Source organism: Heterodontus francisci, chromosome 12, assembly GCF_036365525.1.
Source record: "Heterodontus francisci isolate sHetFra1 chromosome 12, sHetFra1.hap1, whole genome shotgun sequence".
Taxonomy (NCBI): Eukaryota; Metazoa; Chordata; class Chondrichthyes; order Heterodontiformes; family Heterodontidae; genus Heterodontus; species Heterodontus francisci.
The window spans coordinates 65,487,385-65,775,742 of NC_090382.1; the positions used below are offsets into that span (position 1 = coordinate 65,487,385).

At 44.1% G+C, this 288,358-nt stretch overlaps 1 protein-coding gene across 1 annotated transcript; it reads left to right on the plus strand.

Annotated features, from left to right (window-relative positions):
• The first annotated feature begins 40,185 nt into the window (after positions 1–40,185).
• Positions 40,186–238,874, plus strand: LOC137375610 (PH and SEC7 domain-containing protein 2-like). Its single transcript, XM_068042988.1, has 15 exons — positions 40,186–40,811; positions 50,839–51,336; positions 73,705–73,899; positions 76,838–76,918; positions 104,494–104,597; positions 113,674–113,732; positions 120,929–120,931; positions 145,551–145,640; positions 173,634–173,677; positions 177,851–178,041; positions 190,692–190,762; positions 195,421–195,578; positions 199,360–199,504; positions 226,388–226,531; positions 238,656–238,874. Exons 1-15 carry the CDS (start codon positions 40,186–40,188, stop codon positions 238,872–238,874), a joined length of 2,628 nt encoding a protein of 875 aa, XP_067899089.1.
• The last annotated feature ends 49,484 nt before the right edge of the window (positions 238,875–288,358 follow it).

The following is a 288,358-nucleotide window of genomic DNA, read 5'->3' on the forward strand; positions in this document are numbered from 1 at the left end:
ATCAATTTCCCTAACACCATTTCCCTACTAATACTAATTTCATACAGTTCCTCCTTCTCACTAGATCCTATGTTCCCCAACATTTCTGGGAGGTAATTTGTGTCCTCCTTTGTGAAGACAGAACCAAAGTATATATTTAATTGGTCTGCTATTTCATTTTTCCCCATTATGAATTCCCCCGTTTCTGATTGTAAGCGACCCACATTTGTCTTCACTAATCTTTTTCTCTTCACATATCTATAGAAGCTTTTACAGTCAGTTTTTATGTTATCTGCAAGCTTACTCTCATACTCTGTTTTCTCCTTCTTAATCAATCCCTTTGTCCTCCTTTGCTGAATTCTAAACTGCTCCCAATCCTCAGGTTTGCTGCTTGTTCTGGCCATTTTATATTTCTCCTCCTTGGATCTAATACTATCCCTAATTTATTTTGGAAGCCACGGTTGAGCCACCCTTCCTGTTTTATTTTTGCGCCAGACAAGAATGAACAATTGTTGTAATTCATCCATGCGGTCTTTAAATGCTAGCTATTGCCTATCCACTGTCAACCCTTTAAGTAACGTTCCCCAATCTATCATAGACAACTCGCGCCTCATACCTTCATGGTTTCCTTTATTTAGATTCAGGGCCCTAGTCTCGGAATCAACTCTCTCACTCTCCATCTTAATGAAGAATTCTAAAATGTTATGGTCGCTCTTCCCCAAGGGACTCCGCACAACAAGGTTGTTAACTAATCCTTTCTCATTACACAATACCCAGTCTAGGATGACCTGCTCTCTAGTTGGTTCCTCAACATATTGGTCCAAAAAACCATCACGTACGCACTCCAGGAATTCCTCCTCTATAGTATTATTGCCGATTTTGGTTTGCCCAATCTATATGTAGATTAACGTCACCCATAATTACAGTTGCACCCTTATTGCATGCGTTTCTAATTTCCTGTTTAATACCATCCTCTACATCACCACTGCTGTTTGGGGGTCTACATACAACCCCCACCAATGTTTTCAGCTCTTTGTTGTTTCTTAGCTCCACTACAGATTCCACATCAGTATTCTCTGAGCTAATATCCTTCCTCACTATTGTATTAATTTCCTCTTTTACTAACAATGCTACTCCACCTCCTTTCCTTTTTTGCCTATCCTTCCTAAATATTGAATATCCTTGGATGTTCAGTTCCCATCCTTGGTCACCCTGCAGCCATGTCTCCGTAATCGCAACTATATCGTATCCATTTACATCTATTTGTGCAATTAATTCACCTACCTTATTGCGAATACTCCACGCATTGAGCCACAATGCCTTTAGGGTTGTCTTTTTAACATTCTTACTCATCTTAGCATTATTTCGCACTATGGCCCTATTTGTTTCTTGCCCTTGATTTCTATGCCTTCCACTTTTACCATTTTGTTTCCTGTCTTTCGTTTCTTTCTTTGTTTCCTCCTCCTCAGTCTCCCCACTCAGGTTCCCATCTCCCTGCCATTCTAGTTTAAATCCTCCCCAACAGCACTAGCAAACGCCCCACGAGGACATCGGTTCCGGTCCTGCCTGAGTGTAACCCGTCCCGCTTGTACAGGTTCCACCTTCCCCAGAACCAGTCCCGATGACCCAGGAATCTAAATCCCTTCCTCCTACACCATTTCTCCAGCCACACATTCATCTGGTTTATTCTCCTATTCCTATACTCACTAACACATGGCACAGGAAGTAATCCTGATATTACTACCTTTGAGGTCCTGCTTTTTAATTTAGCTCCTAACTCCTTAAATTCATCTTGCAGGACCTCATCCCTTTTTCTATCTATGTCGTTGGTACCGACATGTACCACGACCACTGGCTGTTCACCCTCCCCCTTCAGAATGTCCTGCAGCCGCTCTGAGACATCCTTGACCCTAGCACTAGGGAGGCAACATACCATCCTGGAGTCTCATTTGCAGCCATAGAAACGCCTATCTGTTCCCCTTACAATTGAATCTCCTTTCACTATGGCTCTCCCAGTCTTTTTCCTCCCCTACTGTGCAGCAGAGCCATCCGTGGTGCCACGAACTTGGCTGATGCTGCTTTCCCCTGGGAGGCCATTCCCCCCCAACAGTATCCAAAGTGGTATATCTGTTTGAGAGGGGGATGGCCACAGGGGCCTGCTGCACTACCTGCCTGCACCTACTACACCGCCTGATGGTCACCCATCCCTTTTCTGCCTTTGCGGCCATAACCTGCGGTGTGACCACCTCACTAAATGTGCAATCCATGACATCCTCAGCATCACGGATGCTCCACAGTGAATCCACCCGCAGCTACAGCTCCGTAATGCGGGTAGCCAGTAACTGCAGATAGATACACTTCCTGCACACATGGTCGTCAGGGACACTGGAAGCATCCCTGATTTCCCACATAGCACAGGAGGAGCATATCATTGGTGCGAGCTCTCCTGCCATGCCCCACCTTTAGATTAATTAGTTAATCCCTATAAAAAATACTAATTACAGTAGGGGCCTTGTTCTACTCCAAACACTACCCACTACAATCTAAAGTTCTTAATAAATTACACTAATTTAAAAAAAACACTTTGTAGTACTCAACTTATCATTTATACGGTAGGTTTTGAGGTTTGTTTTTAAAAAAAAACGTTTCCCTTATTCGCCCAAGATCACTGAGATTCTTTCAGGTCTCAGCTTAACTCCATCAGGGGTGTACACCATTCCGAAGAGCTGGCATTCTGTCACTTTCACAATGAATTTGTCTGTGTTTAGCTTAATCCCAGCTTTCCTGGTTCTCTCCATAGCTTCATGTAGATGGTTGTCCTGATCTTTTCCATCTACATCATTTATCTGGATAGCATCAGCTATGCCGACTGCTCCTTTTCATCCCCTCTATTTCTGGCCTACTTTCTGTTGGAACACATCCTGGCTTACTTGGAGGCCAAAGGGTAGACACAGGAATTTGTACCATCCAAACGGTATTTTGAATGTTGTCAACAGTGAAGATTCTGCATCTAGCTTCACATTCCAGTAGCCATTTCTGGCATCAAGCTTGCTGAAAACTTTTGCCCCTGCCAGTGCTGTGTGACTTCTTCCAATGTTGGAATAGGGCAGTGATCCCTCTTATTTGCTCGGTTAAGATCTTTGGGATCTAGGCAACTTCTTAGCCGTCCATTTGGCTTCTCTCTCACCACGATGGAATTTACCCAATCTGTAGGCTCTGTGACTCTGGCGATTACCTTCTTTTCTTCCATTTCTCGGAGCTCTCTTTCAAGCTTTCCTTTTAGTTCTACTGGTACTTTATGTGGGGGATGAATCACTGGTTTCATCACTGGGTCAATAGTGGTGTGATATTCAAAATCTTCAAAGTATCTAACCGTCTCATCAAAACACTCTGGGTACATTTGTACCAGATCTTCTTTGCTTCTTATCTGCAGGCGCTTTTCAACGGGTGCACTGTCTTCAACCCTCAGTGTCGCCTCCTTCACCTCATGGTTTACTGAGATAATCTGCAGCTCTTCACAACTGGTCAACCCCAGGATAGCTAGACCATTTGTTTCTGTGACATAGAACATACAGTTAACGTCTTTTCATTTGTGTGTCCCTCTGATTTGGGTTGTTCCTAACTGTCGAATCTCAGTTTCCCCCGTATGCTGTTAGCATGACGTTGTTTGGTTTCAGAGCACCTTCCCTTGGATAACCATTTTTCTCCAAATTTTTAGGAAAGATCTGCTGGTATAGTCTGAGTGGGATGATGTTACTCTGTGCTCCAGTATCAATCTTCACCTTCAGATTTATCATTGTGGGCTTATTTCTCACCCTCTTCCTGATCTGAATGGTTGTGTGAATTTCTTTTCTCTAGGAACTGTCACATCCAGACATTTTGTGCAATTCTATGGTTCCTATGTCTCTCATGTTCTCAAACCCATTGCCATCTTCCAGGGATGGATGTTTTGGTTTCTTTCACTATTCCTTTGCTCTGTTACTCTGGCTCTGATGACTCATCTACCATCATCTTGCCTTGTTCTGCACATCTTTTCCCAGTGATTGGTCTTTCCGCAAGCTCTGAAGATCGATCCATATGTGGGATGTTTCCTTCTGTCTGGCAGTTCATGTGGTCGTCCACAGCTCCTGCACGTCTTTCTCTCTGTTTGGTGTACATTCTTTAGTTGTTGTTTCACTGCATCGACCCTGCTGCCTGTCTCTTGGCTTAACTGAAGGCTAGCTATTTGGGAGGTCAGAGTCTTCATCTGTCTGCTCGTGGCTTCATGTACTCTAGCAGTGTCTGCAGCCTGCAATATTGTGAGCTTGTCCTGTCCAATTAGAGCTTTCTGTACTTCAGGATGTGCAGAACCTCAAATGAGCTGATCTATCAGTTGTTCATCTGTGTCCTTAAATTTACATTTTCTAACTGCATTTTTCAATCTTGTTACAAAATTGTCAATAGGCTCACCTAGTTCCTGTCTGAGGCCTTGAAATTCATATCGGTATATCCGATGATTTGATTTTACCTGGAGATGGAGGCTGAATCTTTCAAAAATGTTGTCTAGGTTTCTGCTGTCCTCTTCACTTAGGTCCCAGCTGTTAAATAAATTTAATCCTTTATCTTCAGACCACAGATCGATATAGCTGACCCTCTCCTCTTCACTAATGCCCATTAGGAAACTACTGAATGCCAAATTGCAATTTTGTTTAAACTTCTCAAATGGCTCTACGACATCATCAGCTCCCCAATTCATTATGGGCTGTAGCAGTGCATTCATTCCTGCCCCGGCTGACATTTCATTTTTTTTAGAGAGATTTTGCACGAGTCACTCAGTTTTTCTTTCTCTCTCTCTGGCACTAATTTGGGTCACTTTATTCAATCTGATGCTTTTTAAAATGTTCTAGGTTTACTCACAGACACTTGCTGCCACCATGTTTCATCTTTATATTGTTTCTGGTTTCCAGAAGTTGGAAAGAATCACACTTTAAACTTGGAAAAGGCTGGAGTCAGTCTTGTTTATTTTCAGCACCATGCTCTCCTGTAGAACCTGATTCAACTGGTTCTTGTAGTACATATAACATGACTCACCCCACTGGAACACTTACACATTATAACCAGTTCCTAGCTAATTAGTTCCTCACACTTTACAGGTAGTATAACAATATATACATCTATAACAGGCCCTGAAATGACTTAGCTCATCAGAGGAAGAGGAGGAGCAGGGGGTCAAGGAAGAAGAAGATGCAGAGAAAAGAGGCTCCCCAGGTGTGCAGTGACGTGGCTGGGTTCAGCGCAGGATTTGAAGGTCTAGTCTGGATGCTGTCAACTTCGGGGATCGTCTGATCCAAGCATGTTTCTGCTAAGTGCTTCTAACCCAAGAGGCTGGAACTAACTTTGAGCCACCTGTGAGAACACTTACATTGAAGACACAACCTTGAATGGATCCATTCTTAATGCAAATGAATGATGCACATCTGTCCAGTGGTCTCACTGTCCCCCTTCAAAGACCTTTGCTTCCCTTTACCACTTCTTCCCTCTTTTCCAGTTTTGCCATTAAAGAATGGAAGCTCACACATTTGGAGTCATCCATCAATATTTACAGTGTGTTCAAAAATTAACAAAGTGCACATTTACAAGTGAGGCAAACCCCAGTGAACCACTCAGTGCTCTGCTCGATGTGGTGGCCTCCACTTGTGGCCTTAGATGAGGTGAAGGCAGCCTGCTCACTTGTCTCTGCTTGTGGCTAAGCTGCACGTAGCGGTCATCCTTGTCATAGTGCTGCCCATGGGGGCACCTCTAGAGGCAACTGCACCAGTGTCAATGCAGGGGCAGCCTCTGTCACAGGGACCATGTATGCAGCAGGGCCCTCAGTCATGGGCCAAGGAGGCCGATGATGATGAAGGCCCTGTGACGGGTGGCACCTAATATTGTTTAGTGACTGCCCCAGCTCTTGGATGGTGCTTTGGATGGCTGGAGGGGTGCAACATTTTCACCCCAACGGGCATCCACTCCAAACAGCTCTGAACCATCAGCGCCATTGACTGGTCAATGCTACAGAGCTTTGTCTGCATTCTGTGCATCTCAGTACGCAGCTCCTTCATCCACTCTGAGTGATGCTGCATATGACTCTCCATGAGGTTAACTACTCTCTCAATGGAGTAGTTCATGTGTTCAAAGCCCTCAGTCATGGTGGCACATGTGAGCTGATTGGACTCCTTCAGTCTCAGCTCATGACCCTGCACTGCCTCAGGGAACTCTGACATATGGGAACACGCCATTTGCTGCTGGTCCAAGTAGAGCCTTCTTTCTTGTGGCGCCCAAGGCCCTGCAGCAATGCCCAGCTGAGAATGGCTGTGTCTATCCTCCATCCTCTGAGGGGGACTGCCCACAGCTGTCTCTGCCTCTCTCACCTCCTCCTGCATACTAGGTCTGTGATGTTCACCCAGTGTCACGCTATCTAAGAGCGCGCAAGGACCCACTGATGTGTTTCTGTCTTGGTGGAGGGTACGCTTGTAGGATGTGATCGCACTGTCAGTGCTGTCTTGGTTTCTTGCAATAGCCCCGGTGGTGTTTTTTTAAAATTCATTCATGGGTTGTGGGTGTCGCTGGCCAGGCCAGCATTTATTGCCCATCCCTAATTGCCCTTGAGAAGGTGGTGGTAAGCTGCCTTCTTGAACCGCTGCAGTCCATGTGAGGTAGGTATACCTACAGTGCTGTTCGGAAGGGAGTTCCAGGATTTTGACCCAGCAACAGTTAAGGAACAGTGATATTGTTCCAAGTCAGGATGGTGTGCGACTTGGAGGGGAACTTGCAAGTGGTGGCGTTCCCATGCATCTGCTGCCCTTGTCCTTCTAGTTGCAGAGGTCACAGGTTTGGAAGGTGCTGTCTAAGGAGCCTTGGTGCGTTGCTGCAGTGCATCTTGTAGATGGTACACACTGCTGCCATTGTGCGTTGCTGGTGGAGAGAGTGAATGTTTGTGAATGGGGTGCCAATCAAGCAGGCTGCTTTGTCCTGGATGGTGTCGAGTTTCTTGAGTGTTGTTGGAGCTGCACCTATCCAGACAAGTGTGACAGGACTCTGGCAACCCCCTCCACAACAGAACCTGTGGGAGCCACAAGAAGGAGGTCATAAGAACTAGCCTTTCACAGCAGTAGCCTCTGCAATGCTGAGGCTTCCCAATGCAGAAGAGTTTTTTGCATGCTGTTGAACGTGGAGGAATGCACTGCGCCCCCTTCATCGGCAGTAAACAGTATCTTTTCACTCTCCCCTCCAGGTATGCCCATCTCTGCTTCCCGACTTGCCCCTGCGGGGCCATCCTGTTGACTTGCATGGCTCGCTTTTCCATGACAATGATGCTGGTGAGATGGGGCACTCCTCCTCCAGTCAGTGCTCTCTCCCCAGCATTGTGTACACTTTTCTCCTGCAAACACAAAAGAGAGAGAAATAAGGCACTCTCTGACCAATGCCAATGACTCATATACAGAAGAAGCTGCAATTATCAGTACTGGCATGTCCTCAACAGTGCTAGGGCTCTGAACCTTGCTGAGGAGTCAGTGAGTACCCTGGGCACAAATTACTCCCATGTTCGGAGCAGCATACACCCTCAGGCTCCTCAGCTGGTGTGTCTGCTGGAGGTTAAATACGCAAAGAACTTTCATCAGGCTTTGGCATTGCACTCAGCTTGCCAGAGCAAAGAAGGTCATTGAACCTATTGTGGCACCACATCCAGTTCCTCCAGACCACATTTCTGCTGCTATTTTAGCCACCATCAGCCATGCCAGCTTTGTTTGGCTGGGTGGCCTTTCCTTCCACCCTCCGGACAGAGGGCCTCCCTCCTCTCCCTCACAGCCTCCAGGAGGAACTTGAGATCTCTGGGTGCCAAGCCTCTGCTTTTCCTCCTGTCTCCCTGGTTCTTGCATTTCTTCTTTCAAATCGCTGCTTCAGTAATGGCTGCTATGGTGCCTTTAAATCAGGCCAGACTTCAGAAGTCCCATCCCCATCCCACACCCATGACTGCTAATTGGCTGCCCGACCCACCCTTCAGCCAATTAGCAGCCCGCCTCTGAAAAAATTGCAGTCTCTAACTACTGCACCCCCAGGGTGGGGTTGGAACCCGGAACGGTCTGGACATCGGTATGCTGACCACAGACGCAAAATCCTGCTCCGGGGGGAATTTAAAGGATAGCAGAGAGCCGGCAGGGACACAATGGGCTGAATTGCCTCCTTCTGTGCTGTAACCATTATATGATTCTTTGATTCGAGCCTAGAGGAGCGAAGCAGCAGCAGTCGGCAGTGGACCTGGGAGGAGGCGGATCCAGAGCAGGACCTGAATTAAGAAGGAGCGGGACTCGAGGCCCTTACTTACCTGAGGAGCGAAGCAGCAGCAGTCGGGGGCAGGCTCTCTCTCTCTCTCTGTCTGTGTCGGCACGCGCTGGTTTGAAAAGTGGGAAAACAACTAACAGTGACATCACTGGAAATCTGTAAGCAGATTGGTTGGTAACTAACAGCTGTTATTGCAGGTAAATAGCTTAAAAATCAGAGAGAAAAAAAGTTCATTTTTTTAAAACCCTCAAATAGCTAACTTGTAAGTGATAAGGTTAGTACTAATAAGGTTTTTTAATTAGTGTAATTTATTAATGATTACTAATTTAGAATAGTGTTTGGACAGAGTGAGGCTGTGAGTTGTGTAAAAGAGATTTCACTCACTCGGGGAAAGAGGTGCTCTTTGCAGTCTTTCTTTTCTTTTCTGCCTTTTCAGCCTCCACGGTACATGGAAAGAAGCTGATTGGCACATAACTGGTAAGTTATTCCACTTAGTACACTAATAATAATTAGTTGTAAAGCTAAGTAATGGCAGGGCAGCTCGGCCAAGCGGAATGTGCCTCCTGTGGCATGTGGGAAGCGTGGACACACCACGTGTCCTTGAGAAACATATCTGCAGGAAGTGTCACCGACTGCAGAAGCTTGAGCTCCGGGTTTCGGAACTCGAGCGGCGACTGGAGTCACTGTGGCGTATCCGCGAGGCCGTGAACTACGTGGATAGCACGTTTCAGAAGGTAGTCACCCCGGAGCTTAAGAGAGCACAGGCAGAGAGGGACTGGGTGGCCACCATACAGACAAGAAGGTCAAGACAGGTATGCAGGAACCCCGGAGGGCATCCCACTTTCTAACCGGTATTCAGTTCTGAGTACCGATGGGAGAGAGGGTTCCTCTGGAGAGTGCAGAGAGAGTAATGAACAGAACGCCATGGGTGGCTCAGCTGTGCAGGGAGGGAGGAGAAAGGACAAGAGAGCAATAGTGATAGGGAATTCTATAGTTAGGGGAACAGATCGGCGTTTCTGTGGTCGCAGACATGATTGCCTTTGAGAAGGTGATGGTGAGCTGCCTTCTTGAACCGCTACAGTCCATGTGGGGTAGGTACACCCACAGTGCTGTTAGGAAGGGAGTTCCAGAATTTTGACCCAGCGACAGTGAAGGAACGGCGATATAGTTCCAAGTCAGGGTGGTGTGTGACTTGGAGGGGAAATTGCAAGTGGTGGTGTTCCCATGCATTTGCTGCCCTTGTTCTTCTATTTGGTAGAGGTCGCGGGTTTGGAAGGTGCTGACGAAGGAACCTTGGTGCGTTGCTGCAGTGCATCTTGTAGATGGTACACACTGCTGCCACTTTGCGTCAGTGGTGGAGGGAGTGAATGTTTGTAGATGGGGTGCCAATCAAGCAGGCTGTGTTGTCCTGGATCGTGTCGGGCTTCTTGAGTGTTGTTGGAGCTGCACCCATCCAGGCAAGTGGAGAGTATTCCATCGCACTCCTGACTTGTGCCTTGTAGATGGTGGACAGGCTTTGGGGAGTCAGGAGGTGAGTTACTGGCTTCAGGTTTCCTAGCCTCTGACCTGCTCTTGTAGCCACAGTATTTATATGGCTACTCCAGTTCAGTTTCTGGTCAATGGTAGCCCCTAGGATGTTGATGGTGTGGGATTCAGCGATGGTATTGCTGTTGAATGTCAAGGGGAGATGGTTAGATTCTCTCTTGTTGGAAATGGTCATTGCCTGGCACTTGTGTGGCGCAAATGTTACTTGCCGCTTATCAGCCCAAGCCTGGATATTGTCCAAGTCTTGCTGCATTTCTACACAGACTGCTTCACTATCTGAGGAGTCACGGATGGTGCTGAACATTGTGCAATCATCAGCGGACATCCCCACTTGTGACCTTATGATTGAAGGAAGGTCATTGATGAAGCAGCTGGAGATGGTTGGGCCTAGGACACTACCCTGAGGAACTCCAGCAGTGATGTCCTGGAGCTCAGATGATTGACCTCCAACAACCTCAACCATCTTCCTTTGCGCAAGGTATGACTCCAGCCAGCGGAGGGTTTTCCCCCTGATTCCCATTAACCTTCATTTTGTTAAGGGCTCCTTGATGCCGTACACGGTCAAATGCTGCCTTGATGTCAAGGGCAGTCACTCTCACCTCACCTCTTGAGTTCAGCTCTTTTGTCCATGTTTGAACCAAGGCTGTAATGAGGTCAGGAGCTGAGTGGCCCTGGCGGAACCTAAACTGAGCATCACTGAGCAGGTTATTGCTAAGCAAGTGCTGCTTGATGGCACTGTTGATGACACCTTCCATCACTTTACTGATGATTGAGAGTAAGTTGATGGGGTGGTAATTGGCCGGGTTGGACTTGTCCTGCTTTTTGTCTACAGGACATACCTGGGCAATTTTCCAAATTGCCTGGTAGATGCCAGTGTTGTAGCTGTACTGGAACAGCTTGGCTAGGGGCACGGCAAGTTCTGGAGCACAGGTCTTCAGTACTATTGCCAGAATATTGTCAGGGCCCATAGCCTTTGCAGTATCCAGTGCCTTCAGTCATTTCTTGATATCACGCAGAGTGAATCGAATTGGCTGAAGTCTGGCATCTGTGATGCTGGGGACTTCAGGAGGAGGCCGAGATGGATCATCAACTCGGCACTTTTGGCTGAAGATTGTTGCAAATGCTTCAGCCTTATCTTTCGCACTGATGTGCTGGGCTTCCCCATCATTGAGGATGGGGATATTTGTGGAGCCACCTCCTCCAGTTAGTTGTTTAATTGTCCACCACCATTCACGGCTGGATGTGGCAGGACTGCAGAGCTTAGATCTGATCCGTCGGTTATGGGATCGCTTAGCTCTGTCTATCGCATGCTGATTACGCAGTTTGGCACGCAAATAGTCCTCATTTTGAGGTACGCCTGATGCTGCTCCTGACATGCCCTCCTGCACTCTTCATTGAACCAGGGGTGGTCTCCTGGCTTGATGGTAATGGTAGAATGGGGGTTATGCCAGGCCATGAGGTTAGAGATTGTGGTTGAGTACAATTCTGCTGCTGCTGATGGCTCACAGCGCCTCATGGATGCCCAGTTTTGCATTGCTAGATTTGTTCGAAATCTATTCCATTTCGCACTGTGGTAGTGCCACACAACACGAAGGAGGGTATCCTCAATGTGAAGGCGGGACTTCGTCTCCACAAGGACTGTGTGGTGGTCACTCCTACCGATATTGTCATGACTATGACTTAGCCATAAGAATATTAGAAGTTGGCTATCCGAAAGATGGTAAAATTCTCTGTTGGTTTTCTTTCTTTGAGGGAAAGCTCGTGCAATTCTTTGGACTCAAAGAAGTGTCTGAGAATTTGTCTGGTTTGAACTTGATTAAAGGAGATTTGTGGGGATGTGCTCTTGATTTGATTTAGTCCCTACAAAGGGTTAAAGTCATAAATCACTTCAAGATGAGGGTAATACAGCGGATGTGGCCTACAGGGATTTTAGTAAGGCATTTGACAAGGTCCCACATGGCAGACTGGTTGGTAAAATGAAAGCCCATGGGATACAGGGGAATGTGACAGGTTGGATCCTAAATTAGCTCAGGGACAGGAAACAAAGGGTAGTAGTCGACGGATGTTTTTGCGAATGGAAAGCTGTTTCCAGTGGCGTTCCATAGGGCTAAGTGTTTGGTCCCTTGCTGTTTTTGGTATCTATTAATGATTTGGACTTAAATGTGGGAGGCATGATTGGGAAATTTGCTGAGACACAAACTTGGCTGTGTAGTTGTTAGTGAAGAGGATGGCTGTAGACTCCAGAATGATATCAATGGTTTGGTTGAGTGGCGGACAAGTGACAAATGGAGTTCAATCCGGATATGAGTGAGGTAATGCATTTGGTGAGGGCAAATACAGCGAGGGAATATACAATAAACTGGAGGATATTGAGAGGGGTAGAAGTGAGAGACCTTGGAGTGCATGTCCACAAGTCCCTGAAGGTGACAGGACAGGTAGATAGAGTGGTGAAGAAGGTATATGGAATGCTTTCCTTTATTGGCCAAGGTATAGCATACAAAAGCAGGGATGTGTTGCTGGAACTGTATAAAATGCTGGTTAGGCCACAGCTGGAGTATTGTGTACAGTTCTGGCCATCACATTACAGAAAGGACATAATTGCTCTCGAGAGAGTACAAAGGAGATTTACAAGAATGTTGCCAGGGCTTGAAAGTTGCAGCTGTGAGGAAAGATTGGATCGGCTGGGGTTGTTTTCCTTCAAACAGAGGAGGCTGAAGGGTGACTTAATTGAGGTGTACAAAATCATGAGGGGCCTAGATAGAGTAGACAGGAAAGACCTGTTTCCCATAGCGGAGAGGTCAATTACCAAGGGGCACAGATTTAAGGTGATTGGTAGAAGGATTAGTGGAGATATGAGGAAACGTTTTCACCCAGAGAGTGGTGGGTGTCTGGAATTCACTGCCAGGAGTGGTGGTGGCAGCAGAAACCCTCAATTCTTTTAAAAGGTACCTGGACATGCAGCTGGAATGCTGTAACCGGCAAGGCCATGGACCAGGTGCTGGAAGGTGGGATTAGATTGGGCGGCTAGTTTTTTCGGCCGGCACGGACACGACAGGCTGAATGGCGCCTTCTGTGCCATAATTTTTCTATGATTCTATGGATCTGCACAGTGCTATACATCCAGGGTAAGGGGAAAAGATAACGCTGATGCCAGCTCATTGGGGGTGGAGGGGGGGTGGTGAGATTGCATATCAGTGCTGCTGCAGAGGAATCAGATGATGCCTTTGATGAGTCTGGCTACAGAAGAAGGCTGACAGATGTACATGCCCAAATGCTTGGTGGAATGGGAAGCCTGCCAGAAAGCCTGCTTTCAATGTCAAGGAGCAGGGAGGAGTCTGGCACAAACTTGAAATGGGGCTTTGTGCACAGCTTGCAGCCCACCCTTTTCAACATGGAATGGGTGGTTACCTCCACCAGCAGACCTCTGGAACCAACCATGATGCAGTGTCTGATGGCCGATATCTCGGCTTCCATTGCAGCACAGGCAACATCTTTCCAACATTTGAGTGCTGCAGTGGAAACTCAGACTAGTGTCATGCAAGTCAAGAAATATGTCATCATGGCTTTGGAAACCAATGGTCAGAGGGACTTACAGGGTATCACAGCCCTCACGGAAGATTGGACAGAATATAAAAAAACAACAATTAATGACTAAAAGATTGACAAGGAGGGAAAATTAGAGTACGAGAGAAAGCTAGCTAGAAATATAAAAGAGTTTCGATAGATAATTAAAAAAGAAAAGAGTTGACAAGATGAACGTTGGTTCTATAGAAAGTTGGACTGGGAAATTAATGATGGAAAATAAGGAGATGGCAGATGAATTGAACAGGTGTTTTGCATCTTTCTTCACCATAGAGGGTACAAGCAACATCCCAGAAATAGCTGTAAATCAGGAAATGGAAGGGAGGGAGAAAATTACAATCACCAGGGAAGTGGTACTGAGCAAATTGTTGGAGCTGCAGGCTGACACGTGCTTGGGTTTTGATGAACTTCATCCTAGAGTCCTAAAAGAAGCGGCTAGTGAGATAGTTGATGGTTTTAATTTTCCAAATTCCCTAGATTTGAGGAAGGTTCCATTAGATTGGAAAATAGCAAATGTAACTCCTTTATTCAAAAAGGGAGGGAGACAGAAAGCAGGAAACTACAGGCCAGTTAGCTTAACATCTGTCATAGGGAAAATGTTAGAAGCTATTATCAAAGACAATATAGCAGGGTACTTGGAAAAATTCAACCTAATCAGGCAGAGTCAACATGGTTTTGTGAAAGGGAAATTGTGTTTAACCAATTTATTGGAGTTCTTTGAAGGAGTAACATGTGCTGTGGATAAAGGGGAACCAGTGGATGTACTGCACTTAGATTTCTAGAAGGCATTTGATGAGATGCCACATCAAAGGTTATTGCAGAAAATAAAAGCTCATGGTGTAGGGGGTAACATATTGGCATGGATAGAAGATTGGTTAGCGAACAGCTAATTGCGGGCGGAACAGTGGCGCAGCGGGCAGCACAATGGCACAGTGGTTAGCACCGCAGCCTCACAGCTCCAGCGACCTGGGTTCAATTCTGGGTACTGCCTGTGTGGAGTTTGCAAGTTCTCCCTGTGTCTGTGTGGGTTTTCTCCGGGTGCTCCGGTTTCCTCCCACAGCCAAAAGACTTGCAGGTTGGTAGGTAAATTGGCCATTATAAATTGCCCCTAGTATAGGTAGGTGGTAGGGAAAATATAGGGACAGGTGGGGATGTGGTAGGAATTTGGGATTAGTGTAGGATTAGTATAAATGGGTGGTTGATGGTCGGCACAGACTCGGTGGGCCGAAGGGCCTGTTTCAGTGCTGTATCTCTAAATATCTCTAAACAGGAAACAGAGAGTAGGCATAAATGGGTCATTTTCTAGTTGGTAAGATGTAACGAGTGGCGTGTTGCAGGGATCAGTGCTGGGCCTCAACTTTTTACAATTTATATCAATGACTTGGATGAAGGTACCAAATGTATGGTTGCTTAATTTGCTGAAGACACAAAGATAGGTAGGAAAGTAAGTTGTGAAGAATACATAAGGAGGCTACAAAGGGATATAGATAGGTTAAGTGAGTGGGCAAAGGTCTGGCAAATGGAGTATAATGTGGGCAAATGTGAAATTGTCCATTTTGGCAGTAAGAATAAAAAAGAAGCATATTATCCAAATGGTGAGAGATTGTAGAGCTCTGAGATGCAGAGGGATCTGGGTGTCCTCGTGCGTGAATCGCAAAAGGTTAGTGTGCAGGTTCAGCAAGTAATCAGGAAAGCTAATAGAATGTTATCATTTATTACAAGGGGAATTGAATACAGAAGTAGGGAGGTTATACTTAGGTTATACAGGGCATTGGTGAGACCATTTCTGGAGTACTGTGTACAGTACTGGCCTCCTTATTTAAGAAAGTATCTAAATGCATTGGAAGTAGAGGAGGTTTACTAGACTAATACCTGGAATGGGTGGGTTGTCTTATTCAAAAAGGTTGGACAGGTTAGGCTTGTATTTGCTGGAGTTTAGAAGAGTAAGAGGAAACTTGATTGAAACATATAAAAACCTGAGGGGTCTTGACAGGGTGGATGTGGAAAGGATGTTTCTCCTTGTGGGAGAATCTAGAACTAGGGGTCACTCTTTAAAAATAAGGGGTCGCCCATTTAAAACAGAGATGAGGAGAAATTTTTTCTGTCAGCAGGTCATGAATCTTTGGAACTCCCTCAAAAGGCAGTTCAAGCAGAGTCTTTGAATATTTTTAAGGCACAGATAGATAGATTCTTGATAAGCGAGGGGGTGAAAGGTTATCGGGGGTAGGTGAGAATGTGGAGTCGAGGTTACAATCGGATCAGCCATGATCGTATTGAATGGCAGAGCAGGCTCAAGGGGCCGAGTGCTCTACTTCTGCTCCTAGTTCATTTGTTCACTCCAGCAATCTGCTCTTCAACAGTACTAGGCTTGCTGAGGCACTGCCCTGGGAGAGTGATCATAACTGCATGGAGTACGAACCTTCTGCCCTCTCTGTGAATGACAGAATTCGTACTCCCAGTCCTGATATTCCTGCCCTTTCTGTTGCCTGACAACCAACCATATGATACTGCTGTAGCCCATGCTGAGATGGTGCAATCTTTAGCCTGGTCTTCTAGGCTTAGAGTTGTTCGAGGTCGTCCTCCATGACCATCTGCAGTCTTCTGTACTGAAGATCAGCAGCCTTCCACCAGTATTCTTGTAGCCACTGGGGAAGTACCTCATAGGAGCATTAGGACAGGAAAAGGCATTAAAAAGAGGCACTAAAGGAATGCAGAAGTGTGATTATTTTTGTATTGACTATGGCATGATTTAATTTATGAATTTGGACTGGAATGTATATTTTGTGTTCGCTTTTAATTTTGCATCTGGGAAAAAAGATGATGCGATGGTCAGTGACAGAAGGAAGGTATGACTGTGGGACTATTGGTGAATGGGGAATTGGTTTGAGGTTATTCGTATCACTCATTACTAATTTGTTCTTGTGGAGCCTGGACAAAAACTGGTTGTCTAGGATGCAACCTTCCTTCCTATTCTGCCACTTCCTCCTCCTCCTCCTCCTCCTCCTCCTCATGCTCCTGCTCCTCAGCTTCTCGCCTAGTAGATGGTGGCAAGGGCTGTTCCCTCGTGATGGCAAGGCTGTGCAGCATGCAGCATGTATATGTGGTTACAAGAGTACTGGTGGAAGGCTGCTGATCTTCAGTACAGAAGACTGCAGCATACTACCACAACAAACTTGAGACCCACTCAGCCAAGTACTGCAAAGCTCCTGCAGAGTCCTTCAGGCAGTGGAATCTTTGCTTCAGAATGCCAGTTATCAGGTTTCTTGTGGTAGCATAGAATCAAAGACTGGTTACAGCACAGAAGGAGGCCATTCAGCCTGTCATGTCTGTGCCAGCTCTCTGCAAGAACAACACAGCTAGACCCACTCCCCGAGTAGAATTTTGTTTTGCCCTTGGAGGTGAGCGTGGAGGTGGGAGGGCCAACAAAATGGCATGGGGCACTGTTCCCAACATGGTCCCTTGCCATGTTGTTTGGGATGGGGAAGGCCAAGGATGACCTCCTCCCGCCTCCACCGCAATTGTGTGGAAGACAGAATGGCCCGCCGCCTAGGGGAGACGCCTCCAGGTAAAACCTTGGCCCCCAAAGGCACCCCCTGTTAAGACACCCCACCGCCCTCACCAACTGCCCCACCCTGTCCCCAGGGTCTGCCTGAATGGCCCCGGTGACCCTGATCCCACTCACTTTACCTGGGGTCTCTGGACATCGTACTGTTGGACCTCCGCAGTCCCAGCAGTCGCTGCTGCTCCTAGTGGCGCTGCCTGCATTCCGATTGGCCGGCAGCTCCGGAGGCCGGAGCTCGTCCCTTAAATGAACAGCATCGCTGACAGTGGACAATTAATTGCCTACCCGCTGTCAAATGGCTTTGGGGGTCTGATGGAGGGCCGAGGCGGGGTCTCCCCCCACCTTCTGGCCCACTGGAGGAACCCCTGTCTTTTCCCCATAACCCTGCAAATATTTTCTCTTCAGATAAATATCCAATTCCCTTTTGAAAGCCAATATTGAATCTGCCTCTACAACACTCTCAGGAAGTGCATTCCAGATCCTAGCCATTTGCTGCATAAAAAAAGTTTTCCCTCATGTTGCCTTTGGTTGTTTTGCCATTCACTTTAAATTAATGTCCTCTGATTTTTGACTCTTCTGCCAATGGGAACAGTTTCTCCCTGTCTACTCTGTCCAGACCCCTCATGATTTTGAACACCTCTATTAAATCTCCTCTCAACCTTCTCTGCTCTAAGGAGAACAAACCCAGCTTCTCCAATCTATCCATGTATCTGAAGTCCCTCATCTCTGGAACCATGATGCTCAAAACTCTCATGGTATGCCTGCTGTGTAAGTGTACACGAGTTGCTACACTTATCTTATGAAGAAAGGTTGAACAGGTTGGGCCTTTACCCATTGGAGTTTGGAAGGATGAGAGATGATCTTATTGAGACATATAAGATCCTGAGGGAACTTGATGGGATGGATACCAGGAGGATGTTTCCTCTTCTGTTGGAGACTAGAACTAGAGGACACAGTTTTAAAATAAGAGGTCTCCCTTTTAAGATGAGATGAGGAGAATTTTTTTCTCTCAGAGAGTCATTAGTCTGTGGAATTCTCTTCCCCAGAAAACAGTGGAGGCTGGGTCAGTGAATTTATTCAAGGCTGAGTTAGATAGATTTTTGATAGACAAGGGAGTCGAGGGTTATGGGGCAGGCAGGAAAGTGAAGTTGAGACTACTATCAGATCAGCCATGATCTTATCGAATGGCAGAGAAGGCTCAAAGGGCCAAATGGCCTACTCCTGTTCCTATGCTGCCATGTTCCTATAACATTTGTTGCTCAGTCGTCACCCTTTGGTTTGCTGTGGTGGTTGAAATATAGCTGGCGCAGAGCACTGCTGCAGAATGAATGCATTGATTGCTGCTAGAATACTGGGCATTGGCCCACATGATGTGCAGCTTATGGTCACTCACCAGCTGTGCATTGAGGGAGTGGATCCCTTTTGGTTCAGATACATGGCAGAGTTGACATGAGGCACCCGCTAAGCAATTTGTGTACTGTCAGTGGCACCCTGCACCGTGGAAAATTCTTTCAAATCCTCATACTTACTCTGCTTCCTTCTCCCTGGCAGATGAAGGTATTTCTCTTTGCGTAGAGAGCCTCAGGGCCCTCCCTCATGCAGCAGTGCGCTGCATACTGGAAGATATTGATTATCTCTCCAGCAGCAGGTTGGAAGGAGCCAGATGCGTAAACGTTCAGAGCCACAGTCACCCTGACAGGAACAGACAGTCCAATCCTTGTCCTGCTCTGAGGTTGCAGTAGTAGCTGCCTCAGATGGCAGAGTTCAGTGACAACCTCTTTTGTGAAGCACAGACATCTCAAGCATTGGTCATCGTTGAAGTTCAGATAAGAGAATTGCTCCCTGATCACAGTTTACAGATATATCCTCCTGCTGAGGGCCCTTCTGCCCCTCTCCCTCTTCCCTCTTCTAGCAGCTTGCCCTGCTCTGCATAACCTCTCTTCATTTTCTCAGTTATTCTAAATGCCAAAAGGAGACCTACTAGTCCACCATATCTGAATGCAACTGATCTGTCCAGAAGCCTTTAAGTCAGCAAAAACTTTACTTCAGCACCTCCTGCCACACCACTCGCTATAAAGTATTGGAAGTTTAACCAACTATGGAAAACACTTTAAGCTCAAGGAATTGGAGCAATAGCCAGAAGAAATAAAACAGCAACTAACCTGTAAGTAGCGGATGCTTTCTTTTAAATAGCAATGGTTGGGGGGAAGGGGGGTGGGGGGTGGTGGTGGATTGGTGGTGGGGGGGGGGGGGGGGGGGGTGGGGGGGGTGGTGGTCCTTTTGTTGCTTAACATTGGCCTGAATTTTGTAGTAGTATGATGGCAGAACTACCAGCTGCCTTGTCCAAGAAAAAGAAAGGACGCTAATTTCAGTAACCATGATGCAGTAAAACTAAGGTGTCTGCTTGCAGCATAAATAATTTGACCACATACCACTTGAGGCTTTTTGTGAGATCAAAGCATACAAGGCTGCAAATGAGTGAATACTTCCAGAGGAGGCTGTTGGTGTAAAGTGTACAATCCACTTCCTGAACTGGGCATTGATAGTAAGCCATTTAAGCACTGTAGCAGGGTGATTGCGGGCTGGCATGTCAGCTGCAGGCGGATGAGGCTGGTCCCAGAGGAAAGGTATGGCTTCTTTAAAAACTTCCTCTTTAAAAGATATTTGCAGCTGGAGTGTGGGGAGACTTTTGCTAGCCAGGTGAGCATAAAAACAAAGTTCACAAGGAGTAGGGGGTTGAAAGTGGCTGGAAGTTAGAGATCTAAAAGATGTATTGTGTGGTGTTTCTTTGTGTTACATACATTTAAACAAAAAATGTGTTTGGGACTTGGATTGTTCCAGGACTACTATATTTAGGGGAAAAGAGGCTTTGAAACAGGACCTTGTAATACGTGATGTCAGAAGTTGGATCTGTGTCTCTAATAGAAAAAGAGACAAACCCAATGGAGGAATTTTTTAGAGAGAGAACGTGGATCACCAGAGCTCTGCCTGAGGCTCAAGGTGCCACACAAGAGAGGACCACTTAGATCCTTGAGTTCCATCAAGCAGCCCACCAGGCTGCACAAAAGAGGATCTCTCAGATCCTTGAGGCCTGGCAAAAGACTACCCAACTACTAGTGAACCAGATCACCTCGAGTTGGGTAGAAATCACTGAATTGAGACAGCAGCAGGATCAGATGGAGGGCTAGGAATTACCCATGCAACCTATCTGAACCTATCTAATGCTGTAGAAAATAACTCCAGAGGATAACATGAGGCATACCTGTCAGCTTTCAAAAGATGTGTCAAGGGGAAGAGATGGCCACCAGATCAATTGTCTGGCACATTGTGGCACCCTATTTCAGGTAATCCAAAGGTGACTTTGTGGAGAGGTTTAATAGAATCCTCAAGAGTGTGCTAAAGAAAGATTGTGGATAAGGTTGGGAGAAACAACTTGTTTGTACTGAACAAATTGTTGGAGCTGCAGGCTCTGATGGACTTCATGCGAGGGTGTTAAAAGAAGTGGTTAGTGAGATCGTTCGTGCGTTAGGTTTAATTTTCCAGAATTCCCTAGACTCAGGGAGGTTTCCGTTACATTGGAAAATAGCGAATGTAACTCGGTTATTCAAAAAGGGAGGGAGACAGAAGGCAGGAAACTATAGGCCAGTTAGCTTAAAATCTGTCTCAGGGAAAATGTTAGAAGCTATTATTAAAGACGTTATAGCAGGGCATTTAGAAAAATTCAAGGTAATCAGGCAGAGTCAACATGGTTTTGTGAAAGGGAAATCATCTTTAACCTATTTATTGGACTTCTTTGAGGGAGTTACATGTGCTGTGGATAAAGGGGAACCAATGGATGTATTGTACTTAGATATCCAGAAGGCATTTGATAAGGTGCCATATCAAAGGTTATTGCAGAAAATAAAAGCTCATGGTGTAGGGGGTATGGATAGAAGGTTGGCTAGCTAACAGGAAACAGAGAGTAGGCATAAATGGGTCATTTTCTAGTTGACAAGATGTAACAAGTGGTGTGCCACAGGGATCTGTGCTAGGGACTCAACTGTCTACAATTTATATCAATGACTTAGATGAAGGGACTGAAAGTATGGTTGCTAAATTTGCTGATGACACAAAGATAGGTAGGAAAGTAACTTGTGAAGAGGACAAAGGGATATAGATAAGTTAAGTGAATGGGCAAAGACCTGACAAATGGAGTATAATGTGGGAAAGTGGGAAATTACCCACTTTGGCAGTAAGAATAAAGAAGAAGCATATTATCTAAATGGTCAGAGATTGCAGAGCTCTGAGATGCAGAGGGATCTGGGTGTCCTAGTGCATGAATCGCAAAATGTTAATATGCAGGTACAGCACATAATTAGGAAAGCTGATAGAATGTTATCGTTTATTGCAAGGGGAATTGAATTCAAAAGTAGGGAGGTTATGCTTCAGCTATACTGGGCATTGGTGAGACCACATCTGGAGTACTGTCTACAGTACTGGTCTCCTTATTTAAGGAAGGATGTAAATGCGATAGAGGCAGTGCAGAGAAGGTTTACTGGACTAATACCTGGAATGGGCGGGTTGTCTTACGAGGAAAGATTGGACAGGCTAGACTTGTATCCGCTGGAATTTAGAAGAGTCAGAGGCGACTTGATTGAAACATATAAGATCCTGAGGGGTCTTGACATGGTGGATCTGGAAAGGATGTTTCCCCTTTTGGTATAATCTAGAACTATGGGTCACTGTTTAAAAATAAGGGGTCACCCATTTAAGACAGAGATGAGGAGAAATTTTTTCTCTCAGAGGGTTGTGAGCCTTTGGAATTCTCTTCATCAAAAGGCAGTGGAAGCAGAGTCTTTGAATATTTTTACAGCAGAGGTAAATAGATTCTTGATTAGCAAGGGGGGTGGAAGGTTATTGGGGGTAGGTTGAAATGTGGAGTAATCAGTTCAGCCACAAACTTATTGAATGGTGGAGCAGGCTCGAAGGGCCGAGTGGCCTACTCCTGCTACTAATTCGTATGTTTGTATGTATGTTCGTAAACTAGGACACCCTACTGCCGTACCTTACGTTTGCAGTTAGGGAGGTGCTGTGGTCCTCTACAGGCGTTTTCCCCATTTGAGCTACTGTAGGGGTGACAGCCTCGTGAAATACTCAACATTTCAAATGGGGAATGGGTGGAACCAAACCATTCCTCCAAAAATATTGTTGAGCATGTAGTGAAGATAAGGAAGCTGATTGAGGTAGTTATGTCCATAGTGCGGACTCATTTTGAGAAGGCACAGTAAAGCCAGAGAGCCCTGTGTAATAAAGAGGTTGAAGGTCAGGAGATTCCAATCATACAACTGCGTCATGGTCCTTTTCTCCATGTCTGAAAGCAAGCTCTTTGTACGGTGGCCAGGGCCTTTTGAGGTTATAAAGGTTGTGGGGCAAGTGATCTATAAGATCAGGCAACGTCAGAGAAGGAAGGCTGAGCAAATATACCAAGTGAACCTCCTTAAGCCATGGAGAGAGAGAGAGAGAGAGAGATTGAGGCCCTCACAGTGATGAAGGAACAGCTAGGGGGCATCAAAATCTTTCTGGAAATCTAAGTACATTAGTTATTGGTTGGAAATCTTGGGCAGTGTGCACTCAAATTTCCAATTTGCGATGCTGTAAGTGAGGGTTTCTGCTGGCAGCTTGGACTTGTAAAATTATTCAATAGATGCCACTACTACAATGCCACCCATAAGAATAGAAGGCGGTGGAACAGCAGACGAGCATGAAACTTTTTTTCTGTTAATATCACCAATATTAATTTCTATGCTCTCATTTCTTTTCTGATTATCCTCATACCATTACATGGGCCATAGGCAGCCCGTAAGTGCCTGGTATTCAATTTTCAAAGCTCAAGAAGCTCAACTATTTGCACTTATATTTACCTCTTATTGGTTTCTGCTGTTTGAATTTTGCATGTTTAGAGGCTTTGGAAAGGTCTCTCAACCCTGTACAGCTGTGCTAATTTTGCAGTTCTTTCTCAGTAAATGAAACTGTTGTAAGAGTATTAGCATAGAATAGCTTCACCTGAGTCTGGATTTCACTAGCATAGAAGGGGATTTGGTGAATGTGTGAATTTGGTGAGGTGGGGGTGAGAGGTGCTGCTTGATATATAAAAAATAGATAAAAATAAATAGGGTTAAATTAGGACTCTGGGCTAAATTACAGTAAAGGCCTAAAGCAGATAACTAAATTTAATAAATTAAGGTTATTACCTAGATTAAAAACAATAAATAGACAATTAAATGATATTTCAAAACTTAAACCTAATAAATTAAGTAAAATACAATAGAGATCGCAAGTGATGTGTTACAGATATAGCATGTGGGAGCTGGTGGACACCAGTGAGGTCCACAACAACCACATCTGGGGGGAGTGTCTTCCGCTCGAGGAAATTTGGCTCAGAGCTGATGAGCTGGAGTCCGAGCTTCGGACACTGTGATGCATCAGGGAGGAAGAAAGCTACCTAGACACTTTGTTGCAGGAGGCTCTTAGACCCCTTAGATTAGGTACTTCAGATTTGGTCCGTGGTCAGGGACAGTAGGTTGCAACTATGAGTGAGTGAGTCAGGTATCGGGATCCAGAAGGTAGCATTGGAGGAGCCTCAGCCCTTGCACTTGATCAACAAGTATGATGTTCTTGTAGCCTGCATAGACAAGAGCAGGGTATGCAGGGAGGATGAGCACGCTGACCACAGCACTGTGGTACGGGGGCCATTCAAGTTGGGGGAGTTAAAAAGGAATGTAGTAGTGGTAGGAGACAGTATAGCTAGGTGGATGGATACTGTTCACTGCAGCCGAGAGCAAGTCCTAAAGGCTGTGTTGTCTGCCTGATACAATGGTTAAGGCCATCTCCTCAGGGCTGGAGAGGATCTTGGAGTGGGAGGGAAAAGATTCAGTTGTTGTGGTCCATGTAGGTACTAATAGCCGAGGTAGAGACTCTACTGAGGGAGTATGAGCAGCTAGGGCCTAAATTAGAAAGCATAAGTCACGTGAAAATTGGCTATAGGACTGGATTTTGTTCTCAGCCTGACGTTGGGTTTCGTGGCAGAGGGTGGGTGGGCTGCTGGAGAATCGGAGCCGCAGCGGTCGCCGCAGAGCCCTACGTGTGATTGCCTGGCAGCGGGGAAGCTCTGTGGTGGCCCGGCCGACGCTTTGTGATGGGATCTTGGTTTAAATATATAAAATACCTATCTGCACGCATTACCATGTCATCCGCTGCAATCTTCCCATCAGTTCCCGATCTTGAGCTTGACGTGCGGAACTCTCCGTCCAGGAGAAGCTGACACCACCAAGGAGGGGAAAGGGTCAACTTTGCCTTCTAAGTATAGATGGGTGTGGGGAAGGAGTCAACTCTGGATTGTGTGTGTAAGGATAAGGGAGGGAAAGGGTCAACTCTGGATTGTGTGTGTAAGGATAAGGGGTGGGGGGGAAGGGTCACCTCTGGATTGTGTGTGTAAGGATAAGGGAAAAAGGGGTCAACTCTGGATTGTGTGTGTAAGGATAAGGGAAAAAGGGGTCAACTCTGCATTATTTTATGGATGGGGTGGATTGGGGCAATTCTGAATTTTGTTTGCAGGGCTGGTAGCCTTTTATAAATGGCACCAGCACTTGCTCCCACATCAGGTGATGCCGTGAACAAGCGTTGCTGATGTCACCGCTGCCACATGATTGAGGGTGTGGCTGCCGTCAGTATGTTAAGTGGCTGCCCACCACAGAATCGCGGTGGCGCGTTAGTGCGGGTCCTATGCAGGGCGGCCACCATTTTCTGCACCCACCACTACTTCCGGTGGCCGGACAACAAGATCTGGCCCAGAGATTTGTGATAAATAGGTTATTTTCAGGTTGGCAAACTGTAACTAGTGGAGTGACTTGGGGATAAGTGCTGAGGCCTCTAGTATTTACAATTTATATTAATGGCTTCGATGAAGGGACTGAGCGTATTGTAGTCAACTTTGCTGATGATACAAAGATACGTGGGAAAGCAAGTTATGAGGAGGAAACAAAGGGCCTGATTTCCATCCGGGATTGGGAAGCCGGGTTTCCAGGTCCCGAACCTGCCCCGGGAGAGAAACAATCACAGCCCTGATTTTCATGGAGGTGGGCTGCTAATTGGCTGGAGGGCGGGTTGGGCTGAGCAAGTACGGACTCCATTTAAACATACCATGGCAGCCATTACTGTGGCTGCCAGTTGACTGTAGGAATGGATGGACCAGTGATAGGAGAAGAAAGGTAGAGGTTTGGCACCCGGGGATGGGCTACTCCTTGCTTCTTTGATGCTGATCTGGAAGTCCTTCTTGAGGCAACGAGGGAGAGGTAGGAGTTCCTCTTTCCGGAGGGTGGCAGGAGAAGACCATCCTCCCAAGCAAAGCTGGATTGAGGTTGCTGAGATTGTTAAGCAGCTAAAGTGTGGTCAGGAGGAACCGGGCTCAGTGCCGTAAAAGGTTCAATGACCTTATTCGCACTGGCAAGGTGAGTGCAATGCCAGACTCTGATGACAGGCCTCTGGATATTCAACTTCCGGCAGACACACCAGCTGAGGAGCCTGTGGGCGCATGCTATTCCTGAACATAGGAAGAATATGTGCCCAGGGTGCTTACTGACTCTCCAGCAAGGCTGAAAGCCCTAGTGCTGTTGAGGTCTTGCCAGCACTGATATATGCAACTTCCTATGTCAATGAGCCATTGGCATAAGCCATAGAGGCCAGCAGTGCCTTATCTCTCTCTCTTTTATTCTTGCAGGAGATAAGGGATCGTAATGCCTGAGAAAGGGCATCGACAGGAGGAGGAGTGCCCCATCTACACATTGTGACTGTCATGGAAGAGGGAGCCATGGAGGAGGGAGCCATAGTGATCCCCATGGTGGTCCCCTCCCAGTAGCAAGTTGGGGAAGGTGAAATGGGCATTCCTGGTGGAGAGGGTGTAAAGATATTGCAACCTGTAGATTAAGGGGTGGGATGCACTCCTCCCCGACTGATAGCATGCCAAAGACTCAGCTGCAATGGGAAGCCTTTGTACTGCAGAGGCTTCTGCATTCCAAGGTCAGTTCTCATGATATCTTCTTTTGCCTCCTGCAGGCTCTGATGTGGAAGGGGAAGGACAAAATCCTGTGACGGCACTGGGCAAGTGCTGGAAACAGAGACATTAGAGAAAGCACCGTCACATCTTAGAAGTGCACCCTCTACCAGCGCAGAGACACTGACATTGGTGGGTTCTCACATGCAATTAGACAGGGTGGCATTGGGTGACAAGCATGACACTAGTGTGCAGGAAGAATTGAGAGAGGCAGAGGCAGCTGTGGGCAGTTCTTCTTGGGGGATGGAGGACAGACACAGCCATGCTCAGCTGGGTACAGATGCAGGGCCTTGGGAGTCACAAGAAAGGGGGCTGTATTTGTACCAGCAGCAACAGATGTGTTCCCAGATATCAGAGTTCCTTGAGGCAGTATGGGGTGATGGGCTGAGAATGGAGGAGTCCATTTAGCTCATGTGCGCTACCATGGCTCAGGGCTTTGAATGCACATGAGCTCCTCCATTGAGAGAGTGGCCAACCTCATGGAGAGCCATATGTGGCATCGTTCAGAATGAATGCAGGAGCAGCGCACTCACATGCACAGAATGCATGGCACACGTTGTAGCATTGACCGTTTAGTGGCACAGGTGGCACAGAGATGTTTGGGATGCCATTATCATCATTGGCTTCTTTCGCCCCCTGACTGAGGGGACCATCTGTGCAGCAGGGACTAGGGCCCAGTGACCAAGGCTACCCTTGCATTGGCGCAGGTGCAGCAACCTCTAGAGGTGCCCGCACAACGAGGGCTACCGCCACGCGCATCTCAGCTGCAAGCAGAAACAAGCAAGCAGGCTTCCTCCACCTCATCCGAGGCCACAAGGGGAGTTCTGTGTAGATGTGGCTGAGAGCGGAGGCCACCGTGTCAGCAGAGCACTGAGTGGTTCACTGGGTTTGCCACATCCGTAAATGTGCACTTTGTTAATATTGAGCACACTGTAAATATTGATACGTGATTCCAGATGTGTGAGCTTCCATTCTTTAATAAAGACACTGAAAAAGAGGGAAGAGGTGGTAAAGGGAAGCAAGGGTCCTTGAAGGGTGTCAGTGAAACCTCTGGACAGATGTGCATCATTCATTAGTGGTAAGATTGGATTTATTCTAGGCTTTGTCTTCATTGGGCAGCTCAAAGAGAGCTACAGACCATGCCATCCTCCTGCGTTACAATGGCGCAGCTGAAATGTTGCTGGATCAGATGGTCTCTGACATTGATGTCATCCTGACAAGACCCTTGAGTCCTGTGCCAGGCCTGGCCACCTCCCTGTGCAGGCAGGACACCTCTGTGTTCTGCATCTTTCTCCTCACTCTCCTCTTCCATCTCCTGCTCCTCCTTTTCCTCTGATGAGCTGTGTTGTTTCAGGACCTCACTCTCTTCAAGATCCGGGCCATGTTATGGAGAGTGCAGCATACCACCACAATGCACGAGATTCTTGCAGGAGTGTACTGTAGGGTGTCACCCATCTTCAGAATTTTGGTGGCCAGCTCGATGGAGGTCCTTGTGAGTAGATTGCTGTGGCTATAGCGCCTCTGTGGCTTTGTCTCAGCATTGCATAAAGGGGTTAGTAGCTATCTCTTCAAGAGATAACCCTTGTCCCCTAGAATCCATCCATGGAGATTGGGGGAGTGGAATGAAGAGCTGTGGCAGCCTAGACTGCCAGAGGATGAAGGAGTCATGGCAACTGCCAGCAAAGCAAGTGCACAATGGAGGAAGCTCTTGTTGTGGTCCCAGACCAGCTGGACTTTGAGGGAGTGGAAGCCCTTCCTGTGGATGAATCTCACTGGGCAATCACTTGGTGCCTTGATGGCCACATGGGTGCATCACTGCACTTGGAACTCCAGCGATGGAGGTGAAACTGCTCTTTGTGCCTTCAAGGCACCATCTGTCAAGAATTGAATGTACTGCCCAGGTCTCGCAAACAGGGCATCAGTGACCTGCAAGATGCCACCAAGGTCCGCTTCTGATCCTTGAAAGGAGCCAGAGGTGAAGAGGTTCAAGGTCAGTATGACTTTGATGCCCACTGGCAAGGCAGGGCATTGCAAGCAGTGTTGCAAGGTGTGTACTCCTTCACAACGAGACCAAAAATCCTACTGACTATCTGCCAGATTAGGTGCAGTCTTCTCCAGCACTGGTTCTGCAACAAGTCCAGGTAGCTCTGTCTTCGGTGGTAGATCCTATGCTGTGGTTATGGCTTCCATTGTCTTCCTGCCCTTGTCCTTCCCTGCTGCCCTCCTCATGCCTGGGCTTCTGCCTCTCCTGCTGAGGATGTTGCTCCACATTGTCCAGGGTTCTGCTTCTCCTGCTGAGGATGTTGCTTTACATTGCCCCTAGATCCAAAATCTGAGTCGTGCTCCCATTGCCAGCTATTGCCTTCCTTGCGCTCAGCTGGATTGCTTATAATGTCTGGTAGCCTTACCCCCTCCTCTTATGCCCCCACGATGCCAGGAGGTTGGTGACCTCCCGCACTGCCTGAGAGCATGGAGAACAATCACATGACAACCTGGGCACACCTGATGGCACCTGTATGCCAATGGCTGAGTGCCCATCTCAGCCATGCTCCCTTTTATAGCCCCACCTAAGTTGATGGTGTGGCCATGACTGACTCCTTGCTGTGTTGCTGCCTCCACATACCTGGTCTGCCTCTGACCTAGCATGCAACCCGTGCGCCCCACCATTAACTACTTTAATTGGCCTTATTGCTGAATCGGACGGGTTTCAAGTGGCCACCTTCCCCTGTCCTGGTGAAACTTGTCGGCAGCAGGAATGTAAACCGAAAAATTACACGTTCGCTGGTGCCGATATTTTTAGTGCTCGCCTGCCTCCGTTCCTGTTCCTGGTGAGATTTAAAACTCCTGCCCAAGGTGTCTGCAAAGGGATATAGATAGGTTAAGTGAGTGAGTAAAAATTTGGCAGACAGAGTATAATGTGGGAAAATGTGAGGTTATCCACTTTGGTAGGAAGAATAGAAAAGCAAAATAATATTTAAGCAGAGGGAGACTACAGAATGCTGCAGTACAAAAGGATCTGGGTGTCCTCAGACATGAAACACAAAAGGTTAGCAAGCAGGTACAGCAAGTAATTAGGATGTGTTACGATCAGTTGGTGTGACGTGGGTTGTTCCCACTGTTCAACTCCCCACCTTACTGCAGAAAGTGTGTTTGTACTAGAGTTTAGCCCCTTTGGTGTTTTGGTTTTCAAATAAACTGATAGTGACAGGTTTTCTTGTAGGTTTTAAGAACAGAAAGTTGATTGTTTATTGATCAATATGCCTTATCCGAAAATTGTCACAACCGTATCCACTCATGCATTCATTTGAGCGTGTGCACGCACACACATGTGCAAGAAGAGAAAGATAGAAAAGGGAAAAAGAAAGGTGACTTTTAGTGGGGGTTGGGGGGAAGGTTAAAATAAACCTGTTGAATTCTCTTGCAAGTCAAGTTCTCAATGGATGCAGGCCTAAGATGATTGTAGATTTCTCTCTTGATTGAAGGTTCCGTTGAAGATGGTGGGTTACTTTTAGCTCTCAATGCTATATAATGTAGATGTAGGATTCTGCAGCAGGGCATGTGCTTTCTGGCTTGGCTGGAACACAAGCTGTTTGGATGTTGCTTCTTTCTCTCTCTCTCTCTCTCTTAGGCTGTCTTTTTTAAGGCAAAGCTGTTATCTCTTTACCTCCTGTTAATACATGCTTTGGTCTCTTCCCCATGTTAATCACACAATAACCCAGGACACGGCTATTGCACACCTTCTTTGTTTCAGAAGGAGACATTCAATTCTGAAATGTTTTAGGATAGGTGTAGGATGGGTTTAATTGACACCTCTTAGCTTTGAAGATTTGCCTTTGTCTTTGTCAGATAGTTTGAATTCACAAAAGGCCAATCCCTTTTTCTTTGGCAGCCATCCTGGACCATTGTTCATTTTTAAATAAAGGTTCTTTTTTTAAAAAAAGGCAAAGTCAGTTTTTCATAACTCTTCAGAGTTAGTCCATGATTGTTGTATCATCACACTTCTGGTGTGCGTGACATTTCCCCCAAAAGGGGGGAATTCATTCATTCATTTCATTCACTCCTCAGGCTTCCAGCCCCGAGTCTGTTATCCATTTGATTTACACAGTGTTCTTTACATCCTGGACCATGCGTCGGCTAGGACATTGTCTGTTCCTGCTATGTGTGAAATTTTTAGGTTGAATTGTTGGAGGAGTAAACTCCATTGAAAAAGCCTGGCATTTTTTTACTTTGAATTTTTCCAGGAAGGTGAATGGATTGTGGTCCGTGTGAATTTGAATCTCTTTGTGTCGATTATTGGCATAGACTTTGAAATGTTCAAGAGCTAAGAGGAGCCCTAATGCTTCCTTTTCTGTAGCAGAGTATTTCTTTTGGTGTCTGTTCAGTTTTCTTTTGAGAAATAGCCAATTGGTCTTTCCAAACCTGAATCATCATCCTGGAGTAGGATGGCGCCCACTTCAACATCACTTGCGTCAATAGCCATTTTAAAAGGTTTGCTGAAATTCGGTGCTGCCGTCAACTTTTCGAATGCTAGCTGGCATGGCTCTGACCACACCTCTTTTGCACTTTTCTTTAGCAGGTCTGTCGGGGTGCAGCTAAGATGTTGAAATTAGGAACAAATTTGTGGTAGAACCCGCACATTCCTGGGAAGCACATGATTCCCTTCTTGGTTTTTGGAATGGGGAAATCTACCAGGGCCTGCACTTTTGCTGTTCTTGGCAACACTCGACCTTGGCCCACGATGTGTCCTAAATAGGTGACTTTGGCTTTAGCGAATTTGCTTTTTGACAAGTTAGTCACTAGGTGAGTGTTCTATAGGCCTTTGAAGAGGACCTGTAAATGATTTAAATGGTCTTCCCAGGTGTTGCTGAAAACTAGCAGGTCGCTGAGGTAAACAGCACAGTCATTTAAACCAGCTATCACTTGATTCATTAACCTTTGGAATGTGGCTGGAAGATTTTTCAGACCGAAGGGCATTACTTTTTACTGAAATAAGCCCTCGGGGGTGACAAAGGTGAAGATTTTCTCTGCCTGCTCGGTCATTGGTACTTGCCAGTATCCTTTAAATAAGTCTATTTTGCTGATGGGGGTGGAATTTCCTACCTGGTCTATGCAGTCTTCGATATGGGGGATTGGGTATGAATCTGTTATTGTAACTGCATTGACCTTGTGGTAATCAATACAGTGCTGGGTGAACCATCAGGTTTGGGAACTAATACTATAGGAGAGCTACAGCTACTCTGAATGGGTTTGATTAAATCATTTTCCAGCCTCTACTGGATTTCCTGGCAGACCTGAGCTAGCTTATTTGGGTTCGATCTTTAGGAGTTCTGTTTTATTGTTGGGATGTCTCCTACCTCTACATGGTGTACTGTTAAAGGTGTGCAACCCTGTTTGTCCCTGCAGATATCCTTGAATCTTCTTCTTTGGCCTCCTTGTCTTGAGAGACAATGGATTAGCGCCTGTAGGTGGTCAGTGGTTTGTGAAGCAGAGCCTGGAGTGGCTATAAAGGCCAATTCTAGAGTGACAGACTCTTCCACGGGTGTTACAGATAAAATTGGTTGTCAGGGCTGTTTCACAGTTGGCTCTTCCCTTGCACTTCTGTCTTTTTTCCTGCCAGCTGCTAAGTCTATTCGGCTCGCCACACTTTAGCCCCGCCTTTATGGCTGCCTGCCAGCTCTGGCGATCGCTGGCAACTGACTCCCAAGAATTGTGATCAATGTCACAGGACGTCATGTCGCGTTTGCAGACGTCTTTAAAGCGGAGACATGGACGGCCGGTGGGTCTGATACCAGTGATGAGCTTGCTGAACAATGTGTCCATGGGGTTCCTGCCATCTTCCACGTGGCTCACATGGCCAAGCCATCTCAAGCGCCATTGGCTCAGTAGGGTGTATATGCTGGAGATGTTGGCCGCCTCGAGGACTTCTGTGTTGGAGATACGGTCCTGCCACCTGATGCCAAGGATTCTCCGGAGGCAGCGAAGATAGAATGAATTGAGACGTTGCTCTTGGCTGACATACATTGTCCAGGCCTCGCTGCCGTAGAGCAAGGTACTGAGGACATAGGCTTGAAACACTCGGACTTTTGTGTTTTGTGTCAGTGCGCCATTTTCCCACACACTCTTGGCCAGTCTGGACATAGCAGTGGAAGCCTTTCCCATGCGCTTGTTGATTTCTGCATCGAGAGACAGGTTACTGGTGATAGTTGAGCCTAGGTAGGTGAACTTTTGAACCACTTCCAGAGCGTGGTTGCTGATATTGATGGATGGAGCATTTCTGACGTCCTGTCCCATGATGTTCGTTTTCTTGAGACTGATGGTTAGGCCAAATTCATTGCAGGCAGCCGCAATCCTGTCGATGAGTCTTTGCAGACACTCTTCAGTGTGAGATGTTAATGCAGCATCGTCAGCAAAGAGGAATTCCCTGATGAGGACCTTCCGTACTTTGGTCTTCTCTCTTAGTCGGGCAAGGTTGAACAACCTGCCACCTGATCTTGTGTGGAGGAAAATTCCTTCTTCTGAAGACTTGAACACATGTGAGAGCAGCAGGGAGAAGATCCCAAACAGTGTAGATGTGAGAACACAGTTTCACGCCACTCAGGATAGGAAAGGGGTCTGATGAGGCGCCGCTATGCTGAATTGTGCCTATCATATTGTCATGGAATGAGGTGATGATATTTAGTAGCTTTGGTGGACATCCAGCTTTTCCAGTAGTCTGAAGAGGCCACGTCTGCTGACGAGGCCTTTGACCTCGTCATCCTTGAATACCTTTAGTAATTTGATTATGTCCTGTCTCTGTTGTTCAGAGAGATAGTTCAGCTTTGTGTCTAATCCCTTCAAAATGTCAGTTTTTTCCCATTTGGCGGTAGGGGGTTTAATTTTAGAGTTTTCAGGGTTCTCGTCCTCGTCCAGTTCGTTCTCACCACTGCTTTTTTCCTCTATCTCTTTTATTGCTTGGCACACACTTACTGATCTGTCCAGTTCCCTACTGTAGTACCTTTTCAGCTTGTTAATATGACACAGCCTTTGTTTTTTTCCTCCTGTCAGGTGTGTTAATTAGGTAGTTTACCACATTCACCTTTTTCCCTACACTATAGGAGTCATACCTGGCATAAAGGAAGATGGTTGTGGTTATTGGAAGTCAATCATCTCACTCCCAGGATATCATTGCAGGAGTTCCTCAGCATAGTTACTAGGGGACATACGTTTAAGGTGAGAGGGACAAAGTTTAGAGGGGATGTGCGAGGAAAGTTCTTTACACAGAGGGTGGTGAGTGCCTGGAACTTGCTGCCGGAGGAGGTGGTGGAAGCAGGTACAATAATGACGTTTAAGAGGCATCTTGACAAATACATAAATAGGATGGGGATAGAGAGATACGGTCCCTGGAAGTGCAGAAGGTTTTAGTTTAGGCAGGCATCAAGATCGGCGTAGGCTTGGAGGGCCGAATGACCTGTTCCTGTGCTGTATTGTTCTTTGTTCTTTGTTCATAGTGTCCTAGGCCCAACCATCTTCAGCTGCTTCATCAATGACCTTCCCTCCATCATAAGGTCAGAAGTGGGGGTGTTCGCTGATGATTGCACAATGTTCAGCACCATTCATGACTCCTCAGATACTGAAGCAGCCCATGTCAATATGCAGCAAGACCTGGACAATATCCAGGCTTGGGTTAATAAGTGACAAGCACCATTCGTGCCACACAAGTGCCAGGCGATGACCATCTCAAACAAGAGAGAAGCTAACCATCTCCCCTTGACATTCAATGGCATTACCATCACTGAATTCCCCACTATCAACATCCGGGGGGGTCAGCCTTGACCAAAAACTGAACTGGAGCAGCCACATAAATGCTCTGGTTACAAGAGCAGGTCAGAGACTGGGAATTCTGCGGCGAGTATCTCATCTTGTGTTTCCCCAAAGCCTGTCCACCATCTACAAGGTGCAAGTCAGGAGTGTGGTGGAATACTCTCCACTTGCCTGGTAGGTGCAACTCCAACAACACTCAAGAAGCTCGACACCATCCAGGACAAAGCAGCCTGCTTGATTGGCACCACATCTACCACCTTCAACATTCACTCCCTCCACCACAGACGCACAGTTGCAGCAGTGTGTACCATCTACAAGATGCACTGCAGTAACTCACCAACGCTCCTTCGACAGCATCTTCCAAACTCACGACCTCTACCATCTAGAAGGACAAGAGCAGGAGATGCATGAGAACACCGCCACCTGCAAGTACACTCCAAGCCACACACCATCCTGACTTGGAACTGTATCACCATTCCTTCACTGTCGCTGGGTCAAGATCCTGGAACTCCCTTCCTAACAGCACTGCTGGTGTACCTACACCCCAAGGATTGCAGCGGTTCAAGAAGGCAGCTCACCACCAACTTGTCAAGGGCAATTAGGGATGGGCAATAAATGCTGCCCTAGCCAGCCACGCCCACATCCCCAAACGAATAAAAACAAAATTGGGCCAGTAAACCTAGCCTTTAAAGTTTCACTCTGCAGGGTTAGCAGCACCAGAACTTGGTCTGCTGATTTAAACTGACGGACTGCAACTTTCTTATCTGCCTGCCATTTCTTTTTTTCTGAGAGGTTTTAAGGTATTCCTTTGCTACTGCACAGGCCTGGGAAAGTCTCTCCTGGAAGGTGGTCACATAATTTTAGTATCAAGCTTTCTTCATGTCTGAAAATCAATTTGAAGGCAGTAAAACCTGTGGATTCATTGGGGGAACGCCTGGTAGCAAACAGCAAGAAAATTATTTATTTTTCCCAGTCGTAGGGGCATTCCCTGCAATATGCTCATAGCATAGATTTTAGGGTTTGATGGTACTGTTCCAAAGCCCCTTGTGATTGTGGGTGATATGCTAAGGATTTCAGCTGGTTAATACCAAGGCTTTGTATGACCTCCTGGAACATTCGTGCCATGAAATTTGTTCCCTGATCGGATTGTATTTCTCTGGGGAGTCCGTACCTGGTGAAGAACTGGATTAATCCCTCAACTATGGCTTTGGTAGTAATTTTCCTCAAGGGCGTGGCCTCTGGGAATCTAGTGGCCATATCCATGATAGCTACAGGTACTGATGACCTGTCTTGGTTTTGGGTAGGGGTCCCACCACATCAATTAGAATTCTACTGAAAGGTTCTTTGAAAACAGAAATGGGGATTAGTGGCACAGGTTTAATGGTAGCTTGGGGTTTCCCAATAATATGGCAGGTCTGGCAGAATTTTATCCATCCTTGTGGAGTTGTGGCCAGTAAATGTGTCGGCTAATGCGGACTTGGGTCTTTCGGATACCCATATGCCCAGCCATAGGGATTTCATGTGCAATTCGCAGAATTCCTCTGCAATATTTAGGAAGGACCACAATTTGGTGAACTTCTATCCACTTGTCCTCTGCGGGTCGCTGTGGGGGTCTCCATTTCCTCATTACAATTTCATTTTTTAAATGGTAACGCAGGCAGTTTCTATATGTCTGTCTTGGAATAAGTTGTCTCTGCTCCCTTTTTTTTAAAGCAGGGTCTGCTTTTTGGGCTTCAATTATGGAGGTCTGTCATACACTTACCCTAAATTTCCAAAAAAAGTATCAGCCAGCCAGACCTCTGAGCCATCGGGCTGATTTTCTGGTTCAGCTCTCTCGAGGAGAGCTTGCTTGGCCTTGGCCCTGGCCCTTGTTAGTGCACAGGCAGGACAGATTCCAGGGACTTCCTCCTGTATTTGCTCTGTCTCCTTGGCCTCATTTGACTGGCCTAATGTCGATGGGGTTGCGACCATCATATCTCCGGCCATATCATTGCCGAGTAGCAAATCTGTGCCGGCCATAGGTAGACTAGGGTCAATTCTTACAGTAACTGGCCCAAAAACAAGGTCACACTGAAGTGGACCTGATACAGGGGTACAGACGTGTATCCTCCTTCAATTCCTTTTACCAGAACCTTCGCTTTTAGTGAGCTCTGAAGTGGGAAGGTAATTCTTTTACCAGCATAAGGGATTGAATGGCCCCAGTGTCTTGAAGCAGGACAATGGATTTACTTGTCTCACTAGAGGGGTATAGAGACATGATTCTCTTTTAAAACAAAACCCTGATAGCCTTCAGGAATTTTCTCTTCTTCTCCCGTACCTACGGCAATATTCTTTGTGGAGTTCTTTACCATGGTTAGGGCCACAGTCAGGTCTGCGGGTCATCCTTTTCTTTGTTACCTTTATGCACCCCAACAAGATTAATGGGCTTTTCCTTTAACTTCCAGCAGTCAGCTTTGACATGCCTTGTTTTGCTGCAATGGGAACACATAGTTCTGTGGTATACATTCCTGCATTTTCTTTCCTTACTGGTGGAGGGCTTCTTCTGTGCTCACCTATTGTTTCCCTCTTGCTAGCATTCCATCTTTTATCACTTTCCCACTTTCTGCCCTTTCCAAATCTCTGGAGTTATCATTGAAGGCTTTTCCCTAAGTAAATGGTTTATGTGTGAGTTCAAAATCATCTGCCATGGTGACAGCTTCCCTCATCCTATGAATTCTTTGTTCTTCTATGTGGGTTGTTCTACTACTTGGGATGCTATTTTTGAACTCTTCCAGCAACATCACTTGTTTTAAATGTTCTAGCTTGAGAGATTGTATCCAGCGATCAAAGGCCATATGTTTAATTCTTTTGAATTCAATGTAAGTCCGTGTGGGTCTTTTCCGGGTGTGTTGAAATTTCAGTCTATATGCTTCTGGTACCAGTTGATATGAATTTAGAATTGCAATTTTAGTTTGTTCATAGTCAGAGGAACTTTCTTCTGATAACAGGGAAGAAGCTTCACTAGCCCTGCCCATGAACTCAACTTGTAAGAGGAGATTCCAAAATTCTTTTGGCCATTTTAGCCATGATCAAATCAGCCATGATCTTATTGAGCAGGCTTGAGGAGCAGTATGGCCTACTCCTGCACCTATTTCTTATGTTCCTCTAAATCACTCTGTCTTCTTCCCAGTAGCTCCCCTCCTGTTTCTACCTATAAGCTTTGTAGTCTTTTTTCTTATTTATTTCACATGGTATTGTCTTGTTACTTCATTTTTCCTGAGTTTGGGCTTACTAGTCTACTAGTCCTTTCTTGTGTTTATTATGCATACTCTGTAGTAAGTTGTTAAGGTTTCCATTTGTCCTCAATTAACATTTTCTTGAATGTTAACTTCTAAGTGGATTTATATAATTGTTACCTTATTCTTTTGAAGTTGGCCTTTTAATAGTGTATATCTGAATTTTAATTTGTCCCAGATCATGCCAAATTTATTGTGTACTTATTTCAGTTCTGATAAAACGTAGAATAAAACTCCAATCTCAGACTCTAACCAGTGTGCTCTAACCTCAGACTCTAATCAGCAGTCCCTTCTGTACCAATCTGATGTTTCCAATTCTCATGCTAGACGTCTAAGTAAAACTGCCAATTTAGAGAAGATTCATTCTTGAGTGGGTTTAATGCTTTGGCCTCGTACTCCCCAAAATAGATTGAGACTATTCAGAATACTTTGAATTTTGTTCCTGTTTGGCCTGAACGAGATTCAGTTCCCAGGTTCCAGAAGTGAAAGGGCCAGTCCCCCAATGTAATGCTGTAATTATGTGCAGTTTCTGCTGTTCTGATATTTTAGAGGTGTTGTTTTTAAGTTATAAACCCTTAAGCATGACAATGGTTTCAACCCGTGATTGATGGTAAAGTTGCTACTACTATGCTGCATGTGGGCACATACTAGGAATAAAATAATTTAGTTCATCTACTTTTATTCATGCATTTGTAAGAACAAAACTTTTTTTTATCATTAATACAAAATTATATTAATGAGAGAGTTCATAAGTATATTTTTTTAATCTAAAAGATTAGTTACCATTAGATATTAGATCATTCTCTACCAATCCGAAGAGTGAATGAACAAGGGCAGCTTGGACTCAGCTTACATTGACAATGCTACCCTGTGGAAGGGACTATAGAGAATGAGCCATGCCACTTTTTACAGAAATCAAATTTATTACACAGCATTTAGTTTTAACACTAATTTTCACAATGGTTAATCGTTAAAGATATAGAACCCATTGTGAACAGTACCATGAAATGGTAGGATGTGCACTTGTACATGTGAATCCCCACGTAGTAAATTCTGATTTATATTGTCCAAGTAAGTTGCCAAGTAAAGGGGACAAGGACTATGTGGAGATTGCCAAAGGACATGCTCTCTTTTAGTGTCTGGCTACTGAGTTACATTGCAGTGAGCGCTGGAAATAAATTGTGCTTTCATTTGACTGGGAATAGATGTGATTTTGAGAGAAATGACATAAAAAGAGACAGAATTGATAATTGTCTCAAAATAGAAGAAAAATAGAACTTGCATCAGTTGTTATATTGAAGCTAGCTGAATTCTAATTTAAGTAATTAGCAGCAGGCTCGTAACAGAGGTAGGAAGAAAAAAGCTGAACAAAGTGTGAAATTTCATGCAATATGAAAAAAAATCACTGAGTAGTAGATCTCATAAATAATGGGCAATTGAAAAGTTACCTTTTAGAAGAGTTGCAATACTATGTTTTTTTCAGTATCATAAATCAGCCTGCTTTTTAAAAACAAAAGCAAAATACTGCAAATGCTGGAAATCTGAAATAAAAACAGAAAATGTTGGACATATTACACTTCCTCACACCCTGCTTCTTGTAAGCACTCTGTTTAATTCTCCCAGTTTATCTGTCTCTATCATATCTGTTCTGATGATCTTCCATACTAGCGCTTGTGATATGTCTTCCTTTTTCCTCAGCTGAGGATTCCCCCTCACCGTGATTGACAGGGCTCTCGACCATGTCTGTTCCATTTCATGTGCTTCTGCTGTCACCCCTACTCCTCCTTCCCAGAACCATGATAGGGTTCCCTTGTCATCCTTCCACCCCACTAGGCTCTGTGTTCAATGGATCATCCTCTGTCATTTCTGTCACCTCCAGTGTGATGCCACCACCAAACACATCATCCCCTCCTATCCCCTTTCAGCATTTACAAAGGGACCGTTTCCTCCGTGACACTCTGATTCACTCCTCAGCCATCCTTCTGCATCCTATGGCACCTTTCCATGCAAGCACAGGACATACAAAATCTGCCCTTTTAGTTCCTCCTTTCTCACTGTCTAAAGCCCCAGACACTCCTTCTAGGTGAAATGGCAGTTTACTTGTACTTCTTTCAACTTACTATACTGTATTCACTGTTCATAATATGGTCTGCTTTATACTGGGAAGACAAAATTCAGACTGGGTGACCATTTTGCTGAACACCTTTGTTCAGTCTGCAAGGAGATCCCAAGCTTCCAGTTGCCCATCATTTTAATTCTCCACCTTGCTTCCACTCTAACCTTTCTGTCCTTGACCTGCTGCAGTGTTCCAATGAAGTTCAGTGCAAGCTTGAGGAACAGCACCTCAACTTTCAACTGGGCACTTTACAGCCTTCTGGACTCAACATTGAGTTCAACAATTTTAGGTCTTAACCTCTGCCCCATTTTGTTTCCTTTTTCTTTGCCGGTTTTGGCTTTTCTCTCTTGTTTCTTTCTACTTTTTTTCCTCTTTCTTTCAGATGGCAGCATTCACACCTCCTTTAGATCCAAATTGGTTTCTTTATTTGTCCCAGTACCACTCCTTTTAGCCTTGCACCTTTAACCCATTTGTCATCTAATCTCTCTGCCTTCCAACCCATCACAGACCTTCTCTTTTGTTCTTTTTCCCACCTTCCCCCTTTCACTTGCTTAAAACCTATTATAGCTAACGTTTTCAGTTCTGATGCAAGGTCATCGACCTGAAATGTTACCTCTGTTTCTCTTTCCACAGATGCTGCCAAACCTGCTGAGTATTTCGAGCATTTTCTGCTTTTTAAAAGTATGTTTCAATCATATAATGTAAATGAATCTGTTCTTCCTACAATAATTAGTTCCTATAAAATATTGCATTATAAGTAATCCGGCTGCTTACTGTAGTATTATTTATGTTTAAGTTTTTCGAGCCACTGACTGTTTATTCAGAAAAACATTCTTTTTCTCTCTCCCCCTATAGATTACAGTTTCACCTTTATCAACGAAACAAAGTACACTTCAAAAGCTGGAAGATTGCATAACTTCTATAACTTCTTGACATGAACCAAGAAAAGAACGCCTCTTGTACCTCAGGGGTTGGTATAGAGAATAAGCTCAATACCTTGGTGCAAGAAACAGCTATTAAAAACAGAAATAAAAATCACTTTACAGCCAAGGAAGGTCAAGCTCCAAATGGCCGTGAACAGATCTATCTAAAGATGAACACATTAAGCTCAGAATACACAATGGGCTTAACAGCTAAGCAGCTAACCTCTGATAAAAGCCCACGCACAGGAGATGAGAGACCAAACAATGCCTCTGAACATCTGGGAACAATTACTAAACAAGAAAATGAGGCACAGGGTGTAAAAAGAACAGCTGAGCAGTCAGGCCAAGAATGTAGCACAGGCACAAAGAATACTTCTAGTCTCATAGCTGAGGTTGATGCAATAGCAGAACCAAGCATGAAATATGACGATAGCAAAATTGCTGAGGGAGTGACTGGAATATTGGCAAATGGAATCAGTTGTGACTTAAAAGATGGGAAGAATACTGGTAAAAAATCAGAAAACGTCATGCTCATGGAGTTGGCTGAGAAAAACGACAACTGTATTTTTTTGGAGGAAAGCACAGCAGGTGGAAAAGATACACAGGTGAAATGCTATGCAGCAGAGGAGCAGAAAAGGTAATTTGCTGGAGTAGATGCTTTTGAGTTCTGAGGTTTCTTGATAACCTAGATATAAGCCGCTGTTGATGGCAACAACACTTGATTTTGCAGTAACAGCAATTGTCCTGTTGCCAACAGAATATATGGTTTCAGGCTTATAGGGAACAGTGGAAATTATAGGTAGCATAAAAAGCACAAATAATGTTTTTGGAATGTATTATTATGCATATTCAAGCCACACTTTTTTAAAAGAGCAAAGTTATGCAGATGCTGGAAATTTGAAATAAAAACAGAAATATCTGTTTCTTTCAGATTTTGTGACTGGATTATATTTTGTTTTAATTGTGAGTAGACCATGGGAATTGATGGTAGCCAACTTCTATCATGCATTGTACCACTTTTAAGATGTAGATAACCCATGATAACCAGTTACCCTGCATTTTATACACCCTAACATTTTGTGGTATAAATGCCTCTGTGCTTACTATTAGAGGTGGCCTCACTGAAACCTACAAGATTCTGAAGGGGCTCGATAGGGTAGACTCGATAGGGTGTTTCTGCTGATTGGGTTATCTAAAACACAGGGACACAGTCTCAGGATAAGAGGACAATCATTTAGGAAGGAGATGAGGAGACATTTCTTCACTAAAAGGATTGTGAATCTTTACCCCAGAGGGTAATGGATGCTCCATCATTGAATATATTTAAGGCTGGAATAGACAGATTTTTGGTCTCTCAGGGAATCAAGGGATATGGGGAATGGGTGGGAAAGTGGAGTTGAAGCCCATGATCAGCCAGGATTATATTGAATGGTGGGGCAAGCTCGATGGGCCGTGTGGTCTACTCCTGCTCCTATTACTTATGTTGTTATGTTCTCGTAAAAGTGTACAGTGGTGTCTTCTACTTTCTTCCCTGTGGTTCTGAATTGATGGACCAAATGAGGTGATGGTTGCTGAGTCTCAGTTTCTGCCTGTATAGATGGAGTTGGTCTATTATCTCCTTGAATTGGATGAGACTTGAGCTGATCTTCCAGCCAACATGCTGCAGCTCCTCCAATTCCACCAACATTTATGCCTTGTGCTTCACGAAGTGCTTAGTCCTGCAATTCGCTAATGCAATCCACACCCACCCCCACCCTCCCCTCCACCCCACCACCCCACCATTGGAGTGGATGCATATGTGCTGGCCACTATGTTCCGACCGAGGTGGGAGGAGTGCACGGTTAATTCAGTCCCACTTCTCCACAGGTCACAACATATCAATAAATTTTCCCACTTACCTAAATAGTCATTTAGATACTCTATTTGTCCCCAGAATAAACCACACCAGCCAGGTTTCTTTAATAAATAACAAAATTATCCGTTTATTATAAACCAAGTCTTAGCCAATACTGAAGTAAATATATATGCAAAATGAATTATTAAAGTCCCTTTTTTTATCCTAGCCCTCACACACACACTCACAGACACAACAGGTTAACCACTGCACCACAGTGGTGCAGTGGTTAGCACCGCAGCCTCACAGCTCCAGTGACCCAGGTTCGATTCTGGGTACTGCCTGTGCAGAGTTTGCAAGTTCTCCTTGTGACTGTGTGGGTTTTCGCCGGGTACTCTGGTTTCCTCCCACAGCCAAAGACTTGCAGGTTGGTAGGTAAATTGGCCATTATAAATTGCCCCTAGTATAGGTAAGTGGTAGGGGAATTGTGGGGATGTGGTAGAAATATGGGATTAATGTAAGATTAGTATAAATGGGTGGTTGATGGTCAGCACAGATTTGGTGGGCCGAAGGGCCTGTATCTCTAAATAAAAAGGATTTTTGTTTACAGCTGTTGCAAAGAAATAGGAGGAATTAAAAAAAGCTTATACTGAAGTGAAGAGATGGAAGTCCTTTGTTTTGCTGAGGTGTCTCAAAGTCGAATGGGTGGCTGCCACAAGGAATCTTTCCAGCTGATGTTGATGAACAGTCTGTTTGGGTAGGCGTTCATAGAAATTCAACTACAGAAGGCTTCACCTAGGTCTTCCATCAGGTGTGTAGCAACAAAGGTTTCAGTTCTCCCACATTCGATGCACAGTTCTTTTAAAGATGCAAGGTTTCTGCAAACATTCCGGATTTCTTCAAAATACATGAGGCAACAGTACAACGTGATAAAGGCTTTTGCTTTTCAAGAGCAGGGATTCTTAAAAGAGATGCAACAGTTTTCTGGATTTTCTTCTGATCTCCTGGCAGGTCCATAAACAAATTCCAACTGCTTTCTTTAGTCCAAAATTCCAGCTGGCTTTTAAAAGCTCAAAATGATGCTAAAAACAGTTCAGCAACAATCCTGTGACAGCTCTATAATCATGGTCTGTCATTTCCTTTTAAACATCTGTCCCTCCAGGTTAGAACACCTGCTGTGTTTATTTGAAATCACAAGTTTTCCAGTACTTATTTACTGGTCAACCCTTTCAGATGATTCAATGTCCATGAAATCCTTTTCAGTTTTTAAAATATAGATTCCCGAGTTTTAAAAAAAAAGGAAACTCTTGTAACAGCTATAGGAAGGATGCTATTAGGTACTTTGGGGTGGTGGATAGGGATCAATCTTTTGTCTCTGCCATTTCTTCCTTTTGAGAAGAAGAACATATTTTAGAATTCTAGGAATATATGCTCTTGAATTTTTAGATGGCAAGATATTGCTATATCTCAATGTTTGCCAGTGTGTGGATGAATGAGTGTGTGAATGAAGAAAAGAAAGAAACTGAAGAAAAGGATGATGTTTGTCTCTGACTTCATCATTCTCTCCAATTTCCTATGTTGCTTCCAAGTCCAGAATCTCCAGTGTATTCTCCTCTTGAGTCAAGGATTGACACTTAATTGATTCTCTTCCTATCTGATGTGTTGGCATCAGTTATGTACAGTGCTGCCTTGCAAGCAGATAGGAAAAGGGCATATGTTGAAATAGTGAATGCAAAGAAAGATAGGTTTGACCAAGTACTAGAATGCCAGCCTGCATACATGAAATTGTGAATGTGCAGCTTGCATGTGTGTGCAGTGTACTTGGTGTTTAGTGCATTTATGGACCATATGGCTAAAACATTGTGCTATAACAATGTAGATTGCCTTGATAAAACATGGGAATGCTTGTATGTTATAAATTTGGCTCTTCCATAGGAACTTTCTCTGGTTCAGTGGCATCATTCACTCTTGGAAGCATTCCCAGCTAAAGCATCTTACTTTTTATGGGAGTTGATTCACACTGCTATAATATCTAAATGTATTATTGTTGACTTCGGGAACATAACAATAGCATCTCACAGTGATCTGGATTAGATAATTTTGTATTTCACATGAAGACAGTGAAGTGACTTCAATCCCTCCAAACGAGGACCAAGTGAACCCTTGGTGAAATGAGGCTTGATATGAAGTGTTAAGCTGCCTTAGCAAGAGTACATACGAACATATATACGAACATACGAATTAGGAGCAGGAGTAGGCCGCTCAGCCCCTCAAGCCTGGTCCACCATTCAATAAGATCATGGCTGATCTGATTGTAACCTCGACTCCACATTCCCGCCTACTCCTAATAACCTTTCACCCCCTTGCTTATCAAGAATCTATCTACCTCTGCCTTAAAAATATTCAAAGAATACTTTCACTGTCTTTTGAGGAAGACAGTTCCAAAGACTCACGACCCTCTGAGAGAAAAAAATTCTCCTCATCTTTGTCTTAAATGCGCAACCCCTTATTTTTAAATAGTGACTCCTAGTTTCAGATTCTCCCACAAGAGGAAGCATCCTTTCCACATCCATCCTGTCAAGACCTCTCAGGATCTTATATATGTTGCAATCAAGTTGCCTCTTACTCTTCTAAACTCCAGTGGATACAAGCCTAGCCTATACAACCTTTCCTCAGAAGACAACCCGCCCATTTCAGGTATTAGTCTAGTAAACCTTCTCTGAACTGCTTCGAATGCATTTACATCCTTTCTTAAATAAGGAGACTAATATTGTACATGGTACTCCAGACGTGGTCTCACCAATGCCCTGTATAATTGAGGCATAACCTCCCTACTTTTGTATTCAATTCCCCTCACAATAAATGATTACATTCTATTAGCTTTCCTAATTGCTGAACCTGCATACTAACCTTTTGCGATTCATGCACTCGGACACCCAGAGTAATTTATAATCAGATTCATATAGCTCGATTGGTGCAACATATTTTTGTATGATATAAAATAAAGAATACATCACACTTCCTGCATCAACAGTTGTCTTACTTGACTTGGAGGTCTTTTTCCTGTCCTCCAGCATTTACATTTTTTTACCTCTACAAAGGCCATCTCAGTTTTCCCTTTATCAAACCCAATTGTCCTTGCAGCCTTTTTGTTTTTTAAAGAATGCTTTTTCTGCCCGTATCTCATTTTTTTTTTATCTCCCTCTTCACAAAATTAGCGATCAAAGGACTTGCCAATAAAATGGGTGTGAATTGTTCTTCGGTTGCCTATACAAGTTAACAAATTGTTTATTATTTAGTTTTTTGGGGGGAAGCAACTTAACATTTAACTTGAACCACCTTTCCTTCAGGTGCTTTTATTTAAAAAAAATCTACAGGAACATGTTCTGCTTAGAAAATTAGAACAATCTAACGGACCTTTATTTTAAAATTGTTTCTGTGGAAAAATTGTCAACAAATCCGAACATGTAACTGCTGGTATCGCAACATTAGAGTGTGCGAAATATGAGCACGCTTATTAGCAACTTTGTGTATCCTATCAGATTTCTTCTTCATCTCCTCATGGTTCAGGCCACTGATGAGGAGGAAGAAACTCTCTGCAGCATTCTATGTCAAAAGTTAAGCTTTCTTTGCCAATGAATTATCATCACTTTGTGTGTATACATGGCATTACCAACCAGGTTCACTCACAGAAAATGACCCAGCTTCATTTGATCCACAATAGTTCCAGTAGCATACCTTCTGTATGGTGAGGCACCTGAGGCCAGTAAGGTGCCCAAAGTTCTGCTTCAAGGATGCATGCAAGTGTGACATGAAGGCCCTAAATGTCGACTATCACACCTGGGAGTCACTAGCTGGCGAAAGAGGGAAATGGCGACACATCCTGTGGATTGGTGTGCAGTACCACGATGACCAGTTGCTATAGCAGCTTGGCAACTGGAGCCAACATCAAAAACAACAACTTACAGTATCAATTGGCAGCTTCACATGCAGCATTTGTGACAGAATCTGCCTTTCAAGGATTGACCTTCACCACTATCAGCAAACGTGCACCAAGAGAAGAAACCCCACTGGAATGATGCCAGCCAGTCCTAGGATAGATGTTGGAGTAATTTTTTGACTTTGTGTTCCTGATAGAGAATATTTCCCACTGGGAGCACAGGATGATACAATTATCCCTGTATGTTTGCATCAGGCATCTGAGAATAAAGCCATTAAGTGAAATACAAGCATCTTGTGGGTTTTATATGAATATATATGTAACTGTTCTTTCTGAGACAAATGTGCCTTGTCTGATACATATTTTGAAAAGTATAGGCTGATTTTTTGAAAGCTCCCCGCTGCCCTAGCCCTGAACTCGTATCTTCTCTAGTTTCTTCATATCTCCACTCATGCCCTCTCTAAGCTCATCTTGTTCATGAGACCCACCTCCTGGTCCCCATGTTAACTGATTTTGTTAATGGTTCTCTTTCTTCAGGTGCTGTCCCTCTCTCCTTTAAATCTGCCATCGTCACCCCTCTCCTCAAAAAACAATCCATGACCCCACCGTCCTTGCATACTATCACCCATCTCCAACCTCCCTTTCCTCTCCAAAATACTTGAATGTGTTGTCGCCTTCCAAATCCATACCCATCTTTCCCAGAACTCCATGTTTGAATCCCTCCAATCAGATTTCTGTCCCTACCACAGTACTGAAAGATCTCTTATCAAAGTCATAGATGGCATCCTATGTGTCGGTGACAAAGGTAAACTATCCCTCCTCATCCATCTTGACCTGACTGCAGCCTTTGACACAGTTGACCACAACATCCTCCTCCAGTGCCTTTCCACTGCACTCGCCTGGTTTCATTATTATCTATCTAATCATAGCCATGGCTTCTCTTCCTGCTCCTGCACTGTTACCTCTGGTGTCCTCCAAAGATCTATCCTTGGCCCCCTCCTATTTCTCATCTACATGCTGCCTGTCGGCGACATTATCCAAAAACACAGCATTGATTTTCACATGTACACTGATAATACCCAACTCTACCTCAGCACCACTTTCTTGACTCCTCCACTGTTGCTAAGTTATCAGACTGCTTGTCTGATATCCAGTACTGGATGAGCAGAAATTTCCTCCATTTAAATATTAGATTATTTTTTTTTAGATTAGAGATACAGCACTGAAACAGGCCCTTCGGCCCACCGAGTCTTTGCCGAACATCAACCACCCATTTATACTAATCCTACACTAATCCCATATTCCTACCAAACATCCCCACCTGTCCCTATATTTCCCTACCACCTACCTATACTAGTGACAATTTATAATGGCCAATTTACCTATCAAACTGCAAGTCTTTTGGATTGTGGGAGGAAACCGGAGCACCCGGAGAAAACCCACGCAGACACAGGGAGAACTTGCAAACCCCACACAGGCAGTACCCGGAATCGAACCCGGGTCCCTGGAGCTGTGAGGCTGCGGTGCTAACCACTGCGCCACTGTGCCGCCCTTGAGAAGACTGAAGCCATTATTTTCAATCCCTGCTCCAAACACCATTCCCTAGCTACTGACTCCATCCCTCTCCCTAGCGACTGTCTGAGACAAAACCAGACTGTGTCATAGCCTGCAGGTGAGACAGTGGAGTACTGATAATGTCACTGAACTAGTAATCCAGAGGCCCAGGCTATTGCCCTGGAGACACTGTTTCAAATCCCACCACATCAGCTGGTGGAATTAATAACAAACATAGAAACCATAGAAAAGTTACGGCACAAAAGGAGGCCATTCAGCCCATCGTGTCTGCGCCAGCTGAAAAAACTAGCCGCACTATCTAATCCCACCTTCCAGCACCTGGTCCATAGCCTTCCAAGTTATAGCACTCCAGGTGCACGTCCAGGTACCTTTAAAATGAATTAAGAGTTTCTGCCTCCACCACCGATCCGGGCAGTGAATTCCAGACACCCACCACCCTCTGGGTGAAAAGGTTTTTCCTCATGTCCCCTTCTACCCATCACCTTAACTCTGTGCCTCCTGGTCATTGACCTCTCCGCTAAGGGAAACAGGTCCTTCCTGTCTACTCTATCTAAGCCCCTCGTAATTTTGTACACCTCAATTAAGTCACCCCTCAGCCTCCTCTGTTCTAAGGAAAACAACCCTAGCCCATCCAATCTTTCCTCATAACTGCAAATTTCAAGCCCTGGCAACATTCTTGTAAATCTCGACTGTACTCTCTCCAGAGCAATTATGTTCTTCCTGTAATGTGGCGACCAGACCTGTATGCAATACCTACACTGTGGCCTAACCAGTATTTTATATAGTTTCAGCATTACATCCCTGCCTTTGTATTCTATACCTCAGCCAATAAAGGAAAGCATTCCATATGCCTTCTTTACCACTCTATCTACCTGACCTGCCACCTTCAGGGACCTGTGGACATGCACTCAAGGTCTCCCACTTCTTCTACACCTCTCAATATCCTCCCGTTTATTGTGTATTCCCTTGCTTTGTTTGCCCTCCCCAAATGCATTACGTCACACTTCTCCAGATTGTATTCCACTTGCACTTTTCCGCTCACTCAACCAAACCATTGATATAATTCTGGAGTCTACAGCTATCCTCTTCGCTATCCATTACAATTAACTAATAAAAAAAATCTAGAATTGAAAGTTAGTCTCAGTAATGTTGCCATGAAACTCATTGTGTAAACACAAGAACACAAGAAATAGGAGCAGGAGTAAACTATATGGCCAATCGAGTCTGCTCTGACATTCAGAATGATCATGACTGATCTTAGGATTCAACTCCACTTTCCCGCCCGCTTGCCATACCCCTTGATTCCCTGAGAGACCCAAAATCTGTCTATCCCAGCCTTAAATTTATTCAATGATGGAGCATCCACAACCCTCTTGGGTACAGAATTCCAAAAATTCACAACCCTTTGAGTGAAGTAATTTCTCCTCATCTCAGTCCTAATTGAATAGCCCCTTATCCTGAGACTGTGCCCCTGTGTTTTAGATTCCCCAGCCAGTGGAAATAATTTTTCAGTGTCTACCCTATCTAGCCCCTTTAGAATCTTATATGTTTCAATGAGATCACCTCTCATGTTTCTAAACTCCAGAGAATACAGGCCCAATTTACTTCGTTGCTCATCACAGGATAACCCCCTCATTCCAGGGACCAATCTGGTGAACCTTTATTGCACTGCCTCCAATGCAAGTATATCCTTTCTTAAATGTGGAGACCAAAACTGCACACAGTGTTCCAGATGTGGTCTCACCAAAACCCTCCACAATTGCAGAAATGCTTCCTTATTCCTGTACTCCAATCCCCTTGCAATAAAGACCAATATGCCATTTGCCTTCCTAATTGCTTGCTGTACCTACAGGTTAACTTTCTGCGTTCCTTGTACAAACACACCCAGGTCTCTTTGAAAATTGACACTTACAAGTTTCACACCTTTGGAAAAATATTCTGCTTGGCTATTCTTCCAACCAAAGTGCATAACTTCACATTTCCCTACATTGTACTCCATCTGGTTGCCCACTCACTTAACCTCTTTGCAGCCTCTCTCTGTCCTCCCCACAGCTTACCTTTCCACCTACCTTTGTACCATCAGCAAACTGAGATACGTTACTCTCTGTCTCCTCATCTAAGTCATTAATATAGATTGTAAATAGCTGAGGCCCCAGCACTGATCCTTGTGGCACTCCATTATTTACTGCCTGCCAACTTGAAAATGCCCTGTTTGTGCTCACTCATTGTTTCCTGTCTGTTAACCAATCATCTATCCATGCTAATATATTACCCCCAACTCCATGAGCCCTTATCTTGCCAATTAACCTTTTGTGTGGCACCTTATTGAATGATTGACTGTACCGGTAAGTGGGAAAATTTAAAATATATGTTGTGACCTGTGGAGATGTGGAACTAGAATAAACAGAACACTCCTCCCGCCTTGGTTGTAACAGTTTCTGGAGTAAAAACCAAAAAATGTACCACCCTATCCTGGTTGCTCTGATGGTATTCTTGATTAGAATGTTTTCTCCAAAAAAGATCCACCTTTCTTTGTAGCATCTCCTGCAAAGGGATCTGCAAAGCTGGATTTTGGAATGGCAGTATTCTCTTTTGCTTTGCTTCTGGTGTTAAATTTGTTGCTAGCTCCCTTTTAAAGGTGACTAGCAACACCTTCAGAGCTGCTGGAACAGGATATTTCACCCACTAGCACTTGTCTGCTCCCAATGCATGATGTGTGGTGTACTGGGACAGCTGGTGTTCAATTTCAATGAGCTGACCTCACTTTATAACTACAGGTGTACCCAGCACCCCAGGAGCCTTGGCGCTTGTACTGCAATATTTTTCTCTCTAATTACAAGTCTCACATCATAAGGTTACATCTTTGAAGAGAGGTGATTCATTCCTAAATGGAAGTAGATAGAAAATAAATTGAGATTATCATATCTCTAACTCTTCTAGCTGTTTTTTTCCCCGGTAACTGGAATAAAATTGCCATTTTAATAAAATCCAGTATAATGGCCTTATCGCCAGGATGTTTTAAAAAGTAGGTGCCTTGACTTTCCATACTGTTTCATCTATCAGGAGTGATAGACTGTAACAATCAGGTTAATGAAATCAATATATTTTCACACATATTTGTGGATTCTGAAAATAATTTTTTTACTTTATTTTGGTATATTCATGACTATGACATTTATAAAATGTTTCTTGTTTTCAGTGAAGTATTTCTATTTGTTGAATGGAAGAGTAAATGCATTAATTATAGTGTTAAGTAAAAAGAATGGTTTTAAATATCACTAAATGTTGTTTTTTGTTGTGGTGGTTTGTTGGCAGGTTAATAGTTGGAGAGATGATGCCTGATGGTGCAATTGTAGAAAAAGAACAAGTCCAAGTGAAGGACAGTCGCGATGGATTCAGTTCTACATTTGAAAGAATTGTGGAATCTGATCTTATGAAAGGCACTTCATACAGTAGCCTAGATTCTTTGGATGTATTGTCACTGACTGATGAGACAGACAGTTGTATCAGTTTTGAAGCCCCACTCACACCATTGATTCAACAACGAATTAAGGAAACCCCTGAACTACTACAGCAGAAACTGGTTCAGGTTGCTGAACAGCGACAAATCCTGGAAGCTGGTGTTAGCGATGATCAGGAACAACATTCTAAGATGAATGAGGGGTGTGTTGAAAGTCCACTGAGACACTCACTCACCAGTAGCAGGTCTGAGAATGTGCTGAGCAGGTCCTCTTTAAAATCAGTGCCAAATGGTTTGCACGGTGGGAGAGAGGAACTCGAAGATGACATCAACAAGATCGTTAACTCTATCAGGTAAATAGACTAAGTAAAAGCAGTTTCAGTGTAAACTAATTTTGGCATGCGTTGTTATGTAAAACATTGTGTTTTTTTACAATATGTATATTTACAAAAATTTACTCTTAATTGATTGGAATTTCCCACTTTGCTGGTCCTAGCACATGAGGAGCAATTATCAAGAAATTGTGCATTCCCAGTCTGTGATTGTTTCCATTCAATAATTTTAATTATGGGGTGTTCCCAAAATGATTCATATAGATCAAAACAACTGGACACTGAGCAGTGGTAGGGGAAGGTATGATCTAAGAAAAAGGTTTAGGGAAAGGTTTTGAAGGAGGGAAGTGATTTCGTAAAGTGGAGAAGTTTAAGAAGAGCATTCCTGAGTTTGTGACTAATAAAGTTTGAAAGTTATGAGGCTGAAGATGCAGCAGAAGGAGGGGAAGAAAAAGAAGTCCAGAGTCAGAAGAGCAGAGGGTTATGCAGCATAAATCGGAAGAAAGTTGCTAAAATATGAAGGGGTAAGTTAGAAATTCCGAAGCAAAAGAAAAATGTTTCGAATGCTGGAAATCAGAAATTATTTCTATCATTTTCTGTTTTTATCAATATTCAGGCAGCATCTCTGGAGATAGAAACAGAATTACCATTTCAGGTCTCTGGCCTTTCATCAGAACTGGATGTTTGAGATGAACAGCTTTTAAGCAATAGCAAAGCAAGGGGAAAGTGGGGGGGGGTGGGTGGGGGGTGTGGGGGGGGGGGGGGGGGTGGGGTTGGTGGGGTGGTGAGGGCGGTGGCCGGAAAAGAGCAAAAGGGACTGTGATAGGATGGAGAGCAGGAGTGATTAAATGACAAGAGGAAAACTAAATAGTTAACTGGTTACAGCAGAATAGCATAGGGGGAGGGTAGCACAAAAAATCTGGCAAACCGGAGATGCCTCCCATAGCCCAGGAATGCAGTGGAAGAAAGTAGACTCCAGTGGATTACCCCACTGGCCAAGTACTGATAGGGGAACCATTTGGAACTAATAATATTAAAACAGCTGAAACATAATGTTAGCTGCACGAACCACTTACTAATAATGTATTTTGTCTGAAAGACAGCATTGTGTAGGGATGCAGTTACATTACAAAGCTACCATGTGGCAGTACTTCAATCGGTTTGCCTTTACAGTAAACTGAATTTAAATATTGTTATTAAAACTTCTTTCTGGATGTCACTGCTCTGAATGGCATTATACACTAACAATGATCAACAATTCTGCTATCTGTCTTTATGCTCTTCCTCAAACTCCCATTCCAGCCCTGTACCTCGAATTTCCTTTGTGCCCTCCCTTTAGGATTTTTGGCCTCCTCTCTCCACTCCGAGTCCAGCTGGGGCAGAATTTCCAACATAGAAACTGTTACTGTTTGGTCTAAAGTTTGAGGAAACCATGAGGCTGAGTAGCTGTTTCCGTGATCTTGCTCAGTAGGCCACGTGATTGCTGCTGTTGGCTATATCCTCATTTGTCAATTTAGATGCGTAACTTTGTTAGCACCTCACTACTAAGTTCTTGTTGTTGAAAGCCTTCCTTTTTATGCTGGATCCACACACCTTTTGAAGTCACCCTCTAGCTCTCCCATTGGCAGCATATTCCTGTCCTCAGCAATAACTCTTTCTCTCCACTGATTGTCAGTGGAGCCCAATTTGCATATTCAAAGAAGGACCTGCTGGTTGCCTTTGTCATAGAGTCATAGAGTTATACAGCACAGAAACAGGCCCTTCGGCCCATCTTGTCTGTGCTGGCCATCATGCACCTATCTATTCTAACCCCATTTTCCAGCACTTAGTCCATAGCCTTGTAGGCTAAGGCGTTTCAAATGCTCATCTAAATACTTCTTAAATGTTGTGAGGGTTCCTGCCTCTACCACCCCTTCAGGCAGTATGTTCCAGATTCCAACCACCCTCTGGGTGTAATTTATTTTCCTCAAATCCCCTCTAAACCTCCTGCCCCTTACCTTAAATCTTTGCTCCCTGGTTATTGACCCCTCCGTTTCTTCCTATCTATCCTATCAATGCCCCTCATAATTTTGTATACCTCATTCTGGTCCCCCCCTCAGCCTTCTCTGCTCTAAGGAAAACATCCCTAGCCTATCCAGTCTCTCTTCATAGCGGAAATGTTCCAGCCCAGGCAACATCCTGGTGAATCTCTTCTGCACCCTCTCCAGTGCAATCACATCCTTCCTATAGCATGGCGACCAGAACTGTACACACTACTCCAGCCGTGGCCTAACTAGCATTTTATACAGCTCCATCATAACCTCCCTACTATATTCTATGCCTCAGCTAATAAAGGCAAGTATCCCATATGCCTTCCTAACCACCTTAACTACCTGTGCTGTTGCCTTCAGTGATCTATGGACAAGTACAACAAGGTCCCTCTGACCCTCTGTACTTCCTAGGGTCCTACCACCCATTGTTTATTCCCTTGCCTTGTTAGTCCTCCCAAAATGCATCACCTCACACTTCTGAGGATTAAATTCCATTTGCCACTGCGCTGCCCATCTTACCAGCCCATCTATATCGTCCTGCAATCTAAGGCTTTCCTCCTCACTATTTACAACACCAACAATTTTCGTGTCACCTGCGAACTTACTGATCATACCTCCTATATTCACGTCTAAATCATTAATGTACATGACCAACAGCAAGGGACCCAGCACCCATCCCTGTGGTACACCACTGGTCACAGGCTTCCACTCACAAAAACAACCTTCAACTACCTCTGCCTCCTGCCACTAAGCCAATTTTGGATCCAATTTGCCAAATTGCCCTGGATCCCATGGGCTCTGACCTTCTTAACCAATCTCCCATGCGCGACCTTATCAAAAGCCTTACTCAAGTACCCTCATCTGCACACCTAGTCACCTCCTCAAAAAATGCAATCAAGTTTGTTAGACACGATCTCTCCCTGACAAAGCCATGCTGGCTATCCCTGATTAATCCCTGCCTCTCCAAGTGGAGATTAATCCTATCCCTCAGAACCTTTTCCAATAGTTTCCCAACCACTGATGTAAGACTCACTGGTCTGTAATTACCTGGTTCATCCCTGCTGCCCTTCTTGAATAATGGTACCACATTTGCTGTCCTCCAATTCTCTGGTACTTCTCCTGTGGCCAGAGAGGATTTGAACATTTGTGTCAGAGCCCCTGCTATCTCCTCCCTTGCCTCGCATAACAGCCTGGGATACATCTCATCTGGGCCTGGGGATTTATCCACGTTTAAGCCAGCTAAAACAGTTAATACTTCCTCCTTTTCAATGCTAATTTTTTCAACATATCACAATTCCCCTCCCTGATCTCTACACCTACATTGTCCTTCTCCATAGTGAACACAGATGAAAAGTAATCATTTAAAACCTCACCTATGTCCTCTGGCTCCACGCACAGATTGCCACTTTGGTCTCTAATGGGCCCCACTCTTTCCCTGGTTATCCTCTTGCCCTTAATATACTTATGAAACGCCTTGAGATTTTCCTTTATCTTGCCTGCCAGTGTTTTTTCATGTCCCCTCATCGCTGTCCTAATTACTTTTTTAAGTACCCCACTACACTTTCTATACTCCTCTAGGGCCTCCTCTGTTTTCAGCACTCTGAATCTGCCATAAGCCTCCTTTTTTCCCTTATCCAATCCTGTATATCCCTTGACATCCAGGTTTCCCTGGACCTGTTGGTCCGACCCTTCACCTTTACGGGAACATGTTGGCCCTGAACTCTCACTATTTCCTCTTTGAATGACTCCCACTGGTCTGATGTAGACTTTCCTACAAGTAGGGCGGCACAGTGGTGCAGTGGTTAGCACCACAGCCTCACAGCTCCAGCGACCCGGGTTCAATTCTGGGTACTGCCTGTGTGGAGTTTGCAAGTTCTCCCTGTGTCTGTGTGGGTTTTCTCTGGGTGCTCCGGTTTCCTCCCACAAGCCAAAAGACTTGCAGGTTGGTAGGTAAATTGGCCATTATAAATTGCCCCTAGTATAGGTAGGTGGTAGGGAAATATAGGGACAGGTGAGGATATGGTAGGAATATGGGATTCGTGTAGGATTAGTATATATGGGTGGTTGATGGTCGGCACAGACTCGGTGGGCCGAAGGGCCTGTTTCAGTGCTGTATCTCTACACAGCACATAGCTGCTCCCAGTCCACTTTGGCAAGATCCTGTTTTATCATATTGAAGTCGGCCTTCCCCCAATTCAATACTTTTATTTCCCCTCCCTCTTTGTCCTTTTCCGTAACTACCTTAAATCTTACAGAATTATGATGTGTTGCTCTTAACTTGTTCAGACGAGCAGGTTAAAATCATAGCTGGCTTGATGTGAGATCCACAAGTGATTTTACTTTTTATTCGCATTTAAATCACACAGTACTTTTTTTGTTCAACTTCTTTTACATAAGCTAAGGAGTATAAAGAGGAAATTAATAATGATGTCTAGTCCTTTGGGAATTTTCAGATAGAACCGGATAATTAATCATTTCAAGTGCTTGCACTTGATTTTACACTCTGCTCGACACTATTGCTTGCAAGTACATGTTTCCCACTAGGAGAAAGAATCAACTATTCTAAAAGGGCTAAATTTTATATATTACATATACTGAGATTGCTGAGTTGAGAGAGGGCATAAGTCTGATTTCTGCCGAGGTCATGCCAGAATATTAGGTGGAAATCCTTGCTTGCCCGGTTGAGCATCGCCTCAATTTAAAAATTCTCATCTTTGTTTTCAAACCCATTCATATCTCTGTAACTTTCAGACTTCACCAGGAACTTCCAACCTTTGCCCCCTTAAATGGCCTCAGCGGAACTCATGCCAGCTGAGACCTCCTGTGAGTCCCTTTGAGGTCTTATGAGGACCTAAAGCTTTATTAGAATAAGGTGATTGATTGCTGTCTTTAGTGGCAGAATGACATCAGTGCAAGCTGAAGAATGAAGAAACATTTTTTCTTCAGCACACTTGAGCCTTGAGGGAGACTCAGGCTGAGTTGGGCAGGTAAGGGCGCCACTAATATACTCTCACAGGCACCAGCAGTTTTCCTCAGCTAACGAATATCTCCATGTCCAGGATTTGGGATGGGGCTTCTGCCCTTGGACAGATTGGGTGCAGGGGGATTCCACTCCACTTCACTAATGTCAGAAAAGTGGGTCACAGCAATTTTGACATTAGTATTTTCTCATCCTATGAAATGAATAAACTACTGAAAACAAAATTGAAACATGGTTTGCTTATCCTTTCTGGATGACTGAAATTATTTAACAGCACATTTTCTTGATTTAGTTTCATTAAGAGTATACCGACTCATCCATTTGCCATGGCAGCTGTATTTTGATTCCTCACAATTTATCTCCAACTTAACATTTTGACAAAGAAGGTATTTCCCTTGCTTACTCTCTGTATCCAAATTTGGGTTTAATATTGTGGTTAGTGGTGGCTAATGCACTAATGAAAACAATTTAGATAATTATTAGGACAGAAATCTTATTATTTTTTGGTGCAGTACAGAAGAGGTTTCTCATGAGGATGATCTTTTTCTACTTAAAAATGGTCAAGATAACTCAATCAGGTGTTGTGTATCCTTGGCACTACTCTTGAGATCAGGAGTAGCTGTATTGATGTCAAACTGAACCAGACTGTTCACAAGCTCGGTGTCATATCTAACCCTGTGATGAGCCTTCAACTAAATATCTGTGTCATCACTAAGACGACCTATGGCAACCTCCATAACATCACACGACATCGCCCCTGTCTCAGCTCATTTACTGTTGAAATCCTCATCGATGCCCTTGTTGCCCCAAGACTTGACTATTCTAATACAGTCCTGGTTGACCTTCCATCTTCCATCCTCCATATACTTGAGATCATCCAAAACTCTGCTGCCCATCGCCCAACTCACATCAAGTCACGTTCAACCATCACCCCTGTGCTTATTGACCTCCATTGGCTCCTGGTTGAGCATCATCTCGATTTTTAAAATTCTCATCCTTGTTTTCAAATCCATCCATATCTCTGTAACTTCCTTCAGCCTACAACCTTCTGATATATCTGCGCACCTCCAATTCTGGCTTCTTAAGCATTGCCAAATTTAATCACTCTACCATTGGCAGTCGTGCTTTCAGCAGCTGAGGTCCTAAACTCTAGAATTCCCTCTCTAAACCTCTCCATCTCCAATCCTATCTTTCTTTCTTCAAGATGCTCCTTCAAACCTACCTCTTTGACCAAGCTTTTGGTCATCTGGCCTAATATCTCCTTAGGTAGCTTGGTGTCAAAATTAGTTTGATAATGTTCCTGTGAAGGAACTTGGGATGTTATGCTACGTTAAACATGCTATATAAATGCAAATTGTTCTTTTTCCTTACTCTGTCTTTCTTTTCCATTTAATGCTTTAAATTATATCTTATATTGTGTTCCTTGCACCGAAATGGAGTGTCTGGTGTTTAATTAGCTTTCTGCTTGCCAAAATCATACACGATCAATCTGGTGGGATTTCCCGATGTCAGCATAATTAAGTCTTCAAAGTGAGATTGTGCCTGCTGGTGGGAACTCACATTTGAAAGCTCTTAAACAGGCTGTATTTCTTTTTCTGCCAGTGAGGAAAGCACTAGTTATAAGGTTCTGCTAGAAAAAAGTACAGATATCTGGAGAGGGCTCCCTTTCCAGCTGCTGTGTTGAAAGTGCTTCCGCAGGAATTATGGGAAAGGAGGATTGCCCTGTTTGGAATCCAGGGCTGCCTCCCCATAGGGAAAGTACGCATTCAGTTTGCTCGAGATAGCCCAACGAATTAATGTTGTGTCCAACATCCAGTGGACAAGAGCAAAGATGGGAAAAAGGTTAGTGGCATCAAGAAGTATGCCAAAGTAAAGCTAGCCATTTTCCCCTATAATAAGTAGATGGTCAAAGACTGCATTCACAAACAGTTTCATCTGAACCTGTTATACTAGGCCGCAGTTTCTGTGGGAAAACACCTTTGACCACCGGTCCATCAGGCAGTGGTCTGCACGGAATGTCCTCAAGGCCCTACAGGAAAAGGAGACGGTGGATCCTGTCGGATGGTTCCCCGAGCAGACCGTCAAAGTCATTTGGCGGAACGCCTCATCACCAGAACTTTCAAACAAGCACCAAGACGTAGCTTGGCTGGTGGTGAGAAGGGCCCTCCCCGTCAGATCCTTCATGCACACCCGAAGTCTCGCCCCCTCCGCACAGTGCCCCCGCGTTGGCTGTGGTGGGGAAGAGACGGTCGCCCACCTCCTCCTGGAATGTGTCTTTGCAAAGCAGGTGTGGAAAGAGATGCAGTGGTTTTTGTCGAGGTTCATCCCAAGCAGCTCTGCAACACAGGAGTCTGTGCTCTACGGGCTGTTCCCAGGGACGCACACCGAGACAAACATCAACTGCTGCTGGAGGACTATCAATTCGGTGAAAGACGCCCTTTGGTCTGCCCGAAACTTGCTGGTCTTCCAGCGCAAAGAGTTGTCCACCACCGAATGTTGCAGACTGGCACATTCCAAGGTCCAGGACTACGTGCTGAGGGACGCACTAAAGCTTGGGGCAGCCGCAGCAAAGGCTCAATGGGGAAAGACCACAGTGTAAGGTCCCCCCACCAAGCTGAACTGAGGGGCTGGATCCATGGGAAACCCCTCGAACTGTATCGTTAATATTTTCATTTGCTGTAAATGTAAAACTGTAATTGGCATGACAATTGTGAAAGGGAAGGGTTGTGAAGAAACTCATGATAGTCTTGAAGGAAACTGATCTCCCTTGCAATGTTTGTATTTTTTGGTGCTCTTTGAAACTGTTTGGCAATGTAATTTTTGCAGATTTTTAAGAATAAAGTATATTTTGGAAATAAAAAAAAAACCTGTTATACTCGGCCTAATGTTGCATATGCTAAATTCTCAGAAAATATTGCTGTTATTTCCAAGTTTCAAATGTATGCCCATACTACAGCAGGACACACTTAGTCAGATTTTTAAATGGTGGTAATAATCATCACATTAGCATTTAAAAAGTAGGTGCACAAAATAAACTTACAACAAAACCTAGCTGCCTGTTCACTTACTCTCACATGAAGTGGGGTGGCACAGTGGCGCAGTGGTTAGCACTGCAGCCTCACAGCTCCAGGAACCCAGGTTCAATTCTAGGTACTGCCTGTGCAGAGTTTGCAAGTTCTCCCTGTGACTGTGTGGGTTTTCGCCGGGTGCTCCGGTTTCCTCCCACCGCCAAAGACTTGCAGGTGATAGGTAAATTGGCCATTGTAAATTGTCCCTAGTGTAGGTAGGTGGTAGGGAATGTGGGATTACTGTTCTTCTTTGGCCTCCTTATCTCGAGAGACAATGGATAAGCGCCCGGAGGTGGTCAGTGGTTTGTGAAGCAGCGCCTGGAGTGGCTATAAAGGCCAATTCTAGAGTGACAGGCTCTTCCACAGGTGCTGCAGAGAAATTTGTTTGTTGGGGCTGTTACACAGTTGGCTCTCCCCTTGCGCCTCTGTCTTTTTTCCTGCCAACTACTAAGTCTCTTCGACTCGCCACACTTTAGCCCCGTCTTTATGGCTGCCCGCCAGCTCTGGCGAACGCTGGCAACTGACTCCCACGACTTGTGATCAATGTCATAGGATTTCATGTCGCATTTGCAGACGTCTTTAAAGCGGAGACATGGACGGCCGGTAGGTCTGATACCAGTGGCGAGCTCGCTGTACAATGTGTCTTTGGGGATCCTGCCATCTTCCATGCGGCTCACATGGCCAAGCCATCTCAAGCGCCGCTGACTCAGTAGTGTGTATAAGCTGGGGGTGTTGGCCGCTTCAAGGACTTCTGTGTTGGAGATATAGTCCTGCCACCTGATGCCAATTATTCTCCGAAGGCAGCGAAGATGGAATGAATTGAGACGTCGCTCTTGGCTGGCATACGTTGTCCAGGCCTCGCTGCCGTTGAGCAAGGTACTGAGGACACAGGCCTGATACACTCGGACTTTTGTGTTCCGTGTCAGTGCGCCATTTTCCCACACTCTCTTGGCCAGTCTGGACATAGCAGTGGAAGCCTTACCCATGCGCTTGTTGATTTCTGCATCTAGAGACAGGTTACTGGTGATAGTTGAGCCTAGGTAGGTGAACTCTTGAACCACTTCCAGAGCGTGGTCGCCAATATTGATGGATGGAGCATTTCTGACATCCTGCCCCATGATGTTCGTTTTCTTGAGGCTGATGGTTAGGCCAAATTCATTGCAGGCAGACGCAAACCTGTCGATGAGACTCTGCAGGCATTCTTCAGTGTGAGATGTTAAAGCAGCATCGTCAGCAAAGAGGAGTTCTCTGATGAGGACTTTCCGTACTTTGGACTTCGCTCTTAGACGGGCAAGGTTGAACAACCTGCCCCCTGATCTTGTGTGGAGGAAAATTCCTTCTTCAGAGGATTTGAACGCATGTGAAAGCAGCAGGGAGAAGAAAATCCCAAAAAGTGTGGGTGCGAGAACACAGCCCTGTTTCACACCACTCAGGATAGGAAAGGGCTCTGATGAGGAGCCACCATGTTGAATTGTGCCTTTCATATTGTCATGGAATGAGGTGATGATACTTAGTAGCTTTGGTGGACATCCGATCTTTTCTAGTAGTCTGAAGAGACCACGTCTGCTGACGAGGTCAAAGGCTTTGGTGAGATCAATGAAAGCAATGTAGAGGGGCATCTGTTGTTCACGGCATTTCTGCTGTATCTGACGAAGGGAGAACAGCATGTCAATGGTCAATCTCTCTGCACGAAAGCCACACTGTGCCTCAGGGTAGATGCGCTCGGCCAGCTTCTGGAGCCTGTTTAGAGCGACTCGAGCAAAGACTTTCCCCACTATGCTGAGCAGGGAGATTCCACGGTAGTTGTTGCAGTCACCGCGGTCACCTTTGTTTTTATAGAGGGTGATGATATTGGCATCGCGCATGTCCTGGGGTACTGCTCCCTCGTTCCAGCACAGGCATAGCAGTTCATGTAGTGCTGAGAGTATAGCAGGCTTGGCACTCTTGATTATTTCAGGGGTAATGCTGTCCTTCCCAGGGGCTTTTCCGCTGGCTTGTGAATCAATGGCATCACTGAGTTCCGATTTGGTTGGCTGTATGTCCAGCTCATCCATGACTGGTAGAGGCTGGGCTGCATTGAGGGCAGTCTCAGTGACAACATTCTCCCTGGAGTACAGTTCTAGGTCGTGCTCAACCCAGCGGTCCATTTGTTTGCGTTGGTCAGTGATTATGTCCCCTGATTTAGATTTGAGGGGGGCGATCTTCTTGATGGTTGGCCCAAGAGCTCTCTTAATGCCATCATACATTCCTCTGATGTTTCCGGTGTCTGAGGCCAGCTGAATATGACTGCATAGGTGTTGCCAGTAGTCGTTTGCGCAGTGCCTGGCTGTTCTTTGTGCAGTGCTTCTGGCTGCTTTAAGTGCTGCGGATGTTAAATCGCTGGGGGCTTTCTTGTAGTTCAACAGTGCAATGCGCTTAGCGGCTATGACAGGTTCCAGCTCTTCATTATGAGATTGAAACCAGTCTGCATTTCTCTTCGCACTTTTGCCGTAGGTGGTCAAAGCTGACTCATAGATGGCGTCTCTGATGTGGGCCCACTTGGTCTCAGCATCCCCTGTGGGAGTGTTTTGAAGGGCTGTTACAAGTGAATTTAGAAATTTTTGTAACAGCTGTGGGTGAGAAATTCTGCTCGTGTTGATGCGCGGGTGGCCCTTCTGCTTGGAATGATGCAACTTCTTTGGTCTGAGTCTAACCTTGCTGCACACCAGGGAGTGGTTGGTGTCGCAGTCCACACTGTGGAAGCTGCGTGTGATTTGAACACTGTTTAAGGCGGCTCGCCTTGTGACAATGAGGTCTAGCTGGTGCCAACAACGCGATCTTGGGTGCCTCCATGAAACCTGATGACAGGGTTTAGTGTGAAAGAACGAGTTGGTGATGCAGAGGTTGATAGGTACACAACTCAAGCAGTCTCTGCCCGTTCTCATTCATCCTTCCAACGCCATAGCGCCAAAGGCAGGAGGGCCATGAGTCATAGTCGGCCCCAACCCTGGCATTAAAGTCCCCCAGCAGGAATAGGTGTTCGGTGTTGGGGATGCTGCTAATGATGTTATGGAGTTCCTTGTAGAACTGATCTTTAGCTTCAGGTGGGGAGCAGAGTGTTGGAGCATAGATGCTGAGTAGGTGTACTGGACCAGAAGTGGTGAGCAGTCGGATGGACAGTATGCGTTCCGAGCCATTTGAGGAGGCTCTATCATGCTGAGCAAGGAGTTTCTGATGGCGAAGCCCACTCCATGCTGTCTTGGTTCTTCAGGATCCCTGCCCTGTAGGGTTAGTATAAATGGGTGGTTCTTGGTCAGCACAGACTCGGTGGGCCGAAGGGCCTGTTTTAGTGCTGTATCTCAAAATAAATAAAGTGGGATATAGGGTGGACATTTGGATGTCATTCTTTAGCTCCTCAAACATCTCAAATGTTTCTCTAATTGTAGGACAAAGTGTCACATAATCAATGGCGACAAACCCAATTCAGAGGAAAGGCCCATAATTTCTGTTTTAATGTGGGAACATAGTCCCTTAAGATATTATGCTGGACATTCTATGGCCACAGAACCTTGAAAGGGACAAGTTGAAGTGGAAGACTTCCCCAAAGTTGAGGACTGGTGCCATCATTTTACAGTTAGTTTGCTTTGACTCACCTGAGGTCAGTGACTATCTTGCAGAAAGACGATGAGGACAAAGGGAAAAGGCACTCATTCTAGGAATTGACATTATAGAACCTTATTATGAAGTATTTCATGAAGAACTATGATTGGGTGTATTTCTTTTTAATTGTAATAGTTTTTTCTTTCAAATTGGTAACTATAGCATTGTCTGAATTGAAGCTATTTGAATTGAACCTTTATAAAAATATAAATATAACCTAGTAAGATATTTTTCTACAGTCTACAGCACGTGATGGTTTTCTACGAAACCATGGAAAGGGACAGCAAAATGAAAATGCATACCAAGTGCAGGTTCCATTTTAACTGGTTCCTTTGTGCAGTGGGATTCATGCTGTGATTCATTGAACCATTTAGTATCTGCCAGACATTATTAATATCACAGGACCAAAAGTCACACAAGCAAAGTGTGATGTTACTGAACAGAAAATGATTGAAAAGTATTAGGTTAAGTGCTGCCATCTGGTGTTTTTAAATCATTTCCATGATTATAAACGTTATTCTTCTGTCCCACCTTAGTTTTGTTTGCCTTTTCGTAGCAGATACAAAAGTATTTGTCTTTCTTGAATAGTAGATTTATGGATGTCGTTTAGTTTTAATTTGTAATTTTCTTTACGGTATTGTACATATCAATTTCAAAATCAAATTCAAGCAGTAAACATATACCTAATCTCATAATACTGCAGTGTTTTCTGTCGCTGTAGTTGAGTTAGCAGCTCAGCAGTGTCTGACATTTAAATGTCAATCAGTCAAAATCATGATACTTTTTACAAGTTACAGTAGTCAATAGACTGTTTCAGAAATGTCATCCTACATAAAATTTGGCAGATACTGTAGGTGTAGATTTAGTTGGCTGAGCCACAGAGTGGCACTGGTGCTCCAGTTAGAGAGGTCATAGACCACTTTAAGGTAGAGGAAATGCTGTTGATTTGAGAGACAAAGAGGTAAACAGGAGTCAAACAAGATCAAAGCATTAAACATGGGAGTAAAATATAGAAATGTATTTTGTGACATCCTGTTATCCCAATGTTTGTTGAGTGCTGAACTTGAGACCAAAAGGTTTTGGATTCAAAATCTCTGAGTGCACTCAAGCTTTAATTGTTGCAAGATAGATAAAATGAGTACATGGTTTGGCGAGGAAGCAGCAGGCTGTCTGCAGTACTGTTGGTACAGTATCTATCTTTGAGCCCTTTTGACTTGCTGTTCTTGGCACATCCAAGCATTGTAGGAATTCATCAGATAGTGACTAACACAAGACTTCACTAATTATCTTAACGATACTGATAACAGCCTTAAAGCAAACCTATACATGAAATTTTGAGCAGGACTTCTAGGTCCCATCGTTGGCAAGAACGGGCACGGGTGGGAGATGAAAATACCACACTAGCCGGTGTGCCAGTTTCCCATCACCATTCCTGGAACTGGCAATTTTCACCATGGCGGGGGGAGGGCAGCCTCGAGAACACATCCGATCCGTTAATAATGGTAATTAAGGCATTTGCAAAGCTCATTAAGAGCTCGTTGAGGGTGATGTTCAGCCTTAAGAACATAAGAAATTGGAGCAGAAGTAGACCATATGGCCCGTTGAGCCTGCTCTGCCATTCAATATGATTATGGCTGATCTTGGGCTTAAACTCCACTTTCCCACCCGCTCCCCATATCCCTTGATTCACCGAGAGACCAAAAACTTGTCTAGCTCACCCTTAAGTATATACAGTGATGGCACATCCACAACCCTCTGGGATAGAGAATTCCAAAGATTCATAACCTTTTGAGTGAAGAAGTTTCTCCTCATCTCAGTCCTAAGTGATCGTCCCCTTATCCTGAGACTATGCCCCCGTGTTCTGGATTCCCCAGCCATTGCAAACAACATCTCAGTATCTACCCTGTCAAGCCCCTTCATAATCTTGAATGTTTCAATGAAATCTCCTCTCATTCTTCTAAACTCAAGAGAATTTAGACCTAATTTTCTCAGCCTCTCATCATAGGACAACCCTCTCATCCCACGCCATCAAGTCCTGGAGATTTGTCGGATTTTAGTTCCTTGAGTTTCTCCAATACGTTTTCTCTGCTGGATACTAATTACCTTAATTTCCTCACTTTTATGAGCCCCTAGGTTACCCTTTATTTCTGGTATGTAGCTTGTGTCTTCAACTGTCAAGACTGACACAAAATATTTGTTCAATGTCTCTGCCATTTCCTCATTCCCCATGATAATTTCTCCTGTCTCTGCTTCTAAGGGACCCAGGTTTACTTTAGCTACTCTCTTCCTTTTTGTATACTTGTAAAAGCTCTTATAATCTGTTTTTATATTCCTGGCTAGTTTACTCTCATTCTATTTTTTCCCTTTTTAATCAACTTTTTGGTGGCTCTTTGCTAGTTTCTAAAACACTCCCAGTCCTCAGACTTAGCACTACTCTTTGCAACATTATAGGCCTCGTCTTTTAATCTAATACTAATACTAATACTAATACCTTTACCTCCTTAGTAAGCCCTGGATGGATCTTTCTTGCTGAGCTTTTGTTTCTCAATGAAATGTATTTTGGCAGGGCTGCATGGGCTGCACGATGGATCTGGGTCAGACGAGGTGAATGGAGGCAGATACACAGTGGGGAGCCACTGCACTATTGCATGTGATAGATACCCCAGTCAGCATTCTGCCTGACCTGGTGGTCTCCGTTCTTGGCCATTTCTATGTGGTGCTCCTCTTGTGGCATCGGATGAGGTGGAGGCAGACTGCTCACTTGTCTCGGCTTGCGACTGAGATGCACCTCGTCGTGAAGGTGCCATTGGGGTCACCTCCAGAGGCTGCTGCACCAGCGTCATTGGAGGGGCAGCCTCTGTCACTGGACCCTGCTGCACAGATGTTCCCTCGGTCATAGGGGCCAAGGAGGCCACTAATGATGATGGTGCCCCGTGAGGGGTGGCACCTTCATCCATCTCCGTGACAGCCTCAGCCCTTGGCTGATGCTCAGGATGGCTGGAAAGGAGCACCAGCTGGGGTGCAACTGGCATCCTCTCGAAACATCGCTGCGCCAGCAGCACCACTGAAGGATCAAAGCTACATGGTGTGCCATGCATCCTGTGAATTTCAGTGCATTGTTCCTGCATGGACTCCAAGTGCTGCCACATATGACTCTCCATGAGGTTGGCAACTTTGTCAATGGAGGAACTCATGCGCTCAAAGCCCTGAGCCATGGTGACACACCTGAGTTGGATGGACTCCTCCATTCTTAGCCCATGACCCCGTACTGCTTCAAGGAACTGTGACATGTGGGAGTACATTTGTTGCTACTAATCTATGTCGAGACTCCTTTCCTGTGACTCCCAAGGCCCTGCATCTGTGCCCAACTAGGCAGGGCTGTGGCTGTCCTCCATCCTCTGAGGGGGGACTGCTGATAGCTGCCTCTGCCTCTGTCAACTCCTCCTGCACACTTGTGATGTGCTTATCACACAGTACCACCCTATCTAATCGTGCACAAGGACGCACTGAAGTGACTGTATCCGTGCTGCTGGAGGGTGTGCTTGTAAGTTGTGATGATGCTTGGTCTGACTTCTGCTCTGGCAGCACTTGGCCTGGTGATGGTGCAGGAATCGGTCTTATTGCCTCTATGTCAGCATGTGGGAGACACAAGAAGAGATCATGAGAACTAGCTTTGGATAGCAGAAGCCTCTGCAGTGCCAATGCAGCTCAGTCTTTGACATGCTGTTGGAGGATCTGGACTTCAGTGCACCCCCTTAATGTAAGCATTGGAGTCTCTATTCACTCTCTCCACTAGGGATGGTCATTTATCTTCTCCAACTTTCTCTTTGTCAGTGACCCTGGTGATCTCCATGGCTCCCTCTTCCATTGTGGTGAACACATGCAGGAAGGGAACCCCAGCTCCTGTCTGGGCCCTTTCGAGGGCATTATGTGCACGTTTCTCCTGCAAGGCCAATAAAGAGAGAGATAAAACACTGCTGGCTTCTATGGCCAATACCAATGGCTTATGTACATAGGAAGCTCCATGTATCAGCACTGACAGATCCTCAGTAGCACTGTGACTCTGAACTTTGGTGAGGGGTCAGTAAGTACTCTCGGCACACTTTTCTCCTATGTTCAGGAGCAACATACACCCTCAGGTTCCTCAGCTGGAGTGTCTGCTGGAGGTTGAATACCCAGTGGCCTGTCCTGAGGGTTCAGCGTTGCTCTCACCTTGCCAGAGCGAACAGGGTCCTTGAACCTCTTCCTGTACTGGAACTAGTTCCTGCAACCACACCCTCTCTGCTCACTGTCTGGGCGACCTCAATCCAGGCTTAGTCTGGCCTTCTCCTGAGGATGCAATGCCAGTCTTCGATAAGGCCGTTCCTCAATGTTATCATTCGGAACATCCTCTCCTTCCTGGTTTGCCTGTTTCTGCCATTCAGGCATCATGAGTTGAGCTAAAACAGCCTCCTTAGTCTCTCCCATTGTTCTTCCCGTGAATCTAGACAATTTGGGTGTATGAGACCTGTGCCGCTGTGGCTTTTCTGAGCAATAAATAAGCAGAGTGTGACGATTCAGCCCTCTGTTGCTAGTGAGCTGAAATATCAAGGCAATGAACAGCTCCCTTATATCTGCCTTCGAATTTCAGCCAGATAGAAGACACACCCACTGTCATTTGCCTGCTCCCACTCTCCTTGCAATCCTTGAGTGTCCACGTGATTTCCATTATCGTTGCAGAAAATGGTGCGCGTGGAATTCAAGGCAAGTCTCCCCACCTTCCAACCTCCTCCTGCAACCTTCCAGAATGAACCCATTACCCTTGACCCACCCAATTTTATCATTACCTTTCCCTCCGTTACCATTGATATTCCCTGCATTACCTTGCACAGTGTAATCATCAATGTATTCATGCCATCCCTCCCCCCTGTTCCTACTCCCATTACTATTGACATGCCGACTCTTATCCTTGAACCTCATCACAAAGAACTGGCCATTGTTACTGAGTCCCGTTCCCATCCATATGAAGCTGTCGAATACCTGCCCATTAGTCTTGACCTTCCCCCCTACAGAATCCATTTTCCCCCATTGACTGAGACTGTACACTCTGCTAGCCAGTACCCTTAATTTGCTCCACAGCTCCTGGATGTCGATAGCATTCATCCCTCCCTTAGGCCCTTGCAAAATAACTTCACCGCCATCCCCTCAGCCGACAAGATGCATCTTCACCATCAACATCAATCATTCAACAACCTGGACACTCCACTCCACCCTCCCCTGCTCCTCCATGCACCTGATCAACCCCACCCTTCCCTCCCCGACTACCCACCCCTGCTCCTCGATGTATCCCCTGCCCATGTCGTCGCCGCCATTCTCTATGATGATTCACCCTTGCTGGTGCTGAGCCTGGAGGCAAACAGCCATTCCAATGCTGGCGTTAGTTTAGCAGCTGAGTTAAAGAGAGAAGAGCACAGTCCAGAGATCCAACTGCACAAATCCTACCATTGCACGCCACGTTGAAACATTCGTGAAGCAGGTGGCACGGGAGTATTGCTCGCCATTCACTTAATCTGGCAGGTAGGACTAAATCGTAACCATGTGTAGGGCAATGAGTATTCATGTTGTTTACTGAATGCAAAGCTGAAATCCGCCATTGCGCTGGGGGAACCCTGGAATGCTGTAAACCCGCCGCAGACATAATTCCTCTAAAATAGCCCGCTGTCGGGAATCTGAAAAAACACCTCCCGCCTAATTATATCACCCCAAATCTGCCACACTGGACTGCATAAAAGTCCCCCTATTATATTAATGAGGGCAAGCTGGGTTGAGGATAATCAGGTTTACTTGTGGTTCAACCAGTAATCCTTAATGGGGCTGCTGCAGCCTCCCACCAAAAAAGTTTCATTACAAATTCTTACCTGAATATGGAGCCAGGAGGAGCAAGAATGTTCCTTCTGGCTCCACAACAGTCCTAAAGATAGTAAACACCCCATGCTTGTTCCGCTCCCACTTCCCAGATTACCCTGAGCACTACTGCTGGCATTGCAGTGTCTAAATTAATGTCTGTTTCGCCAGCAGGATGCCTGGGGACTTACAGCAGGCACAGGTTATTCCACTTCTGGTGGAATACTGGTGTGCTGGCACTATCCAATTTCTACCTTTTTGTGTCTTTAATTTTTATGACTCTCCTACTGATTTGACAATTCTCAAGCCTTTTTTCTTGCAAATGGGTAAAGGGAACATCTTTATCTTCCATTAGGTGATCCACGAGAGACCTAAGCTACCAATAATGGGGTTCATGCTAGTAAGAAGTATCTGTAGTATAAACACACATTTCCTCGTGCAATTAATCTCGAGGTTTTATGGCTTTAATTAGTTTATTGTTGTTATTTTGGAACGTTCTATGGCCAAAAGCCAAGGTGTTGGTTAACTTTGTTTGTATTAGCTGAAAGTCTTCTGCCTACATTCAGTTTAAGTAATTCATTTGCAGTGAACCAGTTTGTTCTGTAATGAAGATGTGAAAAGCACTATATAAATACAAGTTATTTTCTTTTATTGGTTTATTAAGCCAATAGTTAATCAGACAAGCATGATGCCCACTTTGCATGTACAACACTTGCAAATATGATTGAGTTTTTCCATAGTTCATGTATTACTGTAAGTTACACATTAATATAAGTATTTTTTTCCCTATGTAGTTGGTCAGGAGACATTTTTTGCCAAGTGTATTTGCTATGTCCATGACATTGGGGAAGTTGCTTTCATAAGGGATTTCCGTTGCTTCCCATCCCCTTCACCCCTCCGTTCATTTATGCTCTCTGGAAAAAAGAGGAGGAGCAATGGAGAAATGTCAGGCAGATGAGGCTACACTGGAAACAGACTGTACCCTCCAATCCACATTTACAGGCAATGACCTTACAGAACTGAATACATAGGCTCCAGGTCTGTAACAATAAGAAATTGCATTCATATACTGTGTTTAGTATGGAAATTGTCCCTAAGATGCTTTTCTCAGGAGGAAGGAAAATATATAAGGTCACCAAAAGCTTGGATGAAAAGATGGGTTTTGAGAAAGCTTTTAAAGGTAGAGGGAGAAATGGAGAAGGGAGAAGGGAGTTTCGGCAGGTGGTGCCAAAAAGTATGATTGAAGCAGTTGAAAGCTCTGCCACCAGTGGTGGAAAGAGGGGCAGGGTGATACACAAAAGACCAGAGTTGGATGACTGAAGGATGCAGCATGGGATTTAAGATTGAAGGAGGTTGCAGATGCCGACACTGATTGTAGTTGGAGAATGTGGGGTGAGGTTGTGAAGGGATTTGAAGATGAGGACGATAAAAGAGCCAGACTACCTTTGTAAAAACTGAAAAAGACTATAAGCATTTCATCTCCATATGAGACAATTTACCTTTACGTTGCTGCATCCCTTAAATGTACCAATCACCACTTGAAAGCAACTCTCTGGCAAGCTCCCAACACTAGATTTAAGACGACTCTGCAGAATTATGCAGGGTCAGCATACTATCAGGCACTATTAACCCACTGCGTGACTGACACTTGATCAGAAAATCTAACCCACTGTTTTAATCCTTTTTTTCTCTTATTCCCAATCTATTGACAATATTTACTTTCAGATTAAATTTAACTGTTCTAAAACATTTCATGTTTTAATAAGAGAGAGTAAACACTATTAGCTTTTCATTGTGAGTTTCTCAATTAGTAAAATTTATTTTAAAATTGGACTGATTTATAACAGAAGATAGTCAATTAAATGATTTAGTTCACTATCCACCACGAAGAATTCGTTATATCATTAACGTGAAATTCAATTGCACTGACCCACACTCAATTTTCATAGAACTAATTTATACAGATAATAATTTGAAGATTTTTCTAGATTTGGGAAAGGTTTTACAGTGCATTACTGGTTGAACCTGGTTTTGGAATTATGGCTTGTTCTGGCAATGACTTTCAATCACAATTATAAAAACTCTTCTTTGTATCTCTTAGAGGTCTCCAAAGATCTATCCTTGACCATCTCCTCTTCCTCATCTACATATTGTACTTTAACAATATTATCTGAAGACATGCAGTCAGTGTCGTCAGACTGCTTGATTGACATTCAGGGCCGAATTTTCACTTTTGATGTGGGAAACAGGCACCGAGACTGGTTCCAGGTCCCGAGCCCACCCCCAGGGAGAAACAGTCACTGACATGGGATTTTTCACTGAGACGGCCCCTAATGGAGACAGGTTCTCTGTCCAATTAATGGCGGCAGGCAGGTTCTAAAGGCTGAAGGGCCAATCAGAGGCCTTCCAGCTTGAAAGGAACAGCAGGATGCCGTAAAGGGTAAGTAACATAGGGCGCTTCAACATGAAGGCACCGTCTCATTGACATTTTTCAAAATATAATTAAAAAACAGAAAAAGCAGCCAGGCCACCACTGTGGAGGTGTGAGGTGACAGGGGTGGGAGGGGGGGGGGGGGTGGGGGTGCGTAAATCCCTCTACAGTGTGGTGTTTGGCTGCACCCACATCCAGGCAGACAGGGAGGGGCTGTAGGCTTGCCTGGAGTGCTGGCCCCCTGGGCTGCCACTAGGTGCCCGCCCTCAGGCAGTTAAACTGCCCCTTGTCATGTTGGGCAACTGGAGGCTGACTAGAAAAATCAAAGTCTGCCTCCTTTTAGTGTCCTTAACAAGTCTTTTAATGAGCCCAATTAGCTGCCTGTCTTGGCAAAAATGGCCTGTGCCGGGAACAGTGTTGAGAAGCCAGCATGCTGGCCAACACCAGTATTTTCAGGCCCCGTCCACCACCATTCCAAACATTGGCAGGGCCTGAAAATTTTACCCTCAGTCTTAAATGAGCCACAATCTCCTCCAGTTGAACATTGGGTGTACTGCCGCAAACTCCATACCCACATCACTGAGTCCATCAGCCTCTCCATCCACTGTGTCAGATTGAAACGGACTGCAAGCAGTCTTGGCGTTCTGCTTGATCCAGAGCTTCTGATTCAACATCCTCTCCAACTCCAAGATGGCCTACTTCAGCCTCTAAAAGTTACTTGCCTCAGCCTCAGCCTTGCCCTATCAACTGCTGAAACTCTGATCCAGACTTTGCCAGCTCCAGCTGTCACTATACTAATGCTCTCCTGGCTGGTCTCCTATTTGCCACAGAATCATAGACTTATACAGCATATAAGGAGACCATTTGGCCCATTGTGTCTGTGCCGGCTCTTTCAAAGAGCAATCCAATTAGTCCCACTCCACCACTCTTTTCCCAAATCCTTTCAAGTATTTTCAATTCCCTTTTGAAGACTGCTATTGAATCTGGGCTACTATTAAATCTATATCCACCACCCTATCTGGCAGTGGTAGGGCATATGGGATTAGATTAGATTAGATTAGAGATACAGCACTGAAACAGGCCCTTCGGCCCACCGAGTCTGTGCCGAACATCAACCACCCATTTATACTAATCCTACACTAATCCCATATTCCTACCAAACATCCCCACCTGTCCCTATATTTCCCTACCACCTATCTATACTAGTGACAATTTATAATGGCCAATTTACCTATCAACCTGCAAGTCTTTTGGCTTGTGGGAGGAAACCGGAGCACCCGGAGAAAACCCACGCAGACACAGGGAGAACTTGCAAACTCCACACAGGCAGTACCCAGAATCGAACCCGGGTCCCTGGAGCTGTGAGGCTGCGGTGCTAACCACTGCGCCACTGTGCCGCTGTAGGGGTAGTATAAATGGGTGGTTGTTGGTCGGCACAGACTCGGTGGGCTGAAGGGCCTATTTCAGTGCTGTATCTCTAAATAAAAATAAATATTCCAAACCCCAACCATTCATTGCGTAAAGGAATTTTTCCTCACATCGCCTCAGGTTTTTTTGCTCATCGCCTTAAATCTGTACCGTCTGGCTATTGACCCTTCAACCATTAAAAACAGTTTCTCATTATTTACTCTATCTAAACCCTTCATGATTTTAAACACTTCTATCAGATCTCTGCTTAACCTTCTCTGTTCTAAGGAGAGCATGTGTTGTAAATTTTACTGAAACCTCTGCTGCCGGCACTCCTGTCCTTGATGATCTACATTGGCTCTTGGTCCTACAATGCCTCCAATTTAAAGTTACTTCTGCTTAAATTCCTTCACGGCCCTGCTCGTCTCTCTTTGTAACTTCCTGCAGCTCTACAAACCAGCGCGGATGCTGCGTTCTTCCAACTCTGGCCTCTTCTGCATCCTCCAATCCTTTTACACAACCATTGGGGACTGAGTCTTCAACTACCTAGGCCCACGATCTGAAATTTCCTCCTTAAATTTCTCTATGTCTCCACTGCCCTCTCTTCCTTTAAGACCGTCCTTAAAACTCACCTCTTTGATCAAGCTTTTGGTCACCACTCTTAATATCTCTTCCTTCATCTTGGTGGCGGTTTCGGCTTATTGCACCACTGAAGCATCTTGTGACCCTATTCTACTTTAAAGGCAATATACAAATGCAAGTTGCTGTTATTACTAGCAAGGCACTGACTGTCAAGGCAGTAGGTACATCTAAATTATTTCTGTTTGTTACTATAGTGCATCCATTGTTCCAATCATTTTTACTCTGTTCTTATATGTAGCCATTTATGTTAAAAAAACACTTCAATTCAGAGTTGATTTCCAAAATAAAGTCTCTGTCCTTTGATTCTAGTGATGCCAACTTTAAGGACGTCCTATCTGATTCAGATTCAGAAATGGACAGTACGGAGCAATTAGAACATGGGAGCACTGACACTTTGGCTAATGGCTGCAAAACCGATATAGATCCTGCAAAAAGGCTTGCCAAACGACTGTACAATCTTGAAGGGTTTAAAAGATGTGATGTGGCACGGCACCTTGGAAAAAAGTAAGTTTACGCATATTACTGGGAATTACTTTTGAGTATTGACTACTAACTGTTTCTATCAAGTATCAAAATCTTTATTTGAATAAAGTTAAACATCTCTCCTATTCATTTGTGTATGGACTGCTCATATACGCAATAACCATTATCCATTTGTATTAAAGCCAATTTCAAAGTTGCTGATTATAGTGCCTTAAGTGCTTCCTCTTTTTTGGACTGTATTAAAAGTCTTTGCCAATTTAATGAATTGTTTTTTTTTCCCCTTCTTCACACTGATCGTTGCTTCAATTAAGCTCAGATTATATTGAATTAAGTTCGGTGGATTCTGTAAATAACAGAATTTAATTTTACTCTCCTGGTTTCCATGTTAGTCAGTTTAGAGTTTAATTCTCTAGGTGGCTCAGGGTGACAAACTGCCCTGATCTGACTATTTAAAAGTGTGTTATTCTGTGTAATGTGTGACCAAAGAACAGACTTGGTAAGGCAAATGGGGTTTTTGAACTGGGAGCAAGCCTGGTCTAAATCAGTCTGGCAGGAAAGCAGATTTGAGTTGTTAGCTCGTCCTTTGCCACAATATCAATGATTCAATGAAACTCACTGCACAGGTTTTTGTCAAGTTATCACCAATAGAAAGATCAATGTTTTTTCTTCATCTCTCCTGCATTAAGAGAGAGAGTTTCATTAAGATTGGTCACTCAGAAAAAAAAGAACAGGAACAGAGGAATTTTACACCTACATTTCAGCGCAATCCAATTGCACTGACCACTGCATACAGCAGGCAAATTGCGTTCACACAAATGTGCCCACTGTAAGCGGTGGGGACTGTGGTACATAGATTCTGTCCTCATATTTCAGGGATTCAGTACATAAGACTAGTTATACATAGTAGATAATTAATTTATGTGTGATTAAATAGCAGAAAATATTAATTTCACATACCACATTCTGGAGTCAAACTACTCAAATTACAGATATGTGTAGTGCAGATATGGTAGCGGTAGGAAGACAGAGAAAGATTTGTGTGGCGTATCATTGGTTGAGCAAAGCTGCAACTTGAAAATAGCATGATGGGCTTAACACAGTGAGAAATCACAGCAACTGCAACTGAAAAAATAAACTAGTCATTCATGCGATGAAGCATGCCAGAGTGAAGAACAGTGGGGAAGCATAGCAGGTGGAGCTGCAGCATTTAAGGTGGGAGTACAATGCTAGGCCAGGACAGATATGGCTGTAGAAAAATCTTGTCTTCACAAAGTAAAGCTAATCTGCCAATCAACTGAGTAAATTTAAATAGAATTGTAAGGACAAGAGCAGATAAAATATTATTTTTGTAATGTTGTTCAAGTTAAATTGAAGCCAGAACAGATTAGAAAAGTTAAAAGAATCAGTATTTGAGCATTCCAACAATATTTTGACTTGTGCAATTACCCACCAAGATATAGTGACAGAGACATTGTTATGAATAATTTGGATTCCTGCCTTGTGATCCCCTTAGTACACCCATTAACATTGTGCTGAACAGCAATATAAGGTACATGTAGGCAGTAACTTCAAGTTGAATGGATAATTGAAATGTTAAAACAAAGGTTCATATGTTGGGACAGAATGAGGATGTGGTGTTGTATAGCCCCACCAAGGTTTCAAAAATCACTTAATCTGTGCTTATTGCATAGCTGTATCTCACAAAGATTCATTGCCATAGGGCAGGTGTAGTCATTGGCAGCAGAGAACACTGAAGGGTGATTCCAGTGGGGAGTGCCACAAACCAGGAACATGTCTCAGGAAATTTTCTATACATTATATTAGTGGATGGAAAGCCACGAGTTGTGCACCCACAATTTCTCAAGATGCACTCCTTGCAAATGCTGGATCACGGAAGGCAGCCAGAAAACATGCTGCTGATCTTGACTGGAGGCAGGATGGCAAAGAATTCATACTCACCCAACCTTATGAGTGCTGACCAGTATAAATTCAGGGATCAAACTCCATAGAATATTTTCAGTTTCCTTTAAGCATCCAAAATGCTTTTGATTGCAAGCTGGGAAATAGCACGTGGGTAGAGAATTTAAAGGCCTGCAACATCTTGAAGGGCCAGGCAGTGTCATTACCACTTCTATACAGGGGATGGGGTAGTGGTGGAGGGAGGTGGGTAGGGAAATTCTATTTCAGAATGGCCACTGGGTCTACAGGAGAACAGAAAGAGGTACTGGAAATATTCTTGCAGGAAGTAAGGCAGAAGAGGACTGGCTATCAAGAAGTAATGGTAGTGAGTGACAACAGGGTAGCTTTGCATCTGCTTCAGTTTACTCCTGCTTCTCTTACTGTGATGGGAGCCTGCACCTTGAGACGCCAGGCAGAATATATTACACAACATGCCCAGATTAAAGCAAGTGGGTTCAGATCCACTCCAGAGACTTATGCACAAATTCTAAACTGACATTCCAATACAGTGCTGAGGGACACTGCACTGTTGTAGGTGTCGTCTTTTGGATGAGACATTAAACTGAGACCCTATCTGCCGTCTCAGGTGGATGTAAAAGATCCCATGGCACTATTTTGAAGAAGAACAGGGGTCCTGACCAATATTTATCCCTTAAGCAACATCATAAAAACAAATTATCTGCTCTTTTTCATATTGCTGTTTGTGGGATTTTGCTGTGCACAAATTTCTTACATTACAACAGTAATTACTTCAAAGGTACTTAATTGGCTATGAAGTGCTTTAGGATTTCCTGAGGTCGTGAAAGGCGCAAGTCTTTCTTTTCTTTCTTATATCACCTGGTGAATTTACACCATACCCACTCCAAGGACAGTATATTCTTTCAGAGGTGAGGTGACCAAACTGAATACAGAACTCCAGATGGAGTCTGACCAAGGTCTAGCTATCACTTCCTCCCCTTTGTGTTTTAATCCAATAATTTGGTATTTCTTTCTTTTATAGCAATGATTTCAGCAAGCTAGTGGCTGAAGAATATCTTAGTTTCTTTGACTTTACAGACTTGACATTGGACAAAGCACTTAGGTGAGTAACAGTTGCAAAGGTAACTCCATTGTAAGATGCAAATATGGCTAAGTCTGTTTTCAAGATGGAAAATAGGATAAACACATTTTTGTTAATAAAATACCTATTATTAATTGAAAATAATAGGCTCGCTGAAAGTTGCTGTTAGTTCTGTTAAAAGTAAGATTTAAGTTGCACTTTTTTTAACCTTACTTGAAGATATTGTTGCAGAATAATGTGTAATGTACCTTAAAATGAATACTTTGTTATTTTTATGTATAGTGTGTAATAACAAACAACATAGGGTAAATTTTAATATGCTGATGGAGGGATGCTCCGTAGCATTGGTGGGCAGAATGGACTTTTTGTTTTTTTTTAAATTATGACCTAATTATTTTCTATGATCATTTGAGTCTCTATGATTCTGGTGATGTGATAAATGTCTTCAAGATTATTCAAGGTTATGATGAGATAAGAGTGAAATTGTTTCCATTGGGCAGCAAACAGTGACAAGAGGGCAAAAATTTTAGATAAACATAAAAGAAAAAAGGGATAGGTAGAAACAATATTTACACAAAGAGTAGTTAGAACGTGGACTTCTCTGCCACAAGCTGTTTTCCATAAATTCCTCTAAAAGACAATCAGTTAATTGCTTGAAAAAGAGGATCGAGCAGCATAGTAGGATTAAACATGATTGCTGTTATAGAGAACTGCAGCATGTATTTGATGGACTAAATGGCCTGCTTCTGTCTTATAATAATCCTTGATTCAGTTTTACTATAGTAGGAATCCTGGCCTGGAGTTTCCGCTCAATTGCACTGGCTTTTTTGGCGCAATAGCTGATATCGGCAACCAGCTCAAAGGATTGTGGAATTTTAAACGCAAATTGTGTTCAGCCTAACTTAAGTTTTAAAAACATCACGCTGGAAGTAGGCTCTGCTAATAAAACTGGCCATGCCCCTAGGTTGAATTAGTCACTATTGGGAATTTTCACTTGTTTGCAAGTCTTGAGGAGGCTCCAAAAATTAAAGTATTTCTTTAGGGCACAAGGACACTAATGGATACATTTTGAAAGGTTCTGAATGATTCTTTTTTAATTTATCATGAAACTAACTACTGTACCCCAATCTAACTAGAAAATCGATTTGTATCTTCTTTAAATCATTTTCAGTAATTTAAAATTGAGTTACTCGCAGGTGGTGGATTGACACTGTGATTTAAAATGCTTACTTATCCAACTGTATTAATGAAACTTTATAAAGTTATCACTCTTAAATATATTAATGAATTTTTTTAAAGTAAAATTTTAAAAATATATATATTTTAACACGCTGCCCGATTTGTGCTGGTTCATGGCAGCTATTGCATTTGGTGATATGCAAATAAGTTTGAGCAGAAATTTGGGGGAGGGAAAGCACTTTCAAAACAGGTGCAATTTTATGTGCAATTTGCCCCAAAATCGCAGACTGTGTCCAAAACGGAAATTCTATTGCTCACCCATGTTTAAAGTTTTAAGTACATTGTAGTAAACAGGTTAGAATGTGTGCTTAACATAGCATTCATCAGGTTTGGTCATTTTTTATTAGAATTTTAGAAATTTCAGCATGGGGGAATTCCTTTCAGTCCATTCTGTTGATGCAAATTCCCATTTAGCATTATCTACACCTATCCCAATTCCCTGCTCTTTCCCCATATCGCTTAATATTTTTCCTCTTCATGCTTATTTTGTTCCTTTTTAAATACTATTATTTACAGCTTCAGTAGCCATATTGCTAAAAGCCTGTGTATTTGTGCACTTCCAGTCCACAAACCTGCAATTTTGTTTTATATTTTTAAGTCAACATTTAACATTCAAACTGCCTATGTAAGCATTTATTGTGGAAATTCTCAATGTAAGTAGTTGTCTGTCACAGTTGTTGATAAACCAGTTGAGTCACTTAAAATATGTTACGCATCATTTTCTTCACAGTAACTGTAATTAAATTGTCCAAAATAAGGTTCTAAAAAAATTGAAAAAATGCATATTTTGTAGTCTGATTAAATTTATCTATGAATTATCTTTTATGACTTTTAATGCTTTCCTTAAAATGCTCACTTCAAGAATTCAGTCTTTCTCAAAGACCTTGGGCAGGATTCTCCGTTTGGGATTGGCACTCTGATGTTGGTACCATTTCCAGTCACGACCCTGCTCCAAGGGGAAATCAGTCATGGGATGCGATTTTCCCGGAGGTTGGCCCTAATTGGCTGGAGGGCATGTTTGGCAGCCAATAAAGGCAGCAGGTGTGGGAAGGAGGTGGGAGGCTGAAAGTGCGGGCCTGACTAAATGGGATGATAGCAGCCATTACTGTGGCTGCTATATTGCAACGCTGTGCCAGGGAGAAGTGAGGAGTAGAAAAGGCAGAGGCCTAGCAGCGTGGCAGGGCAGCCCCAAGGTTCACTGATGCCGCACTTGAGATGATGCTGGAGGTGGTGAGAGAGAAGCAAGATATCTTGTTCCTGAGGGTGGCAGGAGAAGGCCTCCCAGTCAAATCAAGCAGGCCTGGCTGGAGGTGGTAGCAGAGTAAGTGAGCAGTCCCAGTGTTGTGAGGAGGACCTGGGTGCAGTGGTGCAAAAGGTTCAATGATCTTCAATGTTCTGGCAAGGTGAGTGCAGCATGACACCCAGATGGCAGACCTTCAGGTCTGCAGCCACCAGCAGACCCACCAGCTGAGCAACCTGAGGGAACATGGTGCTCCTGAACATGGGAGAACTGTGTGCCCAGGATAATTAATGATCCGGGAGCAAGGTTCAAATCTCTAGCACTACTGAGGAGCTGGCAGCACTGATAAATGCAGCATCTCATTTAAAGGAGCTGCTAGAATTGGTGAGTGAGGCCAAAATATTTTTGTCCCTGCAGGAAAAGAGGGCGCGTAATGCCAGGAAGGGGGCTTGCACAGGTGGACGAGAGTCCTAGCTCGTCATCCTTACTACGATGGAGGGGGTGGCCTTCGACATCGTGAGGGTGGCATCACATGAGGAAGTGGGTGATGGAGAAATAGAAATTCCTGTAGAAGAGGGTGAAAAAATACTGAATTCTGTAGATTAAGGGGATTGAGTGCATTTTTTCCCATGCGATAGCATACCAAAACTTCAGATGCATTGGGTAACCTCACCTCTGGAGAAGCATCAGGTGTCATATGCGAGTTCTCATGATCTCCTTCTTATGTCTTCCACAGGGCAAGTTGTGGAGGGGGAACATGCCAGTGCTGCACTGACATTACTGGAGTCCTCAGACGAGATTGAAGCAACTGAATCAGCACCATCACTTCATTCAAGTGCACCCTCCACCAGCGTAGATACACTCACATGGTGGGCTCTCGAGCACGATTAGAAAGCATGGCACTGGATGAAGATCATGTCATGTGTGAGCAGTAGGAGTTGAGGAGGCAAAGGCAGCTGGGGGCAGTCCCCCTCGAAGGATGGAGGACAGGCACTGCCATGCTCAGCTGGGCAAGAATGCAGGGCCTTGGGAGTCACAAGCAAGGCACCTGTAATTTGACCAGCAGCATGAGAAGTGTGCCCACATGTCGGAGTTCCCTGAGGAAGAGTGAAGTCATGTGCTGAGAATGGAGGAGTCCATTCAGGTCATAAGCATGGCCATGGCTCAGCATTTTGAATGCATGAGCTCCTCAATTGAGAGAGCGGCCAACCTTATGGAGAGCCATTTGTGGCAACACTGTGCGTGGATGCAAGAACTGCGAACTGACATGCACAGAATGCATGCTACATTCTGCAGCATTAACTGGTCAGTGGCACTAGTGGCACAAAGATGCATGGAGTAGATGCCAGTTGTGCCCCAGCTGGTGGTCCCTTCTAGCGATCCAGAGCGGTATCAGAGGACTAAGGCAGTCACCGATGAGGATGAAGGTGCTAACGCTAATGAGGTGCCATCTTCATCATCAGCCTCCTTGGCCTCTCTGACTAAGGAACCATCTATGCAGCAGGACCCTGTAATGGAGGCTGCCTCTGCATTGGTGCCAGTGCAGAAGCCTCTGGCACCTCCATAACGAGGATGACCATCATGGGCACCTCAGCTGCAGCAGATATATGCGAGCGAGCTGCCTCCGCCACATCTCAGGTCACAGAGGAGTGTGGCATAGAAGTGTTCGATAGCGAAAGCCAGCATGTCGTTCATTGTACTGAGCAGTTCACTTAGGTGGTTTTCATTTGTGCTTGTGTGAATTTTTAATTTTTAAGTACGTTGGCAAAGTTGTGACATGATCCCAAACATGTGGGCTTCCAGTCTTTGATGGCAAAACTGCAAAAGAGGGAAGAAGAGGTGAAAGAAAGCAATGGTCTTTGAACAGAACACTGAGACCGCTGGACAGATGTGTACCATACAAGAATGGAACTATTCAAAGTTGTACGTTTAATGGATTTGTTCTCACAATCAGAGCAAATTGAATGCCAGAGCATAAGGTCCTGCTAGATGAGTAGTGGTGATCAGGTGAAACATGCCTGGATTAGATGTGCCCGAGTGTTCACGCCATCCTGATGAGTGCTTTGACTCCTGGGACAGCTCCGGCCACCTCCCTGTACAGCATGAACATCACTTTGCTCTACATCTTCCTCCTCCTCTTTCTTCTCTTCCTCCACCTTCATCTCTTCCTCTGATAAGCTTTGTTGATCTAATGCTGCACCACCTTCAAGGTCCACACCACTCTAGAGGGTCAAGTTATGGAGAGCACAGCAGACCACCACAATGCACAAGACCCTTGCAGGAGTGTACTGCAGGGCGCCACCCAGCTGGTCGAGGCTTCAGGAGCCTCATGGCCTGCTTGATGGTGGTCCTTGTGAGCAGATGGCTTCAGTTGTAATGCCTCTGTGTCTCTGTCCCGGGATCACGTAAAGGTGTGAGTAGCCATTTCTTCATCCATGAAGTTTCGATGATGCCATGAAGAACAGCAGCACCCTTGACTGCTGGAGAATGAAGGCGTCATGACAGCTGCCAATATAGTGAGCGCACACATGCATAAAACACTTGCTATGGTTACAGACCAGCTGTGTTTAGGGAGTGGAAGACATTCCTGCTGAGGAATCTCATTTGTTGCTCACTTGGCGTCTTGATGGCCACATGAGTGCAAACAATGATGTCCTGCACCTGCGGGAATCCACTGAACTTTGTGCCGGCGAGACCCCATCTGTTCGAAATTGTAAGTATTGCCCAGCTTTCGCAACAAAGATATCAGTGACCTGTGATATGCAATGGTGTGCTGCTGCTTGAGAGACGCCACCAAGGTCCGCTGCTGAACCTTGGAACAAGCTAGAGGCAAAGACGTTCAAGGCCACAGTGACTTTAAGGGCTACTGGTAAGGCATGGTGACCAGTCCTGCAAGGTCTGAGGTCTTCCTCGACAAGGGCACAAATCTCACTCCCCACCTGCATAAATAAGGAAGATGGTTGTGGTTGTTGGAGGTCAATCATCTCAGCTCCAGGCCTGTTTCTGTGCTGTATAACTCAATGACTCTATCACTCTATCACTGCAAGTGTTCCTCAGGGTAGTGTCCTAGGCCAAACCATCTTCAGCTGCTTCATCAATGACCTTCCTTCAATCATATGATCAGAAGTGGGGATGTTCGCTGATGATTGCACAATGTTCAGCACCATTCAAGACTCCTCAGATACTGAAGCAGTTTGTGCAGAAATGCAGCAAGACCTAGACAATAACCCAGCTTGTGTTGATAAGTGGCAAGTAACATTCGCGCCACACAAGTGCCAGGCAATATCCATCTCCAATAAGAGAGAATCTAACCATCTCCCCTTGACAGTCAATGGCATTATGATCGCTGAATCCCCCACTATCAACATCCTGGAGGTTACCATAGACCAGAAACTGAACTGGAGTAGCCATATTAATACCGTGACTACAAGAGCAGGTCAGAGACTAGGAATCCTGCGGTGAGTAACTCAGCTCCTGACTCCCCAAAGCCTGTCTACCATCTACACGGCACAAGTCAGGAGTGTGATGGAATACTCTCCACTTGCCTGGATGGCACAGCTTCAACAACACTCAAGAAGCTCAACACCATTCAGGACAAAGCAGTCTGCTTGATTGGCACCCCATCCACAAACATTCACTCCTTCCACCACCGCGCACAGTGGCAGCAGAGTGTACCATCTACAAGATGCACTGCAGCAAAACACCAAGGCTTCTTAGACAGCACCTTCCAAACCCGCAGCCTCTACCACCTAGAAGGACAAGGGCAGCAGATGCAATGGAAAACACCACCTTCCTACTTACCCAACATGGACTACAGCAGTTCAAGAAGGCAATTCACCACCACCTTCTCAAGGGAAATTAGGGATGGGCAACAAATGCTGTCCTAGCCAGCGACGCCCACATCTTGTGGACAAATAACAAAAGGGCACAGTCTCCTGCTGCACTGATTCTCTGACATCTCCAGGTAGCTTCTTATTCAGCGGTACACTCGATGCTGAGGATATGCCATTTGTTGCCTTTCTGCACCTCTTTCCTCTTCTCTGCCCTCCTCATAGCCAGGGCTTTGTATCTGCTGCTTAGGATGTTGATCCCCATTGCCACTGGACCCAATATCTAATTGTAATCCCATTACCAGCTGTTGTTTTGCTTGCTGTCAGTTGCATTCACAATGCTTATCGTACCCCTTTCTTATGGCCCCTGGAGAGTCACAACCCCCTAAATTGCCACTTGTTCCGCTAACTCTGCTAATTTGATGGCAGCTGTGTGCCAATGGATGAGTGCCCCTTTTATGAGTCCACCTCATTGAATGGCATGGCCATGACTGACTCCCCGCTATGTTGCTGCCTCCTTCTACTTGACCTGCTCCAGATCCAACACGGATCCTGTGTCTTCCCACAAAAACTGCAAGCTAGCCCTTAACGAGTTGACAACAAGCTTGTTAACAGGCTTAATTGGTCATTGCTCAGAATTGGGCGGGTTGCAGGGTCCCTCATCACAAAAATTGCTGACTGTCTGAATGGTGTTGGGAAGCCTGCATAACGACCAGAAACGGGAAATTACGTGTTCACCTCAATTCCCATCCCCATTTGACACCAAAATCATGCCCTTGGATATTGATTGAAATTTTTTTGTCCTAGAAGAGTTGCACTGAGCTTTCAACCAAATCTGTGCATTTTAAGCATGCGCAGTTTGTAGAATTTTCCTGCGTGCAATTTCTGAGTAGAAGCAGAAGAATGTGTTCCCTCATCCTGTGAGGACTTGAGATCTGAGATCCCTTCCTTTTTCCAAATGATTTTTCACTAAGTGAAGATTGAATTCTCAAAGATTTATTTCAAGCAGCTGTCATTGAAAATAGTAACATTTTCTATGGTGGAATGCTCAGTCAGACAAAATCTGTGATTAGCACATTTGTGATGAATGGCAGCTGTTTCCCTTTTTGACTGTCAACAAAGATTATTTATTGAGAATGGATTTCTTTCTCTTTAATTGATAAATTGAAAGCCCAATCAAAAAATATTTCTCTATGATAATTTAAGGATTTAGGATTATTTTCTTTAAAAAAAACCTGGGAAACTGTATTAACAATGAACTTTTGAGCATTTTAGGACCAAAGGAATGGGGGGGATGGTGGAGCCTGATGGTTTAAAAGAGAACAATGGCAGTTTGTGTGCCATTCTCCTGGTCCCTCACAAAGCTAATAAACCTTGCCTTGGCTAAATGCTGGCAGATTCCAGAAATTCCTACCACTCTCCCTGTAGTGTCCTAATAACCACCACACCCTTCACACAGTGCTCCAAGACCCTGGGTTGAAAGTAAAAGTTCCCAAGACCCAATCCCATTGTTGTCAGACCCCTAGCTATTCCCAATGTTGTAAAGGTGTTCTATATGATATTGACATAATGCTGCTGTACTTATAAAACCACTAACTCATTAAGTTCATTGTTAACAGTTCCTCAGTTTTTTAATTAAAATAACCCAAGTCCTTAAATTTTGGGTACCTATTTTCGCTAATGATTTAGTAATATATTTGTGTCATTGGTGGTGCTGAGATATAATGATTAAAGTATGACAAATTCTAGCTGATATTACTTTTAATAAGTAGAGTTAACACCTGTTGCAACAAGCATAGCTATAAGACATACTCAGTCTTTTGACTAACTGTGAGCAAAGCTGTGGGAGATTCAAAACTTAATATATTAAAATCTTGAGTTTGTAACACTATCACATGCACAGTACATTGCAATCAATAGGTAATGCAGTAACAGGAATGCCTGTTATTCTTACTTGACACATCTTTCTGCCTTTCACAAAAAACACAGCTGAAAAACATACAGGCTGGGATTCAATGCAGAAAGTGGTGGCCTTGCCAACTGGCTTGAAAGTTGGGAACAAGGCCTGCCTCTGCCAGCCGTGGAAGCAACAACGTAATTTTGCGTGGCCCAGGCAATCAGTTGTCTGAGGTCATTGCTTCCGCACCCATGAGGCAGGCTGTCCCGCCTCCAACAGCTGCCAGTCAATCAGAGGGCTGGCAGCTCTTTGGTCCCAGTAGCGCCAGCAGGAGGTGGGGGAGGGCAGTGATTGGGAGGCTGGAGTGGGGGGGATTCAAGCCAGCGTGGCCCTTTCCACTGGGGCGGTGGCCCTGCGTGGGGCACAGGGTGCACGAGCCAGAGAAACCCCCTCGGGCCTGTTGCCACATGGCATGGGCACCTCCCCACCACCGGTAAGATACCGGTGGCAATGGGAAAAGTACCTTAAATGTCCATCAATGAGCCACTTAAGGGCCTTAATTCGTCCAAGGGTTGGCGGGCCACCCAACACCTACCCCGGCACTGGTAAAATACCAGCGGAGGTGGGTAGGTGACGGACACAGCACCCATCTTCATCCCCTTTGATTTTACGCCCCCCCACAACCCACCAACCTGCCTGCCTACTCCCAGGGGCGCATAAAATTCTGACCACCATATCCACTATTTCAACAGTAATATATTAAAATTCATGATTCTTTCTGTTTATCAGACTTATTTTCTAAGCCACAATTTATTAATGCCTTCTGGGATGGTGGGAAAATGCCTGCTGCTCTGATTGTACCATGTACTTAAAATCCAATGTGCCGGATTTTGCTGCAAAATATTGTTTCAGACGATTAGCACTCACTGTTATGCAAGTGTAAGTTGGACAGCAACATCCGGTGACCACACATGTGCAATTTGACACGGAAATAAGAGAGTTGCTCTCTGAGATGCCCTAATGCTCCAGAAGCTTTGCTATAACTATATTGCCAAGAGACTTGGCATTAAAATACATGGAACAGCATTAAGTTGCTGTACTTGTATGATATATACCCATTAAACTTGCCAGAAATGTTAGGGCTTGCCCTTTCCAGTGTAAGTAAATTTTTAATGGCGTTTTGAGTCTTAGTTACTGCCAAACAACCTCTCTGGAACTGAAAATTAACTTTTACAAGCATGGAGTCACATCCCTCCAGATATTAATTATTGTTGGAGGCTTTAAAAATACACAAATGTAATTTGTTTTTACTTTTTCTTGCTGTCTCTTTATCTCTCTCTCTTTATCCCATCTTTTCCCCTCTTTTTCGCTTTCTGTACCTGATTTGACATTGAATTCAATATTCTGACACACTTTTGCTCAGACTGCGCTACTCATTAATGATTCTTCACTCTCAGCTTCCAGATCCCTTGTAGAGAGCGCTGTGCCAAAATGACTTTCTAATTACAGCAAGTTCGAGTGCAAAATCTCATAGAAAGTCTCTGGGTAAGTGTAATGAATGGCTGGTGCTGTACGTTCTCTGCTGACAACAAAATTTGGCCCACTATAATTACCATTACTTACCTTGCATTGCAGACATGGTGCTGCATGTCTTCCAGCTTATCCAGCAGCCAAGGCTAGCCCCAATCCTTCGGATCCTCATCTGTCTTTAGTGGCTTAGATTCTGTCCAGCAGTTGCCTGCATTACTAGTTAACTCTTCTCATATGTTTCTTCACCCTTAGTAACCAATTCTGATCTAAGGCTCACCACCCCCACCTTAGCAACTGACCTTTCCTTTCTTCATTTTTTAGCCATTCCTGATCTTAACCTAATGCCACTTACCAATGAATCTCTACTCTTTGTTACCTTGACTGAATGCTCACACAAGCCCAAACCCACATCTCTATTACAGTCATTGCCTCCAGCTGTCTTACATTTTCCCAGCCACTGCCAGCTTCCTGGAACTGAGACTTGCACCTTCCTTCTGTATTTTTTGTCTCCATCTATTTGCCTCCTGATCCTGAAACCACCAATTTCTACAGCCATTCCCAGGCCTTCTGCTGTTCTTGCCCATGTCCTGCCTCCTGGACTTGAGAGTTGCTCCTTTCCACAATTTTCCTTTTCATTCACCACCTGCCTTCCCAACATGGAGCCCCCAATTTACAACAGCCATTCTAAGGCCTCCTGCTATTTTTTGCCTAATCCATAGCCAGATTCATGGCATTCCTTGCAGTAGCTGCAACATAATCTTCCCATCTTTAGATACAGATAACAAAGGCCACTAACAGTAATAATAATGGGAGTTGGTGAGATATGGCACAAAAATAGATCAGAGATAGAGGGTGACAACAATAGCAGAAAGAAATGGGGACAAGAGATTGGATATATCAAAATGGTGATAGAGATTTGAGAATGAGGAAAGAGTTAGAGCACATCACAGCTTATGATGCAACATGCAACCAGTAATTGTGTACCTGGAATAAAGTGATCATCAACTAATAGATACGGCAAATAGTCAAGGTTATCGGAAACTTTTCTGCAGGGATAATCCTGAAAATGGAAGGATGTACTACTGGAAAGATAAAAAGGCATGGAAGGCAATGGCAGCTACATGCTCCAGGAAAAATAAGGGACTACAAAGATGGGCATGGTGATATGAAAGCAGCTATGAACAATTACAGCCAGCATTGCTCCACGTGTACCACTGAAAAGTGATGCCTCAAACTTCTGCAACTCTCTTCCCCTCCATTCCACACCACCAATCCTGCTCCCAACCCAAACAGTCACTGCAGCAAAAGTTGTGGCGATTGTGTGAATGATTCAAAAGAGCCTGACCCTAAAATATTGGTTGGGGTCAGGGATGCAAACTCGTAGTGGGTAAAACTTTTGCCATGACGAAGATGACCAGGATTCCATCAAAAGGAAAATTCTGGCCTGTACGTTTTCTGTGGCTCCCATATACATTCACTTACCAGTGTCCAAAATGTTGCTTTGTACTCTGACTGGCCTAACCAATGCCTTGTTTAAATTTATCACCTCTTTTTGTAATCAATGCTACTGTATATAAACCTATAATCTAATTTGTCACTTTTATGGCATTTTCCACTTCCCGTTCTTGGTTTTAAAAATCTACATTTCTGTATTATATCTTTTACTTTATCCAATCCCTTGAGTGTTTGACTTTTAGATTATGTTGGCATTCTCTGTTCTTTTTTCCAAAGTGTACTATTTTATATTCATGTTGAAATGCAATCATATGCCCTACTGCACTCTCTTGCATTTTTTGCTCAGTTTACCTGCCCCCTAATTTGGTAGTAATACATAGGATTTATTCCTCTGCATCTAAATCATCTACATATTTTGAGAACAGCAGAGATCCCAACATGAGTGACACAATAGGATATTTTAGATACTATTTAACAGAGATCCCAACATGATCCTGGGAGTATCCTACTAGCTGCATCATACTAATCAAGAAACATTCATTTATTTATCCTTCTGCTTTCTATCCTTCAGCCATCACTCTATTCATGTTACTATACTGCTGTTTCTCAAAATCTTTTTCTTGCGAACAAACGTCAACTTCCTTAAGAAAACTCACACTCTCTATGAATGGAACCACACCTTGTACATGAATAATCTAGATAGAGTACCCTAGGCAGACATGCATTTCTTGATTAGGAGTTTCCTTGAAGCATCTTCTACTCCACCACCGTAACTTTGCCAGAACTGTGGCAGAAGCTCTGTTTCTGCTTCCTCAGCAATGCATTGAAATGTTAGCCTGGCTTTAAGTGACCGAGTCCCAGTGGGATATGAACCCACAACATTCTAACTGAGAGGTGTGAATGCTACCAACTGAGCCAAGCTGGCAAAATAGCTAAGTACTTCTCAGAAATAGAGTTGCCATGCAATTCCTGCCAGTTAGTCTTTTTCAGAATTGCAATGGTGCAGTGTCTTGCCTCTGTTGTGACCAGGTCAAAACCTTTACTGGCAAATCAATATTGTGTGATCTTTACATCCATAAAATCCTTTGGAATGCAGGGCTGGATTTTCAAACCCCGCTGAGTGTGGGAACGGCTGCAAGCGTGATTGGTATATTGCACTCTTGGAGGTCGGCACTGGGTCCCACCGCCTCCAGAGTGTGATGCTATTTTCAAAGTGCCGCCAGCAGAGAGGGAACGGGTCGGGTGCACGCCTCCAATTAAGTGCCTGTTGAGCTCATTAACAACCTAATTCACAGGCTTGTCAGCATCAGCGATCAATTGTTGAAGGCTGGAAAGGAGGAAGATTCCATGGGGGGAATACGACAGGGTTGTGAAAATGTGAGCAGTGTGGAGGGCCATGAGGCCTATGGGAAAGGCTGATTAAATTAATTCAGAAGCAACAAATAAAGCTTAGCTGCTTCAGATGTCTCAGTTTGGCTATTGCTGCATCTGGAAGAGCTTAATGTCACAGTGGAGAGTGGCAGAAAGCCAGAGAGGGAAGTGAGCCTGCTAGCATTACTGTAGCACCTAGGGTTGTCATGGGAAGGTCTGGTAAATGGACAAAGCCCAGCCTCAGGAGATCAGATGGGAACAGGCTACTTTAACATTGGACAAAGCAGCCAGGATGAACTGCAGCAGGTGCAACATCTTGGACAGCAGGAGGCCAGAGGAGCACAGTGTGGGGCTGCAAGGGAAGAAGGCGCTACCCAAGGAATGGGGTCTACTGCCCAAGAGTCAGCTTCCTGCAACTGACTGAGTGCCAGTGACATAGGAGGCTGTGCCCATCCAGGCCCATCCAGTCCTGTGTGCTTTGACTCAAAATGACCTGAGGCCTCATGTTCCCCAAGGCACTCCATAACCTGCAGCTGTCAAGGTCACCCTGAACTTCTACACAACTGCCTCGCTCCAGGGATCTCGCAGTTGGCACCTCAACACACCCTCAAGCAGGTCACAGATACCATATTCTGGAGGGCGGGGGACTACAGCCACTTTGACACAGATGGGCCTGCACAGGCGCAGAGGGCTGTGGGCTTTTCCGCTATCAATGAATTCCCACAGGTTCATGGCATAATCGATTGCACCCACGTAGCCAGTCACATTCCTCAACAGAAAAGAATACCACTCATTGAATGTCCAACTGGTCTGTGACCACAAGAAACAAATCTTGCAGGACTGTGCCTGGTTTCCGAGCAGCTGGCATGATTCCTTTATCCTGCGAGAGTCTCAGGTGTCACACCTCTTCAGGCCCACATCCAGACTGTGTGGGTGGCTGCTGGAGATTAAGGGTTATCCCCTAAAGAAGTGGCTGCTGATGCCCATTTGAAACCCAGAGACAGATAAAGAGAGGCACTATAGTATGAGCCATCTCCTAACACAGACCTTCATAGAGCGGACCATTGGCCGCTTGAAGACATGCTTCTGTTGCCTTGACCAGTTGGGTGGTGCCCTCCAGCATGCACCAGCCTGAGTGTTTTGTATCGTGGTTGTTTGCTGTGCCCTGCACAACCTTGTAATGCAAAGAGGCCAGGAGATGGATGAGGAGGAGGAACTAGAATGCCACTCGAACTCAGAAGAGGTCTGGGAAGAGCAAGAAGAGAAGGAGCAGGAGGGGGAACAGCTGGCTACCAAGGAGGCTAAAAAGCAGGAAGCGGAGGACGGCTGGCCATGCTGTCCCAGGACTCAGGGTGAACTACAAACTAGAATGGCAGCAAGGGCCTCACTGATGCAGCAGCTCTTCACTTGATCTCCACTTAACCCTTGCAGCTGAGTAGCCCACTACTCATCTTCTAACATACATCACTTTGAGCCTAAACTGCGAGGTTCCATTGGCAGCCATGAACATGCAGATGGATAAATAAAAGCAAAATACTGCAGATGCTGGAAACCTGAAACAGAAACAGTAAGTGCTGAAAATACTCCTCAGGTCTGGCAGCATCTGTGGAGACAGAAACAGAGTTTCAGGTCTGTGACCTTTCATCAGGGCTGCCTCTTTCACAGGGCCCTGGCACGCATATAGCTCCTGAATCAGAGCAGGTGAAGTTCCAAGGGGTGACGTTGGAGTACCCTGAGGGGTTGCCCCTTTGTCTGCTGCTAGGTCCGTCTCAACCCTTTCCTGGCAGTCCTGGATGCTGGAAGCAGACGCAGCTGGCATCCACTCCGAGTGCCTTTGAGCCATCATCACTGAGCAATCTATGCTGCAGAGAGTCTCACTCCTTCTGTGCAAACAGCATGCTGCTCCTGCATCCACTCAGAGTGGTGCTGCATTTGGCTCTCCAAGAGGTTGCCCAATCTCTCTATGGAGGAGCTCCAGCGATCGAAGTTCTGAATCATAACAGTGCACAAGCATTGTGTGGACTTCTCCATTGCATGTCCATGGCTCCACAAAGCCTCAAGGAACTCCGACAAACAGGAAGTCTGGTTGTTCAGGCAGGCCCTCCTGTCTGTAACACCCGAGGCTCAGCATCTTTGCCCAGTGAAACATCGCTGTGTGTTTCCTCTGACTTCGGAGGGTGACTGCCCACAGTTGACTCTGCCTCACACTCCTCCTCCTGCTCACGTGTGATATGCCGTTCACCCACTGCTGCCCTCTCTACGCTAGTCTGTGGCCCAACCAAGGTGAGTGTCTCTGCACTGGTGGAGGATGCTGAGGTATTATGTGACATAGGAATATAGGAAATAGAAGGAGGAGTAGGTCACTCGGCCCTTGAGCCTGCTCCGCCATTCAACTAGATCATGGCTGATCTTCTACCTCAAAGCCATTTTTCTGCACTATCCCCATATTCCTGATGCCTTTAATATCTAGAAATCTATTGATCTCTGTCTTGAACATACACAAAGTTTCACCATCCTCGGAGTGAAGGAATTCCTCTTCATCTCAGTCCTAAATGGTCTACCCCCTTATTCTGAGACTGTGTCCCCTGGTTCTAGACCCCCACCCAAGGGAAACGTCCTTCCTGCATCTACCCTGTCAAGCCCTGTAGGAATCTTGCATGTTTCAATAAGATCACCTCTCATTCTTCTAAATTCAAGAGAATATAGGCCCAGCCTTCTCAATCTCTTCTCATAGGACAATTCCACCGTCTCAGGGATTAGCCTGGTGAATCTTTGTTGCACTCCCTCTATGGAAAATATATTCTTCCTTAGGTAAGGAGACCAAAACTGTACACAATACTCCAGGTGCGGTCTCACCGAGTCTCTATACAATTGTAGCAAGACATCTTTACTCAAATCCTCTAGCAATAAAGGCCAACCTACCATTTGCCTTCCCAATTGCTTGCTGCACCTGCATTTTAGCTTTCACTGATTTATGACCAAGGACACCCAGATCCCTTTGGACAACAACACTCCCAATCTCTCACCATTTAAGAAATACTCTGCATTTCTGTTTTTCCTACCTAAGTGGATGACTTCACATTTTTCCACATTATATTCCATCTGCTGTGTTCTTGTCCACTCATTTAGCCTGTTTAAATCCCCTTGAAGCCTCTGTGCATTCTCCTCAGAACTCACATTCCCACCTAGTTTTGTGGTATCAACAAGCTTGGAAATACTACATTTGTTCCCCACATCCAAATCATTGATATAGATTCTGAATAGCTGGGGCCCAAGCACTGATCCTTGTGGTACCCCACTAGTCACAGCCTGTCAACCTGAGAATGACCCATTTATCCCTACTCTCTGTTTTCTGTCCATTAACCAACAGCGCGATGCAGTTTCCATGGAATCCTCCCCAGCCATGGATATCAATGGCAATACGATGGGTTCCCTTGGGAGCCTCTCCACAACTGGCCCTGTGGAAGACAAAAGAAATGGTAATGAGAAGTGGTTCTAATCAACAAGTGCCCCAGCACATACAGTCCCTTATATGACAGTGGTCTTAGATCAAGAGTTCGTATTGGGCAGGAGTCTCCTCCATACCCTTCACCTCTAGAAAGAGCTATTCAATGGCCCTGCTGCTTATGGCTTCCCGTCTTGCCATCCCCCAACGAATGCTGCAATGGCACCCTGCAATCTCTAGCACCCCCTCCTCCACTGACGTTGGAGTATGGAGCCAGGCCTCTCCCCTTCCATAAAAAGATCCATAAATATGCTGCCACCACCCCCACGTCTCTTACAGCATGACATTCAAGGGATCTGTTCTCCCCTTGAGTGATGTCCCATCAGCGCACTTAAACTGACAGTGTGAGGGAGATGTATGGACATGCTGTGAGGTTGTCTCGTGAGCATTCTAGTGCTTAGAGAGATTCTGCCCATTCAACCGGCTGCCGCTGGCTACTCACCTTACCAGACTGCAATAGATCATTAAACCTTTTCCTGAACTGCACCAAGGTCCTTCTCGTAGGTCCCTGGCTGCTGGCCTCTGTGGCCACCTCCATCCACGTCCACTTGGTCTTGTTGGGGGGGAAATTCCTCCTCCCTGAGGCTGTGTAGAAGACCTCTCTCCTGTCTGAGACAGCATCAATGACAGTCTCCAGTGAAGCATTCCCATTCCCACACAGGTCCTCCGAGCTCCCTGGTGATTCATCTGTATAGGTAAGCCCAGTGATGGCTGCCGCTTGTGTTACAACTGAGTCAGGAGAGTGCACTGTCTTTTCTAGTTTCTCTTCTCCACAGGTCACAACATATATTTACTCGGTTACTGGTACAGCCAATCATACGCTCTTTTTTTAATCCCAGAATAAAATAGACCAACCAGGTTTCTTTAATAAGCAACAAAATTATCAGTTTATTATGAAACAATACTTAACCTGTAATGAAGCAAACCATTAACACACAGATTGAAATACGAAAGTTCCCTTTTTAAATTCCCCAATTACACTCATGTACAGATTGCAAAAAAAATAGAAATTCTCTCCGCAGAGGTCTGTTACAAAAAAAGACAAAAAAGTATACTTTGGCCAAATACTTGCTAATTCTTGATGAAAAAAGAGAAGATATGGAAGGATGTCAGTTGTCCCTTTTTTGGTCTGGCGTCCAGGTATACAGAGACTGGTCACTGAGATGGTTTCAGAAGCAGTCCGTTCTGGAGATGTCAAGAATTATTCTAGTAGGCTTTCTAGGAGAAATGTGTCATCAGGGTTTTCCGCCAGCACACACTTGAATCACAGGATTTTTTCCAGCTTCTCAGGAGCTATGCAGCACCAGGGATTTTACCACACCCACACTGGCTCTTTGCAGGAGTTCCTCAAAGAGGTAGAGAAGGAGGTGAGCCGGGTGGTTTCTTTTTTTCCCTGGCAGGAAAACACCAACTGCCTTCAAGCAGTTCACACCCCAACTAAACTGAAAACAATGTCCTAACCCCAAACAGAGAGTCGACCTCCTGACCTCCATTAACCTTGACATATAGCTTCTCTGAAACCATTTTCCCCAGGTCACCAAAGGTTCTCTTGTTTACTGAGCCCACATCACTTCCAGCACAGGTGTTTTTCAAACAACATCTCAAGTATCCTTTCAGTGAACTTGGTAAAAAAAACACATCTATGGAATCTTTACATTTTTAACACAAATCCTCAAAAAAAATTTCAATAGAAGCACTTTCATAACACCTCAATCCTTGGAGGAATGAAATGCCATTTTTAAAAGCCTTTTGTTTCAAAGAGTAAGAAAAATGGAAGATGAAAACTATTAAAACACATTTACACACTCATTTTCCATCACTGTTTACCTGTAGCTTTGTACCACCTTTGCACTCAGATAACTCAAAGCAAAGTTAGATTCTAGACAAAGCATCCACAATTACATTATTTTTCCCGCAATGTGGATAATCTTTGAGTAATAAGGTTGTAGCAATAAACTCCATTGGAATAGTCTGGCATTCCAGTTTTTGAATTTTTCCACAAGGACTAGGGGGTTATGATTAGTATATATCAGTGTCTTTCTGTGGTCGTGGCAGACATAGACTTCAAAATGCTTAAGAGCTAGTAATAAGCCCAGGGTTTCTTTTTCCACAGTTGAATTTTTTTTAATGACAATTTAGCTTTTTGGAAAAGTATCCCACTGGCCTTTCTATGCCTTATTCATTATCTTGTAACAGGACTGCACCGACCCCCAAGTCACTAGCATCAATTGCCATCTTGAAGGGCTTAGTGAAATTTAGAGCAGCCAACACTGGTTCATGAATCAAGATAGCTTTCAGCCTTTCAAAATATGCTTGGTATTCCCCTGACCACACTACCTTGTTTTTTTTTGTAGCAAATCTGTCAGTGGAGCAGCTATAGTAATAAAATTTGGTAGGAACCACACATTCCCAAAAACCTCATGATTTCTCACTTAGTATTAGGGGTAGTGAACTCCACCAATGCTTGTACTTTTGCTGTTCTTGGCAACACTTGTCCTTTCCCTGCTATATGCCCTAGGTAGGTTACTATCGCTTTTGCAAATTCACTTTTAGCAAGGTTTATCACTAAATCAGCCAATTGTAATTTTCAAAACAGAGCTTCTAGTCGTTCCAAGTGGTCCTTCCAAGTGTTACTGTCTACCAACACATCATCAAGGTAAACCACGCAGTTAGGAACACTGTCTGCCACTTGGTTCATTCGTCTCTAAAAAGTGGATGGGGCATTTTTTAGCCCGAATGACATCACTCGGCAAAGATAAAGACCATCAGGTGTGACAAAACCAATATTTCTTTAGCTTGGGGTGTTAAAGGAACCTACGAGTATCTCTTTAACAAATCTGTTTTTGTAAAAAAACGTGGCACGGTCCACTCTGTCGATAGTCTTCCAAGTGAGGAATTGGGTATGAGTCTGCCTTCGTTACTGCATTAACCTTTCTGTCGTCTATGCAGAATCTAGTTGCACCATCGGGTTTAGGCATTAACACCACTGGGGAACTCCAGCTGCTTTGACTGTGTTTAATTAGGTGGTTTTCCAATATGTATTGGATTTCTGCTGTCACCTGGGCCTGTTTCTCTGGACTTAAGTGATAAGGATGCTGTTTTATAGGAAAGGATTCCCCTACATCCACATGTGTGGCTAAGGTTGTACATCCTGGCTTGGCCCGACAGACTTCTTTAAATGCTGTGAGTAGCCTTATTAGGTCTTTCTCGTTGTTCTGCATCTAAACATGAAAGCATAGTGTCCAATCTACCTAAAATTCAGTATTAGCTAACAGGATAGTAGGAGGTTCAGTTTGAGAATTGTCTTCTGCCTCATCTTCACTATCCCTTTCATCCTTCACTGGCCCTACTACCTGACATGCCAGTTCTTGCTTATCCTTCTCCCGGCAATAATATTGTTTCAACATATTGATATGACACGGTCGATTCTGTTTCCGGCAATCTGGGATGTCAGTCAAATAATTTATCTTACCAATTCTCTTGACTATTTTATGTGGACCACTGAACTGTGTTTTTAACAGTTCACCCTGTAATGGTAGTAATACTAACACTTCATCCCTGTTTGAAATGTTAGGGTATATGCATGCTTGTCTGCCCATTTCTTCATAGTTGTTTGGGAAGCTTTGAGGTGGTCCCGAGCTACTTTGCAAGCTCTCGTGAGCCATTCCAGGAACATGGATACATAATCTAGTACAGAAGATACGGTCCCTCTGTTTTAAAAACCTGTCTTTAGTTTTAGAGGACTACTTATCTAATGTCCGTAAACTAATTCAAGAGGACTAAAACCTGCAGACTCGTTAGGTGAATCTCTAGTGGTAAACAAAAGAAAGTCTGTCCCTTTATCCCAATAATGGGGATATTCATGATAGTATGTCCTGATCAATGTTTTGAGGATCTGATGGTACCATTCTAAAACTTCCTGTGTCTGTGGGTGGTATGCTAAAGACTTTGTGTTCTACCCAAATTACCCATATCTTCTTGAAATATTTTAGACATAAAATTGGAACCTTGTAATCCTTATATAGTGAAGAATTGGGTTAACTTCTCTACCACTACCTTAGCAGAAATTGTCCTCAAGGGAATGGCCTCTGGGAACCGAGTAGCCATATCCATGATAGCGAGTATATATTGGTGTCCTGCTTTTGTTTGTGGTAAGGGTCCTACACAGTCTACCAACACCCTACTAAATGGTTCCCAAATAACTGGTATGGGAATTAGAAGAGCCAGTTTTATGGCAGGTTGCGGTTTTCCCACAATTGGCACGCTTGGCATGTATTACAAAACTACACCATATCCTTGGAAAGACCTGGTCAGTAAAAATGTCAACCTATAGGTGATTGGGTCTTCCGGATCAACACATATCCCGTTATATGAATTTCATGGGCTATCCTTAATAGTTGCCGGCAATATTTGGGCGTTACTACTATCTGATGAACAACCGTCCATTCTTTGTCCGCAGATCTGTGAGGAGGTCTCCACTTCCTCATCAGAATCCTATTTTTAATATTGTAGCCTTCTGGAACTCCATTTGCCTCAGCTTCTGAGGTTGATTGGGCCACTTTAGTTAACTCTGGATTGGATTGCTGAGCCTTGATCAGAGAAAATTTACTGAACATTTCCTTTGGATTATCCAAATCCACAAAGAAAGTTTCAGATATTCGGCTTTCTGTCTGTGGTCCCAATTTTACCTCTGACGATTAAACTTGTTTAGCCATTGCTTGGGTCATTACACATGAAGAAAAAATTCTTCGAACCTTTTTCTGTAACTTTTCTGTCTCTTTAACTTCACTTGGTTTTTCCGTGACTCCTGGAGAAGCTACTACTTTTTCTGCAGCCAAATCATTCCCCAGGAGTAGGTCAACTCCATCTACTGGTAAACTATGGACAACTCATTTGATTACCGTTCCAGCCATTAGATTAGATTAGATTAGATTAGAGATACAGCACTGACACAGGCCCTTCGGCCCACCGAGTTTGTGCCGAACATCAACCACCCATCTATACTAACCCTACACTAATCCCATATTCCTACCAAACATCCCCACCTGTCCCTATATTTCCCTACCACCTACCTATACTAGTGACAATTTATAATGGCCAATTTACCTATCAACCTGCAAGTCTTTTGGCTTGTGGGAGGAAACCGGAGGACCCGGAGAAAACACACGCAGACACAGGGAGAACTTGCAAACTCCACACAGGCAGTACCCAGAATCGAACCCGGATCCCTGGAGCTGTGAGGCTGCGGTGCTAACCACTGCGCCACTGTGCCGCCCTAGGTCACATGCTAAGTGCACCTGATACAACGGTACAGGTATATACTCGCCGCCAATACCATTTACTAAAACTTTAGCATTCAGTGCGCTCTCTGGTGGACATGTTATGCCTTTCCCGGCAAAAGAGTTTGGGTGGCTCCTGTATCCCTAATTTAACTGTAGGTTTGCCTGCCTCACTTGAGGGATAAGGAGTTACTTTTCCTTTCGACGAGAATTCCCGATAAGTCTCAAGTATCTTATTCACAACGCCTGCACTCACATTGGTTTTTGTATTTGGCCTTACAGCTGCAATGAGAGCTACAGCCTGATCTGTCGTACTCCTGGTCAGAGCCCTTTTCTCTGCATTGGCCTTGTGCACCCCAATAAGTCCCATGGGTTTACCCCACAACTGCCAGCATTTTGCATGAAGCTGTCTCACCTTGTGACAATGATAACACTCAGGCTTGTGGACCTCACTTCCACCCTCAGCACTTCTTTTCTGGCCTGAGGAGGGGATACTGGGACGTTCGCAGCTGTCCCTCCTTGTCCCCGGCTACATGCCTTCCTTTCACCCTCCCACCGTCTATCCTTCTCGGGTTTGTGGGAGTGATGGACAAGGGGTTTTGGGTTATACACAAGCTCATGATCATCAGCGATTTCCACTGCTTGTCTGGCCATTGAAACCTTCTGCTTCTCTATATGAGTTCTTACCAATGGAGGGAGTGAATTTTTAAATGCTTTCAGGAGAATTATTTCCCTAAGGTTCTCATACGCGCCTCTACCTTTAGTGCCTGCATCCAACTATCAATGTTAATTTGCTTTACCCTCTCAAATTCCAAATAAGTCTGCCCAAGCAGTTTTCGGAGTTTCCGAAATCTCTGCCTGTATGCTTCAGGGATTAACTCATAGGTAGCGAGAATAGCCTTTTTTGCCATCTCATAATCTACAGAAGTATGGCATAAACTTCATGAGCTCTGTCCATCAACCTGCTTTGCATAAGTAGTGACCAGCTTTCCTTCGGCCACTTCATCTGTCTGGCTATCTTTTCAAAAGAAATGAAAAATGCCTCTGTCTCTTTCCTCAAACCCCGGGAAGGCTTGCACAAATTTAAACAGCTCTCCACTGGGTCCTGGGCTGGAGTCAGATCTTTCCTTACCAGTATTTTCCCTGGAGTTAAGACCATCCCTTTGGCTTAGTTCCACCTTTTTAAAAATTTGAATTCCCTTCTCTTTCAAATTCAAGCTTAAGTCTTTCCAATTCTATTTCTTTTTCTTTTTCCTGTTGAAGCTTAAGTTTTTCCATTTCCTGTTCCTGCTCAAGTTTTTTTCATTTGGAATTGAATTTTAGCTAATTCAACTGCACAACCCTCTGGTTTGCTTTCTTCTTCTTCCAATTTCAAATGTTGTTCTATTACTTCAATTATGTCTGTTTTTTTAGCTCCTGTTTTTAACTCTAACCCCAATTTTTCTGCCAAAGCTTTTAGCTTAACCTTAGTTATGTTCCGCAAGTCACTCAGGGATACACTAAAATAAAAGCAAAATATTGCAGATGCTGGAAATCTGAAATAAAAACAAGAGATTCTGGAAATACTCAGCAGGTCTGGCAGCATCTGTGGAGAGAGAAGTAGAGTTAACGTTTCAGGTCAGTGACCCTTCTTCAGAATTGAAACATTAACTCTGCTTCTCTCTCCACAAATGCTGCCAGACTTGTTGAGCATTTCCAGCATTTCTTGTTTTTATTTCACTCAATGATACATCCTCCTTGCCCAAAAAAGTCTCAGCAACTGCTAAAGACATTCCAGTGGTGTAGACTTTATTACACAAAAAATGTGGTTCTTTTTATTTTCCTTTTCCAATTATTATTACCCCACCTACAATTGAACGTCATCAGCGTTGGGTCAAATACCGACAAGAGCCCCCAGTTAATATGTTATGCACCAGGTGGGAGGAGTGCACTGTTAATTCAGTCCCACTTCTCCACAGGCCACAGCATATATTTGAATGTTCCCCATTACCAAAACAATCATATACTGTATTTTTCCCCAGAATAAAGCACATCAACCACGTTTCTTTAATAAACAATAAAATTATCAATTTATTATAAACAAAGTTTTAACCAAGAAGGAAGTAAAGATACACATGAATTGAAATATTAAAAACCCTTATTTATCCTAGCCCCCACACACAGACACATACATACACAACCAGTTAACCGGGGGAAAAAAAGAGATTTTTCTTTACAGCTGTTACAAAGAAAAGAAAGAATTTTTTAAAACTTAGGCTGAAAAGAAGGTATGGAAAGATGTCCTTTGTGTTAGTTAGGTCTCCCAAATGTGAATCGGCAGCTGTCACTATAATATTCCCAGAACATTTCCTTCCAGGTGATGTTGAAGATCAGCTTGGGTAGGCTTTTCCAAGAGATGTAGCTACAGAATCTCCAAATTAGCTCTTACAGCAGGAAACAGCAACAAGGTTTTAGTACTAACACATTTGATGCAAGATTTCTTCAAAGATGCAGGATTTATTTTCAAGAGAAAGATGGGCTGGTAGTCTCATAGCAGGTACTTAAGCAAATAATAAAAGCAAAATACTACAGATGCTGGAAATCTGAAATAAAAACAAGAAATGCTGGAACCACTCAGCAGGTCTGGCAGCATCTGTGAAAAGAGAAGCAGAGTTAACGTTTCGGGTCAGTGACCCTTCTTCGGAACTGACAAATATTAGAAAAGTCACAGGTTATAAGCAAGTGAGGTGGGGGTGGGGCAAGAGATAACAAAGGAGAAGGTGTAGATTGGACAAGGCCACATAGCTGACCAAAAGGTCATGGAGCAAAGGCAAACAATATGTTAATGGTGTGTTGAAAGACAAAGCATTAGTACAGATTAGGTGTTAACGGACTGAATATTGAACAGCAGCAAGTGCAAACCTGAAAAAAAACAGTGGGTAAGCAAACTGAACAAACTAAGATGAAATGAACTAAATGCAAAAAAAAGATGGTAAAAAAGGAAAAAAGAAAAAATAACTAAAAATGAAAGTAAAATGGGGGGCTGTCATGCTCTGAAATTATTGAACTCAATGTTCAGTCCGGCAGGCTGTAGTGTGCCTAATCGGTAGATGAGATGCTGTTCCTCGAGCTTGCGTTGATGTTCACTGGAACACTGCAGCAATCCCAGGACAGAGATGTGAGCATGAGAGCAGGGGGCAGTGTTGAAATGGCAAGCAACCGAAAGCTCAGGGTCCTGCTTGCGGACTGAGCGGTGATGTTTCGCAAAGCGGTCACCCAGTCTGCGCTTGGTCTCCCCAATGTAGAGGAGACCACATTGTGAGCAGCAAATACACTATACGACATTGAAAGAAGTACAAGTAAATCGCTGCTTCACCTGAAAGGAGTGTTTGGGATAGTGAGGAGAGAGGAGGTAAATAGGCAGGTATTACACCTCCTGCGATTGCAGTGGAAGGTGCCATGGGACGGGGACGAGGTGGTGGGGGTAATGGAGGAGTGGACCAGGGTGTCGCGGAGGGAACGATCCCTTCGGAATGCTGACAGGGGAAGGGAGGGGAAGATGCGTTTGGTAGTGGCATCACGCTGGAAGTGGCGGAAATGGCGGAGGATGATCCTTTGGATATGGAGGCTGATGGGGTGGAAAGTGAGGACAAGGGGAACCCTGTCACAGTTCTGGGAGGGAGGGGAAGGGGTGAGGGTAGAGGTGCGGGAAATGGGCCGGACACGGTTGAGGGCCCTGTCAACCACAGAGGGGGGAAATCCTCGGTTGAGGAAAAAGAAGGTCATATCAGAAGCACCGTCATGGAAGGTAGCATCATCAGAGCAGATGCGTCGGAGACGGAGAAACTGGGAGAATGGAATGGAGTCCTTACAGGAGGTAGGGTGTGAAGAAGTGTAGTCGAGGTAGCTGTGGGAATCCAGCTGTGTGGGCCTGCTCGCACCTGGTTTCATTCTTATCTATTTAATTGTATCCAGAGTATCACTAGCAATGGTTTCTCTTCCTGCTCCCGCAGTGTTATCTCTGATGTCCCTCTTGGCTCCCTCCTATTTCTCATTTACATGGTGTCCCTTAGCGACATCATCTGAAAACACAGCGTTAGTTTTCACATGTACGCTGATGACACCCAGCTCTACATCACCAACACCTCTCTCAATTCCTCTACTGTTGCTAAATTCTCAGACTGCCTATCCAACATCCAGTACTGGATGAGCAGAAATTTCCTCCAATTAAATATTGGGAAGACTGAAGCTATTGTTTTCAGCTCCAACTCCATACTCCATTCCCTAGCTATCGGATGATGTCGCTGAGGGACACCATGTAAATGAGAAATAGGAGGGAGCCAAGAGGGACATCAGAGATAACACTGTGGGAGCAGGAAGAGAAACCATTGCAAGTGATACTCTGGATACAATTAGATAGATAAGAATGAAACCAGGTGAGAGCAGTCCCACCCAGTTGGAAGACAGTGGAGAGGCATTGGAGGAGGATGGTGTAGTCAACTGTGTCAAAGGCTGTATACAGGCCGAGAAGGGTGAGGAGGAAAAGTTTACCTTTGTTGCAGTCGCATAGGATGACATTTGTGACTTTGATAAGAGCTGTTTCGGTACTGTTGCAGAGGCGGAAACCTGATTGGAGGGACATAATTTGGACATATTTTGCCATTCCTTCATCATCCTTAGGTAAAAATCCTGGAACTCCCTATCTAATGGCATTGTGGCAGCATCTTCATCACACAGACTGCAGCAGTTCAAGAAAGCTCGCTATCACCTTCTGAAGGGCATCTAGGGATGGTTGATAAATGCTGGTATTGTCAGACATCCAAAAGAATGACTAAAGCAAACGGATAAGAACAGCAAGATCATGGAAACATCATCTCTGAGTTACACCCCATCTTGAGTTGGAAATATGCTGCCATTCCTTCATTATCACTGCAATTCGCTACTGAACATCATCAGTACATACACTGCAGGGGTTCAAGGACAAGGCCCAACAACTCCTTGTCAGGGAAAATAAGGCGAGGTAATAAAAGTGCAAAAGCAAAATACTGCAGATGCTGGAAATCGGAAACAAAAACAGAAAATGCTGGAAATACTCAGTAGATCAAGCAGCATCTGTGAAGAGAAAAATAGAGTTAACATTTCAGGTCTGTGACCTTTCATCAGAGCTGTCAAAAGTTAGAAATGTAACAGGTTTTGAGCAAGTGAAAGGGGCAAGGGGATAAGAAGAACAAAAGGGAAGGTCTGTGATAGGGTGGAGGGCAGGACATATTAAATGACAAAAGGTTTCCTGATACAAAGCCAAAGGAAATGGTAATGAGACAAGAAACACAAGATGTGTCTGCATGAGGTATGAATGGCATATTAGCAACCATCAAAACACAAAGTGAAGGGATAAACAAGAGTGGGGCAAAGGAAATTACCTTTTTTTTCTTAGCTCGTGTTTGTTTTGCTGGTTCATTTTTCTAACTTTTGACACTTCTGATCAGAGGCAATAAAAGTACCAGTTTAACAACCTTGCCCATAGCCTGAGAACAAACAAACAAGAAACATGTATTTACCATGTGTCCTGCTCAGGTATGCACAAATATTGCAGCTCTCGTATTTTGCAAAACACACTGCTGTACACAGCCTTTGAATATTACTTTATCTTTAAATATAATTTTATGCTTCAAGTTTACTACTTTTCACACCTTTTTGTTTACAAATAATAAAAGCCAGCAGCTTTTTTTGGGTAGGTGAGGAGAACAATCCACCAGGGGATAGTCAGGGTTTAAATGAAGGGAAATAAACAGGTTTCCCTCCTGCTGTCCCTTCCTTTCACGGTGATCTTTGAACCAAAGGCAAATTTCAATATGCAAATTGAGTATGAGCATTGGTGGAAAGTCCCAGCACTTCTACTCTAGTTTTATTTGTATTACTTAAAATTGGAAATGTAAAGTCGCATTGTATCATAGATTTACATTACCAATTTTAAGTAAAATGGATATGGTTGTTGCACTGATCAACTTGTTTAGTTTTAGCATGTCCCTTTTTTAGGCAGCTGCACAATTTACTTTGTATCACCACAATTTAGGGAAATTTCAGCAACTTCTGCAATCCATTTGTGTGCAAATAGTGTATACCCATGAGAAAACCAGGGTTGTAGCATTGAAATTGTCCTTACAATAATCTTTACAAGCAAACATGTATTTTCAGACCTCCTGAACTAACACAAGTATCTACTTTTTTTGATTAATCGCTAAACAGTTCTTCTGTTCCCTTTTTCCACTAGGAGATTTTTGAAAGCTTTCCCACTGATGGGTGAAACACAGGAGCGAGAGAGAGTTCTGATCCATTTTTCTAAGAGATACTGCCAATGCAATTCTGACTCTGAAGGTATAGAAATAGTCACAGGTGTAAATCGCTTACACCAGCCATGTATTAATGCAATTAAAGAGTGCTAATATACATAAATTGTTCATTATTGTACATAAGTTATTGGTACAGATCTCAGAAAAGAGAAAAATGTATTTAAAGGTACTTGTTTATATTGATTGTAGTTATATCTTTGTGACAGATTCTGATAAATCATTTTAGTGTACACAATGAAAGCAATCACCAACGACGTAGGAAGGAAGGGTGGCACAGATGTTAGAAGTGAGTTTAGGGAGTTAGGCTGGAAGCTGAAAGCTCGGACGGACAGAGTTGTTATCTCTGGTTTGTTGCCGGCGCCACGTGATAGTGAGGCTAGGAATAGGGAGAGAGCACAGCTGAACACGTGGCTGCAGGAATGGTGTAGGAGGGAGGGCTTCCAGTTCTTGGATAATTGGACTGCCTTCTGGGGAAGATGGGACCTGTTCAAACAGGACGGGCTGCATCTGAACCAGAGGGGCACCAATATCCTGGGAGGGAGGTTTGCTAGTACTGTTCGGGAGGGTTTAAACTAGTTTGGGAGGGGGATGGGAACCGGACTTGTAATCCAGGGACCAGTGGGTCCACTCAGAAAGACAAAGAGTGTAGTGAGGTATTGGGGAAGGTAGCACTGTCACAGAGGACAGATGGGCACGGAGAAGGGTTAAAGTGCGTATACTTCAACGCAAGAAGCATCAGGAATAAGGTGAGTGAATTGAAGGCGTGGATGGGCACTTGGGACTACGATGTTGTGGCCATCACTGAAACGTGGATAGGTGAGGGGGAGGAATGGTTTTTGGAGGTACCTGGTTATAGATGTTTTCATAAGATTAGGAATGGTGGTAAAAGAGGTGGGGGGGTGGCATTGTTAGTTAGAAATAGTGTAACAACTGCTGAAAGAATTTTCGAGGAGGATCTGCCGACTGAGGCACTGTGGGTTGAGGTCAGGAACAGGAAAGGAGCAGTCACCTTGATGGGAGTTTTCTATAGGCCCCCCAATAGCAGCAGGGAGGTGGAAGAGCAGATTGGGAAACAGATTTTGGAAAGGAGCAGAAGTCACAGGGTAGTAATTATGGGGGATTTCAACTTCCCAAATATTGATTGGCAACTCTTTAGATCGAATAGTTTGGATGGGGTAGTGTTTGTGCAGTATGTCCAGGAAGCTTTTCTGACTCAGTATGTAGACTGCCCGACCAGAGGGGAGGCAATATTGGATTTGGTACTAGGTAATGAACCAGGGCAAGTGATAGAGCTGTTGGTGGGCGAGCACTTTGGAGATAGTGATCACAATTCTGTAGCATTCACTGTGGTAATGGAGAGGGATAGGTATGTGCAACAGGGCAAGGTTTACAATTGGGGGAAGGGTAGATATGATGCTGTCAGGCAGGAACTGAGGAGCATAAGTTGGGAGCATATGCTGGCAGGGAAGGGCACGGTCGAAATGTGGAACTTTTTCAAGGAGCAGATAGTAGGGGCCATTGATAAGCATGTCCCTGTCAGACAGGGAAGGGATGGTCATGTGAGGGAACCGTGGTTGACAAGAGAGGTTGAGAGTCTTGTTAGGAAGAAGAAGGATGCGTATATAAAGTTGAGGAAAAAGGGCACAGGCATAGCTCTGGAGGGATACAAGATGGCCAGGAAGGATCTGAGGAAAGGGATTAGGAGAGCTAAGAGAGGGCATGAAAAATGCTTGGCGGGTAGGATAAAAGAAAACCCCAAGGCCTTTTACGCGTATGTCAGAAATATGAGGATGACTAGGGGGACCATAGGTCCGGTCAAGGACAATAGCGGGAGACTGTGTGTTGAGCCGGAAGAGATAAGTGAGGTTTTGAATGAGTACTTCTCTTCGGTATTTACGAATGAGAAGGGGTGTATTACTGAAGAGGACGGTGTGAAACAGACTGGTAAGCTCGAGGAAGTGCTCGTTAGGAGGGAAGATGTGTTGGGGTTTTTGAATAACTTGAAGATAGACAAGTCTCCCGGGCCTGACGGGGTATATCCAAGGATGTTATGGGAAGCAAGGGATGAAATTGCAGAGCCGCTGGCAATGATCTTTTCATCTTCTCTGCTGACGGGGGTGGTACCAGGTGATTGGAGGGTGGCAAATGTTGTGCCCCTGTTCAAGAAAGGGAATAGGAACAACCCTGGGAATTACAGGCCAGTTAGTCTTACTTCGGTGGTAGGCAAGTTGATGGAAAAGGTGCTGAGGGATAGGATTTCTGAGCATCTGGAAAGACACTGCTTGATTCGGGACAGTCAGCACGGTTTTGTGAGGGGTAGGTCTTGCCTCACAAGCCTGATTGAATTCTTTGAGCAGGTGACCAAGCAAGTGGATGAGGGTAAACCAGTGGATGTGGTGTACATGGATTTTAGTAAGGCATTTGATAAGGTCCCCCATGGTAGACTTATGGAGAAAGTCAGGAGGCATGGGATAGTGGGGAATGTGGCCAGTTGGATTAAGAATTGGCTAACTGATAGAAGGCAGAGAGTGGTCTTAGATGGTAAATACTCAGCCTGGAGCCCAGTTACCAGTGGCGTGCCGCAGGGATCAGTTCTGGGTCCTCTCCTGTTTGTGATTTTTATTAACGACTTGGATGAGGAAGTCGAAGGGTGGGTCAGTAAATTTGCAGATGATACAAAGGTTGGTGGAGTTGTGGATACCGAGGAGGGCTATTGTCGTCTGCAAAGGGACTTGGATAGGTTGCAGTGCTGGGCTGAAAAGTGGCAGATGGAGTTTAACCCTGAAAAGTGTGAGGTCGTCCATTTTGGAAGGACAAACATGAATGCAAAATACTGGGTTAACGGTAGGGTTCTTGGGCATGTGGAGGAGCAGAGAGACCTTGGGGTCTATGTGCATAGATCATTGAAAGTTGCAACTCAAGTGGATAGGGCTGTGAAGAAGGCCTATGGGGTGTTAGCGTTCATTAGCAGAGGGATTGAATTTAAGAGCCGTGAGGTGATGATGCAGCTGTACAGGACCTTGGTAAGGCCTCATTTGGAGTACTGTGTGCAGTTCTGGTCGCCTCATTTTAGGAAGGATGTGGAAGCCTTGGAGAGGGTGCAGAGGAGATTTACCAGGATGTTGCCTGGAATGGAGAATAAGTCTTACGAGGAAAGGCTGAACATTCTAGGCCTCTTCTCATTAGAAAGGAGAAGGATGAGGGGTGACATGATAGAGGTTTATAAGATGATCAGGGGAATAGATAGGGTAGACAGTCAGAAACTTTTTCCCCGGGTGGAGCAAAGCGTTACAAGGGGTCATAAATTTAAGGTGAAGGGTGGGAGATATAAGGGGGATGTCAGGGGAAGGTTCTTTACCCAGAGAGTGGTCGAGGCATGGAATGCCTTGCCCGGGGAAGTTGTTGAGTCAGAAACTTTAGGGACTTTCAAAAGGCTTTTGGATAGGTATATGGATAAAGGAGAATGATGGGGTATAGATTAAATTGTCCTTGACAGAGGACAAAGGATCGGCACAACATTGTGGGCCGAAGGGCCTGTTCTGTGCTGTATGTTCTATGTTCTATGTTCTATATTAATCCAAAATGTTACAATTAAAAATTCCTAATGATATAAAGTCACCACTCCACTTGTATGATATTTATATATGTAAGAATGTGAATGGAAAAAAATGTTTTGTGCTGTGTGCATAGAGCTAGGAGAATCTGCGAAACAGAATAGAAATAGGATAAAAACAGCAAGTGCTGGAAAGAGCAGGTTTGGCAGCATCTGTGGAGAGAGAACCAGAGTTAACGTTTCAGGTCGGTGACCTTTCATCAGAACTGGCAAAGGTTAAACAAGTAAAGCAGCGGGTGGGGGGTGGGGGGGGGAGGGTGAAGAGAACAAAAGGGAAGGTGTGTGATCGGACAGAGGACCGGAGAGGTTAACTGACAAGGAGGTCATGGAGCAAAGGCAAAGAGAGTGTGCTGATGGTGTGCTGAAAGACAAAGCATTAGTGCAGAGAGTGTTTTTGTTAAGAATGGAAGGGAGAGAAGTGTAGTAGCTATACTAGTTAAAGATAGATAAACAAGAGGATGGCCAGAGTGAGGGTAGGGCCGATCAGGGATAGTGGAGGGAACTTGTGCCTGGAGTCGGAGGAGGTAGGGGAGGTCCTAAATGAATACTTTGCTTCAGTATTCACTAGTGAGAGGGACCTGGTCGTCTGTGAGGACAGCGTGGAACAGGCTGATATGCTCGAACAGGTTGAGGTTAAGAGGGAGGATGTGCTGGAAATTTTGAATGATATGAGGACAGGTAAGTCCTCGGGGCCAGACGGGATATACCCAAGGATATTACGGGAAGTGAGGGAAGAGATTGCTGCGCCTTTGGCGATGATCTTTGCATCTTCACTGTCCACTGGAGTAGGACCGGATGATTGGAGGGTGGCAAATGTTGTTCCCTTGTTCAAGAAAGGGAATAGGGATAACCCTGGGAATTATAGACCAGTCAGTCTTACGTCAGTAGTGGGCAAATTATTGGAGAGGATTCTGAGAGACAGGATTTATGATTACTTGGAAAAGCATGGTTTGATTAGAGACAGTCAGCATGGCTTTGTGAGGGGCAGGTCATTCCTCACAAGCCTTATTGAATTCTTTGAAGATGTGACAAAACATATTGATGAAGGAAGAGCAGTGGATGTGGTGTATATGGATTTTAGCAAGGCGTTTGATAAGGTTCCCCATGGTAGGCTCATTCAGAAAGTAAGGAGGCATGGGATTCAGGGAAATTTGGCTGTCTGGATACAAAATTGGCTAGCCCATAGAAGTCAGAGGGTGGTAGTAGATGGAAAGTATTCAGCATGGAGCTCAGTGACCAGTGGTGTTCCACAAGGATCTGTTCTGGGACCTCTGCTCTTCGTGATTTTTATAAATGACTTGGATGAGGAAGTGGAAAGCTGGGTTAGCAAGTTTGCCGATGACACGAAGGTTGCTGGAGTTGTGGATAGTGTGGAAGGCTGTTGTAGGTTGCAACGGGACATTGACAGGATGCAGAGCTGGGCTGAGAAGTGGCAGATGGAGTTCAACCTGGAAAAGTGTGAAGTGATTCATTTTGGAAGGTCGAATTTGAATGCGGAATACAGGCTTAAAGACAGGATTCTTGGTAGTGTGGAGGAACAGAGGGATCTTGGGGTCCATGTCCATAGATCGCTCAAAGTTGCCACCCAAGTTGATAGGGTTGTTAAGAAGGAGTATGGTGTGTTGGCTTTCATTAACAGGGGAATTGAGTTTTAGAGCCGCGAGGTTATGCTGCAGCTTTATAAGGCCCTGGTTCGACCACACTTGGAATATTGTGTTCAGTTCTGGTCGCCTCATTATAGGAAGGATGTGGAAGCTTTAGAGAGGGTGCAGAGGAGATTTACCAGGATGCTGCCTGGACTGGAGGGCATGTCCTACGAAGAAAGATTGAGGGAGCTAGGGCTTTTCTCATTGGAGCGAAGAAGGATGAGAGGTGACTTGATAGAGGGGTACAAGATGATGAGAGGCATAGATAGAGTGGATAGTCAGAGACTTTTTCCCAGGGTGGAAAGGGCTATCACCAGGGGGCATAATTTTAAGGTGATTGGAGGAAGGTTTCGGGGAGATGTCAGAGGTAGGTTCTTTACACAGAGAGTGGTGGGTGTGTGGAATGCGCTGCCAGCGGTGGTAGTAGAAGCAGATACGTTAGGGGCATTTAAGCGACTCTTGGATAGGTACATCGATGATAGTAGAATGAAGGGTAGGTAGTTAGTTTGATCTTAGAATAGGTTAAAGGTTCGACACAACATCGTGGGCCGAAGGGCCTGTACTGTGCTGTACTGTTCTATGTTCTCTATGTTCTATAGTATAACAGCAGTGGAAAAAAAAAACAATGAAACTATCAGTAAGATAGATTCAGAATCCGTAAGGATTGAGTTAAAAGACAAGAACGGATCCATCATCCTAACCGGGATATACTACAGACCACCAAATAGTGGAAGGGAATTGGGGGAAGAATATGTAGGCAAGTAGCAGGCATAGAATAATAATCATGGAAGAGTTCAACTATGCTCATAAAATTTAGCTTTATAATTCTCCTGTGAAGTGCCTTGGTATATATTATATTAAAGGAACTATATAAATGCAAGTTTTTGTTGTAAACTGGCAAGAAGAAGTATCAAAAGGACAAAAGGTAATTGAGTTTTTATAGTGTGTACAGGACTCCTTTATCACTTAGTATGTAAGAAGTCCAACAAGAAAATAATCACTGCTGGATTTTGTAATGGGTATTCAACCAGAACAGAGAGGAGAAGTAAGAGTAGGTGTGCATATTAGTTGTAATGATCACAGGATAGTAAGATTCAAGATTCACACCAAAAGTGCCATAAGTAAGACAAAGACAAAGATTTGATTGGAAATAGATTGGAAAAGAGCAAATTACGAGGAATGAGGGTAGAACTAAAGAAGATAAACTTGGAGGCAATCTTGAATAACAAAGGGCGGAATCTTCTGCACTTTGAAATATTTCAGGCGTCAGAAGCATTTCCGGGTCCCCTCCTTGTAAGAGTCAGAGGTGTGCTGAAAGGGAGAATCTTCCGTGAGGCAGCCAATTAAGAGGTTGCTTTTGCATTCGTTGTCCGATTAAGGATGGTGCAGGTGTTGCCGAGGTGGGAGATCCCACCAGGAGAGGTGGGCGACCCCACCAGGAGAGGTGGGCACTGCTGAGGTACCTGTCTAAGATTTGAAAATACAGAAGGCCCGTAGCTTTTAGTGCCATCAGTGTGGAGGGAAAACAGGAATGGTCTTGGTCCAGGCTCCATCCTAGGCATTCATCTGGGTTAATAATGAGGCCAGTGAGATGAGGGACCGATGGCCCTCTGGCCTACTTCCAGGAGGCTGCCTCCCAGTTGCTCAGTGGGAGGCCAGTCCTATGCAGGGACAATTCCACCGGCATCTAGACCTTGGGCCTAAGTGGGTCCTTAATTGACCCTAATTGGCTACCTGCTGCTGTCGAGCTGGTAGCAACTGCCGCTTAGAACCCACCTCCAGCAAGATAGCTTGAAGGTGGGAACCCGGCAAGGAGCTGACCCAACATACGACTTTCACAATTTGCTCCTGGTCCCACCTCCAATCGTCTCCATGGGGCTGGGAAAACTCCGCCCATTAAGACAGAAAAATAGTGAGAAATCTTTAAAAGGGCAATCAATGGAGTTCAAGAGAAATGTATTCCATTAAAAGCCAAGAACAAACAAGCTAATTATGGGGCACTGTGGGTAAATAAAGAACCAAAGGGAAAATTGTATCCAAAGAAAAAGACATATATAGTAAGTACTTAGATACTAAAGGAGAGGACAAAATAGAATGCGAGGAACTTAGGAGAAAAGTTTAAAAAAATCAGGAAGGCAAAGAAAAATTACAAAATTGAATCTTCAAGACATATAAAAAGAAATAATAAAGTATACTATTGACACATAAATAACAAAAAGAACATTAAAGTATACATTGGCCCACTAAAGGATGAGTAAGATGAACTTATAATGACAGAGACATGGTATTGAATAACTATTTAGAGTCATAGAGTTATACAGCACAGAAACAGGCCCTTCGGCCTATCGTGTCCGTGCTAGCCATCAAGCACCTAACTATTCTAATCCCATTTTCCAGCACTTGGCCTGTAGCCTTGTATGCTATGACGTTTCAAGTGCTCATCTAAATACTTCTTAAATGTTTTCACAGAAAAAGATAATGAAATAGGCATTTCACAAGAGGATGAGCTTAACAAGAATATTAATAGAAAGGGGAAAAGTAATTGAAAACTAAAAAAACCGAGAAGAATATAAAACCCTAGATCCAGATGGTGTACACTCAGCATGGCCTCTCCACTGTTGATGGACATAAGCTCCGAGATAGTGCTGGTCAGTACCATAATGGGCCAAACAGTATCATGCACATCTTGAAAGGTCTGTGCAAGTGTAGTGTTCCAGCTGACCTTCAATGTATCAATTGAAACAGAGGTAACTGCCACTACAGCAGCCTCCAGTGTCCTTATTATGTCCTCCTAGCACCTTGTTGCTGCAGAAATCTACTGGATTGTCAGTCTCTCTAGGATGCTGTGTAGTTTGAGTGGAAACTTCTGAAGTGTGTTGCAAATGCAGGTAGTGAACTCCTCTAGCTTCTCCATCATCTCAACCACTTGCACAGAAACCATCTCCATTGCCTCTATATGAGATCAATATTCTCTAAGCGTTGATTTTTGAAGACCATGCCACTGAGATCACAATCACAATTACTTTGGAATACAGCACAAAGTTGTATATTACCAAAACCTTTGAGCACGTCCCACGCTGTGACTTGGGGCTGAATTTTCAAATTGGGTTGGGAAGCCGATCCTGCACCTCCACTGCGCCGCTCTCGCGATGCCATTTTTAAATGCATATGCCGTAATTGGGCAGGAGGTGAGCTCAGTGCCCAATTAGTGGTGCTTCACGCCTCCAGGAGGTGGGAGTTGCCTTCCATTGTTCCAGCGGCCAAGGCAGGCTGCAGCCATGTTGGGGGCTACCACTGCCTTGCCAAAGAGAGCAGGCAGCTCCTTACTGGGCTAACAGCAATCCCGGGCATAGAAGTGGTCCAGAAGGAAAAATGAAGGTCCAGCGCTAGCACCGGCACAAGAAGGTACATTAGGAAACAGTCTCATGATAAAGACTAATAAACTTTATTTGGCCCTACAGCGAACTTGACAGCTGTGCACTAACATGCACCATACTATTTGGGTAGTAAAGATTAAAAATTTAATTCTGCACCAAGCAGACCCCTTAACAAGCTCCTTAAGGAGCTTAAGAGGCCATTAATTGGCAGTGAACGGATTTCCCACTCGGCCCCCACCCCCTCCCCCCCCACAACCCTGCTGACCCTTTCAAAATTACTCTCTGTCTTGGTGCCGTCGGGATCCCAAGACGACCTCCAGGAATGCGATTTTGAAATCACGCCCGCACCGTTCCGATCTATGGCCCTTGATCTCAATTCTGCATCAGGACTGGAAAGTTTGCATTATATTATTGTATTTCAATGTGTACAATTGAAAGTAATAATGATCAAGTTTTCTTTTTCAGATGGGGTCCATACACTAACCTGTGCACTAATGCTTTTGAACACAGACCTTCATGGGCATGTAAGTACATTTAGTTATTTTATGGATGTGATGAGCACCCTTTGGAAGAGTAAAAATTATGAATGTAACTACATTTTAATTTCAAAATAGGGAAATAAACCAAATATCATAATTAAAATAAAATGACCACATTAATCATTTATCAGGTGATAATTACAAATTATCATTTTTATTTGATGAAGTCTTATTTTGTGCATTAAAATATTTTTTAAATTTATGCATGACTATTTTCTTCACAGCTCATCATTGATGTTTTTTAAATATAACTTCAGAATGAGAATCAACACATTTATGAGTTCCAACACAAATTAAATTGTGGGAGGAATCTTCTCAGTTTAGTCCCTGCCGGCAACGCAAGGCCATTTTTGGGTCAGGAACCCAACTCCGATTTGTGCGCAGGGAGAGTGGGTGGGATGACACGACTAAAGCAGCAATGAAGGATCTTTATTTAAAGGGACCTTGGCAGGTCTCACAATGGCAGGAAAAATAATCCAGTGTGAGGGAGGAAAGAGCTGAAGCATGGATGGAAGACATGGAAAGGCTGCCTCCTGGTTCATGGACCTGTCCGTGGAGGTGATGCTTCAAGTTGTGAGGACATGGATAGAAGTCCTCTTCCATGAGGACAGCAGGAGGAAGCCAACTTGCCACACTAAGCAGACATAGCTTCAAGTTGTTGAGGCTGTCAGTACCTGAAGTATGGTGCCGAGGACCTGGATCCAGTGACAGAAAAGGTTCAATACTCTCATGAGGTCCAGCAAGGTGAGTGAAGCTGCAGTCATGGTCACCTTGATCTCAACAGAGGAGGAAACCCTGGAGATCAGCAGGGTAGCAGCGGTATAGGCCATTGCCAATGGAGAGATGAGGGTGGCGTAGAGACCTGGTGACAGTATTGGCAATCACACTGCCACCTGGCACTCTTGTTGAATTGATGTACATTAAATGTCATCGTCTGCACTATGCTGACTTGGAACCTTATTTCACTTAGGTTCAGCACTAACTCATGTCTTTCATCTCTCGCAGGAGCATTGATGGTGCTGGTGGAGGATGTGAGGGATGAGCTCGAGGAGTCCTCAAAGGAAGACCAGCACTCTGACAATGCACGTTACATGTCTCGTGCGTGCCCTTTACTAGCGTAGATACACGCACCTTGGTGGGTCCAGCTTCTCAGATAGATAGGGTGGCACATGGTGAGGAGCACATCATATGTGAACTGGAGCAGGTGCTGGAAACAGCCACAGCAGTGGAAAGTCCTTGTCAGATACTCTACTCTGAGGTCTGCTCAGCTGGACATGGATGCTAAGCCTCGGGGGTCATACACTAAAAGGGTACTTGTGGAGCAGCAACGGGAAATGTGTGTGTATTTATCAGAATTTCCAGAGGCAGTGTGCACCCTTGCACAGAAAATGGAGGAGTTCATCTCTAGCATGAGTGCCATCATGTTTCAAGCATTTGCACTGATAACCACCTTCATTGAAAGAGTGGCCAACCTCATGGAGAGGCAGATGCAGCTGGCCACCGAGTGCACAGTGGCCTACATCAATGGTCTGCACACTATTGCTGCCAGTTTGCACAACATCAGTCAAAGCACCATCTTCATGGTTAGATGCCATGCACACATGCAGCCAAGTGCTCTCTTCCTCTTGGATAGTAGGCAGATGCAGGTGGGCCCTGAGAGGGAAGATGGAGAAAGGGCTGATTGCAGTGGGGTTGTTCTCAAGGCACCCCGCTTCAAGGCTTTTGCCTTCCCCCCACCCTAGACTGAGCCACACATGCCACATCCTGCCCCGATGACAGAGTCTGCCCCTGCACAGGTGCAGGTGGGGCAGTCTTTGGCAGGACCCTCATAGGCTCCAAAACCCAGAGGATGTCTGCCATGGGCATCTTGTGTCAGACTGGGGGAACGAGTAGCCTGCGTCTAGCTCTGCTGAAGCTACAGGGGTAGCACCACGTAGAAGTAATACAAAACATACAAGGAGAAGGTCTTAGTTGTACAAAGGGAATCATTTGGGTGCTTATAACGTGGTTAGTGCTCCATTGGTGCTCTTTATTTGAATGAAAGAATGAGTTTTTGTGAACAAATTATTGTCACGGCCTCTACTTTGCTGGATCCCCCAGTGACCCTTCCTAACAGCACTGTGGGTGTACCTACCCCACATGGACTGCAGCAGTTCAAGAAGGCAGCTCACAACCACCTTCTCTAGGGCAATTAGGGATGGGCAATAAATACTGGTCTAACCAGTGATGCCCACATCTCAGGAAAGAATAACAAAGAAGTTTAATTCCAATGAACGGCATAAGCTGCCTTGATGAGGAGGTCAGACTGTGAATGTGATGGGTGGCTCAGTGTCCGTAAGGAGGAGGTTTGCTCATGTTAGAGGTGGCGGGGAGGGTTGCGTTGCACAGGGGTTATGACGGGAATCTTTCAATGCTGCAAGCACAATTCTCAACTCAAGCATTCCTGAACGAGGACATTATGGGTTTCGCTGACAGGCAAGTCTGTGGCACTTCATGATGGTCCTCCTCCTCCTCATCCTCGTTCTCCTCCTGTTCCGAGGATGTCGGGCGCTCTGGTGTCAGCTCCAGTTCTCTCTGCACTGCCATGTTGTGCAAGCCACAGCAGCCCACTCCAGTATGGGATACCCTTGTTGGGGCAGATTGAAGGGCACCTCCAGATCAGTCAAAGCAGCAGAACCAATTTTGAGCACGCCAGTGGCTTGCTCTATTGTAGCCATGGTGGTAATATGGCGCCGGTTGTACCTCTCTCCTGGACCTTTATGGTGGGGTCCCTCAGTGCGGTCATCAGCTAGGTCTTGAGGCGGTATCCCATGTTCCCCAGGAGCCACTGCTGAGGCTGTCTGTTGGAGAGAAGAGCTGTGGAACTTGAGAATACCGAAGGATGAATGAGTCACGGCAGTTCCCTGGATAATTGGCGAATATTGCATTATCCTCTTGTGGTGATCACACACCAGCTGCACTTTAAGAGAATGGAAGCTCTTCTGATTGACAAAAACGCCTGGCTGTTCTGATGGCACCATCAACGCCGCATGGGTGCAGTCTACGACCCCCTGGATCTGTGGAAATCCGGCAAGGGAAGCAAAGTCAACAGCCCTTCACGTTTGATGGGCCTCATCCATCTCAAAGTTGATATAGTTGTAAGCACTTGCAAACAAGGCATCGGTGACGTGGCTGATGCAGTTGTGGGCTGCAAATTGCCGAGATCCTACATATATCAGCAAGTGATCCCTGGAAGGACCTGGACACCAAAATATTGAGGGCTGTGGTCACCTTGACAGCCACGAGCAATGGGTGGCCGTCTGTTCATCTTGGGTGGAGGTCTTTTGAGGCACTACTGTTCAGAGAGGTTAAGGAAGCTGACCTTTGGACTATAGACCATCTGCTGGGGATATCGCCTCCTTCGAAGTGCAGCCCTGTGTTCATCCCCTCTGTTCTGTCCAGCTGCATGTTACTGTGGAGAAGGCAGCTGCCCCTGGAGTTGCTGCCCCTTTTGCTGTGCCTGCTGAGCTGCAGCATGTTGCACCTTCTCCTCAGAAGTCAAACCAATTTCAGAATATGTAGACCCGATGTCATAGGAAGTCTCACAGGCAATAAGGTGAGATTGCCCTCAGTGCACACAGTTGCTGCCCCTGTGAAATCAGTGAATTTAGGCTGAAAGAACTGCTTCTGTCATCAGACGTTTTCACTGTGGTTGACCACAGGCTTGCTGGTTTCACCCTTTATGCTGCTCATATCAGGTTAGTTTCACTCTATGATAAGTTCCCACTGTGCACTTGTCTTCTCCAACCTAGTGAGTTGCAGACACAGTGTTTAACCTGTGCGCTGTTGGGAAAGAGGGATTCCATGCTTTAAGAGACTCTTATTTGCCTTTTAAAGTACCTCAATTGCTTTCTGCTGGACCCCTGGGGGTCTCTGTTGGACTCATAATCTGCCTTGGGGCAAGCCGGAAGAGGGTGAGATCACGGGATCCCGACCTTATGTCCTTTTCTGGGACTTTCCCACCCTGCCAATCCTGAACCCACCTCCACCCAGCTGGGAAAATTCTGCCCTGTATTTCTTTGATAGCTTTATTTATTTTTTTTATTTAGAGATACAACACTGAAACGGGCCCTTCGGCCCACCGAGTCTGTGCTGACCAACAGCCACCCATTTATACTAACCCTCCAGTAATCCCTTATTCCCTATCACCTACCTACACTAGGGGCAATTTACAATGGCCAATTTACCTATCACCTGCAAGTCTTTGGCTTTATTTTTTAATAGATTTGATTATTTTTGAGTTAAACCCCTTCCCAGATGATGGTGCGTTACAGTAACTGTGGAGTATTATGTAAAAAGGACAATAATAATTTGCACTTATCTGGCTATTCATGTAGGATCTATATATTTTCAAAATTCATATATGAATAAAATCCTGGAATTAGAGTCAGTAAGGGAGAAATTGGGCTCTGTAGCACCCATATTTTAGGTGTTACATGGCCTCTTAATGGTCAAAAATGGGGTCTGAAATGCGCAAATGCACTTCCAATGGGAAGTGTGGCAGATGCCATCTTGATAAAGGGGCTGCACGCACGCATCTAACATCGGTAGCAGCACACGGGGCAGGCGGATTATGAGATCAATCAGTCTGCAATGCTGATTTTTCCCCAATGCTGCCATTTTGGTAAAATACCTTAGCAGAAGACCATATCCACTGAGGGTCCTTAGGGAGCAATTCCTTATGCTTGAGATGTCTTTTCTTCACAAAAGAGGTTATGACTGTAATCTGCCAACTGCTGCAGCCACAATTGCAACCTCAAGGACAGCATTGCCTGTGGCTGTCAAGGTGACCACAGATCTTAACTTTTATAAATGACATCTCACAGTTTGCAGTACACTGCTGCATAAAGGAGGTCAGTAAGGCCCTCTATACACAGAGACACATCGTTCCTTTTTGCCAAAGACAAGCAGGCGGAATGAGCACGAGGATTTGCACGGCTGTCCCTGTTCTGCAGGGTGACATTGGCGGCATGCATATTGCCTTGCATGTATCCCATGTGAACTTGGCCATCTTCATGAACCAAAAGGGATTCCACTCCCTCAATGTGCAGCTAATGTACAACCACAGGCAGTGTATCATACAGGTGAATGCCTGTTATCCTGGCCACTAAAATACGTGCAATGTCAGGATCTGACCTGGTGGTTGCGGTTATAAGATCTGGTGATGGTGTCTGTCCATCTTCACTGTCTTCTTCCTCTTTCTACACTGACTAGGAAGGTTCCATTTCTTGGCTATCTGAAATGTAAAAGAGACAAGAATTCACTTGTGGTAATAGGAGAGGAGAAAGTGAGAAATGTGTGCTAACACCATGTGCAGTTTGTAAGTCGAAAGAGATTGTGGGATGAGAGACAAGTGGGATGTGAGAAGTAAGATTAGGTGTACAGCTATTGGATACTGCAAAGGCTATGGGCCCTGACATTCCAGCTATAGTACTGAAGACCTGTGCTCCAGAATTTGCCACGCCCCTAGCCAAGCTGTTCCAGTACAGCTACAACACTGGCATCTACTCGGCAATGTGGAAAATTGCTCAGGTATGTCCTGTCCACAAAATGCAGGACAAGTCCAACCCGGCCAATTACCACTCCATCAGTCTACTCTCAATCATCAGTACAGTGAATGAAGGTGTCATCAACAGCGCCATCAAGTAGCACTTGTTTCACAATAACCTGCTTAGTGATGCTCAGTTTAGGTTCCGTCAGGGCCACTCAGCTCCTGACCTCATTATAGCCTTGGTTCAAACAAGGACAAAAGAGCTGAACTCCAGAGGTGAGATGAGAGTGACTGTCCTTGACATCAAGTCAGCATTTGACCGAGTATGGCATCAAGGAGCCCGAGCAAAACTGAAGTCAATGGGAATCAGGGGGAAAACCCTCCGCTGGCTGGAGTCATACCTAGCGCAAAGGAAGATGGTTGTGGTTGTTGGAGGTCAATCATCTCAGCTCCAGGACATCACTGCAGGAGTTCCTCAGGGTAGTGTCCGAGACCCAACCATCTTCAGCTGCTTCATCAATGACCTTCCTTCAATCATAAGGTCAGAAGTGGGGATGTTCGCTGATGATTGCACAATGTTCAGCACTATTCGCAACTCCTCAGATGCTGAATCAGTCCATGTAGAAATGCAGCAAGACCTAGACAATATCCAGGCTTGGGCTGATAAATGGCAAATAAAATTCGCGCCACAAAAGTGCCAGGCAATGACCATTTCCAACAAGAGGGAATCTAACCATCTCCCCTTGACATTCAATGGGCATTACCATCGCTGAATCCCCTACTACCAACATCTGAGGGGCGACCATTGACCAGAAACTGAACTGGAGTAGCCATATAGCTACCGTGGCTGCAAGAGCAGGTCAGAGGCTAGGAATCCTGCGGCGAGTAACTCACCTCCTGACTCCCCAAAGCCTGTCCACCATCTACAAGGCACAAGTCAGGAGTGTGATGGAATACTCTCCACTTGCCTGGATGGGTGCAGCTCCAACAACACTCAAGAAGCTCGACACCATCCAGGACAAAGCAGCTGGCTTGATTGGCACCCCATCTACAACCATTCACTCCCTTTACCACTGACGCACAGTGGCAGCAGTGTGCACCATCTGCATGATGCACTGCAGCAATGCACCAAGGTCCTTAGACAGCACCTTCCAAACCCATGACCTCTACCACCTTGAAGGACAAGGGCAGCAAATTCATGGGAACACCACCACCTGCAAGTTCCCCTCCAAGTCACACACCATCCTGACTTGGAACCATATCACCGTTCCTTCACTGTCGCTGGAACTCCCTTCCTAACAGCACTGTGGGTGTACCTACCTCACATGGACTGCAGCGGTTCAAGAAGTCAACTCACCACCACCTTCTCAAGGGCAATTAGGGATGGACAATAAATGCTGGCCTAGCCAGCGACACCAACATCACATGAATGAATAGAAAAATCCTCATCATCTATCCCTCCAGCCCTGCCAATGATCACGGCCTCAGTGATGCCCTTTCCCATGATAGCCAGCACTGTCTCTCCATGGGGTTTAAAACATGTAGGCACACTAGACCTCCTCCTGTACTTTGCTGCTGCCTGCTGTAATGCACCACTTCCTCCTACAAGGAAGAGGGAAGTGTGTTAGTGAGTGACCTGCAATATGTTTAGGTGGTGTGGTTGTCATGATTGAATAGCTGCAAGTGTGTGTGAGTTGTGGGTATGGGGCTTGCAACAGTGAAGTAAAGCATATTAATTTTAGGGTTGAGTACTGATTGACAGAAATTGTTGATTGCTGGGTGATGGGGGTGTAAGGATTGAGCAGTGGATGAGGTTCATAATGTAGTTGGTGGAATACGCCATTTAAAGATGAACTCATTTGCCTTGATAATTTGTGTCAGATCTTTTAACTTCTTCTTACATTGTATCCATGTTCTTGGAGTAACACTCTTGGATATTGACTTGCACTGCTTCTTGTTCCCACTACTTTCTGAGCATATGTTGGAGGGCCTCTGACTCCTTGCAGATGCAATACATCTCTCCTTTTCACCTCTTTCACCAAGATCATCAGCTGAAAACCTTTATGCTTGCTCTCTCACATGTTCAGTCATTGCTCAGAGTATTACAGTTCAGAGTGACTTTTGAAAAACTCCCACCACTTTTTACAGCTACAGTGCACCTTCCCTTGAAGCAGTACAGACTGCCTATAAGTCGTGCTTGCCTCTTGAGGCTACAGCTGATTGTGCAACCAATGAACAGCGCAAGGAGCACTGGCTGCATGCAGCAGTCATTTAAAAGAGCAAACAGCACCAACGTAACATGCCACTTGCAACGCAATGAACGGGTGAATGCTAATCACGTACCAAAATCCCCTCACCCGTTTTCAGTGATTAGTCGATTTCTGCGCCACAAATAATTAAATATGATGTCATAAAGACTCTGGAAAAGTTGCTAATCTATAGGATGCAAATTAATTTGTTGTAGGTTGTTCAGGAAGACAGTAATGATGAGGAAATTGAAATAATGTCTCAGTGGAAAGCAAATTGAACAGTTTGGTTAGAACTAAAAGCAGGCAGAGGGCATTGTTAACAAATGAGAACTGCTACAGACTGATGTGTAGATAAGTTATTTTATGTGATTGAAATAAGTGTAAGCACCAATAACGTGTGATTTCATGTGATCAAATATAAACTAGAAATGCTGTAATAGATGTTTGGAGCAGAATATGAACCAATAAATGTGATGTATGACTGCTTTCTGTTGTAATATTTCACATACCTCACTAGGAAACTCACATCTGGATTTTATTCTTATAAGTAATCGGAATGACATCCATAACAAGGAAAAGGTGAAGCATGTGATGATAAGTAACCATAGTGTAACCTGAGATGCTGAAGGGAATGGAAAGGAAATTTGCAAGGCCTTGGGAATAGCCATGAAAGACATATTGGCTACTGGACATATAAAGTAAACTGATATAATGTTGATACTTAAAAAGGAGACAGTGTCAGCAATGACTGTTTGACTTTAATAGAATGAAGAGCTAGCAAAAGAAAATAAAGTTGGACTTCTTACCGAGAGAAAGTTTGGTGAAGGAAGAATGGAAAACCTTTAGAGCTATAAAGTTAAATATGCAAAATAAGTATATAGTAAAAAAATATGTGTAAACTAAATAAACAGCCTAGAGAATGGATGAATGGAGAAATCAAAATCAGAACAGGAAAGAAAACAATCAGTCCAAAACTTCAAGGAAAAATGGAAGGGTATAACTTTTGGATGAGTATAGGATAATGTTAAAACAGATTTTACAAGAAATTAGTGGTACAAAAAGGGCACTGGTGTTTAACATAGCAAAGGATGTTAAACACAAAAATAAAGCATTTTCAGTAACAGAACAGTAAAAGAGTGATTAGGAAGAAAGTTAGCAATTTAATAGTAACAAAAGCAAAATATTACATATTGGGAGAAAAAATGAGCATTGAATGAATACATTTAGCACAGGAAGACTTTGGAAGGGACCTGGGAATGACAGTAGGCTTGTTATTTTCAGTTTCAAACAATCAAGTAGAATATTGGCATCATAGCCAGACCAATAGAGTATGAGTCTGTGCAGGTTATAATGCACTGATCAAACCATGCTTAGGATTCCATTTGCAGTTTTGGTTGAGATATAGGAAAGAATAATAGGAATGATCTCAAGGGTAATGGAGATGAGTTCTGAGGAAACATTAGGGAATATTAAAGTCAAAAAGGTTATAGTGGTACTGGATAAAAGCATATATCTTCTTCTTTGGCCTCCTTAGCTCGAGAGACAATGGGTAAGCGCCTGGAGGTCATAGAGTCATAGAGTTATACAGCACAGAAACAGGCCCTTCGGCCCATCGTGTCTGTGCCGGCCATCAAGCACCTATCTATTCTAATCCCATTTTCCGACACTTGGCCCGTAGCCTTGTATGCTATGGCGTTTCAAGTGCTCATCTAAATACTTCTTAAATGTTGTGAGGGTTCCTGCCTCTACCACCCCTCCAGACAGTGAGTTCCTGATTCCAACCACCCTCTGGGTGAAACACTTTTTCCTCAAATCACCTCTAAACCTCCTGTCCCTTACCTTAAATATATGTTCCCTGGTTATTGACACCTCCACTATGGGAAAAAGATTCTTCCTATCTACCCTATCTATGCCCCTCATAATTTTGTATGCCTCAATTGGGCCCCCCTCAGCCTTCTCTGCTCTAAGGAAAACCATCCTAGCCTATCCAATCTCTCTTCGTAGCTGAAATGCTCCAGCCCAGCAACATCCTGGTGAATCTCCTCTGTACCCTCTCCAGTGCAATCACATCCTTCCTATAGTGCGGCGACCAGAACTATACACAGTACTCCAGCTGTGGCCGAACTCGCGTTTTATCCAGCTCCATAATAACCTCCCTGCTCTTATATTCTATGCCTCGACTAATAAAGGCAAGTGTCCCATATGCCTTCCTAACCATCTTATCTACCTGTGCTGTTGCCTTCAGTGATCTATGGACAAGTACACCAAGGTCCCTCTGACCCTCTGTACCTCCTAGGATCCTACCACCCATTGTATATTCCCTTGCTTTGTTAGTCCTCCCAAAATGCATCCCTTCACACTTCTCAGGAGTGGCTACAAAGGCCAATTCTAGAGTGACAGGCTCTTCCACAGGTGCTGCAGAAAAATTTGTTTGTCGGGGCTGTTACACAGTTGGCTCGCCCCGTGCGCGTCTGTCTTTTTTCCTGCCAGCTGCTAAGTCTCTTCGACTCGCCACGCTTTAGCCCCGCCTTTATGGCTGCCCGCCAGCTCTGGTGAACACTGGCAACTGACTCCCACGACTTGTGATCAATGTCACAGGACTTCATATATAGTAGTATTCATATATAATAGTAAGATATATAGCTAAGTTGAACCCAGAATATTACTTTAAGATGTGTTAGACTAGTAGGTCAAGAGGACGTCAGTTGAAATTGTGGAATATTAAATTCAGCAATAATCTCAGAAAAGTGTATTTCCTTTAATGTGTGATTAACATTTGGAATAATCTTCCAGTCATGAGTGCAGTTAAAAGAGCATAGTAGAGTTTAAAATGTAGTTGGGAATACTTGCAGTACAAGCTCGAATGGGCCAAATAACCTTTACGCACCTCAGGCCTTTCGTACATATTTTTGTTTTTGAGTGGGTATCTTTAATGCTTTGCAGGATGGGAGAGAATAGTTTGTACTGCTTTGTGTGCTGTCTTGCATTTCCCTAGCACATACTTCCATTAATCTCATGTAAACTTGATTTTTTTGTAACGTTTTTGAGCCACATGCAACAGGGAGTATGTGACATTGCATTGGTGTTCCCTGGTAGGCTCCAATAGGCCTGATAACCTCCACTAGGGGAAGTTCCACCAGCTGCATGTTAGATACTAACCTTTTCTTTTGCCTTTGTATCCTTTCTGATTTCCTGCCTGGTCCTGGATCCCATATTTGCTGTTTTTACCCCTCACAGGTGGTAAGTGTAGTTCTGCTTAGTGCATGTTCTTTGAAGCTAATGCTACCCTCTAACTCTTTCCATCTCATAAACATTCACTTTTTCTAAATTCCATAAAATCAACATATTCCATTGAAGTTTGCTGGCAATGAAAGAAAGATTCTATGTTCTGTGACAATTTAGTAATTGCGAACTTTTCTATTGGATCAATAATATGTGTGTTTTTGCTTTTGACCATTTGATTGGAAATGCAAACCTAAGTCATCCACTGGGTGTCTGGGTTATTACAAACCTTCAGGTTAAGTTATTACAATTTTGATGTAACTCTGCAGAGTGGAAAGGTAAAGCGGCAGATTTACCTTTAATGGTAAATAACAAGTTAGGACAGGTGTCTAAACTTTTTAACTAAACTGCAGCATATTTAAAGTAGCTATGATACTACTATACAATATAATAGCACGTCAGTACATATATAAAATTTCTGTTGTATTTATGTTTTCTTGAGAGTAATAGTTACTTTTGACGACTTTTCCTGAATTGTATTTTAAAGTACTTTTGATTACTTCTAAATGTGCATGGGGACAATGTTCATTTATAACATTTATGACTCTTCCTACTTAGCGGAAAATGTTGTTATTGGTGCTGTAGCTACTTTAGGCAGCATTTATATACCTTTATGCTGGTGAACTATAACACCAATTGAGACAATTACTGGGGATTGTGAGCGCAGAATAAATTAACTTGGGTTATAACAGCCTATATGAATGGATTTGTTACCACACAACATCGATCAAAGAGCTACAGATACACAATTTGTAGCACATGCTTTTAATGCAGTAATTTACATTATTTGCTACCGTCATTATTTGTTTTGTACGCAATCCCCTTATGTGTATTGCTTGTTGCCTAAACCTTTATATCTAACAATTATATAAATTACAACTTGATTATTTTAACTTAACCACAGAATATTTAATATTGCAGAAAACAATGAACTGAAAAGTTTTTCTGTTTCACTGAATCATTATCATTCATTTTCATTCCCTTGCATGGCACACTAATTGCTCTAATTGATATTTTAATTAATTTTTCTCTGAGTATGACTGTATGAACTAAATTATTAGACATGCTGAAATAGCTGCCTTTGTGCAAGATGCTACTTTTTACCATTTGTAATTTGGTTAAACATGTGAAACTTAAGTTACCATATATAAATTTTACATGTCAACATTTGTTTTCAATTGTATTTTTTTGTTAAGTTAATTTCTCTAACCTCTACAGGTTCTTGTTTTCACCACCACTTTTTCCCAGTGTTACATATAATTCCCAACTGAGAGGGTGGACAGGTAAGCATAGGTTTCAACCAGCACCCTCTTGTCTACCTTCCAACATCTATAGGAGTGCACCAGGGTAAATTTTCCAGTTGGTGTGTTTATTGCAATTTTCTGTTTCTCACTTCTGGTGGACAAAAATATAATTCCCTCATTAGAAGTGGAGAAGTCCTGCTACTCTACAGAGCAGTGTGATAACACTGTATAAGGGGGCAATCCCACAGTTTTCATAGAAATCATAAGACACAGAAAGAGGCCACTTGGCCCATCATGTCTGCGCCAGCCGAAAAACAATCCACCTATTCTAATCCCACCTTCCAGCATTTGGTCCATAGCCCTGCAGATTACGGCACTTGAGGTGCATATCCAAACTCCTTTTGAATGAGTTTAGGGTTTCTGCCTCAACGACCCTTTCCGGCAGTGAGTTCCAGATCCCCACCACCCTCTGAGTGAAACAGTTTTGCTCATCTCCCCCCTAACTTTTCTACCAATCACTTTAAATCTACGCCCCCTCGTCACTGACCCCTGTGCTGAGGTGAATAGACCCTCCACCTCCACTCTATCCAGGCCCCTCAAAGTTTTGTACATTTCAATCAGATCCCCCCTCAGCCTTTTCTGTTCCAAGGAAAACAACCCCAAACTATCCAATCTTTCCTCATAGCTGCATTTTTCCAGTCCTGGCAGCATCCTCGTAAATCTCCTCTGTACCCTCTCTAGTGCAATTACATCCTTTCTGTAATGAGGTGACCAGAATTGCATACAGTACTCAAGTTATGGCCTAACCAATGAGTTATACAGTTCCAGCATAACTCCCCTGCTCTTATATTCTATACCTTGGCTAATAAAACTTCTCAGCTCTATTACATTAATCTTATAATTGAAAGTGGTATTTTTATCCATTGGAGGACAGTTCTGTATGCATTTTTAAATACAATTTCCAATACACTTAACATATCCTGAACCTTTCAATATCTGTACATAATAAAGATAAAAACAGTTCTTTAGCATTGTATGCAATTAAAAATTAATTATGTTGAAATATGCCCATTTTAAAGACAAAGATTCCAATTTTAAAATAACTGAAAAATTCATAATACTTTTATTTCATAACATAATATTTTTCAGCTTTGCTTATAGCTGCTCAAAAGTAAAAATTAATTTTGAAGATTGTTGTTGAACTATATATTGTTAATTTCGAAAAGCTTTTGGTGGTAACATTCCTTCCTAATATTTATGGTGAATTCCTGCCATGTTGAAAATGGCAGTCCAGGTGCTATGATTACGATCTGGCGGGTACTGCACTTTCAACACTACCTGCCCACCATTCTTTTCTTTTTTCTTTTGGGCCTCCTTATCTCGAGAGACAATGGATATGCGCCTGGAGGTGGTCAGTGGTTTGTGAAGCAGTGCCTGGAGTGGCTATAAAGACCAATTCTAGAGTGACAGGCTCTTCCACAGGTGCTGCAGAGAAATTTGTTTGTCGGGGCTGTTGCACAGTTGGCTCTCCCCTTGCGCCTCTGTCTTTTTTCCTGCCAACTACTAAGTCTCTTCGACTCGCCACATTTTAGCCCTGTCTTTATGGCTGCCTGCCAGCTCTGGCGAACGCTGGCAACTGACTCCCACGACTTGTGATCAATGTCACAGGATTTCATGTCGCGTTTGCAGACGTCTTTATAGCGGAGACATGGACGGCCGGTGGGTCTGATATCAGTGGCGAGCTCGCTGTACTATGTGTCTTTGGGGATCCTACCATCTTCCATGCGGCTCACATGGCCAAGCCATCTCAAGCGCCGCTGACTCAGTAGTGTGTACAAGCTGGGGATGTTGGCCGCTTCGAGGACTTCTGTGTTGGAGATACGGTCCTGCCACCTGATGCCAAGTATTCTCCGGAGGCAGCGAAGGTGGAATGAATTGAGACGTCGCTCTTGGCTGGCATACGTTGTCCAGACCTCGCTGCCATAGAGCAAGGTACTGAGGACACAGGCCTGATACACTCAGACTTTTGTGTTCCGTGTCAGTGCGCCATTTTCCCACACTCTCTTGGCCAGTCTGGACATAGCAGTGGAAGCCTTACCCATGCGCTTGTTGATTTCTGCATCTAGAGACAGGTTAGTGGTGATCGTTGAGCCTAGGTAGGTGAACTCTTGAACCACTTCCAGAGCGTGGTCGCCAATATTGATGGATGGAGCATTTCTGACGTCCTGCCCCATGATGTTCGTTTTCTTGAGGCTGATGGTTAGGCCAAATTCATTGCAGGCAGCCGCAAACCTGTTGATGAGACTCTGCAGGCACTCTTCAGTGTGAGATTTTAAAGCAGCACCGTCAGCGAAGAGGAGTTCCCTGATGAGGACTTTCCGTACTTTGGACTTCGCTCTTAGACGGGCAAGGTTGAACAACCTGCCCCCTGATCTTGTATGGAAGAAAATTCCTTCTTCAGAGGACTTGAACGCATGTGAAAGCAGCAGGGAGAAGAAAATCCCAAAAAGTGTGGGTGCGAGAACACAGCCCTGTTTCACACCACGCAGGATAGGAAAGGGCTCTGATGAGGAGCCACCATGTTGAATTGTGCCTTTCATATTGTCATGCAATGAGGTGATGATACTTAGTAGCTTTGGTGGGCACCCAATCTTTTCTAGTAGTCTGAAAAGACCACGTCTACTGACGAGGTCAAAGGCTTTGGTGAGATCAATGAAAGCAATGTAGAGGGGTATCTGTTGTTCACGGCATTTCTCCTGTATCTGACGAAGGGAGAATAGCATGTTAACGGTCGATCTCTCTGCACGAAAGCCACACTGTGCCTCAGGGTAGACGCGCTCGGCCAGGTTCTGGAGCCTGGTCAGAGCGACTCGAGCAAAGACTTTCCCATATTGGTAGCATAATACTATACTGTGAAAGCAAAACTTTTAGTTTTCAATTTCTTTGCACTTCATTATAATCAGCAAAAGTAGTTTTGTAAATGTGTTATGTCTTATAGCACAAGTTTCATAGTTGCAAAAAACAATCAATACTGAAAGAATAAATGAGCTGGTCAGAATAAATGTGGAGTATTTTGTAGTTATGGTACTTCAGTGCAGGAATTTTGAGATGGCAAATGAATCATTCACCAAAATGCACTAGTTCGATCTTAGAATTTTCTGAGATTGAGCACATTAGATTATTATTTACAAAAGTATTTTGTGCTTTGACATAGATTGTAGTGGAATGGTTATTGGTGAGTTTAGACAGACTTGAATGGAATTATCTTGTTTACACTCAATTTCCATGGTTCGCATATATATTACAGCTTCAGGTGGAGATATGTACAGGCGTTGGGAGCACATATTGTGAGAAAATTGATGGCAAATGAAATTTAAAGGGATGACCACAGTTGAAAGGGGAATGTCACAATAGAGTGACAAAATTTGGAAAGCCTTTGCAGAACCTTAAAAAGCATCTCAATCACTTAACAGCCTTTTTCAAGAATGTAGGTACAGGGAACTGAAAGGAGATTGCAAACCTTAGCTTCTGGGCTGCTCCATCAGTTGCCTGCAGATTCATGCCTGAGGTGGTTGCAAAAAGAATTGCCCTCTCCATGCCCGCAAGAAAGAAAAAATTTCAGGCTAGTGCTGACCATTAACATCACTGAATATTCCATCTCTATGCTGCATGGTAGCTACACTTTTCCTGCAACAGATGGCACAATTCTACATCTGCTTTTTGAAAATTTATACTCTGAGAAGACAATTCCATATGGTCATTACCAGCTTCTAGTGCCAGGACTTGTAGAAATGTTTGGTGGCATCCTTTTGATGTGACCAATCAGGCTACACTGGGCATGATCATCCCAACATGGCTTCCTTCATGCAGTGCCTACCTTATTTCATGAAGTACCATTGAATGCATGACATGCCCTGATTGGGGTGTTTCTCAGAAAGCAAGCCAAAGACTTGCAGGTTGATAGGTAAATTGGTCATTGTAAATTGCCCCTAGTGTAGGTAGGTGGTAGGAGAATTGAGGGAAGGTGGGGATGTGGTAGGGAATGTGGGATTCATGTAGGATTAGTATAAATGGGTGGTTGATGGTCGGTACAGACTCGGTGGGCCGAAGGGCCTGTTTCAGTGTTGTATCTCTCTATGACTATTCTGGTTAGTCAAGCATTCACATATCTTGATCGTGCCATTAATCTTCTACCTAGATTCTGTTTGAGAAGAGACACCTCTTCTGCATTAATTGTTTATGAAAGTGAAGTATGTTCACTAGTTACAGGTTTTCAAATTCTGAAGGATGGGCATAGAGCATTTTTCTTGTAGCTTGATTTGCTTGGCATCCCCTTCTTTCCCACACCATCAGAAAGGGGGATTTCTGTTGGCACTACGAATGATGCTAAGGCAGAGATAAATAATGCAGAACAACTAGCACAATGGTTCTTGAGAGATGGAAAAGACAAACAAAAGAAAAGAAAACATTAAGAAATGGCATATCTTAATATTATTGTGCCCTTTATATGATCTCCTTATATCTACTGTGACCTATCAACCCTGAGTGCTCCAGTACATCTGACATCCTATTCTGCATGCCAAATTCTGGGAAATAGCATATAAAGTCAAAATTAATATTTAAGTAAATTGCCCATCTGTTTGAGCAGGGTGCTTCAATTGCCACTGGGTCTGCCAACCAGCAACAATGTCAAAGCCTACCTATTTTTCAATTCAGTTGCTTATTTTATGCTTCTACAATAGGCGACTAGGAGCAGTGAATCCATATTTTAGTGCACTTGCACAATTGCCAACTATATGCTGATAATTAGACTGTAAGTATACTATTCAGTTTAACTAAGATAGGCTTACTAGTTCAGTTCATTATTTACACTAAAGGCACTCAACTTTAGTTCTCAGCCTTTCTACCACTTTTGTGAAATGTCATGCTAAGCCCCCACATGCCAAGAATGAGGCACATTAATTTTGTCATGAACATTGATTTTAAACTGTTACTGGAGTGAACAAGACTGGTTAAACAGATCAGCCGTCGCTGGAAAAGACATTTGCATATTAACAGACAGTGTTTGGAAGGACAAGGCAGCCATTCCCTGACATTCAACCCACAATGGACTTTTGATCACTAGATGTTGAAGGTGGGGGAGCTTGCATTCCAGGTTGACATCTAAGATGGGCAAATACACAAACGGACATGGTCAAACCAACTAGTCACATGACTAACCTGCTGGGTAACTTGAGTTTTTTGAATTTATACAGACAGTTTGGGCAGAAATTCTGATTGATCCTGGACTGAGAAGATCTCTCCTGTCTGCTCCCATCTCTTTCTCACAAGCCTCTGAATCCACTGAAGCCACATGAACCCCAAGAGAGAAAAGTCTCCAACAGCAAACAAGGTGTAAGAAATATACTGGGCCCCAGCGAAAAGCAAGCTCTACCTACAATCAAGGACTCTACAGTGACCTCAAAGAACCACAACAAAAACTCTTTAGATATTGCCTCAAACTTTTCCACTTCATTTGTCTTCTGCTTTTTTCTGACTCTATTTGCTTGTATCACATATGCATGCTAGCATGGGGCGCGTCATGTATCTGTAGGCGTCAACTGAATTAGAGTTTAAGTTTAATAAGTTTAAACTTTTCTTCTTTAAACCTAAGAAAGCGTGTTTGTGCTGGTTTCTTGGCCTTGTAGTTGGAAAGCAGTGAACAAGGATTCACCAAGGGGGAGCTAAAACACGGTGTGTTTAAAATTAAACCCTATTACAGCAAGACCAGGTGAAGGTTGAAAGGTTTTCTCACCTGGTCCTAACAACTTGTTTGATATCCAGTATTGGATGTGTTTTAAGTTCTTCTGCTAAACTAGACTGTTCAAGCCCAAACTGAGCTTCCACCACCATATACTCTTCACCCTATATAAATTTCAGGTCATCTGAAATTTTACAGCACCTATCCTATTTTGTATGATGTCCTGCATGTCATCCTCTTCTTCTATCTGGCCTTCCTGTCTCCTAATGTTGCAAATGAAAAATTCTTGACCTAGTGTTTAAATTGCTCAATGTCCTATCTCATTCAAATCCTGTGCCCCCACCCCACCCTCGAAAATAATTCACACCTCTGACTGCAGCCTCTTGTTTATTCCTCCTCCTTTTGCCCTGCCATTGGTAGTCATGTCTTCACCCAAATAGGCCCCACAGATTGCCATTCCACAGAATCACAGAATTGTTACAGTGCAGAAGGGGACCATTAGGCCCATTGTGTCCACACCGGCTCTCCAAAAGAGCAGTTAACTTAGTGCCATTCCCCCACCTTCTCCCCGTAACCCTGTACATTCTTCCTTCTCATATAACAGTCTAATTCCCTTTTGAATGCTTCAATTGAACCTTCCTCCACCATACTGAAGTGCCGCTGCACAGCCCCCTTGATATTACGTGCATAGGCTGATTTAAATGGAGGGGGCGGAGCAGCCGCCCCTGATGACATAGACGGGGCGGCCGCCGCATCCCCAGCAATGGCGTCCGGCGCCACCGTGCAGGCGCCGGCGCCATTTTTAAAGGTCTTCAAGCCTTTAGCAAAAATTTATATTTTTAAAGGGATATTAGATTTCATTTGCTTTTAATAAATAATTCAAAGATGGAGGCCCTTTCCCAATCCCCCAATAGTCTTTTCATTGCCCTATATTGAGAAAACTTATTTTATTCCCGACCCGAATTTTCTGCCCCAACCTTCTCACATTTGCCCTTCAACCCCTTCCCACCATCTCCCACCCTTCCCACCCTGATAATTCTATTCCTCCCCAATCCCCATCAGTGTCTCGCTTCGGAACTCCAATGGAGTTCTGAAGGCACGCGGGTCGCGGCAGTTTGGCCGTAAAATCTGTGTGGGGCGGCCGCTGTCAGTGTGTAAGTTCATTTGAATGTTATTAATGCTCATTTAAATATTTTAATGAAGGCCAACCGGTGGGGGGCTGCACCGAGGCCTCGCCACCTCCGCTAATATCCAGCGGGGCCTTCTCGGGGTCGGGGGTCGTGGCGGGCCATTCCTGCTAGCATTTTACGTACCTACGGTGTTGAGGGGGCTGGTAAAATTCACCCTAGTGTCTTATATATGTTCAACATAACTTCCTTGCTCTTGTAGTCTATGCCCCTATTAATAAAGCCCAAGAGACTGTATGCTTTATTAACTGCGCTCTCAACCTGTCCTGCCACCTTCAATGACTTATGTACATATACACCCAGGTTGCTCTTCTGCCACATCCCCTTTAGAATTGTACCCTTTATTTTATATTGCCTCTCCATGTTTTTGCTACCAAAATGAATCACTTCACATTTCTCTGCATTGAACTTCATCTGCTACCTGTCCAAACATTCCACGAACTTGTCTATGTCCTTTTGAAGTTCTACACTGTCGTCCTTACAGTTCACAATGTTTCCAAGTTTTGTGTCATCCGCAAACTTTGAAATTGTGCCTACACACCAAGCCCTTGGTCATTAATAAATATCAGGAAAAGCAAGGGTCCCAACACTGACCCCTGGGGAACTCCACTACAAACATTCCTCCAGCCCAAAAAAATCCATTAACCACTACTCTTTGTTTCCTATCATTCAGCCAATTCCGTATCCATGTTGCTACTGTCCCTTTTATTCCATGAGTTATAACTTCGCTCACAAGTCTGTGGTACTGTATCAAACGCCTTTTGAAAGTCCATATACACCTCATCAAGTACTCCAAGTACAAAGGAAAGACAAAGGGCCACTCCCTGCACCAATTTAATCCACAATGTACTTTTGATTACCAGACATTGAAGATGGAGAGGCCAGCATTCCAGGTTAGCTGCTTAGATGGCTGAATACACAAACAGATTTGGTCAGACCAGTTTAGTCACATGACTAACTGCTGTTGGAGTTTTTTGAATTTGAACTTGCCACAGAAAATTTGAACTCATAAAGCTGTTTGTTCCTGGACTGAAAGACCTCTCTCCTGTCTGCTCTCATCTCTTTCTCACGGAACTGAAGACCTATTGAAGACACATGATCTCCAAGAGAGAAAAGTCTCCTACAGTGAACAAGATTTAAGAAGAATACTGGTCCCCAACAAAAAGCAAGAACTACCTACAAAAGGACTACAGTGAGCTCGAAGCACCGTAACAAGAAAATCTTCTGATATTGCCTCAAACCTATCCACTTTATTTTCCTTCTGCTCTTTTCTGTCTCTATTTGCATGTGTGTATTGCGTATGCATGCTAGCATGGGGTGTGACGTCCATCCATAGGCGTTAACCAAATTAGAGTTTAAGTTTAATAAATTTCACTTTTCTTCTTTAAACCTGAGAAAACCTGGTTGTGCTCATTTCCTTGCCTTATAATTGGAAAGCGGTGAACAAGGATTCACCAAAGGGGAGCTCAAACCACAGCGTGTTTAAAAATTAAAAATCCTGTTACAATAAGACCAGGTGAATGCTGAAAGAGACCCCAAGACACCTTTCTCACCTGGTTGTAACAATTATATAGAGCCTTGGTGAGACCACACCTGGAATATTGTGTGTAGTTTTGACCTTCTTACCCAAGGAAAGATACACTTGCCATAGAGGGAGTGCAACAAAGGTTCACCAATCTAATTCCTGGGATGGAAGGATTGTCCTGTGAGGAAAGATTTAATAGACTGGGCCTTTATTCTCTGGAGTTTAGAAGAATGAGAGGTGATCTCCTTCACACATACAAAATTATTCTAGGACTCGACAGGGTAGATGCAAAAAGGATGTTCCCCTGGCTGGGGAGTCTAGAACCAGGGAACACAGTCTCAGAATAAGGTACAGGCCATTTAGGACTGAGATGAGGAGGAATTTCTTCACTCGGAGGGTGGTGAATCTTTGGAATTCTCTACCCCAGAAGACTGTGGAGGCTCAGTTGTTCAGCATGTTCAAGACTGAGATAGATTGATTTCTACATATTAAAAACATCAAGGGATACGGGAATAGTGCAGGAAAATGGCATTGAAGTAGAAGATCAGCCATGACTTCATTGAATGGCGGAGCAGGCTCCAAGGGCTGAATGGCCTACTCCTGCTCCTTTTTCTTATGTTCAAAATGTTTTACAGCCAATTAAGTACCTGTAAAGGATGGTCACTGTTGTAAGATAGGGGAAAGCAGTAACCAATCTGCCCACAACAAGTGGCAGGATTTTTAGGCCCCTATAGGGTTGAGTGCCTAGGCGAGCGGGCGCGAAAATTAGCGTCGCCGGCCAGTGTGCTGGTTTGATGTTGCTGTTCCTGCTGCCAGTGATATTGGTTAGGATGGGGGAGGTGGGACCCGGCAACCTGCCCAATTTGGATAAATGGCCAATTGATCTTGTTAGCAAGCTTGGTGTCAGTTTGTCAAGGGCCACTTTGGAATTATGTGGGGGTGCACAGGTTGCACGATGGATCAGGAGCAGTTCAGGTGCAAGGGAGGTGGCAACACAGCTGGGAGCCAGTCATGGTCACACCATGCAATTAGGTTGGCCCATAAAAGGGAGCACGGCTGAGAGGGGCACTCAGCCATTGGCACACAGGTGCCACTGGTTGTACAGCGGGTTTTTTTTTATTCATTCATGAGATGTGGGCATCTCTGGCTATGCCAGCATTTATTGCCCATCCCTAATTGCCCTTGAGAAGGTGGTGGTGAGCTGCCTTCTTGAAACGCTGCAGTCCATGTGAGGTAGATACACCCACAGTGCTGGTAGGAAGGGAGTTCCAGGATTTTGACCCAGTGACAGTAAAGGAGCGGTGATATTGTTCCAAGTCAGGATGGTATGTGACTTGGATGGGAACTTGCAGGTGGTGATGTTCCCATGCATCTGCTGCTCTTGTCCTTCGAGGTGGTAGAGGTCGCGGGTTTGGAAGGTGCTGTCTAAGGAGCCTTGGTGCGTTGCTGCAGTGCATCTTGTAGATGGCACACACTGCTGCCACTGTGTGTCGGTGGTGGAGGGAGTGAATGTTTGTGGATGGTGTGCCAATCAAGCGGGTTGCTTTGTTCTGGATGGTGTCGAGCTTCTTGAGTGTTGTTGGAGCTGCACCCATCCGGACAAGTGGAGAGTATTCCATCGCGCACTCCTGACTTGTGCCTTGTAGATGGTGGACAGGCTTTGGGGAGTCAGGAGGTGAGTTACTCGCCACAGAATTCCAAGCCTCTGACCCGCTCTTGTAGCCACAGTATTTATATGGCTACTCCAGATTCTCTCTTGTTGGAGATAGTGATTGCCTGGCACTTGTGTGGCGCGAATGTTACTCACCACTTATCAGCCCAAGCCTGGATATAGTCCAGGTCTTACTGCATTTCTACACAGACTGCTTCAGTATTTGAGGAGTCACGAATGGTGCTGAACATTGTGCAATCATCAGCGAACATCCCCACTTCTGCCTTATGATTGAAGGAAGGTCATTGATGAAGCAGCTGAAGATGGTTGGGCCGAGGACACTACCCTGAGGAACCCCTGCAGTGATGTCCTGGAGCTCAGATGATTGACCTCCAACAACCACAGCCATCTTCCTTTGCGCTAGGTATGACTCCAACCAGCAGAGGGTTTTCCCCCCGATTCCCATTGACTCCAGTTTTGCTAGGGCTCCTTGATGCCATACTCGGTCAAATGCTGACTTGATGTCAAGGGCAGTCACTCTCACCTCACCTCTTGAGTTCAGCTCTTTTGTCCATGTTTGAACCAAGGCTGTAATGAGGGTCAGGAGCTGAGTGGCCTTGGCGGAACCCAAACTGAGCATCACTGAGCAGGTTATTGCTAAGCATGTGCTGCTTGATAGCACAGTTGATAACACCTTCCATCACTTTATTGATGATTGAGAGTAGACTGATGGGGCGGTAACTGGCCGGGTTGGACTTGTCCTGCTTTTTGTGTGCAGGCCATACCTGGGCAATTTTCCACATTGGCGGGTAGATGCCAGTGTTGTAGCTATACTGGAACAGCTTGGCGAGGATTGCAGCAAGTTCTGGAGCATAGGTCTTCAGTACTATTGCTGGAATATTGTCAGGACCCATAGCCTTTGCAGTATCCAGTGCCTCCAGTCGTTTCTTGATATCACATGGAGTGAATCGATTGTCTGAAGTCTGGCATCTGTAATGCTGGAGACTTCAGGAGGGGGCCGAGATGGATCATCAACTCGGCACTTCTGGCTGAAGATTGTTGCAAATGCTTCAGCCTTAGATTTCACACTGATGTGCTGGGCTCCCCCATCATTGAAGATGGGGATATTTGTGGAGCCACCTCCTCCAGTTAGTTGTTTTAATTGTCCACCACCATTCACAACAGGATGTGGCAGGACTGCAGAACTTAGATCTGATCCGTTGGTTATGGGATCGCTTAGCTCTGTCTATCGCATGCTGCTTACGCAGTTTGGCATGCAGATAGTCCTGTGTTGCAGCTTCACCAGGTTGACACCTCATTTTAAGGTATGCCTGGTGCTGCTCCTGGCATTCCCTCCTGCACTTTTCATTGAACCAGGGTTGGTCTCCTGGCCTGATGGTAATGGTAGAGTGGGGGATATTCCGGGCCATGAGGTTACAGATTGTGATTGAGTACAATTCTGCTGCTGCTGATGGCCCACAGTGCCTCATGGATGCCCAGTTTTGCATTGCTAGATCTGTTCAAAATCTATCCCATTTAGAACGGTGATAGTGCCACACTACACAATGGACGGTATCCTCAATGTGAAGGCGGAACTTCGTCTTCACAAGGACTGTGCGGTGGTCACTCCTACCAATATATCATGGATAGAAGCATCTGCGGCAGGCAGATTGGTGAGGACTAGGTCAAGTATGTTTTTCCCTCATGTTGGTTCCCCCACCACCTGCTGCAGACCCAGTCTAGCAGCTATGTCCTTTAGGACTTGGCCAGCTCGGTCAGTAGTGGTGCTACCGAGCCACTCTTGGTGATGGACATTGAAGTCCCCCACCCAGAGTACATTCTGTGCCCTTGCCACCCTCAGTGCTTCCTCCAAGTGGTGTTCAACATGGAGGAGTACTGAGTCATCAGCTGAGGGAGGGCGGTAGGTGGTCATCAGTAGGAGGTTACCTTGCCCATGTTTGACCTGATGCCATGAGACTTCATGGGGTCTGGAGTCAATGTTGAGGACTCCCAGGGCAGCTCTTTCCCGACTGTATACCACGGTGCCGCCACCTCTGGTGGGTCTGTCCTGCCGGTGGGACAGGACATACCCGGGGATGGTGATGGCAGTGTCTGGGCCATTGTCTGTAAGGTATGATTCCGTGAGTATGACTATGTCAGGCTGTTGCTTGACTAGTCTGTGGGCCAGCTCTCCCAACTTTGGCATAAGCCCCCAGATGTTAGTAAGGAGGACTTTGCAGGGTCGACAGGGCTGGGTTTGCCATTGTTGTTTCCGGTGCCTAGGTCGATGCCGGGTGGTCTGTCCGGTTTCATTCCTTTTTATTGACTTCGTAGCGGTTAGGTACAACTGAGTGGCTTGCTAGGCCATTTCAGAGGGCATGTAAGAGTTAACCACATTGCTGTGGGTCTGGAGTCACATGTGGGCCAGACCAGGTAAGGACAGCAGATTTCCTTCCCTAAAGGACATTAGTGAACTAGATGCGTTTTTACAACAATCGACAATGGTTTCATGGCTATCATTAGACTCGCTTTTAATTCCAGATTTATTAATTAATTTCAAATTCCACCTTCTGCTGTGGTGGGATTCGAACCCATGTCCCCAGAGCCATACCCTGGGTCTCTGGGTTACTAGTCCAGTGATAATACCACTACACCACTGCCTACCTCACGGCTGCGGAGTGAGTAGTCTGTATGCACTCGGGCAGTGGAGGGGAACTTGACCCTCCAGGGATAGTGAAACCATAAAATGGGGGAGGGGGTCCAGAAGTCATTGTGACTGCAGCTGAGCATGAGCAAGGCAACAGCTGGACATGGGATTAAGGTTTTCAGAGATTGGGTCGAGTAGCGATGAGGATCAACATCCTCAGTAGCAGAGGCAGAGCCCTGGGCATGTGGCGGGCAGAGGAGAGGAATGAGGGGTAGGAATGCAATGGAGGCCATACCCACAACATCATGTGTACTACTAAAAAGAATCTACCTGGACATGTCGGCGAACCAGTGCCATAGGAGACTGTGCCTATCTAGACAAATAGTTACTGAGATGTGTGCCCTCATTGCAAAGACCTCACACCTCACAGCACTGCTTGCCATGCCCAGCCAGTAGCTGTCAAAGTCTCTGTAGCCTTGAACTTCTTTGCCTCTACCTCCTTCTAAGGATCAGCTGCGGACCTTGGTGCCATCTCTCAAGCAGCAGCACACCATTGCGTCTCACAGGTCACTGATGCCCAATTTGCAAGAGCTGGGCAGTTCATACAATTTCAAACAGATGGGGCCTCGCAGGCACAAGTGGTAGTGGAATTCACCTCCGTCGCTGGAATACCACAGGGCATCATCAATTGCACCCAGATGGCCAACAAGTTGTCGAGTGAGTGGCCAGTGAGATTCATCAACAGGAAGGGCTTCCACTCCCTCAGTGTTCAGCTGGTCTGCAATCACAACAAGAGCTTTATGCATATGTGTTCTGGCTATCCTGGTCGTTGCCATGATGCTTTCATCCTCCGGTAGTCCAGGATGCCACAGCTCTTCTTGTCACCACCCAAACTTCACGGATGAATTCTAAGGGACAACCTTGAAGAGGTGACTATCTACCCCTTTACATGACCCAAAGGTAGAGCCACAGAGGCGCGAATACCAAAGGGTCACAGGGACCGCATTGAGCAGGCCATCGTTCTTCCAAAGATTCAGTTCCGCTGCCTACACCAGTTGGTCGGTGCCCTGAAGTACACTCCTGAAAGGGTCTTGCACATTGTGGTGATCTGCTGCGCTCTCTATCACCTCTTCAGAGAGGTGTAGACCTTGAAGAGGGTGAGGCCCTGGAACGACAAGTTCATCGGAGGAAGTGGAGGAGCAGGAGATGGAAGAGGAGGATGAAGATGTGCAGAGCAAAGAGGTGCCCAGACTGTGCAGGGAGGTGGGTGGGGCCAGTGCAGCAGTCAAGGCTCATATCAGGATGGTGTCAATGAGATGGTGTCAACGCCAGGAAACATCTGATCCAGTCACATTTCACCTGAGTGCTTCTAACCCAGGAGGACTGCCTGCTCTGGAACTCACTCTGAGCTTCCTGTGGGAACACTTCCATTGAAGACGCAGCTTTGAATAGATCCACTCTTACCACCAATGAAAGATGCACATTTGTCCAGCGGTCTCACTGTCCCCCTTCAAACATCTTTGCTTCCCTCCACCACTTCATCCCTCTTTTTGAGTTTTGCCATTAAAGAATGGAAGCTCACATGTCTGGAGTCATGTCAGAATTTATAGTGTTCGCAAAAAGTAACCAAGTGCCCATTAACAAATCAAATAAACTCGTGTGAAACACTCAGTGCTCTAACCGACGCCATTTCTACGTGGTGCTCCTGGCCACAGATAAGGTTGAGGAGCCTGCTCGCTTGTGTCTGCTTGTGGCGGAGATGCCTGTGGCGGTCATTCTCATTGTGGAGGTGCCAGCGGGGGCACCTCCAGAGGCTGTTGCACCAGTGGCAATGCAGGGGCAGCCTCCATCACTGGGTCCCTCAGTCATAGAGGCCAAGAAGGCTGATGATGAAGATGGCACCCCATTAGGGGAGCTACCTCATCATCGTCAGTGACTGCCTCAGCCTTTAATTGCTCTGTGGATCGCTGGAGGGGACCACCAGTTGGGGCACAACTGGAATCCACTGCATGCATCTTTATGCCATCAGCGCCACTGACCGGTCAATGCTACAGAGCAGTGAACGCACTCTGTGGATATATGCTGCCACATATGGCTCTCCATGAGGTTTGCCACTCTGTAAATGGAGGACCTCATGCATTCAAAGCCCTGAGCCATGGAGGCGCACATGAGCTGAATGGACTCCTCCATTCTCATCCCATGGCCCTACACTGCCTCAGGGAACTCTGACGTATGGGTACATATCTCTCTCTGCTGGTCAAAATAGAGACTCCTTGCTTGTGACTCCCAAGACCCTGCATCTGCGTCCAGCTGAGCATGGCTGTGTCTGTCCTTCATCCTCTGAGGGGGACTGCCCACAGTTGCCTCTGCCTCTCTCTCACCTCCTCCTGCTCACTAGTGCTGTGCTGTTCACCCAGTGCCACCCTTTCTAACCGTGCCTGAGGACCCACTGTATGAGTGTATTTGCCCTTGTGGAGGGTGTGCTTGTATGATGTGATGGTGCTGATTCTGCTGTCTTGGATGTTTGCGATGCCCTCAGTGATGCGACAATTGCCCTCCATGACTGACCTTGTGTGAGACACAAGAAGGTAATCATGAGAATTCTGTGACAGCAAAAGCCTCTGCAGTGCTGAGGCTTCCCAATGCAGCTGATACTTAGGCATACTATTGGATAGGGTGGAATGCACTTCACCCGCTTCATCTACAAATCACAATATCTTTTCACTCACTTTTCCAGTATTTCTATCTCTCCATCCGTGACTTGGTCCTGCATGGCCACCCTGGTGATTTCCATTGCTGCCTCCTCCACAGTTGTGATAACGAGCTGTGGCATTCCTCCTCCAGTGTGAACCCTCTCCTGCGAATTGTGCGCCTGCTTCTCCAGCAAGGACAAAGAGAGAGAGTTAAGGCACTGCTGGCCTCTCTGACCATTTACATAAAAAGCTGCATGTATCAGTGCTGTCAGTTCCTAAACGGTACTAGGGCTCTGGCCATTGCTGAGAGGCCAGTACTCTGGGCATACTTTTATCCCATGTTCAGGCTGCTCAGCTGGTGTATTTGCTGGGAGTTGCATACCTAGAGGCCTGTCATCAGGGTCTGTTTTGCATTCATCCTTGCCAGAATGAAGAAGGTCATTCAACCTCTTACAGCACTGCACGCAGTTCCCACTGCATTTCTGCTGATCACAGTTTTTGCCACCTGCATCCAGGCCTACTTGTTTGCCTGGGTGGACTTCTCCTATCACCCTCTGAAAAGAGGACCTCCCTGCTCTCTCTCACAGCCTTTGGTATCACCTCAAGGTCCGCATTTGTGAAACGTGAGGCAGCCCTGGCCCGGGTGCCAGTCCTCCGCCTCGCTTCCTGTTGCACTGGAGCTTGCATTCTGCTTCGAAACAGCTGTCACATTAATGGCTGCTTTGATGCCCTTAAATATGGCCCTCTCTTTAAGAAGTCCTGCCTCCAACCTGCACCTGCCGCCACTAATTGGCCACCAAACCCACCCTTCAGCTAATTAGCAGCCCACCTCAGGCAAAATCGTGGACTTTGACTACTTCCCCCCCCCCCCCCCCACCACTCCAGTGCAGTGTGGGGACCCAGAAATGGTACTGACGCTGGGTTCCTGACCCCAAATGCAAAGTCCTGCCGAAGGTCTCACAAACAGCAATTAAATAAAATGATGAGATTATGTGTTTTAGGTGTTGATTCAAGGATATGTGTTGGCCTGAACACTGGAAGAAATCTCTGCTCTTTGTTGAATAGTGCTGTGTGATTTTTTACATCCACCTGAAAGGGATGAATGTGCCTTGACTTGATGTCTCATCTAAAAGATGGCTCCTCTGACAGTGCAGCACACCTTCAGTACTGCACTGAAGTATCAGCATAGATTATGTGCTCAAATCTCTGGAGTGTGGCATGACCTTCTGTCTCAGGCAAAAGTACTACCAATAAGCTGATACCTAATAAACAAAATTAATTTACATGTCAAACGTTGTACAAAACATCTATAATATTAATCTTAGGCAATCAATTATTCTAAATTTGGTACCTACCTATTCAGTAAGATTGCTCATGCAGTAGACTTGGGAAGTCAGGGATAGAAGGTGAAGTGTTACTGTATTATACTATATTAGTTGCAGTTTTTTATATATGAACAAAAAATTGTGGTCAAGCATTGTTATGAAATTCTATCAACCATTAAAATAAATTTGGTCTTTGGATTTGAACTAATGACACCAACTGGAGTATTGCATTCAGTTTTGGGTACTACACCTCAGGAAGGATATATTGGTCATGAAGGGGATGCTGTATTTAATTTTTAACTAAGTCACTATTTACCTCTTCCCCAATATCCTCTTTTGTAAATACTGATGCAAAGAACTTGTTAAGAATCCCAGCTAATTATTGCTCTATTAAATTACCATCCAGTCCTCTCAGGGGTTCCACCTCATATTTAACAAGTTTCCTTTTCCTGATATATTTGTAGAATGCTTTACTATTCTTTTTAATATTCTTTGAGATTCTCTCCTCATACTCCTTCTTTGCTTTCCTTATCCCTCTTTCTTTATTTTTTCATATTTGCTATTATTTTTACCATACCTTTCGGCTCCATGTGCCCTCTTTTAATTTTAGTTTGTTTCTAACCTCTTTATCCATCTCATTATGAAACTTGAAGTAGTCTCCTTTTTAGTAGTATGTATGTATTTTGCACATTTGCTATCTTATTAAAAAAGATCCCATTGTTGGTCTACAGTCCTGTATTTCAACATCTCTTTGCACTTCACTCAGCTAATCCACACGTCCTTTCTAAAATCCATCTGCCTGCTTCTTCCCAGTGTCCTTTTCAATTGTTATCTAATTCTCGCTCAATGTTGTGATTGACTCAGTTTCATTAGCTGTTTGTGTTAATATATTGCATGTTTTAATAGCTTTTTGCAGGAAACAAATTATTCTAACCTCCCCCTAAGTTCTTTTAGTACTAACCCTAAATTTACGCTTGTTACCAGTTTAGCAACCATTGGAAATAATATTTTTTCAAAAACTTTCAAAACTTTGAATACTTCTGTTAGATGTCCCTTTATCTTCTTTGCTTCACTGACTAGTTTTTCAAGTCTCTCATCTTAACATTTTTTTCTCCAAGGTTTCATCCTGATAAATCTATGTTGCAGCTTTTCAATGCTTCCAATATGTTTTCCATAATGTGGGTGCCCAAAACTGCATATTGAACTGCAATTGTGGCTTAACCTATGCATCACTAATAGCATCACTTTCTTGCTATTGTTTTCATTGTCCCTATATAAAAAGCCCAGAATCTCATTTGCACTTTTTTTTCCCAACTGCAATTTTTAAAGATCTGGTTATTTGCAACCCACATTCTATGTTCTTTTACCAAAATGCCCTACTTCACATTTATCTGTGTTGGAATACAACGGTCTTCGTTTCTTGCAGTATCCAGATTTTTCCTCAGTTTGTCAAATTTTTATACAATTCCTTCTTCGTCTGGTTCGCAGTCACTAATGTATATGGAGAAAACAGAGGTCCCAAATCAGGTTCCTGGGGCATACCAGTTGTTATATTATGCCAATCTGAGAAACTGCCATTTATTCCTACTCCATTCTTTTAAAACCTGTGGCCATGCCCCGATCCATGCTACCAGTTCACCTTTACTAACATAGACCTTAATTTTCAGAACAAATCTTTTATGTAACATTTTATCCATTGCTTTTGGAAATCACAAATGTTTTATGTCCACTACATTGTTTTTGCCTTTGCAATGATAATTCCCATAAATAATTTGTTTCAATTCGTCAAGTATGGTCATACCTTTTTAATTGTAGTATCTATCCCCAATTAGCCAATATCTTAATGCACTCACTAATCATATTCCTTGATATATTCCCTCGCAGTTTTCTTACAGCCAGCATGAGTATAACTAGTTTTCTGCATTAGCAGCAATCCATTTTGTGAACAAGATGTAAAACTTATTACCCTGCTGTCTAGCATCTTTGGAAAATTATGATTACTGTTGTTGCTATTTCATCATTAGCTTCCCTTAGTATTTGGAGGGTAAGCCATCCAGGCTTGGTGATTTCTAGTTTTCAGCACTTTCCATATTTTTCTGGGCAGGCATGGTTAAAATTGCCCTTCTTATTTTTCAATTCAATCTGGAGAGAATTATACTGAACACCGCATTCAGTAATTTTTTTATATTTTCCATACTATAATCTTGTTATTAGTCATGTCATTGATCCTTTGTCTTTGAATTCTTCATCTCCTCTGAAAATTTTACAGACAGGAATATTTAGTTCCCAGCACTGCCCTAGTTGTAGCCAAGTTTCTGCCAAAATTATGGCATTGTGCCTCCCCATGATAGTCCACTCCGTTGTTCTCCGACTTTATTCCTAATGCTTCAGACATTCATCCATGGACACTTCAGTCATATCTCATATTACTCCTTTGTACATTTATCCCATCTAGTTTATCTTTTGTTTTTCCTTTTATTTTTGCAACTATATTTAAATCATCTCCATCTGCTCTCAGGTAAGTCTCTCTATTTCATTTATTATGGAGGTTTATAATCATAACATTTTTAATTTCACTGTAACTGCTTTTGTTTCAAAGTAAATTTATTGTTTTCATTCCTGTTCTTAATATCTGTCTTAAGTATCTTAAATTCGCTTTGCTTATTTCAAACAATGCTTTCTCTAGTATTCTTGAGTTAAAATGTATTTTTTAATATCTGTGTATTCCAGAATATTGGAAAAAAGATGTCATGTCAGCAGTTTATTTCTAATCTGGATGGCCTTAATGATGGGAAGGATTTTCCAAAAGACTTATTAAAGGTATTGTTCACATCAATATAATAATGGCTATGTTACACCAAGCTTTTGACAAGGCTGACCTAACCATCCTCATCCTATGCCTACTCACAGTCATTCAGCTGAGTGGGTCTGCACTCTCATCCATCCAGTTATAGCCAAAGAATCACTTGCAATAGCCTTTTCTTCCCGCTCCCACTGATGTCCTCCAAGGATCTATCCATCATCTATATGCTGCCTCTTGGCAACATCATCCAAAAACACTGGGGGGAATTTTATGCTCTTCCCCACAGTGGATATGGTGTTGGGGAGAGCATGTAATTGGGTGGGATGGTGGCAGGGAGAACCCCGCCACCTTCCTGTCTCTGCCGAAATTGTCCGGGGTGGGAGGGCCTATGAATGCCTTCCCCACCCTGCCACCAATTGATACTCTTAAGTGGGCAATTAATCCCACCGCCATAATTAGCCCAGTGGTGAGCAGGCCTGTCTCCGCACAGGGAGCATGGAAAGACAAATCGTGCAGGTTGCTTGCCGGCTCTGGGGTGGTGGTAGGGGGGTGAGGGAGGGGGGTGTGGTGGAAGGGGCGGGTGTCCCTCGTTAAGCAGCACTTAGAGCCTGAACGAGGTACCTGACATCAGAAAGGAGGGAGCCCGCTGAGAGCCGCACCCTGTCCTTGCTGCCAACCCCCCTCCCCCAAGACCCCCACGCCGCAAGACCCGTCCCCCACTCCCCCCGCCCTGACCTACCTGTGGCCTGTGTCCAGCATCTAGGCCTCAGATGGGTGCTCCACTGGCAATAGTCACTGCCTCCATGATGGCGCTGCTCAGTTAAAGAGCTGTCGGCGCCTGATAGGCCAGCAGCTGTCAGAGGGCAGGATTTCCATCACCGGAGTCCTTGATCACGTGGATGGCCTGCCATTTTCCAGTTAGGTGCCTAATTGGCACTCGATTCGACGGGCCTCTCACAGAAGGGATGACGGGGTTCTCGCTTTTGTCGGAGGTCAGGATATTATTGCCCAGATAAAATCCCAGCCACTGTGTCTGTTTCCATATGCACACTGACGACACGCAGGCCTACCTCACCATCACCGCTCTGGACACTTCCGCCGTCTCTAGATTGTCAGACTGCCAGTCCGACATCTAGTACTGGTTAAGCAGAAATTTCCTCCAAATAAATATTGGGAAGATCAATTGTCTTCGGTCCCTATCACAAAATCCATTCCCTAACCGCCAACTCCAACCCTCTCCCCGGCAGCTGTCTGAGGCTGAACAACATTGTCCGCAACCTTGGTGTCATATTTGACCCCAGATGAGCTTCCGACCACATATCCACACCATCACTAAGATCCTTCCTTAGTCCACCAGCTGCTGAAATCCTTATACACACTTTTGTTACCTCTAGACTGGACTATTCCAACACACTCCTGGCCGGACTTCCACTTTGCCCTCCATAAACGTCAGGTTATCCAAAATTCTGCTGCCCTGTCCTAACTCACAACAGTCCCATTCACCCATTATCCCTGTGCTGCTGGTTAAGCATCGCCTTGAATTTAAAAATTCTCATCCTTGTTTTCAGATCCCTCCATAGTCTCTCCCCTCCCTCTTTCTGTAATCTCCTCCAGCCCTTCAATACTCCAAAATATTTGCGCTCCACCAATTCTGGTCTCTTGAACATCCCAATTTTAATTACTCCACCATTGGTGGCTATGCCTTCAGGTGCCACAGCCCTATGCTCTAGAATCCCTCCCTAAACCTCACTGCCTCTTTTCCTTTCTTTCCTTCTTAAAGACATTCCTTAAAACCTACTGCTTTAACCAAGCTTTTGACCATCTTCCCTAATATCACCTTATGCGTCTCAGTGCCAAATTTTTTTTTGATCATACTCCTGTGAAGCACCTTGGAATATTTTACTATGTTCAAAGCTCTATATAAATACGAATTGTTGTTGTTATAGTTTCATAAACCATAATGTCTTGTAACCATGTTAAATAAGCAATGATTAGTTGTGCAACTACAAAGAACTGAAACATCTGTCAAATTACAAAATTGCTACACATTGATGCACAAAATGTACTGTGTCATAGAATGGTCAGCTGCATTTAATGAGTTCCTGAGCTTAAAAACTTCATTAATTGCAGGTTCCCATTAGAAGCCAAATCTTCCCTTAATAGAAGAATATCAGGATAAATTACCCTCATCTATTGTGGCCCACTTACTAGTAGTCTGTACAAAAGCTTTGTAATATATGTCCTTGCTATGAGCTTAGCCATAGAGAACTGTGACCCAGTTGCCTGTTTGCTCTATAAACTAGGGAATTATATCTGATGCCCAAGTATCAAAAGAAGAGAGGAGCTATAATAAAGTAAAATCTCTTGTTGTCAGGTTTATTAATATGAAAAATTATTTGTACATGGTCTTCTATGTTTGGTTGAATTATACATTTGAAAAGGTCAGAGGAAACAAAAAAGTTAATAGGAATGTGCAATACTGGAGAATATATTTGGACTGACATTGTGCAGCACAGTGTACATTTTAGGGATAAATAGGGCATTCAGTTCCCAAGTTAAATTTCATATTCTTCAAGCGAGCTCTGCCCCAGGTGCTCACTTTGTCTATATCAAATGGGCATGACTAATTCACTGGTCTGGCCTACTAAAGTTAACTTTGTAAATATAAGTTTCTGTTGTAAAAGTTGGCATTAAAGTTATACATTTTTTCTAAAGAAGCATTGATATTTAGTTGCATTTTTCTCAGTGCATTAGTTTTTGTTTTCATGAAGGGTACTGTTACAGCCAGGTGAGGAGGGGGTCTCAGGCTCCCCTCTTGCCCCTTCCTATTATTTGACCACAGCAGGGTTTATTCCTTAAACACACCATCTCAGTGTGTTTTACCTTTTTCCTTTACTGTGATTGCTTTAGTTTAAACAAGAAAGAGGTTAAGTTTATTATACTTAACACTCTAACCCGATTTAAAATAATAAAAATACGCTATATATTCACATGCACATTCACAAGAGAATCACACACATACAAGTGGATTACAGGATAAATGGAACTTAAATACTGTCTGTAAAGTGGGTGATCCAGTAGTCCTCGGCTGAAGTTGTATTGTTGAAGTTCTTGGTTGGTCAAAGTGCACTTAGTCTGGCTTGCTTTGCTCAGAGTTTTCCTAAAGGCAGAATTGTTTGTTGATTCTCTTCCCCTGGTTGCTGGCTGTCGCGGTCTGCAGGCTTGGAGGGGTGTGCAGTCGCTGACGGTTCTTTTCTTGATATTTTCTGGGGAGAGAGAGAGAAGAGAGAGAGAGAGAGAGACAGGGGAGCAGCAGCCTTCAGTGCAGCTGTATACTCAGTCACTGCCTTGTCTCTTTGCTGTGTAACAAAACTTGTTTCGTCAGAGTTGAACAGTTGGTCACATGGTTCTTCTCAATCCCCTTTGTTTCCAATGAGGTTTTTTTGGAATCTTCTAATGAAATACAAGGTTCTACATACCCCAGGATATCCATTCACACTTGGAGGGGCTTGGCTCTTTCAAAGTCAATGCGTGGGGATGGCCTTGACTGTCGTGCTAATGAAACCATTCAAGGTAATCACTTAGAGCAAGCCATTGTCCTGGCTGGCCTTCTTGTTAGACTGTTTGTCTCCAGTCCAGTTTCCTGATATTTCAGATGTAAATAGCAGTGGCCATCTTGGCTGCTAGTTTTTTTTAAAGTTACTAGTAGGGTTCTTTTTCCATTAAAAGTCAAAGGTAAGTTTCCAACCGATAAAATTAATATTTCCCATTTGGCATATAGGGTTTTCCTGGCAGTACCATTCATCCATATTGATTTCTTTTAAAAAGACTTTTTCACGTTATTGGTGCTTGCTGCTGCAGTTGACATTGCAGCAAACAAAGTTGAAGATAGTAATTCCTTTGGAAGCTCTGATTTATATGCAGTAAATGAGTTCCTAAGGCAACATTAATTGCAGCTATGATGATACCTGAGGCAGGGGGTAGGAAGCTGATTTGCATATTTACCATCAAGCCAGGAGACCAACCCTGGTTCAATGAAGAGTGCAGGAGGGCATGCCAGGAGCAGCACCAGGCATACCTCAAAATGAGGTGTCAACCTGGTGAAGCTACAACCCAGGTCTACTTGCATGCCAAACTGCATAAGCAGCATGCAATAGACAGAGCTAAGCGATCCCATAACCAACGGATCAGATCTAAGCTCTGCAGTCCTGCCACATACACTTGTGAATGGTGGTGGAAAATTAAACAACTAACTGGAGGAGGTGGCTCTACAAATATCCCCATCCTCAATGATGGAGGAGCCCAGCACATCAGTGCGAAAGATAAGGCTGAAGCATTTGCAACACAATGGCGCAGTGGTTAGCACCACAGCCTCAAAGCTCCAGGGACCCGGGTTCAATTCTGGGTACTGCCTGTGCGGAGTTTGCAAGTTCTCCCTGTGACCGCATGGGTTTTCGCCGGGTGCTCCGGTTTCCTCCCACCACCAAAGACTTGCAGGTGATAGGTAAATTGGCCATTATAAATTGCCCCTAGTGTAGGTAGGTGGTAGGGAATATGGGATTACTGTCGGGTTAGTATAAATGGGTGGTTCTTGGTCCGCACAGACTCGGTGGGCTGAAGGGCCTGTTTCAGTGCTGTATCTCTAAATAAATAAAAAAACAATCTTCAGCCAGAAGTGCCGAGTTGATGATCCATCTCAGCCCCCTCCTGAAGTCCCCAACATTACAGATGCCAGACTTCAGCCAATTCGATTCACTCCGCGTGATATCAAGAAACTACTGAAGGCACTGGATACCACAAAGGCTATGGGTCTTGACAATATTCCGGCAATAGTACTGAAGAACTGAAGACCTGTGCTCCAGAACTTGCTGCACCCCTAGCCAAACCATTCCAGTATAGCTACAACACTGGCATCTACCCGGCAATTTGGAAAATTGCCCAGGTATGTCCTGTACACAAAAAACAGGACAAGTCCAACCCGGCCAATTACCGCCCCATCAGTCTACTCTCAATCATCAGCAAAGTGATGGAAGGTGTCATCAACAGTGCTATCAAGCAGCACTTGCTTAGCAGTGACGCTCAGTTTGGGTTCCGCGAGGGCCACTCAGCTCCTGACCTCATTACAGTCTTGGTTCAAACATGGACAAAAGAGCTGAACTCAAGAGGTGAGGTGAGAGTGACTGCCCTTGACATCAAGGCAGCATTTGACCGAGTATGGCATAAAGGAGCCCTAGCAAAACTGGAGTCAATGGGAATCAGGGGGAAAGCTCTCTGCTGGTTGGAGTCATACCTAGCGCAAAGGAAGATTGCTGTGGTTGTTGGAGGTCAAACATCTGAGCTCCAGGACATCACTGCAGGAGTTCCTCAGGATAGTGTCCTGGGCTCAACCATCTTCAGCTGCTTCATCAATGACCTTCCTTCAATCATAAGGTCAGAAGTGGGGATGTTCGCTGATGATTGCACAATGTTCAGCACCGTTCGCGACTCCTCAAATACTGAAGCAGTCTGTGTAGAAATGCAGCAAGACCTGGACAATATCCAGGCTTGGGCTGATAAGTGGCAAGTAACATTTGCGCCACACAAGTGCCAGGCAATGACCATCTCCAACAAGAGAGAATCTAACAATCTCCCCTTGACATTCAATGGCATTACCATCGCTGAATCCCCCACTATCAACATCTTAGGGGCTACCATTGACCAGAAACTGAACTGGAGTAGCCATATAAATACTGTGGCTACAAGAGCAGGTCAGAGGCTCGGAATCCTGCAGTGGGTCACTCACCACCTGACTCCCCAAAGCCTGTCCACCATCTCCAAGGTACAAGTCAGGAGTGTGATGGAATACTCGCCACTTGCCTGGACGGGTGCAGCTCCAACAACACTCAAGAAGCTCAACACCATCCAGAACAAGGCAGCCCACTTGATTGGCACACCATTGACAAACATTCACTCCCTCCACCACCGATGCACAGTGGCAGCAGTGTGTACCATCTACAAGATGCACTGCAGCAACACACCGAGGAGCAGATGCATGGGAACATCACCACCTGCAAGTTCTCGTCCAAGTCACAGACCATCCTGACTTGGAACTCTATCGCCGTTCCTTCACTGTCGCCGAGTCAAAATCCTGGAACTCCCTTCCTAACAGCACTCTGGGTGTACCTACCTCACATGGACTGCAGCGGTTCAAGAAGGCAGCTCACCACAACCTTCTCAAGGGCAATTAGGGATGGGCAATAAATGCTGGCATAGCCAGTGACGCCCATATCCCATGAATGAATAAAAAAGAATTTAAATAGCCTCCTGCCTCAAATAGCCAGGCTTGCAAGGTGAATGAGCAAACTAGTCAAGGCACCGTGGTACAGGAAGCCATTCAAGCGGGGTAGTAAATAGGAATGTAGTGGTAGTAGGGGACAGTATAGTCAGAGGGATAGACAACGTTCTCTGCAGCGAAGAGTGAGAGTCCAGAAGGCTGTGTTGCCTGTCCGGTGCCAGAGTTCAGGACATCTCCTCGGGGCTGGAGAGGAACTTGCAGTGGGAGAGGGAGTATCCAGTTATTGTATCCACAAAACATTGACAGGACTAGGAAAGAGGTTCTGCATAGGGAGTATGAGCAGCTAGAGGCTAAATTAATAAGCAGAACCTCAAAGCTAATAATTTCCTGGTTATTACCTGAGCCATGAGCAAATTGGCTTAGGGTAAATAAGATTAGACAGTTAAGTGCATGCCTCAAAGATTGGTGTGGGAGAAATCGGTTTCAATTCATGGGGCATTGGCACTAGTATTGGGGAAAGTGGCAGCTGCACCATTGGGACGATCTACACCTGAACCATGAAAAAAGAAGCGTACATAAGGTCTAGGAGGCTGAAGAAACACGAAGCTTTGAAAGAATATCGGGAATGTAGGACCAATCTGAAACGAGGAATTAAGAGGGCTAAAAGGGGTCATGAAATATCTTTAGCAAACAGAGTTAAGGAAAATCCCAAAGCCTTTTATTCATATATAAGGAGCAAGAGGGTAACTAGAGAAAGGATTGGCCCACTCAAGGACAAAGGAGGAAAGTTATGCGTGGAGTCAGAGAAAATGGGTGAGATTCTAAACGAGTACTTTGCATCGGTATTCACCGAGGAGAGAGACATGACGGATGTTGAGGTTAGGGACAGATGTTTGATTACTCTAGGTCAAGTCGGCATAAGGAGGGAGGAAGTATTGGGTATTCTAAAAGGCATTAAGGTGGACAAGTCCCCAGGTCCGGATGGGATCTATCCCAGGTTACTGAGGGAAGCGAGAGAGGAAATAGCTGGGGCCTTAACAGATATCTTTGCAGCATCCTTAAACACGGGTGAGGTCCCGGAGGACTGGAGAATTGGTAATGTTGTCTCCTTGTTTAAGAAGGGTAGCAGGGAAAATCCAGGTAATTATAGAGCCTGACGTCAGTGGTAGGGAAGCTGCTGGAGAAGATACTGAGGGATAGGATCTATTCCCATTTGGAAGAAAATGGGCTTATCAGTGATAGGCAACATGGTTTTGTGCAGGGAAGGTCATGTCTTACCAACTTAATAGAATTCTTTGAGGAAGTGACAAAGTTGATTGATGAGGGAAGGGCTGTAGATGTCATATACATGGACTTCAGTAAGGCGTTTGAAAAGGTTCCCCATGGTAGGCTGATGGAGAAAGTGAAGTCGCATGGGGTCCAGGGTGTACTAGCTAGATGGATAAAGAACTGGCTGGGCAACAGGAGACAGAGAGTAGTAGTGGAAGGGAGTTTCTCAAAATGGAGACGTGTGACCAGTGGTGTTCCACAGGGATCCGTGCTGGGACCACTGTTGTTTGTGATATACATAAATGATTTGGAGGAAAGTATAGGTGGTCTGATTAGCAAGTTTGCAGACGACACTAAGATTGGTGGAGTAGCAGATAGTGAAGGGGACTGTCAGAGAATACAGCAGAATATAGAGAGACTGGAGAGTTGGGCAGAGAAATGGCAGATGGAGTTCAATCAGGGCAAATGCGAGGTGATGCATTTTGGAAGATTCAATTCAAGAGTGAACTATACAGTAAATGGAAAAGTCCTGGGGAAAATTGATGTACAGAGAAATTTGGGTGTTCAGGTCCATTGTTCCCTGAAGGTGGCAACGCAGGTCAATAGAGTGGTCAAGAAGGCATACGGCATGCTTTCCTTCATCGGACGGGGTATTGAGTACAAGGGTTGGCAGGTCATGTTACAGTTGTATAAGACTTTGGTTCGGCCACATTTGGAATACTGCGTGCAGTTCTGGTCGCCACATTACCAAAAGGATGTGGATGCTTTGGAGAGGGTGCAGAGGAGGTTCACCAGGATGTTGCCTGGTATGGAGGGCGCGAGCTATGAAGAGAGGTTGAGTAGATTAGGATTATTTTCATTAGAAAGACGGAGGTTGAGGGGGTACCTGATTGAGCTGTACAAAATCATGAGAGGTATAGACAGGGTGGATAGCAAGAAGCTTTTTCCCAGAGTGGGGGATTCAATTACTAGGAGTCACGAGTTCAAAGTGAGAGGGGAAAAGTTTAGGGGGGATATGTGTGGAAAGTTCTTTACGCAGAGGGTGGTGGGTGCCTGGAACGCGTTGCCAGCGGAGGTGGTCGACGCGGGCACGATAGCGTCTTTTAAGATGTATCTAGACAGATACATGAATGGGCAGGAAGCAAAGAGATACAGACCCTTAGAAAATAGGTGACATGTTTAGATAGAGGATCTGGATCGGCGCAGGCTTGGAGGGCCAAAGGGCCTGTTCCTGTGCTGTAATTTTCTTTGTTCTTGTTCATGCTGGTACCAGTGTTCTGGTGTCTGACGAGTCGTATAACTAGGGCAGGAGAGAGGGCTTTAAACTAAATAGTGGGGCCGAGGATCAAGTGAGGGAAAATGTGATAATTTAAAGAGAGAGAAGAAGGCAAGGGAGCAAGATAGCAGTTAGGATAATGGTAATCAGGGTGTGACAGGAAGGGGCAGTGCATACAAACTCAAAAGTGAGCCAGCAGATAAGATTAGATTAGATTAGATTAGATTAGAGATACAGCACTGAAACAGGCCCTTCGGCCCACCGAGTCTGTGCCGAACATCAACCACCCATTTATACTAATCCTACACTAATCCCATATTTCTACCAAACATCCCCACCTGTCCCTATATTTCCCTACCACCTACTTATACTAGTGACAATTTATAATGGCCAATTTACCTATCAACCTGCAAGTCTTTTGGCTTGTGGGAGGAAACCGGAGCACCCAGAGAAAACCCACGCAGACACAGGGAGAACTTGCAAACTCCACACAGGCAGTACCCGGAATCGAACCCGGGTCCCTGGAGCTGTGAGGCTGCAGTGCTAACCACTGCGCCACTGTGCCGCCCAAGACTAGAGGTCGTGAACAAACAGAGCGGGGGGAGGGTTCGGGAGAGGTGAGATTTAGAAATCCAAAGAGAGAGGTCGGGGCATCAGAGCAGTGTAGCGTTGTGGGTAAAGACAAGTCGAATGGGAAGGAAGGGACAGAGAGTTTAACAGAAATTGTACATCAGCAAATAAGGTCATTGAAGGGAACAGAAGCAAAAAAAGAAATTAAAGTTTCCATATCTGAATGCGCGAAGCATCTGCAATAAGATAGATGAACTAGTGGCACAAATAGAGGTACATGATTTAGAGATAATCGCCATCACAGCGACATGGTTACATGGTGATCAAGCTGGGGAAATAAGTATTCCAGGTTCACAATATTTCGGCAAGACAGACAGAATAGCAAAGGAGGAGGGATAGCACTGTTGGTAAAGGATGACATAAGGGCAGTAGTGAGAAATGATCTGTCCTCAGAAGATCATAAAGTAGAATCAGTAAAGGTGGAAATAAGGAATAGCAAGAATCAGAAAATGTTGGTGGGAGTAGTTTATAGACCCCCTAACAGTAGCTATACCGTTGGACAGAGCATTAAACAAGAAATAATTGGAGATTGTAACAAAGGCAATGTAATCATTGTGGGGGACTTTAATCTTCATATAGATTGGGACAATAAAATTGGCAGGAGTGGTCTAGAAGATGCATTTGTAGAATGTTTTTGGGACAGTTTCTTGGAGCAATACATTGTGCTGCCAACTAGGGATAAAGCTATCTTCGATCTAGTACTGTTTAATGAACCAGGGTTAATAAGCAATGTAATAGTAAAAGATCCACTGGGAAAGAGTGATCATGATACCATTGAATTCCATGTTAAGTTTGAAAGTGACATGCTCCAATCGCAAACAAGCATCTTAAACTTAAACAAAGCCAATTACGTAGGCATGAGGGGAGAACTGGCTAAGGTGAATTGGAAATGAACAGTGGGAAACCTTTAAAGAAACAATTCAAAATGTTCAGCAAAAATACATTCATTTGAAAAACAAAAACCCAGCCAGAAAGACCCATCCGTGGCTCAGGCAGGAAATTAAGGATAGTATTAGATTGACAGAAAAGGCTTACAATGTTGCAAAAAAGAGTAGCAAGTCTGAGGATTGGGAGTGTTTTAGGAACCAGCAAAGGACCACCAAAAAGTTGATACAAAAAGGAAAAAATAGAATGAGAGTAAACTAGCCAGTAGCATAAAAACAAATTGTAAGAGCTTTTATAAGTATATCAAAAGGAAGAGAATAGCTAAAGTAAACATTGGTCCCTTGGAAGCAGAGACAGGAGAAATTATCATGACGAATGCGGAAATGGCAGAGGCATTCAGCAAATATTTTGTGTCTGTCTTCATAGTAGAAGACTCAAGTTCCATACCAGAAATAGACAGAGACGATAGCTATGATTTTCCAAAGTTCCTTACACTCGGGAACAGTCCCATCAGATTGGAAGTTGGCAAATGTTACAGAGCTTTTCAAGAAAGGAGGGAGAGAGAAAACAGGGAACTACAGCCCAGTTAGCCTGACATCAGTCATTGGGAAAATGCTGGAATCTATTATTAAGGAAGTCTTAACAATGCACTTAGAAAAGCACAGAATGATTAGAACAAGTCAACATGGTTTTACTAAAGGGAAATCCTGTTTGACAAATTTATTAGAGTTATTTGAGGATATAACTAGTAGGGTAGATAAAGGGGAACCAGTAGATGTAGTTTACCTGGATTTCCAGAAGGCATTCGATAAGGTGCCACACAAGGTTAACTGGCAAGATAAGGGCTCATGGAGTTGGGGGTAATATATTAGCGTGGATAGATGATTGGGTAACAAACAGGAAGCAGAATGTGAGAATAAATAGGGCATTTTCAAGTTGACAGGCAGTAAATAGTGGAGTGCCACAAGGATCAGTGCTGGGGCCGCAGCTATTTACAATCTATATCAATGAATTAGAGATGAAGAGACAGAGAGTAATGTATCTAAGTTTGCTGATGATACAAAGGTAGGTGGAAAGGTAAGCTGTGGGGAGGACACAGAGAGGCTGCAAAGAGATATAGACAAGTTAAGTGAGTGGGCAACAAGATGGCAGATGGAGTATAATGTAGGGAAGTGTGAATTATGCACTTCGGTTGTAAGAATAGAAAAGCAGAATATTTTTTAAAAGGTGTGCAACTTGTAAGTGTTGATGTTCAAAGAGACTTGGGTATGCTTGTACAATGAAAGCAGAAAGTTAACATGCAGGTACAACAAGCAATTAGGAAAGCAAATGGCATGTTGGCCTTTATTACAAGGGGATTGGAGTACAGGAATAAGGAAGTATTGCTTCAGTTGTGCAGGGTTTTGGTGGAATACTGTGTGCAGTTTTGGTCTCCACATTTAAGAAAGGATATACTTGCATTGGACGCAGTGCAGCAAAGGTTCACTAGATTGTCCCCAGGATGACGGGGTTGTCCTATGATGAGAGACTAAGTAAATTGGGCCTGTTTTCTCTGGAGTTTAGAAGAATGAGAGGTGATCTCATTGCAACATATAAGATTCTAGGGTAGGCACTGAAAGATTATTTCCGCTGGTCGGGGAATCTAAAACACGGGGGCACAGTCTTAGGATAAGAGGCCAATCATTTATGACTGAGATGAGGAGAAATTACTTCACTCAAAAGGTTATGAATCTTTGGAGTTCTCTATCCTGGAGGGTTGTAGATGCTGCATCGTTGGATACTTTTTGGCTGGGATAGACAGATTTTTGATCTCTCAAGGAATCAAGGGGTACGGCGAGTGGGTGGGAAAGTGGAGTTGAATCCTAAGACCAGCCATGATCACTTTGAATGGCGGAGCAGGCTCGATGGGCTATTTGGTCTACTCCTGCTCCTATTTCTTGTGTCCTTGTCGTCCTTGCTGTTCACCCATTTACAGCTCCAGCTGAAAATTGAATCAAGCAGTCCTTCAGACCAAGGTGCCTAACCCAATTTCAACTGCCCAACGCCTGTTTTTACCAGGATGAAAGGTATAACTGTAGTTGCAAATCACCCCATTATGTCTGTACCCCAGCACCCACATCTATATTCTAATGTTGCTTCTGAGCATTTAAGAGGAAACCTAGCTTCATTGCTTCCACTTCATTAGAAATTCTGGCACTCAGCTATGTAATCTGTTGAAGTCAGGGTAAACCTCTAAAGCTGAGGAAAGATTGCCAAAATAATCATTGTCTTTTAAGTATGCTGGGCTTTGGCATTCTGACAAATATATACCGAGGAACCAGACAAATCCATATTAAGATACTTTACCTCCCAGCAAATGTCTTAGGATGGAAGATTGGTTCTTATATATAATATAATATACCTCTTTATTTGTTACAGCTACCCAAGCATGATCCCTCTCTCCCCTTGTTTAGTTTAAAGCCCTCTCTATACTCACTCTGGTATAACCTTTCATTATTTGCTCTCACATGACAAAAGTTGAATTAAAGAATGGGCTGTTTACCAAATTGTCCATGACTATATAAATATTCCAAAATGATTTATTTTTATCACTCCTAAATTTCTAGTGAATCTTTGCTGCACTGCGTCCAATGCAAGTATATAATAATTGGCTCGGCAAACTGTCTTATATTTAACCCAGTTCAGATCAAATTGAGTTTTGTTTACTAACCCTCAGTTAGGTTACCCCCCAGCTGCTGAGTGAGTTAAATCCCTCTTCCTTGCCAAATCATCAAGGCCACACTATTGGTTGCAAGTCACACCTTAAAATTAAAGTTGGGTGCACAAAGGCTTAATACGCATGCATTAGTGTACTGCATTTGAACAGCAAATTATTAATGGACAAATTACACAACAAAATGAGTAGCAAAGCCCCTTTTGCCATTTTATTTGCATTTTCAGTTCTGACTGCACCCATCTTATGTACGTTCCATGATCTCAAAATTTTTATAAAGTTAAGTGACTCTTTTTCTTCCTGCAACTGGCCATACAGACTCACAAGCTAACTTGGTATTTCACTTCTTATCCTAATGTGCTATACATGTAAAGGCACTTCTCTGCCTCTACGAGGTAAAGGTTCATACAGAACAATGAGAACCTAAGTGAACCAACCAAGAGACTGCTACTTCTACAAAGACAAAGACAGACAGCTTGCACCCTGAGAAACAATTTCTGTTGACTGATGATTGTTTAACACTGATTGACCTGAGGTATGCAGAACCTTCTATTTTTATATCTTATTTAGAGATACAGCACTGAAACAGGCCCTTCGGCCCACCGAGTCTGTGCCAACCAACAACCACCCATTTATACTAACCCTAAAGTAATCCCATATTCCCTACCAACCTACACTAGGGGCAATTTACAATGGCCAATTTACCTATCACCTGCAAGTCTTTGGCTGTGGGAGGAAACCGGAGCACCCGGCGAAAACCCACGCGGTCACAGGGAGAACTTGCAAACTCCGCACAGGCAGTACCCAGAATTGAACCCGGGTCCCTGGAGCTGTGAGGCTGCAGTGCTAACCACTGCGCCACTGTGCATTTTAAAAAATGCCTCTCTACAGTCACTTAACCAATCAGGATGACACTGTTGCCAGAAGGTCTCACCCACCCTCCAATCCTCAGCCCCTGTCGCGGCAATTGAACCTGGTAATTGTGGAATCCTGGGGCTGTGATTGAGAGAAAAGCCATGCACATTGACTTAGAGAGACAGATTTTGTTGGTATGATTTTTACGACCTCCCATGACTAATTTTTTCTTGAGAGTGTTTTTTTCACATAAATGGTAAGCAATGACATCTTATGTCCTTTAGGTTATTTGAATTAGGGATAGTACTAGTAATTGATGTGCCGTCACCCTAAGAGGAAGCTGCCTCACTTATTTTTTTCTCTTGCCATACTCCATGTGCAAAATAGACCGTGGGTATCACTGCAGGTCTGTGAATCTCGTCGTCATTGCTCTCTCAAGCTGATCTCTCAGGCTCTCAAATCTGGGAAAAATTTGGAACGCAAGGTTCAATAACCCTAGTTGTAGCATCTGTAAGAGTAACTTTGGCTCTGAGTTTCTTCATTGTCTTCGGGATTTAAGCTATTGCAATATTGTTATTGCACTAATAAGACCAAGAAAATTTTAATCTAGTTCATTTGGGTCATTTGTGCTGTAATTGGGCTAAATGCATATTTCCTCTACCTTTTTAACAGTGCAAATCTCATGCCTATTAAAGCCCCTTAGGACTGATTTGTTGCACTATTCAAGTACACAGAAGATTCCTGGGTTTATATTGCATTTGCACTTGATGTAAGTTTACACCCCAAAATGCTGATAGAAAGCTCAGAAAATTCTAAATGAGGAGTTGGTAAGCTGAAGAGTGCACCAACACCAATAATTAATTACAGGCTTCTGAAAAACTTTTTAAACCCATTTCTTGACATTTTTATCCTTGATGCCTGCACTTCATTTCATCATAATCCCTTCCGGGAAAATAAATTTTGGGTCTTTGACTTCTTCCCCACCTCCATACTCAGATCCATGGTTCCCTCACAGATTTTCATGTATTTTTTGTGTTACGACCAGGGTGAGAAAGGTGTCTATAGGTCTGTTACTGTCTTCACCTGGTCTTATTGTAACAGGGTTTAATTTTAAACACACTGTGTTTTGAGCTCCACTTTGTGAATCCTTGTTCACAGCTTTCCAATTATAAGGCAAAGAAATGAGCATAAACAGGCTTTATTCAGTTTAAAGAAGAAAAATTAAATTTATTAAACCTTAAATTTAAACTCTAATACGGTTCACGCCTACGGATATACAACTCACCCACACTAGCGTGCACACAAGATACACACATGCAAATAGGGATAGAAAAGAGAAGAAAATATAGTAGAGAGGGTTTGAGGCACTATCAGAAGAGTTTCTTGTTTACTCTGCTTCGAGCTCACTTGATTGTAGGTAGTCTTGCTGTTCGTCGGGGCCCAGTGTTCTTCTTAAAACTTGTTCACGTAGGAGACTTTTCTTTCTTTGTGTTCATATGTCTTCACAAGATTCAGTTCTGTGGAAAAGAGATGGAGGCAGGCAGAACTGGAGAGGAGGTTCTGTTCCAACCAGGAGCACATGGCTTTCTGACTAAAATCCTTGTTGGAAGTTCAAATTCTGTTTTTCCAATTTAAAACTCCCCTAGTTGGCCAGCAGGTGGTCACGTGACCAACTGGTTTGACCAGGTCTCTTCTGTGTATTAGGGCAGGGACTGGTTCCTCATTGTTCCAACATTCTCTGTTACTATGCAAATGTCTTCCCAGTTAGGGGCTTGCAATTTTAAGTTTTAATGTTCATGTGGTGAAATAATGTATGCCTCAGTCTTGGTAGGTTTGGGCTTGCCTGACAGCTCCACACCCAGGGGAATAAAATGCGATTTGAAGAAATATGGCGCGTTTCATTACAGCCTTTGAGAGAAATGTAAGATATAGTAAGAAAAACCATGCATTTCTCTCATTCATTTCCATTCATTCACCAATCTTAAAGCCTATTAGAATGGTCTTTTCTGGGTGCCCCCAGGGCTGCTTTAAGTTCCCATTTTTTCCTCAGGAGAGTAGTAGTGGGGAAGTCTATCCTGAACTCCCTGAGTCATGCAAAGACTTTTGACTTTAGGGGATGGGTGGTTCCCTTTTCCTCTGACTATGGGGGGAGGAATCTTTGTTACTCTCCCCTTTGTTCTCTGGGACACTTATACTTGGAGGTATTTGTGCAGACTTGGCTGCACTCTCCTGGGCACTTCGATTAGGTGAGGCATCACCTCACGTTTTCTGTGCCCCCTAGAGGTCTCTCTTTGTCTCTGCAGGTTCCTGTAAATACTGTTACAACTCTGGCGGGGTGCTTTAGAATATGCATTTACATAGGAGGATGTGGGGTCTAACTTTTCACATTTTTCGGGGTTGGTTGACCAGATGGTAGGGGTTTTCATCTGGGATTCTTCCTGGACTTCCTTTAACCTGCCCTCTTGGTCACTTTTTCCCCTTTTCTTTCTAAACTTTTGCCAGCCGTGTGCCTGCCTGTCCCCTTTTGTTCTCGGTGGGGGTCCCTTACAGTTCACCAGCCCTCTGCTAGAGGGTCCTCCTAACACCGGTACAGGACTTAGGGGTGCAGGTTTCACTGTAGGTTGGGGTTTCCCCTCAACCTGGCACATGTGGCAACTCCTGCAGTACTCCACAACATCTTTGTGGAGTTTTGGCCAGTCGAGCTGCTGTCTTATGTGGGCTTTGGTCTTTCGTATACCGGCATGTACAGCCACTGTTGTCTCGTGGGCCCTTCTTAATAGTTCTCCCCAGTACCTCTGTGGCACCACTAACTGGTGAATTACTGTCCACTCCTTGCCCTCAGGTCTGTGAGGACGACTCCATTTCCTCATCAGTACCTCATTCTTTAAATAGTAGCATTCAGAGACTCCCTCTGCTTCACTTTCCGACTGAGCAACCTGTGCTAACTCTTGCAATACTGGGTTGGCTCGCTGAGCCTCACCTAGGGAAAATCCATTTAATTCATTCCCTGGGTCTCCTAACTTTCCAAAGAAAGTCTCGGATAGGCAGACCTCATGGTCATTTGCCTGCAGTGCCAATGCAGTCTCCTCTGGGGGAGCTGGTTTGATCATGGCCTGATCCACTACACATTCAGGGAAACTGCAGGAGACCGTCTCCTGCCATCGCCTGTCTCTCTGACCTCCTGCGGGGTCCTTCTTTCACTACTGGGGGGGCTACCACCTCCACCCCCATCAGATTGTTACCTCGGAGCAGGTCAACCCCGTCCACAGGCAAACTAGGGACAATCCTTATGGTCACTGGTCCCGAAACTAGGTCACCCAGGTGCACCCAGTGTACAGGTACAGGCATACACTGCCCTCCAATACCATTCACTACCATTTTGGCATTCACTGCACTCTCTGGGGGAAAGGACAGGTCTTTTCCCAGTAAAAGGGATCTAGTCGTCCCTGTGTTCCTAAGAATTACTATGGGCTGCTTGCCCCACTCGAGGGATATGGGGTTACTTTCCCTTCAAATACAAAACCCTGGTAACCTTCAGGAAACCTATTCACTTTTCCTGCACTGGCCGTAGTAAGCTTCCTGGGTTGCACTCTTACTGCAGTTAAAGCCACAGCTTGTTCTGTGTTTTGCATCAGGCCCTCGTCTTCACTGAGCGGGTGTGCCTTGATTAACCCTACCAGTTTCCCCTTTAGTTTCCAGCAGTCAGCTTTTAAATGCCCTGCCTTATTACAATGGAAGCACACGGGTCTCCTGAGAAAAGGATGAGGATTGCTCAGGCTGAGGGTAAAGACTGGAAGGAGATGTTGTCATATGTGGGCACGTATAGAGCAACTGCACAGAAAACGACAGGAAAGAACCCAACTAAGTTATTATTTGGATGCAAAATACGCACCAAGATACCAGAGCTAAGGGATGTTAGAGTTGATTAGGAGTCGAGATCGTGATGCTGAGAAATAGGGTGCTTAAAAGTTTTATGCAGATCACAGAAGGAGAGCTAGACAGTCTAATGGGCTGCCAGGTGATGCAGTATTGCTGAGATGGGAGAGTCCGAGTAAGATGGATACACCATATTATCCCAAGCCGTACACAGTTATTGCCAAGAAGGGAAACAGTGTGACTGTGCAGTCACTGAAGGAGTATTGTATGACAGAAATTCTTCATGCGTAAAAATGTATCATGGTGACAAAGAGAAAGTAGCAGATGAACCAGGTGTAGGAGCTGAGGAGAAGCTGACATTCAGCAATCCAGATGCCCAAGCCAGTGAAGCTGTTGGCAGGCAGATAGCTTGCTACCCAGAGGGAGAAACATCGGTTCCAGAGGGGCCACCTACATTTCCTAATCCTGATGTGGTAACCAGAGTGTGAGGAGTCCACCAAAACAATATGAAGATTTTGTGTTGTAATTATGCTCAAACATTATGGACATCATTTAGTATGATAAGGGAGGAATATCATGATTGTATGTATGGGCTTGCGTATTAGAGACTATTTATTTTATTTGGAGATACAGCACTGAAATAGGCCCTTCGACCCACCGAGTCTGTGCCAACCAACAACCACCCATTTATACTAACCCTATAGTAATCCCATGTTCCCTACCACCTGCCTACACTAGGGACAATTTACAATGGCCAATTTTACCTATCACCTGCAAGTCTTTGGCTGTGGGAGGAAACCGGAGCACCTGGCGAAAACCCACGCGGTCACAGGGCGAACTTGCAAACACCACACAGGCAGTACCCAGAATCGAACCCAGGTCCCTGGAGCTGTGAGGCTGCGGTGCTAACCACTGCGCCACTGTGCCGCCCACTATATGGCACTTGGAAGTGAAACTGAAAGGAACTCCATGTTTATGGGGGGGAAAAAACTGACCTGGGTGTTGTTGTAAGTTCAGATAGGCAATGCTGCTGTAGTGAACAGATGTCTTTTTATTAAAACTTGTTAAATCTTTGTTGAAGTTAAATCTGTGACTTCAAGTGTGATTCTTCAGCCTGAGATGCGACACTTGTCTGCCCATTCTGCTAGCCTATCTATGTCCTGCTGCAGTTGATTTTTATCATCCTCACAGTTTGCTACACCTCCAAGTTTGGTATCATCGCCAAATTGTGAAATTTTACCCTGTATTCCAATATCCAAATCATTTATATATATATATATATCAAAAAAAGCAGCGGTCCTAGCACTGATCCTTGGGGAACACCTCTGTCTACCATTCTCCAGTCTGAAAAACAACCATTTACTCGCTGTTCTCTGTCTTTCAGCCAATTTCTTAATCTAAGCCGACACTGACCCTTCTATTCCAAGATACTCAATTTTGTTCACCAGCCTTTCATGTGGTACTTTGTAAAACACTTTGTTAAAATCCATATAGACAATATACATTCATTCCCTTCATCAAGCTTCTTTGCTTCATTCAAAAATTGAATTAGATTAGTCAAGTACGATCTGCCTTTTACAAATCCATGCTGGCTCTCCTTAATTAACTGAAACGTCTCCAAGGGCCTGTTGATTTTTTTCCCCCTGGTATTGCGTCTAAAACCTTACCCACCACCGATTTTAAACTGATTGGCCAATAGTTACACTATTGTTACATTAATAGTTACAATCCTTACACCCTTTCTTGAATATGGATATCACATTTGCCACTCTCCAAACCTCTGGCACCTCCGCCATATCTAGGGAAGATTGGAAGATTATGGCAAGTCCTTCCACTATCTCCACTCCCACTTCCTTTAGCAACCTGAGATGCAAGCCATCTGGCCTGGGTGACTTATCCACTCTAAACATAATCAGCCTATTCAGTACATCCTGTCTGTCAATTTTCACCCCATCTATAACCTCTACCATCTCCGCTTCTACCAATATTTTATCAGTATCCTCTTCCTTAGTAAGCACCAATTCAAAGTGCTAATGAAGTATTCTAGCCTTGCCCTGCACCTCTAAACATATATCACCTTCTTTGTCCCTAATAGGCCCCACGCAGCCTCTTACTTCATGGACCAATGTTGTAGATTGTATTAAGTTTGCAGTGTTGGCATCCTTCCATCTATGGAAGATGATGGATACGTAGAAAACAATCTATTTAGGTGGGGTGTCTTCTCTTGGTGCACCCTTGCTGATGGCTGTGAAGCCTAATACTTGAGATGCATGTTCTGCCACAAGTGCTGCACATGAAACTGCCAAGTGACACTCTGAGTTGTTGTCTTCGGCATTGGCGACAGTTACCAAGCTGCTGTAACCACTGATCATCACGGTAGTGCATGCCAGTCCACAGGGTATGTCGCCATTTCTCTCTTTAACCAGCTAGTGATTCCCAGCTGTGATAGTCGACATTTAGGGTCTTCATGTCACGTTTACAAGCATCCTTGAAGCAGAGTTTTGGGCACCCCACTGGTCGTCTGGCCACAGTTACCTCACATACAGAAGGTCCTTGTGACGGTCTTCCATCCTGCGGACGTGTCCGATCCACCGAAGCCGCTTCTGTTTGATTACTGCCAACACACTTGGAAACTCTGCCTTTGACAGGACTGTGTCATTTGTGATTTTGTCCTGCCAGGATATACCAATAATGCGCCACAGACAGCAAAGGTGGAAATTATTGAACTTCTTTTCCTGGTAGCTGTAAGTTGCCATGTTTCACAGCCATATGTCAAGGTGCTGAGAACGCAGGCCTTATAAACCATCAGCTTGGTCCTAAGGGTTTGCTTGGTGTAATTCCATGAGCATTTTGTGAGTAGGTCAAAGGTGGTAGCTGCTTTCCTTATGTGTGTATCGAGCTCTGCATCAAGGGACAGATTGTCTGTCACCGTGGACCCAAGATAGCAGAATTTGCAAACCGCTTCCAGTGGGATCCTGTCATGGATGAAGAACCCTCATCACTGGAGCTCGAGAAGGCCATAGATCGCCTAGCAAACAGAAGGGTACCGGGCAAGGACGGAATCCCAACCGAACTGCTCAAGAACCGAAAGTGCCACACCTTTATGATCTTCTCCTTCTCTGCTGGAAAGTAGGCTCTGTTCCACAGGAGATACATGATGCCAAAATCATCACACCATACAAAAACAAAGGTGGCAGAGGAGACTGCAACAACTACAGGGGCATCTCACTCCTTAGTGTCATGGGGAAGGTCTTTGCTGGGGTCATACTTAAAAGACTCCATTTATTTGCAGACCGAGTGTACCAGGAAGCACAGTGCGGTTTCTGTGCCGGCAGATTTACTGTGGACATGATCTTCTTCATACGCCAGCTACAAGAGAAGTGTAGGGAACAGTGTATATCCCTTTACCTCACTTTTGTAGATCTCACTAAGGCATTTGGCACCGCCAGCAGAGCAGGGGTCTACAAGATTTTGGGAAAAATTGGTTGTCCACTGAATCTCCTCAGTCTCATCTGCTCCTTCCATGACAACATACACTGCACTGTACAGTTTGGTGGCTCCACTTCCAACACTTTCAGAGTGGAGAATGGAGTGAAACAGGGTTGTGTCCTAGCCCCCACTCTGTTTGGCATCTCCTTCTCCATGCTCCTGACCTTCCCCTTCCCTGCAGATATGGAAGGCGTCTATTTGCACACTAGGTCAGACAGCAAGCTCACAATCTATCAAGGCTGAAAGCGAAGACAAAAACACATCACGTCCTGATCAGAGAACTCCTCTGCATTGATGATGCTGTACTAGTCACTCACACAGAAACTCAGCCAAAAAAACTCATGCACTATCTCTTCCATGCCTGTAGCTTGTTCTCCTTGACTATAACTGTCAAGGAAACCATGATCATGGGACAAGGTGTTGCATCTCTGCCCCTGATCACACTGAATAACTCCCCACTGGAAGTGGTTCGCAAATTAAATTTATAAATGAGGGTCAATTCCTTGTTGAGCACTTGGGGCATAGCACCACTCTGACACCAATCATGGCCCATGGATTCAAGAATGTAGGCCTCAGCACACTTACCAACTGATGACCGACACTGACCTCGAAGATTCCAATCTAAATCTGCTCTTCTGAGCAGGTGAGTGGAAAACCAGCATTGCGGACCGACTGCTATTTTAACTGGAAAAAATCAGGCTTTATTTTTACCTTTTTCATTTTCTAGTTTTCTAGTCTATTTTATGTACTGAACTCTGTTATTAATGTTTTAGACATTATTACAAAAATTGCTTTCCATCTTTTTTTTTAAATAAACAAGCTTTTTTTCCCTTCTATTAGTATGTTTGCATGGAATCTAAAATAGCTGAATTCTATCCTAATTCCCTGGAATGTCAGCTGTAATTGAAGCAAGACACCAAGAACTGAAAGAAAGTTGCTTTAAGAAGTATTTACTATGCAAACATTAAGGGAAGCTTAAGAAATGCCAAGGCATTTAAGTGAAGAGTTCCATTGCGACAGCAAGTCAAATTAAAATTATTGCTGGGGATTGGTTCACAGGCACCACAAATACAGTATTTTATGGTTATCATGGCATAAGATGAAAGAAGCCATGCTGGTACAATTACCAGGCACCAAGGGTGGACTATCCGCACCTGCCATTATGCTTCCAATCAAATTCACAAGTGCTGGCACACTTATCTGACAATGATCTGGGAATCTGGTTGTGTTAGCTCTCGGTTAATCCAAAGCCAGTTGCTGTTTTATGCCATTTATGTTGCAAAGACACCACCACTGCCGGTCAAATTCACCTCCTCCCTCACTTTTTATACCTTAACTTTCTTTCAGATCAATATAGGGATCATTTGCAGTATTAGTCAATATGCTGTCCATATATGTACCAAACAAGTGACTGATGCATTGATCAGCCTAGATAGCACTTTCATTTCCTTTCACACTGAGCAGCAGTAGCAATATGACAAGCTGCCCAATGTCTACATCAAAGCAGGTGGGATATTGATGGTAAGTACATGGACATTCTGCAGTCCATCTTTGGTCAATAAGTGACTATGCAGTTAGCTGGTGCTCATTTGATTGTTGAATATTTGTGTGGGTTGGAACATGGTCATGCATGATAAACACCAAAAAGGCTGCAAGCTTGTGTGAGTGCTTGGCAAGGATCATTAGTAAATGTGGAACGATTGGTAGGTAATACTTAGTGTTATGCATATTTAAGCCATTTTCCTAGTTGGATAGTCTTACTCAGGGCAGCTTTCGTAAGGTGTGCTTCTTCCATATCTATCCCCAAGTCCTGCAGATAACTGTTCACAGCTGCTTTCTACCATGCATGCTGCACTGCTGTCCCATGTCTTGAAGTCATAGAGTCATAGAATTATACAGCACAGAAACAGGCCCTTCGGCCCATCGTGTCTGTGCCGGCCATCAAGCACCTATCTATTCTAATCCCATTTTCCGACACTTGGCCCGTAGCCTTGTATGCTATGGCGTTTCAAGTGCTCATCTAAATACTTCTTAAATGTTGTGAGGGTTCCTGCCTCTACCACCCCTCCAGACAGTGTGTTCCTGATTCCAACCACCCTCTGGGTGAAACACCTTTTCCTCAAATCTCCTCTAAACCGCCTGCCCCTTACCTTAAATATATGCCCCCTGGTTATTGACACCTCCGCTATGGGAAAAAGTTTCTTCCTATCTACCCTATCTACGCCCCTCATAATTTTGTATACCTCAATCGGGCCCCCCTTAGCCTTCTCTGCTCTAAGGAAAACCATCCTAGCCTATCCAATCTCTAATCATAGCTGAAATGCTCCAGCCCAGCAACATCCTGGTGAATCTCCTCTGTACCCTCTCCAGTGCAATCACATCCTTCCTATAGTATGGCGACCAGAACTATACACAGTACTCCAGCTGTGGCCGAACTCGCGTTTTATCCAGCTCCATCATAACCTCCCTGCTCTTATATTCTATGCCTCAACTAATAAAGGCAAGTGTCCCATATGCCTTCCTTACCATCTTATCGACCTGTGCTGCTACCTTCAGTGAGCTATGGACAAGTACACCAAGGTCCCTCTGACCCTCTGTACCTCCTAGGATCCTACCACCCATTGTATATTCCCTTGCTTTGTTAGTCCTCCCAAAATGCATCCCTTCACACTTCTCAGGATTAAATTCCATTTGCCAATGCTTTGCCCACCTTACCAGCCCATCTATATCGTCCTGTAATCTAAGGCTTTCTTCCTCACCATTTACGACACCACCAATTTTCGTGTCATCTGTGAACTTACTGATCATACCTCTTATATTCATGTCTAAATCATTAATGTACACTACAAACAGCAAGGGTCCCAGCACCTCTCCCTGCAGTACACCACTAGTCACAGGCTTCCAATCGCAAAAACAACCCTCGACCATCACCCTCTGCCCCCTGCCACCAAGTCATTTTTGGATTAAGTTTGCCAAATTGCCTTGGATCCCATGGGCTCTTACCTTCTTAACCAATCTCTCATGCAGGACCTTATCAAAAGCCTTACTGAAGTCCATGTAGACAACATCAACCGCTTTACTCTCATCTACACACCTTGTCACCTCCTCGAAAAATTAAATCAAGTTTGTTAGACATGATCTCCCGCTGACAATGCTATGCCGACTATTCTTTATTAATCCCTGCCTCTCCATGTGGAGATTAATCCTGTCCCTCAGAACTTTTTCCAATAGTTTCCCTACCACTGATGTTAGACTCACCGGCCTGTAAATATCTGGTTTATCTCTACTACCCTTCTTGAATAATGGTACCACATTCGCTGTCCTCCAGTCCTCTGGCACCTCTCCTGTGGCCACAGAGGATTTGAAAATTTGTGTCAGAGCCCCTGCTATCTCCTCTCTTGCCTCACATAACAACCTGGGATACATCTCATCTGGGCCTGGGGATTTATCCACTTTTAAGCCCGCTAAAACAGTTAATACTTCCTCCTTTTCAATGCTAATTTGTTCAAGTATATCACAATCCCCTTCCCTGATCTCTACACCTACATTGTCCTTCTCCATAGTGAACACAGATGAAAAGTAATAATTTAAAACCTCACCTATGTCCTCTGGCTCCACACACAGATTGCCACTTTGGTCCCTAATGGGCCCTACTCTTTCCCTGGCTATCCTCTTGCCTTTAATATACTTATCAAACGGCAGTGTTTTTTCATGCCCCCTCTTTGGTCTCCTAATTACTTTTTTAAGTACCCCTACACTTTTAGAATTAGAATTAGAACTAGAATTAGAACATTACAGCGCAGTACAGGCCCTTCGGCCCTCGATGTTGCGCCGACCATCTGACCTACACTATTCCATTTTCATCCATATGTCTATCCAATGACCACTTAAATGCCCTTAAAGTTGGCGAGTCTATTACTGTTGCAGGCAGGGCGTTCCACGCCCCTACTACTCTCTGCGTAAAGAAACTACCTCTGACATCTGTCCTATATCTTTCACCCCTCAACTTAAAGCTATGTCCCCTTGTGTTTGCCATCATCATCCGAGGAAAAAGACTCTCACTATCCACCCTATCTAACCCTCTGATTATCTTGTATGTCTCTATTAAGTCACCTCTCCTCCTCCTTCTCTCTAACGAAAACAACCCCAAGTCCCTCAGCCTTTCCTCGTAAGACCTTCCTTCCATACCAGGCAACATCCTAGTAAATCTCCTCTGCACCCTTTCCAAAGCTTCCACATCCTTCCTATAATGCGGTGACCAGAACTGCACGCAATACTCAAGGTGCGGCCTCACCAGAGTTTTGTACAGCTGCATCATGACCTCGTGGCTCCGAAACTCGATCCCCCTACTAATAAAAGCTAACACACCATATGCCTTCTTAACAGCCCTATTAACCTGGGTAGCAACTTTCAGGGATTTATGTACCTGGACACCAAGATCTCTCTGCTCATCTACACTACCAAGAATCTTCCCATTAGCCCAGTACTCTGCATTGCTGTTACTCCTTCCAAAGTGAATCACCTCACACTTCTCTGCATTAAACTCCATTTGCCATCTCTCAGCCCAGCTCTGCAGCCTATCTATGTCCCTCTGTACCCTACAACACCCTTCGACACTATCCACAACTCCACCGACCTTCGTGTCATCCGCAAATTTACTAACCCACCCTTCTACACCCTCATCCAGGTCATTTATAAAAATGACAAACAGCAGTGGCCCCAAAACAGAACCTTGCGGTACACTTTCTATACTCCTCTAGGGTCTCCGCTGTTTACAGCCCTCTGTATCTGCCATAAGCCTCCTTTTTTCCCCTTATCCAATCCTCTATATCCCTTGATATCCAGTGTTCCCTGGACCTGTTGGTCCTACCCTTCACCTTTACAGGAACATGTTTGCCCTGAACTCTCACTTTTTCCTTTTTGAATGATTTCCACTGGTCTGATGTAGACACTTCAACAGGGAAAACCTCCTTGCACCCTCACTCACAATATAGCAGCTCAATTTTGCAAACCATTAAATTAAATGCAGGTGCTGTGCTGCTTTGTCACTTGCTCACAAGTTTGATTTCTGACTTCCACATTTGTTTCATCTTCCAACCCCTTTATTTCCCCCAAACAATGTGTTGAAAGGCTGAAAAATACTTGCAGTCTTTTAAACTACAGTTTTACGTTCTTAGTCCTTATATGGCAAATCATGTTAAAACGCTCATTGCCTTTGAATTTTGACTACAGTTCTTTATAAGGCCTGATGCCCACGGGATTTCCCACCCAGCCCTCAACTCCTTTAGTAAGAGCACATCACAAAGTTCAATATAACTTTAAACTGCATTACTATGTCATTTTCAATCAACAATTGAAAATCATGTGATGTCAATTTAGCAAAGAAGATATAATGCTCGAAATTACAAATTCCTGCCATTTTGGTACCAGGACCATAAAGTAAACTCTCAGATGTGGGCATGATCAGCTATCAACTCTGACTGTCATTGATAAAACTCAAGCATGAATTATGTCCATGAGGAACTGGAGAATATCTTGATTCCTACCTCCCCTGCCCCCTGTCAAGGCTCCTGTCATCAACCCCTCTGCACTAAAAAAAATCTTGGCCCATCTGTCCTTGCAAACTAGCTCCCCATCTCCAGTCTCTTTCTCTCCAAAGTCCTTGAACACATTCTTGCATGCCATTAACATTAAACATGTTATATGAATGCAATTTGTTGGTGTCTAACATTCATGGAACCTTAACTCAATCTGCAACAGGAAGGGAGAGGAGAAATTGTTGAGAATTTATATTTAAAATACTGTCTATTTTTCTTACTTAAGCATCACATCACTCAACCAACAAGGCCTGGAGTTTCTGCTCAGTTGTGCTGCCTTTTTTTGGTGCAAAAGATTGCAGAGTTTTAACCACATAGTATGTTCAATGTAATTGGAGTTTCCACAATCTCTTGCGTTAGTTTAAAAAGCATCGTGCTAGATGCAAGCACTACTGCAAAACTGAATTAATCACTATTGAGAATTTCGGCTAATTATACTCATTTGTAGACTTTTGAGGAGCTTCCAAAAATTAAGCTCGCTCTTTTGGGTGCAAGGACACTAACAGGTACGTTCTAAAAGCTTTACAATGTATTATTTTTAATTTATTAAGAAACTGATTACTGCTCTCCAATATAACTAGCAAATGGTTCTGTATATTTAAAAGTCATTTTCAGTCATTTAAAATCAGGTTACTCACAGGTGGTGGAGAGACTGCAATTAAAAATGCTTATTTTTTTGTGATGGAACCATTTTCAGTTGTATTATTCTAACCATGCCTAGTAAACGCTCTTAAATATATCAAAGAATATCTTTAAAAGCAAAAGTTTGTGCGATTGCACTGGTTCATGGCCAGTTTTGCGTTTGGTGATATGCAAATGCATTCAAGTGGAAACTCAAGGAAAACAAATTTTTAAAAACTAGCACAAATTTGGGTGTAATTTGAGCCTGTTTTCTCATTGCGCCTGAAGCTGAAACTCTACCCCCAAAATAATTTTAAAAGTTCTTTGGTTTGTATGGCAGTATTATGGTTTACAAATTACAACCAAAATTGAGTGATGTGCCATTTTCCCAAGTGAACTAACCAATGTAATAAACAACAATGATAATAGAAAATGATTTTTTGATGCACATATTTAAATAATTCCCTTTAAATTCAATTTTATGTTTAAATACCCACTAATAAAATAAAATTTCTTTTCCTTCAGGGATTGTATAACTCAATAAAAAATGAAAAGCTGGAGTGGGCTGTGTAAGTGCAACTTTTATTTTGTGACACAAATACAGTCTGATGCATTTAAGTTGTAAACTATCATAAGAATTCAGTAAGTGTTTCAAGGCACTCTATAAAGGTGCTTTTCTGCTTTCACAATACCAGTGATGAACTTTGCTCATCGCTTCTCCTGCCTGTGTAACTTGTCATCTGAAATCTGTCCCTCAAATGCAGAATCATAGAATCATAGAATGCTTACAGCATAGAAGGAGGTCATTCTGCCCATCATGTCCGTGCTGGCTATCTGCCAGAGTAATTTAGTTAGTTCCACTTCCCCACCCTTTCCCTGTGGCCCTGTAATTTCTTTATCTTCAGGTGCCTATCCAATTCCTGTTTGAAAACCATGGTTGAATCTGCCTTCATCACACTCTCAGGGAGTGTATTACAGATCCTAACCACTTGCTGAGTAAAAATGTTTTTCCTCATGTCGCTTTTGGTTCTTTTGCCAAACACCTTAAATCCGTGTCCACTGGCTCTCACCCTTTCCACCAATGGGAACACTTTCTCTCTGCCTACTCTGCCTAGACCCCTCATGACATTGAACACCTCTATCAAATCTCCTCTTAACCTTCTCCTTATGGAGAACAACACAGCATCTCCAATTTCTCCTCATAAATGAAGTCCCAGACCCTGGGAACCATTCTCATAAATCTCTTCTGCACCCTCTCTAAAGTCTTTACATCCTTCCTAAAGTGTGGTGCCCAGAATTGAACACAGTACTCCAGTTGAGGCCGAAACTGAGTTTTAAAAAGGTTCATCATAACTTCCTTGCTTTTGTATGCTATGACTCTGTTTATAAAGCCTAGGATCCTGTATGCCATTTTAACCACTTTCTTAACCTGCCCTGTAACCTTCAGACAATTCAATTCATTCCACATGATACCAGACAACAGCTGAAGGCACTGGACACAGCAAAGGCTGTGGGCCCTGACAATATCCTGGTAGTACTGAAGACTTGTGCTTCAGGACTAGCCCTACCCCTAGCCAAGCATTCCAGTACAACTGCAACACTGACATCTATCCGACAATGTGGAAAATTGACCAGGTATGTCCAGTCCACAAAAAGCAGGACAAATCCAATCCAGCCAATTCCCCATCAGTCTACTCTCAATCATCAGCAAAGTAACGGAAGGTGTCGTCGACAGTGCTATCAAGCGGCACATACACCACAACAATTTGCTCACTGATGCTCAGTTTGGAATTGGCCAGGGCCATTCAGCTCCAGATCTCAATACAGTCTTGGTCCTAACAAGGATAGAAGAGCTGAACTCCAAAGGTGAGGTGAGGTGAGAGTGACTGTCCTTGATATCAAGGCAGCATTTGACCGAGTGTGGCGTTAAGGCGCCCTAGCACAATTGAAGTCAATGGGAATAAGGGGGAACCTCTCCACCAGGTTGGAGTCATACCTAGCACAAAGCAAGTTGTTTGTGGTTGTTGCAGATCAATCATTTCAGCCTCAGGACACCACTGTAGGAGTTCCTCGAGTTAGTGTCCTAAGCCCAACCACCTTCAGCTGCTTCATCAATGACCTTCCCCCCATCATAAGGTCAGAAGTGTAGATTTTCGCTGATGATTGTACAGTGTTCCATACCATTCATGACTCCTCAGATACTGAAGCAGTCATACCCGCATGCAACAAGACCTGGACAACATTCAGGCTTGGGCTGATAAGTAGCAAGTAACATTTGCGCCACAAGTGCCAGGCAATGACCATCTCCAACAAGAGAGAATCTAACCATCTTCTCTTGACATTCAGTGGCATTACCATAACTGAATTCCCCACCATCAACATCCTGGGGGTTACCACTGATCAAAAACTTAACTGGACCAGCCATACTGTGGTTACAACAGCGTGTCAGAGGCTGGGAATTCTGCAGCAAGTAACTCACCTCCTGTCTCCCAATGCCTGTCCACCATCTACAAAGCAATGTCAGGAGTGTGATGGAATGCTCTTCACTTGCCTGGATGGGTGCAGCTCAACAACACTCAAGAAGCTCGACACCATCCAGGACAAAGCAGCCCACTTGATTGGCACTCCATTTACCACCTTAAATATTCACGTCCTCCACTACTGATGCACAGTGGCAGCAGTGTGTACCATATGCAAGATGCACTGCAGCAACTCACCAAGGCTCCTTCAACAGCACCTTCCAAATCCGCGACCTCTACCACCTAGAAGAACAAGGGCAGCAGATGCATGGGAACATCACCACCTGCAAGTTCCCCTCCAAGCCACACTCCATCCTGACTTGGAACTATATTGCCTTTCCTTCAATGTTGCTGGGTCAAAATCCTGGAACTCCCTTCCTGACAGCACTGTTGGTGTACCTACACCCAAAGGACTGAGCAGTTCAAGAAGGCGGCTCACCACCACCTTCTCAAGGGTAATTAGGGATGGGCCATAAATGCTGGCCTAGCCAGTGACACCCACATCCCCTGAACGAATTTTTTAAAAAACTAATCCCTGGGGAACCCTACTGTATACCTTCCTCCAGTCAGAAAAACAACTGTCCAGCACTACTCTCTGTTTCCTGTCAGTCAGCCAATTTTGTATTTATGCTGCCAATATTATTCCATGGACTTCAATTTTGCTGGTAAGGCTATTATGTGGCATCTATCAAACACCTTTTGGAAGTCCATATAGACCATATAAACCATTAACCCTCTCTGTTACCTCATCAAAAAACTTAAATGCAATTTGCCGTTAGCAAATCTATGTTGGCTTTCCTTAATTAATCTACTTGTGTCCAGGTGGCTGTTAATTTTGTCCCAGATTATCGTTTCTAAAAGCTTTCCCACCACCGAGTCTAAACTGACTGGCCTGTAGTTGCTGTGTTTATGTAAGATTTGCAGTTCTCCAGTCCTTAAGAGTTAATTATTATTTGAAAAAGCAAATATTGGGTCATGGAAGGCTTTAAGTTTGCCAGTTGACATCATAGCACAAGTTCTTTGGACATTTGTCATGCTCTCGGCAAACTGCCAGGCTCAATTTCATGAGACCGCTGTCCTCATTACACTTACATTTATTTATTTATTTTGCAATCAGCGACGAAGGAATTGCCCTCAAGTTGTTATGACACCTGAGCCGGGAAATTCCTCAGAGTTGCTCACACTCTGCTGTCGCCAGAAGTGTGGTGGAAACCCAGTTTACAGGCTGAATTTTAAGAGCTTGCCACTGATATAGCTCAAAAAATGGCGGCCCGCCCTTGCGGGCTGCGCACCAAAGAACCAGCGCAGTCTTAAGCGTGGCGGCTCATTTAAATAGCCGGGGTGGCCCGCTCTGCACCCCCCCAATCATGTGGAGGGGGCGGGTTGTCTGTTCCCAGCAATGGCATCAGCTGTCTGTGCGCAGGTGTTGACGCCATTTTTAAAGGGCAGTCCGCTCTGCCGGCTTATTTAAATATTCAAAGACATATTCAATAAAATTAAAGAAATACATTTCTTTTGCCCCTCTCCCACCCACCCCCATAACAATTACATTAACTATTTGCCCCCCCCCCACCAAAACACTTACCTTTAACATCTGACCATCCCCCCCACTACCTGCACAAAGTTTAAAGTACAACCCTTCCCACCATCCCCTACACCCATGAAATTTATTTGACCCCGTTTCCCCCCCCCCCCAACCGCAATGATAAACTTACCTCCTGCTCCCTCCCCATCAGTGTCACGCCTCGTTTCCCCAGACGGGGATTCGAAGGCATGGGAGTGCCAACCGCCATGCGAAGATCGCACCAGAACATCAAGATCTGAGGTAAGTATATGTAAATGCATTAATTTTATTCATTTGAATATGGTGATTGTGGTCCCATCACCGAGCGGTGGGTTGCTGCCATGGTACATCGCTGCTGCCGGGAGGATTGGGCCGGGTCCTGCCAGTGTCGAGGTCCGTGGTTGGCCTCATCTGGAGCCATCTTCAGGCCCCCTCCACACGGATCTCGATGTCGAGGGCTGCTTAAAATCCAGCCCTATTTGTGTAAAATGGCATTATAAATGCCTAAGTATATTGAATTAAATGATATAATTACCAGTTAACATAAATTATTGTAATGTGACTACTCTGATATTAAAGTATCTTATCTTACAGAAAAATAAAAAGACTTTTACATTTCTTCAATGAAAGTAATTGGTGCTTCCATTGTTTCCTTTAAGAGATGAAGATGAGTTGAGGAAATCTCTGTCTGAGCTTGTGGATGATAAATATGATAGTTGTCCAAAGAAAGTGACCAGAATAATTGATAGCAGTAATCCCTTCCTCGACATCCCTCAGGCATTGAATGCAGCAACCTACAAACATGGAGTTCTTAATCGTAAAACACATGCAGATATTGATGGCAAGAGAAGTGAGTACTTTCTAGTGTTCAGTTTTTACAGACCAGTTATGCAAACTTATGATCCATGGCCTAAATGAGATGCCACTGTTTGAAAGTCTTATTTACTTGAAAAGACCTTAAGGTGACAACTTGGAGTATATATTCTTCGGCTATGGTGGTGGCATACAAACAAATGAATTAGGAGCAGAAGTAGGCTATTCGGCCCCTCAAGCCTGCTCCGCAATTCAATAAGATCATGGCCGATCAGTTTCTGTCTCAAATTCCACACTCTCATCTACTCCTGACAACCTTTGATTCCCTGGCTTAACCAGAGTCTATCTACCTGCCCTAAAAGGGCGACCCCTAATTTTAAAACAGTGCCCCCTAGTTCTGGGCTCACCCACAAGAGGAAATATCCTTTCCACATCTACTTTGTCAAGTCCATTCAGGATCATATATACTTTAGTCGAGCCTCCCCTCACTCTTCTAAACTCCAGTGAAAACAAGCCCAGTCTGTCCAACTTTTCCTCATAAGACAACCTGCTTATTCCAGGTATCAATCTAGTAAACCTCCTCCAACGCATTTACATCCTTCCTTAAATAAGGAGACCAAAACTGCACACAGTATTCGAGATGTGGTCTCACCAATGCCCTGAAGCATAACATCCTTACTTTTATTTTCAATTCCTCTCGTAATAAAGGATAGCATTCCATTAGCCTTCTTTATTACTTGCTGTACCTGCATACTAACTTCTTGTGACTCATGCATTAGAACACTTAGATCCCTCTGCACCTCAGAATTCTGCAGTCGTTCTCTGTTTAAGTAATACACTGATTTTTTATTCTTCCTGCCAAAGTGAACAACTTCACATTTTCCCACATTATACTCCATTTGCCAGATTTTTGCCCACTCACTCAACCTATCTATATCTGTCTGCAACCTCCTGATGTCCTCTTCACTACGTACTTTCCTACCTATCTTTGTGTCATCTGCAAATTTAGCTACCATGCTATTGCTGCCCTCATCCAAGTTATTGATATAAATTGTAAAAAGTTGAGGCTGCAGCACAGACCCCTGCGGGACTCCACTCATGTAGTCCTGCAAGAACTGGCCAACAATAGAAAATTGTGCCCACAGCCACACATTCCTGTTTCATGGTACATCCAGCCAGTGTATGTTGCTGAAAAAGTTAGTCGGCACCGCCAGCATGTGTAGGTTTCATTTTCAAAGAATAATTATTTCAACGTTGCACCTTCTCACACCTTGCCAAGTTCCTGACTACAGGAAAGGGGCTACCCAAGACACACTGCTTGTCCAGTTGAGATTGGCACATTGGGTTTCTGGGACTTGGCCTGCTTCAGCAAGCCTGTCCTGTTGGTGGCTAAAGTGTCAGGTATATTTTGTGATTCTGGGATAATTTTACAAATTTTTTCCCCATGTTTTTTTTGCCGAGATCTCTGTTATTTCAGATTTTTGAAAGATTTTGGCTGTCAATATTTTGCTTTGCCATTCTCATTTGCTGCTACGTTTAAATTGCACTGTAAGTAATAGTCATGGATGTTCCTTGCTAGGTTTTGAATATACTGGACATTTCAGATTAAAAAGAGGAAGAAGGTCTACCAAATGCATAACAACACCTAACAGCAATTGCAGAGATACACAATCTTTAAAAGTGGGAGGATAAATTGGTAAAGCAGCAATAATAAAGAGATGGTCCTAAACTTACATAAATGATTGATTATGCTGCAGTTAGTAGTCTGCGTTCAGCTTTTAGGAGCCCTATTTAGGAAGAATGTCAAAACTATGGAGAGAGTACAGAAGCGATTTCTTAAGATAATCGCCCAGATTAATGAAGGTACAGTACTTGCTGACCACCTACGCAGATCTTTTGGAGGCTTTTAAGGGGCAACTGTTGTCATCAGACATCTGATCCAGTGCAATGTTCTCCACAAGGGACCTGTGGCATGTGAGAGCAGAACCACGCTACAGCGTGTCCCTTGAACCAATCAGATTGAAAAATCGTTACTGAGGCACACAGGGGCTAAACCAAGAAGTGTAAATTAGATTATTTAATTAATTATAAAATCATGTACAGAAAGCAAAATATAGTGATGAAAAGAAAGTTGTGCTTAAGAGAGGGAGAAGTAAAAGAGACTGAAGAAAAGGGGAAAGAATATTTTTTAAATCTCCAAAAATAATTAAATTCTGAAAGATGGAGACTCTACATTTGTAAAATCAAATTTTCAGGGCCAGAGAGGTGGTTTAGCAGCAATTAAAACTCATCACGACATTACAAATTCACTTACGCCTCACTGCACTAGCCCTAAGTTTTTCTGGTGTGTTTATTGGTAAGTACTGGGTAAGTACAGCAACTTCACACGCTTACTTAGATTTCAATGCTAAGTCTCTTGGCGAGGTACCGGTAGAACATAGCTTGTGGAGGAGCAAGGCAAATTGGACAGCAACTTCCACACTTAACTGCACATGTGCTGACTCAGAAGTCACAGACTGTGTTATTCCATAACGACGCTGTTAAGCTTGCCATTATTCCTAATGCAAAATCTGGGCTAATACCAAGGATAAGAAGCTTTAATTGTGAGAAGAGACTAGTGAAACTGGGGCTCTTTTCACTAGAACAAGGAAATTTAAGGTAAGATCTGATAGAAATACTCAAAATTCTGAAGCATTTTGATAAGTCCTTTTGGACAAACTATTTCTACTCGCCAGTGAGTTGTTAAGTAGAGGGCTGTCTTCCAGACAATATCTACCTCAGGAACACTGGGAAAAATTCCTTTGTGTAGAATGCAGCATGAGCGCCGCTGCCTGTCCCAACAGAATCATATTGAAGCAGCACGATGTAAATGGATTTCTCCCCCACTGTATTTTTACGTGACATTCATCAGTGTTCTGCCCACCAATGCATAATCCCTGCTACTCCTTAATAACAGCCTCTTGATATGGCTATGGCACTGTGTCTTTTTGAAATAGCCCTGTAGCTGCTGGCAACTATACTGGCTGGCTGCTTGTGTTCTGTTGTTCGAAACACTTCAGTCCTCTGAGCTGGCTGGCTGTGTTACACAGACATGGCCTCACCCTGAGAGATATCTGCCAAATCTGCAGCTCCTCCTGTCATTCTCCAACTGCTGGATGTACCTTACAGATGAATAACAACCTGTGTGGCAGCAGATCCTTAGCTACCATGCAGGAGTGCAAAACCTTCATCTGGATTCTCAAGCTGATCCACTAGACTCTTCAAGCTAGAAATGAAAACCCACTCTAAAACAAGTCTGAGGTCTCAGCTGTGGCAGTTTTCCCAATCTATCTTGATTGTATAGACATCAGAGTTGTGTAATCATTGCTACTGATGTTGCACCATATCACATGACATGCCTACCATAGGCATACATTTAATGTGAGTTGGCAACCTTACCTTTCTTACCCTGAAGAATTTCTTCCTCATTTGCTCCACAACTTATAGGCCTGGATTTTGTGGTGGTCATAACAGGGAAACTGTCAGCATTTGCTGTTATTACGCCACTGAAACTGAAAGCAACATCTGGGGCAGGATTTTACCCTCCAGGATTGGGATACCAATGTCCAGACCATTTCCAGGTCCAAACCCCGCCCCAAGATAGGGAAGTAGTCACAGCCTGCAGCTTTCACAGAGGTGGGCTGCTAATTGACTGGAGGGTTGGTTGGGTGGCCAATTAGTGGTCGCAGGAGCGGGATGGAGGCGGGACTCTGCAAGTGTGGCCTACTTAAAGGCTCCAGGGCTAACATTACTGTGGCTGCCATTTAAAAGAATAAATGCAAGCAACAGGGATTCAGGAGGAGAGGCAGAGGCCTGGCACCGTCGCTTCTCCGATTCTGATCTTGGGTTCTTCCTGGAGGCTTTGAGGGAGGAAGAGGAGGGAGGTAATAAAAACAGAAAGTGCTGGAAAAATTCAGCAGTTCTGGCAGCATCTGTAAAGAGTGAAGCAGAGTTAATGTCAGTGAAATTTCATCAGAACTGGAAAAGGTTAGAAATGTAATTGGTTTTAAACAAGTGGGAGTGGGGGGGAAAGAGAACAAAAGGGAAGATGTGTGATAGGACAGAGGGCCAGAGAGATTAACTGACAAGGTCATAGGACAAAGGCAAAGAGAGTGTGCTAATGGTGTAATGAAAGACAACGCATTAGTGCAGAGGGAGTGTTAATGACAGAATAATGAGCAGCCCTAGCCAAAAGCACAAACATGAAAAAAAAAACAGTAGACAGGCACATGGTAAAAATAGATGGAACAAAATAAAATAAAATAAAATTATAAAAGGGCCAGTCATGCTCTGAAATTATTGAACTCAGTGTTCAGTCCGGTAGACTGTAGCGTGCCTAATCGGAAAATAAGGAGCTGTTCCTTGAGCTTGCGTTGATCTTCACTGGAACACTGCAGCAGGCCCAGGACCGATATGTGGGCATCAGAGCAGTGGGGGGGGGGTGGTGGTGGCAGTTGAAATGGCAAGAGACCGGAAGCTGTTTACAGACTGAGCGGAGGTGTTCCACAAAGCAGTCACGCATTCTGCATTTGGTCTTCCCAATGTAGAGGAGACCATGCTGTGAGCAGCGTATACAGTATGCTAAATTGAAAGAAGTACAAGTAAATCGCTGCTTCACCTGAAAGAAGTGTTTGGGGCCTTGGATAGCGAGGAGAGAAGAGGGCAGGTATTACACCTCCTGCGATTGCATGGAAAGGTGCCGTGGGAAGGTTGGAAGCTGTAGAGGGAAGATCACCAGAGGAGATGAGGTCAGTGACAGTCCTGTAGAAAGTAGCTTGATGTTCGGTGATGGGCCATGGTCCAGGGGGAGGTAGGAAGAAGTGTCTGAGAGTTGGTGCTCAGCCTCTGCAAGGTAAAGGTTGGTACGCCAGACAACAACAGCACCACCCTTGTCAGCAGTTTTGATCACAATGTCGGGGTTAGACCTAAAAAAACGGAGTACATTAACTCGGAAGGAGACAGGTTAGAATGAGTGAGGGGAGCAGAGAAATTGAGACGGCCGATGTTTCGCCAACAGTTGTCAATGAAAAGATCAAGAGCAGCTAAGAGGCCAGAGGAAGGGGTCCAGGTGGAGCTAGAATGCTGGAGGTGGGTGAATGGGTCTGCCAGTCGGGGGGAGGACTCCTGGTCAAAGAAGTGAGTCCAGAGGCGATGGCGATGGAAGAAGAGCTCAACGTCATGCCGAGCACAAAGTTCATTGAGGTGGGGGCATAAGGGAATAAAACTGAGTCCTTTGTTGAGAGTGGATCGTTCAGCTTCAAAGAGAGGAAGATCAGAGGGTATAGTAAATACACGGCAAGGGGTCAGATCAGGAGGGATGAGGTCAGAAGAAAGTGAAGGTGAAGAGGAGGGAGGTCCTCTTTTCGGAGGGTGGAAAGAAAGGCCACTCAGCCAAACAAAGCTGGCATGGCTGGAGGTGACGGAAACAGCCAGCAGCATAAGTGTGATCAGGAAGAACCGGGTCCTGTGCCATAAAAGGTTCAGTGGCCTTCTTCGCTCTGGCTAGGTGAGTGCAAGGCTAGACCCTGATGACAGGCCTCTGGGAATTTAAGCTCCAGCAGACATTCCAGCTGAGGAGACTGAGGCCGCATGTTGTTCCTGAACATGGGAGTAATGTGTGCCCAGGGTCTTTACTGACCCCTCAGCAAGGCTCAGAGCGCTAGCGCTGTTGCGGACTTGCTAGCAGTGATATATGAGCCACTGGCATTGATGAGAAAGGCCATCATTGCCTTATCTCTCTCTCTCTTTTGTCCTTGCCAGAGAAAAAGGCACACAATGCCAATGCTCTGACCAGAAGAGGAGTGCTCCATTTCACCATCGAGGAGGGGTGCCCCATCTCACCATCGTCACTATCATGGAGGAGGGAGCATGGAAATTGCCAGGATGGTCCTGCAGGAGCAAATTGGAGAAGGAGAGATGGGCATTGCAGTCTATAGATGAAGGGGATAGAGTGCACTCCTCTCTGTCCGACATAATGCCAAAAGTTCAGCCGCATTGGGAAGCCTCAGGACTGCAAACTTTCCTGCTCTCAAAGGCTAGTTTTCATATTCTCTTCTTGTGTTTCCCACAGGTTCTAATGTGGGGCAGCTGAGTCCTATCACAGGACCTGGGCCATCACAAGAAACCGGGCCAACAGAGCCAGCACTGTTATATCTTACAAGCGCATCCTCCACCAGCACAGATAACTCACATCCGTGGGTTCTTGTGCACGCTTAGAAAGGGTGGTACAGGGTGAAGAGAGGCAGAGGCAGCTGTGGACAGCTTGGATGATGGAGGAAACCACAGCCTTGCTCAGCTGAGTGCAGATACAGGGCTTTGGGAGTCAAAGGAAAGAAGGCTCCACTTAGATGAGCAGCAACAGATGTGTACCCAGATGTCAGAGTTCCTAGAGGCACAGCTTAGTCATGCGCTGAGAATGAAGGAGTCCATTCAGATTGGGTGCACCACCATGGCTGAGTTCCTTCATTGAGATAGTGGCCAACCTTATGGAGAGCCATATGTGGCAGCAGTTGGCATGGATGAAGGGACAGTGCAGTAACTTGCGCAGAATGCATGTATCGCTCTGTAACATTGACTGGTAAGTGGCGCTGATGGTGCAAAGATGTTTGGAGTGGATGCCACTTGTGCCCCAGCTGGTTCTCCCCGCCAGCCATCCAGAGGGCCGTCCAAGGGCTGAGGCAGTCACCAAAGAGGATGAGGGAGCCACCCTTTACGGGGCGCCATCATCATCATCATCAGCCTTCTTGGCCCCTCTGACTGAGGGACCATCTATGCAGCAGGATCCAGTGACAGAGGCTGCCCTTGCATTGACACCAGTGCGACAGCCTCTGGAGGTGCCAGCCATGGGCGCCTCCATGATGAGGACGACTGCCACGTGCATCTCAGCTGCAAGTAGAAGCATTCGAGCAGGCTGCCTCCACCTTATCAGTGGCCACAAGGGGAGCACCGCATTGAAATGGCTGAGAGCAGAGGCCACCACATCAGGTAGAGCACTGAGTGGTTCACTGGAGTTTGCCTAAGTTGTAAATGTGCACTTCTGTAACTTTTGGAAGACACTGTAAATATTGACACATGATGGCAGATGTGTGAGCTTCCATTCTTTAATGGCGAGACTAGAAAAGGGGGAAGAAGTGGTGAAAGGAAGCAAAGGTCTTTGAAGGGGGCCAGTGAGACTGCTGGACAGATCTGCATTGGTAGTAAGAATGGATCTTTTCAAGGTTGCATCTTTAATGGAAGTATTCTCACAGGTAGCTAAAAGACCATGCCATCCTCCTAGATTAGATGGGCTAAACTGAAACATGCCTGGATCAGGTGATCCCTGATGTTTTTGGCATCCTGTCGGAACCCTTGAGTCGTGCGCCTGGCCCAGCCACCTCGCTGGGCAGCTGGGCCAACTCTCTGTTCTGCACCTTTCTCTTCCTCCTTCTCCACTTCCTCTTCCTCTTCCACCTCCTGCTTCTCCTTTTATTCCGATGAGCTGTATCGTTCCAGGGCCTCACCATCTTCAAGGTCCAGACCTCTCTGAAGGGTCATGTTATGAAGAGCGCAGCAGACTACCACAATGCAAGGGACCCTTGGAGGAGTGTACCGCAGGGTGCCACCTTGGTTCAGGTGCAGAACTGCATCTTCAGAAGGCCGATGGCCTGCTCGATGGTAGTCCTCGTGAACAGATGGCTTTGGCTGTATTGCTTCTGTGTCTCCGTCTCCGGGTCACATAACGGGGTGAGTAAGCATCTCTTCAAGGGATTATCCCTTGTCCCCTAGCATCCATCCACGAAGTTTAGGGTGATGGAATGAAGAGCTGCGGCAGCCTGGACTGCCGTAGGATGAGGGAATCATGGCAGCTGCCAGGAAAGTGAGTACACACGTGCATGAAGTTCTTGTGGTCGCAGACCAGCTGTAAGTTGAGGGAGTGGAAGCTCTTCCTGTTGATGAATCTCACTGGGCAGTCACTCGGCGCCCTGAAGGCCACATGGGTTCAATCGATGATGCCCTGCACCCACGTGAATCCAGCAATGGAGGCAAATCCCACACCTCTTTGTGCCTGCAAGGCCACATCTGTTTGAAGTTGTATGTACAGCCCAGCTTTTGAAAATAGGGTATCAGTGACCTGTGAGATGCAATGATGTGCTGCTGCTTGCAAGTCATCACCCAGCTCCGCTGCTGATCCTTGGAATGAGCCAGAGGCAAAGAAGTTCAAGGCCACAATGATTTTGACGGCCACTGGCAGGACATGGTGAGCAGTACTGCGAGGTGTGAGGTGATCTGCGACAAGGGAACAAATCTCAGTGACCATCTGCCTGGATCGGCACTGTCTCCTGCGACACTGATTCTCCGACATGTCTAGTTAGTTCCGTCTTCGGCAGTACACCCTATGCTCAGGGTTTGGCCTCCGTTGCTTTCCTGTCCTTTGTCCCTCTCTTCTGCCCTCCTCACGCCGAGGGCTCAGCCTCTGTTGCTGAGGATGTTGATCCTCATTGCCACTGGACCCACTGTCTGAGAACCGTAATCCCTTCTCCAGCTGTAGCCTCACATGCACTCAGCTGCTTTTACAATAATGACTGGACCCCTAACCCCTTCCTCTGATGCTGCTGCAATGCCAGGAGGGTGACAACCCCCTGCATTGCCCGAGCATGTACAGACGACTCTCCCCACAAACTCTACACACCCGATGGCACTTATGTGCCAATGGCTGAGTGCCCTCTCAGCCATTGGCACATAGTGCCCTTTTATGCTCCCACCTAATTTCATTGTGCACCAATGACTGGCTCCCCACTGTGTTGCTGCGTCCATGCAGCCAGATTGTCCCTGATCCAGATTGCAACCCGTGCATCCCCACCAAAATTCCAAACTGGCCCTTAACAAGCTGACAATAAGCTCAATATCAGGATTATTGACCTCATTCCCAAATCTGGCGCGTCTCCCAGCTTCCCCCATCCTGAGGAAGATTGCCAACAGCAGGAACAACGTAAAATTGGCACACCAGCCAGGTGCGCTATTTTTAGTGCTGGCCTGCCTCCGTTCCTATCCACACTGGGACCTAAAAATCCTGCCCCAGGAGTCCGCATATGTGCAGAACAATATGGAGATCCAGAAGTTGCTGTCAATGATTCTACGCTTCTCCAGAGGGTGCACTGTTGAGACACCCCTGCCCTGCAATCAATGGAAACTCTTCTGTATTGATGAGAACTTCCACTGATAGTCTTACTGTAAAAACCCTTGTAAAAGTTACACCTTATTGATTGAGGTGTAACTGAACGTTTAATAGTGTACTAAGTTCAAAATTACTGCTAAACACCCTCACTGGCCCTGAAAAGCTAATTTTGTATTTGTGGAATGTCAAATTTTTCAATTATGATTAAAAAATTCCACATATTTTGAAAATAGTTTTTTCTTAAAGTTGGTTTATATTGATATTTTAGCTTATATCTAAAATTCACCTCAACGCAGGCTATTGCGTGCCTTTTCAGTCACATCTCCACAAGAACATCCAAAGTCTCTTCATCAAAGGATGAAATTATGCCTCTTGGCCTTGGTGAAATTCCATTATTGCAGCACAGCAATATGTTAAAAGACCAGCAGGTATTTAATTTTCAGTCATAGAACTCCACTGGCCTGTAAAAAACATGCAGGGAGCACAGGATAATTAATTAAGTGAGCTGACCTTGGTGAATCAGATGAGGTCAGCAGCTCCCCACTCCACATGCATGATACTTTCTGCATGTGTCAAGATCTCAGGGTATATTTAAAACATTTTAGCAGGAGATAAAGTGATTTAATTTGTAAATTATATGCCCTACATGAAGGGAAAAGATTGATATGCACGAAAGATTGAGTTGTACACAGCTGGTCAATGCTTTGGATCCAGTGTCTGTTTGTCCATTATGCAGTGGCCTGAATATGGCTTGATGAACTGTCGCACATCAACCAATCCAAATTATATTAATGATTAAACTATCAACCCTCTATTAGAATAAGTTACGCAGTGCGTGAGTTAACCTTTCCTTCTCAAAGTCATCAAAGAGGAAGTCAGATCATAAAATTATGAACTAACAATTGTTTATTAATAATTAGAATAATGCATTTAGGATTTTCTTAACATTATACAGCAATGGAACACACAATACTGAGACAGTAGTGGGACTCAAAGTACTGAGGTAGCTGTTATTAACTGATTTAATTAATGAGCCATAATTTGTTGAAAACCTATGATACAGTATTGGCGCATCAATGACATACACCATTATTATGGTGCAGAAATTCCACAAAATTATGGTGTATTTTTTATGCAATTACTTACGCCACACCATAATTTCCTGGAACTTCTGCGACGCTCCAAACTACCTCTCACCAAAACATAGAAACATAGAAAATAGGAGCAGGAGTAGGCCATTCAGCCCTTCGAGCCTGCTCCGCCATTCATTATGATCATGGCTGATCATCCAACTCAGTAGCCTGTTCCTGCTTTCGCCCCATACCCTTTGACCCCTTTTAGACCCAAGAGCTATATATAACTCCTTCTTGAAAACATACAATGTTTTGACCTCAACTGCTTTCTGTGGTAGCGAATTCCACAGACTCACCACTTTCAGGGTGAAGAAATTTCTCCTAATCTCAGTCGTGAAAGGTTTACCCCATATCCTTAGACTATGACCTCTGGTTCTGGACTCCCCCACCAATCGGGAACATCCTTCCTGCATCTACCCTGTCAAGTCCTGTTAAAATTTTATAGGTTTCTATGAAATCCCTCCTCACTCTTCTGAACTCCAGCGAATATAATCCTAACCGACTCAATCTCTCCTCATACATCAGTCCCACCATCCCAGGAATCAGTCTGGTAAACCTTCGCTGCACTCCCTCTATGGCAAGAACATCCTTCCTCAGATAAGGAGACCAAAACTGCACACAATATTCCAGGTGTGGCCTCACCAAGGCCCTGGAGAATTGCAGCAAGACATCCCTGCTCCTGTACTCAAATCCTCTCGCTATGAAGGCCAACATACCATTTGCCTTTGTTACCGCCTATATTAGCTCTTCCCCATCAAAAGCAAATGCAAAGTTCTTGAATTCACACGACTTTGATGGCCATTGCTACTTAGTCTGTTACAGAATGCTGCTCGTGGATTACAGAATGATGCAGGAGAACTCAGAATTGCTAATGTATTTAATTGGTCAGTTGGTTCCCAGTATCAAAGATAACTATTTAGTACATTGGTATCTTGATCATAAATTTAAGCAGGCTTAGACATACACCAGCTCTATCACTGCATACTGGGGAAAGGCTTCATTAATTAATAAACTTAGTCGGTTAATTGCGGCAGCAGCGGGATGAGGCCCTTAATTGGGCATTAATTGCCCACTTAAGGGCCTCAATTGGTGGTGGGAAGGCTGATCACAGACCTTCCTGTCCTAGATTTAATTTCGGTGGAGGCAGGAAGGTGGTGGGGTCCCCCCTGTCACCATCCCACCTGATTATATGCTCTCTCCGCCTCCAAAACCACCACAGGGGAGAGCATAATATTCCCCCCAGTGTGTTTTATTAGAATTGTGTTTTTATCCTTGAACATTTTAATGCTCAATAAACAGACAAAGGATAGGTTTTCTCATAGGTTTAAAGGAAGATAAATGTTTATTACCAATACCCAAATATAATTCACAACCTCACCCACTCATACATACACACACACATGCGCCCACACAAGAAAAGATAGAGATTAAAAGATAGCGTGCATTTAGGTCCGATGGTTTTAAAAGGAGTTAGTCGTGAAACCTCTTTTGTTTTCCTGGGAGGAAAATTTAAATGGCACAAGCCTAGTTTTTCTTTTCCTGGTTCACTGAAGTCAAACTTGGAAAGTTTCAGTTGGATGGATGCTTTGCTGCAGTCCTGTTTGGTTAAATCTCAGTCTGATGGCAAAAAATCCTGTTACAATCTCTCAGGTAGGGTGTTTCCAAGGTCACCTTCCATTTCTGCCTCAAGGTAGTTTTAAAAATGGTATTCGGGCAGGGTCTTCTTCTTTGGTGGAATAGATCTCTCTCAGCCTCCTAACTTCTGGCTTTCTGACTCAGCAATGTGTCTTATTAAAACCTCCTTATCAGGGAGTTGGTTTCTGCTAGATGACCAAGGTTTCTTTCTCATTGTGTTTTCATAAATGGTTTGATGGTGTGGCTGTTGTTAGACAATGGATTTGGATGTTGCTGATCTCTATGCCATCTTGATATAGTGGTGCTCTTTCACACCCATTATCCTGAGTTTAAGTCTGGAGATGCTATGTCCAACTGGTTGAAAAAAGTAACCATCAACATTGAATGGGCCATTAGCATTTCTGATGTTTTCTTCAACACTTGACCAGCCGTGATGTCTGGTTCAGAGTTCCAGCAGTTACCATGTGTATTCGCAGTACAGAAGAGGCCACCTGACCTCTTACTCCATTTTGTCTTGCAGCAAAAGTGTCCATTTTGGAGTTCAATTCCTTAGTTCATTTTTATAGTTCATAATTTCTCCTTGCATGAGCGTGCCAATGTTCATTCAAAAACATTTTGATTTTATAGGTACTATTGATGTCTTTCTAATAGATCATCAGAATTGATAACAATGCAACTAGAAAAGCATATTAATAAATATGGCTTAGTATTTCATTTTTCTTTTAGCTCCTAGAGGAAGAAGAGGATGGAAAAAATTTTATGCAGTGCTCAAAGGGACTATCCTTTACTTGCAGAAGGTACTGAATGTTTGAAAAAAATCTAATTGTCGATATATGCATGACACATATTAGAACTACAGATATAAAATAGAAACCTGTAAGCATCTGTTATCCAAAGTAAAAGTTACTAGCAGCATGTAATATTGTGTGTCTGCCTATTGTAACATGTTGCTTTGTTAAAGTTGGGTTTAATGGGGTAGAATTTGTGCTTCTTAACACTGGTAATATCAGCCCTATCTGGGCAGAATCAACTGAACCAGTGCAAAAGATTGGAGAATTTTGAACCTAAGTGAGTTGTGCCCCAAACCATTTACATTCGTGTTTTCCACAACCTTTTATGCTGGTTTAAGATTAAATTTGCCTGGATCAGGCCCTGCCCACAGAACTGGCCTTGTCCACATCAAAATTGTGAGATTCAGCCAATTGTGCTGGTTTCGGAAGGCTGCTGAAATTACACTCATTTTCCTGGGCACTCTGTCACTAATAGGTACATTTTAAAAGTTTTTCAAATTAAACAAAATTTAATTTATTAAGAAACTGACTATTAAATGGATCAGTGTAGTTTTATAATGTCATTTTCAGTGATTGTAATTGAGGTTACTCACAGGTGAAGGACTGGATAGTTTGCCAAAAGAAAGCACATATTTCAGAGGGAGTCAAAGTGATAGGGAAAGATCCTGCCTTGCTGCTACTCCTCCTTCCCTCCCCAAAGAGGTGAATCTTGCCTGGAATTTCCTGCCTGCCAACTGCAAGTTATATTCAAGTTGAGCATACTGATGTCAAATTGTTAATCTTTACTGCAATAACATGTGTGATGAACATAGACACAGGATTGACAATCAGAAAAAATGAAAATCCCATTTAAATTTAAGCTGTACATGATATCAATGATTGATTTCAATCCTATGTATCTGTCATTCTATTTTGTATTGACTTTAATAAGAAAATAACATGCAAAATTAATCCTGTCTATAACTAAGTATATTTTTGAAAAATAATCAGCAAATGGGTTAACATCTTTAATGTAAAATGGAATGCATTTAACAAGTAGGAAGATAAGAACATAGGAGTAGGCCATAAACCGGAGCCTGTTCCACTATCCAATTAGGTCATAATGCGTCCAAAACTTGACTCTATGTACCTGCCATGGTTCCATATCCTTAATACCCTTGCCTACCAAAAATCTGTTGTAGCACACCGTTAAGTGGGTATGTTACATTTTTCAGTACACCACTCTAGAGGAAGTAATGTAACATACCATGTCACTGAGTCTCACCCTCAGTCTGCTGCTGATCACCAAACAGACCAGACATGTACAGATATTCTCTTGCAATGTAATGTCATGTTACTATTCTCAATAAAGGAACCCAATATTTCAGTGTTAACTGACCCCTGATGCATGGTTAGTGCCTTGATATCTGAAGTATTAGTAAGCACAAGAAAAAGAAAACATAATATAGCGCCAGCAGTGGAAAGCGTTTCATTTTAGAGCCCACCAAATAAAACATCAGCCAGCGGTGGTGAAGAGGTGAAGACTCGAAGATTCTCGAAAACTAAGTTCATCATGTGCAGCGCAGAACCATCAGTCATGTAGAAAGTGGAAGTGGCTGGTAAGCAATAACAAACTTCGGAGTCAAAACTGCTCAGTCGACAAAGAGTGTGTGATGTAAAAACCAAAGACCACTAATCAGCGAGTTCTGTAAGTTTTAAAAATTGTAACAGCGTATCGAGAGATATTGTGTTGGGCAGTGCTCAGCTAGGCAAGGCGAGTTACGGGAGACACAGGCAGCTGGATTAATTGCGAGAAAGTGAATTCGGAACTGTAGTTGAAATCAGGCCGAGAAAGATCGCGAGAGTTAACGGCAAAAACAAAAGTAAAAGTCTGGAAAAGTCTACATTTCCATTACAGACTATGCAAGCATTGTGGTGCGTTCCTTCCACAACTGAGGTTCCTGGGTGAAGTCAGGAAAAAGAGTGCAAAGGTGACAACAGCGCCACCCATCCTAACTTGTGCTTCAGCAATCAGACAAGCTGTGGCAAGCTGAGGAACTGCAGCGGCTATAGTACTGAAGCATTCATGCCCTGAGCAGAAAACAACAGGAGCATCATTTTAATACACAGAAAGAGGCAGGAAAGTCCTGAAAATTGAAAAATGACTGCAAAATTTCCAAGCATCAACTGGAAAGCGGTTGATTTATTATCGGAGTTCCGGCTGTTCAAAGAACAGAGCTTTGGTTCATCAACCTGGGAGTCTCTGAGCCAAATAAGCAGGCTGTCAAAATCCATATTGCAATTGGAAATGAAGGCCTACATCGATTAAATACATCTGAGCTCACAGAAGAGGACCAAAAGGATCCGAACAAAATCTGGACTATTCTAGAAGACCAGTTAAGAGTCCAAATTAATTTTCGCATCCATAGACTAGGGTTTATGGAGTTTTGTCAGCAACCCCATGAGTCCATTGACCATTTTATTAATAGGTGCAGGAAAAATAGTGCATACTGTGACTTTTTAGACACCGAGCTAGCAGAAAGAATTGCCAAGCCAGTGATTGCATCCACTACGATCGATGCATTTCAGAAAGACCTGCTAGATAAACCCAAAGGTTGCAGCATTGATGAACTGCTTAAGGACGGACACAAATATGAAGCTGTCATTTTGGGCCAACGGAATCTGCAAGGTCTATGTACAACCTCGATGGTGAACATACTGTCTGGAGTATCCAAACCTGGGAAGCCGTGTAAGAGATGTGGACTTCTACACGCACCAAAGAGTTTCCCAGCATTCTTTGATTTCTGCAAAGCATGCGGCATGAAGGGTCACTGGCAGAAATGATGCAGAAGAGTAAAGGCTGGAGGAGCTGCGGGGAGTTGCACAAAGTTTGCACCGGCCCACAAGCAGGCAGCAAGAAAGACCGGAGCAGATTCAACAGGAAAAGCAAACAAGAGGTAGCGGACAAAACGGAGAGTGGCAATGAAGAGCAAGCTGATGCGAGGTGAGGTGAGCACATTTTCCATATCATCCTCATCACAGAACATATAGATGTCATTGCACGCTCTGAAGTTTTTGCCACGATCCAGATCATCTGTCTAAAGAAGTTGGCAAACATTCAATATGGCAAAAACAGATACAGGGCGAGCGCAAACATACTCCCTCTGAGGATTCTAGAAGAAATGTATCCAAACAAATGAAAGGCCATGGCGAAACCAACTGCTGTAAAATTGTCTGCGTACAACAATCAGCCATTCCCAGCTTAGGATCCATAGAGTGCAAATATAACCAGTCATCCTGGACATCGTAATCATTCTACATTGGAGAGACATAAGATCCAGTGACTACAGGTTTACTGGCGTGGCAAGATCTAACCTCGGTGACAATACATGGGATCAACCAGATGCGGGAAGGCAAACCAGTACCAGAAGATACACCCATTTCTTCTGTCAGCGATTTAACAACACAGTACCCAGATTACTTTGATAGAATTAGCAGCTTCAGAGCAGCTGCAACTTTGCATCCAAGATAGGATTGTTTATTCAGCTTAAGGCATGTGACTTCCAGTAAAGGTTGTTTTCAATCAAGACCTCTCAGTGATCCTTGTAAACAAACATATCCATGGAATCTTTTCAGTTTGAAACACAAGTTCTCAAAAAAAAATTTTTTAAATGGAAGCTCTTTCATAACAACATCTTAATTAGCTCACCCTTAATCTTCTCTACTCAAGGGAATACAAACCTGGTCTATTCAACCTAGCCTCACAATTTAACCCTTTTAGCCCTGGTATCATTCTGGTGAATCTATGCTGCATTCCCTACAAGGTCTGTATATACTTTCTGAGGTGTGGTGCCCAGAATTGAGCGCAGTACTCTATATGGGATCTAACCAGAGCTTTATATAACTGTAACTTTATATGACTTCCACCCCTTTTGCTTCCAGCTCTCTTGAGATAAAGGCCACCATTCCATTAGCCTTTTTAATTAATTTTTGTGTCTGTCGACTAGCTTTTACACCTGACACTTGTCATAACAAAATGAACCAGACTTCATACAGATTTCATAAGTGTTATATTTCTTCCAGGTTAGAATTCAATGTGGAAAATGGCATTTGCAACATATTATACTTCAGAACTTGCCTATTATGGGCTGAAATTATTATTGATAATCAGTTGAAGTTATGCCTTTCTGAATATTTATTGGAAACATTAATGATAAATGAGATAAAATATCCTTCGTGTTAGAAATTTTAGTTGGTGTAATGCATTTTATTCACTGGAAGTAATTTACATGACTTCAGCAGAAGCATTAAATCTTGGAACACTACAATTGGCCTCAGCACTTCCTGAGCTAAGGTATTGAGAAAAATCAGATTTCTGGTAAGAATATGAGAATAGCATTAGGCTGGAGTAAGATTCCTACATGGTTATATTGGTGACAAACACTGTCTTGGTTCAAACCCAATGAATATCCAGCTGGATTAGGTAGTTAAGCATTGTTGGGGTGCATGAAATGAAACAGGAGCATATGGGAGAAAATTTGACAAAAAAGAGTGATTATTATTTTAAAACATAAAATAGAGTGGGATTGTTTACATACTATGCAATGGCTGTTTTCTCCTTCTTAATTGTAATGAACCTTCAAAATATAAAGCATAATTGTCCTATTTATCTGTATCTCTTATAGGATGAATATAAGTTAGACAGAGATTTGTCTGAAGTGGATCTGAAAAATGCTATTCGCATTCACCACGCATTAGCAACGAAGGCTGTTGATTACAGCAAACGGCCCAATGTTCTTAAATTGAAGACAGCAGACTGGAGAGTCTTTCTGTTCCAAGCACCGTAAGAATATTGTACATATCTATTTTAAGCATTTATTTTGTATGTTGAACCAGATTTTATTTGAAAACTGATTTTTGGGACATGTTAGTTGTCAGTGTAACTTTGCTAAGTCATTTATTCATTGTTAGCTGGTTGGCTTAGCAAATTTCCCAACACATTTTTCAGAGGCATCAGCTATGATGAGGCTACTGAAAAGAGAACCATTGAAACCCAGGATTACTATAAGTTTGTGCTGCAGCAAACTGTTTGATAGAGCACTAAACCTTTGTATTGTGTTTACATTAAATTTGTTCATTAGTTTGGAATTTAAATTCAAATATTGATTGAGATCGGCACGATATAGTGATAATCTTAATGTCATTGTATCACTAATCAATCATTGACCACACCTCTCTTTGTAAGCCTCGATGTGGGTCTTGCAAGGCATCTTGCCATAGGAAGATTTTTTTATTTGTTTCCCAGGATGTGGGTGTCACTGGCAAGACCAGCATTTGTTGCTCATCCTTAATTGCCCTTGAGACGGTGGTGCATGCTGACCAACATTGGCTCCCGGTCAAGCAACATCTTGATTCAAAAATTCTCATCTTTGTTTTCAAATCCCGACAAGGCCTCGCCCTTCCCTAACTCTGTAATCTCCACCAGCTCCACAACCTTCTGAAATATTTGCGCTGCTCATATTATGGCCTCTTGAGCATTCCCAAGTTTAATTGCTCCAGTTGCCTAGACCTTTGGCCCTAAGCTCTGGAATTCATTCCTACACCTCTTTAATCCTCTACCTCACTTTCCTCTTTAAGATACTGCATAAAACCTGCTTTGACCAAGCTTTTGGTCATCTGACCTAACATTTCCTTATATGGCTTGGTGTCACATTTTGTTTTATAATGCTCTCGTGAAGCACCTTGGGATGCTTTATATTGTTAAAGGTGCAATATAAATATATGTTGTTGTTGTTGTGTAAGAAACCCCCCTCTCTGGTCTAAAGGTTCTTGGCTTTACTCTTAAAATCAATGGCGCACAACAACTTGGATACTGTTTCACTAAAGGTGATACACCTTTATTAAATCTTTCAGCAATAGTACATAGTCACAATGACACTGGTTGCTTAGGAATCCCGTGAGCTAGGGTCCATCTCAGGTGGTCAGTCCTACGACAGATCTCCAGGCGTCACTTCAGAATGGCTGACCAGGTCACTCTACCAACTGCAGTAACAATGTCCTTGAGGGCTGTGGTTTTATACACCTTCCTGACCCTGGCCCTTGGCATATAAGGCAGTACCTTAGGTTGGATCGTCCAATTGGGTTATTAATCCCACCCTGGCCATCCAGGACCACACCGACGTGGCCATATTCTGCCTTCAAGGGGGGGGGGGGGTGTCTCTGGGGGCATGCCAATAATGGGTGTGATTACTGTATCTTGGGGCAGGAAGAAGGCCATTCATACATTCACGAGTGGCCATTGTCTAGTTCACTTTCTGTAGACGGAGTGTCTGTGGCAATCCACCACCTCAGGGACATGCCCTGACATGTCTGTGTGTGTGTGCCTGTTTTAATTAAAACTGTCCCAGCAATAATATCTTCAGTCAGAATTCTCCCTGCATAGCTCCATCCTCTTACCACCATGAGACAAACTCTCTGCCCACAGGATTCCACCACAGCCAGCTTACATTCATTAATATGAAAGAAATAAAATCACAGTTTACACAATTAAGAGTGATTAATACAATTAAGATAAATAATGCATTGGCTTCCAGTTGTTTGATAGTGGGCCTGGATATGCAAAAGCATCGGTGAAGAATAGAAATAGGCTGATGGGTACATTTAAAGAGATATGGCCACATATGGAGATAAAATGATTGGTAGCTTCTAATATTTTATGTATATTTCAGTCTTTGAACCATAAATGTAATATCAAGAAACTGAATGATTTATCATTAACTGTTAACTTCCTTGGAAGTCTTCAAGGACTTGACACAACCCTCTGTATTCTACATTATTTAACGATATGTATGATACAACTACTATGGAATTTATTATTAACAAAGTCATAAGGTTCTGTCTCCGTGATTAGTACAACACATTTCCTAAAAAGACTGATTTTAAGTGTCAATCAATAAAATCTAAATCATGTAAGCACAACAGTAAAAATGAATTTTTCAGGATTGCAATAACACAGCATTTCCTAGGTTACCATTACATGATGAAATATATTGAATAACAGTCATAATTGCACAAACAAGCTAATACTAAAGCAATACCTCTAGAATTAAAGCAACTGATGTATAGTTACAGTTCAAAAACAGCCTAGTCCATCAATGCTGATGGCAAGCAATCTGTCCCTGATTCAGTTTGTTAATAAGAGAGATTCATGGGTAGTTAAAGCTAAGTTCTAAGTACATTGACAATTCAGACTATAAAGGATGGCATGTTCTTTTGTAAGGCTCCACCTGTCACTCTGAGAACTCTGCTCATTTATATTGCTCTAGCCATAGTCCCAAAGGACCATAGGCATCTCTCCCCATTAGAGAGACAGTTGGTGATGTATAGCTTGAGGGTCACCACTCCTCAAGCGTGAGGCAAGGCAAGGAGGCAGGCCTCCATGAACTACCAAAGCCGGTACAGGGATTGAGCCTGTGCTGTTGACATCTTTGCTTGTTTATATATTGCTACCTCTATTCCTGTCTTCCTCTTTTAATAAACTTTCTGCACCTGAATCTTCCACCTATACTCTCCATGTTACTTTTCCCAAACCTTACAGTTCCTGTTTCCTTTTAATCTTCTAGCATTGAATGATCAATGTTTAAACTTCAATATCGTAAGCTACTGCATTGGAAGGTTACTTCAGAAAATCTTACCAATCGTGATCAAAAATCATTCGTTTTTAAAATGTTCAACGTAAACCACACAAGCACATTAGAACTTGTTACTGTCCAATGAACTTTATACATAAATGAAAAGATATATACAGTTGATTATTTCTGGGAAAGAATCACTATGCAATTGCCCCACAGACTTTACAGTTGTATTTTCATCTTTTCTTCACTCTTGGATTATTTTCATGGTAGCATGTTTTGCTGTAGTTGTGTTCAGCAGTACTGCACTTCTCAATAGGGAAGTAGCACAAAGGAAATAGTTTAAAAAAAATATGAACAGCTGACTCCAGTCAGAACATCTGCAGTGTGAAGATTTTCCCATAATGCATTAGCATAATTTTGTCAATGCAACTCGAAACACCTTTTATCTAGGTATAAGAGTGTTTGGTTTTCAGATGAATTAAAAATAAACTGGACTATAAATCTTAAAACCTTTTTTGATGCAACATTTACAAAGTACCTATTTTTTCATTTCAGAGTTTGATATGTGAGAGAGAAAGGGTGAGGGTGATGATTAGAACAGCTACACTGTATTTTATTTAAACAGAAAATGGAAAAACAATACATGAAATTTACTTTTATCTTATGCACTCATTATTATTTGGACATCACCATTCTGTCATGCTGCTAGGCAGCATCATGAGATTTTCCCATTTTAAGGCTACCTGTCACACAGTCATGTCAGCAGTGGCATATTTCTATCTCTGAATACTTGTGATAAGTGTTGTGTTCTAACATCACCTAAAATAGTTTATAGAATATACTGACCTGAAAAAACTTATTGTATTTCCTTTCTTCACTGTACTGTGGTTTTGCTCTTTGACCACTTATTATAAATATTAAATATTATAATAGCAGACAGAATTGCTTGAAACAAAATAATATTTACACTCCTTTTTCAATACTTGACAGAAGTGAAGAGGAAATGCACTCTTGGATATTGAGAATAAACCTGGTAACTGCGATTTTTTCAGCACCCTCCTTTCCAGCTGCTATCGGGTCACTGAAAAAATTTAGCCGGCCTCTTCTCCCTTCATCTACCACCAAACTTTCCCAGGTGAAATGTAAAAAAAAGTATAAAAATTATTAACTGTTGAGTGTAAAATTCTACCTGTCTTCAAAATGATCTCTGCTATGGAATTGAGTTGGACTACTGACTGATCTAATCACACTACTAAAAATGAACTAAAATGTATGAGCTTGTGAACATTTGTTATGAATATCTGGTTTTCTTTAATCCAAAAGAAAGGTTGCTGGGCCCAGAAACAGTAGAATAAGATCTAAATATTGCATGATTTATCATAATAATGTTGTACATGCATAACTCCTGGTTGCAAGTGAAGCCTAGGTCAGCAAGCAGTTAATCTGAATTTTGGTGTCTTATTTCAGCCTGCTGATTTTTGAACCAGCAACAATTCTTGCAATTTGATGTACCTCCAAACTCAGTAAAGTTGAATATTACACAAACTAGGGCTGTATTCCTTGGAATTTAGAAGGTTAAGGGACGATTTGATGCATGTTTTCACGATATTAAGGGGAACTGATAGGATAAACAGAGATAAACTATTTTTACTGGTTGGGCAGTGTAGGACTAGGGGACAAAGCCTAAAAAACTGAATTAGGCCTAAAGTGTAATTAGAAAACACTTCTACACACAGAATGGTAGTAGTTTGGAACTCTTTCGTAAATGGCAATTGTTACTAGGTTAATACAATTTTAAATCTGAGATGGATAGTGTTTTGCTAACCAAAGATATAAACGGATATGGGGCAAAGGCGAGTTTATGGAGTGAGGTCACTGATCAGCCATGGGCCGGAATTTAACTGTTAGCAATGGGGTTGTGGAGGCAGGTGGCACAGGCCCTCCCACTCTGACCTCCGCTCCCGTTGCAGTTGCCAGCTGGCTAATTAGTGGCTGGCAGGTGGGGTTGTCGATGAATCCATAACCTGGAACGTCCTGTGACCCAGAAGGGCTGCCAGCACCCGATGCAGATCTCCATGCCACCTGGACATTTCCTGTTGTTGCATAAAGGCCACCCTGTCCTTCCATCCTATTAGGCCCCTCCCCAATGAGCCCCCTGCTAGTAGGACTAACTGCACAACGGGGCCTCAAACCAACACAAATGTTCACCCTTCTTCTTCTGTGCTAAAAAATCAAAAGGCCTCAGTAAACGTCTGCCAGCCCCTACAGCTGCCACCCCATTGCTGCCCTTTAAATGCTGCCGAGGCTCCAACCCCACCTCCCGTGTGCACAGCTCATAACATTCTGAGGAGCTCCTAATATCAGTGTCAACTGCCTTCTCAGCTATATTAACTGGTATTTAATTGCTCATTTGCAGATGGCGAGCGGCGTCGCCACTCTGCTCGCCATCTGCCCTTGGTAAAATCACGTTCCAGTGTAATGATGTCGGAGCTCGACCCAATGTCATCTCATGGCTATTTTACATCCCCTCACCCCCCCGCCATAACCATTCATTTTGAACAGGTAAAATTCTGGACATTATTTCATTGAATGACGGAACAGGCCTGAGGGCTAAATGATCTCCTCCTGTTCCTATGGAACCAATCTGAATTGGAACCAATTTGAATATTTGAACCAATGCTAATTTTCTTATCCTTAATCTGGACATACTGATATAAGGATAAATGTTCTGGTTGCCATCACTGGTGACAGTGAAACTGAATGCCTGCTGTGTGCTGTGGGAAATGAAACCTATTGAATCTCCACTGCAGATAAACTTCTCGTTAAGTCTTAAAGTGGGACTTGGAAGCTTTTATCAAAACAAATGAGAACTTGAAATGCGAAATTGTATTTTGGAAGTGTGCATATTACCAGGTACACAATTTCCTGTGATTTTTTTCCAGTACACTTTCCTGCATAGAATGGGCAATGAGGCAGGCATTTTCTGGGCTGACAGGAAGTCAGCATTTAAAGGGTAAATGGCTGTTGTTGATAAGATTATCAGAAGTGGCAATTTTCTTTAGTTTAGTACAAGATGTTATTTAAATTAAATTATAAAGGGAGGTGGAGAGAAAGCAGGGAATTATAGACCAGTTAGCCTGATGTCGGTAGTGGGGAAAATTCTAGAGTTCATTATCAAAGGTTTTATAGCAGAGCACTTAGAGAACAGTGGTAGAATCGGGCAGAGTCAACATGGATTTACGAAAGGGAAATCATGCTTGACAAATCTACTAGAATTCTTCGGGGATGTAACTAGTAGAGTTGATGAGGGGGAGCCAGTGGATGTGGTTTATTTGGACTTTCAGAAGGCTTTCGACAAAGTCCCACATAAGAGATTAGCCTGTAAAATTAAAGTGCACGGGATTGGGGGTAGTGTATTGCGATGGATAGAAAATTGGTTGGCAGACAGGAAACAAAGAGTAGGGATAAATGGGTCTTTTTCCAAATGGCAGGCAGTGACGAGTGGGGTACCGAAGGGATCAGTGCGAGGACCCCAGCTATTCACAATATGTATTAATGATTTAGATGAGGGAACTAAATGTAATATCTCCAAATTTGCAGATGATGCAAAACTGGGTGGGAGGGTGAGTTGTGAGGAGGATGCAGAGAGGCTTCAGGGTGATTTGGACAAGTTGAGTGAGTGGGCAAATGCATGGCAGATGCAGTATAATGTGGATAAATGTGAGGTTATCCACTTTGATAGCAAAAACAGGAAGGCAGATTATTATCTGAATGGCTATAAACTGAGAGAGGGCAATATGCAACGAGACCTGGGTGTTCTCGTACATCAAACGCTGAAGGTAAGTATGCAGGTCCAACAGGCGGTAAAAAGGCAAATGGTATGTTGGCCTTCATAGCGAGAGGATTCAAGTACAGGAGCAGGGATGTCTTCCTGCAATTATACAGGACCTTGGTGAGGTACACCTGGAATATTGTGTGCAGTTTTGGTCTCCTTATCTGAGGAAGGATGTTCTTGCTATAGAGGGAGTGCAGCGAAGATTTACCAGACTGATTCCTGGGATGGTGGGACTGATGTATGAGGAGAGATTGAGTCAGTTAGGATTATATTCACTGGAGTTCAAAAGAGTGGGTGGGGGGGTGGGATCTCATAGAAACCTTTAAAATTCTAACAGGACTTGACAGGCTAGATGCAGGAAGGATGTTCCCGATGGTGGGGGAGTCCAAAACCAGGGTCATATTCTAAGGATATGGGGTAAACCATTCAAGACTGAGATGAGGAGAAATTTCTATATTTTACATTTAGAGATACAGCACTGAAACAGGCCCTTCGGCCCACCGAGTCTATGCCGACCATCAACCACCCATTTATACTAACCCTACAGTAATCCCATATTCCCTACCACCTACCTACACTAGGGGTAATTTACAATGGCCAATTTACCTACCACTTGTAGGTCTTTGGCTGTGGGAGGAAACCGGAGCACCCGGCAAAAACCCACGCGGTCACAGGGAGAACTTGCAAACTCCGCACAGGCAGTACCCAGAATTGAACCCAGGTCCGTGAAGCTGTAAGGCTGCGGTGCTGACCACTGCGCCACTGTGCCGCCCACAGAGAGTAGTGAACCTGGGGAATTCACTACCACAGAAAGCATTTGAGGCCAAAACATTGTATGTTTTCAAGAAGCAGTTAGATATAGCTCTTGAGTGTAAAGGGGCGAAAGCAGGAACAGGTTACTGAGTTGGATGGTCAGCCATGATCATAATGAATGGCGGATCAGGCTCAAAAGGCCAAATGGCCTACTCCTGCTCCTATTATCTATGTTACTTACTTTTTATGTTTTGTTTCTGGAGAGATTAGGCACAGTTTTGGTCACCAGATTTTTGGTTGCCTGCAATTATAATTTTTTAAATTTATTTTTGAAATAGGAATTATAATTGGGATACTTCTCTTTTTGTGTTATTTGGAGAATGAAGAAGAAAAATAAAGCAAAGATGGAAGGTAGATCAAAATGCATCAAGAGAAGCCTGCCTGTAATCACCAAAGAAGCCTGACTGTAATCACCAAGCACACAGAGCAATAGACAGAGAAAGAAGAGTGCGTGGATTCCTACTCGGAAACCTAGGCTAACCTCTTCACCCCTGGATCCTGATATCTCTGAGGCAGTCATGAGCAGTAGAGCAGAGATACAACACAGTCTATGCAGCCACCAGGATAATTGCTAAACAAAATAAAGATATCAATAGTAATGATTCAAATTGGACAGATCAGGAGGTCTTATAATACGGCTCCAATAAAGATCATGATACTGTGTTGCATACTCCACAACTTTGCCGTCCAAATCTGCACAAGCATGGAGGAAGTGACATAGGATACTATCCATCTCCAGTCAAATACAGAACAAGTCAGGGAGGCAAGTGCCTTACCTGCTAATAAACAAACAGGTCTCTTTATATTTGTACAATGCAGTTGTCAAATACATGTTTCTATTTTGGGTCTTTTCTGGCCTTTCTACCTGAGAGTATTTTGGCTGTTGCATCTTAGATCACTTGTATTTGGTAAGTCCCGACTTCCTTTAGCTTCAAGAGTGTCTATTCTTGCCTTGAGACCTTGGTAAGCATTTGATAATGTTTTTCTGATGGCATCCATCCATCTCGAGAGATGATGCACTGCACCAGGGGTGTACTGGGAGCTGACCAGCTTGGGATGGGCTGTAGCTATCCAATGAGATGCGGTGACCTCTCCCACTATCGGAAGTAACCCCTGGCGCTCATGCTCTACGCCAATCGAGTGAGAGCTTCTAACCGGTGCTGTTGCTTCCTGTGTTGTGCCAACATAAACCACAAAGCTGGAGTGTCCTCTCCAGGGCACAGGCCTGGGCAAATAATATGGAGTCCCCGAGTTGTTCAAGAATCAGGACTCCCCTCTCGGCATTGCTAGTACTGTCCAAAGGAAAGGAAAAAAAACAATACTATTGGTCGCAGCTCTGAGCAGGAGTTGCCGGAAAGCTGCCTGATAAATGACAGATAACAGCCTGTGGGACTCCATTCTGGATTTTCTGTGGGGGTTTACACCCTTAGCCTTCTTCTCTTCTGAGACACCCATAAGGCAGTAAGGCTATTTAACCCATAGCTGGGGGTCTGGTTTGTAGGCACAAGGACAGAACCACACACTAGTGGGCCTGCATGCTATGCGTCTCGGGGCCAGGCCTCCCCCGAGTCCCCTATAGTTAGCCTGGGACTGCGGGGTATCCAGTTTATGTATATTGCCACAGAGAGGCACTACACAGGGCTTGCTGATGGAGAGGCTATGTACTGGCAGGGAGAGGCTTACACACATGGCTCTCTTTTTCACAATACTTGTACTGCTAGCCAACAGTGGGAGTTGAAAGCAAGAGGTGAGAAGCAGACTGACCACTGTGTACTACCCACTACACTAACACACTTGATGCATCACTTCAACCGGAAACACACCAGGAAATTAGCAGAAGATTAACAAGTAAGTATTAGTCATATATAGTTATCTATTTACAGTAGCCAAATTTTCACCTAAGTTCTTGGACAGGATCCTGTGCTGCCCTTGAAGATGTGCACGGAGGTGGGGAGCAAACAAGATGACAGGGGGCACCTGTCCTGATGTCACTCGGGCCCTCTGCCATTTTGCCTGCGATGGGGAAGGCCAAGGTTGGCCTTCCCGCCTCAGGCCAATTGAAGCCCTTAAGTGGCCAATTAATGGCATTTAAGTGCCTCTTCCCACCTCCACTTAAACTTTGTGGAGGACAGAGTGGCCCGCTGCCATGGGAAGATGCTACCAGGTGAAGCCTGGCAGCCCCTAGCGGGGTCCAGGAGAGTCCCTCATTCGGGGGACAATCCAGGGCCCCTGGAGGCCCCCCCTTCTGGCAGCAATGCTCCCTTCCCCAACCCTCACCAACTCCCCCCACCCCATCGCCGGGGGCTACCTGAATGGCCCCGGCGACCCTGACCCCAGTCAGCTCTCCTGCAGGGATATGTATCAACATGTTGGACCACGGACATTTGACAAAATTATTGACTCAGCCACGGAAATGGGGGCAATTAATCTGTATATAAAGTGTATAGCCAATCTAATGCCATCAAAACACAGTCCAATTTAAAACACATTTCTCCGTATTTAGTGAGACACCTGGCATGGTTTTTGCTTGCACATGTAGTCAATGTCTGTCCGCACACTTGATGTAACAATGCAGAGAATGCGGAAACATGCCCATCTGTCAGGAATGATCTTGATCTTGTTCTTTCTGCCCCCCCCCCCCCCACGCTTTGTCCAATCCTCTCCCCTCTCTGTGTCCATCTCTCACCCCTCTCTGTGATCAGCTCTCTCCCCTCTCTGTGTCTATCTCTCCCCTCTCTGTGTCCATCTTTCTCCCTCTCTCTTTCACCTCTTTCTGTGTCCCCTGCACTCACCCCCCCTCTCTCCACCCTCTCTCTCTCCCCTCTCTGTGTCCATCTCTCTCCCCTCTCTGTGATCAGCTCTCTCCCCTCTCTGTGTCCATCTTTCTCCCTCTCTCTTTCACCTCTTTCTGTGTCCCCTGCACTCCCCCCCCTCTCTCCACCCTCTCTCTCTCCCCTCTCTGTGTCCATCTCTCTCCCCTCTCTGTGATCAGCTCTCTCCCCTCTCTGTGTCCATCTTTCTCCCTCTCTCTTTCACCTCTTTCTGTGTCCCCTGCACTACCCCCCTCTCTCCACCCTCTCTCTCTCTATGTCCAGCCTCTCCCCTCTGTATCTATCACTCTCCCCCTCTTTCTCCATCCCTCTGCTCCCCGGGCTGGTGCTTGTTTAAAGGGCTGCCTGACTCTCTGTGCTCCTGCAGCGTTGCTCCGCCCCGCGCCTCTGGCTGTGTGCTGGCCCACTTCCTGCTCTCCCCTCAGCCTCTCTCCTACAGCAGCCATTCCCACTCACTCCCTCAACCACACGAAAACAGCAGGGGTGGCCAATCCCAGAGCGCCTGCGCCATGAACTACTAATTAGTGCTCACCCCGCCCGAGCAGCCCAATGTCAGTCACAGACACTGAGCAATCACAGAAATGCATCTGATGCCCATCAGGTGCAGGTCCCACCTACCCCCTCCACATGACATACACTTTAATAGGAGAGCTATCAATCAAAGCTGAGCCATGGGCAGCCCGCTGTCAGTCACAGAGATTTGGTGGACCACATGTAAACCTTCGGCAGGCCAGATTCTAGCCCATGGGCCGTATGTTGGATAACCCAGTTTTAAAATAAACTAGCCGCTAGGTTATTTTAAAACACAAGTTCAAAGGCTTGGAGCAAGGCATTTAAAATTACCACAGACGTCAAACTTTTTACCATGGACATTGGCGTCCATGTATGGACACGTTGCTGATCCCTACTCTCCTGGAGTCTCATCCAGTCTTCAGCAGTGCAGGGTCTCTTGCAGTACTGGCAGTGGCCACCACTCCTAGTGGCGCTGCTGGTACTGCAGAGCTGCCAGCCTTCCCATTGGCCTGGAGCTCTGGAGGCTGGCGCTTGTCCCTTAAAGGGACAGCGTCCATGATGATGGGCAGATAATTGACTGTCCGCTGTGTGATAACAAAGGGGGTCTGATGGAGGGCTGAGGTAGGTTCTTCCCGCATCCCCAACCCCCTCCCCTCCATCTTCTGGCCTCCGCTGGGACCCCCATCGCCAGAATAAAATCCAACCCCTTAAGTGGACAAAATAATACACATATTGCAAATCTAAGAGCTAAGCTAGGCCTTTGCAAATATCTGTTAAATAATTTTGTTTTCTTATCTTAGATGCCTACAGTGATAATATATTCTAATAAATCTAAACTAATTTATGGAAATTCAAATTGTTTCTGCTTTTCAGGAATTTCAAATTGATTCATTCCTTTCCTGAGATTTTAACAGTTTCTTTATATTCTTGAAAAGAATGACTTCTAGTATATTGATTATCCATTTTAGAAATTTAACATGGAACTGTCAGTCATATCCAAACTGAACAAATCATGCAACATTGTAACATTTGCCAACTTCCAAACTGATGGGACTGTTCCCGAGTGTAAGGAACTTTGGAAAATCATAGCTATCGTCTCTGTCTATTTCAATAAAATAAAGAATACGATCCATGGTTAGTACAGAGGCCAATGTTGGCTAGAAACATAACAAGTTTTGTTTGGTGGCCTCATTAAATCCACTGATTACAAAGAGTTTAACAGCCAACTATGCCAGAATCTTGCATCAATCCTACCCAAAAACACATTGCAAGTTTCAGGATGGAGAAAGGATTAATTCAAACTTAAACAATTTTTTTATTTTTATTTTAGAGATACAGCACTGAAACAGGCCCTTCGGCCCACCAAGTCTGTGCCGACCAACAACCACCCATTTATACTAATCCTACACTAATCCCATATTCCTACCACATCCCCACCTGTCCCTACATTCCCCTACCACCTACCTATACTAGGGGCAATTTATAATGGCCAATTTACCTATCAACCTGCAAGTCTTTGGCTGTGGGAGGAAACCGGAGCACCCAGCGAAAACCCACGCAGATACAGGGAGAACTTGCAAACTCTGCACAGGCAGTACCCAGAATTGAACCCAGGTCGCTGGAGCTGTGAGGCTGCGGTGCTAACCACTGCGCCACTGTGCTGCCCATTGCGCCACTGTGCCGCCCATAAGGTGCCACACAAAAGGTGGAGCTGAATCCTAAGATCAGCCATGATCGTTTTGAATGGCGGAGCAGGCTCGATGGGTCATATAGTCTACTCCTGCTCCTTTTTCTTGTGTTCTTGTGTCAATGGAAGAAAAATTGAATAAGGCCTGAAAACGAGCATGGGGATTGTGATATGCAATTGACTCAATTTCTTTAATTCCGATGCAGGCAGCACGCAAACTTTGTGCTGCCTGCTCATTAACATGATTGCAGCATGCAGCCAATGCTAAGCACAATGTTGAATGGCTGCATGGCTGAGTAGAGGGTGCAAAACCGTAATAGGCTAGCATGAGTTTAAGCTAGCCTGTGCTAGTTAAAGTCAGCCTGCACCTCTTAAAGGGAGGTGCATTTTGGCTGGAGCAGCTGCTGGATTTCATTACCGAAGTAACATTGAACTGACAAAGAACAGGAATGGCACAGTATGGAAGAAAGTAGGCCCCACACCACAATACCCCTTGTACCATTCTCCTTTCAGATACCCAAGAACTGCAACCTTGCCAGGCAGAGGTGTAGGAGCATAAAGTGCAAGAGGAAGCAGAGACTGATGATGATGAAACACCATCACTCAATCTCACACTTACTGCCATTAACTCAGATACTGGCAAGGCGTGTACTTCAGAGGATAGAATTGAGGCTGGATCTGTACATAGTGGATCATTGAGTACAAGTGGTCTGCAGCCAGGTCAGAGAGAATGGGTTGTGCAGGTGCCAGCTCGCCAGAAGGCAAGGTTGCACACAAATTCGGCTGCAGAGGATTCAGATGAGGATTTGATGGGGCCACATATAGAAAAAGGCTAATGGGCATACACAAGGAAATGCTTGGTACATTGGTAGGCCTACCTGTCACTGTCAAGAAGCATGGGGACGTCTGGCACCAGCTTGCACGGGGATTTGCACAGAGCTTGGAGCCATACAGTCCTCTGTAGGAAGCCACCCAACATCTGAGTGCTGCAGTGGAAGCTCAAACTGAGGGTACAGCTTTCTGCCATGCAGACTCAGACTCTGCCACTATATCTGTGGATAGGAGTACTCAATGGGGCTTTCAGGGTCTCACAGTAGTCCAGTAGTCTGTCCTCTAATAGATTACTAGGATTGCTAAAGTGCCACAACAGGGGAGTGACAGTGGCTCTGTGGAGCATGAGCCTGCTGTTCACCCTCAGGATGACAGCATTTGTCTCCCCACCACTGACACTCTGCCAGTCCCCTTGGCATTGCCTGTCTGCCAGCCAGTCCAGACTACTGCCCACCTGAGGTGGTACAGTTCGAAGTTGGACTTTCTAGGGCCAGAGCTGCTCAAGGTCACCCTACAAAGCCATTTGCAGTCTCCTCCCTGAAAGTCAATAGCCTTCTACCAACCATATTGCAACCACTGGGATAGCACTGCATAGGAGTACTAGAACATGCAAAGGCACATACAAGACAAGCACTGAGGGAATGCACAAAGATAATCAGTTGGCTTTTGTATGGATTTGTTTGATAAAGTTGGCTTGGAGTGGTTATCTTTTGGTGGCTTTTATTTCAGCATTGTGGTCTGGAGGACACTATGATGGTCAGTAACAAAGGGAAAGTATGTTGCAGGACTGTTATTGAATTGGGAATTGAGGTTGTATTCAGTGATACCACAGTTGGATGATCCAATCGTGGACGGCCCAATCAGAAAGAGACTGTGTTTGTTGCCTCCTTTCTTCCTCTTCTTCCTCCTTTTCCTCAGCTGCTTGCCATATCCCTGGAGGCAACGTGATGGTGTCGTTGTACAGGATACAGCAGACCACGACAAATCGTGACATATGTTCTGACAAGTACCAAAGGCCTCCAGGCAGTGAAAGTGTTGCTTAAGCACCCCGATTGTCTGCTCGATGACATTTCATGTAGCAGCATGAGTCTCATTATATGTATGCCACCCACATGTGCGTGGGTACCAGAATTGTGAGCCAGGTGGTCAGCAGGTAGTCCTGTCACCCAGCAGTCACCCTCTGGTTGGTTGTGGTAGCTCAAATACTCCTGGTTAGGGCCATACCAAATTCACGGTCAAATTTTATAAATGTCACGGTCACAGTATTTTAAGAATCGTGGTGTCGCAACAAACCATGTAAATGGTCTATTTAAAACAAAAAAAAAGACAAGGGAGGTTTCTGGTTTCAAATAGCATTAATGGTATACTCAAACACTATTGTAAAAAGCTGACTATAAACAGATCACATTCTTTACTCACTGAAGTCAATGGTTGGATGTGAGTGTGGAGCAACCTGCAACTGTCTCTTTAGTCATTCCCTGCCTCTGTGCTGTGAACACCTGTCCATGTTTAGACACAGTTTTTTCCGTGTCCATGGAGTTTGTTGGAATTTTCAGACAGTGCCATGTTAGTCTTGCAGGGTGGGGGTTCTGCATTCCACAGAGCTCCAAAATTGCAGCACAATGTACAATCTGCTTCTTTTGCAATGCTTTCATAAGCAGGAATCTCCAGCCTATAGTTCTTGTCAAGTTTAAGCCATCAACAGGTGCATTTGTGCAGGGTAAAAGATATGCACATCTTTCAGGAGCACCGCAGAAGGTTGTTGAAACCTCTGAACTGCTTTTTCTTCTTCGCTTGACTCTTCCCCGTTGCAGTAATATTGTTTGAGCTTCTTTGCCATGCAAGAAAATGCCTCTTGAGCATGGTCATTTAATTCAGCGTCATCAGAATGTTGTTCATTTGACTCTGCTTCAGCCTAGAACAGTACATCCATTATGTTATTGTAAGCTTTGTGGATTGTGATGTGTCAAGATTCAAACCAAGTGATTAAATCCATCAGTTGTGTAGCCTTCTTGGCAACAAACTGAACCTCCTCATTAAGTTGAGTCTTGTTTAGAAAGGTTTTACAATGTCTGTTAAAACTATGTTTTCAGTGCCAGTGTGAGCTCTTCTGGGATGAAGTCTGAGTAGTATTTCAGGTGAGCTGCATGATACTGTATTGACTGAAATCAAGAATTCCAACATGTAATTACTGGCTCTGGAGGAAGGGTGATGTTTTATTCCCCAATTTCAGCCATTTCAGCCACATTTGCAATGTGTTGCCTGAATCAAAGCTTATGGCTAGGGCAGTGTTGAAGATCTTTTTAATGTAGCTGACCAGTTTAACGACTTTACAAAACTCACTTTTCCACAGCTCACTGACAAGAGAAATTACATGTAATATGGACAGCATTAGGCATTACACCTTGAGATTTGAAAGATTTTGTCATGTAAGTTTGTTACGACCGAGGCAGGAGCAATGCACCATCAATTCAGTCCTATCACTCCACAGGTCGCAGCATATTATTAAATTTTTCCCACCCAACCGGAAAAACAGCCAAATTAAACACTCTAGTAACCCCCCAGAATAAAACTGACCAAACCAAGTATCGTTAGAAAACAACAAATTAACTATTTATTTTAAAAAAACTAAATCTTAAACATTATTAAGATAAACCTATGTCTAAAGACCTTATAACTTCTTATTTTAAACTAACTCCCCTATTCACATTCATTCAAAACTAACAGTCAACCGGTTTTAAAAGTGGTGTTTTTAAAAAAAACATTAGCTGTTTCTTAAGAATAAATACATAAGTCTTTGTGGATTATGTTCCTGATGGGTGAGGTATCCCTGTGTGAAATTAATTAAATGCCTCTCAAAGTCTTCACACTGATTCAATGAAACAGTTTGTTCTTGATAGGCATTCAAAGCACTACGGCTGCAGCAGTCATCGAACAGTTCTTCTATCAAGGAGTGTAGCAATGGGTCCACTCAGATTTTAAAACCGACAGTCTCTCAGTCGAAACTTTATTCCAGCAATACAAATGGTCTCTTCAAAGGTGTTTTTCCTCCTTAGACAATTAAGTTGGCCTGTAGCTCATTACAGAATTTCTGCTGAGAGAAATAGACAGCTCTTTCCTTCATTAAGCACATTTCCCTGGTGCATCACCAACTCATTCTTTCACACTAAATCCTGTCACCGGGTTTCTTGGAGGCAGCCAAGATCACGTAGTTGGCACCAGCTGGACCTTATCGTCACAAGGCGAGCCTCTTTAAACAGCGTTCAAATCACACGCAGCTTCTGCAGTGCGGACTGCGACACCGACCACTCCCTGGTGTGCAGCAAGGTTAGCCTCAAACCAAAGAAGCTGCATCACTCCAAGCAGAAGGGCCGCCCGTGCATCAACACTAGCAGAATTTCTCATCCACAGCTGTTACGTAAGTTTCTAAATTCACTTGAAAAAGCCCTTCAAAACACTCCCACAGGGGATGCAGAGACCAAGTGGGCCCACATCAGAGACGCCATCTATGACTCAGCAATGACCACCTACGGCAAACGTATGAAGCGGAATGCAGACTGGTTTCAATCTCACATTGAAAAGCTGGAACCTGTCACAGCCGCTAAGCGCATTGCACTGCTGAACTACAAGAAAGCCCCCAGTGAGTTAACATCCGTAGCACTAAAAGCAGCCAGAAGCGCTGCACAAAGAACAGCCAGGCGTTGCGCAAATGACTACTGGCAACACCTATGTAGTCATATTCAGCTGGCCTCTGACACAGGAAATATCAGAGGAATGCATGATGGCATTAAGAGAACTTTTGGGCCAACCAGCAAGAAGATTGCCCCCCTCAAATCTAAATCAGGGGACACAATCACTGACCAACGCAAGCAAATGGACCGCTGGGTGGAACACTACCTAGAACTGTACTCCAGGGAAAATGTTGTCACTGAGACCGCCCTCAATGCAGCCCAGTCTCTGCCAGTCATGTATGAGCTGGATGTACAGCCAACAAAATCGGAACTCAGTGATGCCATTGATTCTCTAGCCAACAGAAAAGCCCCTGGGAAGGACGGCATTACCCCTGAAATCATCAAGAGTGCCAAGCCTGCTATACTGTCAGCACTGTACGAGCTGCTTTGCCTGTGCTGGGACGAGGGAGCAGTACTACAGGACATGCGCGATGCCAATATCATCACCCTCTATAAGAACAAGGGTGACCGCGGTGACTGCAACAACTACTGTGGAATCTCCCTGCTCAGCATAGTGGGGAAAGTCTTCACTCGAGTCGCTTTAAACAGGCTCCAGAAGCTGGCTGAGCATGTCTACCCTGAGGCACAGTGTGGCTTTCGAGCAGAGAGAGCCACCTTTGACATGCTGTTCTCCCTTCGCCAGCTACAGGAGAAATGCCGTGAACAACAGATGCCCCTCTACGTTGCTTTCATTGATCTCACCAAAGCCTTTGACCTCGTCAGCAGACGTGGTCTCTTCAGACTACTAGAAAAGATTGGATGCCCACCAAAGCTACTAAGTATCATCACCTCATTCCATGACAATATGAAAGGCACAATTCAGCATAGCGGGGCCTCATCAGACCCCTTTCCTATCCTGAGTGGAGTGAAACAGGGCTGTGTTCTCGCACCTACACTGTTTGGGATCTTCTTCTCCCTGCTGCTGTCACATGCGTTCAAGTCTTCAGAAAAAGGAATTTTCCTCCACACAAGATCAGGTGGCAGGTTGTTCAACCTTGCCCGTCTAAGAGCGAAGACCAAAGTACGGTAAGTCCTCATCAGGGAACTCCTCTTTGCTGATGATGCTGCATTAACATCTCACACTGAAGAGTGCCTGCAGAGACTCATCGACAGGATTGCGGCTGCCTGCACAGAATTTGGCCTAACCATCAGCCTCAAGAAAACGAACATCCTGGGACAGGACGTCAGAAATGCCCCATCCATAAATATCGGCGACCACACTCTGGAAGTGGTTCAAGAGTTCACCTATCTAAGCTCAACTATCACCAGTAACCTGTTTCTCGATGCAGAATTCAACAAGCGCATCGAAAAGGCTTCCTCTGCTATGTCCAGACTGGCCAAGAGAGTGTGTGAAAATGGCGCACTGACACAGAACACAAAAGTCCAAGTGTATCAAGCCTGTGTCCTCAGTACTTTGATCTACGGCAGCGAGGCCTGGACAACGTACGTCAGCCAAGAGCGACGTCTCAATTCATTCCATCTTCACTGCCTCTGGAGAATCCTTGGCATCAGGTGGCAGGACTGTATCTCCAACACAGAAGTCCTCGAGGCGGCCAACATCCCCAGCATATACACCCTACTAAGCCAGCGGTGCCTGAGATGGCTTGGCCATGTGAGCCGCATGGAAGCTGGCAGGATCCCCAAGGACACGTTGTACAGCGAGCTCGTCACTGGTATCAGACACACCGGCCGTCCTTGTCTCCGCTTTAAAGACGTCTGCAAACGCGACATGAAGCCCTATGACATTGATCACAAGTCGTGGGAGTCAGTTGCCAGTGATCGTCAGAGCTGGCGGGCAACCATAAAGGCGGGGCTAAAGCGTAGCGAGTCGAAGAGACTTAGCAGTTGGCAGGAAAAAAGACAGAAGCGCAAGGAGAGAGACAACTGTGTAACAGCTCCGACAATCAATTTTATCTGCAGCACCTGTGGAAGAGTCTGTCACTCTAGAATTGGCCTTTATAGCCACTCCAGGCGCTGCTTCACAAACCACTGACCATCTCCAGGCGCTTACCCATTGTCTCTTGAGACAAGGAGGCCAAAAAAGAAGAAGGTTCAGACTGGTTTTTGCCAGTTTTTCACACAGTCAAATCGAAACGTTATACCATGTGACCTCTCTCTCCAACTGTGGCCTAGGGACAGGTACAGCTGGCACCCTGTGCTCACTCTTAAAGGCACACTGTTTTCAATCAGAGCCTTAAAGGCACATACAGTTGTTTTTAATCCAAGGAGAGAAAAAGAAACAGTTCGGTGACACCTCCGCTCTTGGCAAAATGCAACGCCATTCCAAAAATGCATTTCATTACAATGCAAAAAAAATACAAACTGGGAAAAAACACTCCAACATTTTCCACATTTATGCACCCATTCACTCTACTGATAATTTACAGCATTTTCTTTGTACCGTCACCATCCATATAACTTAACATGGTTAAATTCGTGACAAAGCATCGACGATAACATTGTTTTTTCCCAAATGATGTACAATTTTTAAATGATAAGGCTGTAACAACAAACTCCATCTAAATATTTTCACATTTCGGGTTTTCAATTTTTCCACAAACGTTGATGGGTTATGGTCAGTTTATATTAGTGTTTCTTTATAGTCTTGGCGGACATATACTTAGAAATGTTTGAGAGCCAGCAAAAGCCCTAATGTTTCCTTTTCCACAGTGGAATACTTTTTTGATGGGAATTTAGTTTTCTTGAAAAGTGCCCTACTGGCCTCTCTGCCCGATTCGTCATCCTGCAATAGGACTGCACCAGCCTCCAGGTTGCTGGCATCGATCACTATTTTAAAGGGTTTAGCAAAATTTGGAGCAGCCAGCACTAGCTCATTAGTTAAGATTGCCTTTAGCTTTTCAAAAGCTGCCTGGCATCCCTCTGACCATGCTACTTTGTTTCTCTTTTTTGATAGCTAATTGGTTAATGGAGTAGCCACAGTACTAAAATTCTGTAAAAATTTCCTGTAAAAAACGCACATCCCTAAAAACCTCATTATTTCCTGTTTAGATTTAGGGATAGGGAACTCTACTGGGGCTGTACTTTTTCCGTTTTTGGTAATACCTGTCCTTGCCCCGCTATGTGTCTGAGGTAATTTACTCTTGCATTTCCGAATTCGTTTTTTGCCAGATTTATCACTAAGTCTACTGCTTGTAACTTTTTAAACAGAATTTTTAGCTGGTTTAAGTGTTCTTGCCAAGTGTTACTGTACATTAGTACATCATCGAGATACATTACACAATTGGGAACACCGGCTACCACCTGATTCATTAATTTTTGAAAAGTGGCTAAGACATTTTTTAGCCCGAATGGCATCACCCGGCACTGATAAAGACTGTCAGATGTTACAAAAGCTGATATCACTTTGGCTCGAGGAGTCAAAGGAACTTGCCAGTATCCCTTTAACAAGTCGATCTTCGTAAGAAACCTAGCACTGCCCATTCTGTCGATTAGTTTTCTAAAGGCGAAATTGGGTAGGAGTCTACCTTTGCTACCGCATTGACTTTTCTGTAATCTATACAAAATCAGGTTGACCCATCAGGTTTAAGCACGAATACTATTGGTGCACTCCAGCTGCTTTGACTAGGTTCGATCAAATTGTTTTCCAGCATGTATTGGATTTTGATACTTGGGCCTGTTTGTCCGGACTCAAGTGGTAAAGATATTGTTTTAAAGGAACGGTTCCCCCTGTATCCACATCATGTGTGGTTAAAGTTGTACATCCTGCCTTATCCCTACAGACTCTATTAAATGTTGTGAAAAGCCTGGTTTGTTCTTCACATTGTTTTGCCTTTAAGTGCAAAAGCATGCTGTCCAATTTTCCTAGCCATTCTGTATTCGCTAACCTGATAGTTGGAGGTTCAATCTGAGAATCATCTAGGCATCCTTCTGTCTCATCCTCATATCCTTTACCTTCTCAACAGTCCCAGTTACCTGACATACCTGTACTGGCTTATCCTGCTCCCTGCAATAATATTGCCAGCGATCAAAAGTGTCAATCAAGTAATCTACCTTACCCACTCTTTTGATCACTGTATATGGGCCACTGAACCGTGCTTTTAATGGTTCCCCCTGTAACGGTAACAACACCAATACTTCATCCCCTGGTTGAAAATTGCAGGCTTTTGCATTCTTGTCTGCCCATTTTTTCATATTGGCTTGGGATGCTTTAAGGTGTTCCTGAGCCACAACGCAAGCTTTCTTGAGCCTTTCCAGGAACAGAGATACATAGTTCAGTATCAAAGATTCATTCTTTTCTTCCAAGATTCTGTCTTTTATGAATTTTTGAGGACCTCTTACTTCATGTCCGTAAATCAATTCGAAAGGATTGAAGACTGTAGACTCATTCAGTGAGTCTCTGGTGGCAAATAAAAGAAAGTCTGGTTCTTTATCCAAGTCATGCGGCTATTCATGACAGTATGTTCTAATCATAGTTTTGAGAGTTTGGTGGTACCTCTCTAAAGCTCCCTGTGACTGTGGGCGATATGCTGATGATTTCAACTGTCTAATCCCCAAATTGCCCATGACGCTTGAAATATCTTAGACATGAAATTAGAACCTTGATCTGATTGAACTTCAAGTAGCAACCCATATCTTGTAAAGAATTGGGTTAACTTTTCTACTACTATTTTAGCAGTAATTGTCCTCAAAGGAATGGCCTCTGGAAATCGAATAGCCATATCCATGATAGTAAGTATGTAATGATGATTAGATTTTAGATTAGAGATACAGCACTGAAACAGGCCCTTCGGCCCACCGAGTCTGTGCCGAACATCAGCCACCCATTTATACTAATCCTACACTAATCCCATATTCCTACCAAACATCCCCACCTGTCCCTATATTTCCCTACCACCTACCTATACTAGTGACAATTTATAATGGCCAATTTACCTATCAACCTGCAAGTCTTTTGGCTTGTGGGAGGAAACCGGAGCACCCGGAGAAAACCCACGCAGACACAGGGATGTCCCACATTTGTTTTTGGCAAGGGTCCTACAATGTCTACCAATACCCTGCTAAATGGTTCCTCAATCACTGGTATGGGAACTTTTGGTGCCGGTTTTATAGTAGGTTGTGGTTTTCCCACCATTTGGCATGTATGGCATGTTCTACAAAATTGTCTCACATCCTTTATAAGACCTGGCCAGTAATAATATTGGCTTATATGTGATTTGGTCTTCCGAATTCCCCTATGTCCTGCAAAAGGAATGTCATGTGCAAACCTTAATAATCCCTGGCAATACTTATGTGGTACCACTGTCTGTTTAACAACTGTCCAGTCTTCATCCACAGGTCTATGAGGCAATCTCCATTTCCTCCTCAAAACCCCATTCGCCATATAATAGCCTTCTGGAACTCCTTTTGCCTCAGCTTCTGTCAGAGCTGTCTGTGCCATTCGGTATATCTCTGGATCAGCTTGCTGTGCTGCAATTATAGAAGATCTGTTAAATTCTCATTTGGATTATCTAAATCCCCACATAAGGTTTAAGATGCTTGGCTATCTATTTGTGGTGCCACTTTTATCTCCGACAATGGATCCTGTTTAGCCATTGCTCAGGTGACTATACACACAGGAAATATTCCCGGAACTTGTTCCTGTAATTGTTCCATTTCCCAAATTTCACTTGGTTCCTCTGTAATTGTCGGAGAAACTGATACTTTGATCTGGCCAAATCATTTCCTAGGAGTACATCAATTCCCTTTACTGGCAAACTGTGGACAACTCCTACAGTTACCATCCCAGATATTAAGTCACACTCTAGGCATACTTTATATAAAGGTAGGTATATCAGGTATATGCTCCCCATTCATAAACTAAAACTTTAGTGTGCAAGGCACTCTCTGGTGGAAACGTCATATCTTTCCCAACAAGAATGTTTGGGTTGCTCCTGTATCCCTGAGTATAATGATAGGTTTTCCTGCCTCACTTAAAGGATGTGGAGTAACTTCCCCTTTTGACAAAAAATCAATATAACTTTTGGGTATCTTAATCTTAAACTCTATACTCAATTTAGTTTTAGTATCTGGTTTTACAGCTGCTGTGAAAGCTATAGCCTGGTCTGCTATACTGTCAGTCAGAGTCTTTTCATCTGCATTAACTTTGCATACCCCAACAAGTCTTATGGGTTTACCTTGCAATTTCCAGCATTCTGAACGAAGATGACCTGTTTTGTTGCAATGATATCACTTCGGCTTGAGAACCTTATTCTACCCTCATCACCTTCTTTTCTGGCCTGAGGAGGTGATCCTGGGGCATTCCCAGCTGTTCCTTCTTGTCCCCGGCTACTTGCCTTCCTTTCACTCTCCCACTTTCTATCATTCTCAGGTTTATAGGGGTGACGTACAAAAGGTTTTGGCTTATTCACAAGCTAGAAATCATCAGAAATTTCCGCTGCTTGCCTAGCTTTCAAAACTTTCAGGTTATCTACATAAGTTCTCACTACTGAAGGAATGGAATTTTTAAATTCTTCTAAGAGAATCAACTCTTGAAGGGTCTCGTATGTGGTTTTCATCTTTAATGCCTGTATCCAACGGTCAAAATTAATTTGCTTCACCTTCTCAAATTCTACATAAGTCTGCTCAGCCAATCTTCATAAGTTCCTAAACTTCTGACGTTAAGCTTCAGGGACTAATGCATACGCAGCGAGAATAGCCTTTTTTGCCATCTCATAATCTGCAGAAGCCTCTTCAGGAAGCGTGGCATAAACTTCATGAGCTCTGCCTATCAACCTGCTTTGCATAACCAGTGTCCAGCTTTCCTTTGGCCATTCCATCTGTTAGGCTATTTTTTCAAAAGATATGAAAAATGCCTATATGTCCCATTCCATCAGGAACATAACCCACAAAGACTTACTTATTTATTTATTCTTAAGAAACAGCTTTTTTTTTAAAACACCACTTTTAAAACTGCTTAACTGTTAGTTTTGAATGTATGTGTGCGAATGGGGGAGTTAAGTTAAAATAAGTTAAAAGGTTTATCTTAATAATGTTTAAGATTTCGGGTTTTTTGTTAAATAGTTAATTTGTTGTTGTCCAACGATACCTGGTTTGGTCTGTTTTATTCCAGGGGCTACTAGAGTGTTTAATTTGGCTGTTTTTCTGGTTGGGTGGGAAAACTTTAATAATGTGCTGCGACCTGTGGAGTGATGGGACTGAATTGATGGTGCATTGCTCTTGCCTAGGTCGTAACATATTAATTGGGTGTCTCATCCGGGATCAGTTTAATTGGGGGGGCTCGCTTTTGGAATCATATGAATTGCTCATCCTCCGGGATAAAACATAAATTGGGGTCTGGCGTCTGGCATCATATTAATTGCTCTCACCTCTGGGATCATATTAATTGGGGTGCTCGATTGCCAGGATCCAAATCTAATGCCAATTACAAATAAAAAATAAAAGGAACCATGTTTCTTGGGCAATAAGGTAAATCTATACCATCAAAATGACATTAGCAGTTGCAGCAGAGTTTCTGGGAAAGGAGAATGTTTCCCTCAGTGACTTGATAACTTTAACTAAGGATAAACTAAAAGAATTGGCGTCAAAAATGGGGTTAGAATTGAAATTCTAATTGAGTCCACCAATGAGCAAGACAACTATTTGCTGCATGTTTTCTTTGATTTTATATCTCATAAGGCTGAAGATGTACAGTCAAGAAAACTAACAGTTATCTCAGACTGCGTCCACTTAGAAGCTGTTCATTACATCACAGTTTCCCATGTGATAATCAAAACCCTTTCAAAATATGTGCAGATTTCAACAAAGCGTCTCCTTTCATTAGTGAGGTATCCTAGTGTAAAATTAATCAAATGCCTCTTGAAGTCTTCACACAGACTTGATAAATGTTCTTGATAGACATTCAAAGCACTTCGGCTGCAGCAGGCATCAAATAGTCTTTTAACAAGGAGTGTAGCAATGGGTCCCCTCAGATTTTAAAACCGACAGTCTCTCAGTCGAAACATTACCCCAGCAATACAGATGGTCTCTTCAAAGGGTTCTTTCCTCCTTGGACAATTAACTTGGCCTGTAGCTCATTGTAGAATTTCTGCTGAGAGAAATAGACAGCTCTTTCCTTCAGTGTGCACGCTTTGCTCGTGGCTGGTTCAGACTGGATTTTGCCAGTTTTACACACAGTCGAATCGAAACATTATACCATGTGACCTCTCTCTCCTGCTGTATCCTAGGGACAGTGCAGCTAGCACCCTGTGCTCAGTCTTAAAGGCAAACTGTTTGCAAACAGAGTCTTAAAGGCACGCATTGTTTTTTTAAATCCAAGAAGAGAAAAAGAAACAGTTCCGTGACAAGTTGCATTGTCACTAATGAAAGGAGACGCTTTGTTGAAATCTGCACATATTTTGAAAGGGTTTTGATTATCGCATGGGAAACTGTGGTGTAATGAACAGCTTCTAAGTGGACGCAGTCTGAGAGTACTGTTAGCTTTCTTGACTGTACATCTTCAGCCTTATCAGATATAAAATCAAAGAAAACATGCAGCAAATAGTTGTCTTGCTCATCAGTGGACTCAATTAGAATTGCAAAAGACTCACATGCATTGACCTGAAACTTCATCTCCTCACAATATGTCGCAAAAACCTTCGGTAGGTAGTCCTGTCATAGTGCATTTGCATTTGGCAAGCAACCACCATTTTGTACATTACGTTGCATTCATACCGGCAGCTTTGGGTGATCAAGTTTTTCCAATGGTATGTTGGCACTTGCAAAAGCATCCACAAGTTGCATTGTAACCAACTGATGATTTTTTAAGCTCTCTATCGACTTCTTAAAAAGAGATGAAATTGTTTCTTGTTCTTTGCGTGTTCATTTTCCAGCAGTGCGGTGTCAGATGCTCTTTCTGCTTAGATGGCTTTCAGACTCTAAGTGGGGCTGAACCATTGCCCACCATGTGTGATCCGATGAAACATTGCAGCTTTTACAAAGCAGTATTGCACCATCGACATGCAGAATTTGGCTTCCAAGTTCTTTCACTCGATGTGCTTCAGTAATGGTTGTGGCCATTTTCAATTTGCTCATTTTGGCATTCTCAATTGTCTGCTAATACTCGAGACTGCTTCTCGCAAAACTGCACCAGAAGCCCTCCCTCATCTACCAATCAGCAAGTTGAACTTTGTGTCAATGAACAGAATGCACAAAGTTCACAACATGCCCAGCAATCAGCAAGATGAGCCTTGTGTCAATGAATAAAACACGTGAAGTTCACAAAATGGCCGATTTCATGGAGGACCTGAGATTTTACAGAGAACCCGAGATTTCACGGTCCATGACGCATTTTTCACAGCCTTGAATTTGGTAGGTCCCTACTAATGGTACCGCAGATTGATGTATTATAAAGACATCATGACTGCTGCCAGGATTCTGGGCATTCACCTGCATGATGTGCTCATGTTCCAAACCCACGACCTCTACCACCTAGAAGGACAAGAGCAGCGGATGCATGGGGACACTACCCTCTGCACGTTCCCTTCCAAGTTGCTCACCATCCTGACTTGGAAATATATCACCGTTCCTTCAATGTCAATGGTCAAAATCCTGGAACTCCCTCCCTAATAGCAATGTGGATGTATCTGCACCACGCTGACTGCAGCGGTTCACCAAGGTGGTTCACCACCACTTTCTGAAGGGTAATTAGGGATGAGCCTTGCCAGTGATGCTCACATCCCATCAATGAATAACAAAAAGTGCTCACACTCACGTATGCTCTGGAATTCACTAAATGCACCTCCCTCAAATGGATCCCTAAATCACCTAAGCTTGATGTTTCTGTGCTGGTACTCACTACAGACAGAATGCTAAGTGCTGTGGGATGATGATTTCACAAATGCCACTGAGCCTCCACGTTTATCTTTGGTTTACCAATAGAAAAATAAAAATGGTTTACGTTGGAATGGTGACTGTATTACACCTTCTGAAGTACAGCTTTCATAGCTGAATATGTCATTGTCATTTGCTTCTGTGTAGACTGAGTGACAGTGAATGTAGAAAGAATGGGTGGCACAGTGGTTAGCACCACAGCCTCACAACTCCAGCGACCCGGGTTCAGTTCTAGGTACTGCCTGTGCAGAGTTTGCAAGTTCTCCCTGTGTCTGTGTGGGTTTCCGTTGGGTGCTCTGGTTTCCTCCCACAGCCAAAGACTTGTAGGTTGATAGGTAAATTGGCCATTGTAAATTGCCCCTAGTGTAGGTAGGTGGTAGGAGAATGGTGGGAATGTGGTAGAGAATATGGGGTTAATGTAGGATTAGTATAAATGGGTGGTTGTTGGTCGGCACAGACTTGGTGGGCCGAAGGGCCTGTTTCAGTGCTGTATCTCTAATTAAATAAATAATAAGAAAAAATAGGATGCTACTAGCTCTGAGCCAACTCCCTTTTTGTTCAATTGACTGAAAGAACTTAATATATGCACTGCTGTGTCTTGCAAGCAGAAAGGTAGTGTTTAGGTGCTAGAAGTCTGAAAAGCACATTGATGAGTTACAGCCTAGTGGCTATCCTACACTTTGTGTGTGAGTAAATGAACATATATCATCATGAAGGTTAGTTTTTTGGCAAGTTTGCTTTGTGGCGTGATCATTCCAACTAATTACGTAGTAACAGTTATACTATGCCATGCATGTGAATCTTGGAAAGAAGTGACCCATATTTTGCAGTCGGCAGCAATGCAATGGCGCTTGCCACTGACTTTGATCAAAACTGCCCCCTTACTTAATGCAGTGGTCCAGATGAAAGATTTGTTGGAAAGCCCAGAGATTTCTCCACGACGTGGGCCCCAACAAATCTCTGCAGTGTCATCTAATGAGGTTGTGAACGTCAGAGCACATAGAGAAGTGTAGAGAAGCCACGATCACATAAGCTGTCAAAACTGACAGACCACAAATAGAAAAGGCATGTTTCACCGTCACAGGCTTCCACTTTAAGCTGTTGCAGTACCTGTTAAAAAAAGGAAAAGGTAATTGAAAAAGTAATTTTTACAAAATGATATGCATGTAAACAGGATTTTTAAAAGCCATTTCTGTGAACAAAAATATTTAAAAAGTCAGATAAATGTGAGCAGAATCATGTTAAACGTCACACAAATTTGAACAAAAATTTTTGAAAAGTCAGATAAACATGAAGAGAATTGAATAATCTCATGCCTGTGTCTCACAGCTGTTTTGAAAATATTATTCTATGTAGAAATCCTCCTTCCATTGCATTGGTACCCTCATTAAAAATCCATGAATACCAGACTCCTTTGTGCCTTCTCACACTAACTAACTAAAAATTTCTAGTGAATGAAGTTTGTAAGAAGTGGGCAGTTAGCCCAAAGTCACACCAGTCCCATGTTTTCTGAATTAATTTCAACATCGGAGAGCTGAACAGCACACTCTGTGGAGGAACGCCGTATGGCCTACAGCAATTTAAGGATTTCCGAGTTATCATGTGCATGTGCAAACTCCTGAAGTTGCTGTCAGCTTCAGCAGTGCAATGATGGTGAATGCTGACAGCATTGTTGTCATTACCACTGCACAATCTGGGCCATTATTTTCTATGGATGACAAAAAATTGTGTACTTTGCCTATCTACGTGATGCAGTGCAATGTTGGCCAACTTTACCCTGGCAGACTTCCTGAGGCTTTTTTTTTCTATCACTTGCTGCAACAGCTTCTGGACATTTGTCATTGCATTGACTCTGGCAGCCACCTCCCGCCAAGCAATCTGGATATTACTTCTGGGAGCTGGATGTCCTGTGATGTCTTTGCTGTACTTCTTCCACAAGCAACTCCAAACATACCCTAGAAATTGGAGGTGATTAATCCCTTTCTACAGACATTAGTAGCAGCCTTTGCTCAGTGCTAACACTCTTGCATCAAGAGTGTTTATGCTCAAATCTTTGAAGATGGCAAAACAGGTTAGCAAAACAGGTAATAAAGCATATGGCCTTATAAATAGAGCATAGAGTGCAAAAGCCAGGAAGTTATGCTAAAACTATATAATACTAGTTCGGCCCCAGCTGGAGTATTATGTCCAATTCTAGGCGCAACATTTTAGGACAGATATGAAGGCTTTGAAATGGGTACAGAAGAGATTTACTACAATGGTTCCAGAAATTAGGGATTGCAGTTACATGGATAGACTGGAGAAGCTGGGCTTTTTTTCCATAGAGCAGAGAAGAATAAGAGTAGATTTGATAGAGGTGTTTAAAATTATGAAGTGTTTCGATAGAGTAAACAAAGAGGAATTGTTTCCAATGGCTATAGCATCAATAAACAGAGAGCACAGATCTAAGGTGATTGACAAAAGAATTAGAGGCAACATGAGGAAGAATAATTTTTATGCAACAAGTAGTAGTGATCTGAATTCACTATTAAGTAGGGTGGTGGAAACAAATTCAATAGTAGCTTTCAAAAGGGAATTGGATAGATACTTGAAGGGGAAAAAGTAGCAGCGACATGGGGAAAAAGCGAGAGAGTGGGAGTAACTGGATTACTCTTTGAAAGAGCAGGTGCAGACTCGATGGGCCAAATGGCCTCCTTCTGTGCTGTATTATTCAATGATTCTAAGAAGGTTGTGGGTTCAAGTACCACTCTACAGACCCGAGCATATAAATGAGGCTAATGATTCAGTGTAGTACTGAGAGAGTGCGGCACTATGCGAGATGGCATCTGTCGGATGAGACATTAAATCGAGGCACCAAGTATAGTAAAAGATCCCATGCCACTATTCAAAGAAGAGCAGGGAAGTTCAGTCAATTCCCTGGCCAATACTTATATGTCAACCAACATAACTAGAAATATTATCTGGTCATTATCTCTTTGTGGATCTTGCTTTGAGCAATTTCGTTGTGTTTCCCAACATCACAGCAATGTCACACTTCAAAAGTAGTTCAAGGCGCTTTGAGGTTATGAAAGGTGCTATCTAAATGCAAATTCTTTCTTTCATTTGCACCCAGCAAAATTAAGCAGCCCCTTCGGAAGAAGCAGTTCTTTAAGAATTACAACTGTATATTATTTCCTTCCCCTGCTGTCAGCAAGCTTCCAAATGTAGGTCCAGTGATCACTATAAATAGGTAATAAGGCTGTTCTTGTCAACGGTTCAGCCCAGCTAGATTTTGGTGAACAAGATACCAGCTGTTCTAAAGCACTGCCACTTTAGTGCTGAAATAGGAACATTTCTGCCATTTCTGGGGCCAGGTTAGTTTTTTTTTAAACTAGAGTCACCTTTTCCTTGTTTAATTCTGGTTCTAACTGCATTCAAATATGTTACTGTTAATTTCAAAATTTCATGTAAATGAACGTAAATGTAAAATGGAATTAATCGTCCTGGAATTTGTGGTTGTAATGAAGGCGAAACTGTCAGCATTCATCATTACCATATAAAACTCTCAGCAATTTCTGGCGTCTGCACATGCATAGTTAAATGTGGAAATCTGGAAGTTGCTGTCAGTGATACCCTGCTCCTCCTCAGGGTGCATTGTTGCTATGCTAATTTCAGCATAGAATCAGCAATTCGACATGAACTTTTTATGCATTATTTTCACTGTAAAAATGATGGTTGAAAGAGGTGTAATTGAGTTTTTGACAGCATTCTAAGTCTTAATTATTGCTGAACTCTCTGGCCTGAATAAGTTATTTAAGAAGTCTGGAGTGTCATTCCCTTCATTCCATGATTACAAATTCCTTTAACCAAACATAAAATAATGATGTTTATAAAATAGTGACTGCTCCTGCATTTATAAGATACATTCAATTATAAAAGCAACTTATAATGTATAATGTGTGGCATATAGGAGGAGCAGCTGAAGTCTCACGAGACCAAGTGGAGACAGATTTCAACTGAATTAGCAGAACACAATACTCACCCTCCTGAGAAGAATGTCAAATCTAAAGATGCAGAGGAATACAGACTTAAAGAACATTATTTATTATTTGAGGTGAGTATGCTTTTTAACATGTAACACTGTAAAAAGAATACATATGGGATGTGTGGTAGTGAACCACTGAAAACCAAAAACGTGCAACAGCTGGTGTTACGAGAGAGAAATGTGACGATCAAGTCATGTATATATTTGGCATTCAGAAGTATGGTGTCACGTTACACTTTTGAAAGCTTTCTATTTATACCTGAAAGAGGTGCTGAATCGTGGCATTTTCACTTATTTAAAAGCTGTTATTAGCCTATATATGCATATTGTTGAAGCAAGGTGAGAAGTCATAATGTAAAACAACAAAGGAAGTAGTTTTTTGTAGCAACATTATAAATGCATTCAAAAAGAATATATTTATAATTTTGTCACACAAAATCAGACCAATTGAGGCTTTGACATCAAATGGCTGATGTAAAGCTGAAGAAATTGTAAACATACAGCCTCTGATTTTACCATTTAAATTTATGATGGAAAATTGTACCTGAAGTCCCAAGATTTCTGAGCAGTGCTTTCTGCGAACATCATTTCTTGCCCGGAGCACCCAATTAGGAAATTACCCTTCATATACCTGATCATATTCAGTAAATTCTAGATCCACTTTTGTGGTATCAAAATACTGATAGACAGTAACCCATAATGTTATAGATTATTTTAGTTGTGCAATTTTCCAATTTAAAGATAATTTTGCACAAGAATCAAGCTATCATCAGTGTTCAATGATGACCTTTCACCATCATGTTTGAATTCATTCTCCCATTCTCTTAATAGCTTCATGCATTCATTTTACTAATGTTAAAGCTTGTGTGACTGAATAATTAGTTGTTAAAGTTTTGTTCTGTAACATCATACACAGTAATACTTACTTAGATTTGTTCTATCCTGATTCTACTTGAGGCCAATTGCAAAGTTGAGCAATTTTATTGACTGCAAGCTAAACTTGCTGTGAGTAATCTCTTTAGGACATTGATAACATATGTGCAGGACACTTTAGTGATCAAGACGAGAAATTTCTGTTGATGAACAGCTTTCAGTGACAAGACTTAGGTTAAGGATGAAAATCATGATCTCCCTCTCTTGGTTGTCTACCAGCAATGTGCTTTCTCACAAAGAACCTAAGAGAGTTTCATTAGGTAACCAAGTTCTGTGAAAGGGACATTATAATAAACCGGTCTATGCAGTTCATGCTTTTTCATTCTATTCCTGCCCAGCTGTAAGCTTTCCCTTCTCAAATGGGGACGTTAAAACCCAGCAAGGATATCTCTTGATGGGAAGTATTCCTTTAATGTAAACTTTTTTTGCCTGGGCAGAATGGGTGGGCTGACTAATGAGGAAATATTGGACAGGCTAGGCTTGTATCTGCTGAAATTTAGAAGAGTAAGAGGCAACTTGATTGAAACATATAAGATCCTGAGGGGGCTTGACAGGGTGGATGTGGAAAGGATACTTCCCCTTGTAGGAGAATCTGGAACTAGGGTCACGGTTTAATGATAAGGGGACACCCATTTAAGACAGAGATGAGGAGAATTTTTTTCTCTCAAAGGGTCATGAGTCTTTGGAATCCTCTTCCTCAAAAGGCGGTGGAAGCAGAGTCTTTGAATATTTTTAAGGCAGAGATAGATAGATTCTTAACAAGCAAGGGGGTTGACAGTTATCGGGGTAGGTGGAAATGTGGAGTAATCAGTTCGGCCATGAACTTATTGAATGGCGGAGCAGGCTCGAAGGGCCGAGTGGCCTACTCCTGCTCCTAATTCGTATGTTCCTAATCACAATGGCCTGAATTTTCCCAGCCCCAAGATGGGGAGCTTGGAGATGGGATGCTGGGAAAATAGAGGGGAGCCACGTCAGAATGGCTCCCCTTTGCATTCCCGCCACCGGGGAACTTTCCCAAGAGCAGGTGGGAATTGGATCTGCTGCCCACTTCATGGAGACGGGAAGCCAATTATGCTTGTTAAGACCCAAGAGGTGATTTTGCAGCCTCTCCGGCATTTTGCCACTCGCAGAGTGGCCCTTCACCATGTGCAGAGGCTGCCAGCTCAATGGAGGTGGCCTCCCACTGGCAGGCTGTGGGGTCATCAGAGCTAGAGGCTCCATGCCCCATTCACAGGGCCGCAAGCATTAAAGGCCACAATTTCTTACGTACCCGATCCAGCAGAGGGGTTTCCCTATAGACCTGCCGGCCTGAATTTTGTTTATTTCTGCAAGGCTATACAGCCCAGCTACAGCCTCTATGTTGAGGTGACCTCATGGTCCCAGAGCTGCCTTAGTGGTACCCACCTCTCCCTGTGGGGCTACCAAGGATCCAGAGCCACTTGCCATCTGATTGGGCCTGCAGCATCTAGAGCCCGCCTGCCATCCTTAATAGGATGGCAAAAACTGAGGCAGCCAGTTAGGAGGCTACCTCCTGAATAATTGCTGAGCCGGTCTCGCTCCTGGCAAGTGTGGACTTGGGGGCCCCATTTGGTCCTAACATTGGGGTACTGAAACCTGCAGCAAAAGTCAGCCCAATATGTTGGGCAAGAGCATGAAGAAGAACAAAGAAAGCATTCCAGAGAGATCAGATAGCACCAGAACTAGAGTGTCCATGCCATTATGCTACCAATAATATCGACCGACCCACACATGACTGCACAGCGCTAATGGATAACATCTCCACAACCTTAAGTTCGGCAACGCAGAGGGGCTATACTGCTACTAGTAGTCAAGGTCACCATCATCCTTACATTTTACTTCTCCAGCTATCTCTAGGTTACTACAAGGAATATCCGCAGTAGCAATCAATTCATTATCCACAGATATGTTAATAAGGCAACTGAGATATTGTTCTGCACAGTCAATGCTTTTATCTCCTATTCCCACTGAGTAGTACTAGCAGCATGACAATTCATTGCACTCCAGAATTTCTCAAAGTTCAGCAGTTCTTTGATGCTACCATACAGACCCTTTGGCAAAATGTAATGGGCTACATGAACAGAAAGGGCATTGGCCTCAATCAGTGAATATCATGCAAGTCAATGAACAATTCAGAGGCAACAGACACAGGCCTAGAAATTTGTGGTACCATTTGTTTTTGAGGTGCACAATGGGTGCCTAAACACCCGATATTGTTGGCAGGACGTGCATGCTCATTGGTAAGAAGTGCACCACCTGGTATATTGGAGCTCGCTGCTCCCTAGACAAACTTGCCCTGATGAATAAATGATGATGAATAAAATATTGAAATTAGGGGCCAATGCTTGTTGTAAAACCCTTTCTTGATACTGGTAGGACCCCAAGGTCACACTTGCCATGTCATAAACTCACTCAGCAACCCATGACACTAATGGCAGGAGGACCCTTCAGCAGTACTATTTAAATGTGACTCATCCATTACTTATAAGCTAATTGCTGGGTTTGTCATTTGAGGCTGCTGGACAATTTGTGTCTGTTTTTTCTACTGTTTTCTGACTAGAAAACTTAACTCTGATAGTGGAGAAGAAGATTTTACTGCTGCTGGGCTGCTTTTGACTGCCTGTCACAGGTGTTCTACTAGGGAGAGTTTTGCAATAGAGGAGGAGGAAGAGCAGCAAACAATGCAGGAAAGAGTAGGAACAGCTTGCAGAAGATGTAAGAAGAAGGCACAGTGCAGGAGGCTATATCGACAGCATGCCGTCAGGGAGCACTTACATATGAATTTCTCAGAGGAGAAGTGTTTTCTCATTATTACTGCAGGCATTGCCTAGAAGGCTTTATGCTCCCTGGAGTGAAGAGAATTTGTCTCCTCCTGTCCACCACCTGTTCCAGGGCCACCAAGGCTGCATGACAAAATATGGGTCCCTATTAGTCCTTATTCCACTTATTTGTTTGTTCTGAAGTGCTCCATCCTGCCTGCAGCTGGGCTGCACCTCCCCTTTTAAGAGTTGCTGGCCTGCCTTAAGTGGTATTAGTTCCCACCACCCCACAAAAATAGATGTGCAACCAAAGAGTAGTGCTTATGCGTTAGCTGCATGCCTGCCACATTATAAAGTGGTCCTAGGCACCAAATTCACGTGCTAGCTGGGACCAGGCAAACAGGCACGTGAATTGCAGACCCAAAGCAAAGGCATATTGCAATGTTGGTTCATTGGAAGCTAAGGCTACCCACTTCATCTTGGATCACATGCCTCAAAAGATGAGAGAGACAGTTAATTGTAACCCCTCCAAGATCATCAGTATCGGCTACGTGTCCCACAATTTTCCAATATAAAGAAGCTTAGGCATTGTGGATGATGCTGCCAACCCACATTGAAGGCCAGAGCTGACTGAGAAGATGGTTGCTACAAAAAAACCTTTGCAACCATGAAGACTAAGTATTTGAATTCTCCTTTAAGAAACCCTATTGTCCACATGGCACCAATGATAGTGACTTCAAATATCATTTTCAAAAATGCCCTTCTTAAATCCTTTTGTCTTACACTCCCTGACTTTAAAAGCTGCCTCAAGAAATATTTTTTGACCTTGCTTTTACCAGCTAACTCTTCTGATATTGCTCAATGTCAATTTTACCTCAGTGATCAGCCTGGGGCTGTTTCCTATGTTGAAGGCACCATATAAATGCTGCTGGTTGTACTTCAGAATGCACTGTTGCATTCGTTCCATGGGTAGCCTGTAGTCCAGGGATGTTGTCCTGCTCATGGCTAATGATGTTCTCCACACTCCTAGTCAGACTTGAAAAGTTTTTGACTAAAAACGTCTTTATAGAATTCTGCTGAAGGGCCAATTTCCTTTCAACAGTAGTGCTGAATCCTTAGGCTCTGCAGCTGAAGAAGGAACACAACTAAATGCCAGCTAGCAGGCTGTTGTTTTTCTACTGCCACATTTCCTCACTGCTACCTTCTTAAGCTCACTATCTACATGCTCCTGGATGGGTTCAGCCCTGGTGGTACTTGTGAAAATGAGACAGGCTTCTGTGAGGTGCAGGTGTCATTTGAGCTATAAACTGACTGAGGATCTTAAGTTACAATGCCCAGGGTTGATGTCGAGGCTCAGCAACCACCTATAGCATCTGCCAATTTTAATTTCTATTGGATGGTTTCTGTAACAGGTGATACAATCTGCAATACCAGTTTTTTGCTCAGGCGGCAAGTTAAAAGTGCACCCTATTGTGTGGAATGATTTTGTGCTTTAGTGGATGCCTGTGAGTGAGTAAAGGGAAAAGATCCAAAACAAATGGTACTAACCCTGAGCTTGGGGAACTTCTCACAAGGCTATCCTACACTCCTTCCTACCTCAGATAGTATACAAAGGAATTTAATATGAGTGCACTAAGCATTGATACCTGAATTTTCCAGAACATATGTACCCTACTATTGATATTATGGTTGTGGTTCTCTAGAAACGTATCACTTGTGAGATAAGAGCAGGGGAGTTTTTACAGTGTGCTGACAAATGCATACCCTTCAACCATTATCACTAATCATAAGACCATCTGTTCATTTATCTCATTGCTGTTTGGAGGCCCTTGTTTTGTGCAAATTAGCTGCCATTTTCCCTTACAGTACAATACAATAGTGACAATACTTCAAAGAGTACTTCATTGTCCATGAAGCTGTTTATGATGGCCTAAGTTTGTGAAAGGCACCACTTGGGAGATTTGGTAGACCTGAGAAGCAGCAGTAGCGGTCCTGGCTTTTCCCAATGGAAGGAGAGAGCTGGTTAGCGGCCTCCTCATCTGACGGTTGACCCCCAATTCAGCACTCCCTCAGGCTACACCGAAATCTCAGCTTAAGTGCTTGAATCCAAAGGACTGTGGGACTAGTATTGTGCATAACTTGCAGGTGGGAGTTTTTAGGAGCATATGAGTGCTCAGACACCATAGATGTAAGAATTGTCTTCAGGTGGACTTGCTTAAGCTTACACTTACCCTGAGTTTGAGAATAATTGGAGACCACTGCATATTACACAATAATGCTGACTTGCATTTATATAGTGGCTTTAATGTAGTTAAACGTCCCAAGGCGCTTCACGGGAGTGTATTCCAAAAAAATTGATATTGAGCTACACAATGAGATATTAGGACGTGACCAAAACCTGGGTCAAAGAGGTAGGTTTTCAGGAGCATCTTAAAGGAGGAGAGAGAGGTAGAGAGGCAAAGAGGCTTAGGGAGGGAATTCCAGAGCTCAGAAGGAGGAATTGTTCATTGCAGGAAGTATTGATAGACTGGCACATTCCAAGGTCCAGGACTACATGCTGAGGGACGCACTAAAGCTTGGGGTAGCCTCAGCAAAGGCTCAATGGGGAAAGACCACAGTGTAAGATCCCCCCACCAAGCTGAACTGAGGGGCTAGATCCATGGGAAACCCCTCGAGCTGTATCGGGAAAATCTCCATTTGCTGTAAAATGTAAAAATGTAATTGGCATGACAAATGTGAAATGGAAGGGTTGTGAGGCAACTCATGTTTGTAATGAAGCAAACGGACCTCCTTTGCACTTTTGTATTTTTTGACTGGATGCTGTTTGAAACTGGTAATGTAATTTTCACAGATTTTTATGAATAAAGTATATTTTGGAAAAAAAAATTGATAGTGCAGATAGAGAGGCATGGTGAGGCAGAGGAAAGAAAGTGGGTAACCATCCAATAATGAATGGAAAGAAAAGGACGACTGTAGTAATGACAGTGCTGGAAACCCCTTTGAGTCTGAAGGCATCTAATGGGGATACAGCACTGGATTCCTAAGACACAGATGAGGACAGTAACTCATAAGAGAAATCACAAGCAAAGCCACAGCACTATTGAAATTCTTCCCCTTCCTCTTGTGTTAGTTAGGAAATCCCTAATCTCACTGGTTTGCTCCTACACTCAGGAACAACTAAAATGTTCAAAAGCGTCATTGATTTTTTTGTATATATTTGTACTTCAGTATAATTATTCCAATGGCCTACATTGGTTGTTTGTGCTGCCCCTAAATCCCATCAGAATAATTTTTTTCAAAGGTTGTGAGATTGTTCATGCAACCATCAGTTGTTTCAGCAAGCACTAGCACTTGCAATGACAGATATGAAATATAGCATCATAATGTGTGCCACACTTCACCTGAAAGGGAAAAGTAATTTGGTGTTCCAGGTGTAACTGACAAAGCTTTAAACTGCAAGCGTTAATTTGTTTTTCCCCTTTGGAAGCTAGTGAACCAGTTGTCAATTTCCAGCGTTTTCTATTTTTGTTTCACACAACTGGATCTCACACAATAATGGGGTGAGTTTTATTCGAGCACCGCGCTGCACAGCAACGTCTTTTCAACTCAGTGGGGTGCCTGCATTTAGCGGCCACCGCAGAGCCCCCACGATATTACGTGTGAGTGCTCATTAGCATCACTGCGCCCAGCCGCCCACCCCCTCCCCCCACCCCCGATATTATGTTGGGAGAGGCGAGACATTCGGCGCAGTGAGGAACCCTTTGACAGCTGTGCAACAGGTGCTGGGACCCTATTTCAAGCGTCCCAGCACCTGCTTCCTGACAACTGTCAAAGAATATTTACCTGACTACTGAAGAGTGGGGCTGCTGTCAATCTGGCAACAAAGCAGAAAGTACTGCAGAAATCCAGCAGGTCAGGCGGCATCTGTGGAGAGAGAAGCAGAGTTAACTTGTCCAAATTCACAGACCTGAAAGTTAACTCTGCTTCTCTCTCCACAGATGCCGCCTGACCTGCTGAGTGACCCCAGCACTTTCCACTTTGCTGCCACATACTTACCCTGCTGTGTCCCAGTGTCCTGTGAAGTTGTGATTCTCTTCTCCCACTCAAGTGTAACATTCCTTCTTGTAGGCGTGCCGCACCTGGGTGAATAATCTTAAATTTGCACATTCCAGGCCGTGAGACTTAAATAGACCATAAAAGGTGTTACAGAGGTTTACAGAGAACACACTGACACAAATGGGAATGCACGGGTGTCAGAGCAATGTAAAATCATCTTTCACTAAATGTTCCTCACCAACATGTGTGTCCTTTTCTCTGTGCGAATGATGTGTGCCAGCATGTAGCACCAATGTTACATCCCTTTTCACTGTTGCCTCTTCAGAAGAGCCAATGTATGCAATAATATCATTATCATGCCACCATTACTCATGAGCGTCTCCACAGATGCAGTGACATGGACATTGGCTCAGTCAGCTGCTGCCTCTATTGATTTACATAGGGATGCTGCAGATGTGGACTGGTGCACAGCAGGTGAGTGAGGGTGATATGTGACTTGCAGAGCTCATGTCAGTTCCTATGGAGCAGACAGCCTTTGGCTGATAAGCCACTCCTGTACATCCCTACCTCACTGCTAGCCCTGCATGCAGAACCTGGGTGCCATCTGCCCTCCCTTGCATCTTTCATGTTGTAGGTCCTCAGCGTCCTCATAGTCCGAGGAGGATTCCTGTTGACGTCTACCTTCATCATGCCAGGCCTATTGGGTGCGTAGTTGTGCAGAGCAGCAAAGAAAAGGAGCTGGCCTTTTCGGCCGTAGTACAGGGCATCACCCTATCCATACAGACATAGGAGGCGCTCTTTCAGCATGCTGATCTCCTGCTCAGTGGTGGCTCATGTAGCTCAGTGGCTGGCATTGTATCTCTACTCTGCAGCAGTGGTGGAGTTTCTCACCAGTGTCGGGAGCCATGTCTGCAAAGGATAGCCCTTATCTCCAAGAAGCCACTCCTCCATCTGAGCCAGTTCAGTGAACAGTGGTGGCAGCCGGCACTGGCGCAAGACCCAGGTGTTATGGCAGCTGCCTGAGAAGCAGTCACACATTCGCTGCAAGCATCTGCGGTGTTCACATACCAGCTTCACCTAGATTGAGAGAGCTCCTTTAATGATGACCTCTGCAGGTGGTAGCCTGGCGGGAGGCCTGATGGCCACATGAGTGCAGACTATGAACATTACAACCTATGGTTCTCCGGCAATGGTGCCAGAACCAATGGCCCTCTGGGCCTGAAGGTCCGTCCTGAAGCGGACATCCTCACTAGCCCTCTGGTGCACGGCATTGGTGACCTCCCTAATGCAGTGGTGCACTGCTGACTGTGTGACCCCACAAAGGTCTCTGGTGGGCCCCTAAAAGGCTGCAGAAGTGTCAGGCTTGAGAACTGCTACCACTATGAGGAACAAAGGCATGGCATGTCCACTGGAGCCCATGGGCTGCAGGTCATCCTTAAGCAGGGCACAAAGGCATGTCACCACCCTCTCTATATGTGCAATCTCCTCAGACACTGGTGCTCTGACATCTGATGGCATGTCATGTGGGGCCTGTAGATGCACAGCAAGCGTAATGGTGGGCTTCCCTTGGGGGCTGCTGCTCATGACCGGGGGCCTGTACGTGGATCACACCTGCCTGTTGATATTGTCTCTGGCGCATGCAGATCCTCATGTGCAGAGGATCACACAATGTAGGATGAGTCATAACTATTTCCATGTGATAAATAAAGTTGAACCCTGCATGTATTTGAAGGTTCCTAACAGGGCAGGGATTGATGTTGACGGGTACATCAGCTGCGTTCCTGGATCAACTATGTGGCGTACCATTGCATTGCCCATCTTGGCCAACATTCAGCTTGGCACAACATGACCACATCAACATCCTACCAGCTGAATTGATTGCCCCCACCATCCATAACACCTTAATGCTCCTGCCCTTTCTGGCACCCTCCCCACACACAGGGTGCCTAGCATGCCATTGCCCCCTCACAAACACAGAGATTACACAGTTAATGGAGGGATGGTACACGGTACCTCCCTTCATGCCAGCACAGCTTTCCCTCCAATAATCCCAGACCCCCTCCTTTTCAGAATGCAGAGTGTGACCCCTGTATATACCCCCCCCCCCCTCCTCCCTTTAGGAATGCAGAGTTAGACCCCTGCATATCCCCCCCCCCCCCCTCCTCCCTTTAGGAATGCAGAGTTAGACCCCTGCATATCCCCCCACCCTCCTCCCTTTAAGAATGCAGAGTTAGACCCCTGCATATCCCCCCTCCCTCCTCCCTTTAAGAATGCAGAGTTAGACCCCTGTGTATCCCCCCCCCCTCCTCCCTTTAAGAATGCAGAGTTAGACCCCTGTGTGTCCCCCCCCCCCCCCTCCCTCCTCCCTTTAAGATTGCATAGACCCCTGTGTATCCCCCTCCCTCCTCCCTTTAAAAATGTAGAGTTAGTCCCCTGTGTGTCCCCCCTCCCTCTTCCCTTTAAGAATGCAGAGTTAGACCCCTGTGTGTCCCCCCCCCTCCTCCCTTTAAGAATGCATAGACCCCTGTGTATCCCTCTCCCTCCTCCCTTTAAAAATGTAGAGTTAGTCCCCTGTGTGTCCCCCCCCACCACTTCCATTTAAGAATGCAGAGTTAGACCCCTGTGTATCCCCCTCCCTCCTCCCTTTAAAAATGTAGAGTTAGACCCCTGTGTGTCCCCCACTCCCTCTTCCCTTTAAAAATGCAGAGTTAGACCTCTGTGTATCCCTCCTCCCTTCCAGAATGCAGAGTTAAACCCCTGTGTACTCCCCTTCCCTTCCGTAATGCAAAGTGAGGACCCGCCAGCTTTTCAGATCGTGAATGGGATGGCACATGACAGCCGCCCGTTCAACGAAAAATCCGGCAGTGTCGGTGGAGAGGCGGCGGGCTGCATAATCAGCATAGGTAAGTAATCATTACCATATACTAATTGTGGTGCCGCCGCCATGCGGCGGGGGTGCTGCAACAAAGTCCCGCCGCCACTGGTAAAATGTGGCGGCCCGTCTCAATGCCGCGTGTCAAGGCGGGCCTCTCCCCGCAGCATTTTACCAAACCCCTCGTCGTGACCCATGGCGTCGAGGGGCCAGTAAAATTCAGCCCAATATGTTAGTCATGGGAAGTCAAAGCATACAATCTGTTTTACCCTGTCTCTGTTGGCTTCATGTTATTCCTTTTCTGTGTGCATCTGTCTCATCTGCTTGCCTGAGTGTTTCTGTTCTGTTCTCATTGCCTAACATGCCCTTTCGCACCATTTGAAAAACTGAGTATGTCCATAGTAATGTTTGTATAAAACATTCCGATGGAACATGTGACAATGTTTTGATTTTTTTTTAGATTTAGAGATACAGCACTGAAACAGGCCCTTCAGCCCACCGAGTCTGTGCCGACCACTAACCACCCATTTATACTAATCCTACACTAATCCCATATTCCTACCACATCCTCACCTGTCCCTATATTCCCCTACCACCTACCTATACTAGGGGCAATTTATAATGGCCAATTTACCTATCAACCTGCAAGTCTTTTTGGCTGTGGGAGGAAACCGGAGCACCCGCAGGAAACCCACGCAGACACAGGGAGAACTTGCAAACTCCACACAGGCAGTACCCAGAATTGAACCCGGGTCACTGGAGCTGTGAGGCTGCGGTGCTAACCACTGCGCCACTGTGCTGCCCATTGTTTATTATTCTTAACAATATAGACATTTATTCAATCTATTAATGCACGATCATGAAATGGTGCCACAATATCCCTAAATTGGGAACTCAGTTAGTTTTGCATCATAGCAAATAAGATATCAATATTTGCTGTCCTTTTATGCAGATTTGTGGGCATTCAGAATTCTGTCAGTGTAGCAGCATGTGAACATAGATAATTTCAAATTACTGTATGGAAAATGTTGCCTCTTTATATCCCAACTAATGATTGATGAATTTGATGTAATTGATACTGAAAAGTATCAATGAAGTGTAGTTTGACAAATGGAGATAAACTAGTACATAATCCTAACAAACCAATGATGAGTAAGGACATGCAGAGGCAAACACAGCTTAATGAGCAAAACACCTTTTTAAACATTTTTAATAACACTATGCTGTACTGATCAAGTTATACAGGAAATAGTATTGTAACCATTTCACTAAATGAAAATCTTTTCAAGGACTAGTTACAATTATAAAACTATCATAATTGATACAATTTGAAAAAAATCTGAAGTCTGTTTTTAATATCATTTCATTTTGGTTTTTAAACATTATATGAAATAATCACCAAATTTCTTGCAAAATAATAGTTTTTGCTTTTTCAGCTTTTAAGTCAAGACTTAATGAATTATATGAATCATTCTCTATTGTTTAGCATTTTGTAGGATGGAAAACTTTGCCCTCTATATTAAACTTACTCTTGGATTGTAATTTACCTCTACAGAAAAGCCGATATGAAGCATATATTAACCTACTGAAGGCAAAACTAAAGGTAGGAACTGATGATTTGGAAAAAATTGAGGCAATTATTTTCACCATTGAAAATGATGAAAGTTCCTTAAGGAAGACTCAGTCTAGTCCTTCTCTAAACCAAGGACATTTTTCTCTAAATGGCAAAATGGAAAAGGACATTACGGAACAGAAAAGTTATCCTAAGGAATGAGATATGTAGTTATACGATTTCACAAATTCAGTTTCTCTTGTATGGATTAAACCATGGACAAGTTCAGAAAGTCATCACCTTTGTTCATTCAGAAATGTATTGGGCATAGTATTTAAGATTTGCTTGTTTTTTTTTTAAAGATTCCACCTATTTATATCTTTACTACTAATATTCCTTAAAGTCCTCTGTTTTGCTTCTCCTTCTAATCCTCTCATCTACCCAGTATTTTCTTTTTCAAACCTGTTTAGGACATTATTAAATCTATCAAATTAACTCTCATATGTCAATAAATATAACCCATTTTTAATGCCTTTTTTTTTATTTGTACCCAGTCCTGCTAATCTCTTCACAAGCTGTTGCATACTTCCACATATTCTTTCTTTACTGGACAGTACATACACAGACTCAAAATCCTTTCAAGCTTTTGATTCCTTTCTTTTTATTGATCTGTCAGAAGTGCTTTGAGCAGATTCATTCTTCCACAAAACCTGTTTTCAGTACTGCAGCCTGGAGGTAATCTAACTAAATTTAGCAGATTTCATTGGTTTGTGTGTTTAAATGTCAGTCTCCACTTGTGATCGCTTTAAAAAAGCTCCCTACAGTTTTTCAAAATATTTCTGTTATTTTCCCAAAATACTTTTTATTGCAGCGAATCATTAAATGGCTGACAGTCTTTTGTAGCATTACTGTCAGCCACTTTAAAGCTGCACTGTATTATAGGACTTAGCAGTTTTAATGTTCCTGGAAAATCAGGCAAAAGTTTTATAAAAATGTGTTTTTAAAATATTGTTTATAAATATCCACAGTGTGTATTATAAATAAATGTTCAAATAATGGTTGAGTTCCTAGATTGCCTGTCATTATGATTGACGTTATGTATACTTGATAGTTGGCATGCTGGAAATCTATTAATGTCAGTGAGGAAAGGAAGAGCTAGATTTCCTCATTGTTGCTGCAATTTGTTATTTTTAATCTCTAATATTCTAGGTCTAATTTTGCATATTAGCTTGTTTATTCACTAAATGCCTGAACTACTAGGTCTAATTTTATTTAGGAAAGAAATAAAAAGCTGTATCTTCATTTGACTGTTGTTAAATTGTTGTCAAATATTGTACAGAAATGCTGATGCCTACGCAAGTATAATTTTGTGTATGGTGATGTGAACATTGTTAAATGCAGTTTTGGATAACAAAGTGTACTTCTTCATTTTTCCTTATAGATGATAATTTGCTTGGATTTTGTTCAGAATACTTAAGCAATTATAAGAAGATATAGATTTTGTTTCATTAAAAGATAATCCTGATATCTGGCATCAAAGGGAATACTGTATCTATAATGGTGCTTCTTCTACTAATTGATTTTCTTTATGTGCAATATAATGTGTGTGATGGTGGTATTAATCAACTGTGCCAGTATTTTTATCTTGTTAATATGGAAATTATACCTTCTCCAGTATTGGGATCATTATTATAATATTATGTTCATATTTGTTACAAGGATACTAAACAGTAAAAGATGTTTTGTTACAAACAGTACACATACGAAATAAACAAAATGATATGTAACCGGATAATGAAATTTGCTTTTTATTTCATTCAGAGAAATGCTTGGCCTAACAGACCCATGAATTAATTGGCAGATTACATTGACGGTTGCATACTATCTACTGTTAACTGTATTATCCTTTCCCCACTCTGTTGCATTTGAATTCAGACTATTAAAAATTTTTGTTCTTTATTTCTCAGATATTTTACAAAGAGCTTCTGAAAGAACTGAAGTTTGTTCTTTGTTTGAAAAGATCATGATTAAATAACGCACATTTTCTTTATAGGATTTTCCCTTTCACTGTCTTAGCAGCAGATCTGCAGCTCCACCAAGTAAAGCTCAGAAACAGAAGTATCATAAATTGTGTTAGTGCCAGAAAAATCACTCTTCAGATTGTAACCATGTGATGGTCATTCAAGAGCAATAGGGAGCATAATAACACATGCAAGTCTGTCTGACTGTGGTGAAAGTACTGACAGTGGTGGATGCACTCTAGTAGTAACAATTCTAAAAGTTCCCTGCATTCATGTCGAAAGGAAAATGGATCATGGTGACGAAGAGGTTAATTTAGGTTTTTTTTTAACCATTGTGTCAGAGGCATCAGTTACTATATGGCAGCAATGCTATTCTTCTTCTGCATTATTTGATAACACTTTCAAAATTTAGTACAAATATCTATTTTAGTAAATCCATCTTGTTCAGTTTAATATTTTGTATCATAGAGCGATGTAGTATCATTTGGCACATGCTTGGACATTTCATTCACCTTCACTGTAATAGGTATAGATTATCCAGCTGTATATGTAATGGTAATTGCTATTCTGAATTAAAGTAAATTGAAAAACACTTCATTGAAATTATAACAGTGCCATTTTCTAAAAGGTACCTCAGTTTTTACTTCTTATTAGTTTGATCTTACTTGCATAATGTACCCTGCTCATACAGATAAAACGCTGTTTCGAGGTGAAATAAAACGATATCTTCCGTACATATGCAATTAATATATATAGGGGTTGAAAATCTGAGAAGGAGCGCATCATGATGTACTCCACTGCTGATCCCACCAAAGTTTACAGGGTTCAAAAATCAGTGGCAGCTGCCCATTGCATTGGGATGTATTGATGGTGCCCACCTGCCTACATAGGCTGAAATTTGTGGTGTAATTTGCTAGCCCCAGGCTTGGGCAAGGTGGCCCAGGGCAATCATCTCCCGGAAAGATCTTTGTTCCCTTTGTAAGGACTAACATTAAAAAAATATGTCAATTTTCTTCAGTGGTCCAGACCAGCATCCTCACCTGGACCCCAGGTAAGATGCATTGTTGTCATTTTTGGCAGGCCAGTTTACCTGGTCTCACCTCTGAGAGCCATGGATGTGGGAGCTCCTGACATTGGGAATCCCCAGCCCCAATTCCTCCACTGGCCTTGTATGGGTTGGTCAGATGCTCTGTCCTCCCAAGGCCCATGGAATTTCCCATATAAGGGAGTGCATTGCAAGGACTATGCACTTTCTGTCACATAATAATTTAAATTAATTGTGTTTTCCTTTAAATTGGTGTTATTTTGTTACAACAGGGGTTCAACCAGAGGTGATTGATAAACTGGTTTGAAGCTACACTTCAGCAACTCAATATCATCAGTTGCAAGTTAAAATAACAGCATGTGAAATTTGACTTTGACACAACAATGTAACTTAAGTTATGGAAAATTGATGTAGAAATAGTCTTATTTAATTTCAACACAGACCTGAAACAGTATACCTGACCAGCACTGGCGCAGTTAAATAGTTCTTCCGCTATGTAATCAACATCAGTTAGTCAGAAATGATTTCTTTATTACTGAAAAAGTCATTTTTAATTTTTTTTTATTCATTCATGGGATGTGGACGTCACTGGCTAGGACATCACTTATTGCCCATCCCTAATTGCCCTTGAGAAGGTGGTGTTGAACCGCCTTCTTGAACCGCTGCAGTCCTTGCAGCACTGTATCCATGTACGTCTCACTACGCCTCGGCTGCTGACCTCCTCTGCAACCTCCAGCTAGGCCCTCTTGGTCACTTCGGAGGGTCTCCTTCTCCCATCTGAACTGAATAGAACGTCTCTCCTCTCCTCAACAGCAACAGCCTGGAGGAGGACCTGCAGTGAATCATCAGAGAATCGGGGGCCAACACGATTGCTTCTGCCCTCCATCACCTCTACCAATCATATTGTTGTCTCCCAGTCTTTCTGTGTTTCAAGGTATGGAGCCTTTGAAATCTCCAGAACTTATGACACTTATATCTTCCTTGACATCCAATGAAGAACTCACTGCTCTGTTTAACTTCAGTAGTCCTTTATATAGGGCTCACAATCAGCCTTCCGCGTATGTGGCCCCGCCCCCAATGTTGCTGAAGTTCCCGCCCACGTGCTCCATTTCTTCTCGGAGTTATGCCACGGGCCCGCTGATTAGGCAATCAGCACGTGATGCCAGTGGCCAGGCGACGCAGAGCGGGATTGGAGGCCTGATCCGCTTAGGGTGCATCGGCCCCGGAGCCACTGGTAAGTGCAAAATTCCGGCCTATATATGTGGCAGAGTGTGCTCCTGAGTATCTTTACGCCCACAATCACCTGGAAAAATTAGTGGGGGCAGAAAGCCAAGGCTTATTTCTCTATACTCGTCATGATAAAATTGATGTGTAAAAAGGAATGTTAGGCAAAGTTTCTTTAACTCTGTAATTTTAAACAGTGCTTGTAGTGACTACTTGCTATTTTAATGTTTTCTTCCTTCAAGATTGTAATACCTTGAATATGACTGTCAATTTTGTTTGATAACAATGTCTGTTTCTCCAAGTTAATACATCTTGGGAATATTTGAATGACACTTTATTGTTTTCTTCTCATTTTTATTGTTAGCAGATTGTGAAAAAGGTGTTCTGTTATCTATTACTGTTATTTTTGATTTGATGCCAACTGTTAGTACAAATTCTTGTAACTTTGCACTTTATAACTTTTTATCTTTTTTTGACAAAGGATAATATATTTTGCATTCAGGAATTTGCACATCTGTGGTGGCATAACATGTATTTTCTATTGTTTTCATTATACTTTTAATTTATTTACTGTCGGAGTGAGGCTGAGAACTGTATAGTGGCCAAGGTAAAATTATTCACCAAAGAGTTAATCAAACCTGCATAGTCTTGTTAAAGGAACAATTCAGATGTAATTCTTTGAGAAATGTAGTTGATGGCGTTTGCAATTAAATAAGAATGCTTACTACACTGAGAATTGCATTGTTTGTTTTCTTAGACTGACTTATTGTCAGTGTGACTGTTCAAACAAAACAATTGTATACATAGCAAAGTGTATAAATTTACCATTTTGGACTTTACCAAATGGCAAAGTAATAATTTTAAAATTTGGATCAATAAACTAGCAGAAATTGCATGATGATATTGAGTCAAAAGCCTAGATGGAATGAATAAAATGTTTCATTTATGAATAAACTTGCCTTTTTACATTTTGAAGTATGTAAACTTGTTGAGGCAATTTCAAATGTTGTTATTCTTCCATGCTTGTAAATGTTTCAAACAAATTTTGCAAGTTTATGTAACTGTGATAGTTAAAACACTTTCTTTAGGAAGTGAACGAGCAGTGATACAAATTAAAGAATTATTTAGCTTTGGTTAAATCCTCCACATAGCGAATGTGGTGCAGAAGGAAATGTATGTATGTGTGTTTAATTTGTACGGAGAGGGCGGGATTTCCATTCCGGGTCCTGACTCTGCACTGCATCAGCAAAGTGCATGCATTGCAATTTTAATTGTCAAAGGAGTTAATTGGCCCAGAGTCACATTTGCTGCCCAATTAGCAGCGATGGATGCAGGAAGCAGGGACACAGGAAGGAGCAGGCCCAATGTAAAGGGCAAGCGGCAGCCATTGCTATGTTTTCCACTCGTCTCCACAATAGAGGCTGAAGCTGAGCAGACGGCAGTGGATTGGGAGGGCCCTCATGCCAGGGAAGCCCTCACTTTTCTGATGCCTCATTTGAGTTGCTGCTGGAGGTGGTGCAGCACGGAGAAGCATCCTGTTTCCTGTCGGTGGCAACAGGAAGCCTGCAAAGCTGACCAAGAAGGTAGAAGACACAAATTTCATACCAGAAATGGAGAGTAACCAAGGGGCTAATAAGAATGAGGAATTCAAGATAATTAATATGAGCAGAGAAAAAGTATTGGAGAAACTTAAGGGACGAAAATCTGACAAATTCCCAGGACCTGATGGCCTACATCCTAGGGTTCTAAAAGAGGTAGCTGCAGTGGTAGTGGACGCATTGGTGATAATTTTCAAAAATTCCCAGGATTCTACACCTGTCACGGCGGATTGGAAGTTAGCAAATGTAACACTGCTATTCGAGAAAGAAGGGAGAGAGAAAACAAGGAACTACAGACCAGTTAGCCTGACATCAGTCATCGGGAAAATGCTGGAATCTATTATTAAGGAAGTCTTCACAATGCAATACACATATGCAAATAGAGACAAAAAAGAGCAGAAGAAAAATCAGTTTTTGTGAGAAAAAGACGGGATCAGACAGGAGATATCTTCTCAGTCCAGGAGCAAACAGACACTCTGAGTTCAAACTATTTGTACAATTCAGAAAAACCCAGGTTGCCAAGCAGGTTAGTCATTTGACCACGTCTTGGATTGGATCACCTTAGCAATCTCTGGAATGCTCCTCTTACACACAATACCTGGTGATCAAGGTCCATTGTGGGTTGAATGTGTCAGGGAATGGTCCTTTGACCTTCCAAACACTATCTGTTAATATGCAAATGTCTTTTCCAGCCATGGCTGATCTGTTTAACAAGTCATTTCTTCACTCCAGTAACAGTTTAAAGTCAATGTTCATGACAAAATTAATGTGCCTCATTCTTGACAGGTGGGGGTCTAGCATGACACCTTTGCACTTTACATGCAAGTCACAGGTGTTCACCATCACAGAGTAACACCTAAATGGCCGCAGGCAAATGGGGAAGTGGAAAGACAAAACCAATCCTTAGGGAAACGGATGAGGATTGCTCAGGCTAAGGGTAAAGACTTACAGAGGGAGAAGCATCAGTTCCATAGGGGCCAACGACATTTCCTAATCCTGATGTGGTGACCAGAGTTCCTGAGACAACATGAAGACCACGGCGCGAGAGGACACCACCAAAACGATATGAAGATTATGGCCATAATTTTTCACTTGTCAGATAGGAACCGTCCTCTGACTGAAAAGTGGGTGGCGATCCCACCTCCACTGGGCCTGGTGATCCAGTCTGGATTTTACGGTCCCAGCCCTTAATTGGTCTTAGGAGGGACTACCACCCCATTGAGGCAGGAAGTCGCACCTAATGAAGCTGCCAGCCAATCAGCAGACCAGCAGCTCTTAGTCCCAGCAGCACCACCGGGAGCAGTGGCCACTGCTGGGACTGCAACCCAGCTTCAAGTTGAGAGGAAGGACGACCCCGGGAAAAGGTAGGTTTTTGGGGACTCGCTGGGCGTAAGCAGTCGGGCTCCGGCAAGGCAAGGGGGGATCAATTGGGGGGCAGGGACTGTGTTGGGCATTGGGGGTGCTTGGGGCACGGGGCGGCCCTCCGTCGGGCACAGTGTGCCCAATCAGGAGCCCACCCCCCCACCCAGGCCATCAGAAAGCCGCCTACTTTTGTCAGGTGGCTTTTCTCAGGCCTGGGCCGCCTGCCTGCCAATGGTAAAATCCCCGTGGCGACGGGCAGAGGCCTTTAAGTGGCTGTTAATCGGCCATTTAAGGGCCTTGATTGGTCTGGGTGGGCGGATCATTGCCCACCACCTCCCCACGTAAAATGGCGGTGGAGGCGGGAACAGGTCGGGAAGTGCCCCCTGAGCCTCCTACTCCATTTATGCCCACCCCCCCCCGGCCCGCCCCGCCACCAGCCTGCTCTTTGGAGGGGGGGGGGGGTGGGGAGAGCGTAAAATACCAGCCTATGTGTTGTGATTATGTTCACAAATCATGGACATGTTTTGGTCTGATAAGGGAGGAATGTCATGATTGTATGTGTGTGCTTGAAAATTAGAGAATATATGGCACTTGGAAGGGAAACTGAAAGTAGCTTTGTGCTTTGGGGAAAACACTTGACCTGAGGGCTGTTGTAAGGTCAGATGAGCTTATGCTGCTGCAGTGAGAACAGTGAACAGAACTTTACAGAAGTCTTGAATAAAACGCTTGTGAAATCTTTTTTCAAGTTAAAGCTGTGATTTCAAGTGTGATTCATTTCAGCCTGAGATGTGACACCTGGGACTGTCTCAGAATGAAAGAGTCATGGCAGCATCCCACGAACCTAGCACATACTTGCCGGATCTTTTTGAGGGGTTTACACATGATCTGCACATTGAGGATGGAGTGGAACCCTTCCTGTTGACAAAAGCACCTGACTGCTCTGCTTTTGATGGCCACATGGTCTATGAGCCACCCCTCCCAAACCCCCTGGATCTGAGGGAATCCTGTTGTAACATTGAAGCCAAGTGGCCTCTTGGCCTGACTTGAGTGCTATGGTCACTTTTACCACAACAGGCAATGAGTGCCCAGCACATCCCAGTGGCCTCAACTCCTCCTCCAGCATTCCACATAGGTCAGTGACCACCTGTCTTGATAAACGCAGTCTTCAGTGACACTGGTGCTCCAACAGTTCCATGAAGCTGAACCATTGTTTGTAGACCCTGAGAGCTGGGTCGTGCCTTCTTCGAGCATCAGATTGTCTTACTCCCCCTAGTACTCTCCACATGCACATGCCAGCACAGCATCATGCCACAGGTGCTCCTCTGCCCACTGCAGCCCATTCCCATGTGGTTGCTGAAGTTTTTCAGTCTCAGTCGCCTCCTGATTGGAGGAGGAGATGTCTGAAGGCTGGGCACCCATCTCCCTTTGCAGCCTTTGACCCTCAATAGGTGTCACCCTGCCTTGCCTTGCTTGGGCTTGCTGCAGGGGTCCTGGGAGAAAACCTTCCAGTTACTGGCCTCCACAGCAGTCCTTCCACACTCCCTTTAAAATACATTCCCTTCCATTGGCAGCCCTGAGCCTTCCTGATTGGAAACTCTGCACAACTTAATGCCCATCAGGTACGGACAACAATCACCTCCCATTGTGCTCTCTCTCATTTAAGCTGGGAAACCTCTGAAGCTCAGTGGAACTCATTTGTCTTCTCCAAAATTCAGATTGCTGTGCAAAATCGCCATTAATGACCCCCCTTCACTGCCTCAATTGGATGCCTGTCACCAGCCAGCAGGCTCCCGGTCCCACTCCCAGGTTGCCCCTGGGAAATTTGCCTGGCAGTGGAAAGATGTCGGGGAGTCATCCCGGTGCAGTCTCCCATTTTTTCCCGCACACCATTCCCCCCCACCATCTACAAAACCATCTCCCCGTGACAGCATCAGATGGCGCGTTGGCACTTAACAGTCACTCAATATTGAATTGATGTCATCACTAACTGAATATCGTGGTATGCAATGTGCTGAATTTGTACCGTTTCTCAATGCCAGAAATAACTCATGTCTTTCATCTCCCACACTTCCTTCACAGGTGACCAACGAGTTGATGAATGAGAAGGCTGAGGAGTCCTCAGAGGAGGGCGAGCTGTCTGAGGATGCACTGTCACATGACTCATGCACACCCTCCACCAGTGCAGATACACACATCTCAGTGGGTACTGCAGTAAAGATTGTCACATGTTGAGGAACACATCACATGTGAGCAGGAACAGGTACTTGTGACAGGGACAGCAACAGAGAGTTCCCATCAGAGGGTTAAGGACACTCCAAGCTCTGCCTAGCTGGACTTAAATGCTGAGCCTAAGGGGTCGCCCATGAAAAGGGAACTTGTGGAGAAACAATGGGAATTATGTGTGCTTCTGTCAACATTTCCAGAGGCAGTGTGTACCTTTGGAGAGAGGTTGGAGGAATCCATCTCTAGCATAAGTGCCAAGATGTCTCAGGCTTTTGCACTGATGTCCACCTCTATGGAAAGAGAGGCCACTGAGTGTATGCTGGCACAGACCAATGGCTTTCACACTCTGACTGCCACTTTACACAGGACTGAGCAGAGCCTTGCCTTGGTGGCTCAACACCTCACTGGCATGCAGCCAAATGCACTCCAGCTCTTAGCTAGCAGGAAAGTGCAGGTGTGCCATGGGAAGGACGAAGGAGAAAGGGCACATGGCAGTGGGGACCCTGCTCAAGGCACTTCCACCTCTCATCCCTTATACCCACCCCTCCCACCATCCACCAGACAGAGCTGCACCTGCTGCCTCCTGCCCCAATGACTGGGTCTTCCACTGCACTGCTGCAGGTGGAGCAAGATTTTAGTTCAGCTGAAGCTACAGGGGTTGCACCATGTAGGAGTAAGAGGAGGCAGATGAGAAAGACTTCATAGTTGCACAAGGGGATTCACTTGGATGTGTGTACCAATGTTAGTGGTGTTCCACTGATGTTTATTTCAATGAATGCAACAGTTTTTCTGATCTCTGCTTTGTTGCATCCCAATTCTCCCTGGACAGTAGCCTTCAGGTGTATGTTAGGATCAGCCCTTGTGAACAGGAAAGGATATGAATATGATGGTCAGCTGGTTGACAGTTGGAATGAAGTGTCTCTTGAGGGGGCAAGGGCACAGGATTTCTGATGGCACTGCCAGATGGCATCTCTCACACTGATTAAATGAAGCCTGCCTGGATGAGTCCATCGTGGGCTTCTCTGACAGCCAGGTGTGCGGATGCAGGCACCATGGCCGCATCTAGATCCTCCTCCTCCTCGGATGCCAGGCGTTCTGCATCTGCCTTTTGTTACAGCTCCATTTCTCTCTGCAGCAACATGCTGTGAAGGGCACAACAGATCACAACAATCCTGGAGACCCTTGATGGGCCATGCTGAAGGGCGCTTCCAGATCTGTCGAGGCACCTGAAATGCATCTTGAGCACCCAATGGTTCTATTATTGCCTTGGTGATGATGTGCCTCCTGTAGTACCTCTCCTTTGGCTCATTGGTAAGGTTCCTTACAGGAGCCAGTATCCAGGTCTTCAGAAGGTAGTCCTTGTCTCTCAGGAGCAAGTGCTGAGGCTGTATGGAGGAGTGAAAACCTGCAGGAGATATGATTGCCACAGAATGAATAAATCATGGCAGCTCCCTGGATATCTAGCACAGACATGCATGATCAACCTCCGGTGGTCACAAACTAGTTGGACATTGAGGGAATGGAATCCATTGTGGTTAACTAAGACTCTTGGCTGCTCTGAGGGTACCTTGATTGCCACATGTGTGGAATCAATGACTCCCTGCACCTGTGTGAATCCAGCTACTGCAGCAAAACTGACAGCCATGTATATTTTATAGCCTCTTCTGAGGCAAAGTGCACATAAGTGGCGGCCTTGGGAAACAAGGCATCGGTGACCTGGAAGATACGCTTATGGGCAGCAGATTGAGCGATCCTGGAGATGTCACCAGCAGATCCCTGGAAGGATCTTGATGTGAAGTAATTCAGGGCTGTTGTGACCCCGATGGCCACTGGCAATGTGTGCTCACCTGGCCCTTTTGGAAGGAGGTTTTGTTCCGGGGGGCTGCAGATGTCAGGAATGAGGGTTCAGATCCAACATGTTCCCATAAAGGTGAAGGGTAGGACCAACAAGTCAAGGAAACTCTGGATGTCAAGGGATATAGAGGATTGGATTAGGAAAAAAAAGGAGGCTTATGGCAGATTCACAGCGCTGAAAACAGCAGAGGCCCTAGAGGAGTATAGAAAGTGTAGGGGAGTACTTAAAAAAGTAATTAGGAGAGCGAAGAGGGGGCATGCAAAATCACTGGCAGACAAGATAAAGGAAAATCCCAAGGCGTTTTATAAGTATGTTAAGGGCGAGGATAACCAGCGAAAAAATGGGGCTCATTAGGGATCAAAGAGGCAATCTGTGTGTGGAGCCGGAGGACATAGGTGAGGTTTTGAATTATTACTTTTCATCTGTGTTCACTTTTGAGAGGGACGATGTAGATGTAGTGATCAGGAAGGGGGATTGTGATATACTTGATCAAATTAGCATTGAAATGGAGGACGTATCAGCTGTTTTAGCGGGCATAAAGGTGGATAAATCCCCAGGCCCAGATGAGATGTATCCCAGGCTGCTATGTGAGGCAAGGGAGGAGATAGCAGAGGCTCTGACACAAATTTTCAAATCCTCTCTGGCCTCAGAAAAAGTACCAGAGGACTGGAGGATAGCGAATGTGGTACCATTATTCAAGAAGGGTAGCAGGGATAAATCAAGTAATTATAGGCCTGTGAGTCTAACGTCAGTGGTAGGGAAATTATTGGAAACAATTCTGAGAGACAGGATTAATCTCCACTTGGAGAAGCAGAGATTAATCAGGGATAGTCAGCATGGCTTTGTCAGCGGGAGATCGTGTCTAATAAATTTGATTGAATTTTTCAAGAAGGTGACTAGGTGTCTAGATGAGGGTAAAGCAGTTGATGCAGTCTACATGGACTTCAGTAAGACTTTTGATAAGGGCGGCACAGTGGCGCAGTGGTTAGCACTGCAGCCTCACAGCTCCAGGGAACCGGGTTCAATTCTGGATACTGCCAGTGCAGAGTTTGCAAGTTCTCCCTGTGTCTGCATGGGTTTTCGCCGGGTGCTCCGGTTTCCTCCCACAGCCAAAGACTTGCAGGTGATAGGTAAATTGGCCATTGTAAATTGCCCCTAGTGTAGGTAGATGGTAGGGAATATGACGTTGGTGTAGGGTTAGTATAAATGGGTGGTTGTTGGTCGGCACAGACTCGGTGGGCCGAAGGGCCTGTTTCAGTGCTGTATCTCTAAATAAAATAAAGTAAAAAAATAAGGTCCTGCATGGGAGATTGGTTAAGAAGGTAAGAGCCCATGGGATCCAGGGTAATTTGGCAAATTGGATCCAAAATTGGCTTAGTGGCAGGAAACAGAGGGTAATGGTCGAGGATTGTTTTTGCGAATGGAGGCCTGTGACCACTGGGGTACCGCAGGGATTGGTGCTGAGACCCTTACTGTTTGTAGTGTACATTAATGATTTAGACATGAATCTAGGAGGTATGATCAGTAAGTTCGCAGGCGACATGAAAATTGCTGGTGTCGTAAATAGTGAGGAGAAAGCCTTAGATTACAGGACGATATAGATGGCTGGTAAGATAGACGGAGCAGTGGCAGATGGAGTTTAATCCTGAGAAGTATGAGGTGATGCATTTTGGGAGGACGGACAAGGCAAGAGAATATACAATGGATGGTAGGACCCTAGGAAGTACAGAGGGTCAGAGGGACCTTGGTGTACTTGTCCACAGATCATTGAAGGCAGCAGAACAGGTGGATAAGGTGTTTAGGAAGGCATATGGGGTAGTGTACAAGAGAGAATCTAACTATCTCCGCTTGACATTTAATGGCATTACCATCGCTGAATCCCCCACTATCAAAATCCTAGGGGCAATGCACCACGGCTCCTTAGACAGCACCTTCCAAACCCGCGACCTCTACCAACTAGAAGGACAAGGGCAGCAAATGCATGGGAACAGCACCACCTGCAAGTTCTCCTCCAAGTCACACACCATCCTGACTTGGAAATATATCACCAGTCCTTCACTGTCGCTGGGTCAAAATCCTGGAACTCCCTTCTTAACAGCACTGTGGGTGTACCTGCCCCACATGGACTCAGCGGTTCAAGAAGGCAGCTCACCACCACCTTCTCAAGGGCAATTAGGGATGGGCAATAAATGCTGGCCCACATCCCATGAATGAATTTTTTAAAAAATTAGCCGAGGCATAGAATATAAGAGCAGGGAGGTTATGATGGAGTTGTATAAAATGCTAGTTAGGCCACAGCTGGAATACGGTGTATAGTTCTGGTCGCCACACTATAGGACGGATGCAATTGCACTGGAGAGGGTGCAGAGGAGATTCACCAGGATGTTGCCTGGGCTGGAGTATTTCAGCTATGAAGAGAGACTGGATAGGCTAGGGATGTTTTTCTTAAAGCAGAGAAGGCTCAGGAGGGACCTGATTGAGGTATACAAAATTATGAGGGGTATAGATAGGGCAGATAGGAAGAAACCTTTTCCCTTAATGGAGAGGTCAATAGCCAGGGGACATAGATTTAAGGCAAGGGGCAGGAAGTTTAGAGGGGAGTTGAGAAAAAATGTTTTCACCCAGAGGGTGGTTGGAATCTGGAACACAATTCCATGAAGGGGTGTTAGAGGCAAGAACCCTCACAACATTTAAGAAGTATTTGGATGAGCACTTAAAACGCCATAGCATACAAGGCTACAGGCCAAGTGCAGGAAAATGGGATTAGATTGGACAGGTTCTTGATGGTCAGTGCAGGCACGTTGGGCCGAAGGACCTGGTTCTGTGCTGTATAACTCTATGACTCTATATGACTTTATGACCTGCTGTGCTAGCCTGAGCCTCCTGAGGCACTGTCTCCTTCTGTCTGTAAACCCTGTGCTGGTGGTATCACCTCCTTCACGCTGCAGCTCTCTGTCCATCCCATCTGTCATGTGAAGTGGCATGTGGCTGCAGAGAAGGCAGCTGCTGTTGGTGGTGTTGCTGCTTGAAGTATACTGTATTAAACTAGCTTATTGTATTGTAATATCTTTTGTACACTGCCTCTGCTTCCCTCTCTGTTGGGAGGTGTAAATAAAAGTTTCCAACTTGGCTGCTCCCAGTTAAGACCTTATGTTAGTTTTATTCTGACTACACAACAGAAACATGTCAACAAAAGGATGAGATTGATTTTTTTTGCATTTCATTTGAGAGATTACAGTCTGAAGAACATTCTGACAACTTTTTGGAAGTCCTAAAGTCGATTTTGAGGCAGTTTGAGCTATTTAAAAGATTGTTTCATGTGTCTGCAATTCGTGTTCAGCTCGAACTCAGTGAGTATGCAATTTTAAAAATATGACATTAAAGACTTATTTTGGGACAATGGGGAAATTCAACCCTAACAAAGAGGACTGGTGTAATTATGAACAAAGGTTATACATTTGGCTTAAAGCTAACAAAATCAGAGATCAGGATAAAGTGAATGTTTTCCTCGCTATGATGGGGCCAAATGTGTTTGAGGTGGTGTTTAACCAATGTTGCCTATGAGACCCCAATACTTCATACTATTCTGAAATAAATGAGATTCTGGACTCATATTATGGCTCGACTAAGTATGAAATTGCGCTCCGAGTTGCATTTCATGGAAGGAAGCAGTTGCCAAGTGAGTCTATTGCAGATTATATTCTTGAATTAAAGAAGCTATCTTGTCACTGTGGTTATGGTGTGAATTTAGAAGTCAACCTTAGAGACACGTTGGAGGTCTAAAGAACAGTAAAATCTAGGCCAAGCTTTTGTGTAAAGGCAATAAGCTAATGTGGAAGGAGGCCTGCAGTGAGGCCACAGCCCTAGAAATGGCAAGAAGAGATAGCTACAGATTACAAGGAAGTTCTTTTCCTGAGCCAGCAGGGGAGGTCCACCAGATTTCAGCAGGAACCAGGCAGCCAAGTTCATCGACTCAAGAGTCAGAAATTTAGATGCCATCATTGCCAGGGTACCCACCAACCATCCAAATGCTCCTATTTACAGTCAAAGTGATACGCCTGTGGGAAAGTTAGTCATATCCAGACGGCATGCAGGAGTAGAGGAAACAGTAATGCTCTAGGTCACGTAAAAGCTCCAGGTCACAGTATTGCATCAGGCCAAAGTTGTGGGAGACCTAAAGCTAGATCAGGCTCTTGAAAATCCTCAAATGTGCATATGGCAGATATGGAAACAGGAGTTGATGTTATCGAGCAGGAAGATCAAGAGTTGTACTCAATCAGAGAGCAAGAAAAACAGCATATGGAATTTGAGACAAAAAAGGGCTGAAGATATAATTCCAGCGCCACAGTAAAAATGAAAGTCAGAGATTCACAACTTACTTTCATAGTTGGTTCAGCTGCAACAGTGTCAGTTATCTTGGAAGGAAAGTACAAGAAGTTCCTAAGTCATATTCCCTTACAAAAAACTGGTATGGAAACGACTAGATATTCCAATAACAATATTCCAGTATTAGGTGAAGTGAGTGCTAAGGTGGAATACAATGATGCATCCTATTACTTAACATTGGTAGTAGGGGGAGGGAACAAAGTCTCCCTGATGGGAAGCAATTGGCTTAAGAAAATACGTTTAAACTGGGCCAAGTGGTTTACAGTAGGGATCAGTAAGAGTATGTCTGACATTGAAGAAGTGAAGAAAGTACTGACTAGTAATGCTGTTTTGACCCACTATAATCCCAAGTAATCATTGGTTTCACCATGCGATGCCTCACCACAATGGTGTGGTGTTATCTTACATAACAGAAGATAGTGCGGAGAAACTTGTAGCACATGCTTCACGTACTTTAACAAAGCCAGAACAAAATTACTCACAAGTTGAGAAAGAGGCATTAGCAATCATATATGGTTTTCATAAGTTCCATAAATACCTGTAAGGTTGAAAGTTCACTTTGTTAACTGACCACCAAGCCATTATGATCATATTTGGTTCAAAGAAGGGAGTACTATCTCTTGCGGCAGCATGGCTTCAGAGATGGGCATTGATTTTGATGGCCCAACAGTACGATATTAAATATCGTAAGCATATCATGCAAATGCGGATGTACTTTCGCGATTTCCCATGGAGACTGATTCATTTTTAGCCCATGAGTTACCTATAAATTACTTTCCATACACAAATGACATGCCAGTGTCTGCCAGAGAAATTTCTGAAGAAACTCGCAAGGATGTGGTGCTTAGTACTCAATTATGTCATGAATGGCTGGTCTAAAGAGTGCGATGATGAGAAATTGCAGGAGTATTTCACACATAGAAATGAACTAAGTGTCGACCAAGGCTGTCTCCTATGGGATTTAAGTCAAGTTATTAGATTGTCGTTAAAACCCTACTGGTGCACTAATGGCCTCAAGAGAAGAAATTTGCTACTTTTACCAGCCTGGCTTTTATGTGGCTCCAATCCCACATCAGTGTGATTGACTTTTAACTGCCCTCTGACATGGCCTAGAAAGGCACTTAATTAAATGAATCCACCACCTTCTGACAGCAACTACCGATGGGCACTTCATCCCCTTCCCACGGCACCTTCCCATGCAATTGCAGGAGGTATAATACCTGCCCCTTTACCTCCTCTCTCCTCACCATCCAAGGCCCCAAACACTCCTTTCAGGTGAAGCAGTGATTTACTTGTACTTGTTTCAATTTAGTATACTGTATTCGCTGCTCACAATGTGGTCTCCTCTACACTGGGGAGACCAAATGCAGATTGGGTGACTGCTTTGTGGAACAACTCCGCTCAGTCTGAAAGCATGACCACGAGCTTCCAGTTGCTTGCCATTTCAACACCTCCACCCTGTTCTCATGCTCACATATCTGTCCTGGGATTGCTGCAGTGTTCCAGTCAACATCAACACAAGCTCAAGGAACAGCGTCTTATTTACCAATTAGGCAAGCTACAGCCTGCTGAACTGAACATTGAGTTCAATAATTTCAGAGCATGACGGGCCCCCCTTTTTATTTTTAGTTATTTTTTCTTTTTTTTATTTTATTTTAGTTTGTTTCATCATTCATTCTTTTTACCACTTTTTCATGTTTGTGCTTTGGGCCAGTGATGTTCATTTTTCTGTCAATTAACACCCTCTCTGCACTAACGCTTTGTCTTTCAGCATACCATTAACATACCATTTGCCTTTGCTCCGTGACCTTCTGGTCAGTTATTCTCTGTGACCCTGTCCTATCAACACCTCCCCTTTTGCTATCTCTTGCCCCACCCCCGCTTTATTTCCTCAAAACATGTTGCATTTCTAACCTTTGCCAGTTCTGATGAAAGGTCACTGACCTGAAACATTAACTCTGCTTCTCTCTCCACAGATGCTACCAGAACTGCTGAGTATTTCCAGCATTTCTTGTTTTTATTTCTAATGGACAATTAATGTCAGACTTGCCAGTGATGCCCACATCCCAAGATAGAATAATAAAACAAATTACTACGTATGTGACAAAAAGCAGACAAGACCTGCCCTTGCAGAGTTGAGAAACACTGAAACTTGTACATTAGATATTACAAAACAATTTATATCTTTTCATTGTCCATCCATGTTCAAGTTCATGTTCCTACTGCCACCATCAATTTCCAGCATGAAACTGCTAAATTCACACAAATAGGCGTGGATGCAGTACCTGCTCCCTATTGCCTGAAAACAGGCAGAGTTGATGAGGAACATCTAGACCATCATCGTTAAGTAATAGTTTGTTGTTTTAGCATTAAGCAGCAATTTTCACATTTGCCATTCATTTCTATTCAGAAATGAGTTTTCATGATTCATTCTGGGTTCTTAGTAGAATGTGACCATTGGCTGTTTCCCATTAATTCCATATGAAAACCCTTTTTCCTAGTACATAGAGACATCCATTACTTATATTCATTTTGGAATTATTCCACTTTAGATATTGCCTTTACTTAAACAAAGATTAATAATGAAAGTCAAATAAAATAATCTAGCACTTTCTGTTTTTAATATTAATAATGAAAGTACCTTTCTCTGAAGCTATTTTTAGTTTTCTTTTTTTCTATCCCTATAAATGAGAGATAACAAATTCTCCATTAGAACGAGATACAATAAACTTAACCAGTGTTCAATAGGTCAGCTAGACCTGGAGATATGAGGGTTGAATTCCCTTCAGGTTATCTGCCAAATGCAGCATGCTGGAGGTGTACTGAACTGAGAGGGGAGGTGCTTACAAAAGGCCTGGACTAGGAAAATTGTATGGCCCAGATGCACTCCTGGCTTAGGCTTGCCCCTATGACAACATTGCATGAACAGAAAGAACTTACATTTTATTATGACCTGGTGAGAAATGTGTCTGGGGGTCTTTTACTGTCTTCACCTGGTCTTATTGTAACAGAGATTAATTTTAAACACGTTGCATTTTGAGCTCCCCTTTGGTGGATCTATGTCCATCAGTTTCCAATTATCAGGCAACAAAATGAGCACAACAGGCTTTCGTAGGTTTACAGAAGAAAAGTGAAATTTATTAAACCTTAAACTTAAACTCTAATATGGTTAAAGCCTATGGATATGCAACTCACCCACACTAGCATGCACACGTGATACACACATGCAAATAGGGACAGAAAAGAGCAGAAGAAAAATAAAATGGAGAGGTTTGAGGCAACATCACAAGAGTTTCTTGTGCACTGTGCTTCAAGCTCACTTTAGTCCTTTTGTAACTAGTCTTGCTTTTCGTTGGGGCCCAGTATTCTTCTTAAACTTTGTATATTGTAGGAGACTTTTCTCTCTTGGGGTTCATGTGTCTTCATTAGTTTCCGAAGCTGTGAGAGCGAGATGAGAGCAGGCAGGAGAGAGGTGTTCTCAGTCCAGGAGAAAACAGCCTTCTGAGTTCAAAATCCCTGTTGGAAGTTCAAATTCAAAATAAAACTCCAACGGTCAGCCAGTCATGTGACAAAACTGGTCCAACCATGTTTATTTGTGTATTTGGCCATTTTAGCAGTTAACCTGGAATGCTAGCCTTTCCACCTTCAACATCTGGTAATCAAAGGTCCACTGTGGATTAAATTGGAGCAGGGAATAGCTCTTTTGTCCTTTGAAGTACTTGTCTGTTGATATGCTAATGTCTCTCTCCAGCCAAAGTCTCCAATTGTGTTTTAAAGCAAGTTCTTTTTTCACCAACATTAATTTAAAATCAATGTTCATGTGGCGAAATTAATTTTCCTCATTCTTGGCAGGTGGGTGGGAGGGGGGGGGCTTGCCTGACACTGTCAAACCCAGGGGAATGAAATGCGATTTGAGAAGGAAATGACACATTTCATTACAGGGTTTGAGAGAAATATAAGATACAGAAAGAAAAACCATGCATTTCTCTCGTTCATTTCAATTTATTTAATCACTAATAAAGCCTATTAAAAATGGTATTTTCTGTGTGCCAGGACTGTTTCAATTTCGCCCTTTTTTCTCAGGAGAGTTAGTAGTGCGGGTCTATCCTAAACTCCCTAAGTCATGCAAAGACTTTTGACTTCAGGGGATGGGTGGTTCCCCTTTCCTCTGACTGTGGGGGAGAATTCTTTGTTATTCTCCCCTTTGTTCTCTGGGACACTCCTATGTGTAGTTATTTGTGCAGACTTGACTGCACGCTCCTGTGACATTTCGACTAGGTGAGGCATCGCCCTCACAATTTCTGTGCCTTCTAGTGGTCTTTTTTTGTCTCTGCAGGTTCCCTGGTGGGGTGCTTCTAGAGTCTGCATTTACATCGGAGAATGTGGGGTCTAACTTTTCACATTTTTCGGGGTTGGTTGACCGGACGGTAGGGATTTTCATCCAGTATTCTTCCCAGACTTCCTTTAACCTGCCCTCTAGGTCACTTTTTCCCCTTTTCTTTCTAAACTTTTGCCAGCCGTGTGCTTACATGTCCCCTTTTGTTCTCAGCGGGGGTCCCTTACAGTTCACCAGCCCTCTTCTAGAGGGTCCTCCTAACGCTGGTACAGGACTTAGGGGTTCAGGTTTCATTGTAGGTTGGGGTTTCCACTCAAACTAGCACATGTGGGAACTCCTAAAGTACTCCACCACATCTTTATGGAGTTTTGGCCAGTCAAACCGCTGTCTTATGCGGGCTTTGGTCTTTCGTCTACCGGTATGTACAGCCACTGTAGTCTCATGGGCCCTTCTTAATATTTCTCCCTGGTAGCACTGTGGCACCACTAACTGGTGAACTACTGTCCACTCCTTGTCCTCGGGTCTGTGAGGAGAACTCCATTTCCTCATCAGTACCTCATTCTTTAAATAGGAGCAATCAGGGACTCCCTCTGCTTCACTTTCAGACTGGGCAGCCTGTGCTAACTCTTGCAATACTGGGTGAGCTTGCTGCGCCTCAGCTAGGGAAAATTTATTTAATACATTCCCTGGGTCTCCTAACTTTCCAAAGAAAGTCTTGGACAGGCAGACCTCATGGTCATTTGCCTGCAGTGCCAATAAGGTCTGCTTTGGGGGAGCTGGTTTGATCATGGGCTGATCCACTACACATACAGGGACTCTGCAGGGGACCGTCTGCTGCCGCTGCCCTGTGTCTCTGACCTCCTACGGTCTTTCTTTCACTATTGGGGGAGCTACCACCTTCACCCCTGTCAGATCATTACCTAGGAACAGGTCAACCCCGTCCACAGGCAAACTAGGGACAAACTCTACAGTCACCGGTCCCAAAACTAGGTCACACTCCAGGTGCACCTGGTGTACAGGTACAGACATACACTGCCCTCCAATATCATTCACCGCCATTTTGGTGTTCACTGCACTCTCTGGGGGAAAGGTCAGGCCTTTTCCCAGTAATAGGGATCTGCTGGCCCCTGTGTCCCTGAGAATTACTTTGGGCTTGCTTGCCCCACATAAGGGATATGGGGTTACTTTCCCTTCAAACACAAAACCCTGATAACCTTCAGGAATCCTATTAACTTTCCCTGCACTGGCCATAGTAAGCTTCCTGGGTTGCGCTCTTACTGCAGTTAAAGCCACAGCTTTCTCTGTGTTTTCCATCAGGGTCCCATCTTCACTGAGTGGGTATACCCTGTTTAACCCTACCAGTTTCCCCTTTAATTTCCAGCAGTCAGCTTTTAAATGCCCTGCCTTATTACAATGGAAGCACACAAGTCTCCGGGTCTCACTCTTGCTCACAGTACCTTCCTTTTTGGCTGGAGGAGGACACCCCTGTGTCTCTTCCTTCCTCTTCCAGAACTGCCTGGGCTTCTATCACCTTCCCACCCTTTGTCCTTTTCGGATTTATGGGGGTTATTAGGAAAGGTTTTCCCCCAGGAAACCGACTTATAAATTAAAGCAAACTCATTGGCCAGGACGGCCGCTTGCCGGGTTCTCTGGACCCGCTGCTTCTCTACATGGGTCTTTATTGAGAACGGGAGAGTTTTTAAATTTCTCGAACAGGATTACTTCTCTGAGAGTCTCATAGCTAAGCTGTATTTTTAAAGCCCTCAGACACTGGTCAAAAGCCAGCTGCTTGCTTTTTTCAAACTCCAGATAAGTTTGATTGGCTTGCTGTTTGAGGGTTCTAAACTTTTGGCGATAGGCTTTGGGTATTAATTCATATGCCCCGAGGATAGCATTTTTGGTCAGTTCATAATTTGATGAACTCTCATCTGGCAACAAGGAATAAACCTCATGGGCTTTTCCGGTTACTTTGCTTTGCATTAAAAGAGACCAGCTCTCAGCTCGCCATTTTAGCTGCCTTGCCAGTTTCTCAAAAGACACGAAAAACGTTTCTTCCTCATTGAATTTTGGAATTAATTGAGTGAGTTTTAGCAATCTTGTACCCAGCCCTGAATTATGCTCCTCCATATTGGCCATGCTTTCACTGGGGTTACTCTGTCGCCCCCTAGTTAACACAAGCCACCTCAGCTCTCTCTCTTCGGATTCTTTCCAGAATATTCTTTCTCTCACTCTCTCCATTCTCTCTCATTCCTTTCCCTGTCTTTCATTTCCTTCACGTTCCTTTTGGAAGGCTCTCTCTTTCTACCTCTCCTGCCTCTCTCTTTTTCCTGTCTCTCTCTTTCTCTTTCCCTGTCTTCTAATTCAAGTTTCTTCTGTTCCATTGTACCTTTGCTAGCAGTACCCTGTCTAGGTCTGCTTCTAACACTGCTTCTGCATCTTCAGATTTAAGGGAAAAATGGTTGGCCACTAGCCTTAGGAGTTCAGACATCCTAACCTTGCCATGTATCGTGTTCCCACACTGCTGAGCCATTTTTCTTAACTGCTCCATAGACAGTGCTTTTAACTTATCCCAAGTTACTTCACCCTGGCTTGGAGAACTACTAGCTTCAGTTGCAGACATGTTAGTTTTCAATCACACACCAACCACAAGAAACCTGTATTGAAATTTGCTCTTTTTGATTGCGAACAATTTGGCTTCCCACTTCCAATTTCTCTCGTTTGTCTGTGGGTAAAATCCTGGACACTAGCATCCAAATTTCTGTTATGACTAGGTGAGAAAGGTGTCTAGGGGTCTTTTACTGTCTTCACCTGGTCTTATTGTAACAGGGTTTAATTTTAAACACACTGTATTTTGAGCTCCCCCTTTGGTGAATCCCTGTCCACCACTTCCCAATTATAAGGCAACAAAATGAGCACAAACAGGCTTTCTTAGGTTTAAGGAAGAAAAGTGAGATTTTTCAACCTTAAACTTAAACTCTAATACAGTTAACACCTATGGATACACGACGTGCCCATGCTAGCATGCACACGCGATACACACATGCAAATAGGGACAGAAAAGAGCAGAAGAAAAATAAAATGGAGAGGTTTGAGGCAATATCAGAAGAGTTTCTTGTGTATTATGTTTTGAGCTCACCGTAGTCCTTTTGTGAGTAGTCTTGCTTTTCGTTGGGGCCCGGTATTCTTCTTAAACCTTGTTTACTGTTGGAGACTTTTCTCTCTTGGGGTTCATGTGTCTTCAATGGTTTCCGAAGCTAGTGAGATCGAGATGAGAGCAGACAGGAGAGAGGTGTTCTCAGTCCAGGAGAAAACAGCCTTCTGAGTTCAAAATCCCTGTTGGAAGTTCAAATTCAAAATAAAACTCCAACGGTCAGCCAGTCATGTGACAAAACTGGTCCGACTATGGCTGTTTGTGTATTTGGTCATTTTAGTAGTTAACCTGGAATGCTAGCCTTTCCACCTTCAACATCTGGTAATCAAAAGTCCATTGTGGATTAAATTGGAGCAGGGAATAGCTCCTTTGTCCTTTGAAGTACTTGTCTGTTGATATGCTAATGTCTGTCTCCAGCAAAAGTTTCCAATTGTTTTTTAAAGCAAGTTCTTTCTTCACCAACAATAGTTTAAAATCAATGTTCATGTGGCAAAATTCATTTTCCTCATTCTTGGCAGATGGGGGGCTTGCCTGATAATTTATATAGCTGCTTTCATGACTTCACACTAACCTAAAGTGCTTCACAGCCAATGAGGTATTTTTGAATAAAAGTAAAATACTGCAGATGCTGGAAATCTGAAATAAAACCAGAAAGTGCTGGAAATACTCAGCAGGTCTGGCAGCATCTGTCGAGGGTGAAGCAAAGTTACTGTTTCAGATCAGTGACCTTTCATCAGAACTGTCAGAAGAGAGGTATTTTTGAAGGTTATTCACTGTTGTAATAGTAGGAAACACCACCAACAAATTGTGCACTGCAAGGTCTCACAAATAATAACAAGATTTTCGAGCTAATCTGTTTTTAAGAGATGCTGGTTGAGGGATAAAATTCTCCCAGAACACTGGGAGAATTATCCTGTTCCTCTTCAAATAGCACCATGGGATCATTTACATCACCTCGATGGCCTATGGAGCCTTGGTTTATTGTCTCATTCAAAGACGGCACCTCCAACAGTGAAGCATCCTCTCAGAACTGACCCCTGAGCCAAAGGCTGATGCCTTGGGGCATCTGGCATGAGATTGCCAGCAACTGGCATGAGATTCTTTTGGCTGCTAATGGAAAATAAAGCATCCTATGCACATGCAAATTAGGTGCAGGAGTAGGCCATTCAACCCCTCGAACCTGCTCCACCATCTGATAAGATCATAGCTGATCTGAATATGGCCTCAACTCCACTTTCCTGACTGTCCCCCATAACACTTGACTCCCTTGTCTATTGTTACAACTGAGGAGGGAGGAGTGCACTGTTTTTCTAGTTCCACTTCTCCACAATTCACAACGTATATTTAGATGTATACCCAGTTACCGATACGGTCGATCATGGACTCGACTCTTCATCCCAAAAGAAAACACATTAACCGGGTTTCTTTAATAAACAACAAAATTATCAGTTTATTATAAAACAAGACATAACCAGTAATAAAGCAAAGCATTAACACACAGAGTGAAATATGAAAGTTCCCTTTTACCTTAGCCCCTCACACACACACACACACACCAATTAACCAAAAAAATATATATTTTCTGTTTAGAGCTCTGTTACAAAAAAATACAAAAGAGAATACTTTGGCCAAATACTTGGTAATTCTTGAAGAAAAAAGAGAAGATATGGAAAGATATCAGTTGTTCCTTTTTGGTTTGGCGTCACAAATACACGTAGATGCTGTCACTGGGATCTTTCTAGAACAGTTCTTTTCAGGCAAAGTTGAAAAATCAGTTTGACAGCTTTCCAGGAGAAATGTGACAACAGGGGTTGCAGCAGGCTTTTCAGGAGAGATGCAGCATCAGTTTCTCTATTTCTTACACTTGATTCTCAGTAAGTTCTCAAAGAGATGGGAGAGGGTGCTGATGGTAACTGTTCTATTGGCTGGTTTTCTCCAACTGCCTTCAAAACAGTTCACACCCCAACACACTATCCAAAGCGAAACCAAAAACAATATTTCAAGAGTCAAGCCTCCTGACCCCTATAAATCTTGACCTGTCACTTCTCTGTAAACATCCTCCCCAGGTCAAAAAGTCCCCGCTAGGTAATTATCTGAAGACAGGTGACTTCCAGTAAGGGTTCTTTATAAACCAAGTCCACAAGACCATCCGATGACTTTTTTTTAAAAAGAAAACACAAAGTCCAGCATCTATGGAATTCTTTTCAGTTTTCCCAAATAAAACAATGTCCATAATTCTAAGATACATGAGTCCTCAAAAAAAACTTACCAAAAAATATAGAAACACCATCATAATACTATCCAGAATACCCTGGAGCAGTTTTGTCATTAGATATCTTTGAACAATCTTCTGTAGGGGTGCTTAATGTGAAGATGAACAGCAAAGTGGGGCAGAAAATTAAGAATACTCCCACTTGGCCTGTCTGGGCATAGGATCAATTACCTGATCTTGGGGAAGCCTATGAAATCCTAGGACATTCTAGTGGGAGCAGAAATATTACATAAGATTCTGTGCCCAAATTTTCCATTTGCTGCATCTGGGACCTGAGGGAATTTCCCCAGGCATAACAAAGCAGAAAATTGGTAATAAACAATCAAAAACTCTGCCAGAATTATTGAAGGAGATGCAACCTATTGTTGAAAAGGGAGAAATCAGATAAACCAGATGAATGAAATAATACATGCCATTTATTTTGCTCAGTTTAGTAACTGGAAACAATATGTTTAAAGCAAGCAATGGAAGGCTCTCGTGTGTTGTAATTATGTAAATGGATCGATTTACAAATGGGTTCATGCCTAATAACTTCTAATTACAATGAATCATAGGTGTAATGGTCAGAGATATCCAGCAATGAGTAATTATCACTTACTATATTTCAATAAACACTACACGTTAGTTGAAGTCAAATATAGTGTTTATGGTATAACTTTTAATTAAACAGCAATTTGACCTTGACTGAACACACTTTATATGGTATTCTTCTAATCAAAGAAACGAGTATAATTGTTTCATTAGACATTTAATTACCATTTCATGCCTTATTTGAATTTATAGGTAAAAGTTAATCCTGATGCTAAGTAGATTGGTTTGGCAGGTGCAGTGTTCTGATAGACACATTTTCTTAAAACATTAGCATTATAGTTAATCACTCTATTCTATGGAATGACAGCAGTTTTAATGGAAACCTCATTTAGAAGCCTAGCATACAAAATTGGAATTGTGGCACCTATTTGGGCACAATGGGTGCCATTTGGAGACCAAAATGATGTCCGATACTCATGCAAACATCTGTCACGAATCACACCTGATGCCATCTTGGTAAAGAACAAGAGGCGTTACACTTGAAGCAGGCACTAGTCCACCTGCATATACAAATAAGAGACCTAACACCCGCTTCTGGTTCCTGCTGTAACTTCGGTTTTTCGTGAGGCAGCCAACACGAGTGATGATTGCCTCTGGGAAAACTCAATGCTAAACACCACATAAGTAAAAAAAAATTAATAAGCACTTATCACAATCACTGCCACTCTTGAGATCACTGACCACCAGGCCCGCCTCAATTCTGCCCCCACCACAGACCCAACCTCCGAGCCCCCCACCCCCGAGTAGTACTCCTGACCCCCCAACAGTACTCCAGAGGTCTGCGATCTTCCTATCCAACCCCACCCAACGAACCCCAATCATAGACTCCGAGGCTCATCTGTTCCACCTCCAGACCCAAATCAGCTGGAAATTGGAGCACTAACTTATGTGGGCTCCTACCATAGGACCATCTACATAATGAAGAGGTCCAAGGCTCCTCTGGGACTCCTTGGATATCCTTATTTGATGTGGCTGCTGTCCAGGTAAGGCACCCAAAAATAAGTGTGCCTGGATTTCAAGGCCTTAGTCTCCTTGTTATGAATTTCAAGTAATTCCAGCCATCTCAAAAGAACTGGATTTATAATTCTGAACATGCATAGCATCCCTATTTTTGGTGTGACTCGTGCCGTTTTGGTACGAAACTGGTGTCTGCGTCGCGTGTACACACTTCTGGTGTGGACCATGCCAGATGTCATTTTGGGTATGTCACTAGCGCAGGCACTGGGAACATGGGTCGGAAATATGCTATGTAGGCTGATTGCGATGTTACTCAGTGTGTAACACTGATTAGATGCCAATGGTGCCATGCTCCAACTAATGTTCTCTCTTAACCTTGCACAGCTGAACATGCATTCAACAGCAGGAAGGGCACCCCCACCATCACTATTTAAAGGGATCATCAACAGCCACCAAACATCAATCTATTGTCTCCAGGACTGTCACTGACCTCATCTCCTCTGGGGATCTTCCCTCGATGGGCTCCAACCTCATAGACCCCCAACCCCGAATAACAGGCTTCTACTTCCTTCCCACGATCCACAAACAGGACTGCCCTGCTAGGCTCATCGGGCTGAATTTTACCAGCCTTCCAATGTCAGGGGTCATGGCGGGGGGAGGGGCCTGGAAAATTCTTCCAGAAGAGGCCTGCCTTGACCTCCAATGCCGAGAAGGCCCCGTCGCATTTTAATGGCGGTGGCAAGGCCTCGGAGTGGTCCCCTCACTGCTCAGCAGCGAAGCCTTAATCTGCATATGCTAATCATATTACAAGTAATGAATAAGGATTTACCTGGTAGCAACAGCCATCCCACACCGATATTCCGGCCGCTGGCTGGAACTCCCACGCCTTCGGATTTCCGTACAGAGGTCCAAGGTGTGACCAGTGGGGTGGGGGTAGGAATGAAATTTGCAGGATGGTGGGGTGGGGAGCAGGGAAAACCACTCCAATTGGTTGTGGGGATGGTGGGAAGGGATCAAAGGTGCTGAAGTTGGGGGTTGAAAGTTCAGCATAATAAAAAGTGGTTTTCTGGGGTGATAGGTCATTTAATTTATTGAGAACTCAGTGGGGAAGTTGAGAGAGGGGATGCAAAGTTTAAATAAAATTTTATTTCTAATATCAGTGCAGCTGGACGTTTAAAAAATGTAATTTACCTGAAGGGCTTGAAGCCCTTTAAAAATGGCTCTGGCGTCTGCACGGTGGTGGCGGACACCGCTGCCAGAGACAGAGCGGCCGCCCCCTCTACGTTATCGGGGGCAGCTGTTCCGCCCCCTCCATTTAAATGAGCCCCCGCATGTAATATCGCAGGGGCTCAGCAGTACACAAGTCGCATGTGTGCCATTCCTTCTACAAAGTTCTCCGCCGAGAATGGCGGTGAGCTTATAAAATTCAGCCCATGATTTCAGCCTGTTCCTGTCCCACTGAACTGATTTCTTTTTATCTGGACTCTATTTTTCTCTCCTTGTCCAGTCTCTTCCCACCTACATCTGTGAGTCTTCCAATGCCCTCCGTCACTTTAACAGTTTCCAATTTCCTGGCCGTAACCGACTCCTCTTCACCATGGACTTCTAATCTCTCTACACCTCCATCCCCCACCAGGTCAGTCTTCGGTCTCTCTGCTTCTTCCTTGAACAGAGGCCCGACAAGCCCCCATCCGCCATCACCCTCTTCCGCCTGGCTGAACGTATTCTCACATTGAACAACTTTCTCCTTCAACTCCACTCACTTCCTCCAAATAAAAAGTGTTGCCATGGGTACCCACATGGATCCTAGCTATGCTTGCCTTTTTGTGGGATATGTGGAACATTCCTTGTTGCAGTCCTGCTCAGGCCCCCTCAATCACCTCTCTTTTTGGTAAATTGATGACTGTATTGGTGCTGTTTCCCACTCTCACCCTGAACTGGAAAACGTCATCAACTTTGCATCCAATTCCCACCCTTCTCTCACCTTCACATGATCCATCTCCGACTCTTCCCTTCTCTTCCTTGACCTCTCTGTCCCCATTTCTGGGGATAGGCTATCCGCAAATATTTCCTCTCAGCCCACAGCTACTTTAACTACACTCTTTAATACACCCTGCTTCATGTAAGGACTCCATTTCATTCTCCCAGTTTCTCTGTCTCCATCACATCTGTTCTGTTAGTGCAACTTTCCATACTAGTGCTTCCAATATGTCTTCCTTTCTCCTCAACCAAAGATTTCCCCCAACATGGTTGACTAGGCCCTTAACCATGTCAGACCTGTTTCCCATACTTCTGCTCTCACCCCTTCCCCTCCATCTCTCCCTCCCAGAACCATGGGTTCCCCTTATCCTCACCTTCCACCCCACCAGTCTCCGTATTCAATGGATAATCCTCCACAGTTTCCACCACCTCCAGCATGATGCCACCACCAAACATATCTTCCCCTTCCCTCCTCTTTCAGCATTCCAAAGGGATCACTCCCTCTGCGAAATCTCTTAACACCTTTCCATGCAAGTGCAGGGGGTTTAGTTTAGAGATACAGCACTGAAACAGGCCCTTCGGCCCACCAAGTCTGTGCCGACCATTAACCACCCATTTATACTAATCCTACACTAATTCCATATTCCTACCACATCCCCACCTGTCCCTATATTTCCCTACCACCTACCTATACTAGGGGCAATTGCTAATGGCCAATTTACCTATCAACCTGCAAGTCTTTGGCGTGTGGGAGGAAACCGGAGCACCCGGAGGAAACCCACGCAGACACAGGGAGAACTTGCAAACTCCACACAGGCAGTACCCGGAATTGAACCCGGGTCGCTGGAGCTGTGAGGCTGCGGTGCTAACCACTGCGCCACTGTGCCGCCCATAATGCAATACCTGCCCTTTTACCTCTTCTCTCTGCACTGTCCAAGGCCCCAAACACTCCTTCCAGGTAAAGCAGTTATTTATGCGTACTTCTTTCAATTTAGTATATTGTATTCACTGTTCACAATGCAGTCTGCTCTACATTGGGGATACCAACACAGATTGGGTGACTGCTTTGCAGAGCACCTCTGTTCAGTCTGCAAGCTTGACCTTGAACTTCCAGTTACCTATCGTTTTAATTCTCCACCTTGGTCTCACGATGACCTCCCTATCCCCGGCCTCCTTCCAATGAAGCTCAACGTAAACTCAAGAAACAGCACCTCATCTTTCGATTCGGCACTTTACAGCCTTCTGGACTCAACACTGAGTTCAACAATTTCAGACAGTAATCTCTGCCCCCATTTTGTTTCTTTCTCTTTGCAGGTTCCAGTTTTACTCCCGTTTTTCTCTTGTTTTTACTTTCGGATGGCAGCAGTTCATCATTTTGTCATTCACACCTCCTCTAGTCACATCTTTTGTTTCTTTACTTGTTCCACTCTCTTTGGCCTTGCATTGCCAACTCTTTTGTCATTTAATCTCTCCTGTCTTCCAACCTATCACAGACCTTCCCTTTTTCCACCCTCCCACCTTTCACTTGCTTATAAACCAATTACTTACCAACTTTCCCAGTTCTGATGAAAGGTTACTGACCTGAAATGTTAACTCTGTTTCTCTTTCCACAAATGCTGCCTGACCTGCTGAGTATTTCCAGCATTTTCTGTTTTTATTTCAGATTCCCAGCATCCATAGTATTATGCTTTTGTTTCAGGTAAGTTACTGATTGATTTGAACATGACAACATATGAGTGCAGTGATGTTGTGTTATTGTCTTTAGTTTTCTGCCTCCCTCATACAATCTTATTGGGCTGCTGTACTTAAACAACTGATTTAGTATAAGATATGGAGATGTATTGAGATGTATTTGATGTTCTATTTTACCATTTTCTGTCCTGGGGGAAATCTTTATGTAAGCGTTGCTAACTTCCCACCAACAAATCTAAAAGTACTGTTGTGGCCCTTAAGGGCATTGAAATGTATAATTACAGAGAATACAAAGTCCTTTTGCCGTATTACCACGAAATCTATTCCTTTTAATCAATTTTGTGTCATCCCTGTACGCAATAAGTAAACTTTTACTGGGTACAATTTTCAATTAACTTTAGCTGAAGAGCCTAGTTTCCAAATACAGTAATAGTGTGTACTTTATTCCTGAAGATGATGGTGCCAAAAGTGTAGGGTATTAAATTCATGGTCGTTGTCCATGATGATGACTGTACAGGCTAACATATGATTGACATTGTTTACCACAAGCTTTACATAACAACGTTCCCAGAGAGGTTTAGTGGTTTGAAAATTACATTGTGCATTTTGTCCACTTGAGGCCACCATACACACAGACATCAGCAGAGAGAATTGGGAAAAGCTAGCTTCATCATAAAGGAATCCATGGGTTTAATTTTACAGAACTCCCGAAGTCAGGGGTCATGGCAGGGAGTGGAGGGGACAGAAAATGCCTGCGGGAGAGGCCCACTATGGACCTTGACACTGGGAAGGCCAGACCCGATATTGCTGGGGTGCAGAGGCCTCATGGTGGCCTCCCCACCGCTCGGCAACGGGAGCCCAATTTAAATATTTAAATTCATTAAAATAAACAAATTGATTACTGTTATGCTCCTGCCGTCTGTCCCAGAGCAATCTTCGTGTCGGTGGCCAGTACTCCTGCACCTTCGGATCCCCGTCCAGAGAACCGAGACAGAACACTGATGGGGAGGGGGGAGCAGGTAAGTTTCTCAGTGTGGGGAGTGGGTGGGAGAGTGGGTCAAAGTCATATTATTGGTATAGGGGATGGTGGGAAGGGTTATAGTGTAAAGTTTATGCACTTTGGGTGGGGATGATCAACAGGACAAGGTAAGTGTTTTGGAGGGGGAGAGGGAAAGTAAATAACTCTATCGTTATTGGCAGGGTGGGAGAGGGGTAAGATAAATTTATTTAATGTTTTTACATCAATGTACCTTTAAATATTTAAATGGAATGGTCGGGCTTGAAGCCCTTTAAAAATGGCATCAGTGTCTGCACAGGCAGCTGACGCCATTGACAGGGACGGAGAACCCGCCATCTCCACTTCATCGGGAGGGGCAGTCCATCCCGGCTATTTAAATGAGCCGTCGCACTGAAATTTGCGGCGGCACCGCGACACACTGCCCGCACAGGCGGGCCGCCATCGTTTTCATCCATCATTGATTTCAGCATTGGGACTATAAATTTCAGCCCCATATTTCCAACAGCATGCAGTCGTTCTGTGTCTCTTATGAACTCTGACTGAATCTTAGTCCCAAGAACATCACAATGGTGACGAAAATGGTGAAAAAATAGGAAACAGATGGTGAAAAGTAGGAAACATTGCTTTACGGTAAGAAACTTTTGGAAGGTATTTATCTACTCTGCAGATAACAGTTTATGTTGGAGACTTAGAGCAGTGTACACACACACACACACTGATCTCTCCAAAATAACCATGCAATCAAAAAAAAGTAATCTTGGATCATTACAGGGAAGTTTTTCTTTGAATGGTGTTCCATGCAAGCTGCATGTAGACCCCTAATGTGCCCCCAGTCAGAAAGCAGACAAAGAAGGAACTTCAGCACCTATTTGACTTTGACATTTTTGAGAAAGTTGGGGATGAGCCTAACCCTTGGATCTCACCCATGTAAATCATGATGAGTGGAGTCCCACAGGGGTCTGCCAGGGCTTCAACATTTTTACAATTTATATCAATGACTTAGATGAGGGGAGCAATGGCACAGTAGCTAAATTTGCAGATGACACATAGATAGGTTGGAAAGTATGTTGTGAAAAGGGCATAAGGAGGTTGCAGACCGATATAGAAAGGTTGAGTGAGTGGGCAAAAATTGGGCAGATGGAGTTTAATGTGGGAAGAAGTGAAGTTGTTCAGTTTGGCAGGAAGAATAAAAAAGCAGAGTATTACTTAAACGGAGAACGACTGCAGAATTCCGAGGGGCAGAGGCATCTAGGTGTTATAGTGTATGAGTCACATAAAGTTAGTATGCAGATACAGCAGGTAATAAAGAAGGCTAATGGAATGGTATCATTTATTATGAGAGGAATTGAAAATAAAAGTAAGGATGTTATGCTTCAGTTATACAGGACATTAGTGAGACCACATCTCGAATACTGTGTGCGGTTTTGGTCTCCTTATTTAAGGAATGACGTAAATGCATTGGAAGCAGTCAGAGGAGGTTTACTAGATTGATACCGGGACTGAGTCGGTTGTCTTATGAGGAAAGGTTGGACAGACTGGGCTTGTTTTGACAGGAGTTTAGAAGAGTGAGGAGACACTTGATTGAAGTTTATAAGATCCTGAACGGTCTTGGCAAGGTGGATGTGGAAAGGATGTTTTCTTGTGTGGGTGAGACCCGAACTAGGGGGCACTGTCTTAAAGAACAAAGAACAAAGAACAGTACAGCACAGGAACAGGACATTGGGCCCTCCAAGCCTGCACCGATCTTGATGCCTGCCTAAACTAAACTTCTGCACTTCCAGGGCCCATATCCCTCTATTCCCTTCCTATTCATGTATTTGTCAAGATGCCTCTTAAACGTCGCTATCGTATCTGCTTCCACCACCTCCCCTGGCAGCAAGTTCCAGGCACTCACCACCCTCTGTGTAAAAAACTTGCCTCGTACATCCCCTCTAAACTTTGCCCCTCACACCTTAAACCTATGTCCCCTAGTAACTGACTCTTCCACCCTGGGAAAAACCTTCTGACTATCCACTCTGTCCATGCCGCTCATAACTTTGTAAACTTCTATCATGTCGCCCCTCCATCTCCGTCGTTCCAGTGAAAACAATCCGAGTTTTTCCAACCTCTCCTCATAGCTAATGCGCTCCAGACCAGGCAACATCCTGGTAAACCTCCTCTGTACCCTTTCCAAAGCCTCCACGTCCTTCTGGTAGTGTGGCGACCAGAATTGCACGCAATATTTTAAGTGTGGCCTAACTAAGGTTCTGTACAGCTGCAACATGACTTGCCAATTTTTATACTCTATGCCCCGACCGATGAAGGCAAGCATGCCGTATGCCTTCTTGACTACCTTATCCACCTGCATTGCCACTTTCAGTGACCTGTGGACCTGTACACCCAGATCTCTCTGCCTGTCAATACTCCTAAGGGTTCTGCCATTTACTTTATACCTCCCACCTGAATTAGACCTTCCAAAATGCATTACCTCACATTTGTACGGATTAAACACCATCTGCCATTTCTCCGCCCAAGTCTCCAACCGATTTATATCCTGCTGTATCCTCTGACAATCCTCATCATTATCCGCAACTCCACCAACCTTTGTGTCGTCCGCAAACTTACTAATCAGACCAGCTACATTTTCCTCCAAATCATTTATATATACTACAAACAGCAAAGGTCCCAGCACTGATCCCTGTGGAACACCACTAGTCACATCACTCCATTCAGAAAAACACCCATCCACTGATACCCTCTGTCTTCTATGACCGAGCCAGCTCACCTCTGATCCTGTGTGACTTCACCTTTTGTACCAGTCTGCCATGCGGGACCTTGTCAAAGGCATTAAAATTAGGGGTTGCCCTTTTAGGACAGAGATGTGGAGAAATTCTTTCTCTCAGAGGGTTGTGCAACTTTGGAACTCTGTCTCAGAAGGTGGTGGAGGCAAGGTCATTGAATATTTTTAAGGCGGAGGTAGATAGATTCTTGTTAGGCAAGGGAATCAAGGGTTATCGGGGGTACATGAGAGTGTGGAATTCAAGACACAAACAGATCAGCCATGATCTTATTGAATGGCGGAGCAGGTTCGAGGGGCCGAATGGCTGACTTCTGCTCCTAATTCGTATGTTCGTAAGTCATCAAGAAACCCCCAACAGCGAGAACCAGATTAGAATCTGCATTGATATACGATCACCAAACCAAGCCATACAATGAGAAAGACACTTGACACTGACAATCGATATCATAGAGAAAGTGAAGGGTGTTAAGCACTTCGCTAAACTTGACCTCAATGCAGACTTCCATCAAATGGAGCTTGCAGAATAATCGAGATAGTTCATTGCATTCTCTACTCACGTCGGACTTTTTTGATACAAGAAGCTCAACTTTGAAGTCAACTCAGCAGCTGAGGTATTTCAGCACATGATTCAGTCTACACTTCAAGTACTTAAAGGCCTGTTGAACATCAATGATGACATTCCCATCTATGGTCACACTGAAAGTGAACTCGAGACACGCCTACATGAATGCCTGCAATGTCTTAGAGAATGTAACCTCACCTTGAGTTTGTTTCATGAGAGCAGAATTGAATTCTTTGGTCATGTGTTCAGTGGTGAAGCAGTGTCACCTGATCCATGGAAAGTTGAAAGCCATTGTAAATGCTGTGAATCCTACAAATGTGCAGGATATCCGGAATCTGCTAGGTCTCATCACGTACTGTAATCTTTTATTCCTGACCTCGCTACATTATCTGTCCCCCTACGTGATCTGACGAAAGAGACCACCAAGTGGGAATAGACTAAATCACACAAACAGGTGGTACACTAGATCAAGCGACGGTTGTCAGCAAGATGCACAAATGCTTATTTCGACCCTGAGAAAACTGCCCAGCTAGTTCGCTGTTCACTTATGGCAGGTAGGACTAAATTGTAATTATGCGTAGAGTAATGAGTATTCATGTTATTTAAATAAATGCAAAGCTGCAATCCACCACCGTACTGGGGGAACCCCGGAATGCCACAAACCTGCCATTGACTTAATTCCTCTAAAATATTCCACCATCGGGAATCTGCAAAAACACGTCCTGCCTATTTATATCACACCGCATGCCACCAAATCTGCCGAGGCAGACAACATAAAATCTCCCCAAGATGTCTGAACTACCTCCAAGACCATGGATTGAAGTCAGCATTGATTTTGTAGATTTGCCCACTGGTTAACATCTGCTTGTTATCACTGATGACTACAGTAGATTCCCAGATCTTTGTCTTGTTTGGAATCTCTCCAAAGGTAAGAAGTAACAATGGACCCACATTCAACAGTGATGAGGTCAGTAAATTCACAAACTACCTAGGGTTCATTCATCAAAAAGTCAGACCCCATTGGCCAAAAGCTAATGGAGAAATCAAGAGATTTATGTATACCTTGAGAAAAATGATATGTACAGCTGAGAGCAAGTCGTGGAAGCAGGAGTTGTATCATTTTCTTCACAATTACAGAGCAATTCCTCACTCAACTACTGGAAAACATCCAGCTACACTCATCTTTGCACATCCTATGCACACACGTATTCCTGAGCTACCCCACAGAGGTAATGATCAACATGTACATGAACGCGATTCAGAATAGAAGGATTGAATGAAAGTAAATGCAAAGCGAAACATGAAATTTAAAGCTACACCGCTAAAGCCAGGCGATAAAGTACTTGTGAAAAGTGATGGTCATGTTGGATTGCAAACAACCCCGATGACATCCAACCATTTGTTGTGACCCAAAACAAAAGTATCAATGATCACTGCTAAGTGCGGTTCACAAATCATCACATGAAATGCGTCATTCTTCAAAGCGCTGAAAACATCATTCATAAGCATTGAGTCCAACTCTGACATCGACACCTCAGATGAAGAGCATGAGTCACATGAGACTATACCTGATGTCAGACGATATCCTACTCATGAGAGAAAACATCCACCTACTTACGTGATTAGGTTACGAAGTGAACTATTTATGAGTAACTTTATTGTTAAATAAAGTTCGGGCCTGCTCCACCATTCAGAAAAGATCATGGCTGATCATCTAATTCAATACCCAGTTCCTGTTTTCTCCCCATATCCCTTGATCCCTTTGGCATTAAGAAATATATCTAGCTCCTTCTTGAATATATTTAATGACTTGGCCTCCACTGCCTTCTGTTTGAAAACAAACCATTGAACCATGCTATGCCTCTCATTTACTAAGAAGGGGAGGGATGTAGTGTTTTGAAAATTGCATTGTATATTTTGTCCACTTGAGGTTACCATACACATAGCAGACACAGCAGAGTGAGTGGGGAAAAGAAACTTCATAATAAAGGAATCCATGGGCTGAATTTTACTGACCCTCCGACATCATCAGTGAGAATGGTGATTAAAAACCTCTACCTACCCATAGTGCAAATTAAAAAGGGCAAAGAACATCTTAAAACTATGTACAGCTCGAATGTCGTTATTTCAGTCCAGTTTCTAATCCATAAATCCAAATGCCTCTGGGAGAGGTCCACTACGGGCCTCGACGCCGGGAAGGCCCTGTCCCACATTTTTAGTGGCGGCCCTCCCTACCGCTTGGTGACGGGAGACACAATTAAGTATGTTAAGACATGTAAATTAGGGAATAATTACTTACCTGGTGCCACCAGCCATCCCGCTCCAATATTACGGTTGATGGCCGGTACTCCAGCCACCTTCAGATCTCCGCTTGGAGATCCGATGTGGGACACTGGTGGGGAGGGGCTAGGAGGTAAATATATCAGTGTTGCGGGGGGGAGCAGAGTCAAACTTACCTGATTGGTCTGGGGGGTGATGGGAAGGGGTAAAGTTAAAAGTTTCTGACCTTGGTTTGGTGGGGCGGGGGCGGTGGGGGGTGGTGGGGGAGGAATGTCAGGTACACAAGATGAGTATTTTAGAAACATAGAAAATAGGATCAGGAGTAGGCCATTCGGCCCTTCGGGCCTGCTCCACCATTCAGAAAAGATCATGGCTGATTGTCTAATTCAATACCCAGTTCCTGCTTTCTCCCCATATCCCTTGATCCCTTTGGCATTAAGAAATATATCTATCTCCTTCTTGAATATATTTAATGACTTGGCCTCCACTGCCGTATGCAGGAGAGAATTCCACAGGTTCACCACCCTCTGAGTGAAGAAATTTCTCCTCATCTCGGTTCTAAATGGCATACCCCAAATCCTGAGACTGTGACCCCTGGTTCTGGACTGTGCAGCCATCAGGAACATCACCCCTGCATCTAGCCTGTCTAGTCATATTAGAATTTTGTAGGTTTCTGTGAGATCCCCTCTCATTCTTCTAAACTCTCGTGAATATAGGCCTAGTCGACCCAATCTCTCATCATACATCAATCCTGCCATCCTAGGAAATCTTCTTTGCACTCCCTCCAAGGCAAGAACATCCTTCCTCAGATAAGGAGACCAAAACTTCACAAAATACTCCAGATGTGGTCTCACCAAAGCCCTGTATAACTGCAGTAAGACATCCTTGCTCCTGTACTCAAATCCTCTTGCAATGAAGGCCAACATACCATTCACCTTCCTAATTGCTTGCTGCACCTGAATGCTTGCTTTCAGCGACTGATGTACAAGGTCACCCAGGGCTCGTTGCACCTCCCCCTTTCCCAATCCATCACCATTTAGATAATAATCTGCCTTTCTGTTTTTACAACCAAAGTGGATAATCTAACATTTATCCACATTATACTGCATCTGTCATGCATTTTCCCACTCATCCAACTTGTTCAAATCATATTGGAGCCTCTTTGCATCCTCCTCACAGCTCATATTCCCCAATTTTGTGTCGTCTGCAAACTTGGAAATGTTACACTTAGTTCCCTCACCTAAGTCATTAATGTATATTGTGAATCGCTGGGGCCCAGGCACTGGTCCCTGCGGTACCCCACTAGTCATTGCCTGCCCTCCGGAAAAAGACCGATTTATTCCTACTCTCTGTTTCCTGTCTGTCAACCAATTCTCAATCCATGGAAGTATATTACCCCCAATCCCATGTGCTTTAATTTTGCACACTAACCTCTTATGTGGGACCTTATCAAAAACTTTCTGAAAATCCAAATACACCACATTCACTGGTTCTCCCTTATCTATTCTACTAGTTACATCCTCAAAAATACTCCAGTAGACGTGTTAAGCCTGACTTCCCTTTGTAAACCCATGATGACTTTGTCCAATCCCATTTATGCTTTCTAGGTGTTCTGCTATCACATATAGATTGGCAAAGGTAACCCTACTATTTAAAAAAGGAGGGAGAAAAAAACAGGGAATTATAATAGACTCTAGCATTTTCCCCACTACTGACGTAAGGTTAACTGGTCTGTAATTCCCTGTTTTTTCTCTCCCTCCTTTTTTAAATAGTGGGGTTACATTTGCCACCCTCCAATCTGTAGGAACTGCTCCAGAGTCTATAGGATTTTGGAAGATGACCACCAATGCATCCACTATTTCGAGGGCCGCTTCCTTTAGGACTCTGGGATGTAGATTATCAGGCCCTGGGGATTTGTCAGCCTTTAACCCCATTAATTTCCCAAGCACTATATTTTTACACATACTGATTTCCTTCAGTTCCTCCCTCTTATTAGATCTTTGGTTCCCTAACATTTCTGGGACGTTATTTGTGTCCTCCTTTGTGAAGACAAAACCAAAGTATGAGTTTAATTGTTCTGCCATTTTTTGTTCCCCATTATAATTTCCCCCATTTCTGACTGTAAGGGACCTACATTTGTCTTCACTAATCTCTTTCTCTTCACATATTTATAGAAGTTTTTACAGTCAGTTTTTATGTTCCCTGCAAGTTTACTCTCATACTCTATTTTCCCCCGCTTAATCAACCTCTTTGTCCTCCTTTGCTGAATTCTAAACTGCTCCCAATCCTCAGACTTGCTGCTTTTTCTGGCAATTTTATATGCCTCCTCTTTGGATCTAATACTATCCCTAATTTATTTTGTAAGCCACAGTTGAGTCACCTTTCTGGCTTTATTTTTATGCCAGAAGGAATGAATAACTGTTGTAATTCATGCACACGTTCTTTAAATATTATCCATTGCCTATCCACCATCAACTCTTTTAGTAAAGTTCCCCCATCTACCATGGCCAACGCGTGCCTCATACCTTCGTAGTTTCCTTATTTTAGATTCAGGACCCTAGTTTCAGATTCAACGACTTCACTCTCCATCTTAATGAAGAATTCTAACATGTTTTGGTTGCTCCTCCCCAAGGGGCCCCACACAACACGATTGTTAATTAATCCTTTCTCATTGCACAATACCCAGTCTAAGATAGCCTGTTCTCTAGTTGGCTGCTCAATGTATTGGTCTAAAAAAGCCATCACGTACAGACTCCAGGAAATCCTCCTCCATAGTATTATTGCTAATTTGGTTTGACCAATCTATATGGAGATTAAATTCACCCATGATTACAGTTGCACCCTTATTGCATGCATTTCTAATTTCCTGTTTAATGCCACCCCTTATATCTCCACTACTGTTTGGGGGCCTATAGTCAACCCTCACCAACATTTTCTGCCCCTTGGTGTTTCTTAGGGGGGCGGGGAGAGGGAAAGGGATGAAATGTAAGGTTATTTGGGGGATGGGAGAGGGGCTGGAAAGGTGTGATTAATTATTTTTAATATTTTAAATTCAATGTCCCTTTAAAAACTTAAATTGTCATTTAGGGCTCTAAGCCCTTTAAAAACGGTGGCGCCGGATGGCGTTGCCGGGGATGGATCGCCCGCCCCCTCCACATCATCAAGGGGGCGGTCCGCCCTGGCCATGTAAAGGAGCCATTGCATTTAATATCGTGCCGGCTCCGTGGAGCAAATATCGCGCGTAAGCCCCGCCAACTGGTAAAATTCAGTCCCATGTTTCCAACAGCATGCAGCCATTCTGTGTCTCTTCCTAACTGTCTGAAACGTAGTGCCAAGAACATCACAGGGAGGAGGGTATCTTCTATTGATCCCTCTCTCCTTGCTGCTCCTTCAATCATCTTGTCTCTATACTAGTGCAGAGCTGTAGCCCAATCCTTTAGTTCCTTCTCTCACTTTTCGCTCTTTAATGAAGGCTGTGAACATTAATTTTAATAAATTTGAGGCAGTATGAAAAAAATACACAATGGGAAATACGTCTCATGACATCGCACAGCTACTTTTAAGTGAAGTCACTGTTATGTCGGTAAATATAGCAGCCAATTTGAGCACTTCAAGGTCCCATAAACAGAAAATGAGTCAATGATCAGATAACTAATTCTTTGTGATGTTGGTTGAAGGAGGAATATTGGCCAGGATGCTGGGAGAATTCTCTGCTCTTCTTGGGATAATGACTTGGGATCTTTTACACCTACCTGAGCAGAAAGATGGGGTCTCAATTTTGTATCTCATTCAAAAGCTGTCACCACTAACCATGTAGCATTCTTAGCACAACATTGAACATTGGCCTAGTTTATGTACTCAAGTCCTCAGTGGGATTTGAATACACAACAGACAGACTCAAATAACAGTACTACCAACTAAGCAATGCTGATATTTAGGCAAAGGATTGGAGTGCAGATTACGAAAAAGGGTAAATTCAATTCACGCTGTGTACAGATTTTTGATTTTACAACATAGTATTTCAGTTATGTTACAATGCATAAAAAAGAAAATGCATTAAAAACCTGTAAAATAATTACTTTTGGGGTTGTCTCATCTTTGCTGCTGTATAAAACGGATTTAATGTTTGATGTGTTTGAAAGTCTGCCAAAGTAGGAAGAAATCCTTTTGTATCGTTAATTTGAATCATTAAAAATAGTGCTGTCTAAAACAATTCTTTAAATATCCTGCAGAATTTTTGAAATTATGGGCTGGATTTTACGTCGGGTGGACAGAGCTCGCCACCGAATTTTACGCCCAATCTGGGGATCCGACCCGCATTTTACGGGTCCCCAGGCTTTAATTGTTCTGAGGCGGGACACTTGAGGGAGGAAGTCCCGCCTCATTGACCTGCAGACAATCTTCGGGCCGGCAGCTCATAGTCCCAGCAGCGCCACCGGGAGTAGTGGCCACTGCTGGAACTGCAGCCCAGCCAAGGACATGGAGCCAGGAGTCCAGGTAAGTTGGGGTTTGCCTCGGCAAGCTAATCAGTGGTGCCCCGGTGAGGCAATGATGATCGTTTGTGTTGGGGAGGGGGGGTGGTGGGGGGCGCCTAAGGTCCTGGGAGTGGTTGGGGAAGTGGGGACAGCCCTCAATCAAGCACCATCCCCACCATCCCTCCCCCCCCCCCCCCCCCCACAGTGCACTGGGATGCCACCAGGTTTCACAGGGTGGTCTTTCATGTCTCCCAGATGCCCGATTGCCACGGGTAAAATCCCTGTGGAGGCGGGCGAAGGCCCTTAATTGGACATTAAGTGGCCACTTAAATGCCTCGATTGGCCTGGGGTGGGCGGCCTGTTTCTTGCAACACCCCCACCCACTGGCTCACGTAAAGTGGGGTGGAGGTGGGAGCAGGTCGGGAAGGCCTCCCGGAGCCTCCTGCTCAATTTTACGCCACCCTCCCACCCCATCCCACCCACCACCATCCGGCTCACTGGGGTGGCATAAAATTCCAGCCTATGCATCTGAAATAAGACAGATTGCATTTTGGAGTAAGTAAATAATGATGTCAGTAACACTTTACTGAGCAACAGTTATTGATTTTTTTTAATAAATTCAATTTGCCGAAATGTACAAGAGTGAGACAAGGAAATAAATATAAAGTGTAGTGTGCCTAATGCTGCAAAAATGTTTCCATCAATCATGTGGTGCCATAATTCTTCAGTGATTATGTCACTTAGGGCATTCTCATCTTTGAGTCACACAATACTGAAGAACATTACTAACTTGCCGCAGCACAGCTGCACCAAAACAGAAACATTCTCAGGAGCAAATTAAAATTTGAACCTAATCTTGAATTCAGATGATATTTATACAGAATTTAAGGTTTTCTCACTTGAATTGCAATGTTATAGGGAGCCTTCCATTGACTTCAGCCCTGTAAATCCCCCTTCACACACCCTGCATTCCCCAACTCTGTGGACTCCCAAAGCTGATCATTAATATGCTTGTTAAAGTGCCACTTTGCTTGTCAGCAAAGTTGCAGCCCATGGAATAAAAGGAACAGTGGCAGCCTAGATACAAAGTTGGCTGAGTGACAGCAAACAGAGAGTAGTGAGAAGTTGCTTTGCAGACAGGAGGAAAGTATATAGTGGGTTTCCCTCGGGGTCAGTATGTGGAACCCAGCTTTTCTTAATCTTTATTAATGACTTGGGTGTACAGGGCACAATTTCAAAATCTGCAGATGACACAAAACTATGAAGTATTGTCAACTGTGAGGAGGATGGTAATAAACTTCAAAAGGACTTAAACTGGTTGGTGGAATGGGTGGACACTTGGCAGATGAAAATTAATGCAGAGAAGTGTGAAGAAATACATTTTGGAAGTAAGAATGAGGAAAGGCAATATAAAATAAAGGATACAATTCTAAAGAGGGTGCAGGAGCAGGGGGATCTGGGGGTATATGTGCACAAATGGTTGAAGGTGGCAGGGCAGGTTGAGAAAGCGGTTAATAAGGCATACGGGATTCTGGGCTTTATAAATAGAGTTGTAGAGGTGTATTGTGCCCAATTCTAGACACCACACTTTTGGAAGGATGTGAAGGCATTGGAGAGGGTGCAGATAAGATTTAGGAGCATGGTTCCAGAGATGAAAGATTTCAGTTATGAGGATAGACTGGCAAAGCTGGGACTATTCTCTTTAGACAAGAGAAGGTTGAGAGGAGATTTGGTAGAGGTATTTAAAATCATGAGGCGTCTGGACAGAGTCGATAGTGTTACAACCAGGTGTGTCTAGGGATCCATCTCAGCCTTCACCTCGTCTTATTGTAACAGGGTTTAATTTTTAAAAACACCGTGTCTTGAGCTCCCCCTTGGTGAATCCTTGTTCACTGCTTTCCAATTATAAGACAAAGAAATGAGCACAAACAGGCTTTCTTAGGTTTATAGAAGAAAAGTGAAATTTGTTTAAACTTAAACTTTAATTCGGTTAACGCCTATGGATACATGCCGTGCCCCATGCTAGCACGGATACGCGATACACACATGCAATCAAGACAGAAAAAAGCAGAAGAAAAAAAATTGTGGAAAGGTTTGAGGCAATATCTGAAGTGTTGTTGCAGTTCTTCGAGCTCACTGTAGAGCCCTTGCTTGTAGGTAATTCTTGCTTTTCGTTGGGGCCCGGTATTCTTCTTAAACCTTGTTCACTGTAGGTGACGTTTCTCTCTTTGTTCATGTGTCTTCAATGGATTCTGAAGCTGGTAAGAAGGAGATGGAAGCAGACAGGAGAAAGATGTTCTCAATCCAGGAGCCAGGAGCTCTCCTCTCTTCAAACACTGTTTCTCCAATTTAAAACTCTCCAAGTTGGCCCGCAGGTGGTCACGTGACCAACTGGTTTAACCAGGTCTCTTCTGTGTATTGCTTGGGAGCAGGGGCTAGCTCCTTTGTTTCAACACCGTCTGCTAATATGCAAAAATGTCTTTCCAGCCCTGGTGGGGGGGGGGGGGGGGGGTGGTGGTGGGGGTGGGGTGGCGGGTGTGGTGGCGTGGGTGGCCTGGCAACTCCTTGTAGTCGGCCTTCTCTTCTTGCCAGCAACAATTTGAATTTTAATGTCCATGTGGCGAAATTAATGTGCCTCATTCTTGGCAGATGGGGGCCTGCATGATAATAGGAAGAAACTGTTACTATTGGCAGAAGGGCAAGAACCAGGGGACACCAATTTAAGGTGATTGGCAAAAGAATCAGAGGTGGCATGAGGAAAAAGATTTTTACACAGTGAATGTTAGGACCTACAATGTACTGCCTGAAAGTGTATTGGAGGCAGATCCTATCATTGCTTTCAAAACAGAATTGGATAGTTATCTAAAGAGAAAATGTTTACATGCCTGCAGGGAAAAGGCGGGGAAGTGGGACCAGCTGAGTAGCTTACAGAGAACCATCATGGGCACGATAGGCCTTCTGTACTGTAACTATTCTATAATTCTACAATTCTATGCATATTTACAGCTTACCCACCTGCGTCTTTTGAAATGTTGATGAAATATTTGCTACTGTAGGTGAATCCAAGAAGTCTCATTCGAGTTCCTTGTAGACATGGGTCTATAGCAGAGAAGTGCTTTTTTTATTCATTCATGGGATGTGGGCGTCGCTGGCTAGGCCATCAGTTGTTGCCCATCCCTAATGCCCTTGAGAAAGTGATAGCGAGCTGCCTTCTTGAACTGCTGAAGTCCATCTGTTGTAGGTACACCCACAGTGCTGTTAGGAATAGAGTTCCAGGATTTTGACCCAGCCACAGCGAAGGAATGGCGATCTAGTTCCATGTCAGGTTGGTGTGTAACTTGAAGGGGAACTTGCAGGTGGTGGTGTGCCCATGCGTCTGCTTTCTTGTCCTTCTAGTTGGAAGAGGTCGTGGGTTTGGAAGGTGCTGTCAGAAGATGCTTAGCAAGTTGCTGCAGTGCATCCTGTAGATAGTACACACTGCTGTCACTGTGCGCCAGTGATGAAGGGAGTGAATGTTGAAGGTGGTGAATGGGGTACTGATCATACAGGCTCCTTTGTCCTGGATGATGTTGAGCTTCTTGAATGTTGTTGGAGCTGCACTCATCCAGGCAGGTGGAGAGTATTCCATTACACTTCTCACCTGTGCCTTGTAGATGGTGGAGAGGCTCTGGGGTGTCGGGAGGTGAGTAAAGCAGCACAGAATTTCCAGCCTCAAACCTGCTTTTGTAGCCATAGTATTTATATGGCTGGTCCCGTTAAGTTTCTGGTTAATGATAACTCCCAAGATGTTGATAGTGGGGTTTCAGTGATGGTAAAGTAATTGAACGTCAAGGGAAGATGGTTAGATTCTCTCTTGTTGGAGATGGGCATTGCCTGGCACTTGTGTGGCACAAATGTTACTTGCCACCTGTCAACCCAGCCTGAATGTTGTCCAGATCTTGCTGCATGTAGGCACAGACTGCTTCGGTATAATAGGAGTCGCGAATGGTACTGAACACTGCAATCATCAGCGAACATCCCCACTTCTGGCCTTATAATGAAGGGAAGGTCATTGTTAAAGCAGCTGAAGATGGTTGGGCCTAGGACACTACCCCGAGGAACTCCTGCAGCAATGTCCTGGGGCTGAGATAATTGGCCTCCAACAACCACAACCATCTTCCTTTGAGCTAGGTATGACTCCAACCGGTGTAGAGTTTTCCCCCAATTCCCATTGACTTCAATTTTGTAGGGCTCCTTAATGTCACACTCAGTTAACTGCTGCCTTGAAGTCAAGGGTGGTCACTCTCATCTCACATCTTGAGTTCAGCTCTTTTGTCCATGTTTTGGCCAAGACTGTAATGAGGTCAGGAGCGGAGTGCCCCTGACAAAACCCAAACTGAGCATCATAGAGAGATATAGCACTGAAACAGGCCCTTCAGCCCGCCAAGTCTGTGCCAACCATCAACCACCCATTAATACTAATCCTACATTAATCCCATACCACATCCCCATCTTCCCTCAATTCTCCTACCACCTACCTACACTAGGAGCAATTTACAATGGCCAATTTACCTATCAACCTGCAAGTCTTTGGCTGTGAGCGGAAACTGGAGCACCTGGCGGAAACCCACATGGTCACAGGGAGAACTTACAAACTCCACGCAGGCAGTACCCAGAACTGAACCCGGGTTGCTGGAGCTGTGGTGCTAACCACTGCACCACCCGTAAACTGGTTATTACTGAGTAAGTGCTGCTTGATAGTACTGTCAATGACACATTCCATCACTTTGCTGATGATCGAGAGCAGACTAATGGTGCGGTAATTAGCCAGATTGGATTTGTTCTGCTTTTTATGTACAGGACATTCCTGGGCAATTTTCCATATTGTTGGGTAGATGCCAGTGTTGTAACTGTACTGGAGGTGCGGCTAGTCCTGGAGCACGAGTCTTCAGTACTACAGCCAGGATGTTAGCAGGGCTCATCGCCTCTACTGTTTCCAGTGCCTTCAACCATTCCTTGATATCACGTGAAGTGAATTGGCTGAAAACTGGCATTCACGATGCTGGGGACCTTTAGAAGAGGCTGAAATGGATCATCCATTCAGCACTTCTGGCTGAAGATTGGTGTAAATGTTTCAACCTTGTCTTTTGTCTGACATGCTGGGTTCCCCCATCATTGAGAATGGGGTGTTTATGGAGCCTCCTCCTCCTGTTATTTGTTTAATTGTCCACCACCATTCATGACTGGATGTGACAGGACTGCAGAGCTATGATCTGATCTGTTGGTTGTAAGATCACATTGTTCTGTCTATCACATGCTGCCTCCGCTGTTTAGCATGCATGTAGTCCTGTCTTGTAGCTTCACCAGGTCGGCACTTCATTTTTAGATATGCCTAGTGCTGCTCCTGGCATGCTATCCAACATTCCTCATTGAACCCACATTGTGATGGTAATGATAGTATGAGGGATATGCTGGACCATCAAGTTACAGTTTGTGGTTGAATACAATTCTGCTGCTGTTGATGGCCCACAGCACCTCATGGATGCCCAGTTTTTGAGCAGCTAGGTCTGTTCTGAATCTATTCCATTAGTATGGTGGTAGTGCCACACAGCACGAAAGACGGTATCCTCAGTGTGAAGATAGGACTTTTTCTCCACAAGGACTGTGTGATGGTCACTCCTACCAATACTGTCATGGACAGATGCATCAGCGAAAGGTACATTTGTGAGAACGAGGTCAAGAAGGTTTTTCCCTCTTGTTGGTTCTCTCACCACCTGCCACAGGCCCAGTCTGGCAGATGTGACCTTCAGGACTCAGCCAGCTTGGTCAGCCGTGGTGCTACCAAGTCACTTTTGGTGGTGGACATTGAAGTTCCCCACCCAGAATATATTCTACATGCTTGCTACCCTCAGTGCTTCTTCCAAGTGGCGTTCATCAGCTGAGGGAGGAGGTAGGTGGTAATCAGCAGGAGGTTCCTTGCCATTTTTCATTAATTAGCAATAAACTGATATTTTCACACAGAGAGGATAGTGTGAGAAATGGAAAAATTCCACGTTAGAGTAATATGAGTCCTCTTCTGAGGATGGGATTACGGAAATGTTATTGAGGCAGAATAGAGGGAGCTCTGAATCTGATTTATTGGGCAGGAGTTTGGATTGTTTATAAGGGCAGGCCCGGGGTGGCTGGTCACTTAAACCCCGGTTGGTGTATTAGTTTCCCCATGCGAAACTGGAACACTTAGATTTTGAAAGGCGCTGATGGGAACCGGAAGAGGCATCCCGCTGAACTGCTTCAATGGCCACTTAGGGCCATTAACGAGCTTGTTATCAGCTCATTTAAGGGATAGTCTCAGATTTTGGTTTTAAGGGCGGGTAGAACATGCCATCAGAACCACAACATGGAGGAGGCGGCAGTGACATAGTGGGATGCAATCTGCAATGGCAGGACAGAGGCAAAAGGCAGCATTGAAGAGAGAGGTCTGAGAGATGACCCTCATTCACAGGCAAGATGTTGTGCTCAACAATAAGTAATAGCCTTCATATCTTTGCACTCTTGAGAAGGGCTTTTTTGCAGGGGAAGTGGGGTTGTGGGGGGGGGCGGTGGCGGTGGGGATGGTTCAGGCAGTCTCCACAGTCCAACACCAATGAAGGAAGGGCATACGAGCATCTCCAAGCTTAGTCCGACCAGCGATGAGGAACAGCATCTGCTGGAGCAGAGGCAGACCCGTCAGCAGAGGGGGTGCAGGGGTGACGAAGTAGGGACAGGAAACTCCAGAGTCTGAAACTAACACAATCTTCACCAGCTCACTCCATCTCTCTGCCAACCCTCACCTCTGATTCTCCAGAGTTTTGCCAACATAAAATGGAAACACACAAGTCAGTCTTTTTGCAACAACCTTCCTAGTACTTTATGGCTTAACAGTTCACTATTACATCAAAAACACCCAAGTGATCCACAAAGTGATATCAGCCACTCCTATGAGGTGGTTCCCCTGTGACTGAGGAGGAGGCAGGCTGCTTGCTTTTGCCTGTCTGGGCCTGAGATGCCCCAGGCAGGCATCCTTGTGGTGGAGGTGCTGGGGGAGCACCTCCAAAAGCTGCTGCACCTGGCAATGCTGCAGGGGCAGCCTCAGTCACATGGCATGACTCCACAGAATCTTGGGCTGTCGGAAGGCCCATGGGGCTGGATGGTGATGATGGAGCCACGTGAGGGGTGGCCCCCTCATCACCATCTATCACCTCCTCAGCCCTTTCATGGTGGCCTTGATCCCTGGAGGAGACCATCAACTGGACCGCAACTGGCATCCACTCCATGCTTCTCTGTGCCATTTGTGACACTGAATGGTCAATGCTGCTGAGTCTGGAATGCATTCTGTGTATGTCAGTGCACTGTTCCTGCATCCACTCTGAGTGATGCTGCATATGGCTCACCAAGAGGTTGGCTACTCTTTCAAGGGAAGAGCTCATGCACTGAGACTTTATGGAGCACATGCAATGAATGGACTGCTCCATTCTCACCCCATGGCTTTGCAGTGCTTCCGGTAACTTCGACATGTGGGCATACATTTCACGCTGATTTTCCAGGTACAGCCACCTGTTTCGTGACTTCTGAGGTGCTGCACCTCCACCCTGCCTCCCCCAAATCTTCCAGCTCTGAAGTGATATGTGCGTCCCCTGTGCCACTATTTCTAACAATGCGTGAGGACCCACTGAGGTGCGAGTGTCTGCGCTGGTGGAGGGTGCGCTAGTAAAATGTGATGGTGCAGGCTGCGAGGTGTCTTCCTCCTCTGAGTCATCAGGAACTTGTTCTCTGAGCATGGATCCTACCCTTCTGCAGCTGGCCCTGTGGGAGACATAAGAGAAACTGGTGATGAGAGATCAGTACAGTCAACAGATGCTTCTGCTGATTAAAATACTGAGA

What these genes read in the sequence shown, in the direction of transcription:
- LOC137375610 (XM_068042988.1), top strand. Translation starts at nt 40,186, where the DNA reads ATGAACCAAGAAAAGAACGCCTCTTGTACCTCAGGGGTTGGTATAGAG. An exon ending in AGATATTGATGGCAAGAGAA is followed by an intron (nt 178,042 to 190,691) that starts GTGAGTACTTTC and finishes TTTTTCTTTTAG; the next exon opens with CTCCTAGAGGAAGAAGAGGA. An exon ending in CTATCCTTTACTTGCAGAAG is followed by an intron (nt 190,763 to 195,420) that starts GTACTGAATGTT and finishes TATCTCTTATAG; the next exon opens with GATGAATATAAGTTAGACAG.